At 37.5% G+C, this 288,358-nt stretch overlaps 1 protein-coding gene across 10 annotated transcripts; it reads left to right on the top strand.

Moving 5' to 3' along the window:
* The first annotated feature begins 114,425 nt into the window (after nucleotides 1–114,425).
* PRKD1 (protein kinase D1) lies at nucleotides 114,426–260,669 on the top strand. Of its 10 annotated transcripts, none has more exons than XM_075103266.1 (19): nucleotides 114,646–114,959; nucleotides 189,998–190,136; nucleotides 215,266–215,397; nucleotides 216,128–216,288; nucleotides 219,064–219,087; nucleotides 230,611–230,821; nucleotides 232,492–232,569; nucleotides 236,031–236,235; nucleotides 238,679–238,802; nucleotides 239,605–239,682; nucleotides 240,627–240,906; nucleotides 243,243–243,295; nucleotides 244,684–244,756; nucleotides 245,717–245,823; nucleotides 246,253–246,414; nucleotides 247,770–247,868; nucleotides 249,005–249,272; nucleotides 257,877–257,962; nucleotides 260,172–260,669. In XM_075103266.1, the coding sequence occupies exons 1-19, from the start codon at nucleotides 114,771–114,773 to the stop codon at nucleotides 260,388–260,390; spliced, it is 2,688 nt and encodes an 895-aa protein (XP_074959367.1). In that variant the 5' UTR covers nucleotides 114,646–114,770; the 3' UTR covers nucleotides 260,391–260,669. The 10 variants fall into 10 exon arrangements, with proteins under 10 accessions (XP_074959360.1, XP_074959362.1, XP_074959361.1 ...); XM_075103264.1 differs by having other exon boundaries at nucleotides 236,004–236,235; XM_075103268.1 differs by lacking the exon at nucleotides 114,646–114,959 and adding an exon at nucleotides 156,640–156,701 and having other exon boundaries at nucleotides 236,004–236,235.
* The last annotated feature ends 27,689 nt before the right edge of the window (nucleotides 260,670–288,358 follow it).

The following is a 288,358-nucleotide window of genomic DNA, read 5'->3' as shown; positions in this document are numbered from 1 at the left end:
ACTACTTCCACTTAAAACAAATTGCCTGAATTTAAAATCTGAAATAGTAAAACTGATTAAGACTTAATCTTCCCAGACTCAATGTTTGTATTGAATTAAAAAAGAATTAAACAAGACAATCAATGTACTTTTTATGGATACTTTAATTAGTTGTGAGAGTCTTGCTCCAAAGCAGTTTAACTGTGACCATTTGATGATCATTGGATCCTATGTAAATTAATAGCAGACAGTGAGATCTTTGAGGTGGATTGAGAACTGCCTGAATGGGAGAGCTCAGAGGGTCATGATTAACAGTGCAGGCTCTGGTTGGAGGCCTGTAACTAGCAGTGTTCCCCAGGGGTCTGTGCTGGGTCCAGTCCTGTTCAACATACTCACCAATGACCTGGGTGAAGGGACAGAGCCTCAGCAAGTTTGCTGATGCACCACTGTTCATACTGGTGTACAAAAGTTATACCATCTGCAATCAGGCTGAATATCACATTTATTTCCAAGAAAAAGGACAAATTTATATTTAAAAAATTTAAAAAAAGGGGACACTGACTGATGTGTCACTGATACTTAATATCAATCTCATCAATATTGAGAAGGACCTGGGAGCGCTGGTGGACAGCAAGCTGACCCTGAGCCAGCACCGTGCCCTTGTGGCCAAGAAGGCCAACAGTATCCTGGGCTGCATTAAAAGGAGTGTGGCCAGCAGATGGAGAGAGGTTATCCTCCCCCTCTACTTCATGCTAGTGAGACCACATCTGGAGTGCTGTGTCCAGTTTTGGGCTCCCCAGTATAAGAAGGACGTGGAACTCCTTGAGCAAGTCCAGCGGAGAGCTACCAAGGTGATCAGGGACCTGGAGCATCTCCCATATGAGGAAAGGCTGAGAGACCTGGGTTTCTTCAGCCTGGACAAGAAAAGACTGAGGGGGGATTCCTCAATATTTATAAATATCTGAAGGGAGGGTGTCAAGAGGATGGGGCCAGACTCTTTTTCATTGGTGCCCAACGACAGGACAAGGGGCAATGGGCACAAGCTGGAACACAGAAAGTTCCACCTGAGTATGAGAAAAAACTTCTCCCCTGTGCAGGTGCCAGAGCAGTGGCACAGGCTGCCCAGGGAGGCTGTGGGGTCCCTTCCCTGGAGACGTTCAAAACCCACCTGGACACGTTCCTGTGCCCCCTGCTCTAGGTGTGCCTGCTCAAGCAGGGGGGTTGGACAAGATGATCTCCAGAGGTCCCTTCCAACCCCTACCAGTCTGTGATTCTGTGATTCTGAATATTCTACTGGTGAGACCAAAGTTCAACTGAGTTTAGACTACAGCAGCATCAGGAATATCAAACATTTGTATGAACTTCTGTAAAGCAAAAAACAGTATTTGTCAAAAAATATAGTATAATTGCAAAGCCATTTGAGACCAGAATATTACGTGTCACTGGGCATCTGTGGATATTAAACTGTTCCCAACATGTCATCTTTTGTGACTATGGCTTATGAAGACAGAAAATAATTAGCTTTTTATCAGAGTTCCTAAGTATTTAATCTTGCAAATATCTGGATTTCCTGGTCTTGTGCCTTGTGTTCAGTGACAGTGCTGCAGATGGTCTTGGTAACCTCACAGACAAACTTCTAACTGAGATTTTACCCTGATTCTTCAGATTCCTTCCAAAGATGCATGCTAATTGTTTTTTATGAGTGCCTTTCAGTATCGCCCAGATGAAAGACAACATCATGCATCAGATTGATGGCAATAAAAGTAAAATTGGTGACTCATTGTGCTTATTGCTTTAGATAAAGTTTTAAGACGACATTTTGCAAGCTTAGATATTAGTAGAAATGGACATTATAGACGAGGAAAAATGCTGAATCCACATACAATTAAAATACATTTAATTAAAAAAATCTTATGAAATTACTTAGAACCAACAAGGCAAATAGGCAAAGGAAAATACCAACACCTGCTGAGGAGGACTCATAACTGTAAACTAAACTGAGAGGAAAAGACTGAGGGACTATTAAGGTAAACTCTAAGATCAGTGTTTAATCATTATTAGGATTTTGCTTCTTTGTGCAATGCTGAAATAAATGAGGTTCATCATGAAGATGGAAGATTTCATTTGTCAGTGCACAGAAATGGATATTCTAAGCTTGGCAGTACCTGACCTTCAAATTTGGTCTGCGTGATCATGCATTAGCTTAGAGGGTTGCATAGGATTTTTGTTTCCTGATATGAAAGACCAAGTAGAAAGGTCCCTGGTAAAGTCACTTTTTCTTTAAGATACAGTACAGGAAGGTTGAAGCAGAGCCACAAATGTAAAAAAGAAAAATTGACCAGAAGTGTGATTAATCAATCAGGAATATATTCTAAACTGGCGGCAATTCATTTCTAGTTATATATTTAAGTAACATGACTTTGAGCTATCCTGGCCAAAGCTGATTCAGCATATTCATGTTGGAGGAAGTGGCTCACTAGTTCCAAGAAGAATCTCAAAAGCTTGTCCTGCTTTTGGACGCTCCCTGGATATACTTACGTGCTCCCCAAAGACTGCTCCCTCAAGGAGTGCTCTAGTATCCAGCCACAGAACTCTTACTGACAAAGGGCTCACTGTGGGACTCACAGTGTGAAAGACCTCACGCTGAAGACTGTCAAAACCATGCTCAAACTTATTGTCATCCAAAAAGTGATCTTCCTCCAAGACAAAAAATACTTTATCTGAGAATACCACTATGTAAATCACCTCATTAGTGACATACCAGTTACAATGAACGTCCCCAAACTATACACAAGTAGTCTATACTACAATGTAAACAGTTTTTCTGGGATACATCTGTCATCACACAGCAACTTTATCTCCAACAAGAACATCTTTGAGGTTTTGTCTGCCAACCTACCTCCACAATGTAACTTTTCCATTGTCTCTTTCTGAGCAACAGATCTTAAATAATTTTATCAGTGAGCCTATGCAGTACAGATAACTGGAAACATAGATTCTCTCAGAAATTTCCATCAAAACTCAAAGAATCACTGCTTTTCTCACAAATTCCTGCAGCAATATTGCTTCCTTTGGCACCATTGTAATTATTATTGTAGTAATTAAAGAGCAATAATTTATATGAAGACCACAGATCAATGCACCTACTGCCATAAAATTATCAACAATCCAAATGAAACACTCCAGATGAACTAGTTTCTCAGCTAAAAGCACATTTGTTTTGAAGATTCTCAAGACACCGCAGCAATCTAAAGTAGATTCCCCAAGGGAGGGAGACAGCACTTTTTAAAGAGCATTTGAATACAGTGTAAGAACTTATATGAATAAAACCCCAAACTCCGCTCTCATATATCCTGGAAAATCTTTAAAGTTATTAAATCTACCCTTGAAGATCGATAGAAGGCCACATTTTGTACGTGAAGTTATCTAAATCAGGCAGCCAGTCTCCACCAATTTCCTTGCATAGTCAATGGAGAGAGCTTGGCCCGTTTGAGAATTCCTGAATTATCCTCTGAATGAATCTCTCCTACATTTGCTATGCACAGAACATACGGAAACTGTCCTCCTAAAGCAGGAACTATAAGTAGCGATTGTGTCATCCGATAGTATAGCCCACTTGTCCCCTTCCAGGTAAGCAAATCCCTTAGCAGTATGTTGTGGAGAAATGTCATGCAGTGATGATTTCTAATAACTGGCTTATTTCACTCTTATCTGCAACCACGTCTGGGGAGAGGGTGTTTGTCTCACAATTATTTTTCACTGGCAGGGTGTAGACAGGACACGACTACTACTATAACTGTTCTTCAGAGGCTCATTACCTCTGGGTGCAAGGAAAAGAAATCTCAGGCTTAATTTGTGACCAATGCCAGACTAGTATTATGTAGAACTAGGGCTGTGAGTCTGTTTCAGAAAAAAAGTTAATTTCAATGTGATCCCTCTAACACTCCAGAACCTGTGTTCACTGGAGTGGAGAATTAGGACTTTTATAGCAAAGTGGATCTGTATTTGAAGAGGGAAAACCTTCTCAAGATATAGGAAACCAAGGTAGGAACTCTTCATTCTTTGTTAATGTTTAAAAAAATAATTCAATATCACCTAAATTACTGTCTGGGTCAAGTTATTTTGCACAGAAGCTCTTTGGCTAATGCTTTTCAAATACAGCTTCTTTTGAAGCTATTGAATCTCAATTGACTATGACTCTGGATATGTTCCTTTTCCAGGTTACACATTTCATTTTTATTTAGAAGACGAAACCGGAGACAATTCTAGTACTAAAAGGCATTAATGGAAATTTTGACTAAAATATCGATAACCTGGAAGATATGGAGCCATTTTGAAATTAAAGCAAGCACAAGACCTGACAAAATAATGGGGATAGATGATTCTCACCACTTGCACAACAGGAGACATGGATGGTGAGGTTGATCAAAGTAATACTGAAGTATGTTTTGTTGCATGTTTGGTTTCCTTTCTAAGTTTGTAAAACTATCACAGAAATATCAGAGGACTTAATTAATGAGTGTGAAAGCAAGACAGAAGGATAATAATGCTACAAAACAATAACCAGGTTCAGACTGGCCTTTGTGAGTCAGAAGTAGAGCTAGGCAACTGACTGGTTACGAGTTTGTTTCTTTAGCCTGTATTTACCCAGTGCAGTAGGTGATTATTATATAACTTCCCAAATTATTTTGAAGGGTTGTAAAGGAGAAGCAAAAGGTAAAAAAATATTAGGAGTTCCTTGGAAGATGCTTGCTGGGGGGATGCTGTGCAGAGACTCGACCTTAGACATTCAGGAAAAAAGTTACCCTTCAGAAGTAGTGGTTTAATTATCTTGCAGTTTAACCTGAGAACTTTCTACCTAACTCATAAAATGCATATACTCTTGCCTGCCTATCTACAAACCCTTCTTCCTGTATCTAGTGCACTGATACTTCTGTTAAGGATTGGGAACTGTTTTTTTTTTTCCAATTAGCTAGCATGAGGGATCCCAAGTATGTTATCCAGGTTTTTCAGGTAGAAAAGCCTCCCTGTGTTCCTCTGCCAGCATTGCCAATGAACCAGCTCATTTACACTAACCCAGGCCTGAGTGGGTCGCTGGGAGAAGTCTGTATTATCTTTCCTCAATTATTCAAGAACCAGCAGCACATCTTAGTTTCACTTCTGGCAGCTTCTTGGAGGGTAACTCCTTCACAATCCCAGCCTGCAGCATTAGCAACTGCAAAGGAAGAAGGAAGCTTAAAGGAGCTTTTTTTATTCTGGTGGAAGAGCACCAAACCCTGACAGTTCTGAGATGTTGTTAGCTTTTCACTGTAGTTGCAGATCTGTAGTGTCTGGGACTGTACCCAGTGTTCTGGACTGAACATCCCCACCCCTTCTAATCTCAGGGTGATCCGTGTGCATCAGAAGAGGTAATGAAGGATTTATCGGCAGCATATCTGTATTAAAATAGGTTAAAATAAGGTATTCCGAAATAGGTAGTGTCAATGGCTAGCAGTAAAGCCTCAGAAATACTATTCCATATATACGAAATAACAAATATTATTGCAGAAAATCCTCCAAACATGGAAAACTGTGGGAATCATCGCTTAAGTTTAGATAAGATTTGATGGCAAGGATTATACACACAGCAGTAAAGCCTCTATTGACTACATGTTTCTGTCTGGAAAATGAACCTTAGTTTTCTTTTTGCAATAACACACGTTCATTTTCTTTCCCTCTTTGCTCTTTCATATCTAGACTTTGTTCTTGGAATTTTTTCAAATGAAACTAATGTTTTACAAAATAAATCCCCAGTTTCCTAAGGATTCTTATTTCTAGATGAAGTCAGTTACATTGGACATGTTATATGATAAATGGCAGTGCTTTAACAAGAAGATGAAACCAGGGTCAAAGAGTTACGACTACATTCACACATGCACATATATATATATATTAATAATCTTTACTTACATATATAAATATATTTATTTGTGTATACATTGAATCTGAACCTACAAGTAGAACGCAAGCAATAGATCAAAACTCCCCATGAAAATATACAATGGAGGGTAAAAAAATAAGCACAGCCTACAAAAAATCCTGCTACTTTAATTGTTATATAAGACATAAATTGGGATTTAGATTATGCTCTGCACATTGATGCAAGATAGCCTGAACCTAAAGTTTGTAAGACTTAATTTTCTGTTGCTATTAATGAATATTACAACAGCAGCTGCCCCCTGTGGCTTGGTATAAAAAGCAGTGTATATACCTAGCACAACATTTGCAGACCTCCTCAGTTTTGTGTTTTTAATGTGATGAAAAATTGTACGAGTAACAAAGGAAAAATGTCATGGTAACTAAAACATTTCCTATACATGTATTTTAGAGTGAAGCTAAATCAAAGGTCTTCAAAGAATTACTAGGGTTCTTTCTAGGAGGTTATTGACAAATATGTAGTTTGTCTTCTGAGTTTGAGCCTCTTTCACAGATTGGTGTATTTGTGATCCCACAGGCAGGAATAAGTGTCTGTAATTCATTTCTCCTTGTTAACTAGTGTGCTTTTGTGTGTAGAATGATTGACAGCAAACTCGGCTTAGTCCCAACGGATGAGCTTGTTAGCAAAACCCTAGCATCCTATCTCTAATAAAGCATATCAGCAGTACATTTTGTCCTATCTATTAGCCTCTCTGTTTCTTTTTTGTGAAAAGCTGAGTGTCCCTTTGAAGCAATGACAAATAAACCCCTGAACTGAAGTGCTAGGCTGCCTTATGGACAGCTGGATAGTAAATGTCACACCGTGTATAGAATGCCTATTATCAGAGTGAGCCATTTGTTCCATTCCTTTCAGTATCTTAATGTAATACAAAATTGCTAAATCAAGCCCCATGTCTGTGACAGAACATAATTAATGAGAAAGCAGGAGCCAATTCAACACTCTTTATTGGGACCTAATTGGCTCAGGCAACAGAGTTGTCACTCAACAAGAGACTTCCTTTAAAGCAATTTTGTTCTTGGTTGTATTACAGAGCCTATTAAATTGTCCCCTCCTTGATCACACAAAGAAGTATCTGCATGCAATAATTAGCTTTTCCAAGGGGATTTTTTTTTAACTCTTTCAATAATAGCACATTTTCAAGCACTGCTGGAGGAAACAGACAGCACAGGGAGATGTGCAGCCTCTGGACTGAACAATGGTAATACATGCATTTTGGAAAAGCCTATGAGGAGCATATCAAAGCTACAGCTAGTACGAAATGTGGTGGCCTGAGTTAAGAGAAGGTTGCAGGTCAAGCTGGGCATCTAATATTGGCACTCTGTGCAAACTGTTCAGCTAAAGGAGCCAATGAAAGTGTGGCGGTATGGATTGTTTAACCGAGTGCTTCCTTTCTGACATAGTATTAAGCCACCACAAGGAATGAGAGGTCCTATTTCCCAGTGCCAGTAGCAGGAACTTCCGATACCAGGATGAGCAGCTGTTCATTTTGAGTAGGAATCAAAACCTAGGAAACTTTTCCCTGTAAATATCCATAAGAGTTTCATGAACTGTGTGTTTTTCTTAATCAGTAGATGTTATGGCAGAGTAAAATGGTGAGGGAACTCTGTAAGCATTAATAAAGAAATTTTTTTGGCACCCAAAGAACAAACTTCACACTTCGGAGTTAAGTAGTACTTAAATTGTACATAAGTAAGAAGGAAGCCTAGAACCCTCTCTGTAGCCTCCAAAAGCATAAATCTCTACAACTAGGTAAAAGACAACTTATTAAAATACAAAATATATCAGTTCTTGAAGTCCAGTGATTTAACCACCATCAAAAATGTTCACATGTGTACATGTTTGTAGCTTACAATATTTGACTTATTTTCCAGCAAATTTCAGCTGCAGCTACTAAGCCTCATAGGAACTTATTTGAAAGGCAGAAAATGAAAATGAGAAGGTCCTGAACCAGTTGAATATCTCTGTGTTTAGAAAGGCTTATCATAAGTTGAACTTTACATTTTCTCTTCAGTCTAGAATTAAAGCTAGTATTGCAGCGGAGGACTTGGCCCATGTTTCTGTCAAAATTTTGACATATCATCCTCTCTGTTACCATTTTCTGATATTTGTATAGGACTTACAACTCAGTGCACCTGTTGAAAATAGTTTGGGAAATACAACAATAGACAATGACATTTCAGTTATTTATTTATCTAGTAATAGATGTTTAATATTGCTGCATTAGTTATTACTTTTTGAGAATAGTAAGTGAAATGAATCAATATATTTGCTGTTTAACAACCAGTAGATTTTAGTACTTCTGTCTTATGTCTCCCAAAGACTATGATGTGACTAATCATATGGATAACAGTGTTATATTATTATTTTCTTCAGGGTAAAATTCCAGGGATTTCAAAGCAAATGATGAAAACAGAATGAAAAGTATGCAGAATGTCATGTTTTTTTCAAAGAAATACATGTTTAATGAGTCTTGGCATATGCTATATCAGCAGTTATATTAAGTGATTGTGATGAACACATTTTGATTTGCACATTTTATGTAGCTTTTTTAGTGGTACAACTTCATTGACATCTGCTCTAGTATGCATGCAAACTACAGCATTTCTAATATCCACCCCTTTGAAGACTGAGTTAGAACAGATTACATAAATATATTACAAACCCACTTTTTTCAGATTTAATAAAGTGCAAGACAATATCCTAAATGCAAATGTTGACCAACAATGTCATTTCCCAGGTGACTCATGAAGACTATGAAAGCATATATTCTGAGAACAGTTTTATTAGTTTATTCTAGTAACAAGTGAAAATGATTACAAAAACTGACAATCTAATTTTCTTTAATTAATCATTTGAAATCAATATTATAAAACTAAAATTTTAAATTATTATTGACTCTACGTGCTCTAGAATACTAACGGACACTGAAGAATATTAACGAATACATCACAGGCATCTACTGAGAAGATTTCTGACAAGTCAAGTTAGAATGTTAAAAAAATAAACATTTAAACTGAAATAATGCACAGACTTAATATTCCACAAATATTGTGTGGAAAGGTAGCCATGGAAAGATATTTTGGGAATATATTCAAAACAGCACCGATTTAAATGTTTTATCAAATAAAATAGTTGTCTGATGATGAATTTTCATCCAAAAAGTACTTGAGTTCCTAAGTAAATTGCCAAGCTTCTGTAGTGTTGGCCATCATGACTGTATAACATGAGTTAGATGCCATGCTGTTCGAATCTAACAGAAGACTAAAAGGCTGTTTCTCCTTTTCCAGAAAACCTTGAGCTCCAGATATTAGTAACAGCCTCCTGAAAACACATAGCCACAAGTCACATATCCCCACATATCTATGTTTGAAAGATCACTGTCACTGATGACATAAAAGTGAGGTCTAATCAAGAGAGAAATATGACATCATTTGGTTGTCATTTCAAACAGAAATAGAATGTGCAACTCCAGGACTGGTGGTTATTAATAATCCAGTAACTGTAAGAAAGACAATCCATACTAGTTATGGATTGTGTCTCTATTTAATGCATAAGGACAACATCTTGCATCTACATTAGCTGACTGTGGCTAGCAATAAGACCAGAAATAGACACCTGTGTATTATACAAACAAAGTGATTATGATGTATAAAGAACATTGCTTAGGTCTGTAAGTTTTTCCTTCTTACATACACAAGGATGTCTCAACAAGTGTCTCAGTAAGGACTGGTTTAGGTAATGGCTTTGAACTGTTTCCTTGTTTTGATAAAAAAATAATTGTTATTATTAGTGAATCTGGCAAAAAAGTCTGAGTCAGGACAGAAAACCTTCAGTCATTTTTTCTGTCTGGTATTATCCTGTAATACCCCACAACTTTACCTTATGAAAATGATGACAAATTCTTCAGCATACAATTTTTCAGAATGTTATGAAATTGTCATCTTTTGCATGTAAATACTGTCTGCTTTCTTCATCTCATACACAAATGTAATAATATGTGCCCTAGTAGCGTGGTCCCCAGTGGCATAATTTTACACAGGTCATTATATTTCAGAAACAAAAATATTGAACACCCTAAGCAGTCTTGGATTTCTAGGGACTAACTCTGAGGGAGTCTGCAACCTCTGAATCTGTCATGTAACCAGACTTTTCTTCAGCACAAAGTATGATTAAAAGTAATAACACATGTCATACCACTGTGGCAATGCCAACACAGAGGATGCGTTTTCTACAGAACAGATGGTACGTGCAATGCTAAGAAGTCTATTCTCTTCATTTTACCTCATTGTTGCTTGGCTTCTGTGCCTTCTCACACACGTCACACATTTGAAAGTGTGCACAATGTCCTCTTTCTAAAGGGCATGAGCATATGAACTCATATAAACAAGATCAGAATGCAGATTCATTTATCTAGAGCATAATTCAAAATAGACTTAAAAACAAATAATAATAATATCTTAGAAGAAGTATCTCACAGCTATTATTTTAGAAACTAAGGAATTTATAATTTTGATAATCTGGGAAAGGTAGTAGGCATATAAAACATAACAGGGATCAGTTCACCTGCTACATTACAGATACTACTGTGAAATATAGCATTTTCAAGAAGTGCTGAGTAAACTACATGATAATTTAAGACTGAACATTATGAAGAATAATTTAAAATACAAAAGAAGTGTGAGACATGCAAAATTCCAACTGACCTTCATCCAAAATTGATTTTTTTTGTAAAAAAAACCATAGGGCATTTAATGACTATGGGAGTTTTCTAAATATCATTCACAAGTTAGCATGTCTAGTATTTCAGTAACTGACAGTAAGATACCAAGGCAAGAAGTAACACCTGTAAGGAATCAGAGGAAAGAGTACTATGTATTATATAATCAATACCATATATTGAAAGTCTTGAATTTTCTTTACAGATCTGTAAAACCTCTAAATTAATATTTATGTATATTTTACAGATCACAAACTGAGGGACAAAGGTTTCAATGTGTACCGAAGGAAGAAAGTTCTGACTGATATTGTTTGGACTATGACTCAGTAGGTCTAGGTCCTGCTCCAACAGATACTGTTCTGCATGTTTATTTCTCAGCTGCACAAGAAATGAGGTTCAGTTCATGACTGTAACACTCTCACATACAGTGCCAAGAAACAGGGACAGGTAAAACTACTTCAGTGAGGAAGCAGGAATGATCTGCTATGAACACATCAAAACTACCCTATTAAGGGATGAGTTCATATACAGTGTAATAATAAAATGTGGTTTCTGTCTTGATCAGCAAGAGAGGGAATAATGGCACCGCAAGCCAGTTTACACATGCCTTTGGCAGCCTGAAAATGACACATGCAGAATTGGGCAAAATTAACTGCCATGGTCTATCCATGTGTTATCTGAAAAATTCTGACAGCCTGCTTAATCCTTTTCTATCGCTGCGTATGGGGTCCCCTATACTGAGAAATATGTAATATTCAGCATGAATAAAGACTTGGAAAAATGCTAGCATATGTAGCGTCTATATTTTAATGTCAACTGCAACATTCTTTATTTTTTTTCTGCAATCAGTCTAGTCTAAAAAGACCTGTTATAATAAATTGGTCAGCCTGTTACATGTCTGCCTATCTTGGTGGCTATACAGAGAAGATTGTTAATTGCATGGTATGCGATATGGTTTTCACAGTGGCTGGTGCAGCTATGTGACTTACAAATTATACAAATAATTTCCTTCATCTTTATTTCTGCTAATTAACTTTGTTTTCTTTCTCTGTGATTCATATTCTTGGGAAGAAAGCTTCTTGTAAATCACTGGTCTTCATTGAATTATGTCTGAAATTTAGTTAGGACACAAAGACTGAATGAAAAATAAATTATTCTGCCCTTTGTCATCTACTCAGTTAAGGGATCTTCTTAACAGTTGTGAAATTCACTGCTCTAGATGAGAGATGCTGACAAAATACAGAGCTATTTGTATGAATATTTCTGGGAAAAAGATCTACTTTTCCTGGTTAATCAATGATTAATTGTTCAAATCTAGTGATCTTAAGCCCTTGGAATCATTTAAAGCTTTTGCTCAAGCATCAGAAATCCTTCAGGCTTACTGCAGTTTATCTCAATGTTGAAACTGTATATTACAGGTTATGATCCCTGTAAATAGAACGCACTTTGTTATGTCCACTCTCCATTTTCTTTCTTATTTTGACATTTTAAACAGATTCTGCTGGGACCTGTTGGCAAACACAATACATTATTGGTGATCCTTTTCTGTTTGACCCTTCTTGTCAGCCCAGGGAACAAAAAATGATTAGGAGGGACATGAATAAAACTCCTTCAAAAGCTGACATAGACCTTCACTATGGGTTAAAATTCTTCACACAGCTCAACAGTGGAGGAGCAAAAAAACTTAAGCACTGTACTTTAATATTTTTGGGTACGCATTTCATTTTGGCTAGGAATTCTATGTGAAATGTATTTCATCGTCTCAACAGTTTTTAAAATAACTGTGTAAATAGTTCATCCCCAGACAACACATAAGGCTTTATTCGGGGGAGAGAATTAGTATGATAAAGCTGACAGTAACTCTTTATTCAGGATACATGTAGCAAGCTGTTACTACTTCTTTTGTGAAGAAGAAACATAAAAAAAATGATACCTCACCAAAATACAAGGCTGCTTAGACACTGAAGAGTAATGAATTTCTTTGGTGCTAGTAAGTGGATGTGGGTGTATCTGTGTACAAATCACCTAGGAAAAGACAAATAAAGTCAGAGAAATAATCAAAATGCCATAGAGACATAAAAGTAAAATGCCTCAGAGGCAAAGGGAAGAGTGGAAATGTCTCTGAGGAGAAGAATCCTGGGAAAGTGCTGAGAAATGTGAGAAGACAAATTGTCTCCAGTTACTTGATTCCTGCTGTGTTCATAGAAAGAAGATTTTGTAAATTCTCTGTAAATGAATAAGCTCTATCAAATAATTTCTCTTCTCTAATAGAGATAGTTCAAAGCATTTTGACTGCTTATGGCTTAAAATCAAAATGAGGCAATTACTATTCGCTTCCATATTGCTATTCCAGAAAAGCTATACATGAACCTGTTTAGTGAAAACAGCTTGGGGACAGAGCCTCAGCTAATCTCACTTATTTAAATATTTTTAAAGGAATTTACATGATAAGACTCTGAAAATTTCAAGCCCCACTATATATTTGTGCACGTAGATTTAATAAGGTGTTGGTAACATCCCGGGCCAAACCCCCAAATAGTTACTAGGCTTTGTGGATTTAGGAGCTATTGTGAGAATGATTCATATGCTGCAAAGCAAAGTGTTAGAAAAAAGTATTTCCTATAGTTTCTGACTAATTATTGGAATAAATCTCTGATGATATATTTTTAAAAGGTTTCAGCTGCCTTAAAATTTCCGCTGTGTTCTCATTTCTTGAGTAAAGAGGAATTCTTAGAAATAAATTCATTTGTAGAAACCAAATTAAAAAAATATTCGGTCACACCAATAATTTGATTTTTATGGAAATGTGGTGCCTGCACAGCCACCATGCTGTACACAGATATGCATTTCAGTATTCTGAATACATGACCACTGAGGTTTATTGAGGTGACATATTCTTACCTTATATTTAAATTTATTAAATAAATGATACTTTTTGATTAAAGTTAACTAGATCTACTGTGCTATTAAATATGAAACCTAGATAATACCACATAGCTGGACTATTTTAGATTTGTCTGATGCAGTTAGCAAGTAATATAGCCCATGGCACTTGAAAAATAGCAAAGTTGAACTGTATGTAACGGGATCCTGCACACCAGCCTTTAGTCCCACTCTTTATGCTGACTGTCCCTGAAGGAAAAATATGTTCAACATTTTGCAAAATTCAGACTTTTTATTAAAACCGATTTCACTTATGTTTGGATTCACTTGCTTTTGAATACTGTAAATTCTTAAAGTCAAGGGACTTCAGCTGCAGGAGAAAACTGTAGAACCTTAATCTAGGACTCAACACTACTATAATAACATCAAGAATCTCAAAAGGTGTTCTGGTCATTAGAGAGGGATTGAGAGATGGTTATAATTTAGGTAGAATAGGACAATATAATTAGTAGACTGGTGAATCTAATGGAGATGTGACACCCATATTATCAAGGTTAAATACATATAGTCTTACAAATAATTAAGTCATTTTAGTAGTACATTTTGCTGATGCAAGGTTAAAACATTTCCAAGTTTATTCAAGTAGCAGCCAAAACAATTAAATACTTTCGTTAAATAATTTGTCCTCCCCATTTTTTCTTTCCTAGTATTTACGATAACTGGAATGGAAACCTGCAGATTTCTTCGTATTTCAGAGTATCGGTACCAAAGAGAACACGGCTGTATGATGATTAAGAAAAATTACTGTTTGCTCAGGCAAAAGATCTTATACAAAGGAGAGAGTTGTACTTCAAATTTTTGTAATGGTACTAGACGGGCTATTCTCAAATTTCTTAATATAAATCAGGCTGTTACAAATATTTCTATAGTTTTGATATTCAGGTATACAAACAACTATTATTTAAACAGGAATTAGAAAAAAAGAATCTGGAAAATAAACTAGGAGTGCCAACTATGTCCATATATAATTGGTGCCTCAGAATTCCACAAAGCAACAGACTTAAGTTTCTCTTTCAATTCTCACTTTGTTGCCCTCAAATACTGTCTCTCTCATTTTATATTGGCCACTCCTTTTATATACCACAGCTTGCCTTTATCTTCAATCTAACTTAAGTTTAGGAGTTTACAAATCTCAATGACCTGTGAAATTATTACGAAGATGTACTTCCAAATCCCATTTAGGGACCCTGACAGGGAACAACTTGGCCCAAATAACTAATATTATGGAATTACAGTATTGGCCATTCCAAACTGAATAAAGGCATATAAGGAGTTTCTTATTTTAGTATGCCACTAGAAAGACTTCAAGTTTGCTATAGTGTCTTCGTATATATTTCTAGACATTAAATCAGAATTTTAAAAGTATTCATTTTGTGTACTTCATCAATTGACTGCGTTGCTTTCACAGGCATTTGAAAAAGGCCAGCAGCCCTTTTCAGCAGAACTGATGCCAAAGCCAGTATATGGTCACATAACTTTCAAATGATCCTTAGGAAGACTAATTTGTCAATGGCAACTCCTGAGACATTAGTGTAGCCTTCCTCATACTGTTAATTTACAGAGCCAATGCGACCTGAGACATGCAAATTAGCAGCCAAGAAAGAATGCAGATTACACTGAGAGCACAAATAATGTCCGCTTAAAATGAATTAATATTTTGTCCTTTTTTAGGTTCAAAAAAGCCAAGATACAAATTTTAAATGTCTTTTTTCAAATGGAGATTAATACTTCTTATAATAGGTCATATTTTCAGAAAATTTTTATTTCCTCTGGAAATCAGGTCCATTTATTGACTGCACCTTTATTAGGTGCAGATTTAATGAGATGGATGGATAGAACTATCAGAACTGTAATCCATACACTGCTTAGTCACAGTGCACTGTGATTGGTGCACTTCTTTCACAAGCCACGAGTTCTCTTACCTCCTCCTTTTTCCATTCATGTTAGGGCTGCTTCTTCCCCTGTTGGGAACCAGTATCTGTTTCCTATTGTTCCTACCAGTATTTATTGTCTTACTTATTACATTTCTATGTATTTCCAAGTACAGAACATTGTGGTATTTCAAAATTTTTCTAAAATAAAAATGAAATAGTAAGTAACATCTTTCTGTTTTTACATTATTGACTAAACAAGCAAAATATAATGCAAAAAGGCTTCAAACTTAAATACCTGAAAAATCCAAATTTAGGTCCTCATTTCTAAAAATCTTTCAAATATATCAATTAAAAATGTACAGTTTATGACCGTTAGTACACAAACACCGAACAAGTTTCTCAAACAAAAATACAGAGAACATTTTGATGTGAAATTGTCTTCAGACTTCATTAAGGGTCATCAGTTATCTGTTATAATGACGCAATAAGGAAAGTACTTTCATTACTATTTTCACAGTGCAAGACAGAGGACCCTCAAAACACTATCCTTTCTTCCAGGTAGCTCTTTATCGGAAAACAGACTCAAAAGTGCAATATCCATGCTACCTGAACTTTGAGAAAAGTATTTAATGCATTTCTGCCAGTCCATAATAGCAATATCACTTTCTAGAAAGCCTGCTGGGCTGAGTTGCAGTGCTGAAAATGTGCTGTTTCTTATTTGGTTCTAGTCACCAGTATCGTCTTACATACATAATAATTTTTATCTGAAGATCTTTACTTCCAAAAATCTTTTCTATAGTTAAACTAATTTCTGAAGTCCCAAGCATTTCCTGAACCGATTTCACCTTTGAATCAGTCAAGTTTCTTATCCACATCTATTTCAGATTTTGCAAAACTGTGCATTGAGGGCTACAATATTTGTTTACTTTTTAAAGATATTTATTATACTGGATTTTAAATAAATGGCTTGTTTTATTTTTTGGTGGAAAAATGAAAACAGAAGATATAATAGACAGTTTTATCTCAATGATTTTTTTAACTTAATGCAAAAAGAAAAATTGTAGATATTGAACTGGAATAATTATGTCAGGATCTGTCTCCTACAGTATCATCATGGTCTGTGACCAGATCTTACCCCTGGATCTGCAGGAGTTACTGCAGTTCAAGTTAGAAACAGTAACGTAACTGCCTAAGCAGCTGTAAAATTTATATCCTTATATAGTTTTCATTTCTCTGAGAACAATGTTGTGTAAACATGGGTAAAATTACATTAATAGTGTCTTCTGTGAAGTACTTTTTGTTTAAAGAATGACGGAAAAATAGCTAATGATAGTGGAAGAAGAAATCAGTGAAGAACCATAAAGTATTCAGAGTAAAACGAGCAGTGTTAGTCTGTCAACTATTTCATTTAGAGATTTATGTATTATGAAATATCTTTATTTGAAAGACCGTGAGGTATAACAGATTAGGTTAACCTTTGAATAAGACATCGTTATAGTAAAGAGTAAGTGGAGGTAATAGAGTTTACCTTGTTTCTTCTTACTGACTGGCCTGGATTTGGTGGCTTTAATCACCTTTTATTTATTGCAACGATATTGCTGAAAAATCGTGACATTGATTGTGTGGCATCACAGACAATCACAGAATCACAGGTTGGAAGGGACCTCAGAGATCATTAAAAAGCATACGTAAAAATATTTTAATCAACTATCAATACTTTAATAACATATTCTTCTGTGTGTTATCTGGAAATGACTGAAAAAAAAATCCCATGAAGTAAACTGATCACCACTTGGCAAAAGCATTTTCACCTTCTGATGGTGGAGGTTAATCAAAATTGCAAGAATAAATTGATGTGCACAAACATATGATAAACAATTAATTGTGCATATGGTAAACAATTATTTTGTAATATGAAATATGGCAACTCATACTGGTTTTCTAAGCACAACTCTCTGCCGTATTAAACAGAATTACTGAACACTCTTAGAACTGGGTGCCAACTTTCATGGAAGAAGTTTCAAATTGGTTGATTTTTACTCCTTTTTTCTGTAATATGGTGCCTTTACAGACCATGAAATTATTTATTGAAGGGTTTCTTTAAATACATGATTAAATGCTCTTTTCTCTCTTCAGAGAAGGAAACATTACCAGCATTATCAATGAATTCTGGAACAGTCCTGTAACAACAAATTTACTGAATCTACATGATGAAGAATAATAATATACTACAGAAAATGTCAGACTTTTTACAGACCTCCACTAAGTGGACAAAAACATTACAATTACAGCAGCTTTCATATACTCAGCTATTGCAGCAAATAAGATTTAAAAAAAGGAGTCTAGCTGGTTCATAAAGACATTCCTACCACAACCCCACCTGAGAGATGCTGCACTAAAATACACAGGTAAAAATTAAGTGAAAAAAATCGATTAATTACTACAATACATAGAACAATTCTTGCCACAGTTCCCATCCCTGGGACTATCAGGCTCTGAGACCTGTAATGCTTTGTAGTTGGACACTTTGGCTTAAAAGAAAATAAATACAAAACAAATAATGTCCTTTCTGAAAGCTGATTGGTAGAAAACACTGACACACTATTCAAGTTGAAAAACTCCTTCAATAACATAGACTGGAGATTGCTCAATTAAGCGAGCTATAATTTCAACAGTATTGAAAAAAATCCTGCTATGAAGATAGAGAAGAAGGTTAAAACCAAAATATTGCAAATTACAAAGAGGCTGTTATGGAGTAGAAGACATATCTTTCTCTGCCAAGAAAAATGTAGCAATCTATGCATCAGCTTTCACAGACCTTCCTTCCCCATAAGAAAAGTTTTACAGATACCAGTTCAAACTCTGACCTAAATTTTGAGGGAACTGTACTGAAGTCCAGCATGGAGTAATTCTAGATTTCTAACTGTTTTGAAGAACAATACATGGCCACTGTGTACAATATACAGATAGGCTCCAGTTTCTCAGAAAATATGGATTTGTAATCTGAGGCTGATGGAAAATGAGTCATATTCCTCAAAAAAAAATAGAACCCATGCTTGCATTTTAAGAGGATGACAGTAACAGCTTTTCTTGAATTTGAATGTTGTTAGGACAAAACCATGAGCAATTTTAAAGAAAACAAAAAAAAATCCTTTGTACACTCTATAAAATTTTCTTTAAAATTCAAACTGTCACTCAGTTACCTTAATATAGAATTCAGCAATGTAAGTGTCTTATAGGGAAGTGTTAGATGAAAAGAAATAAATGGTCCAGTATAATAGAGCTGGTTTTGCTCCTATGCTCTGATAAAATGCTCTCCTTATAACCAGTCATCTACATTACATCTACTATGAAGAGCTAGAATTAACATCTTGCTGGGAATGTTAAGGCAACTCTTCATCATAAAGTCACTATACAATCAATTACACAAGACAGAAATCAGCAAAAACTTTGATCTTCCCCTTATAGGGTTACAAGATTATAAAACCTTTAACTTGGTCAGAAGATAGGAAAAATGTTTCTGAAAATTAAGTGCACTGTAACACTGATCTGACACATTAATCATAAACTAAGAAGATTATATTTACTACTGAGTTCTATGCATTATACAGTTATTAAGTATCACCCAAATTCTGAGCACAGAACTAGAATTTTTAGAATTAGAAAATTTGAACAAGAAATTTGAGACTATTTTGAGATTATTTTTTGAGAAGATATCTCCTTTTATAGTAATCATGTATATTCAGAATCACAAAATAATCCAGGTTGGAAAGGATCTCTGGAGGTCATCTGTTCCAATCCTCTGCTCCAAGCAGGACCAACTCTGAAGTCAGATCCAACTTCTAAGTTACTTATCCAGTTGAGTTTTTTAACATATGCAAGCATGGACATGTCACAACGTCTCTGGCAACCTTGCATCCAAATTCCTATAATTCTGATGTGGCTTCTAGCAGCTGCTTGCATGAAAAATAATATTTAATGATCTTAAGTATGTTTACCTCCTCAGCTCAGTGAACAGAAAGAAAAAAGAGAAAGATATACTGCTCTGATAATGGTCAGCTCTCTGTGGACTTCAAACTATTTTTCTCACAAGTTATTGTTTTAGAAATCTATCCTGATACATAAAATATACTAAAAAGTAGTTTCTGAAAACCCAAAACAGAAATGATGATTAAAAATGAGCTATGGCTGCTACAGCTTTTAGGCTATGCAATATCAGGAATAGCTGTACTTTGGTAAAATGTCTGTGTAGGGCATTTGAAATGAAATTATAAACTCTTCGGAATGCACAGAATTTAATAGTTTGAATTCTGTCTTTTATTTTAATTCTCTGTTCTCTATTCTACAGATGACTTACTATATGAAAATCAACATCATATCAACTTCGAACAGGCCTTTTGTAAAATGAACTATATGGGCTTAGCCCCCCGGATAAAACCAATCTAAAATATGTGCTACCATAATAAACATTTCTTCTCACGACCTGTCAAAATATTGAAAATTATTCAATACAAACACTTTGGAAAAGGCTACAGAAAAGAAAGGCAGTATTTCTTGTTTTCTTCATATTTACTGCAACTGTCCCTGTAGAAGACCTCCTCACTCAAAATTACAACTGTAAATTCATTCATGTACTAAATGCATACAGTGATATTCCTCTTCAGCCCCAAAACTATGCATCTTCATTGTTCCAGTGCTGCAGGAGAAATACCAAACTTGCCTTTCAGATCACGACTGTGTTCCAGTAATGATATATATCATATATGTAATTTAAATTGGAAACTGTGACAAAATACATTTAAAATATGTGCCTTATCACTTGATTTTCTACAGCATCTCTCCACAAGCACTTTATAGAAAACATAGAATAATTTAATATCACATTGTGCTGGTATTGGCAATGATGTAAATTATCTTTGGTTTCAATTTAAAAGAAGTTGGTGATGGACTCTGAGTAATTTCTGAATAATCAGAAACTTAGAATCAGGTGGAAATAATTCAAAGACTGAATGTGTGGTTACCATTACAGTCCAAAGGAGTAACAGAGTCCAATATATTCCAGATTATAATTTTTTAATTAATAAAGTCATAAAAAGGCAATTTGAAATTAATGTATTAGAGGAAAAGTAGAAAAAAGAAGGTTTTTACTAACAAAAATTTCCGTAATAGAAAGCTGTGGACAAAATTTTCCTCTAAACGTAGTTTTTGGAAACATGCAAAAAAGATTAATCCAAAGCAGGTCTAACGCATGAAGAAAACTATAAACCTCCAACACACCTATGTAAACTTGCTCTAGATTGGTCATTGTCTTTAAAGACGAAGAAAATTTAGGATGATCGTCAAAGAGCAGCTGGAAACCCAACAGTGTTATTAGTTTTATTTTCAGTATATACTTGTAAAGTGCCAGTAAGTTTTAGAGAAAAAAGATAAAATGTGACTCTTAGTTCTTTATAGCATATAAAAGATAAATTAATCCATTTATGTAAATACCCTATTCACATGATGGCATGATGACACTTGTTGCTCTAAGGACAGGATTTAACAATAACAAAAATATATTCTCAGCACTACACAAGAATAAAGGTGAAAACTGCTACCCTAGGTTTCTGGTGGTAATGTCAGTAATCCTGTCCTTATTTTTCCCTCTAAACAACAGGCTAAAAAATCAAGCACTTTGCATTCACTTAAAGGTTCGGTAGCATTTGAAAATTAACAGACTACAACTCATCCAGAATTGTGGTGATTCAGAATCAAGGCAATATATTGTTGTATTAATTAAGCCAATATATGAAGGGACAGAATAACAGAAATTTAGCTTCTTTAGATTCTGTTAACTATTGTTAGACAGTAGCTGCATACAATAACTGTGTGGGACTACACTAAAGACTGAGAGTGGCTATATTTTACATAAGCCAAGAAATTGAAAGAAAGTATTAAAGGGAATCTGGATACCAAAAAGATTCAATCTGGAATGAGGAAGGCACAACCCAAAAAACAACTCAAAAAAGGCTGTGCTGGGAGAGAAGCCATCTTCAGAGAGAAAAGACTAAGCAAGATTAAGAACACAAAATGGTGGAGAAACTGAAACTGAAATCTAATTCAGTAATAGAAGAGTTTCAGTACTCATGTTTGTCATGATTGGTTGAAGGATATTACTACATTAGAAGGAGTAGGATGTTAAGCGGGTTGGACTGAGAGGCCAAGTTCCAAATGCCTGGCTTTCTGGAGCAATGCCAAGAAAATGCATTTTCTAGAACAATTACCAGGCTTGTCCTAGAACAGTGAGTGTACTAGAGGGTCACGCCTGAGTGTGTGATTATAATTGAGATTTTGTGAGGATGCGTGGGCAGTAATTCCAAAATGAGTAACATTACCAAAGAAATAATAGTAGCTGTTCTTTCTCCTGAAGACTATCAGGTTAAGGAATGCAATTGGGCTTCAGTAATGTCCTTGCTTCTAATTTCAGACCATAGGATATCTACTAAGGTATTTTCATCTTCTCTCATCTGTACTGCTACAAAAACATTTCTGGCAAAATCAAGAATTTAATTTAGCTTTCATGACTCTGAGATTAGCATACTTATAATGATCTTATCCTTATACTAAGAAAAAGAGAGTGGCACATGATACTAGGAATAATGAAGGTTATGGTAGAAGACTCCAACATTATTTCAGAAAAGGGGAACAAGAAACAGTGATGTAAGTACTAGCTTTTCACTTCTGAAACTAGATTCAAACTCGTTCTAAGGTGAAAATGATCTCATACTAATTTCCAACTGTTCTTATCAAAAAACCACTACTCAGCTGGCATGATTTCTAGTTGACAAACCCAGGCCTGACTAAAAGGGATAGCACAAGTAGGAATAAGAGGTATTGGCAGGATTGAGGGAGCCTGCCTGCAACTGGCTCGAGACAGTGCTTTTCTTCAGCTTAATATCACAAAATCTAGTGTGATTATCTAACCTAAAGGAAATCCCACATAACTTTGTATTAGCGCAACCCAAATGAACACAACTGAAAATATGCCAATCTACTATTAATAACTGCCAGACCTGGATAATAACCATTGTTAACAGTTTTCTCAGTCTGTTTTGGGAAGGAGACAGCATGTCACCAAACTTCTAGGTAAGGCTAGTTTACAAGCTAAACTAAATGGGAGGCTTGTTCTGTGGAAGCAATACACAATACTGTCATTACAAAAGCTTCATGTTTGGCAGAACAATCATTTTCCCCCTTGATCCTTCATTCTGGGATCTATAAGACCCTGCAATTTTCCGATAGCAATGGCACAAGATCAAGGTTATTACTATTTTTTTAAGATAGCACTTTTTAACAAAAGGAGACAAGCACAGAAACAGCCAGGCAGCAGTTGCACATGTGGTATTCATGTTTTGTAATAATTTCAGTCTGAATCCTGCCAATATCACTTCATCTCAAGCCACTTGCTGGGACGCTGAGCACATCCATCCTCTCCTGTAGGCTTTATTTCTACCCAACAAAGAGACTATGCTTGGCTCCAGAGACTGTTAGTCTTCAGTTTCATGGGCACAAAACCAGCTCAAAATCTAGTATGAATAGTGAATAGGAAAAAAACCCCTTAGCAGTCAGTAGCAGGCACAGCATCATGGAGGGCCTTTCCATTAGTGAGAGCTGCCTTGTAAAAATAATCCTTGGCAGAAGCAGGACTTGCAGCACATTTGAGAACGGCAACTTTCTAGAAAGATTTAATGATTTTCCATAGTTTATTCCAAGTTTTTTTGACTAATCTCCAATCTTTTTAAAGCACTGACTATACTTTCAGGTATCACTTGCATCTTACAAAATTCCAGAGGCTGTCTGCCAGCAGCTTTGGTAGTACAACAGTTATTGTCGTTAAACATATATAAAATGCAATATAGTATCGCTGAATAGGAAAGGGTACTGCTTCAGATAAAAAGAGCTACTTAAAAAACCCAGTACATATAAAGAAATACAGATTTGTAAAAATTATTCTGTGACGAAAGCGCAGTTACTGTGAATAAGGGTACGAAAATAAAATAGTTTGGAAGACATTTTAAATATACTTCTTACTTTACATTTTGTATAGCTTAGAGTTTCTGCCTAATACTGCTGTGACTGGTATTGCCGTAATACTGTTGCTGGGGTTGCAAGACATTTTGTGACATGGAAGGTGTGAGGTTTCATCTATGTAGACCATTCAAATGGTCAGTCTTACACTGAGTGCATCACGTTTCCTTTTTTCTACTGAGGTCATGCGTAATTTGAGGGTTGTTGTTAGCCTATTCTAAAAACAGCTGTCTGAAATCTTATTGTACATAGGGACCAGCATGTGACACGATACCCTTCTGAAGGCTCACCCAGTGCAGACAAGAAGAGGAGAAGCCTCTGTCAGGGCTCTGACTGCCCTGTGACAGGCCTTAATGGCCCTGGCTAGACTGACCTGGGGCCTCCACCCACACCCTCTACCTGTGGGCCCGGGGGCTCCATTTAAACTCATCCCTGCGCCTTCACTCCTTGCCTGAGCGGTGTTGTAGGACTGTCGGGCCTACCCTGGTGACACTCGGCTGCGTCTGGACGAAGTTGCCCTCACTAGCCCTGATCCTGACCCATGATTTGGCTTCCTGGCTGGACCTTGGACCTGCCTTGTCAGCACACTTTTACCTGATGGTCCGGACTCTAGCTGCCCTCCTTGGTTCTGCCCTGCTTGCTCTGCTCCAGTACTGGGGCTGGGCCCAGGCTGGTGGGGCACCAGGCCCGGACCCCCATGTGACTGTGCTTGGCTGCCTGCCCCACAGCAAGCAGCAGCACTTGCCGCTCCCTGGTGGCCTCTGCTGTGGTGGTACCTTAGGTACACCTCTGAAGACATAGAAAACGGATAACAAAGAAGCCCTGGTTTTCAATCAGAGTGCTTAAAAAATACAGCTTCAGCAATATGGGGATTCTCTGATCTTTAGGAACCACCACATACTGCCTGCTCCTCTAATAAGTATAACGAGCTGGAACAGCTGGTTCATCTTCCCAGAGACAAAAACTTCATTTGTCTGATGTGAAGCTTTAATATAAATTCTCAAGAAAATTTCTCTCTCTCTCTCCAAAAAGCAGCTTGGGGGAGGAGGATGTTCTTCAATTTTAACAGAAGTTTGTCTTCCATTTAATTACACTTAAACTTTCACTGTGTTCCCAGGAAAAACACCTGGAAGAAAAACACCTTAAAAGAAGGGTCATATTGTGGCATGTGGTAGGCTACGCCTGCAGAAGAGACGATGTGCATCATCTTAGGATCAGGCTGTGCTTTCAGACATCAAAAAAAAATCACTTCGAGACTTAACATTTCACCTTTGCCTGTACTCAACACTATGTAAGTTGAGAGTGGTAACCTGAACATCCTGTGAACTACTGCACCAACAGATAGCCTAAGTATGGCACTTGCAGTACAATATGGATGCAAAGGACTAAGATAATTTCCAGCACTGTAGAGAATAAAAGGTTACACGCTTATTTAAATTTATTCCCAGGTCCACAAATAAGATATTGTCAGCATACACTTCATCAATATGCATATCCTTCTACAGAGGAAATCCTTGCAAGGACATTTTGACAACATGGCTCTTGCTGAAGGATTACTCAGTCAAAAAAATTATATTACTTTTGAACTCAGTGATACACTGCAGTATGCTCAATACAATAATGGTCCATTATCTCTTGTTTTCTAAGATGCTTTGAACTGCAGATAGAAACTTATATCTCATTACAGCTCTTGCTATATATGAAAAACCCCCAATGCTGCCTCTGCTGGAAGGTGGATTTTTCATTTAGGTTTGTACACTTCTTAAAGCCCTCTTAAAAGCCAACCCTTTTTCTTTTAAAGTAACTTTAGTGACATGGTTGACAGGTTATAGTTAAGCTTCTACCAATGAAAGTGCACATACATTATATGCAGGTGCAATTTTACACATTTATTACATTTATTCCTAGACTTTGTTTCCTCCCATGCCTCTCATTATCCAAGTTATTGAGTAGTTAAAAGTGAACTGAACTGTTTTAACAGTAATGAAGTATTATACTTCCAGTCCAAGGTAAAATTTGTGAAGAGAGCTTATTATAAAATAAGAGGATCTTCGAATGAAGAGGTTAATGAGGAATGTATATAAAATCCAAAACAAGCCAATAATCCTGTGAAGTCAGTTTGTTTTGGGTATTTATTCTATGGTGTTTAGTCAGTTCCTTTGGTATGCAAAACAGGAAATCAAAATGACATGCATACATGAAGTATTAGGGTGTAACTCATGAAGATCTGTCTTTTTACAGGATGTGGGAAGTGAGCTTTCTTCTCCTGCAAGTATAATCATTAAGAGGCATTCTTACTTCATTTTTGTTAGAAATGAGAAGGTGTAGTTATCAGATATCAGATGAGTATTACATTAAAACCCCCAATATATTAGCCCTCCTTTTAAAGTGGCATAAGCCACTGCTGTGGCTTAAACTGGCATATGGATGCATACATTTTAAGGAAGACTTACATATAGCCAATTCTATCTGCAAGTACTGAATTTGATTCCTCTGTTCAAAATTTCTGAGTCACTCAAGTAAACATATTTGATAGTAACGTGATCTAATTGTTTTACTGCTAAACCTGAAACAGTTGCTATTAGGAGCAAATTAGCAAGAGACCTTTGGATAATTCTACCACTCAAATCAAAGTCTCAGTCAATTAGCCATCTTAATAAAAAGAGACAGGAAAAAGAGACTAAACAAATATGCAAAAATGCACTGTAAGATGAAAAATTTAACAATTTCCCAAAGGTCAGGAAGGAAGCCAGGATCTAAATTAGATTAAAGGCTTGATTTTTCTACCCTTTTGTCTTTATTCAGACATATTAAAACCAAAATAAAATCATGTTAGCATAATGATTTATTTCATTGTGGTCACAGACCATATCTGTGTAAAAAATTCAGCTCAACTGCAGGTAATGAGAGTCTGGAGGGTAGCTTAGAGCAAACACTTTAGTCAGAAGCAATCATGACGTAACCAGAGGCTTTTGTCTTTTTGTGGCCCTTTAGCTGTCCTGATTATGTCGTGGAAATGAGAATGGGTGCTGTATACGGGGATGGTTGACTTCATGGCATTAGTGCTTCCCTGTGCAGAGAACGCACATTACACTGTCACCTACATGCATATACAGTTGATCTGTCTGTCCCCTGCTTTTATTTTGCATAAGTTGTTCCAGCCATTTACAGCATGTATTTTGCTGTAGGTCTTGAATTCAGCCCAACTGACAGGTTGGTAATGGAGCAAACTGACTACACATTCCATTGCTCTAGAGCACGTCTGTGTTCTAAGCATGTCTTTCAGGAGATATGATGCTATATGTATATTTACTTGTACTATTTTTGTAAGGAAGGGTATGTAGAATGAATAACTTGAAACAACACACCAACCTTTAAAAAAAAATAAATTAGAGGTAAAGAAAAATATGCCTTGTAATCATGCAACAGTGATGGAGTTGATGGTATAGGTTCTCATGATTTGGAATTGAATCCATAGGAAGCTCCCTCATATGCAGAGGAGAAACAACCCTTAGCCCAGTGTTCCGTTACTGTGTTGCTGCTGAGTAATGTGTTTTATACTTGCATTTTAAAAATCTACATTTAAAATACTGACTTTGCTGATGAAAAATACCCAGCATAGAGTGGTTACCTTTCAGCAAAAGAGAGCTTTGTAAGTACAGGCTAAAGGGGGAAATCATGTCATAAATCACTGCACAGATGGTAACTGGCACTGGCAATATATAGGGAATTAACTCACCTGATAACCTAATTCTGCTTCTGTTAAAGACAACAGCAAAACTACTGTATAACATTGAAACAGAACTGAACATAATATGCTGATGAATTAATAGCACTATGTTTTACAAATTATAATGCTGCAACCATTTCTTCTTTGCTGATCATAATTCACACTTTAACACTGTGATTAAGTAAATTCAAATAAATCAAAATATTTTTAACAAAATAGTCTCTAACTTAGAGTGGTCTTTGCATCTGAATATATAATTGTTTACCCTCATTTATCAAAGTGCCCAGTCTTTGGTCATAACAGATTTTCTGCACATGTAGGATATTATTCATAGTGTATGTTTTGTTCACACTACAATATAAACAAAATATAAAAAATATTTTAAATTAATTTAAAGTTTCTGTTTTACATACCTTTAATACAGCTGGTTTAAATCTATAAAGAGATACTTATTAAAGTCTTGAATAGATTCTATGAAAAGAAGTTAAATCTATGATGTTTAGTATTACATATTATACAGTTTCTCTATTTTTTTGCTCACTTGATCACGCTGTGAAAAATTCATGAATATTTAGCTATTAAATGAAATGCAAAATTTTCATTACCATTTTATTGAAAACTTGACATCTTAAAATACCATACATACCATTAGTATTCTAGTGCATTGTCACCTTATTGAAAAATGCTGCTAAAAAACAATACCACCATTCAGAGAAAAAAAACTTGTCCGCCCAAGGCTATTAACTATAGTTCTACACATACATTAGTGACAAATAAGTGAAACAGCCAATGCTCACAAAAGATGTCACTAAAATGCTAGGAAACAACTGTAACCATAGAAACCATCTCACACTGCAATCTGAACATCTTTTGTCAGTGTTTGACTAGAAATGAGATGCTTAAAATCATTAGGCTATCAAAAAATCTGAAGTCTCTTCATTGAAATTTACATATTTAAATATTTTGAAACCTGCAAAAACTTCAACATGATACTTTCATAAAATATTGTTTCAGCTCCTAGCCCTCAACTATCACTTTAGATATAATAACAAGGATTATACAGACGATTACTCTCTCCCCCAAAGTCTCCCCCACCCCACCCTATCTTTGGTGTACATACACTAGCAGAAGAACCTAGGCATTTAAAAAAAAAAAAACCACCACAAAAAACTGGGCTGAGAAGTGAGGACAATTTACCCAACTCTCCTTAACCCAAAATATTCAGAGACACGGCATTCATTATCTCTACTTACTGCTTTGAGTTTTTAAAAATATCTCCATAAACACCATCCACCCTACTGACAGGATTAGTGACATTGTATAACTTTTGTGACATTAGGTGCCAAATCATCTACAGACAACAAAATACCTGAACAAGAAATTTTCTCAACTGACTTAAAAAGTTGAGAACTTTTGAAGATTAAGTATCTTTCCATTAGGCTAATGGCCTATTATTAACAGTACCTAATAAAACCAGCCTATACAGCTTCTGGCCTATAGAACAACAGTACATCCCAGTGTTTCTGTACAGTGACAGATCCTGTTCTGTAGCACTGGAGGAATATGCAGGAAGACAGCCTTAGTTCTTTTTGCAGTAGGACCCTGTGTTACAGTAAATCTGTGTTAATCTGAAAGTCTACTGTAGAAAGGCAAACCAAGGGCGTAAATGGTGATTAATCATTTAATACAAAAAATTTCGACGGTACAAAAGACAGCTAGTAACAGACATGCTGTTGTTCGCAGGAAAGACTTGCCGATATTTAATAGAAAAAACATTTCCAATTCTGTATGTGCTTTAATTTACCATTAATGAACTACGAAATTTTGGAGATACAGATCAAAGACATTTTAAATGGAAAAGCTGAGGACTGAAATAACAGGTCCTAAACTTTCAGGCACATATGGGCCGTACTACTTAACCAAGACACTGTTATGCAATACATTGCTCAATTTCATTTTTCATGGATTTAAGTAAAATTCAATGGTCTTGTAAACAACAGATTGCCAGGAATCAAAGGCTGTGAGCTTGTCCTTTAAAGCATTGTTTGCCAATGCAGTGTGATTTAACACTTATAAGAGAATGTGAAGAATTTCAAATTCCCCCTCTTCCCACCACCCCCCACCTTTGCTGGTGGAAAAGGTCAGATTTCAAGGTCATCAGTTTGATGCTTTCACAAATAGTACAAAATACATTAGAAGTGGTAAGAATGTCTTATGATTGGCAAACAAGCTATTACAATTTGCAAACTTGGAATCTGTTATTTTTATCAGCAAACTAGAATGCAAATAAAAAAGGCAAAAGAGGAAGAAATATGTCATACAATTAATAACAGTGATTTTCTTATGTGTGTTTTACCAATCAGCTTCACAGAATTAAACAGAAGAGAACTGATATATTTTAAATACCATAAAACTAATTCTGTAATTAATAATTGACTGATTTAGTATAGACTTCAGGGAGGTTTTGTCTACTTAGGTATTGTGCTGCAAAAGTTAAAAGAAATCACAGGAACAAAAATGCAAGACTCAGTCTGCGGTTTCTAGAAAAAGTATAATAAACGTAAGCACAATTGTTAAATTTTTTTTTCTTAATAGTTCTCTGAAGATTAATGGCTCACAATATATGGAAGATGATGAAGCAGTCCTTTTCAAGCAATGGGATGAAATATTCTATGAAAATACCAAACCATTTTTGTCTAAAGACATGATGAGTTTTAGTTTCTGAATCCAGCCTTGTCCAACATCATATCCACAAGTACACTTAAAGTGTATGTTAATACTAATTTGTTGCCTGTATGTCATTACCTTCTTATCGAACAAAGCTCTTGTAAGATTAATGTCTTACAGAAGGCAAAGAAATTGAAAAAGAATTATGAACTAGGATCACAACTTTTCTTATAATTGACTGTTCTAATAGTCTTTACTGTATTTGGTATTCTGATGGTGAAATAGCAAGTGCCTTTGTTTCACCAAACTGCTTACACAAAATTGGTCCTGTGAACGCCTGACTCTTTCAATGGACATGTTTTTTTACTTTATGTGTTTCACAGAAAGATTATAGAAGTAGGAACCATTTTCCTTATCCTCACCAGCAAGTCTTGTTTTAGTATTATCAATATATAAATACATAGTGCACACTGTAATAAAATACCATATAATTATACAAATATATAGATAATATAAATATATATTATTAACAAAGACATCAACTTATGCAACATTGACAAAAACGTGACAACCTCCCACCTTCAAAACCCTTAGTGTTACAGGCATAACAACATATTCAGAATTGGAATTATCTAGTTCTACATCAACTGCTGATGCCAGAATCTACATTAATTCTGCTATTTTGAGCTAATTCAACAGTTTTCCTTTCCTGAAAACAGTTGACACAAAATTATGGAAAAGCAGGTCTGTTCCAACAGCAGAAAAGGATCTTAGTCTCATTCACACACATATGTTCTTGCTGAAAGTCATATCTCACAGGTATCCTAGGGAAAATAAAAACATTTAAACAACCTCTACATTCATAAGCACTTTCCTACAGCTAACTGGAAGGTATTTATTGATTTTACCAGTTTATTTTACTAAGCAGCACAATTTTTGAAACTGAAATTGTGACATGTGAGATAAATTGAGCTTCTTGCATTTTTGACCTACCTTGAATCATACTTTGTCACCTATACTAATATTTTTCATCAAACTGAATTCCGCATTCAGTAAATTCACTCAAGAAGGAGATAATAGTTGTTTCATGGTTTGGTTTGTTGTTGTTTTTTTTTTTTTTTTTAATTTCTGTGCATCAGCACTCAAGAATTTTTCCATGAGTATTTAGTATAAGGTTGTATATCATCCTCAGTGTCTGTACACTCCTACGTCTTTTGTTGACTGCAAGGTGTAACAGTTCTGGATCATGACACATCTTCTGCCTAGTAATGTAGTAACATAGACCTTTGCTGATGTGTTAAGAGCACTGGTTTTCTATTTGTTTTCAGGTACAATCTAATAATTTATTTGCTAAATTACTCAATAATTTGTCTTGACTTGGCTATGTTAGGCAACTGCTTTTCTCTTTGTTCTTTCTACTGGTAGAAATTAAGATCAGCTGCGCAACTTAGTGTAAATGTGAAGTCGCACAACGAGGATAACTTGGATCTTTCCTAAGTACACAAGTCTAATCCGAAAAAGAATTATGTAAATTCACAGACAAAAGTCCATAAACAAATACTAATGGAAACAGACGGGGGTGCACCTTCTAGCACCCCCTGAAACAACTGTGGCTGCTGGGGAGCAGGAAGAGGATGGACTGCAGGAAGTGGCCAGGCTTACTTGCTTTCAGTAAATATCATCTCCTATTGCTGTCGCTGGAGACAGGATACTGCTCCAGAGGGCCAAGCTTGCTAGTCCGACCCCAGCAGAGCATGTCTTAGGTGTATACCTTAATGAGTTGGAGGCCTCCTGGCTTGGCTTATAAGGCCCACTTCAAAGTCCATTTATGTATTCATTTATTTATTCAAGATTAAAAATCAGCAAGAATTTTATTGGATTCAGTTATGCATTTGTAATCCATTATTTATTTTGTTTATACACTTGAATATTCAGTATTCTAAATAATTCAGTTCTTTCAGCAAACTGTTCAATGGCATAGTCTTATAGTGGTAAATTCTATATTCATGTGACAGTGAAACCACATGTGGAATTCTATTCATATAAATATTTAATGATTAAAAATTCTCCAGCAAATGTAACAATATTTTTTTCAGTAAAATTTTTGTTAGTGTACCTAATGTTTTAATATAAAGGAATATTATTCAGAGGTCAGCTTGTTTGTTTTGTAGCTTTGATTTGAAAAAAAATTAGATCATAAACTTGTACTGTATCAATGCTTTTGTGTTTATATTTGCAATAATTTGATATTTCACATATTTCTTTCCATTTGAATTATATAATGAAACATTTTACATAAGAATTAATGCCATCAAGAGAGTTAGATTTTGTATACAGTAGCATTTCAGATCTTTTGTGTATACTCATAAGTGTTTGATGTTTCTTACTTCAAAGTACATATGCTCTTGTATCTTTAAATGACAATATTATCATACCTGACAACTACAGTGAATTGAAAAAATGTTTTGCAACCTTTGTGGGTGGGCATGTCTTCACATTCACTGTCATGAGCCACACTTGTAGACACAGTTGTTAGGAAACCAGAAGAACACATATAGCCCTTCTACACATACATTCATTTCATACTACCCACATATATTCATTTAGAATTTTATCATCAGCCTAATTTATTACGCCATATGTTTTGTTCAGCAAGTTAAGACAAAAAAGAAAACAAAACAAAAAACAAACAAAACCAAAAAACCAACCCAACAAAAACCAGAGAAAAAAAACCATTTTGTTTCCACAGTCAGTAAGTGATACTCCTTTTTATGCAGAACAACAACATTGTTACCACCAAGACAGACCTGAAGATGTGTAGGGCTCTGATTTTGCACCCATAAATGTGAATTACTACACCTAAATGAGGTATTATCATTAAAGACAGTTCAGCATAATGTCTCTGTCAAGACAAAACTGGTCTGTAGAAAATGAAAACCAACAGAAGTGAAAACACATTTTTCTCCTTCTGAACTTTAATAACACATGAACTAATGCAGTTAAAAATGCATATCATATCATTCACATAGCTAGACATTACTCTGTCTAGAAATAACATATGTTCCAAAGTAAACAAACTCCAAGCAGTGCATGGAATAAACAAACTAACATTTTCACCAAGCAGTTCTTGAAACATACACATCAGCCACAAACTGTAGAAAGGGGGCTGATCGTAGATATGAACTAGGGAGCTTGGCTACACTTAGTACGCAGCTTTTATGCCTTCTCATGTTTAATATTTTTTATTATTGACACCCAACTTCCCACAGCTGAGTAAAGCAAACACCAAAATCATATTCTCACCCTTCATTCATAAAATTGATCTAATAATTATGGGGATGGAAAATGTAATATTTACACTGTTTTCAAGCTTTCATATGCCACCATTAGTGCAGTAACTCCACTAATGTGGATTTGAAAAAAAAAAAAGGCCATGCTTAATGATGTCATGTAACCAAAGGTGTATCCCAACTATGTTAATAGCAGCAATTTCTGATTTGAAACCCAAAGTGTTTTAAATATCCATTATTTATGCCTTCACAGTCTATCAAATAACTTTACACCCAGCATTTGTACTTGAGTACAAGTACTGGTGCTAATGTTTAATAGGTTAAAATGTTTATATAATAAGTCATTATTAAAAATCCTTTGTGGGCCAATTATATCAGCAGAATTCTGATACTCATGCTTGTAAAGAGACTGAACTTTCACAGTGGATCACCAGACTGCCTGCCAGGTCATCTGACCTGCTAATATCAGTAGAATCAAACTAGAGCACATGAAGATTGCATTCCACAGCTCAGCAATGGAATGTATTTATTACATAAGGAAAATATTAATCATTTTACTCTTAATGACATAGGATTGCCTTCTAATATTGAAATGACATTCAGTATACTATTGGGTAGACAAAGATATCTGATAGCATTTATAAATATTAATCTTGTTATTTCAGTCTCAGCTGTTGTTTATTGTCAAGCTTAGTAATGGATTCAAAGCTTGACTACAAATATAAGCAAAAATACTGAAAAACAGGAGTATTATCTCAGTTTTTCACTGAAAATTATTTGCACTGAATTTTTTTGATCACATACAATGAGATCAAAAGATTCAATCTGGAACGAGTTTGGCTTTGCAGCAGCTGATTGCAGGCTCTTCCAAACATTATAAAGAGCAACCTGTTCCACATTAGGTATCAATATGCTTTCGCTTCTATAGTAAATCAGGAGCAGTCCTATCTATAACCTCTTATGTAAGCAATAGTTATATCTGAACTAATTAATTAAACCATTCAGGGCTTGAGTTCTTGCATTGTCATGTGATCATCCACATTGTTTAACTGTTTGGCGTTTTTTTGGCCTGGCATTCTCCTTGCCAAGAGCAGGCATGGTGCACGGGATTGGGATGGGCTGGGGACTGTTCTCAGAAGACTTCTGTAGGGGCAGTAGAAAGGATCAGCCCTATTGTGCAGTGGGAGAAGGAGAGTTTCACTAGCTCTGCGGGCATTAGCCACACTTGCATCTTGCCCCTAAAGATGATGGATAATCATTACCAGCAGATATGATCAAACTGAACCACACCTTCAAGAAGAGAGGTGTTTCTAATGAACCTTTTTAATGTTTCATACAGTTACCTTGTCTAGAACATATGACATAAAATGCTGCTAGGCTTCTTTAAACTTGATCTGTGATTTTCCAGTACTGAATGCTACATGCCTACAGAAAAGGTAGTATGATGCAACATTTTTCTCTGTCATTATTTTATATGTAAACAGACAGACCAGCTCAGTCACCCTTCTTTATAATTTCTAATTTCTTCCAGGGACCTGAGAATAGTTCTTCTATTGGGGTGTGCCAGCCTCTGAGACTGCCATCAGTCTTATGAAAGTGGCAATTCCTTGTCACAGGTCTAATACAGTCCCAAAACACTAGAGAGAGAAAGAAAATGGTATTATTCTCTGGACTGTAATGTGTTCTAGATCTGCCATTTCCACCATTTCCATTGTCCAAGAGTGCTTAGTGGACAAAATCCTACTAAAATTGAAATGCCCCTTCTCACTGGCAAGAGTGTAGTCCTTCATTTTTACTTCAGCCTTACAGTCTTCTAAATACATACACCAGAGGGGTTTATAAAATAAAGATCAGAATCTTTTAAATTTGAGTCTTTCACTGACTTTTGTGATTTATGGCCTACTGCTTAAACCAGTACGTCGACTGATCTACTTCAAAGCTTCTAATTTAATGCCATACAGCCACTTTCTTTTATGAGTCATTCTCTGTTTTTTATTATATTAAGCATAGTTCCATAGAAGGTAGATCTGTGTTGAATTTGCCTCTTAAACTGGGAGAGGTGAAATTCGATCCTCAGTTTCTCGTACATTTGTTGAAGGCCGTAACCAGCAGCCTGCTAGAAAAAAAGAATGCTGTCTCTTTTCCACTGCCTTTTGTGTGGTGTGCTCTGAGTAGCTAAAAAAAGACCCCAAGCCCCAAAACAAACCAAAAATGCCTGATTCATTAATCTATTTGCAAAGGCTTAGGTGTTACACTGATTGGTGTCCTCAAGATTTAAGTGACCTTGTGTATGATCAGCAGAATTTATTAAATCTGGATTATTCAAGGATGATGAAGCAATGAGTGGGTTTCTGAAGCTTTTGGTGGTGCTTAAGTATTGGACCTGCTGTTCAAATATATTTGGGGAGTCTCATCCTAAATGTTTTCACTCTAAGTATAATTCAAAGGACCTCATGGCTGGTTGCCAGGAAGTTCTCATAATGGCATTTCTGAGACAAACCTTCAAATTGCACCAAAAAGTGTTTTAAGAATAAGCTTAAATTTGTTATTTTGCTGTCAGTGCTCTGAATCCAACCCTCCTGCTGCTGATTTAAAAAGCACTTTCTCAAAGTGAAATCTAATTCCATCATTAGGGGACAGATTGTTCTAAGAAGCTGGATTAGAGCAGCATCAGCATGAATTTCAAAAACTTGCATGTAGCTATAAATACAATGTGCAATATTTTGCAATATCTAATGTGTTTTGGTGTAATGTTGAACATGCCCCATTGTTAAAACCAGCTGTGTTCTTTCACTTTTCATTTCTATAAAGCTATGATAAAGGCTGTCAAAGCACGCCCTGCAGCACCAGCCTTTCTTGATAAAAGTTCTGTGTACACAGTACATAGTAATCTCAAGATGGAACTTTGTTTCAAACCAGAACAAAATCTTCAGCTAATTATAAGTGAACTATATTAAGCACAAAAGGCAATTTCAATTTATACTGAACAAAGTTGCATTTTACTCTTTCCTTTCAAAATGCGTTTGTCGTGGTTTCTGAAACTAATTGAAAATTCATTTTGCTTAATTTTCTAAGGTTATTTCTTTTATTGCTTTTAAGTAGTCTGTGTAACACTGTAACATCTAAATCCCCCCAAAGGAGATTAGTGAGGCTTTTTTTGTGTGTGTTAATTTGTATTTAAAGCTTTAGAATAAGAAATGAATCATTCTTTTCATTCCTTACATCACATTAGTGCAGCAATCACTAAACTAACGCTCTTATTATGAACACATTCAAAGCACATAAGGAAAATTGCCAACAGAAGTACTACATAAAAATAGGTCTGCTGTTCAAACAGAAGAGGATTACAAATAAAATTGTAGTTTATAGGTGACCAGTTAAAGGGAAAAAAATTGCTCAATTTTATTTGTTTTGGCTTTTCTGTATATGATATAAAGAAAACCTGAGGAACATTTATTTTTCTTTTTTATTCTCCTAGCTATTTTTCATCTATATTTTATGGAAGAACTATGTATTACCTCAGCTATACCTTCTTGAGAATCTTTGGCCATTTTCTTCTCAAAGAAGTCACCAGTAGTTTATAAGCCAGAATTCAGTCCGGATTTAGATTTGGTAGGAGTGATCATGCCGACAAGAAATCAGTTATTAAGGTATGTAACTAAATGGGAGGTCACCACATTGGAAGGATACTCAGCTGACTCAACAAAGCAGCTGGCGTAGGAGCAGGACCCCACTAGGGAGCCTGGGAACGGATTAGATGACATGCTGAAAGAGCTAGTTAACTCCTTATAGAAACTGCAGACCTGACATGGCGGTTTCTCCTGGGATGCAGGAACTCACTTGCTGGTCACCTAGCATTGCATGATGTGGCACCAATCCAGGATGTTAGTAGAGTTTTCTACTGGTCCCTTGAGACTAGGACTGAGTTCTTTATACTCCCTGCTTTCTTTACTGTGGGTAGGAGCAGCTGTATTCCAACAGCAACCTTTCTGCAGCCCAAGTACTGGAGGCAGTGCTGACCAGCAACCCAAAGGTCCAGGCTTCTCTGATCAAAGGAAAACTTGGGAAGAAACATTCTGAACCCAAGTTAGGAAAGAAGCAAAAAGGCTGGCATAGCAAAGGAAGTTTATGTTCACATCATCATTGCAGTTTCATCTTCCTACTCTGGGGTCTGTAATGCTTCTAAAAAAATAGGCTTACTGTCAGTGGGGACTTGCTGAACAGAATTCAGAGAGGTTGGCAGAAGTGATTCACAGCCAGCTCAAGACTATTCAGCAGTGTTAACTGATTTTAGTTCCCTAATGCTAAAGATAAATCCATACATCTGAGGCTATAAGATAGGATGAAAGACACAGAAAGCAGTGATTTCTCTTTCTGCTGTTAAAGGAGTAGGAGAGATGTTTGGTTTTGATGATTACTTCAGCTTCAGGGGCTGAGAAACAGCCATGTTGACACTATCTGAATGTGCAGGTAGGAGGCAGAGATTAATAGGTCATTTTGCTACTTTTGCCAAAGAAGCAGAGCCTGAAACCTGTTAGTTGAGCCAACCTGGTGTTTCAGGCAAATCTTAAATACCTAAACCTAACTGATTTGACATCTCCAGTACATTGGTAAAAGGAAAGGTATCAACTATGTGAGAGGAAAAAGGAAAGGAGAAAGAATCGGGCAGAATGCAGTCCATGTAGGGACCACCTCCCTCCAAAAAACAGTTATCACTCTTCTTTATCAGTTCTTTAATGGTTATTGGCCTTTTTTCAATCCATATGACATACTTGGTTAGAAAACAGACAAAATTATGTAATCTTTATCAAAGTATATTGAGAGAAAACTCTAGGTCTGAGATACATGGAATTCAGACCCAGAATGCAGATTAAACACATGAACCTGTGGTTAACCTTATGACAGTCTACTGTGTACTTGCTAATAGGTGGCTGTTTGTCTGCCCAGCAGGTTGTATAGAAAGCGATGTCCTACCAGACAAGATCTTCAATCCATCTTGTAAAGCCATAAGGTGTTAGGGCCCCTAACACACTCTCCTCTGTTCTAGAAGATTAGGACCACAGGAAGGTTCTTCGTGTGGTCAGAATTTACCAACCCGAGCTTCATGAGTCTTCTTTATTGGTTTGGTGGTTATGAAGGGCCAGATGAACGTAGGCTGATTTATCATTTTTGTTCCCCCAGTATTTTACTATTTGTTAAATGATACAAGTGGTGCACAGCTGTGATACATTATTCATTTGATTCAGTCATGACCAAGATCTGGGTTGTCTTACAAAATGCCATATTTAGTCCTGTTCCTGCCAGCTCATTCCTTCAATTTCAATGTGTTAAGTTACAAGTTTATGGGGCAAAGCTTTTCTGATCAGGTTATTCTTTTCCATTTTCATCTCAATGTTTCAGAGGCATAGCACAATGCTATATCTATGAAAGAGGCTGAGACTGGTGAGCTGGATGTTACAGGTAATACAGGTTGTTGACAGCTACCTGTTTGCAGGCAAGCTTGAGACTAGTGAATATAATAGTTTTCAGCTGTATTTCTGGCTACCAGAGGTGCATTAGGAAAAGGAGCATTTTTCGTCTTCCAGAAGAAGGAAAAAAGTAAAAACCTGGTACCCATGTTTGTGTATTTGAAATCTGAGACTATCTTGGGTGAATCTTGTCTCTGATAGCATAAGATATAATCTTAGAGCCATGACCTTAAGAGCAGAATTGGAGAGAAAAATATTAACTGGGTGTTTAAATGTTCTTCTGTAACCTCGTACCTGGCAATGGCACCTGCTAGGGCATTTTGTGAGAGATTATTGGTGACCATTGCTTTTGAAAGATGTCTTCGCTATGTCAGAATGATGAAGGTGTTGAGGATGAGTCTGAACAGTAGCCCTCCTTCCTGTGTTAATTTAATGGGTTTTTACTTTAGCATTTAGGTTTAAGCAAGCAGGAAACACAGAAAGTGCTCTCAGATACATCAGAAAGGCAATTTTCATTTCTATAAGCACTTCCAAGTACAGCAGTGTGTCCAGAGATGCCCAAGACAATAACAAGCATGGACATTAGTGAGGAGAGTTTACTAAGAGCCAGATTAAATTTTCTATGTGACAACTGTCAGACAACCTTGCTGGTCCTTCAGTCAACTACAGCTTTTGTCATTCACTGTCTAATCTTATACTTTATTTTCTTGGGTGGCACAACAGCGTAGCAGGAACTCTGTGCCACTTAGAGGATGACAGATTCAGTAAATTCTTGCACAGGCTTTTAAGACCCAACCTAGGGAGGTAAGAGTTAATGAAGGGGAATCAGCATTTATGCCAAAGATACTGAAGATATGTAAGTCTGGCCTTTGGGTGTTTCAGAATGTGGGACAGGTAGATCTCTCCGCTCTTAGGGACGGCATGCCATGTCACACACCTTGGGAACAGCTGCATTCATCTTCTTGAGCTGGTTAGCCCCCCTAAGCTTTGGTTGGAATGAACAGGAATTTAGGACAAGTACCAGGACTTTTTAATTGAAGCTGTCAAACTGAGTAAGGGAATGTACTGGTAGACTTATTTAAGACCCTTACTATTTAATTCAACTTTGTTATCATTTGTCATAAATGTCTAACACACAATTGAAAGAAAAACCTTTATTTATTGCATTCTTCACATTGCCTGATCCTGAAAGCAGGGGTGATACTTTGGTTCTATTGAGAGAATGTTATAATTTCTTCCTTATTTTGTGCAATAAATTATTTAAAACCAAAAGTAGCCATGCTCACATCAATGTTACTACTTACATATGCAATTTCATGCAGGTGTAAGTGCAGCTTGGGTTACAGTTTCAGGCAGCAAGAGTTGGTCTTTAAAACCCAACTCTGTCAACCCCATGGCCCCACAAATAATATAACCTATAAAAAGAAACAGTAGACTTCATATTCATTAACTGAAAAAGCAAGGATGATTTTAAAAAACAAAACATGCAGGATAAACATTTCAGGCCTTCTTAACATGAAGAAGTCTTTAGGCCTTAAATTCTTTGCTTTTCATTCTTGGCAAATTACTGGCATAGTACACGGATAGGAGACATGGCTTTGTGCGTTTCTATTTTGAAGACACTTTCTGGAGCTTGCCCTCATAAAAAGATGTTGAAGGCAGTTAAGAACTGCATTGTAACTTTACTTCTGGTGTATTTCTTACAGAGTAGGACATCTAAATATGTCTAATGCAAAGTTGGTGTGTGTTCCTGCATTCACTGTGTGCAACACTTGAGACAGACAAGAACAATCTTGTGCACCAATCTGGTAACATGTATCTGTAAAGTCATCATATATTTGTTAACTGTATGCTACTTTGTGATTGACTTATTTTATGACTTTTAAGTAATTTATTTTGATTGTTTACTTTTTAAAATAAGTTCATCTACACAGGATGTTTCTGCCTTATTATTTTGAAAGGAAAAACACATAAATAAATTAACAAAAGATATCAGGTAAGACTTATGAAATCTGTGGATGCCATTTCTCTTTCCTTAGGTACTGAGAAGAAAAGCTGTCTCCCTGTAACTGTTCAGAAAAGGACAAACCAAACAATTGTGACATCATAGCAGAAACCTAACAGAAATGAGAGAGAAGAGACCCACACACATACACACAAACACTGTTCTGATGCTCTTAACAGTGAAATTGTTATTGTTACAAATTTATCATTGTTTTAAAGTACAGATCAAGATCAACAATATTGCTTCTTAATATAGTACTGGTGTGTTTTCCTGTCTCCTAAATCAAAAAGAATACTGAATTGCCCATGGCTGTAGATGTTACTGAAAATGAACTGAAGAAGAGCATCAGAATGGATGCTCTTCTATGGATGCTGCATTTTTTCAAAATGTTTGGGGATACATTTGATTATAGGTCAAGATCCATGACTCATTGGTACATGCTTGATTTTAAGTACATGAATAGTTTAACTGATTATAATGGCGCTATTCAGATGTTTATTATAATTGTTTTGCTGGAGTGGCAAAATTATTAGATGGAACTACACATGTAAAATAAAAGCACCTTTGCAAATTTCCTTTTTCTGCCTTGATTTGTTCTGTCTTTAGTTTCAAAATGTTCCAAACCCAAAATATTATTGTGTTTTTAATGGTTCTTGCCTACCGATAATGGGGTATTACACTGCAAGTTCTTTACATACTTTTTGAGAATTTGATTATGATGAACATTTTCATATCTTTCTAGGGAAATTCTGTCTATGAAGTTGAAATATATTCCTTTCTCCCAGGAAAGAAGTTTCATCTTTACCTCTGGAGGCACTGATATTGCTAGATGATAGACAGATAGATAGATGGAAACCTCTTATATATTCCTTCACTTGAGAGAAACTACACATTTGATTTTCCTCTGCAGCTGTTTCATTTCTGTTCATGTCTTCTTTGGATATATAAGGAAAATATCATAACTGTAGCTTCCCATTATATGTAATCTAATTTGAGCCTGGTGACACATTTTATTAAGGCTTCTAAATGATTGTTTAGATCTTAAAAGACATTTATATTTTTTTTAAATCTGTGGAAGTCTTAAATGCTAATCATCAATTCATATACCTAACCTTTAGCCTTGCTGTGTAAAAAGATACATCAGAAAGGTGAAAAGCTTGCTTCATGAAATATTCCATTGTATCTTTCCAGAGAGTTATAAAAGGAATGGTATGCTAAGCAGTGAAGCCAGTAAGTTTTATCTAAACTATATTTAAAACACCTGGGTCATTTTTACCACTTTTAAATATAGAAGGTATTGCTTTGCTATGGCAAATAACTACTAGTAAAATTATGGTTCATGATTCAGTAAGATACAGCTTAAAGCTGGAGACGCAATCGTCCACCCAGGTGAGAAAGCTCATGTTAAGAGTCAATTCACAGAACTAATATGCACAGCTGAGTCTTTGACGAGAGAAGAAACATGCAAAACCAATCAGGTCCGTGAAGAGTAAATACAAAAGAAGGAAAAAAGTCTGCCAGTCATACCAGTTTTGGCAATAAACTTCTGCTTTTAACCTTTCACTTTACCTATTTAGATGGTAAATCTACTAATCTAACCTTCTGGATTTCCAGGTATAAAATGAATGGTCACTGCATATACGCCTAGAGGCCATACTGTTTCACAGTGAGTCAAATATATCCTGAACAGATTAGATCTACAGCATATTGACACTAAGTTCACCTATGTTTGTGCCTATTTTTTCCCAGGATGCCTCAAGCATGCTGTGCATTTACACAGCAAGTTTGCATATGTGCATATATATACACCTCCAGAGCTAATAATCTTGGATCCACTAATTTTGGACAACAGACTGATAGTTTGAGCAGTCTGGTACCACAGCCCTCAGTAGGAACACAGCATTGTCACCTAGTAGCAATTCAGGTATGCTCTGTCTCTTCAGTAAGTTCTCTGGGGCACCACTGAATTCCTGCACAGAACAACTGAGGTTCCCGCTGTCCTTTCTTGACTTCAATCTCTTTCAACTTTAACACTTGACATACCAAGAGACATGCCTTCTGCCTTTGGCCTCCATGAGTGATGCCATGACACAAACACAAGCAGAGCCACAGCTTCGTTGTAACTTGAGGCCCTATATGCACGATGTAGCTCCTCCCAAACATTATATTCACCATATGGAAACTTGGAGAGAGGTTGTGGCACCACACAGCAGCAAAACTGAGTACGTGGAAAACAGTATTCTCTTCAGTTTCATCCTAGACCCTTCAGACACTTTTCTGTTAAGCAGGTGGGGCAGGTGCTCCTTCACCAAATACAGAGTATGGCACCTTACTACTGAGAAACACAAAAATTGAGGATTTTGCACCTCTCAAAAGTTCTAACTGCTGGAAGTAGAAGATACAGAGGGTTTTCCTGTCTCTGATCCTTCTCATGATCTGACACTTGCATGGTCTTTAGTCAACAAAATTATATTAACTTGAACAACCATAGTATGTAGGCCACAATACTGCTAGCTGAGTAATAAAATCCATGGGAAGGTAGCTAAAGCTAATAATCGAAAGGAAGAGAGAAAATATTTAGTTTGATCATAAGAAAAGTTCCCTGACAAAGAGTGATTTCCTGAGAGATATTATGGAAATGCCATCAAAAGAGAATTTTTAAACTGACCTTGACAAAAAGAAATGTCCTTCAGGAAAAATCCTATATGTATCCTATGCCAAAGAAATGTGCTGAGTACATTTCTATTTCTTAGATTTCTTTGATTCTGCATCAGTTTATGGCATGTATTAGAAAAACAATTGCTTTAAATAAATAAGCTGGCTATGCAAACACAAGCAAAATTGCTTTCATCATTCTTAGACAATCTTTCTAGATCATCCCTGATGGCAAGAAAGATTCAGGGAATCTATTTGAATTACTGACAAGTATTTTCTAGAGGTTTTATCTTAATGATATAGATTTTAAATACATGCTTGACCCTTAAATTAATCTGGTTTTTCTATTCTCTTCCAAATTAGAGTTCAGTATTCCTGGCTTTCTTGCTTTAACTTGCTTTTTCCAAATTGCAAAAAAACTTCATTCCATGTGCATCATTATTACATGATTCCAATACTCTGAAATCTATTATAATGAATAACAACAACTTGCTGTAAAATTCCTTTTCTCAGACAATATTCAGAGCCAAATAACGGGTAGATCAAAGATATCACAGCACATGTGACCCATCACTACAGAGAGTGAATTTTCTGTGGTTTCAGATTGTGTTGAAAGATCTCACCACAGAAAAGCAGAACCAAATTATTCTTGAGTGAGTGCCTTGCTCCTCTCCCTCTCTTTACTGTTTTGCATATATTTTATTGTTCATTTGTAATTTAGAAATTTTCTGTGCACTAATGGAATTAAAATCTCCATGTCATTAGATTGTCAATTTAGGGGAAGATTTCTGAGACTCTGCTTAAGTCTCCACAATTCGTGGCTATTCTGTGAATTGGAATCACATTTCAGGAGTTTTGGTGATTAAGGTAATTTGGGTTTTAAGAAAATTCCTATAGTTTCCAAACAGTGGCCACTGAAAAAGATTAATATAATCCTAGACTATTTTTCAGGTATGCTATTCATCTCTGCTCAACCAGTTCTGCTGCAGTCTCAACAGAATGTCTGTCACAGAAAAATATCTGTTACAGAACTGTTAATAGAAATTAGAACCTTTTCATTTTGCAATGCAATATTACAGAAGCAAAATGGCAGTTTCTTCGTCTTTAACAGACAGTGTTTTACAAGTATGCTGAATAACAAACAAACCTCTGGAGAGTCAAGTACAAAACTCAGGAATATATTTGAGAGGAGGCCGAGATATGTATTTTTAGAAAATTGCTACGTAGGTAACCAGCTACAATACTTTTTACAGACATGATGATGCCTGACACTAACAGGCTTTCTTTTGTTAAGCAAAGGAAAGGCTTATGTGTTCATGTTCCTATGAGCCTGTTCTGCATTACAGTAGCTTGTTGGTTTTAAAGAGATTTTCTCCAAGGAATTGGCTTACTGTGTTAAGAGTGGAGAGAGGGTAGAAGGAAAATGGAGCAACATAAAGGCTCTTCCCTACGTAAATAATCTTCTTAGTGTGAGGTGGAATTGTATTTACCTGGTTGGATTTTAAAAGCCATTTTATATCTTCTGCTGGGTGTAACAAAGTATGGGACCCAAATACAGTTTGTGCTTTATGAACAGAGTATCAAACATGACCAAACTTGTTTGGGCTGCTGGTTAACAATAAAGATGACTTAAACCTGATTTAAGTAATTTAGATTGCAATTTGACTTAAAACTTACTGATAGAATTAGACCTAAATATTGTCCATATAAAGTAAAAGTGATTTATATTAACTAATTATAGAAACAATTATTTATTGCTAAAATATAACTGTAACAATGTTTTATTTCTAAGGACTACTTTTAGAGATGCCATTAAGGAGAGAAGACAGAGGACATGACACAAAAAAGAGACATTTCAAAGAAGAGGCGGGTGACCATCTGTCTGTTAAACCTGGCCTAAATAACCTTTTTGTGATTTTTCCTATGGTGACACTTTAAGACCTCAAGGATAACAAGTATAAACTTCATCCACTAACACACCTACTTACGACAGAAATTTTGGAGAATGCATGTAACCCCCTTTTTTGGGAGGGGAAGACAAATATTCCAAATGTCAATTTTTGGTGTTCACAGCTTCATCATTTTGGAAGCCAAGGCCACAGTTACTTAAACCAATGAGTAATGTGATTTCCAGCTCCCACTAGATGTCACTACAGGACATCAATTCAACTCAGTGCTGCTGCAGGCCCCTGGAATTTTGACAGCTAGAAATGATACCTGTGGTTTTGTGTATAAAACTACTGTAACAGTTTGCACATTTAAAACCACGTAACAATAAGTTGAACTTAAAGAATAAGATTCTTAAGAAATACTGTGTCAGACTGCTTTCTGAATACCAAATGAGGAGAATCTGCACTACCTAGAAGTATCTTGTTTATCTTTCAGAACATCAGGCCGAGCACCACAATATTTATTGTAGCACGGGTATCTAGATACCTTTTTATTTAGAACTAGTAAATTAATACTTTGGAAATTATAAACATGATAAAAGTTCACCAAAATTCTTAGTTGAAATATCGCAGGTGTGTGGGTAACCAGTGCTACAGGAAATAGGAGGTTTTTGGTCTATGAAGCAGTCTCACTTTTTAAGATTAATTTAATCAGGAATTAATAAATGAAGAACTATGAATACTCAAAAGTACTTTATTTTGCATGTGGTATTCAAACTTCCAAACTGGACATTCAAATGGCATAATTTGTCTCAGTGGTCTGTAAATATGATCAAAAGAGTTTTGCATTCATATGTTGTTCATGAATATATACATTCATCATTTAACCAGCTGTAATGTTCTTTCAGAAGTTATTGAAATCATTATTTGGTTAGCACTCTGCACTTTCATTGCAAATACAACATTTATTAAATATTGTTTCCATAAAAACAGTCAAATTTAGAATTTTTCATGTTCACACAATTATTTCTGATGCATTCTTTCCCCAAGCTATGGTACATTTGTGGAATGTGTGTATGTGCAAGAAAGGGCTGCACAAGGGGTAAACAACCACAAGCACTCCATGTATGTACTGAAAGGATCCAAACAGAAGCCAGCAATGTTGCATGGAATGGAGAGAAATACTGAAGATTTTTTTTCCATCTGAACATTGTGGGAGCACTTAAGCCCTACCTACACTTTTATGTGCCCCAAAAGATGGATGGAGTAAAAGTAACCAGTAATTCTACAGGGCATGGGTACCCATTAGGGCAGAGTGGGATATGTAAAATGTACTAGCAGTGTGACAGCGAATGTACATATATGAACAAAGGATACAGTGGAGTAAGGGAACGAGCAAGCTATTTAGTATTATTGCATTTGTATCTGAAAAAGAGTAACTGAGAAAAGTAGATCTTGGAAGAATCATTTAGATTGGAAAAGACACTTAAGGTCATCAAGTCCAACCGTTAACCTCATACTACTGAGTCCACCACTACACTACGTCCCTAAATGCCACTTCTATACATCTTTTAAGTACCTCCAGGGATGGTGACGCCACCACGTCTATGGGCAGCCTGTTCCAATGCCTGACCACCCTTTTAGTGAAGAAATTTTTCCTAATATCCAGTCTAAACCTCCCCTGATGCAGCTTGAAGCCATTTCCTCTTGTTCTATTGCTGCTAACTTGGGAGAAGAGACCGACACCCACCTCACTACAACCTCCTTTCAGGTAGTTGTAGAGAGCGATAAGGTCTTCCTTCAGCCTCCTCTTCTCCAGGCCAAACAACCCCAGTTCCCTCAGCCGCTCCTGAGAAGACCTGCTCTCCAGACCCTTCACCAGCTTTGTTGCTCTTCTCTGGACACGCTCCAGCAACTCAATGTCTTTCTTGCAGTGAGGGGCCCAAAACTGAGCACAGTATTTCAGGTGTGATCTCACCAGTCCCGAGTATGGGGAGACAATCACTTCCTTACTCTTGCTGGCCACATTATTCCTGATACAAGCCAGGATGCTATTGGCCTTCTTGGCCACCTGGGCACTGCTGGCTCATGTTCAGTCAGCTGTTGACCAGCACCCCCAGGGCCTTCTCCACTGGGCAGCTCTCCAATTTAGAGACAAGGATGTCATGTGGGACAGTGTCAAATGCTTTGCAGAAGTCCAGGTAGATAACATCAGTTGCTCTTCCCTTATCCACCAGCGCTGTAACCCCATCATAGAAGGCCACCAGGTTTGTCAGGCATGATTTACCCTTAGTGAAGCCATGTTGGGTGTCACCAATCACCTCCTTATTTTCCACGTGGCTTGACATACGGATCTGCTCCATGATCTTGCCAGGCACAGAGGTGAGACTGACTGGCCTGTAGTTCTCTCAGTCTTCCTTTTAATGTTTTTTTAAAAATGGGGGTTATGTTTCTCCTTTTCCAGTCAGTAGGAACTTCACTGGACTGCCATGACTTCTCAAATAAGATGGATAGTGGCTTAGCAGCTTCATCTGCCATTTCCCTCAGGGGCCATTAATGGATCTCATCAGGTCCCATAGACCTGTGCATCTTCAGGTTCCTTATATGGGCTCAAACCTGATCTTCCCCACAGTGGACAGTTCTTCATTCTCCCAGTTCCTGCCTTTGCCTTCTGTGACTTGGGTGGTGTGGCTTGAGCACCTGCCAGTGAAGACTGAGACAAAAAAAGTTGAGTACCTCAGCCTTCCCCATATCCCTTTCCATATCACTTGACAGAAGGCAATTTCTTTAATATGACTTTTTCTAGATATTTAATTTCATGAAAATGCATAGGTTTTAATCAAATTTAAGTATCATCAAGCTGGACTAGTTTTGGAGATAACTAGCAGGTATTTGGTGATATGCCATATCACATGTCATTCACTGGTAATTGCTATCATTTTGTCCCCTCCCCCATTATATTGATTTTTACCAGAAATCACTTTAGAGACAATGCCAGACTAAATAACATTAATTTGCCTGTAAGAATCCAAGATTATATGCCCATGCGGGCAAATGTAAGCGAATGCAAATGAGGGGGTGTTGTTAATCAGTATTAGTTGTCTAATATTCTACCCATGATAACTGCACATAGCACCCATTATAATGCTGCATATGCATACTGAAGAGAAACAACAAGTATTTAAAGCATTTAACTTGGCTTCTTACAGGAATCCTCTAAATAGAGAGAAGAATGTAGGTATACACTGTGGGTCTAGCAGATTATATTGTCAGCTCTAGTGGAAAGTCATAAGACTACATTTTAGATTTAAGTTACTGTTTAAAAACCCAAAACTAAAGGATTCATTTCAGTTGTCTTTACTAAAGTTTTCTAGTACATCAGTACATCACGGACAAATGTGGAGTCATGCTAAAACTAATGTATTGAAAAAAAATTGTAAGAGTGAGCCCTAGAGGAGACATGGGCATGTTTCCAGTACCTCTAAAAAGTACATACTATTTACTTTTAGCAGCAGCAAAACATGCTATGTGATGCAGTTTCAGTGTAATGGGACCTCCCACAATGGGAGCTGTTCTCCACCTAAAGGATCGTGAACGATGATTTGGAAGGCAAGATGACATCATTGGTATATGGACAAGCTAATTGGCTACTTGGCCGATCTTTTTTTTTAAACAGTCTTTAGGCAAAACAGTTGTGAAAGATACTGATAAAGTGTGCCTCAGTATAAATCACAGAACAATGCCCTTCTGAATTAACAGAGAGGTGAAGCAATAGCTGTGAGATGTGAACTACCCATTTTCATTTAGTAAAGAAAATAAGCCCCAGAATTATGATAAATGATATTGACTCTCAGAGATGCGCTGCTATTGTTCACATTCCTGCAGCTGTACCAGCTGATAGTTTCCAATTAGAATGAAATTATTTGTAACCAAAATGTGGTCCACAGTAAACTGAAATCCCTAAGTTCCACTGTAATGTGAAAAGAGAGTAGAGGAAACACATTTTAAAAACCCTGCTAACCATAAAACCCCAAATCTCTTCATCTCACAAAGCAAGGTGATCCACCTTTCCTGAAAAGAAGGCTCAGTTCCAGTATGGCATTCTCTCATTGACTAAGTGGTTTCAGTATAACTATTTGTGCCTCTAAGTGCTTGGTCATACATAGTCAATGCAGGAAGTATTAGGCTGTTAGTCTTTACTCACTATTTTAGCTGTTTCTTAGTATTTCAGAATCAAAGGTGGCAGTCAGGTAGAATGATCCTTTAGGCTACATTCAATGAATTGTTCCTCACTTCTGTTGCAAGAAAGAAAATTAAGACTATGAACACATCTGACTGGAGAAAATCTATGGTAATTTATGTAATTCCTCTCTGTTTTATTACTAGCATTTATGATCACAAATTTCCAGGTGCAGATGGAAGCAAAGCCTTCTTTAATCTGTGAACGTAGAAGGCTGGTAAAGAACTGTGGTTGCTTCAGGCAGTACTGCTGAACAGATTGCCCTGCACGATCAACACTGCATGCTGGAATACTGAAATTCCCAACAAAACCAGAGAAAAATCTGAGGTATCAGAACCTGTGACACTTCCTTGCTTGTTCCTTTTTTTTTTTTGCAGTTGGAAGTGAGACTCAATATCCTAGGTTGCTATGTGTTACTTCATTATAGAAGCAGAAAGCAAAAGTTGGAGTGTATCAGTAGAGTTAGAGTTGAGAGGCCTTGAAACAAAGAACATAGGTTGAGTCTCTCAGGGAGGCTTTATGAAGCTGGAGGGAGAAACTGAACCAAGTTGTTGTCTTGCTTATATCCCTAATTATTTTGTACTTCCTAACAGCTGAGCATATGTGCAAGGCTTACATTTTTCCTTTTATGTGTCATTTACCTTTAAAATGACACCTTGAAATATTACAGAATCACAGAACGGTAGGGGTTGGAAGGGATCTCTGGAGATCATCTCATCCAACCCCCCTGCGTGAGCAGGCACACCTAGAGCAGGGGGCACAGGACCGTGTCCAGGCGGGTTTTGAATGTCTCCAGGGAAGGAGACTCCACAACCTCTCTGGGCAGCCTGTTCCACTGCTCTGTTACCCAAGAAATCACAAGAAATAATATTAAACATAACACCTGCTTTCTAACACTATGTTAGAGAGGATAGAATTAGAGCTATCTCTGAAGTCGTTTGAATTCCACCCAGCTTGACAAGTACAAGTATTCCCAAGGTTAGGTCCAGTTAAAAAGACTGTGAACAACGTTCCCTGGGAGACTTTCCAATATGTAATTACCGTAACTGAGGGCTTAAATCAATGAGAAAGTGACTATATTACTATTCTGTATGGGTATGCCAGAATTTTTTCCCTTCTTTAGACAGGGCCTAATTAACAATGCTAAAATTTGTAAGTAATTCAAGTTGCTGTGACTTAAAATTTTATTTCTCCCCTCAGATATCAAAACAACCTAATAACAGGGGAGAATTTTAAAGTTACTTTAAGAATTTAAGAGCATACTTACCTCTTCTTAATAGGAAGGATGATCTTTAAAACTGGCAAAATGGTACAGAGCTCACTTAGAAAAAAAACCTCTTTAATCAAACACAGGAAAAACTTCCTGTAGCATTGTACTTGTTCTCTAAAAGATACCCTCAAGCAACTACTCAGTTTAATAATGCTTGATATCAGAGACCTGACAGGTGGTATTATTTGTGGAAAGGGATACATGATGGCTGTATGCTTTACTTTTTGCAATGCAGGTACAGCACCTTTGCCAACAAAGCCTAAAAAAAAGAGAAAACGTGGGTATTCCACAACTGCTAAGTAAAGAGGAAAAATTCCAAAAAGTAAAAAAATATGCTTTGGCAAAAGACATAGGCTGTCCTTTTTATTATTGTGCTTCACCTTCTGTCTGCCTAAGAAAAAGAGGGAGGCAGGAGCCTATTAAATTCTTTGAGTTAGAGTCAATAGATCTGAGCAGTCGAATTTTTGAAAAACAGAACCTATATATGCTATATTGATTTAGCAGTAATATATCATCTCTTCTTCTGGCTTTACTATAGCAAGATGTTATTTACATTGGTGATGTTCTAACAAAAGCCTCCCAGAAGGCGAGTGTAACGTGAAACATAATAAGGAACAAGCAAAACATTATCAAACTTATCAGTAAGCAAATAAAGCAGATTTATTTTTCCAGTTAAGAAAAAGAATCTCATCTAGTAAGCTGACAGACAGATTTTCTCCATCACCACTTCTTTCATGGTTTGGCTGATGTATGCAATGCCCAAGTTTCAACCAAACCTATATATTAAATAGTCTATAAGTTTATGCATGACATTATACTTTGTTATATACAAAAGCTATAACTCTTTTTTGGCAGCAGCATAAGCTCAGAGTAAGTTTCGTTCATCACTGACAGGACACTGTGTTCATGCTACAGTATTATCTACCTTTTATCAAGCTCTGGTGACCTGAAGTATGTTAACATCCAGGAGAGGTGTGTTTGACTGCTCACACTGTGGAAAGATACTTTATATTATAGTTTAGTATGAGCTACACTTAATCTAATTTGAAAAACATATTGTTCTATTGGCTCAATCATGTAATTGTTTAAGTATGAATCCACTTTCTCATAAAACCTTGGTTAATGTAAGAATGTTTAAAGAAACTTCAGTAAATGCCAGGAGAAACACCATGGCAGTGTGTTAACATCCATTTTGCATGGTGTATATTTCCTGTCTAATACCAGTTACCTTTTGCTGAGTTTTAGAGAAATCAGCAAATAACCATGTCAGCCATCTGCAGTCAGCAGTTACTGAATGTCCTTCTCCTTCCGATAATTTTGGTTCCTTGGAAAACTAACTTCCATGCTCAAATAATACTCACATAATGCTGAAATAGCACAGTCTACACTCTTGGCTGACTGAGTCTGTGTCATGTAAGTGAAAGACTTAGAAAATGTGGAGTGGTACGAAACATGACATCAGAAAGAAATCTTAAAGCAGAGGCATTCATGTTCTCTGTCTTTTTTTATTATTGCTTCTCTCTTCAAAGATGCACAACATACCAAAACATTATTTCACGTATATAGGGTAGTGACATGGAATTAGGCTTCCAGAAAGGACTACAAAAAGGAAGTAAAAGTTGCAGCTAGGATCAACCTAAAATCAAGAAAGCAATAAGTCAAGAATCTACCTGTCAGGAGTACCCTTGGTCAGAAACTGACAATGAAATGATAGAAGGCCAGAGGCACAGCTGCAAGAGACATTCAAATCACAGCTATTCCAGACCCTGCATGTTAAGCAACTGCAGGGGTTTACTTATACTCCTAATGGATCATCCATTACCAGCTGACTTACAGTCAGTTGCAGTTAAACTGTTCTTAAATTTAACTGATGAAGATATCAAGTGTAATCAGTTTCCTAGTCAGCCTTCTGTAGGTCACCTTTTTATTCCTTACTTGGTCCTACACAAATTTTCCTGTGGATCTGAGGATATTTCACGTGGACTGTAGTCTTTGCAGGTAACTAAATAGTAGGAGTTTGCTAGGATTTTCTCACAGCCTATGCAATGCAATCTTTCTACTGACAGGTGGTTGTGGTGGTAGTATGTAAGTGAGGCAGCCTTAAAGTAAATTGTCTATCTGAAGCTTAAACTGAGACATGAGAAATATTGGTTGCAATGTAGAGTAATTCACGTGCAGTCTGATGTGATCTTTCCTAAGAACAATTGATGCATCCAAAGTATCAGTACAACAGCCAGTAAGACAACTGGGAAGTTTAGTTCACCAGCTACTCACTGGGTTCACTAGGTACTTTCAGCCCCCATGTCTATTATTTTTTTAAACTGTACCAAAACTCTCTCAACAATGAAGGACTTAGAGATCACCAAGGGGAGATCATGCTTGACCAACCTGATAGCCTTCTATGATGGTGTGACTGGCTGGGTCAACAAAAGGAGAGCGGTAGATGTTGTCTATCTCAACCTTAGTAAGGCATTTGACACTGTCTCCCTTAGCCTCCTCACAGGCAAGCTAAGGAAGTGTGGGTTGGATGAGTGGACAGTGAGGTGGACAGAGAACTGGCTCAACTACAGAACTCAGAGGGTCGTGATCAACGGAGCAGAGTCTGGATGGAGGCCTGTCACTAGCAGTGTTCCCCAGGGGTCTGTGCTGGGTCCAGTCCTGTTCAACATATTCATCAATGACCTGCATGATGGGACAGAGTGTAACCTCAGCAAGTTCGCTGGTGATACCCAGCTGGGAGGAGTGGCTGATACGCCAGAAGGCTGTGCTGCCATCCAGCGAGACCTGGACAGGCTGGAGAGCTGGGCCGAGGGGAACCTCGGGGAATTCAACAAAAGCGAGCGCAAGGCCCTGCACCTGGGGAGGAACAACCCCAGGCACCAGGACAGGCTGGGGGCTGAACTACTGGAAAGCAGCTCTGTTGAGAAGGACCTGGGAGTGCTGGTGGACAACAAGCTGACCCTGAGCCAGCACCGTGCCCTTGTGGCCAAGAAGGCCAAGGGTATCCTGGGCTGCATTAAGAGGAGTGTGGCCAGCAGGTCGGGAGAAGGTATCCTCCCCCCATACTCTGCCCTGGTGAGGCTACATCTGGAGTACTGTGTCCAGTTTTGGGCTCCCCAGTTCAAGAAAGACAGGGAACTATTGGAGAGTCCAGTGGAGAGCTACCAAGATGATCAGGGGACTGGAGCATCACTCTTATGAGGAAAGGCTGAGAGACTTGGGTTTGTTCAGCCTGGAGAAGAGAAGGCTACGGGGGGATTTCATAAATACCTATAAATATCTAAAGGGTGGGTGTCAGGACGATGCGACTAGACTTTTCTATAGTGCCCAATGACAGGACAAGGGGCAATGGGCACAAGTTGGAACACAGGAAGTTCCACCTCAATATGAGAAAAAATTTATTTCCTATGAGGGTGCCAGAGCAGGGGCACAGGCTGCCCAGGGAGGTTGTGGAGTCTTCTTCCCTGGAGACATTCAAAACCTGCCCGGATGCAGTCCTGTGCCCCCTGCTCTGGGGGTGCCTGCTCAAGCAGGGGGGTTGGATGAGATGATCTCCAGAGGTCCCTTCCAACCCCTACCAGTCTGTGATTCTGTGATTCTGTGATCACAGAATAGGGACATTTCCTACTGAATGCAAAAGATTCTGTCATCTTCATCATTCACCTGCAACAGTACTTGACAATTATTATGAAAGGGTGGACACAGCCATGTGACTAAAGCAGAACATTCTATATTTTATTTGACAAAAAATTATGAAGTGCATATTATGGCAGGGCCCCGAGTTCTGTTTGAAAAATGGTATACCTTTCTGACTAGCTACACTCTCAATTTCTTTTCATTCTGCCATCTACTCTTCAAAGGGAAATTTTTTAGGTAGAAGCAGGTCCACCCGGAAAAATTAAGATCCTTCCCTTTCTTGGGTGTTTGTGCAAAATCATATGAGCAAACTACCTCTGAGGGAAAGCTTCTAAGCAGTGGTAATTAATAACCATCAGTGGGTAGAGAAAAAAATAATTCCAGCATGTTCACGTTCTGTTGTGTCTTCCTATGTGTTGTCTGATAATCCACTACCTTTATGTCATTTATTATATCCTGTTTTTATGCCTAATAACAGTCTTAAAACCACAACAGAATAGAATAGAATAGAATAGAATAGAATAGAATAGAATAGAATAGAATAGAATAGAATAGAATAGAATAGAATAGAATAATTCAGTGGGAAGGGACCTACAAAGATCATCCGGTCCAACTGCAGCACAGCATAATGTTGTTGATCTAGATAACTGTGTGAATCATATCAAATGAGTTGTGAGCTTATTGAGCTATTCACCTATGAAAAGCATGCTAATAACACAAAAATCATACTAATAATATAATGTTCATGTCAGATTACTATTTGTGGTACCTTGATTTACATACCAGAAGGATGAGTAACATATGCCATAAAATAATGTAGTATGTATATAGAATTTTCCTATGTCACCCTAAATGGTAACATACCATTTTCACTCTTGTCCAAAGAAGACTTAATGCTACATCTACCTTTCCTTTCCAGCACATCAGATGAACAATATTTTTCATTGTAGATTGACATCTATGCTAGCTTAGTGGTTTCCAGTGTGAGCATGATCAGCAAAAAACTAATCTCAATTTGCTTAAGACTCTCTACACTACTGACACACCTAAGCTGCTTAAACAGCATTGTGTAAAGATGTTAAGAAAATATTTGTAGCACTTCATACACATTGATAGACAAAAACGGTTTTTGTTGCTTCTACAGCAACAACACAGTACAGCCTTAATTAAAGCTTCACCTGACTTTTTTTTATACAAGAGTTGCAAAATCCTGCTGAAGAAAAAGGATCATTATAGGTGGGTTTGGTGTCTTGACAATTAACTCTTACTGCTTCTCCTATTTGTCACATTTGGAACTTTTTTCTGCTCTCAAGGAATAAGAATTTTTATCACATTTCATGCTTGCAGTTCCTGATGGAATTGTTACCCATAAATTTGCACAGCATACACAAAATATTGAGCCACCAGCATTTTATATCACACATATGAGAGGAGTATAACATAACAGTGGAGAAGAACTGTTTTGCATAGATCAGTGAGGCAGATGATAAAATATTAACTTCCCTAAAGGTTAAAACACAGTACTGCTGACATAGCATACTGAATTCTTGTGTTATTACATAAATAACAATAGAATCAAGGGAAGGGCAATGTCTGAACAATGCCACTTTTTCCATCATTATCAGATTAGCAGCAGGGATTTTTTTCCAAGGTAAATTGGATTAAACAAGACAGAAATCAGATCAGGCAGTACATGTTAATATATGCACGCAACGTAAGAATATCAACACAAATCGTTCCCCAGAACTGAAGAACAAAGCTGTCTAATATCTCTAATATATTACTTGTTCTTTTTTGCTTTCCTTTACAAGGGCTTCTCTGAAAAGCTATAGAAAACAAAATTCCTACGCTTTCACACAGATGACTACACATTTTACCCTTCCACTTCAGATTACCTCAGAAACAATACTTGAGGCTAAATTAACCACATAGCAATACCCATATGATACATATTTCTACTGTATCTTACTAAAATACTAATTCTAAACTTGAAGTTCTTTTTTCCTACTACTTTAGCATCTTGCTGCCACAGAAACAGTGATGATTTAATCAATAACTAAATAGCACCCCAGGCACATCCACTGCATACCTGCATAGGACTAAATAAGACTCGTGGTCCAAGCTCGATCATGTGGCAGACCTGCCCATTCTTCTGACAAGTCATGAGACTTAATAGAGGAGTTCTCCTCTCAGTTAGGGTCCATTCCTCCTGCTCTCCAGCTGAGGCTCTGAGATACAGTAAACAGCAATGCTATTCCTTGGGAAAAGTGGCGGGGACAAACACCTGAATTTTGGTAGAGGTAACACATCCCCTTGAAAATTTGAACTCAGTGAAATTGATCTTGCTTGTTTATCTCTCACATTTCACTTTGCACAAATTTCTATATATATTTCTTACAGATAATTAAAAAGTTGCTTGTACTTTTTGCTTATGTCTTAAAGTGCTCCCGTTGTTGCTCCCTAAGTTAGTTGGCTCCTGCCACTTAGATGTTGGTGCATTTCAATGTTTCTGCTCCTGTACAGCTTGCAAACATTTTGAGGAAAGCAATCCTGATGAGAGAAGATACTAGTAAATGTCAAGTATTCATAAAGAACACCTCAATTTCTTGGCTCTCCGACTTTAATTATGTTTCAGAATTCGATGCTGGTTTATAAGCACTCTGAAAAAAGCAGAATATGCCAATCTCAGTATCTGACAGAATGCTACTATTCCCAATAAGAGTGGCAAAATCCGTTATCCTTTGGGCTGTATATTTTGAAGTACCTCTGGTTTTTGTTCATTATGCTGTATAGAAAGATCTTTAATCTTCCTGATTTAATATTAAAGGCATACATTAGTCTCTTAATTAATGTCACCTTAATAAACAGTCCTCTAGCCTCATATCTGAAGTCTAGTTAGCAAAGACAGTTGTCAGTCATATGTGGACAACTGACCTTTGGTCAACAGCTTCAATATTGTCAGGTTCAATAGTGATCACTCTTCACCACATAAATTAATTATGCATCAGGGAACACATTTTTTTAAATTCCTTGAAAATCTGCAGTCCACCTTGTCATTTTACAATTAAACACTTACTTAACAACTTATGCTGACCTAACGTGAGGTTAACAGCTTACAGAGAGTTCTTCACACAGACTGAAAAAAAAAATCCTTGCCAGAAATTAATATTGAAGTGACATCTCTGAGAGACAGGAGTCCCTAAACATATCCAATAGTGCTTCTTTTTTTTACTGGCATCCTTTGGGATGTTTTTGTGCTTTGAGCAGTAGCCAACCCCCATAGTCTTGCTACTTAAATTTCATTTTCAGTTTTGGTCAGTCAGAGGATGAACATTCAAAGTCAGAGAATCACAGAATCATAGAATCATTAAGGTTGGAAAAGACCTCTAGGATCATCAGGTCCAACCATCAACCCAGCACAACCATGTCCCCTAAACCATGTCCTGAAGTGTTGTGTCTACACGTCTTTTAAATACCTCCAGGGATGGTGACTCCACCACTTCTCTGGGCAGCCTGTTACAGTGCCTGACCACCCTTTCAGTGAAGAAATTTTTCCTAATATCCAGTCTAAACCTCCCCGATGCAGCTTGAAGCCGTTTCCTCTTGTTCTATTGCTACTAACTTGGGAGAAGAGACCAACACCCACCTCACTACAACCTCCTTTCAGGTAGCTGTAGAGAGCGATAAGGTCTTCCTTCAGCCTCCTCTTCTCCTCTTCTCCTCTTCTCCTCAACCCCAGTTCCCTCAGCCTCTCCTGAGAAGACCTGCTCTCCAGACCCTTCACCAGCTTTATTGCCCTTCTCTGGACACGCTCCAGCAACTCAATGTCTTTCTTGCACCGAGGTGCCCAAAACTGAACACAGCATTCAAGGTGCGGCCTCACCACTGCCGAGTACAGGGGCACCATCACTGCCCTGCTCCTGCTGGCCACGCTATTCCTGATACAAGCCAGGATATTGCTGGCCTTCTTGGCCACCTGGGCACACTGCTGGCTCGTGTTCAGCCGGCTGTTGACCAACACCCCCAGGTCCTTCTCCACTGGGCAGTTTTCCATGCCACTCTAGCCCATGCCTGCAGCGTTGCACGGGGTTGTTGTGACCAAAGTGCAGGACCCGGCACTTGGCCTTGTTCAACCTCAAACAATTGGCCTCAGCCCATCAATCCAGGCTGTCTGGGTTCCGTCTGCAGAGCCTTCCTTCCCTCAAGCAGATCGACACTCCCACCCAGTTTGGTGTTGTCTGCAAACTTACTGAGGGTGCACTTGATCCCCTCATCCAGATCATTGAGAAAGATATTAAACAAGACTGGCCCCAACACTGAGCCCTGGGGAACCCCGCTCGTGACTGGCTGCCAGCTGGATTTAACTCTGTTCACCACAACTCTCTGGGCTCGGCCATCCAGCCAGTTTTTTACCCAGCAAAAAGTACACGTGTCCAAGCCATGAGCCACCAGCTTCTCTAGGAGGGGGCTGTGGGAGACAGTATCAAAGGCTTTGCTAAAGTCCACGCAGACAACATCCACAGCGTTTCCTCATCCACTAGGCAGATCACCTGGTCACAGAAGTAGATCAGGTTGGTCAGGCAGGACCTGATTTTCATGAAGCCGTGCTGGCTGGGCCTGATCCCCTGGTTGCCCTGCCCTTGCCTGGTGAGCTCACTCAAGATGAACCGCTCCATAACCTTCCCTGGTACTGAGGTCAAGCTGATGGGCCTGTAGTTCCCGGGATCCTCCTTCTGGCCCTTCTTGTAGATGGGCATCACATCGGCAAGCTTCCAGTCATGTGGGACCTCCCCTGTTAACCAGGACTGCTGGTAAATGATGGAGAGTGGCTTGGCAATGGCCTCTGCCAGCTCCCTCAGTACTCTTGGGTGGATCAATGTGCTGGTTTTGGCTGAGAAGGGGTTAATTCTCCTCACTGTGGGGGTCGGCTACCTTTCCAGCTTCCCGCGCTCTGCTGGTGGCGGTGGGGGGGGGCTGGGAGGGGCGGGGCCATGGCGGGGGCGGCTGACCCCGACTGGCCAATGGCAGGTTCATTCCATACCACGTGACACCAGGACCAGTATATTAAGGGGGGGGGGGGCGCCAGTTTGCGGCTCGGGAGCGGTGCGGCGTCGAGCGGTGAGCGGCTGCGGCGCGTGCGGTTCGTTTCGGCGGTTCGTTCCCCCTCTCCCCTCCCTTCCCCCCCCGGGGCTTTGCGCCTCTCGTTGTTCTCCTTTACGTGGCATTTCTGTTGTTGTTTCTTTTAATTTTAGTTATTACACTGCTCTTACCCCAACCCACGAGCGTTACCCTTCTGATTCTCTCCCCCATCTACCGGTGGGGGAGGGAGCGAGCGGCTGTGTGGGGCTGAGCTGCCGGCTAAAGCACGGCAATCAATCAGACATTTCCTTGCTTATGGCATGCCAGAGTCTTTCAGCCCCCCAAAACAGAAGACAGTTTTAATTGCATTTGAACCATCTATCTATACTGACCTACCTTTATTTCATGTGAGCAGAAATAAATACTTAATTTTCCCAACTAGGCAACATTTTTCCCATTCCCCAGCAATATTGCTACCACTAGGAAGTGGTTTTGTTATCATATACTGTTTTGATTTCTTTCGGATTATCAAGAGTAGAAATTTTGTGTATATGTGTCTACATTATACATATTCTAGTGCGCTATCATTGTAGCACACAAATTATCTGTTGGAAGTTAATGTAAATGCAAATACTTATTTCTCATCCCTCTCAGACCTCACAGTGCATCATGCTGTTTAGTTTCGGAGAGGCTTCCTTTCTGTACTAACTGCATTTATTGTTTCTGTCTGAAAATTAAAATTGTATCAGAATGAAAGATTTTAAAGATGATGATTAAACTTTTAAAAATTAAAAAGCCTTTGCAGCATTTCCCAGATATTACTCTGAAAATGCCTTATAGTCTCATTTTCTTCTAGAGGAGTTGTTCCACAGCTGAATGACATCAAAAGGTTATGTTCTACACTGTTTTAAAAATAGGTGCCTCACTTTCAAGCTTTTTATGGAGATGTTTTCCTCCATGAATTTCAAAATGAAACCACAGGTAGTGTTTTGGTGTGGAAGGTAGTCCCAATTTGTATAATTCCTTATCCCATTAGTTGTTTCTTTTAAAGTACAAATATCCTACCAAGATGAAAAACTAATGAGTCCTATTTAGACTTCAGTCCTGTCAGGGGTAAAATATCCTATCAAGACTAAAAATATTGATAATGAATTTGCTGCTTCTATGAAATCTCTGTAGCAGCAGCTGCTAAAGTATGGTACATAACGCATAAGCCATTTTTCCCAACACAGAAGTAAGAGCTGGTCATGGCCAGGGATATTAGTGAGTACAACTATGCGGTGGCTCCTGTACACAAAAAGTTATAAAGCTCTGCTTTGAAGTCTCTTCTTAATTTTAAGGAAATATTTATAGTTATAGAGAGAATTGTAGAAAATATTTATCATAAAATGTTTAGAAATATCACAGGCTTCTTTTAATAAATCTATTTGAAAATAATTCATGCCTAGTGCAGTCCTCATTTAGTAATTGGAAAGATTCATTACTACATAACTAGAAAAGGTTGCACTTTAAATACAACCTGATGATTTACTTATGTATCTAAAATGCCATATTACTAGTAAAGCATTATATTAATTGGGAAACTATGTGATAATCTGGTATGCATCAGTGATTTCTTTACAAATTTGGTAAATGCAAAGGAAGTTTTCCAAAGTTTCCTGAGGAGATTTCATAGAAGACCTTCTTAATTAAAAGATTTTCTTTCTTGACCTTGGGGAGGTCATGGAAGCAACTCTGTACTGTAGCTGGTAGAACTGGAAGAGAAAATGTCACTGAATGATACACACAGAGGCAAGAACAATGGGCTGAATTTTTTCTAGAACACTTATGAGGTTTCATATTAGCTAAGTAGTTCAGAAAACTTACAAATAGTTTGTGTTAGCCCCACATCCTTAATGTCCCTGAAGATCTCTGTGAATTGACAAGTGCATTCAAAGACACTAGCAGTATTCCATGCCTGAAATGCATTTGAGGAAAAAATACCACATAAATTTGATCCAAATGACTAAATTTAGCTACTGCATGAGCAAACCAAGATGAAAAGGTAATGTCATTTCATTAAAAAAGTCATTGTTTTGACATGTTTAATTCAATCTACAGTAATCCAATTGGCCTTCAGAGTGTAGAAAACCTGAAGCTGACTTGGCTTTATCCGTTTTGGCACTTAAACTGTCTATTAATTAATGATGTGAACTTTGAACATATAAGGCAGTTTTCATCATATGCTAACAAGCAGTCTCATAGTGTTTCCTGATGAAGACTAGCTTCCATTCTACTTCCACAGCCTTTACAAGCATTTTGAAATGACACCCTACGTTCTTAATCCTTCTCCAGCTGAACTTTTTTCTCCCACGGGGACCTGTAATGAAAACAAGAAAAAATAATTATTCATTTTTGTCATTGTTGATGAATTCTTAGAGCTTATAATTGTAGAGGCTTCCAGCAGTAGTGTAAATCCATTCAGTTTCAGAAGCAATACTCTCTGTAGGAACAGAAAAGTCACACAAATACATTGTCTCAAAGTCCTTGTGTCCTAAGTTTATAATTTATAATGGACTTGCATTGTGGCTCACATTTTTTCTCATTTGCACATTGCATCATAACTGCAAATTTCCTGCCTGTCCTTTAACTCTGCACAGAAGTACAACTGTGAGGATGTAACTGCCTTCTAACAGCACTCTCGTTACTGTGGCATACTGATGTGTTTAGATGGTTGGGTCCATGTAGACAGGCTATCCTGCCTTTCATAATCTCACAGTTGTGTAAGCAGCCACATGTAAAGCTTTCAGAGTGCTCATCTTCAGAACTGAATGTGTAAAAATATTCATATGTTTTCATAGAGAAACGAAAGTTTTATCAAGTGACTGATAGAGAATACAGAATGGTATTGGAAATGAAGGTCTGTTGAAGCAACGTTTGTCCATGTTATACCCAAGAAATCTTCTTACAGTGTTTAATCTTATGACAGTTGTGCCCTCCATAGAACTACCAGTCACCATGTTGACAGTTGTGCCTTGACAGCGAGAAGTTTTTGGTAATAAATTTGCAACTATTCTTAAAAAACATATTGGAATAGCCATGTCCTTTTAAATCTTTAAGACAAATGCAAAATGCATTCCTCTGACATCGCTTTTCTGTGTTTGAAAAACATCAATGTGTACGGTTACAGTCTTCCTGAACGCTGTTGCATGGGCAGTCACCAACTTGCTGTTGATCACCAGTCTGTTGATCCCTTATGCTTCTAAGATTAGTGAGCCTGGGTAACACTCAAGACACTGAGTTTGTATCTGTCCTATTAAATATTGTCACCGCTACAAAACCAATACTGACGCAGGAAACAGTGTAAACCCCAGGACTGCCTAAGAGCTTAAATGTGCTCCCTCACAGAATCTCTACATTGCAGAACTCTAGGTTATATTATTTTATGATTGGTGAAGTAGTTAGCATCATGCAGATAACAAACGTGTAATATAAAGCTTTAGAAAGACACAAAATCCTAATTTTTTTTCAGTCCTTGTGCAAGTAGAGAAGAGTAGACCTCAGGCCTATTGGACCAGGTCACCTATGCCACAAGATATTTTAGAACTGTTCTCTCTTTTATTCATTGTATTCCTTCCAGTTCAATTTTTCATTTGTCAGTAAATACTTTTCTCTAAAGTTTTTTCTCTGATACTGTGTATTAACAAGATTTGCCTCACAGTTTCTAATAGTAGTGGGGCAATGCTGTTGTGTTATATATAGTTCCTAGTGCCTATTCAGTGCAGGGAACCCAACAGATGCATCCTCTCACCTTAATACAAGAAGGATGATCCAAGGACACAATGAAATATACTTGAAGATATACTCATTCAGATGTCTTTTCAAAAGAAAATGGAAGTTAATTTCTAAACTAAGCCTAAGATTCTCTCGCTGAAAAGAATATGCATGAATTAATCTGTTTAGCAAAACAAACCAATGACTGTTTGAACTATAGCTACCTTGAAATCTTATTTAAGGAATGGCATTATATTTCCTGGAGTTACAAAATTCAGTGAGGTTAATTTGTATAAATAATTTTTAGAATCAATTGGGCACTTGTTGATTTTTGGACAAAAACTGAAAGCAAAAAGGATTTAATTTCTACGTTGCTTTTAGGTGCTTGGAATCTCTTCTAAGACATTCCATACCCTGAAATGAAGCAATCTCTCCCTCAGTAGTTCCAACTCAGATTCACCTGGTTAATCTGTATCATAAAGAAAAATGGAGGCATGAGACAATGTCTTGGAGCTTCCACTGAATACAGAAGAAGCATACAGAATCAAAATACTTTTTTTCCCATATTTCCGATGTTTTGGGTACCAGGCGTTTTCATTAAAATTTTTGTGAAAGAAGTACTTTCCAGCTGTAGAATTTCATTTAGGTCAAACTGTGCTTTCTTTCTAACAGTTTGGGAGGAAAATTTTCAACCAAACATTTCTGACAACTTTACTAATTAACCCCTTCATCCTGCTTTTTGATCAATAAGTCCCAGAAAACACCTTGCTCTGAAGTTGCTATATTTTTGTCAGTTACATTTGTAAAGTAGGCTGACTGACTGTATCGTATTTATTATGTTATCTTTTAAAACTAACTCAAACCCTTTTCGAAGAGAATTAGAACCTTTCAGAAATGCCAAGGCTTAAACAACAGGGTGCTGTCTGTATTCCCTTGACCTGAGCCACATTATTGAAATAAGCATCACTGATTATTTTACTGAAGAAAAGGAACTAGAAAGATCAGACAGGGCAGTCCTTCAAATAAAAATAATAATACACACACCCCTGAACGCCAGCATCTTTTGTTCTGATTTCTTATCTGGTCCTTACACTAAGGACTTAGTTTAGAAAAAAAATCACTTCTTTACTTTTGAATGCTAAAAAGTTTCTGAAGTTCTACTTTCTGTTCCATTTTTCAGATGAGTTGAGAATAAAAACCAAGGTTCCACCAGAATAATTTTTTTCCAGCCAAGATATAACCACCCCTTTTAAGAACTGACTGAAGTGTTTCCATCTGCATTGAGTGCCGCACCTGAAGCCTGTGCTGGAGGTTTTATCCTGCCAACAGCTATATGCTGATTACTCCTATAAAACTTGAGAGTCATTTCCCCAGCAGCACCTGGAATAATTGCAGAGTGACTGGCAAATGAATCATGAAGATACTGTTAAGTGTGCCAGTCACTGTGCGGCTAATAATTCTCCAGAATCAACATGAAACATCAGCATATGACCTTTTGCTTCACTGCAGCCCTATTTTTGCATCCTTCTTCCCTTGATTTGTTTGTTGCTGCATGTAACAATGACAACAAAATGAAGCACCATCCACACTAGATTATTTTCCATTAAAATGAACTATGTTCATTAAAATGAAGAATGAGTGTAAAGGCTGCTAAATCCAAAGGGCCTTTTATCAGAATAGGTGACTACTTATTGGCTGAAGATGTCATTTACATTGACAGGCACCAGTTGTGCTTTAGTTTTATTGCTGAAGAGCAGCTGGTTAAAAGTGTAATGTACTTTTAAAAAACAGGTCAAAACTCCTCATTGTATAAAACAGGGACCTTAAGTTCTCAAAGAACACCATCTACATAACACATTCACCACGGCTGCTTTTTAGAATAATTTTTTAAAAAGATGGCAATGTGAGCACTATGTTGCATCTGGCTTTTTTCATCTGAGAAGGATAAATTCTTTCAAAGCTATCTTTACATCCCTTCATGCCAACAACTCCCTCTTAAAAGAAAAAACAGCCACTTAGTTTAAGCTGCTAGTAGCTTGTGATAGTTGACTTCTTGAGGGTAATAATCCCTAACAAGTCCAGGACAATCACCTGATATGAAGAAGTCCTAATTGGAGCTGTTTTGGAATATTTTGACAACACTTTTATAATCAGAAAACTGTGTTTCACTGAAAACAAAGTTTTAAATCTAAAAGTACAATCTTCAATATAATGTACATTATTTCATAAATAGATATTTTCTTTGGGAGAGTTAAGTAAGAGATTTTTCCATAAGGACTCCCATATCCAGACAGGTGTCCTAAACCCTGGACTTCTGTTTCCTTTGCATTACACCTCTTCCTCTCATGTTACATTTTTCATGCTATTTCTGGAAGGGTTTGCTTTCATTCTAATGCAGGATTAAAACAGTTTTACAAGCCTCAAATATATCTGAAAGATAAAAGTTTGGTTTTCTGGCAGGTCTCAATTTAAAACAGTGTTACGGAAACTGCCAAGAAAATCATGTGGAGAATCACTTATGATCACCACAGAAATAAATTATGGCAACTGTTCATCCCTAGTCTGTAAGTCTTGCTGTATTTTAATGGGAATAAGAGCAGAGGGTTTGTGGATTAGGGTAATGTAACCAATATTAGATGTAGGATACACTTGAATGCTATCCAAGAGAATGGTTTCCACCAATTCTCCAATTTGTAATGGGACTCTGTGGTTTCAGACTATGCATAGCGTATAATTCTATTGAAAGTGCAGGGTAATTATATTAGCAAAATATAAAATATGTAGAATGTTAGGTTTTTTCACTCTGTGAATCCTCAATTAAAATGGTGTCTAAGAGTAGTGCAGTTACTACAACAATAATTAAATGATCTTCCTTTGGTTTACTTGGCTGATAGTTGCCAACATGTAAAAAGAGAATAAATATTCTAGTAAACTGGGAATCCTGGAAACCTCAGTATTCTGCGTATTTCCACCATTTTATTTTGAAATACTTCCTCCCTCCTTCCTTTTCCAAATGACCACTTCCTGGTGCTCCTCTCCCGCTTCCTTTTCACTCACCCTAAGGCCCTTTGGAAGAATCCTGTCTGATGCCAGACCTTAAGTGTTCCTGATGCTTAACAGCCCCTCCCGAGAAGCAGCCACGGAAGGGTAGCACTGCTAGGCAGTCCCTACTTTCCAAGCAGGGAAAGGTGTCACTGATCATGCACTGTAACGGCACCTCAGGGAAGCATACCACAATCCTGGAGCCAGTTTTGAAAATGTAATTATCTGCTTAAGTCATGGTACTCTCTGCTTTACTGTGTTAGTGCTCCTAGTTTCCTAAGCCTTGGCCCAGCAGGATTAAGCCCAGTTTTAAGAAGCAAGAGATATTTGTGTGAGCCAGCTGAGTTGCCTTAATGGTCCTTGTGTTGTATGAAGTTGTATAGAGCAATTCTCACATATTAAAGAACAGATACTTTCACAACTTCATACGTTCTTATAGAAACATCTTGGAAATGTTAACTCTGTTTTTCTATCCTGTTACTATGACATTATTTAAATCATCAAGTTTCCAAAGTTCATTAAATATGCTGCAGTTTAAGAATTGCATCTCTAGTGCATGCCTTTCTGACCTTCTGAGAGACAAGACGTATCTTTAAGATCAATATTTCCTCATTGAATGCTTTCTCTCTCAGCAACATCAGAAAGTGCCCCATGTGAAATATGGTTTTAATTATGTTGTGGCAAAACTCCCTGAACAACGCAGGCAGTAAAAAGAACAAAGTCTGAACTCTATTGATAAAAAATGGGTAGAACAAATGGGTAGTTTTTTGACCAACATAAGCAGTCGTGGTATAAATTCTACGGCAAGGAACTTTAGAATTTTTTTAATGAGAGCAAGTCAGACAACAGAGGAAGATGTACACAAACCACAGCAGACAAGTATTTACAGCTTAGCATATGTGTGAGGATGGAGGTAAGGAAAGCTCATAGCTCATATGCTCTACCTAGCCTTCTGAGTCTAAAGCACGCTTCGCTGTCTGAAAACTCATCTGCAGGACATTTGGATAGGGCGTACAGGCTGTATTTGGCACACAGGTTACTGCCTGAAAAAAGTGCCAGTGGGAATACAACAGCAAGGTCATATTTCCTCTTTTAATAATATAGTATATATACTGCTAACAACTCTTATATGACTAATTTATCACCCTGCCTATGAATGCTACCCAATACATAAAACGTCCCCTTCATAATTAAATGTTTAAATCTAGTACCTAACTGAAGTTTACTATTAGAAGAAGAACTGAGGATGAGTAGCAAGGTATGCATTTTCTTTCTCAGTTCTTTAAATACAATATTTATGTATTAATGCAGTTGTGTGGTTTAAGGGATTGTCATAAATGGGCTGAAGATAATTATGACAGCCAGTCATTCATAGAAGTTTTAGAAGCTCCTCCATCTTCCAAGAACAATCTCCCAGTTAACTGTTTCAACATGAAATTGTGAAATTCCTAACGTGATAATACCAAGAAGTACAACATTTGGTGAAGATACTTTGATATGAGCAGAGTTGGTAGCTGTAATACAGCAATAATTGCTGGCTCATTTACGGACTATTTAGCTCGTGCAGTGAACCAGATGAGAACAGCTAATGAGCACAGCTTCGTACTGTAATTAGTAGAACAGTAGTGGCTCACAATGATTTACAGTTTGCAAAAGTCAGTATATTTACTAAAAAGCTTGTGTTCTCTGTGAAGTTGTGCCCATACAATGACATGTGGATACTATGTTTTACTTTCTAAAAAGCCTTAAGACTGATCTGTAACAATCTCAGAATTCATGTAAATCTAACAGAAATACAAGAGTGAAGATTTGTGTGTGCTCTTTCTTAGCCCGCACTCTAGACTACCAGAACCTATTTTGCCATTTGACATACTTTCTTTCTTTTCTGTTGCTGCAGAAATAAATTTAAAAACAAATGGTATAATTCTTGCCCTACTGGCAGAGTAAAGTCTGTTCTCTGTTGTGGTACATCATAGAAATACGAGCTCTGCAAAGCTAGAGTTCAAACTGTCATATGGGCTAGAGAAGGGACAGCAAAATAGGGAAGTAAAATGTTTGAAAAAGAGCATTTGATCAAAATCCACATCATTACAATATGATATTTATAGACCCCTAAATGAACAAATGGATATTTTTAAGAGAGGTTTAATTACCTTCCTTTCCTCAACTTACATTTCTATATAGACTGCTTATAGCCAAGACTGCAAACAGAAATGTCAGCCAACTATACCGAAGCAATATTTACTAAATCTATACAGAAATATTAAATGCTCTTATGAAATGTCCAGCTCAGTGTTGCAGATTCACAGAACTTCACAGAAATTCACCAGAAGTGAGGCTGATCTCAAGTTTCTAGAATTTTGTCTGCACTATTATTTTTACCACTGTGAGTGGTGGTGTTGTTCTTGAACATATTACCTAACATGTGAAAGTACTCAGGCCTGGTAGATCCACAGCAGAGTCTTTCCTTTAGTTTAGCTCTGTACACTTGAAATCATACCTCTAAGATTAACCAAAAAATAATACAGTTGGGAAATAACAATAAATTATGAAGGTAACGTAATTATGAAGCACATGATTTAACAAATATATGAATAAACTTTTTCATTAGAGAAGAACATAGTTTCCAAATAAAATATACTTCTGCTTCAAAACACAGTCAAGGCAATGAAGTTATTCAGCAAATTCAATTTAAATTTACTGGTCAAGTTCAGAGGAAACAGAAGTGACACAGCACTTAAAATTGAAACATGAGCAAAAGAACTTTCTAAACATTTCATTTTCAGTGTGTAATAAATACTATACAATAGTTTTATTCTACTGATGGTAGTTTGCCATTTATTTCACCATCCAATGATTAGATGTCTTACATGCAACATGGAAAACTGCAGGTCATTCATGGGAGTTTCCAAGTCTTCATCAATATTTTCTATCTATCTACTCTATTGTGTTGTAAGGACACTTATGTCTCATTCGCTCATGCTGACCTACGTGCTCTGTCTTACAGGTAGTAATTAATTATTTAATGAGTTGGAGAAAGAAGACATTTGACACACTAAGAATGTACCAGGTTTGTTGCCTTAATGAATTATACTCAATATTTCAAAAAATTTTAAGAGTGATGAAAGGACCACTCAGTCCATTAGACAGACTGGTAGTGCTCATATGTCAAATCTAGCTACTTACAGTACTGTTCTGCTAAGTCAGTAAAATGGGTTTGAACACTTTTATGAGGGGAGAGCAGAACACACTTCTTCCAGAATTCCACTTGAATGGGGAGGTTGGACAAGGTGACCTCCCGAGGCCCCTTCCAACCTCAACTATTCTGTGATTCTGTGGTTATATATGTTGTGGGTTTTTGGTTTGGGTTTTGTTTTTTTTTTTTTTTAACTTTTGTCACACACCAGGAACAAGTATTTATTTATAAAGCTCTGACACATCATGTTTTATTTGTCAACTTGCTGGCTGGACAATTATAAGTCAACTAGCTATATAACACAATGTACAAAATAGACTAAGCCAAATTAACTAGTGTAGAATCCTAAACAGTAAAATAAATTCAATATATTCTGGTTTTGTTCTTCACACTTCCTACCCACTCTTTTTCACTACTTCTTTCATGTTTTCATTGTATTATATGCTGGAGGGAAATTCTGAAGCATGATAAAATATCATTAAAATGCTTCAGCAGCAACTCTTCAGCAAAATGATACATAGGAAGGAATGATAACCACAAAGTTCGCTCAGAGTAGGTAGGCATTATCAGTGCCCAAGTATGCTACTACAAATCTGCTCCAGATCATTGCACTTGCCCGTTTCTAGTTGGGAAGAGTTTTCAGAAAATTTAGCAACTATTCAATGCAGAGAAGTTGAGTAGTTTGGCTAGTGAAACAGCTATCCATAGGACCACAGAGAGTCTTCCTGCTTTTAAATATTTTATGATCTTGCGCTGGTTTCATATTTTTGCCTATAGCCCCTCATCCATCACCACAGTTTTTCTCATTTTTGTGTCTCTTAAAACAAGGACCAGCATATCTGTCTCTCTCTGCGCAATTATTTCCCATTCTTATTTGGAAACTTGGGTCTCTTTGTGACTGTTTGTATAATGAAAAAGGCTGTCACAGTCGAAACTCAGAAATCTCACTTTTAGCTGCTGGAAACAACCATCCCAGTCCCAAACACTGCTGAAAATTATGGCTACAGAGCGTGACAAGTCTCTCATGTCTGACCTAGTGTACTCAGATGCATTGATTATGTGCTTAAAGGTAAACAAGGGAGAACAGTAATTTTGTATGGAAGCTGCACAACGGCAGCTTCCTGTTTACCAGCAAAACCCCTAGATCTTTTCTGGGATTGTTTTGTCAATTTTTCTTTTCCTGTCATGGCTTTAAATTTATCTTCAGGAGTGCTGTGAAACCGGCTGTTTAGAAAGTGAAATCAAAAGTTCTCCTTGTACAGACAAACTTTAAGAACTTTTCTCTGCTGAATTTCTATGACTGGGATTTTTCACAGATTTAGCCACTGGCTGGGTTTGAGTACATTTATATATGGATGGTGAAAGTCACATGTCTTTTACCACACTGATTCTCATCAAAAATCTACAAGTAGATATAGCAAAACTGTGAGGAGCTAGAATTTCTCAGAAAACGATGTTTAAGAGATGAACAAAACCATCTTCTCTAAATGTTGTTTTTTTCAAACCTTACCCAGGGTCACTGTTTGGCAAATTTAGAAAAAATTTAAAATATGGCATTTCATCGGAAAGGTAAACACTATCCCCTGTACCTCCTATACTACTGTTGTATGCTTACTTTTTTCAAGAACAGGAACTTCAAGGCAAGAAGATATTTTCTTCAGACTTTGGAGCCTGAATACTATTTGAATGTGATAAGAATTGTATTTTTCAGATGTTCTTCAAGCAAGGATCGTTAGTGCTGGAATAGGACAACTAAAAAGATTCTATATACAGAGGTATCACTACCCACTCTTCAAAATCAGATGTTTATTCACCTAATAAAAGTAGGCAAGAAGAGTCCCCGCTTTTTAAAAAATGTACTTTTTGACAGGAGTGAGGGTCTTGCACTTGCATTCCCATAAACTTGGTCTTTCTATCATGTGTCATTGAAAGCATATCTTAGAGTTGGGTATGTGTGCTTTTTTCTACAGGCGTATACAGGTTCTATTCAGCCCATTTTTTGGAAAGAAAAAAGGTTGTAGGATTCAGAGTCAAGTACAACTTTGAAGAAAACGATACAAGCTGAGACAGCATGATGTGCTGCTAGTGAAGGACCATAGTTCTCTGGCTGTAAGATAGCAAAACAGATAAGTCTGCTACCAGAGTCTCTTACTTGTTTGCTATATATTTAGTATATATTGAAATGTTTGCAATGCATTATATTGTGAAAGATAATTTTTATAACCTTAGAAAAATGGTTAAATATATTATAGTCATAATTATAATATATATAATATATAATGACTCTATATAATATAGCCATTAACAGTCATGTTAAATTTCGCATCTGTATGCTCTCTTTCTTGGTTCATTCCGCAAAGTTGTCATAATCAAGGAAGTTTCTACTATCAACAGTAGAACTTTCCTCGATCACTGTTTTACCGTTTGGACAACACTGCTGTTAAGATCTTGCAGTTGGGTCCTTTTCAGAAGAGAAATATAGGGATGAATGAGTTTGGGCTTAAAAAAGAAATCTATTTTCTAAGATGTGAGAAAAGGTGCACTTGTTCAGATGGAGGTATTTTCCTCCTAGAGATGTGCTTGCTAACACCTGGATTTCAAATCTAAATAGAGATATCCAAACTCTAAAATGAGTGGCTTCAGTATTTCTTACTTGGGTTGGAAACAAAACCTAAGAAAGAAGCTGGCAGAACTTTAAGCAGCAGCTTTCATGCCTGGAGTTGCAAAATAATGTACATAATGATTTCACAAGTGTCGCACATTATGCATCTTGGAGTATACATGAGTAGATTCAACTTAAAGTCACATATGCACAACAAAACAAATAATGAATAATGAGATGCTGAAACTGAACTGTCACTGAGGTAGCGATTCTGTGTGTCTCATTTTTGCTTGAGTGACTCTTTCCTTTTAGCCTCAGACACAAACAGAACAAACAATTAGTGCAATAATTGATGATCTGTGCCTTCAAAGCTTGTGGTGACCATGGCCGTGCTTTATAAGTCTAATAATGCAAACACCTCTTCTTGTGATTAGCGTGTTGCCTGTTGTTCACTGATAGTGCTTGGGAGGTACATATGTATCAGACAGAAGATTTTTATCTGCATTTTTCAGTTAGTGAACCTCTAATAAACTGATCCTTCATCCCTTGATGATTTTAGATTCTAATTACACTTGTTTATGGAATTGGTGAAATGATTACATAGGTACTTCATATTCTAGAACCTAACCTTGCCTTCTGATGGGGATGAGGATGTAGTTGATTTTGATATGTAAAATAATTCTGCAGGTATTAAAAAAACATTCTGATTTTGTATGTCTGTGTTTATTTTCCTTGACTTATTCAAACATTGATGATTTTTGAGTCAGATTTTACCCACAACTTGACTACTGAAATTTTATTTATTATTTTAAAAGTCCTGGCTTTTTAAAAAGCCAGCAAAAATCAAAACCTGTAATCTTAGGTTGCAGCTTTCATCAGTAAGTTCTAGGGTAAGATAAAATGAGATTTTATTGTATTAAAGAAGAACTAAACTGATAAACAGCATGCCATTTTAGAAGATTTGCAAGAGGGTATCTTTCATAGTATATTAAATTCCTTGATTTATAGATTTGAATCCGGTAGGATTTATGTCTCGGAAAAGTTTTATGATGATCTGAAAGCATTTTACAATTATTAGAAATTACAATTAATAGAAACGTAACAGATTGCATGCAGAGCACTATTGACCAGTGATTTCAAGCCTCTCTAGCATGTATGCCCTTCTCTAAGCTTGCTTGCCAATGCTTCCTATACTTGTTTTTATGTTTCAGCTAGTAGGTAAAAAAACCCTTAAATATAGTCTACACTGCCAAATAAGAAAATGAGGCTGTCCTTATGATCTTATTCCAATCTTCTGGAATCTATAAAAAAAACATAATAGTGATATTCACATGAACCTGTTTCACATGGATCGATTTTAACCTTTTCTGTATGAGTAAAATAAAAACAGAACACACCCACCCCCCCCAAAAAAATCTGCACTTTTGCAATAATAGGAGAATTCCCCCTACTGAACCTAAGTAATTGCTTAAAAAATGCCTTATTTATTTGCAGGCATCTAATTTTTCATACTTCTGTAGATTTAGGGTAACAGCAGGAAGCCTAAAAGACAAAAGACTGAGATCTGTAGTATCTTATTTTCAGTTCTGCAAGATTTCATTCTGATAGAAAGTGCCACAGCTTTAAAATATCCTATGTTAAAAGTGCTAACCCAGGCAATTCAGATATTTAGAGTTCTCTTAGCATTTGTGTCAAACACATCACACAGTGTTAATAAAGCACTCTGCAGTTACTGGATAGCAAACACTGAGTGAAGTTACCCACTGTAGGTATGATGACTTCAGTCACACCGCTGGATAGCAAGGCATCCATACTGGTAGTTCATTTTCTTCCCTCTGTCTTCTACAGCTGAGAACTTCATCATCCTTTATCTACACGCACAACATAAATTCCAGTTCTTACTATATTTGGCGTCCTCATTCAGCACCACTTTAAAAGATTGTTCTAAAGGTGTGCCTTTATGCATTTGGAGGAGCCAAAAGCTCCTCCTAAAAATTATCAGATTACTGATCCATGAAATGCAAGCTAAACTGAGATAGATTTATAGCCATGTAAAGTCAGCTCTGCCAAGAGATGCACCCACACAAATGCAGGTGTGTCATGAGTGGGAAACACAGCATTAAAAAAATTTATTGTTTAGAGTTACATATACGATGATTTTGATGGCCTTTTTCCGATGTTTTTTCTAGCGGTAGGTAAAATCTTCTGTAGTATCATTTCAAAATAAAGGGAGCAGTTGAGGTGAAGTTTGGGAAAGAGCGAATTAGATTTCTGTCCATAAGAGTAAGTCTGAAATTACCTTTCAAATGCTGTTTCTAGCATTTTTCTTTTTTCACCATTTATACATGAAACAAGAACAGTATACAAGAAAAGGTTTTCACTGCAATCTCTGTCATGCTACTCAACCTTTTCCTGAGTGCTTAGAGTTGCTTCAGAGCTCAGTTCCTATTATTCTTTTCAATGCTGTTTCTTCACAGTTAATTAATCTACTGCCAACTTTGCAACACTTTGTGTTTTGTTTTGTTGTTTTCACATAGCTAAATATCTTCCTACATAAATTGATGCAGAAAAATTCACATTGCTCAGTTTACACAGAAAAGCAGATTATTTATGCTCTGACACATTTCCACTTCAACCCTGGCCGCTCTCATTTTTATCTGCTTTAGAGCCCTATTAAAAAGAAGTCTTTGTTATTCAGAACTGTAAATTAAGTTTAAATAGACTGAATTGAGCTAAAAAATCCCTTAAGATGTTCAGCTATAGATGGTCACTCAAATAAACAATTCTCATACTCATACTCTGAAAACACAAAGACAAACAATATTTAATCCATTAAAGATTCAGAAAAGTCTGTTCAGGATTCAAATGCAAATATGGCATATTACTGCACACAGCTATGCACGATCATGCTAGGTTCATATTAGCTGTGATATGGAGGACAACTGGTAAAACAATAGCTTAACAAATGTGTCAGCTTAATGCAATGGCCAGAGGTCATGTTGTTACATATCACTCATAACAGTAGCAAACATGAAACACCTAGTCTGTACAGCTTCAGAGAACTCACAGTGGCTATTCATAACAGCACGTACTCATTATCGAGCTTGCAATGTGCTTAGCTTGGTCTCAAAGCTGTTGTTTTGATGGATGCACTTTGGTCTCGTAATTTTGAAATCCTAGCTCAAATTTTCTGACGTTCCAACCATTCTTCCCATTGTGTATGCTTTGCAGAGGAGAAAAAGTAGGTGATACAAAAGGAAAATGAACATGTCAGGATGTGACATTTTGAATGCAAAGAACTTTATTACGTACAAAAGTTTGAACAAAAACTTCCTAATGCTACTTCAAGGCCAAAGTGAGACTCACACTTTTCCATTGACAAGCTGAAAGTATCCTTGAAATCCATCAAAGCTATAGCCTCTTACACTGATTGAATTTGAACCTACTCTGTTAACCTTTGACAAGAGCAAATATTCAATTGAATAGAGGTAATTTTATTGTGCTTGGTGCATGGTTACAGAAGAGCACTCAAAAAAACCCCAACCCACCAGTAAACTCTAATTGCAGCATAAGAACTTTTTGCTACAAAAATTCTAACATCCTAAGATGTTCTTATTTTTTCTTAAATTTAAGAATACAGTGTATCAGAATTATATTTTGTACTGTTTTGTGGAGATTTTTATTTATAAAATGTTTTAGATAAAACAAGCACAAAATAAAAACCTGTAGAGTTTGGTTGCAAGAGTGAACATGATTTACTAGACCTTGAGTCTTATTCACAGACACATCAGATACTGTCAACATGAATCAGAACATTCAAATTATGTAGCAAGGCTTTGTACCACCCTTTGTACCCTCTTCTGAAAATTTACTATAATTACCCTTCTGTAATGCATATGAAATACCAGAAGACAACATAAGAGGCAGATGGTGAGTTGTCATCTGTTTTTCCTAAGGGCCAAAAGCTACAATGGCTTGTTTTACTGCTTGCTTGCACCCCTTTAAAGTACTTCCTGAGCCAGGACCCAATATTTGGCGTTCCCTTCCAGGGTCAAGCTGGGCAACTGCAGCTGTTTTCATGGAGGACTGTTTCTCAGCTGGCTTAAGGGAGAATCATGGTTTGGCTGGAAAGAAATACCTCGGACAACCTCAAAAGCTTCTATATCTTGGCATATCTGGTAGATTAAGATTTTATGGAAAAACTGTAAATAAATGAAAGGACAGCAAGGGGAAACTGGAATAAGAAAAGAAGTCAAACTGGACAGGAATGATAACGGAACTTGAACTGTATTAGTCTTAATTCTGCAGGGGAAAAAAATATTAATGGGAACATTACTTGTAACTGTCATTCTGCAAGCTAGCAGGTGTCCTTACAAATGCCAGCCTGAGAAAGGATTTTGTTCTTGCTGTCCTCGTATCATATTTTCGCTTCTGTGACAGTTAAGTCTCTATGAGTTCTTTGCTAAAGCTGCAGTTGGTCTGCTGTCCAGGTGAGCCTCCTTCCTGAAGACAAGAATCAATGAACCACACAGACCTAGCCTTCGTTAGGTGGAAAAAACCTCATGCTCCTACTTGATAAACTGTGGGATTCAGCCGCTACACACACAGAGAATGAGCGGGGCTATTGCATAAAAATACACAAGGAATTAATATAAAATATGGTGGGGTTTTAAATTAGAACAAATTTTGAGGGAAAAAAAGCAGTTCTATTCACAGGGGAAGAAAAATGTTATTTCGCCTATTATTTACTGAAATCTGAAAAAAGGTCAAAATTATTTACACTTAAAAACTCCTCTCATGAAAAAACTGGGTAATCCAAAACTTGCCAAGACCAAGGAAAAGCTATTCCTGATTTTAATGGATTCTGAATTAGTAAATACATGCAGATGTGAGGGCTTCTGGTTGTTGAAAATTAACTTGCTAACTTCTATTTCTCACAGCATAAATTACAACAACAAAGGGAAAGAAACGTATCTTTTCCTGAAGGACATTGAATGTGCTGAAGACCTAATCCCACCAGTGAACATCCCTTTAAATCTTGCAGAACAGGAATGATTCATCCGCTGAGCTAGTACCTGGTGTTACTTATCAGCTCTGCCCTCGTGCTGCAAAAGATGGAGGGGTCCGCATGGCTGGGGCAGCGGGGACACAGGGAAGGCGAGGTGGCCTCGCAGGGATGGACTTCACGTATTGGCATGTATCTGCAGTTTTGTGACTTGAATGTCTTTTCCAAGCAACGAAAAAAAAAAAATTTTATATATATTTTAAATTGTTTAACAGGTTCCAGGACATGTTTATTGGCTGAGGGGGAGGGAAGGATGAAGAGGAGACAAGTGAGGAAGGGGTTCATGATGTTGCCTGATTTTTTTCCTTTCTGCAGTAATCATCAGTATGACAGTGTCTTATTAGAGGCTTACCAGTTAGCTGTTAAAATGTACAGGCACTAGCACCAATGCATAAAGTACATCTCAATACAAATTATTTTAAAAAGGTTTCAGTTATAGTAAATTAAAACAATTTAGTGAGAAGGTGCTAGAAAAAGATTTGTAATTTATCTGATTCTGTACTCTTGTTCCTGCAGTACTTTGGGAGGTGGCACCTTCAAGATGGCCACAAATTCGTTAGAGTTTGGAAACAAAAAGTGTTCAAACTGAAATTTGAAGTAAAGACTCAGATTTCTTGGTCACACCTTTATTATCATTCCACTTCTCCAAATTTTATTTTCTTGTGTGACATGTATTGTAAAGAGAAGCTGTAATGCTACTCAATGAAATTAAAAGCCTTCCCCGTCTTTGTAAGACTTTGCCTAATAAAAAAGTACATTGACATTTGATCATTTAACCACTGTGTGTGCATGGTCACACTTGAAGATAATACACTTGAAAATGGATGGATATCCATATTTATGTTCTTATCTGGGTAAACTGACATAGTTGTATTCATTTCAGTGCTACACCCAGAGTTGGATTTCAGAATACTAACAGTCATTTAGAGAGAAAATAGGGAAATATAAGACTTTGCAGTGCTATTGTTTCAGATAGAGCAGGACAAGAATGTTAAACTTTTCCTAAGGGGATAACTGAGTTTTCTGCCAGCTGGGGGTGAATTCAGCCTTGCTGTCAATTCTTTGTGAAACACTTTCTGATATCAGCGGCAAGCCTAGTGACTAAGGAAGATATCGGTCTTCGAGTTTTTGTTGTTACCTTCCCTCAGCACCTTTATGTCACAGGTAAGATCCTGTGCGAAAAGGGTTCCTTTTAATAGTTACAGTTTTCTCTATTTTTCCTTTGCTGTCATTATCTTTTCTCAATTCTTGCATATTTGTTTCTGTTCTAATTCAGTCCTTCCCTCTACATTTCATTCAGCGAAAAGGTCTTAATATCTCCCAACAGTTTCACCTCCTTTCCTTCTGCGGTATGTACACTAAAATAATCACTGCTAAGACAGTGAATATGGTTGCTAACAGAACGTCACCAGGCTTCAGAGCTAAATATCACAATGAGTTTAATGACAGATGGGAAATGCTCATACATTGCAGTCATGGTTTCAGTCTGTCTGCAAACACAGTTTGCATTACTTTATGTTTTGTTTTGAAAGAACCTCAACAGCTTGGGTTTCTTTTTAAGGTTAAGGTTAAAACCTAGGAATATACCATTACATCAATACTGAAGCAAAGCAAAGATGCACTAGTTTCCTGTAGGATGGGTTTCTGATTTTTCTCAGCTGAAAGCTCGAGCCATAGATGTAGATAGGTTGGGGTTTTTTTCACAGTCAGTCCAAAATCCTTGGTTTACCACATTCATGTCAGATATATAACACTCTTATTTTTCTGAAATGTTGGCATTTTCCATCAGAGGCATGCCTGCACTCCCTTAAGATACTCAATCTGGGACTTCTAGGGAGAGAAGTCAGGCATGAGCCTAGCTCCTGGCAGAAGGAAGGCAGGTCCTCAGGGGTGGTTTTGGCACTGTTGTACTCAAAGCCAGCCGTATGGCTTGGCCTGCTGTGCTCACCACGGATTGCATCAGGCCTCAAGAAAGCTTTTATACCATGTGTAGATGCAGAATCACACTGTCTTCCCGGCCACCTTCACATAGATAACTTCTTTTTTCAGCACTCTGTGTAGACATCTCTCCACACCTGCCTCTGTCGCCCCAGTCGTTGCTAGCCTGGGTGAGAAAGATTTCTCTTGGTCTTTTCTTGTTCTGTCATCAGGTCTTACAGTGTGCAGCCTACTAATGCAAAATCCTGCACTTTACTATGAAAGTTAGGCCTTAAACAGTCAGATCTCAAGTATCTGCACTACCAGTAAGTGGAGTTAAAACAAACACCAATTCTTGGTAGTGTTTGGTGACCCGTGATATGCCTGTTAGCACTGCTGTTCAGAAAGCAATGTGTGTGACATGCAACGCATGCCCCACGCCCAACCCTGACCAAACCTTGCAAATATCTAAGTGGCTGCCAAGGCCCAGATAGACCTCTTCCTTTGCAGCCTTTGAGAAGAATGACTAAAGAGGTCCAAGATGACATAGCAGCTACTGGCAAATGTGCATGGTCTTAAATTAGAAGGCAGGGCCTTGAGATCAGTGGTCTTTTTTCTGCAGAGCTCTGCTGGACTGCCGGAGAAGAGTTCTACCAAGTACTGATGAGATGAAGAGGGAAAGAAACAGCCCACCTGTCTCCTTTAGTAAGCTCCTGAAAGTTCTTCCTTGCTGGGGCTGCTGGAGTTTTATTCTTATAACATTATACAAGGAATGGGCACCTGGGTTTAATATTCTTTGAAAGACCCTAAGATCTCTCTAAAGTCATAAGAGGTCCTTTAAGGGTAGCTAGCATGTCTTACATCCTTAGCACATATTGCAGGGTAAAGAAATCAGCATACCCTATCCTTTATGGCTACAGAGATCACGTGGGTAGGATTTCCCCTCAAGAGAAATATTTAGTTTGTCTCAGAATGGAGCCTGTGTGCATATTAACATCTATGCAGCATGAACAATAGTGGATTAGGACCCTGGCATTAAACAGGGAGTGTGCCAATGTGACAGTATAAACATATCTTTTGAGTCTGCAACGCTCAGTAACATTCCACAATTCTTCTCTTCCATCTTGTCCAAATGAGCTTCTCTTGGCTTGAAGCCATTTCTCCATGATAATGTCAATGGCTTTAGCAATGCTAAACAGGCTGTGCCTGTTATCTTCACATCTTTTTTTTTTTTTCTTTTAGGTTTTTCATTATTACAGCTGCTCAGCCAAACCATCAACAATTTATTTCCCACAAACTAAATTGAGCCAATAACATTGTAATCCAGTATAAATAGAGAAGCAATTGATTCCAATTAGGCAAAAGTTTCAGTGTTTCCAGGATTGCAGCCAGTTTGTGGTTTATGAAATTTAACTAGGTTACAGCTTAATCACTTTTCCACTAAAAAATAAGTTCTAGCCAAGATATCCTGATGATAAAGGAGGAGCATGAGGAATGGATAGGAAGATCTGAGTGCTGATTTTTTATAACAGTCATACACAGCCATTGAGAGAAGGGAATCATAAAAATAAGAACTCTACCATTCTCTAGGTGAACACAGAGTTACATAATGTCAACCAGCAGGTACAGAAAGTCACAAAGAAATCTGTCTTGTGGTTGATTGAGTTATCTCAATGTGGAAGAGAAAGCAGCAAGGCAGACAATGTAACTATCCATTGTTAAAGGAATCAATAAATTTAGAAATAATTTTAGAAAGCTATGGCAAATCATTCAAAACCTGAAAGACAAGAAGTTATTATATTGGTGCTGGAAACCTGAGAAAAAGTGTATTAGAGTCTACAGGGATACAAATATGTAAATGAAAGTTTAATGTTCATGAAGTTCGGGAAAACTGAATGGCTCTTGGTGATAGTCTTGAAGAAACATACTGTGTCCTCTAATGTTTACGCTACTGCAGAATACCAATGGTGCTTTTCAGATTATAATATGGGCAACACCATTGGCATAATGGCTGGATAACAATTAGAAAGTTTAGGGATTATACTCACAGAAGCTTAATCATGATAACTTTGCTTATAGAGAAAAATCCAAATGGAAGTTCTCTTCTTTCATAGCTATTTCCCTGCACACTAGTCTTGAAAATTGTAATAGGAGTTACAGGATAGGCTATGTGAATTTTAAAAGGATTGCCTTTAAAAGGATTATAAAGAATTTAAAAAGTACTTTAGTCCAGTCACCCCATCTCCTGTTTTTTCTTTTTTTGTAGTTGTGCATTTGTCCGGTGCCTAATATTTCTGTCTCCCTGCTCCTGTTAATCTGAGAAAGACACACAAATGTTGGACCCAAAGTGGAACTAGACAGTTAAAGTGGTGGTAAGGGACATGTGTAAAATGCAGACACAAAAGGGAACCTTCAAGCCCAAAGACAATACCTGTGTACGTAATGAGGTTGTCCGACTTTGTTCAGTGTGTAGGACTTTCACTTAGCAGACAGAGACCTGTCAGATCAGCCCTGCACCTAAGCAGCCCGCTCTTATTTCTGTTATTCTGTCCCCATAGAGAACATGCACAGAGATTGAAAGGTGTTCTGGGGGAAACCTTCACTTGGATCTATTTTTGTGGTTGTTGGACCAGGAAAAGAAAAATCAGACATTTAAGTCTCTCATCTACATCTAGTGATCAGAAGTGTTCGCAGTGCCATGAAAGTAAGGTCTGAACATATATTCATATTAAAGCAAAAAAGAGGAAAAACAAATGACTGAGAGACCTTAATCCAAGAGCGCCCAGGAGCCTCACAATTGGACCTGTATTCGAAATGTTCCTCCAAAGCAGGCAGAATGGAGATTTAAAAATAAGTTGTCTACCCCTGAGTGCATTGTTGGTAATAAAGTAACATTGCAGTTTGTCTTTCTTCATTTAAAAAAGGATTGATCACATCTAATCATCTCACACAAGACTGGAACTCATATAGAGAGAAATATCTAGATCCATTGTGGCTTACGAATGTCCTCAAAGTAGCCAAGATAGATAAAGCCCCAGCTGGCTCCCTGGCTCCTGTGAATCTGGTTCAACTACGTACTGCAGAGATTGCTTGTACGCGGAACTGAGTTGCAAACTAAAGGCTGCAATTGCCTATGTATGTCCTTCACTAGTGTAACTGTAAATCTCATTTTCACAGCCTACATCTCCAAACAAGTTCTAGTGGGTTCTGAAGGTGTTCAGCACTGGTGAAAATTATGATTAAACTCAGCAGGAGAAATGAGACTAAGTAAATGTGATATAATGCCAAAGACATGAGAGATTAAAAAATCGCAAGAAAATTATTTCTGTCCACGAAATGAAATCATAGCAGCCTCAGGCAGAATTTGTAATACAGTTGGGTGAGCATTTCTAGGAAAGGGCTTAGCTGAAAAATATAATTAATCATAAATTAATTAATTCATTCATATAATTAATCATAAAACTATTTATAAATTTATCAAACAGGTTAGCCAAAATAAAATGTCACCTTAGATTCACAAGACTGATGAGGAGTGATGATATATTTCTTTTACCTAACAGCCTGATATGTGGTGAACAAAGAGACGAATTTCCTTTGAGCAAAGAATTCATGTTCGTCCTGGGGTCCTGGAGGTAAGAATCAGCCCTCTGTCCTCAGTATCAAATTCCTCGTTACGCCTTCATCTAGGGTGTGTGGTCCAGGCTGGAAAGCACCACCACGCTCAGGTAAGAGGACCGCATGTTTGGACAGGAGTAGCACAATCGGGAGCTCCTAGATTCAGCAGCCAAGTTAGCTCTGAAGGCATGACAAACCTTTCTTAGGTCTCAAAAGGTACAGAAAGTAAACGCGCTTACTTGTTTAATAAGCCTACAATGAGAACCAGAACAGAGGAACAATGTAGTTTTTAAGCAACCTTAATTCTTCTTTTATCGTTAGGACACAAAGCTGTTGGTGTACATTACAACAGCTTAGGAGCAGCTCCGATTTGCTCTCAGCAGGCATTGCTGCAGCAAACCCTTTGACACCAAGAAATAACAATAAACTAGGTTTTAGTCATTCTGCCATGACATTTACCTCCTTTTTGTTTAGTACACAGTAAAATACATTGTGGAGAATCCACGAGTTCTCTCCAACATGTTCTTGTTTTACCTGTAACTGGGGTCTCATTATATTGAAGTAGCAAGAGAAGGCTGTCGTGCAACAGAGACTCAGACTTCTGAGGTAAACTTCCTCTACCTAAATCTACAGATTCAATGGCAAAGAACAGGGAAGAAAAGAGACTAAATTTATAGGCAATGCTGGTAAGAATTATTATTGCTTCCATCCCATCCAGACACCCTCTTGAGAAAGGTGCCGTAAAATTGCCGCGTTCAGCTAGATGCTGTACAGAAGTCTCTTTGTCAACTACTGTAATGGAATATCTTATTTAGCTAATTCAAGCGCTGTGCCTGAGATAAAGCTTGATTAATTAAGGGCTTTCTGATTCTTCCATAAAAGACATCACAAAAGTAGAATTGTACCAGAAGAAAGCTTGTATCTGTACTTTAAATTAAAGTTTGTGTCTGCGTAATGGCTTCAACTGCGCGTCAGCGATTTTGTAAATGCAGTTTAAGTAAATGTTATAAACCTAAAAAGAGCATCTGTTGAATCTCTCGACAACATCTGTAACACTTCTTTTAAACACTGGGAAACCTGCTCTCCCTCATTATTAACTTCAGTTTTTGTTGGGTAATATTATATAGAATGGATACACCAACTGTTGGGGACTTTTTTGCTTTCAGTACTTATTTCCTTTCCACTTTAATTGAAAAGTTTTTTTTTCTTCTGTGTGGCCACAGCCTTAGCAGAGATAGCAGTAGTACACACACTTTTCTTTCCCAGAGAAGTTAAGACCATGCTATAAATATGTTATTAGCCTTATTTAACATTATATATAATCATCATTATTCTAAATCTTCAAAAAAGATCTGGGGAACCAGTGAATATATGGAAATAGTAAACGGGATGATACCAATATTATTTTTAGTAATGCTTTAGATAAAATTACTGTTTATTTCCAAACAAAAAATTGTGTACCTTGAAAAACAGAAAATCAGAGTCCTTTTTGGCACAGTAAGTCAACACCAGAGTCAATAGCTTTGTTCTTCATTTATCAAGATCTACCCCTCAACAGTGAATTATGAGACAATATAATAACTCTACATCAAACTGTCTTTACTTTTATACAAACTGAGTTTTACTCTGTCAGTCTTGTCAACACTGCTGAATATTAATGTGAATAAAGTTAATTGCTGGGTGGATAAAGGTCTGATGCAGTCAAAGTGAAAGAAAGCACCTAAAAGAAATCTGTCATTTATGACAAGCTGCAATTTCTTTCCACTTCATGATATGTACTGACAGGTTTCAAACCTTACTCTAGTCTTTACCATAAATTGCAATTATTATAATTCACAGCGACATTTGACCCAGAGGTTGCAACCTAGTTCACCACATATCAAAAACTTCACATTTCAGAGAATTCATTTGCAGACTCCAGCGTGTATTTCTCATTGTGAATCCAATTGTTTGCACTCAACACTGAACACGCACAGTAAATTTTGTGACTTGCACTGCTTAGAAAAGAAATAGCACATTGCTTTAGCTGAAACATTAAGTATTGATGACAAAATATTTACAGCTATTTAAAGACTAAGATTAAATTTCAGTATGACTGTACAATTATTAGTAAGTTTTACCATATTAGGCACTGGTGACATATTAGTCTGATGAATTTTGCTGAGTATTTTTGTAATAAATCATCCATTGTTTTATTAAATGTTGTTACTGGTATCATCAACAGCACAGCTGAAGTGAACTCAGTTCAGTCCCTGAAGTTTTACTCATCTGTTAGTTAGTATAGTTTATAAGAAAACTGTTGATGGGTACTCAGTTCTTGGACCCAGGCAAAATTCCCAGCCTGACTGACTTTATGGTGAATGCTTCTAGATCTATAAACCTAGTTTTGAGGTCTGGGTTTATTATGAGCCTTATAATTTCTTAAGCTTCATAAATGTAGCCTGCAAGTACAATGATCACTCTTTAAAATTGTATCAATTTAGAAAAGATTACAAAGATTTTAAAGGTAATCAGATCATGCAGGTAATAAGAGGAATATCAGGATTTTCAAGAGATTTAAAATTCTTCAGAAGACTCTGTAGTGAATCATAGTAATTTTATTACTGTAAGTAAGTTTATTTCATATTAAATTAGGGCCCTACCAAATTAAAATATTTTCTATTTTATTTTTTAAAGCTATCGATCTTCCACATAATTTTGAAAAATGCATCGCAAAAATAAGTATGCACTACAGCTATCTGTCAGGAACATGAGGCTTCACTGAGGGTTTTTTTGTGGACAGCATGCTTCCCCTTAGGAGAAAGAACTGGAACCCTCCTCTGTGTTATGTGCCCTTCACATTTAACATACAGGAAGAGCAGTTAGCAGCTTTTTTGATGGCTGTCTCTCTGGACCATGCTTTTCCTTATATTTCATTTCTTATACCTGTTTTCTGATACAAGTAGTAGCACCTGTGAAAGTAGGACTGTGATTTATGATTACTGAGTACACTTTTAACTAACTACACAGCTTTATTTATCTTGACTGTACCTTTGCCTTCTCAGGCCCATAGTTTGTCACTAAGCAACTATCAATGTTCTTCCCTCCATAAAAGTACCTTTTTTGCTAAACATAATAATCAGCATTTCCACAACACTGCCAAATTCCCACTGACTTCACTGAGATCAGAATTAGTGTTGTCTTCCTACTTCTCTACACAATTGTGTTAGCAATTGCGTTAGCAGCCTAGAGACAGCATTAGAGATCCATAAACAGAGAAAATAATTTTTTTAAAAAAAAGCCCTGATAACATTGCTTAGAATAGCAGAGAGATATCTATTTCTCTCAACAGAGCACATTTTCAGCTGCTTCTAAACGAACAGCCTGCTTTGCTGAGAAACCATAGAGACATCCACAGCATCACACCAGGGAAATCATACATGGAGCACTAGATTGAGCTGAGATATTGCATGTTTTTTGTTAGCAAGACTGGGCTTTCTGCAGATTCCTATCACAGTGGAGCACAGACTCGTAAGCTGAAACCATTACCAACAGAGTGCATAAATTGGTGATGAATGACAAGGAATGGTGTCTGAGGAGAGACGAGTAGGAGTGCCGTTCCACCAGCCACGTGGACTAAATATAGAGAAGTTTAGGGTTAGCAGAGAGGGGGAGAAATACAGAACATTTTACACTGTTTTAGATATAACTTACCGATATCATAAGATTTGTTCAACAAAAACTCTAAAAGGAAGGCTTACAAAGCTAGCATTGTCCCAGTCTTAAAAATGATTGTTAGCCAGCATCCTTTCTGTCATCCATTCCTTATGTAGCTATTTGTTCTTTATTCATAAAAGGAAACTGAAAAATAAATGATTTAAATGTTTAAATGCTTTACAAACATTTAAATATATGCAGGAAGAGGGTCTTCATTTGTTTTCTCTAGTTGCATGATAAAAAATACTGGCTTTTGACAAAAAAAGAGGAATAACATTGTGGTGAAATTATTTTGCCTTAGTGGCCACCTCTATTGTGCATTTCTCCATGAATTTTATTTGAAATACTGAAACTGTCTTACAACAAAAGGCATTTGAATGCTTTTTTCCACTTATTCTTTTCCTAAGTGGTGCTAGAACTATTAAGAATGAAAAATTGCATTTTGAAGTTGTTCAAGGTTTATGCCATTATTTGTAGGCATACAAAGAACAATAACAGGAAAGTAATACTGTAACAAAGACAGCAGGAGAAAATTCATATCTGAAAACTCAGATTCATATATGACCTTTTTAAAATAATTAGGTATTCCAGGGAGGATTTTACATTTCATTTTAAACATCCCCATTATTTATTTGCAGTACTATAATCCGTCTGCAAGTTCACCAAATGAACAAAAAGTAGTGACTTGGTAGCAATGTGAGAACAGTAATATCTAAAATGACTTTTTCTTTGGTCTTCACAGAATAAAAAGTAATCTACAAAACACACACTGATTTCCTGAAAAGTATTATCCCTGCAATTTAGAGGTGTAGCAAACCTTCAGTGCAAGATATGTTATATCCTTTTTAAGGCGTCATTTTGAGTATCTTTGTCACAAGCGAACATTTAACCATGTGATTAAGCCTGCTTACACAACCTTTACCAAAGATACTAGTAAAACAGCTCCCCAGAGCAAACAAGCAAAAGCAGTACATCACAGGATTATACATTTCACACGCTCTCCTTTTCTGAATTCCTTCACTTAAACATGCACATGCTTTCTGATATCCAGATTATGTATGCATAGAATATAAGTCCCTGAAGTATTGTTGTTCTTAGCTAAAAGTATCTGGAAGGAACCTTTATAGTTGATTCTGGTTTAATTATTATGACCTAAAAACATTTTGGCAGAGACTTGTTACAAATCCCTGCCTATAACAAAGCTGGTTATGAGAGTTACATGTCTGGAACTCATGATCTTATCCCACTGCTTACCGAGCATATCATAGAATCATAGAATCGTTATGTCTGAATAAAAAATTATGATAAAGCAGATGTTCACTAGAGCAATAGTGTGTCAAAGTTTGGACAGATGGAGCATATAACCCATCCTTTTCTTAATGGTTGGCCCTTCCAGTGTGGCTGTGAAACATGCTTATTGTAATAAGGTAAAAGCACCATCTTTGGTCCTGAAAAGTGTCATTGCTAAGAATTAAGTCTTATTACCAAGAACTTATTTTAATCAGAATTTCTAAACACTTATGAAATTAAGCAAAGCCTTCAGCACTTGTCCATAGGATCAAATCTACTATACATAAACACCTTACAAATCTGCCAAAAGATATAAATCTGAACAGCAAGACCTATTTTTCCTAGACATATGCTAAGCTTTTAATAAGGACCTGGCTCGTTTTCAGGCTTATCTTTTTGTTAAGGCAGAACTGAGAGCAAAAGCCTTGAAAGTAGTCAGAGAAAGAGTGTAATCACTAAGATACCATTATCCTGTCTCTTGTAGCTTTTATATTTGAGCTTCTCAAAGCTATGGACAGCAAATTACTCATTTGATACCTGAGCTGCATAAAGAAGATTGAAATCTGGGCTGTTAATGATCTTTTCACTCTGTTTGGGAGATTCTCTGTGAGAGCTCATGTGTAGCACAGATGCTGGCTGTCTACGTTATTCCTAGGCACCCAACAAAATACAGAGGTGGAAAGTGTCATTTATCCTAGATACACTAATGCTGAAAGAAATCTTATTTCTGTATGAAAGCTGTTCTGAAGAAGGAAATGGTTTTCTAGGAGACCAGATACAGCTTGGAGAAAAACATTAGGTTCCTTTTTAATAATTTTTTTTTGTAGTAAGTGACCCACATTACTAGATACTGTAAAGGAATAATCAACTTAAATGAAACAGAAATTTTGACCAGCAGTTGAGGTGGTGATTAAGAGTACAGACAAATAAATAATTTATTCAAAACAAGATTATCCAGGTGGTATTCTTATGCCCAATCTTTTAAAAATGCTGTAGGCCAAAATGAAATGTATATGATAGAAGTGCACTGCTTCTTATTTGGCTAAAGCCACAAATCAATTTTTTAATTTTGGCTTGTCATTGCTAGATGGAACTTCTCACCACAAAGTGCCCCCAGGAACTCTGGGGAGGTAGGAAAAATATCGTCATCACTGATGGTACAAGGCTGGAGCATATAAAAGATTAACTGGCATGCTCAAAGTCACACAAGTGCGGGAGATCTGGAAATTCAGTTTGAGCGTATAGGCTTCATGTTGTCATCAAAATATAACCATCTGCCTTCTTCCCACTTCTCTTTTGAAGCTCTTTTATTAATCAGGTAAATGCAGCTGTTCCAGCATGCCATTGCTGGTTCCAAAAATCATTTAGCATGTCATTCGTTTTCTTAGGTCCTTTATCACCCACTCAAGTTGGTGAAATGTGTACATGGAATTAATATGATTTTACCCTTTTAATCATCTTATAGGTGGCACGTACCAGAAAGCAGTGCAGTCCCCAGCATCTGGTTCTGAATGGCCTCAACAGGGGAAATAATACAGTCTCTATCAAAGAGAAGGCTGATCATGTTCTACAGGGCACCTCAGGAAAAAGTCTTTTCTGTAGAGTCAGTCCAGAATGCTTATTCTACAGGCATAACTAAAAGGCCAAAGTCTGATTTAAGATTCCTTTAACTTATTTCTCACTTCTGTTAGATACAAGTTTCTCACCAATTTATGATTTTTTTGAATGCTTACCCAACTCTTTAGGGAATACTTCAAAAATAGCATTTCCAGTCGTTTTTTTGTTGTTTTTGGTTTTTTTTTTTATTTGAACAATCTTAGTTTGAAGTATATTTTTGTATTTTCTTTTTAATTTTTAGAAAAGTCTTCAGGTCTTCAGTCAAGGATGAGGAAAGGAGTCATGTATGTGCAGTGTTTAATTTAAGCTGTTAATAGTTAACCACCTCTGGCCTAGAGCTATGCAGATCTGGGGGAAAAAATATCCATAAACAAAAAGCCGTCTACCTCCCTTCCATTCTTTCTTCTGTAAAGTCAAAGAGAGAGAGCAAAAATAATTGTGGAAAACATGAAGATTGCTTATGTGAAATACCTTTTTCCCAGAATGTGCGGAGAAGCAAGGTAAAACGTTTATAGCACGCACTGAAAAGCCTAGCAGCCTTAGGGTTACCTGTATTAAAATGTCTGGAAACCAGGAGTACCTTACAACAGAATTTGAAGCTGAGCTACAGGTCGTCAGGGGAGCATACACAAAGCATTTATGAAAAAGGTATCTTAGAAGCCTAGAGGTTTTCAGCTGTTTAGGTGTATATGGTTAGCTTTGCACAGATCAATCCCAGCCTCAGCATGGAGCCTAACTCCATCTTTCACATTAAGTGAATTTGCCATTATTCAAAAGCAGGTTTACATAGTTTATTAACAAATGACACTAATAAAATATATGTATCGTTCATAATGCATGATTTTATTTAAATAAGCAAATAACTATTCCTGTATTTAAAGTTTTCAATAAAATACCATTTTGGAGAGAAAAGGAATTATGTCTTTTTTTATCCTGCTTTCAAAAGATTCCAGAAATTTTATGGTTTTAGACTTGACATTTAATTGGGTAGAAAGATTAAAAGATGCCAACATGAAATACCTACCATAGTAAATGAATTCTGAATTCAATATTATAGAATCCAGACACTGTGTTCTCTTCTGTAATTAAACTAACATATATATGGTTCAAACAGAAGGCAAAAGTTCAAGATCATCTTTGCCTAAAGCATTTATATCTTCCACTGGAAACAAGTATTGTCCAAGGTTGTCTGGGTTTGGCATACAGGTTTCAAATGATTCCTAGCCTGGTCTGAGAAACAAGAAATTCAATTTTAAAGACAGTGAAAATGAATTTAACTGCCTAATCATTCTTCCTCTAGTGAAGTGGTAAAATATTTACTAATAGAAGTTAATAAACTAAAAGAAGCAAACAGAGAAGAATAAATATATAAATTCTTGCTTAGCAACAGTTCTAGAAAACGGTAACAATTTTAGACATAAGTTACTCAGAATGTAATACTCTGAGAGTATCTAATAATGGAAAATACAAATTATGCTGAGTAGTGCCCAAAAGTAAATGGTATCCAGCATTACTGTCTTGTAAAAGACCTTCCCAGGACTGAAGAGGTTTATTTCCACCATAATCTCTTAGGAATTCAACAATACTTCCTTGATGACAACTGGTGACTTTGTTTTCCTTTCAGGCCTATGCTGGTATACTTAACAATAGATTTTAAAAAGGTAAACATACACTTAATTATTTATCTTCCTTTTCACAGTTTGATCTGATGGAAACCTAGCTTATCAAAGAATCTACATTAGCAACAAAATACTGTTTGTCATATCAAAATAGATTCTATTGGATCGTATGCAACCTTGGGAATTCATATCACATGGCAGCCATAACTAATCATTAATGTTTTTCTTTCTGTTGCCAGGTACTTTTGGATTACTAAACCAAATCAAGTGATATTTAAGTCAGACTGTCCCAAATCCAGTGGCAACACAAGACTAATGGACTTCTTCACCTTTATATGACTTTGTCTGATTTTTAATCAGCCCAAGTGACCATGGTGGAATGAAATTACTGTGGTTTATGGGACCAGAATTAAGAGCCAAGAAGAGATGAAAATGGACCTAATGTAATTTACCAGTCCCTTAAAAATGTGCCCCACATTAAAAAGGAAAAAAACTTTAACAACAAAACCAGTTGTTTATGTAAGCTGTTATTTTATAGTACTGCAATTATTCTTTTCCAAAGAAATACATAAATATCTATCTGAAAACTCATTTGTCTGTATATAGTTCACTCCTAACTCCAACTGCAAATTGTACAGACCGTACAAATGAACAGTCGTGTAAAATGGGGCAGAAGAAGGCAAATGTATTTCTTACACTTGATTCTTAATACTTGTTTAGATTTTACTGCGGGTTAATTAAAAAACCTGTGAAAGTTGAGGAGTTGAAAACTTGAGTTAAATTTTAAGACTGCCATTTTCAACTAAAGTAATACATGAAATAATGCAGACTAAAGTTCACTCCATTTTTCTTTTTGACTGGAAAAAGTCAAATAATAAAGCAGTAGAATGATAAATGTTATTGGCTGAACAGTTAACGTAATACAACTTAAATGCATCGTCCTTGTACTTCCAGCAGATGGCAGGTATAGTACTTCAAACTTTTCAAAACTCATCAAAACTATTTTCTTAGTTTCTTTAAACAATAAGATGCTATTACCTGGGATATTTTGTTTATAATACAACAGCCTTTCCCTATACATGTATTTTACGTTTAATATCGTTACGGAAGTTATATCAAGAAGAAAAGGAATGTTTAATACAAACATATTAAACACTAAAAGCCAATTATAAAGTAATAAAAATAGAAAGAACGCCGTGAACAACACTCACAAAGAACTGGAATGCTCAGAATAATATTCACAATAAAATAAAAACCACAACTGGCAATCTTAAAATAGGAATTTGAAATAAGAAAATTTGTGTTTATTTATCTTTTTCATAAATCCGCCTCTTATTAAGACAAAGGATATTTTTGTTTCCATAAAGGAACTTTCAACTTTCTGTTATGTGTCACTGAAAAATTAAGAACCATAAAATGACAGTCAAGCATTTACAAATTCAGAGATTCCATCAGTAAGGCTGTCAGCTAAACCAAGATCAACACGCACAAGAAATGATGGCTTTTGTTTTATACTGCAAGACTGAGTAATAAAATCCTACTTGCAGCAGGGGAGCCTCCCCTCTCTCGGAACACAGAAGAGCTAACGTACAGTTACAGACTGGGGACAAAACCTTTAATTTTCTTTCCACTGTTCAGTATGTGATCCCATGCTTGTTCACTGAATGCTGCTACAACTTTAAACTACTCTGAAGCCTATCTTATCAATTTCTGTAAGCTTCTATAATGAGCTTTTTTGTGTGCTCATCAGTTTCCTAATGTCATGAATGCCACTTGATCTTGACCAAGGTTTTGAGAGTTGACTTTCTGATATCATCTCTGTTTAAGAAAGGGGAAAACTGAGAGGCTTTAAGATTAAGAACAAACATATTTGCAATCGTTCATTGAATTGTCTGATGTCTTTGGGGGGTGGCTGTGCATGTTAAGTGTTATAGCATTACCACTATGTTAAAACCAATTTTCATTAATTTTCATTTCAACCGTGAGTGCAAGTTGAATGCAAAAAATGACACTTGCACATATTGACAATTTCTGAGATGGATGGTTTAAAAGAAAATAACACAAACTGTCATTAAAATCACCATCTAAATACAATTTTCCAGGCATGTTTCCCCACCTTCATCATGAAACCATATCTTGTGTTCCTTCTATTCCGTGCCTTATTCTAGCTTCTGCACAAAACGTTATAGCACCTGCTTTCTAGCTGGTTTCCATAGACATCCACTGTTTGGTCACACTGTACTGAAAGAAGGAGATGAAGTCATCCCACAAGCATGTTTACATGTTTACTGTTCTTGCTTTCTCTGCTCAAACTCGCTATATGAAAATTAATTATTAAGCTTATTTCCTGTCTTGCATCTCATAACCCCCAACCACCTTTCATTAAATTCCAAATGGTTTATCTTTGTCTTTAATTAACCCTTCTGTCCTCTAACCAGTATTGGCATTCATTGGTTTTCCTTTTTGTTTCTTTCATTCCAATGGAAGTCCCGTTCTCCCTAACTTCTCATGTCTATATATCTGCCAGACTATTTCACTTCTTCCTCCACTTTCTAAGTCAGGCCAAATCGTCCTCTGTAGTTTCTATCCCTCCTCCAACTTTCCGTGAAAACAATATACTGGTATCTTGTTTCAATCTTCCAACACAATCGGTTTTGGTTTTTGGTTTTGTTTTAATAGCAATTCATTGCCCACCTTCAATATTTCACAGTTTAGACACCTGACTCCCTTCTGCCTTCATTTTTCCTCCTAGACCTAGGTGCTGTGAGTCCCTTCAGCCCAGTTCTAAGACGCCAGCCTTGAATGAGATGCTTTCCTTTTATTCTGTTGCCATAAAATAAGGTATTATGTCATATCATGAAAAAAAAGCCAGTAACAGATGATCATGAACACATCACTATCTATTATGCTCTCTAGTATAGTGCCTAATATTGACTCTCCGTAAATGGAGAAGCTCATGCAAGGAAGTCTGGCTTTTGCCACACACTAAAGTTTTCCTGCTCAGTCCCCCTGTGAAGATGCCAAAAGTCCAATCTTGTCAGTAATAAGAGGTGTGAGAGATGCAAGCGATGATGGAATCAACACTCAACATTATGAAGCATCTACTGAGCATCTACAAACTGATGTCTTCTAAAGTCCTGTTACCTGAACAAATTTCGGAGTTTTAAGGAAATGGGAAGACTTCTATGTGAATAAAGAAGCTGCAGAATCTCCTTTTCTGCTTACAGTGTGAACTCTACAGTGTGAACTGTAGAGTTTTGCAAGGAAAAGGGCAAGAAAGTTTTTTGCATGCTAATTTATTTCCCTCAGCTTCATTCTTGGACACCATGCAATTAGTTTTGGCTGAATTAAAAAATGAAACAGCATAGATTCTCATGCAGGTGCCAAAATTGAAAGACTTCAGTGAAATGAATAAATTGAGTTGTATGCAACAGATAATAGAAATGTAACCTTAAAGCAAGAAACTTTAACAACAGGTGATGATACCAGCTCTGCATTTAATATGTGTTCATACAAAGCACATGTGGTAGCAATAGCCATACAGAAAAAAGCACTTTTCATAATTTTCCCAGTGTTTCATCTGCAGTCTGCCTATTTCCTGCTTTGGTCACTGCGCTGAGGCCATGGTTTGCATCATGAGACTTGGTTTGGTTTGAGTGGAACAGGAATTTCTAGTGCAGCCACCTATGTCTTTAACGCAATCTTATTTATCAAAAAAGTACAAAAATCTCCTTTTTGCACACAGGGGAAATAAAATAGGAGATATTATCTTTGTGTATATTCCCATGCCTCAGTTAGCAATCAGAACAAAAAGCTCCTCCTTAGGTTTGGGTTTGGGTTTTTTTTTGAAGATGAGGCTCCCAGAATTTTTTTTCTAATTCAGTAGCATTTCATTCTTTGTGGGTCCTGTCTCACACACAGAGACATAACATGCAGTACAATGTCTTCACTCATCCACCTTCAGACACATTTTTAAAAAAACATCGAGAGGTTTCTTCTAATTATAAACATAACAAAAACTATAGACACTAATTATAGATCAGCCTGAACTGTTCAAGCCTTCAGCCAGTAGCCACTTTTACAAGCAACGTGTCACTAATACTTAGGGTTTTTACGAGTGGAACTTCTTTAAATTAAAAAATTGAGTTGCACAAACCATTAAAAATTCTAGCTAATCAGTTTTCATTTAAATGGCTTACTGCATATATATGTTACATATATACGTGCTATGCTAGATAACAAAATTACACTTAGCATACAAATGTGAAAAGGAAAAGTATCTTTTTAGATAATAAAGAAAGATGCTTAATGCTGATGAAAAAACAGGATTTTTCATTAGAACTGAGTAGCTTTATTAACCTCAGCCATCTTCAATATTTTTGGCCACTAATTTTCATATGGGAAGAAATAATCTTTCCCTCAGAATATAGAAAAAAGGTAAGCAATAGAAGAATAAAAGAATTCAGGAAGTAGGCCAAAACAAACAACATTCACCACTTAATAATATTGCAAGACTTTGTCAGCCTGATTCAGTCCAGAGTCTTGAATCTATTCCCTGTGAACATATTACTGTTAAAAAAAGACACAGAAGAGAAAACGGAGTTTTAACATGGCACTCTGTAGACAGTTTATTTCACAAGTGTTGAAGGCTAGTCAAGAAAGTGGAAAATTTTTGAAGATCTTGTCACATGCTCCAAATATGTCAAACAGATCTAGAACTAAAGCTCTGAATGTGTATTTATGGATAACACTATACAACAATAACTGTTTTTACACTTCTCTTGCAGCATGGTAGCAGTGAATATATCCTGAATGCTCTTCCTTTGTTTGCCACAATCAGCTGTGGTGTATTCCTTAGGAATTATTTTCTATCGCATGTTTTTATTCTTTTTTACACTATCACTCAGGAGGCCACAACATAGAAAACTGCAGGAGGATTTTTCTACAGTGCAAATCTTCAATATGCCACAAGTATACAAAGAAGCAACCCCACCAAGATACATAGTAATACATGGCAAAGATTAATGCAGAAGAGATAAACAGGAATATCTGAATTAAAACTAATTTACGGAATATCCTATGTACTTCATATTCAATGTAAGTATCTCGCTATGCGGAATTATCAGTAAATATCATCAGATGAAATTATTTAAATATTGTGCTAATAATACAAGGTTCCTGAAAACACCAAAAACCACAAAACCCCAGAAACTACCTTGTTTGTGTAGTTTCAATAAACTGCACTGGGAAACTGTCCTGTATTACTAGCAGTCTAGGGAAAAAACAAACAAACAAAGAAACTAACGAATAAAAACAACAAACCACTAAACAACAACAAAACCCCGAAAAGCAGTTCCAAAAGCCAAACCCAAAATCCCCACAGATCATGGTTGTCAGTACTTTGAGGTATTTTAATGAAAAGCTGCACAAACAGCTGCACTACCTTCTCTCCTCTGGCATGTACAGTTCATTCTTTTGTCACCTGTTCTGTCAGCAGAGGATAATACCTTTTTTTTTCCCCTCCAAACAAGATCTGCTTTAACTGAAATGCTCCAAGGTGCTACACACATGTAGTGGAAACACGGCCCGGCTTAGTTTTCCTCCTTGCTCCGTGACAAATGCAGCAGAGAGTATCACCGCCACCTCTGCAAGCTCTGCCCAGCCAGAGCTCTAAAGCAGCCCAGGGCTTCTTGTTTACTAGATGTCAAAAGCAAGTTTCCTGTTCTCTAGAGGCTTAGGCCAAAAACCTAATCATGAACACATGCATGGAAGTGGGAGCCATTAGTCTTAGGAAATTAAGTCATTGAACTATGAAGGAAAAAAAGTTTGAAGTAGACGTTTACTGGAATTTTCAAAACCATTATTTGAAATACAGCAGCTAGCTCCCTCTGAAGCCCAGAGTGTGACCGGAGTAATGCGACCATTTTGAAAACACTATCAAAACTTTTTAAAAGCATGAATGCTGGCACATTCCCCAAATAATTATAGCTGAATATAGGACTGGAGAATACGTTTACTTCAGCGTCCTTGTATAGACAATGGAGGGAGACAAGTAGTTCCAGTGGGTGAATCATCCATAAAACACACAGAGGTGCATCTCTCTCACCATTGACTACATAAGGAACTTCAAATAACTCATTTACAGGAGCCTCTGCTAAGTGCTTTAAGAAACATGGGATTCAGGCGGATGAAAGGACAAGAGGATCTCTATTTCAGAAGTTCAAAAATTCCAGGAGGCAGGATATAAAGTCGTTCAGCATTAGTGTGGACCAGATATAGGATGTTGGATGACTTTTCAATAGCATTGGAAGAGTGAAGGAACACTGAAGCAAAAAATTAAAGACAAACTAGCTTAATGTGCACTGACTTAGATATCTGAGATCTTATTAACCCAATTGTTCCTGAAGTAACTGTCAATCTTTTTCAGAATAGAGACAATTTTAAAAGGCAGAAAAGAAAAATAATAGTTTTCTTGATATTACAAAGACTGGAATTTTAAATGTGAGTATCCAATGAGAACAAATATTCTCAGTCCTGTTGAAAGGTTTCAATGTTTTTTTCATATGAAAGAAAGATAACAGAACGAAGAAAGGAGTGTGCATTTGAAGCGGTGATGTTACAATCACCAGAGATGATCTTGGCCATGCATTTATTCTTTTGTGAAATAGAAAGCCTACTTGCCCTAATCATCACATCACCATGGATCCATTATTGTTGTGGAACATACATCGGCCTAACTGTCTCTTCAGTAGTGAGTTAAACTACTCTTAACTAAGGATGTGATCTTGGTAAGAAGGCCAGGAGGAGAAGAAAGATAAAATAGTAGTTTTAATTTTGAACTAATTGCTTGTAAAATAAAGTAAATTAAACTATTTGTCTTCCTACATTAGAGCCCAATAAATTGTATGTAGGTCACAGTACTCTGACATAAACCTGGAATCTGCACATTTTGCACATAAACTAACTATTAAATTTGTCTTCACCTCATTGTGGTTAATTCAGTTCCCCATTTTTCCAGGATAGCTATATCCAGCTGCCATGCCTTGTCTTACATTAAGGAAATTCTTGGAGCGAAGCATGCTAACAAATTCTCCCGTGTCTGTTATAGAGTCTCAAGTGTCAGAGACTGCGATGTGACATAGCTGAATATTTCTAATACAATGATTTGTCAGTCCACGTTTCAATGCTGATATTTGTAATTCGATTTCATAACTGGGCCAGATCACAATCCATATCTTCTGTTTTGGCCAGGCTGTAGTCAGAAAGAATGAGTCCCTGGTCTGTTAATTAAGAACTGCATGTAATACACAGCTGAGCGTGGCAATGATGGGATCTTAAACAGATGACTGATCAGTCTTCATTATCATGTCTTCTTATTCCTAACCACCATTTTCCCCAAGGCAGAACTATACCAGTATTATGAAGGTTTTTGATGCAAAACAACCCATGTATCAAACTTTGATCGGGAAACACGGTGGATCTTCCTTTTATTCTGTATCTCTGATGTTTAATTCACTGCAAATTAAGCAGTGAATTTAAAAGAAGACAAATTGCCAGACAAATGCTACCCTGAGTAGGCTGATCTTTGCATTATGTATTAGAATTAGAATTAGAAGAAAGGTCAATTGCATCCAGAAAGAGTGTTTTAGTTTTTAAAGTGAAAACCCACGATGTTCACAAATACCAGAAATTAGAGAATAATCATGTTGGTAAAAAAGCTGCTGTTTTCAAATGTAGAATATTTACAAGATCTCAAAGCCCTTAGGTAAGGTGCATTCAGAAGCATATGCTAAAAATTATGAACTTACTTTATTTTTTCTTTTGCGGAAAGCTTTCTGTCTGTGGAAATGTCTTTAAGCAGATTACAGTTAAGTCCAATCCATTCTTTAGCCAAGATCACCTAATGATTCCTTTCAAACACTGTTTCAGGCAACGTTTATCATGAACAGATATTAAAATCTGCTATCCAAATTTCTTCCATAAGTGTGATATCCAATATAAACCCTAATTGGATTAATTTATTGTAATTTATACTGCATGCACATTTGACTCTGATTGTTGAAGTTTATTGATTTTCTGGGAACATTTTTTTGTCATTAAATATATGTAGCACTGTGGAAAAATAATAGAATATGCATGCATATGAATGAAAATTTGTTTATTTAAAGTTTAAAATATGTTTAAGAAATATTTTTGAATTCCCAGTCAAATGTTTATGTACAGCTTTCAAAGTTTTAATAAAACTCAGCAAGGCCTAAAAACAGTCATTGAATGCAAAAAGAAAAAATAATTTTAGAGGTCCTGATAATACTTTGAAAATACCTTTTCAAAATGTTCATAAAACCCTGTCTCTCTTCTGCGAATAACAATCTGTGGGATAATGTTCATGAACGTCATGGGATTCCTATCCCTCCTGTGTTATTGTATTCTCCAAAGGAATAAGGGAAGCAGGCTCAGACCTTTACCATGAAACACTTCACTTACAGCAGCTGAACTTTATCCCAGGCAGAATAAACTTTTGATGGAGAGTTCTCGCGGAAATGTTGAACATCCATCTTCATGAACGGTATACAGGATAAATGATCCAAGCGATCTTACTTCAAGAAGCACTTTGTGAGTGTTAACTAGAGAATTCAGGGCTTAATCCAGCTTCCTACCATATATTCAACATAAAGATTTAATTTAATCTGGTGTTACAGATGAAAAGTTAAATATGTCAGACGCAGGAAATTCAAAATGCAGGTTCTCACAGCCGCTGGCATTAAGGCCCTTTGCAGAGATGTAAAATTTTATTAGAACAATGCTGTGAGTGTATGTCGCTGTGGCTACAATGCAGCTAAGTGACAGCTGCTGTGAAAAACATAAATTTCAATTTCCCGATTTCTGCACGGTGTTCACATCCTCTTGAATTAACGTAAATATTTGAAATGAATATAATATTTGGCATTCCACACTGTATTGTTTTGGCTTTTGTAAAAACAGATGATTTTTCACTGGAAAGCACATATGTAATCTACCAACTACTGACTCAGTTTAATGAAGTGCTGTATTTAAAATGTACTTCAGATCTTTAAATATATTAATAGCTGGTATTTTCAGCTCATAGTTTGTATGTTTTGTCTATTGCAAAATATCTAAAAAGGTAACCTATTCAAAACTTTAACTGAAACCCCTGGGGGAAGGGGGATTGGTTGAAATGGGAAAAAAAATTTTTCTGATAGTTTGCTCCCTTTTTCCCCCCACAGTCCCTGAAGAGTTTCCAGTACAGCTTTGTGCCAGTATGATTTGTATTTGCTTACTTTGAGATGCTGCGTGCTGGTTGAAGACTCACATAATTTATGAAACTTAACTGAATGTATTTGACTATTCTGGCGAATACAGAGAAGGAAGCTTATGATAAGGAACAGCTGCAAGGGTCTACAAAGCATAAAGATCAATCACCTTAATATTAAAGATGTGAGTCACCAGAGTGCTGGTAAATATAATTAACTATTTCCTAGACCACATCACCTGAGATTAGGTCAAAGTAATACAGACCGGCTGTTCCATGACCCCCTGACCCCAGCTGTCATTGCTGCAATTAATATGGACCAGCCAAAGAGGACCACCTAGGATTTTAACGAGTCAAGCTCTAGACAAATGCAAGCCCTTTGCTACATCTGTGAGGACTTTCACATCTCAGTGTCTTAAGGAAAGAAGATATAAAGTTACCTAAAACTATTATTTCATCAAATTTACTCAAATAAATAGTATTTATTAAAAACTTGTAACACATTCATCTGAATATTTATAAAGTGGTCTCCGCCATGCTGTGTGCTCAAGTCTGAACTGAAAGAAGCAGCTGGAGGTTTGCACCAACATACATGCAAGCACAGCCTCCTCTTCAGAGGAGAACACATTTGTTCTTTCGTGGCAGGAGGGGGGCAAGTGGTTACTAAGCTAGTTTGATATTGGTGACACCTGAATTAAATTCCCTGCTCTGTCACAGACCAATGTGGTCCATAATATATGAGAAACTGTCTCAGCCGTAAAGCACAGTGCACTGGTATGAAATTAAGCTTTAAATAAATTAACTTTTGTCCCTGTAGCTGGCTAACTGCAAAGTATAAAGCTTATATGTATACTAGTTTAAAGCAAGACTGTATATCTTTGTTTTCACAAAGTATCATGAATAACAAATGTGATTCATTCCATGACTCTCAATATGGGAATAATAGTTCTGTCCTGTTCTGCAAAGCTGCTGTAAAAATATACTTCAAAAACAGTGTGGTGTTCAGATAGCATGGGAGAACACTTAAAAAAATTCTACAATACATTCCTACTCTAGTACCTGCAGGGTAGACAGTGTAAGTCCACTGATTTGTGTCCTTAGCAAAGATTTGTCTTCAAAGTAGGTCTGACAAACACGAAGGATCTTTTTTTCTTCTAGAAATATTAAAAATGTGTCTTTACCCTGACCCATAACTACAATATGAAAATAAAATAATGTGGTTGCAAAGATACGAACAGTTTTTAAAAAAACGTATAGCACATAGGCTGGATTAAATCACAAAGATATGTTATCTGCCCACATCACAGAAAAGCTTGAATTTGTATATTCAAATTGTCCCACTTACAGTCCTTCTGAAAGCAAATATCCTTTTCCAGGTGTACAATTCAAATAATTCAACAGTTGCTGAATTAAACCAAAATAGGAAGTGGCTTTTCTTTAGAAGTTTTGGAGCAGCTTCCTGAAGCTGTATTGTGTTTTGCTTTCATAATGCATGAAACCTAACCCTAATATCACAAAGGTCATGGAAGACTCTCGTTAGTCATGATCAGTAATACAGGAAAAATCTAAATCCTTCTTTGTGCTGTATGCCGCAAAGATGGCAACAGTTTGCTCATTTAAACAAATAATCTTTAACAAATAAGTGATGCTTGTGCCAGTGCAATTGATCCCTACGCACCATAACATCATTTCTCTGCAACTTTCTCTGCAGCATTCCATCATTATGTTGTTGCTATAAGGGATATACATTTACAGATACATGCTTGTTGATTCAGGTGCATTATCAGATTTTAACTTTTTTTTTTCATTTTTAAGTGACTGAGAAGAAGTTTTTTAAACAAAAGTTATTCAGAATCAGGTTAAAAATTGAACAGAAAGAAATTTGAGATCCTAAGGTGAAAAAATTTAGCAACCTTTTCTTCACCTCTAATGTCTTACAACACAGCTGTGCTGGAATGATCAAGGTATAGTGACACTGGTCGGCACCCTGAAGACCAGATTTTCTGATTGTCCATAGACATTCACACACCAAGTTCCAGCTCCTACAACCTACAGAAAGGAAACCGCCTGACTCAGGGTTATACCTACTAAGAGAAGGAATAGAGCAGCCTGTATCAGGAGCTAATGTTTTGTCATTGTTCTTTCTGTACACATGTGCCCCGGTAGCCTGTTGAATCTCACCAAAGAAGGCCTACTCTTAGCCTTATTGGCTGAGCCTCCAGGTGAAGATTGGAACTGCTCCAGTAATTGTCGTACAGAGAACAATATGGAGCAAATTCCCCCTTAAGAATAACCACTATACTCAAATGACATTTTTTACTTGATTCATGCTAGGCAGAAGGAACAGATTCTGTGTAAGTTTATCCTTAAGGCCAAGCACCTATCTCAAAACCAAATGGACACCTGGGAGTCAGTGCAGGCAATGGCATCTTTGTAGCTCAGAACATATTTTATATCCTAGGAATGGCCAGTCTTATTCTGCTTTTCTGTCTGTCTCTGTGGTGCACAGAACGGGTCCTATCAGCCATTCACAAACGGTACAGCTATTAGGAAAAAAGGAAGGAAAGGAATGTAGAGGTGTGAATGCGCTGCACAGCCAGAATCGGTCAGTGATAAACACCAGAGGTTTGAGGGACATGATGACATCAGGTACAACGCTACGTATGACGCTTGTCATCAATACATGCTGTAGCTGGTCAATGTCATCTCAGAATCTGATTATACCGGTTGTTATTCCAGCACTATCTCCATCTGGAAAAGGTGCAGGCATCTGAAAATACTTCTTGAAATGTAGGTTGCTCTTGCTTTAGGTGACAACTAAACTCTCAGAATCATAAATTCAGATTAAGCCCTTTAATCTGCCTCAATTTCAGACTGCATGGAAAATTAACCCTCTAGGCTCTTATAGGCCCCTTTTTATTATACCTTCTCTAGGAGATGTGACCCTTAAAGTATTTTCAAGTCTACAACTGGATCTTTGTGCTCACAAAAAACTCCAGTGGAGCTCTTTCCTAGTCTTGCTACCTATGCAAAATCACTTAGAGGACTGGGTGCTATAGCTGGAATATAAAAATATTTTTTTTAATTTAAAAGACAAAATGAGTTATAGGTAGTTAGAAAGATGTACACATCCAAGAGCTTAATACTCACAAAGAAGACCATCTTAAGTTGCCTATTTTTCTCTCCTAGTTCTGGAGTTAGCAGAAAATTGTTGATAACCAGTTCTTGAGAAATGAGAAATAAATCTGCCCTAGACCTCTAGAAGAGATTTGAGAGGCAAATATATTATCATGTCTTTAAAACATAGACCCAGAAAGTTCAGAATCACAGTCTGGTAGGGGTTGGAAGGGACCTCTGGAGATCATCTTGTCCAACCCCACTGCTTGAGCAGGCACACCCAGAGCAGGGGGCACAGGAACGCATCCAGGCGGGGTTTGAATGTCTCCAGGGAAGGAGACCCCACAGCCCCCCTGGGCAGCCTGTGCCACTGCTCTGGCACCTGCACAGGGAAGAAGTTTTTTCTCATACTCAGGTGGAACTTTCTGTGTTCCAGCTTGTGCCCATTGCCCCTTGTCCTGTCGCTGGGCACCACTGAAAAAGAGTCTGGCCCCATCCTCTTGACACCTGCCCTTCAGATAAGTATAGGCACTGGTAGGATCCCCCCTCAGTCTTCTGTTCTCCAGGCTGAAGAAACCCAGGTCTCTCAGCCTTTCCTCATAAGAGTGATGCTCCAGTCCCCTGATCATCTTGGTAGCTCTCCACTGGACTCTCCAATACCTGTCTTTCTTGAACTGGGGAGCCCAAAACTGGACACAGTACTCCAGATGTAGCCTCACCAGGGCAGAGTATGGGGGGAGGATACCTTCTCCCGACCTGCTGGCCACACTCCTCTTAATGCAGCCCAGGATACCCTTGGCCTTCTTGGCCACAAGGGCACGGTGCTGGCTCAGGATCAGCTTGTTGTCCACCAGCACTCCCAGGTCCTTCTCAACGGAGCTGCTTTCCAGCAGGTCAACCCCCAGCCTGTCCTGGTGCCTGGGGATGTTCCTCCCCAGGGGCAGGGCCTTGCGCTTGCTTTTGTTGAATTTCATGAGGTCCCCCTCGGCAGAGCTCTCCAGCCTGTCCAGGTCTTGCTGAATGGCAGCACAGCCTTCTGGTGTAACACCACTAGTTAGGGGCCTCCGAGAAGACTCTGCACCATTGATCACAACCCTCTGAGCTCTCCCGTTCAGCCAGTTCTCCATCCACCTCACTGTCCTCACATCTAACCCACACTTCCTAAGCTTACCTATGAGGATGTTTTGGGAGACAGTGTCAAAAACCTGGCTGAAGTAATGGTAAACAGCATCCACTGCTCTCCCTTCATCTACCCAGCCAGTCATGCCATCATAAAAGGCTATCAGGTTGGTCAAGCATGATTTCCCACGGTGAATCCATGTTGACTACCTCTGATAATCTTCTTTAACTCTACATGCCTGGAGATGACGTCCAGGATTAAATGCTCCATCACCTTTCTGGGGATGGAGGTGAGGCTGACTGGCCTATAGTTTCCCAGGTTCTCCTTCTTGCCATTTCTGAAGATTGGAGTCACATTTGCGTTCCTTCAGTCCTTGGACACCTCTCCTGTTCTCCACGACCTTTCAAAGATGATGGAGAGTGGCTTAGCGACAGGATCCACCAGTTCCCTCAGCACTCATGGGTGCATCCCATCAGGGCCCATGAATTCGCAAGGATCCAGTCTGCCTGGGTGATCTCTGATCCAATCCTCCTCAGCCAAGGGGAAGTCTTCCTTTCTCCAGATTGTCTCTCTCACCTCTGGGGGCTGAGATGCCTGAGGGCCAGCCTTAGCAGTGAAGGCTGAAGCAAAGAAGGAATTTGGTAACTCTGCCTTCTCTGCATCCTGTGTCACCAGGGCACCCACCTCATTTAGCAGTGGGCCCACAGTTTTCCCAGTCTTTCTTTTACTACTGATGTATTTGAAGAAGCCCTTCTTGTCATCCCTGACATCCCTTGACAGATTTAGTTCCAGGTGGGCCTTGGCCTTCCTCATCACATCTCTGCACACCCTGACAACATTCCTGTATTCCTCCGAAGCGGCCAGTCCCTTTTTCCATAAACTCTGAACCTCCCTCTTCCATCTGAGTTTCTCTAGAAGCTCTTTGCTCATCCGTGTGGGTCTCCTGGCTCCTTTGCTCTACTTCTTCCTCTTAGGGATGCAACGATCTTGAGCTTGGAGGAAGTGGTACTTCCTCTTAGCCTGATACTTTCTTGTTCAACCTAATAATGTGTGAATAATGTGATAAAAAAATGTGCTTTATTTCTATAAGTTTGATTTCAACTTTCAGGGTTTTTTCAATGTCATCTTTTTTCTACAAAAATCTTTTATTCTTGATAATATTTACCATGATCAAGATCAGATTACTTATGTTTATTTTTATATTCTCCTGTTTATCTATTTCTAATATTTCACATTCTTATATTCTCTTACATCCCTGAAAGACATTATTCTGAGTTATTTGTGAGACTCTCTTCACATGCTTCATTGTGTCAAGATCCATTAAATTTAAGCATAATCAAACACAGTTAATACATTAGAAATGTCTTCCTACTCTATCTTACCATTTCCTTATTTATATAACCCAGGATGACAATGCTGCAGCATTGTATAGGGCTTCATGTTGAGATGTTTGTCTATTATGACAAGGAAAAGACACATTTTTTCCTGTGATTAAACCTAAATTGTGGTTTAAATGAATGGGCATTTTCTTTTATTACTTAAGGAAGCATTCAGCAATTCAGTCTTTTCTATGTGCAGTTGTTTTTCCTATCTTGGAGTAAGGCACATGAACAGAGGTTTTGTTTCCTGTGTGTATTTGATTCTCCAAGGTTATCCTAAATAAATATATGATGCAGTTAGTGTAAGAGTGAATTTTCATTAAGTTATTTACAAGGCTTGTATGGAACTTTTAGTGTTCACATAGTACGTAGCATGTGGTTACATGGTTTACCAATATTATATTTCTTGCATATGAAAATGAAATTATGTTTCCTATTTTGAATTCCAAACTGAAAAGCTATGAAGAGATGAAGTTAAGATTGCAAGACAGTGACTGTAAATGAAAGGAAAATATTGTTCTAATCATCTTAAAAGCCAGCCTGCTGAATTTTTAAATTTTTAAATCCAAACATTTTCAAGTAAGAAACTGATGCGCAATTGTAGTACTCCTTGCAATAAATTCCTTACCTGTGAATCTTCCCTCTTTGCATTTTTACCTTTCTCTGCCCGCAGGTTCCTTGGGATCCCCTGCACCATTCCATTCCTTCGTCCTCTCCCCTCCTGTGTAAAATACTAGGTTCCCCCATAATGTTATTCTTAGCTCTGGCTTTTCAGTTTCATACAGTGAAATCAAAGCAGCAGCAGTACCCTACTCCAATAAACATTAAACGATCAATGACAATTTAGGTAAAAAAAATCTATTGATTCCCTGTTCCTATAGGCAGTCTCTCTTAACTCATTAAATCATTACAAGTAAAGAAACTCACACAAAAGAATAGTGGAGTGGTGTTTATTGATTTTCTTGTATCTGTTGTCTCAATAATTCCACCTCAGTATTACCTGGGCCTGTATGTGGTCTTAGTATTCATGCAGCAATCATTAAATAATTTAGGTTAACCATCATTTAATTTATTCAAATTATATTGTACACCAAATTTTGTGGATAAAAATATCAAACCACATAAAAGTGTGGTAACACTACTCACAGTGGGACTAACCAGTCTGACAAGCTCAGTTAGCACCTTTTTAAATATCAGAGCAGAAATTCAGTAGTCATTTCAGAAATATCTAGCTCCTAGATAAATTTCTAGCTCAATTTTAAAACTGCCTGTAAACCTGTATCCTTTCCATACTATCAGACATTGCTTAGATCACAAATAAGACTCTGCCATCCTTACATACCCTTGGGCACTCTGAATGTTCTCTACTTTGACGTGTCCCATAAGCTTTGGAGACAACTGTTGATGGATAGTTAACAACTTATACCTCTTTCTTTAGGCTGTATCCGCTCATAGAAATAGTATGACACCCATTCCTACAGGTCAGAATCACGCATAAATTACAACATATGTATCTGATTCTGCATGGGCAGTACTCTCATTCCCAGGACCTGGATTATTTTTTGAACTGCCAAAGAATTTCAGTGGAAATGACATGGAGGCCTGGACAGCAGCCACAAAAATATTAGTGTTAAGTAACGATATAACAGGTTCCTGATGCGTAAAAGAACAAAGTTTGTAAATCGGTTATGCCTGTATGTATTATTAAGTGAACAGTGCGTCAAGAACTTCGCTATAATAAAAAATAAATTTAACTTAAATACAGTATAACAGCATACATATTTTACTAACTGAATTATCAATCTAGTCTCAAGAAAAATACCAAAGCATAGCAAACATCCTAGCTGCTTGTTGAAAATTATCGCCAGCTAAATTGTGAAAATCATGTAATCATTTCTGAAGAGGAAACAGCTGTTATATACTATTACAAAGTCTGACTCTCAGACCTGGAAATTTCAGGTCACTGCAGCCCAGAATTCTGTAGACTTGTATGTCAGTGACATTCAGAAGACTGTTTATTGAATGGTGCTATGTAAGCGATAAAAAAAGTGTCCTTCACACAGAACACAATATTCAGAAATCATCTAAGAAGTAGCATTAGGAAATTTCTAAATAAAACCTGTGCTGTACCTTCCTTTAAGGTACAATGACCACTTCATTTCCCGTATCCTCGGAATGGGAAGGAAGTCTCTCAGATAGCAGTTTTAAGCAGCAACGGCTGCCTTGTTCCAGAAGTACCATGCTCCCAAGAACCAGAGAGCTTGCGAGGACAATTTGCACAAATATGCACAAGCAATGCCAAGATACTCATGCTTACCTGAATGTATCAGTTTTACTATCATCAAGCTGTAACAAACATCCTCAAAGCACAGTTTGGGATAAATGGAGCCTGTCCTACCCCAGAAGTATATGAGGTCAGTTTGGAGAACAAAAAAAAAAAAAACCCAAAAAACCTCTTCCCTCCCAAACCAGTACACTTTTTGCCCAAAGAAAAGAAAGAGAGTATGCAGATGTTTGACATAAGAAAGCTTTATCCTGCAATCCTTCAGATATTGTTTTAATGTTAACCTGCCTTGTATGTCCATGGTCAGTTTGCCCAGAGATAGGTTTACATAGGCAGAAAACAGTTTTGCCAGCCTACATCAGATTTAACTTCCATTCCCAAGATAATAAAAATTTTTTTAAATCTTTTTTTTTTGAGATCCATTTATAAAAAATTCTACATTGAGTTGTCTCAGATTTTTAAATTGAGTATTGAATTTTTAAGTTTAATGTTTTTAAATGTTTTGTCCTAATTATTGAAAACATTTAGCAGAAAATCACATAATACCCCAAAGCTTTCCTTTTAGAAATGCTGAAGCAACCAACAATTGGAAACATTAAAAAAAATAAACCACCACCAAAAACAAAACAACAAACAAAACAATTTGGGAGATTTACTAAGAGTATTCATATCCACCATTCAGATCTTAAAATGTTACAATTTTCTCATGGAAATAAGCAGTTCATCAAAAAAAACCCTAACCAGTTCTACAGCTAACATCTGCTTCTTCTCTCCAAACAAATACCCAGGAGCTGATCTGTAAAACTATTTTGCCAGTATTTCAGTATTTCAGATATCAGCTCCATTTAACAGTTCAGCACCTAACACAATACTGATCCCAGATCCAGTGATATCTGCATTTCCAACTCTAGTGTCCTTTTATGTTCCATCACATATTTCTTCCCAAATTTAATTCCATTGTATTTACCAGTCTGTTTTTCTCTCTTCCTTTGTTAATCTTTTTTCAATGCTCTGCTTCTCAAAGAAAGACCTTCCTCCCCAGTGGTGTCTGCTTCAGGAGAGAAGCTATGGGAGCATGCAGCCCACTTTAAACATCATTTCAGCACTTGAAGGCAGCAGAAACGAAAAATGGTCTTTAATAAAGTATGTTTTGCTGCTGAGTAAGAATGCACATGCCCCAGCCTGTATTCAACTGTAGCAACAGGAAAAGTTCACATATTCTTAACATTAACAGATTTGGCTGAAAGTTCAGTGTTAAAATCCAAGTCTATATAAAGGATAAACCACATCCAGACACGAGAGCTACTTCTTGTAAAATTTGAGGTTTCTGCTCAAGTTTGTTAGTTGGAATAGACAATATATTATCTGCATTTCACAGATCATAACATAATGAAAAGCAACTCCTGGAAATATTCATCCACTGCCAACAGAAAAGATATGTCAGATAATGCCGTCACCCATAATGCCTTTTTTTCAAGAAGGTGGATAGCACAGTAACATTGTTAGCAACAATGAAAAAAATAAGCCTAGTAAGGGGGAAAAGGAAGTATTTAGATAATTTTTCAGATAGTGTCTAATAAACCTAGAGTATCAGGTTATCTGAATATCTCACTGAAGCAATCACAAAATGATAAATACTTACCTTTGAAGATTAGTGGGTGGGTGTGATACTGGAAGATTCAAAGTAGAAAACAAGGTATTTAGGGCATTACTGATGTGTGAAAGTAGTCTAGAACAATAAAAAAAGTAAAAACACCGGAACACAACAGTGAAATCAGTATCAGGCCAGCGCTGATCTTTTGTAAAAGACAAACTAGGCAAAACATGCCAAACTAGTCCAATTCCTTGTATTACAGAGCATAAGCAATAGGTGTGATGTATTGACTGATGAGTTTTTTGAGACGGTCTCATAAAACATTCTTCTGAGCAAACACAGCAAATCAGGCATATCTGCATATTGCAAAGTCAACACAAAACTAGATGGGTAATAACACCCAAAGAGTATGGGTGTGATGGAATTCCATGGGATTCTGTACTTCATCCTGTTTTATTAAATTCTTTACTGATGACCTGAATAATGACTATACCTTTAACTTGTGGTTTATACAAAACAGAGATGGACTGCAAATGCCATGGAAGTACTTGTGATTCAAATCCAAATGATCTCGACAAATTGGTTTAATGGCCTGGAAAAACAGGAAGGGTTTCTATACAGATATGTGTAATGAAGGATGCTTGTGCAGGAATAATCAACTTCAGGTATAGAGAAATAGGAACAAAACTATTATTTACCAGGAAGAGACCTGGAGCTTATAACGGACTGTGCTCTGGATGCAGATCAATATGCCAAGAAGCTGAAATGTTTGAAAAAATGGCATTGGGATGCCTGATCAAAGCAGTAAGCCTGAAGGTGTGTGCGGTTCCGGAATGTGTGAAACCAAAACAGAAAAATTTTAATGGTAGAATGCAAAAATGGGTACCAGCTTGATTCAGCAACAGTGTCTTTGCCTACTTTTACATGTGATCTATTGTTGCAGGTTGAGGAGGTAAATTTTCAAGGACGAAAAGCTGCTGCTGCCTTCAGCAGTGGCTTGGAGAAGACCCTCTTCCGCTGGCTCCTGCTCTGCATGGAACTAGTGGAAGTGACTTAAGGAACAAAGGGTTTATGTCAACTCACCTTCTGCCTGGACAGATGATGCCTTCCTTCTGAGGTAGAAAAGGTATATTTCTTTCAAGGGAGGAATAAAGACTAGTATCTTTACATCCTTAAATTTATGTGTGCTTTCATATACAATAAAATCTGCATGCCTTTTTTTTGGATCCCATTAAGAATATAACTAACGGACAAAGTCCATTATCTTCCACTCTGACCTTGGGAAAAAAAGAAGTTACCACTAAGTCCAAAAGCTTGTGTGTGAGTAAACTCTCAGTCTGAATTTGAAACCATTAGAGAAGGTTATCTGTCACTTTTTTGCTTATTCATTCTAATGACTAATCATTCTCATGGTTAAAATTTGTGCTTTATTTCCAGCCTCCCTTTCTACCCAGCTCCCAGAGAATGCTGCTTGTTACTTCTTTCTCTGCTTTAGTCCTATCACTTTCTCCCCACCAAGGCACACTATGCTATTGAGTACACTGCCAAGCAACCTATTTTTCAAAATATTGATCCCAGGATGAATAATCGAGATATGACATTCCACTATCTGTCTCACAAAACCAGTAGTAATCATCTCATCATAATCACCTGTGTTCTACTCTCTATGTAAAAGTATCAGAAATAAATTTTAGGTCAACAGCTTTCACCTAAAAACTGACACCATCTATGTCAAAGAAACTGCCTTATAGAATATTCTCCGTTGTTTAGGCGTACCCTGTGTTATTCTTTCCTGGGCATTTGATCTCACAGTTTTTAAATTAAAACATATGCACCATATAGTTGCTTGTGTTAAAGAGCAGAAAGATAAATGGAGAGCTGGCAGTTAATAAAGGACCAGTTACATCACTAATGGAGAAAAGCAGAAAGCAGTAAAAACTTAATGAAGGGGATGATTCTTATTCCCACAAATAGAACTGAATTCTGTCTATACAATGTAGTAAGCTGAAAGAAAAGAAGAAAGGTAACAGCTTCAGTGGAGGGTCAAGTATACAATATATGAGGACATAAAAATTCACCCTTCGTACCGTAGTGATACAGAGTAACATTACACCAACTATACTTTGCGGGCAGCTGGTAAAGGTTTGCATATGATGTTACAGTGAGATCCTCTGCTGAATGCCCTCTTCCTGAACATAAACTGTGTAGCCATGTGCAGCAAACTCATTTTTTTCCTCACAAGTTCACGTGGCAGTTCAGGTACTGCTTAATTGATCTGTACAGGTGCAGTGAAACCTAAACTTCCAGAGGTTTTTCCAACTGTGCATGTACAGATTGGCTCAAGCAGGCATGCATGCTGTATCAGGTCACAGACTGCTGTGGACAGCTTTTCCCTTCCCTGGCATCAGCGCAATAATTCTCTCATCTGGAAGGATCATGAAATAGATGACATTTCAGTCGGTACAACAGGCCAGGTTTTTACTCAGGATCACATCGTGTGATTTCACCGAATCCTTTTATAAATAGCATTTGTGTATGACTGGCTGGCATAGTGTTGAAGAGGTCCCGTCCTCATCTATTCCGATTACAAAGGTGTATTCAACATGGCCAATACACTAATCAAATGACTCGGCAACCTACAACTTTTTGAAAATACTGTAATCTTTCTTTTTGAAGAAAACCTTTTGCCTATGTCGGCAGAGAGGATGTGGAACTGTGGGTGAGTCACAACCTATAAGCTATATCGCTAGCTCTCACATAGATGAGAATACCAAGGATATATAATCCTCAGCATTGCTACTGCTACTTCTCCTCTTCAGTAATTTTAAGAGCTGCAGAAGAGATTTAACACAGTGTATAGCAGCTAAGGTCATCTACAGCTGTCATTTTTCCACTCTTTCCCTTGAAAACAAATACCATCACGTGACTCATGCTATGAAATAATTATGCGACCCTATAATTAAATATGGCAAGGGCAGGAGAGAGGGGGACAGCACACCACCCTATTGTCATCAGAGAAACATCTGCTTTTCCCACAGTAAGCTGTAAGTAGGAGGCACTCTGAGAGTAGTTGATGACAATTATGACACTTTACTGCCTTCAAGGATCACCTGAACAACGAAGCAAGGCTTCAGAATCTTCCAGCATGCTTCTTTCAACAGGGGAGAAGTAGGAACTGCAGTGCTCGGAAAAAAAAAAAACAAAAAAACCTACCACCGGCTGGCTACCTGATGGGCTCTGGCCTTGCATTTGCACTTACGACAGCCATTGGGGGATGGCACCTGGACCTCACATGCCCTTCCTGTGCCAGATTCCCACATGGACCTCACAGTCCTCCTGTGCTGACTCCTGGACAGAATAGCTGCCTGGGCCACGGGATCACGGGAAGCTCGCAGTAGTTATAATATCTCAGTAGGCTTTGACTTGGAGGTATATACGTGCATGCTTCAAAATATCCAAGCACCAAAATGTCTAGTACACAGGGAGGAAGCAGCCTGTCACAATGCTAACCAGCATAGCCAGGGTATGCTACCGTGCTGAAACTGAAATTCCTAAGGAAATACTAGAGACAACAGCAAAATTAAGTACAATTTTCAACAGCAAAGCCAAAGAATATGGTTGAAGATGATTATTACTCCTCATGTACCACAAAGAAGTCTAAGTGGGACTAGTAGTCATCTCATTCTAGACTGCTGACATTTTCACCAGATTTGGTAGCCTGTAGAAGACGCAGATTAAAATGCAACCATTTCAAAAGAAAATTCAGCAAAGAATAAACAGATTCAAAAATTATATAGACAGTAAGGTGCTGTGTGTCTGCAAATTCCCGGGTGGGAAACAAGCTGGCAACATTAAAATGGGTCCTAATACGGCAGCTGATCAAAATGAATTAACGCTGCAGCTGTGTACATTTGGTCCAAAAGGAAGTTTGTAAAGAAACAGGTTTTAAATTTGATCAACCGCTGTACTTAGAAACACACGTGTAGTACTGCCATCCTTACAGGTGCCATACATATCTCAAGAGCTTCTCTGTTGGTGCCTAAAATATTACAGTTCATGTTTCCATTGCCTTCACAGATTTCCAAGTGGAGTTCAAGGATGGACTTTTTGGTGTAAACGTTGCCTGTCATCGGCGCTGCCTGTGCAGACAGAAGTGGCTCGCACCGACGCTGAGAGCTGGGAAGAGTAACTCATCCTGGTGGCAGGGAGCTCCTCACTGGCGCAGACTGGACCCGAAACTGGAAGCTATTTTGGAGGAGAGATGGGTGCGAGCTGTCCCTTGTTTCTTCCCCAAAACCTACGGGGGCAGCCGGAGGCGGCGGCACGCTGCTGACGGGAGCGGGCAGAAGAGCCGGGCCCAGGCCAGCGCTCCCGCTCCCGGGGCGCTTCCTTCGGTCCTCGGGGGCGGCTGGCGCTACCGGGAAAGGCCACCGCGCCCGGGAGAGGCCACCGCGCCGCCTGCCAGCGGGGGAAACCCCGAGACTCCTCAGGCTCTGCTTCCACCTGCGGCCCGGGACGGCGCAGAGCACCGGGCGAGGCGGGATGAAGGCAGCTTTGCGGCACAGCCCGACGGGGGTGACCGGGGAAGGGGAGGCTCTCCCCTCTCAGCACCGCAGCCCGCTGCCTGGGCCGGTGGGGAGACCAGAGGCGGCTGAGGCGAAGCCCCGCCGCGAGGGGACCAGCCGGCCTCGCCTGGGCTGGGCGGCCCGGGGGCCACAGCGCCGAGGCCGGCCCCTACCGCCCGGCGGCGGCGCGGCGCGGCCCGGCCCCGCTGGGCGGCGGGCCCGTCCCGGCGGAGGGCGCGGCCCGCCCCGCCCCCGCACAGCGCCAACAGCCGGAGCGGCGGCACCACCTCGGCGGCGCTGGGCCGGGCTCCCCCCTCGCCGCCTTTTCCTGTCTGCATCCTCTCCGGTCCTCCGCCCCCCCCCCTCGCCATTTTCACCCGGCAGGAGCTCGGCGGGACTTTCCTCAAACTTTGCGGGGGAGCTCGCCTGGCGCCTCCGCGGCGGCCGCAAACTTTTCGCCGCGGTGCCCGCCTCTCCGAGCCCGTGCCCGTCCCCGTCCCCGACCCCTCGGCTCCAGCGGCGGCTCCGGCGGGAAGTTTCCGATGAGCGCCCCTCCGCTGATCCGGCCGCCCAGCCCGCTGCCGCCGCCGGGGGCTGCTGCCGGCGGCGGCGTCGCCTTCCACCTCCAGATCGGGCTGAGCCGGGAGCCGGTGCTGCTGCTGCAGGACTCCTCGGGGGAGTTCAGCCTTGCCCACGTCCGGGAAATGGCTTGCTCCATCGTCGACCAGAAGGTAAGAATAAACCCCTCGCCCGAGCCCCCTCCCGCCGCCCCCTGGACCCACCGCCCGCCGGCGCTGCTGGTGGCGGCTGTGAACTTTCCTCTCCGCGGCCTCCCGGCGGCTCGGCTCCGGGGCTAACGAGACCGGTTGCAACTTTCCTGCGCCTCTCCGCCTCTGCCGCCGGCCCGGCTTCCCTCACCCCGGCCCCCCGCTCTTCCTCTGCCGCCCCCCCCCGGCCCCGGTGCCGAGGAGGCTCCGGGCGGGATGCTCGCGTGCGAGCTTGACTTTTATTTTGTTGGCAATGGATGCAATTAGCTGTACTAATAGCTGTTATTAAAAACAACCCCCAGCCGGATCTATCTGCCTGCTTTTTAATGCTGCGGAAGGGGTGGGGGGGGGTGGGGGGGGGGGGGGAGAGGCAGAAACCTGTCAGCTGTGATGGCAGCGCGGCGCCCTGGGGCAGTTCGCGCGTTGTCCCGGCCTCTGCTGGGAGAGGAAACTTTCCACTTTAAAAAAAAAAAAAAAAAAAAAAAAAAAGGCAAACAGCAACAAGGGAAAACCAAGCCCGAGAGCCCAGGATTCAGAGCGGCGCGCAGCGCTTCGCACGCCTGCCCCGTTGCCCCGTGCCGGGCAGCCCGGCGGAGCCGTGGGCCGCCGCAGCGGCCGCGGTGCTGCCCGCCCGCGGGACGGGGCCGGCGGCGGGGGGCGCGGGCCCTGCGGTGTGGGCTGCCGCGGGGTGCCGGCCGCGGGGGCTGGCAGGCGGCGGCGGCGCGGGGGGCACCGAGGCAGTCCCCGCGGTGGGTGGGGGGAGCGCCGGGCCGCGGCTGCGGGGCCCCGGGGAAGAGAGGTGGCGGCGCCGCGGGGGTGGCACTCGCCGCCGCTCCTCTGAAGCGGTAGCATCGCTAGGCACAGCTCGCCAGGAGCCTGGTGAAATTTGCGCAGCGCTCTAAAATCCACCTCGCTTGCGCCTGAGCCTCCGCCGTCCTTTGCCTTTTCTGATACCTGTGATTTTTTTTTAACGATCTGTTGTATATTAAAGTTTTACTTTATCAGTGTTTATTGTGTGAAAGACCCATGTGAAAGTATCAGAGTGACTGTAAAGAATAAAAAAAAGACTAAATATTCAGGATCGTTATGATGGAAAAAGTTGGTCTTTTTTTTACCACCTTGTTTTAATGAGGTAAAATTATTTCAGGCAGGGATTTTTTTTTTTTTAAGTTGATAGCTTTGCCTTACGTCTCTTTGTAGATCCCATCAATCTGACCTTTGCTAAATAGCGGAATTTCATTTCTTTTGAAGAGCAGCTAATGAAGTGTTTCTAAAAAAGTGTGAAATACGCATTTTCATTTCTAAATTTTGTATTTTCTTTAGTTTAAGACACCTGCTTTATTAAATTCAGTTCTGAGGAAAGGCATACCCGTTTGTTTAACATTACCATATTTGCTTTCAAAGCTGGGCCAAAACGTGTTACTTGGTCATATATACGTCAGAAACAACTTAAATGCTTTTAGTACTTCACCATTCTTAAGTTATTGTGCATGTAATAATGGAAACGTTAAGACTGTTGTATGCATTGCTTATATTTTTGTGCTTGAGTAGTTTAATAATTTAATGCATCTACTATAAACTTGAGTCTAATCCTAATTTTCTAACAATGTACTATTGTCTAAAGAAAACTAAATGTGTTGGCTTGTGCTCAGAGTCAGTCTTATTTGAGTAAGTACTGACATAAAAATTTTGAACACTACACTTTGTGGCAGTTTCCTGACGGCAGAAAAGAGAGGATCAGTTGGCCGCTTCTCTACAGAGCGCGCTTGAATGAGGAACTTTCTTCTAGTCATGGTTTCTTGGAGCCCAGATGTCTGCTTTTCCAAGGTTTTTAAGAAGGAAGTGGCTAAAAGAAAGGGAAAACTAGAAAAAAAGATAGGTGTTGTGTTTCTTTTGTTTGGTTGGTTTTTTGTTTTTGTTTTGGTTTTTTTCCCCCCTTTTTGTTTTCAGGTGGTGGCCTCTACTTCTTCCACTCTGCAGATTAATTTGTATGTTATTTAGTCCTTATAACCTCAGTTTTAAGCTTAAACCCGCAAGTATGCTTGTATACATGACTTCACTAATATGCATCGTTTCACTGAACAGGATGGGATGGTTTGCATATACAAAGTTACTCAGCATACTGGCAGTGACCCTCTTTTCAAAAAAAATTACATGGTTTCTATAACTGTTATGAGGTAACTTTGTGTGTGTTGTAGACTCATGGTTTTCTCTTTTCCTGAAATGATTGGAAGCATTGCTTACTCTTGATTTTATGAGAAAGATATATTTGCTTATCACAGTCAAGCAGGAGACTATACTGTAAAGAATATTTTGTTGACATCTCACACTATTTTCAAGTTTCTTTGGGCCTGTGAAGTAGTGGCCTACCAGGAAACAATTTTTTTCCTAAAGCCTCTAGTCTGGATTGTTTCAGCAGTATATAACGATGAGAAATTGTGATTTTGTTGTTCTCTTTGGCTGTTATGTTAGACTGCTAAAATCAACTCTGTCTCTGTGGTGTGCTGTTAAATGTTTAAGCAGTCCTCTTGTACACAACTTTATTTTTAGGATTGTGCTGAATTCTCTTCAGTATCGGTGTCAGATGATTTGTTTATAGAGAGCCTCTTCCATGGTAATGAGGGTATACCTGAGTCAAGATACTTATGATCCTTATTCTGCATAGATTTATATACCAACTTAATTTAGTGCCGCTCAAAATTTCTGTTAAATTGAACTAAGCTTCTCAAAAGTGTGCAGAGTGGAGCGTATGTAGGCCTGAGTAGGATGTTAATGTAGAGTGGATGTGTGTATATATACATATATCTATGTATGCGCGTGTGTGTGTATATACGTATAAACCCACAATATCTCTGTATCTTTATATGGTGGTTTTACATATAAATATACATGTGCATGCACAAGTATAAAACTTACCGCTATGTATAATTTAGAAGTTCAGATATAAACATGTATTTGCATATATTTACACCAGTGGGCTTTCAACAGCTCCTGAAGTGCAAAGGTTAGGCTTTCTAATTTTGGTAGAAAATATAATTACATTAATAATCTAATGTATATGATGTAAAAAATGGAATGAGCAAAGTATGTGTTTTTCTGCATTGTCCATGAGAGGCATTCTTTCAGGAATTTCATTCTGAGGTGGTTATGTGGAAATATTCTTACCAGATCTGAAGATGAAATGGTATGTACCAGTTTCAGGCATAAGTTCAGACACATTTAAATCTGTTAAGAACTACTCTGAAGACGACAAAATTTGATTCCTTTGAGTTTGTGTGTTTTGTTTATCTTTCTTAGAATCAGTGAGATGAAAACCTTGAGACTTGTTCATCTGGGGTTATTTTTTCTTCAGTTGAAATGGAATTTTAGCATTTAAATGATGACGTGGTTGACAAGAAATGAGGATCAACTGCAAAACGTGTGTCAGCATTTGACTTCTAGGCTGACTCCCCCACAAGAACAGTGGGAGGATATTGTAAAATACAGTCTCTGTTTTCTGAAGATAAATAGTTTGAATTACTGCCCTTTTTTGGGTTAGCTGCACACAATAGAACCACTTCTCTAGGGCAGAAGTGTAATGGGAAGCACACTAAGGAGGAATGTGGCATATTTTTAATTGTCTGGAATGATCATGTTACCAAAGACTTTTTCTTTCTACTAGTAAAGATTCCTTCCTTTGTCTTTTATGAATTTGTAAAAAAAAATTTGTATACAATTTTAATTCAAAGGGGAAACTAGTTATTATTTATATTTTCTGTTTGTTGAAATTCTTTCTCATCATTATACCTTGAGTACAATGTGTTGGGCTACTGTGGCGGCATTGCCAAGTCTTGAAGATTTTGAGTTCTCAAGTAAATATATGATGCGACATTATTTGACTTGAGAATGTGGGTTGTACAAAACAGCCCTTAGGTCAGCCATTAAGATCAGATGTTGGCTAGGCTTTCAATATTTGAAGGCAGAGAAGTTGCAAGGGATAGAAAACACAGACAACAAATACAAGAAACAAAATTTGATCTGCATAGGCCATGCATAGTCCAGACTGATTTATAAAAGTAGTGTGATAGATGGTTCACTGGTTTGGATAATTCTGAAATTTCACAGTAGGAAAAATAAAAAGTAATAAAGTAGGCCATTTCAGGAAGGGTAAAGTACAAAAAGAAAAGTAATCAAAAGGAGGTTCAAGTGGCATTGTGCAGCTGGAATACTGTGCCCAGATTCATCTTTATGTATGGTAGTTAGTGTTAAATTAGGAAAGTTGTTACAAATCAAACCGAGAGCCTTTTAAAAATATTCTTGCACCTAATCTGTCCCTGAGAATTGAACCAAGCACATTCAGTAATAGGTATGCGTCCACTTGTGCTTCTGATTGTCCTTGGTACGGGAAATCTAACTTACTCTTAAATAAATAAAATAGGAAAACAAAAATAAGCTTAGTCTTGTTTTCACAGGCTGGAATCTCTAAACTTGTGGTCTGAGCAAAGAAAGGAGCTTTTCTAAGGGTTGACATGAAAATACGCTTAACCTTTTCTGCTAGGGTTTCAAGCAGCCATGGAAAACATATGGGGTTTGTTTATATGGATGATGTATTCCTCTCTCCCAAATCTACAAAGTCTCCTAAAATAAACAGGAGCCTGGTGGTAATGAAATCATTTCCTTTGGAGTGGGATAGGGGCTCAGGGTAAATAGTATACTAGAAAGAAAGATTTTTAGCCTCGGGATAGACAGAGAAACTGTGACAGGTTTTACCATGCTGACCAAAACTCTTATAGTCATACAGATAGTCAACAATGCCTTCAATCAAACACATGGATGTAGGCGTTTCATATATTCACTACATTTTTGGCTGTAGTCACAGTCTATATGTTCTGGAAAAGTTAGTACAGATGTGCTGTTCATCTGTTAAAGTTACATTCTCATGGAGTCTTTAACTGGGGTACACCGGTAACAAAATGTTAAATTTTCTTCCCCAAAGTGAGTCTTTCGCTGCATGGGATGCTTCCTTCTGCCAGTGTCATGAAAACACCAAGTTGTTAGAATTCATTTGAGGAATGCAAGGTGTCTTGTCGTTATGCATATAAACATAATCCAAAGTGAAAGTACTTTTCTAACAATCTCAACCTTATAAACTCAAGTGAGACTTTTGATGTTTACCATTTAATCCTTTATTGACTTTACATTTGTTGTTCCCCACCCTGGAAACTGTAAGTCAATGCAGTGTATGTAATAGTAGTCTATAGATTAGTTAAAATTAGTTTTGGAGCATGTGTGAGGAAACATTAGGAAAAACATAACTTTGATGGAAGGGAGTCAGTCTGAATTTGTTTAAAAAACTGTGGGTTTCTTTAAGAAATGCTAGCTTTTTTTTATCTGTCCTGTCAGTGATCTAGATGAGGAAAATCGGTTTTATGCCACAAACTTATCTAGAGTATTGGAGAAATTCCTTGCCAAAGGTTAAAGGCTATCAAATGGATTCTCACAGAATAAGAAATAAAATGGAACTTTGGACAGAGGACAGGCTGTAACCAAAGCAGTTGACGTTTTTAATGGAATTATAAAAGGAGTCTTGTGCTGATCTTGTGTTAGTCCTACTGATGGTTCCCCCAGGAAATATGATTTCCATAATGATTGACAAAAAAGTAGAAGATGAACAAGCATATGAGATGCTTGTCTCGTTGCCGATGAGGTGAAGGTCTATTGCCAGAGAAAGGATGGAATTTATTAATGAAGTTGCAACGCTTCCAGGCACAGGTGTGTATGTGGACATGGTATGACATGTGCTCAGTGAATTTCAAATACCTGAGGTCTGGCTATCTGTCCAAAAAAAAGAATTACTGGGTGTAAACCACATGGATGACCAGAGAGCAAGCAGTAAGGCCAGCGTGTCCTGAAGGTGCGGTGGGTTTGCTGCTTGTATGCTGGTGATCTGTGCTGTGGATTACGTGTGAAATCCCTGTATAGATTTGTGCAGACTTTCTCTGCAGGTATTTTGCAATGATTTCTGGGAAGCCCTCACAAACATCCAAAACTGTTTGCTGCTCTTCTCTAGATTTTTATTTTTTAAATACGGGTTTGGAGATATCTGGCTGTATGGTTACCATGTGTGTTATGCTGTGGTAACCTGTAAGGAAACAAACACACTTCTTGAAGTCTGCATATTGTTACTAGAGTTTCCTATTCTTACGGTATTTTTTATATGAAACTTTTGATTAAAAACTTTTGCCAAATGTTGGTTTTGTTTTGGTTTTTAGTGACTCCATGCTAGCAGTTATTTTAAGGACATCTGTGGAATTTTTAAGATCTGGCTATGTGAAGTTAAAAATTACAAATGATAAAGACAAACAAGGACAGTGAGACCGAGTGTTAGAGTCTATCTCAAGTAACCTGTGATAAGCACATGCATTGTTTATAGATTTTTATAACTACTTATGTACAGTGCTATAGGCCATCACTACCTTCTTGACTTTGCCCTCTGGTTGACATCAGGAGGGTTTATGTTGACATTATGTAATACTGCTGCAGTTATACAAATGCAATTAAGTATATAAATTAAATCTGCCTCCCAAACGTTTATCCAAAGTGTAGGTGAATTCATTTTAGCTGCCCAGTGCAGATCTCTAAGTGCTCTGCACCTGTTGGGTAATGTTTTCGTTCTGCCTCTGTATTCAGAAGCACATGCCACAGGTGGGACTATTCTTTAGAACTATTTGATTAATGCTCCCCACACAACAGTGTTGCTGTATGCATCTTTAGTCAGCGCTAGCAATTGACTTGTATTTGGCTCTTGCTGCTTAGAGGAGGACTTGTCTTTCAAATTGTCTTCTGGCTCTGTTATGTGCTTCTTCCATAATGTCGACTTGTTAGCTTTGGAATAGATTTGAAATCTGCTTTAGGGTGTGTTCCAGTAAAATACTTGTTTCCTTTTTCAGTGTCAGACTTCAGTGTCTCTTACGCAGGGTTGATTATAGGGGTTCTGCTAGAAAGGCTACCTGAATTTTGTTACCTTATCTCATTAACTCCAAAAGAGTCTGGGTTTTAAATCCCCATTTTGTTGAGATATCTTTTATCCCATCTTTGACAGTGATTTTCTTGCCATATATGTTACGTTCATTGTGCTTTACCACTTTGTGAGAGGAGACTTTTGATGCAATGCCTTTCTGTGGTTGGCTGGTTTGCCCTCGCTGGCGTAAGCTTGGATGCCCAGCATGAACTTCTCAGAGCTCTGCCTGGACATCGCCTTTGTTTGCATTCTCCTCGCTTGTGGCGTCCCTGTGAACGTCCAGGATTTTGCAGATCAAACCAGATTTCTTTCACAGGCTTTCAACTTTCTTCTTCCTCGTATAAGCCTTTTAGTACTGCTAAATGATCTTTTGCTTTTTGGGACTTTCCTTTTAAATATACCTATGTAAGATAATGACAGACTTGATGTCATTCAAACTGTAATGTCTTTTAATTCTTTAAGTATAAAAACTTGAAGTATGCATTTCAGGCCAGCTACATCATGAAGCAGATTTTTGCTTTCCAAATCCTGTTCTAGTTTTATCTGCTGGAACAATATATGAAGGTAAAAAAGGTAGTGTAGTGTAGTGTATCATGCAATGATGTAAAGTAATAGTGTGAACGTATTACAATGACATATGCATAGACATAAATTTCAGTGTATATCGCTTTTTTTTTACTTTCTCTTCCTCCATGTATTTGTGGGTTCCTTTTGCTTGTTCCTTGTAATTCTGTTTTCTTCTTCAGCTGAGGAAAACTTGTTGAAGAGGTAAGGTTTCACTTCTCCCACCATGAAAAATGTATGATGGTATTGTGATTGTCTCTCTTAAATAGCTATAGTCTGCTGTGTGTGCCTCTTACGCAGTCAGAATCAGCTCAGAAACAGTGTTATGACATTAAAGCCAGAACATAGTTATTTTGATCCAGATTTATCAAATATCAAATTCTGTTCTTTTTTTAAAGTGAGAAACATGAACGTTCTTCATCTAGTCTGGATCTTGGCTGTTTCCTACGAGAAGAGGCATTTAGAGGCTTTTATTAGTGGTCAGCATAAAAAGGTGTTTCCAATGTAATTTTAAGCACAAGGTATATGAAGGTGTATGAAGAGAAGCTGCCAACCATGACCACAGTTGCCAGCTCTAAGTGTTGTACACTTAAAAAGAACCTTATCTGAACAAGTCCTGTGCAGTCTGAAAGCATGTTCTGTTTCTTCTCTCTTCAAGTTACAAAAGAAAAAAAGTCAACCTTGAGAAATATGTAGGGTTTTTTTTTTCAAGTGTTAGAAATAGTTTTTGTTAGCATCTTGTCAGTCGCAAAAAGACAGACAAGACGCAGCTGGGACTGGGAGCAACATTCTGTCTAGGAGGCAATTTGCCTAAAAGTTGCTTGTCTATAAACCAGCAACTTTCAAATTGCCTTATCTTTTTCCTACCACCTGAGAAACCGTTTTACATAAAAATAGAAATTACTAATGTACGTGGACCATAATGGTAAAGTGTACCGTGGGCTTCCTCTCTGCAGCACCATAAATTATGTAACTTGTGTCCTTATGTATTGTATGGGTGGTAGGTTAGGGTCTGTATTCAGACTGAAACAGTCCTGAAAGCCCGATAGGTCCTTCAGCCACAGAGAGTTGTTTTTTTGTGATTTAAACTTTTTAAATTGTGGTTTTGATCAATCAGATGGGGTAGAGGAAACCCCACTGTTAAGGAGGACAATATGAGTTATCAACAGTGTTTTCAGTCTAGCTGTAGTAACTTCCACACTTTGCTCTGGAGTTTAGTCCCCCTCTGCATCAGCTCTAAAGGGTTGCGTTACAGGTTTGCTGTCTGCTTGCATGATGTGACTTTAGGTGTGCTAATGTTGTGAGTGCTGATCTTAATCTGCCTGAGGATTTCATATTGCCACCCAAAATCAACTACATCCAGGAAAGTGGGAAGATTGTACACTGAAATAATAAAATGCAGCCTTTTGCGTAAATACTTGCAACGTTTGTGAACTTATGCATTTGTTCTGGTACACTTATTATACCTAAACCTAAAAAGAAGGGATGCAGCAAAGTATGTAAAATAGAGTAGGAGTATGTCCAGTTCCAAACCCACGTAGTTTTCACTGTGTTTTTTCCCAAAGAGTTGGCTGTCCTATACAAAAAACTTAGGGGGGGGGGGAAACCAAAGTGGAGCTAAAATTGAAACAATCTGATAAGAGTCTGCATGTGTGTTTGTGTGGGGGTGGAGTGATTAGATTAAGGGAGAGGATCTCTTGATTCTAGACTCTGTTTTTTTCCTCATTTCCCAAGGAAAATTAAATTTTGCTGTCTAATTTATGTTATCTTTTTAAAATAACATAAAACTATTCAATTTTAAATTGAATCATTAAATTTGAATTATGTTATCCTTGTCATATAACAGTATGTCTGCTGGCCTGTTTGTCACAAGAAGCTTGGTAAGTCATTGTAGCAGAGAGAGTTTGGGTAACCAGCTAGCAGATCATTACGCAGAAAATACGGTAAAATCAAACAATTTGGAAAATAAATATTTGTGCTCTACATCTAGAAACATATGTCTGTTCTATCCTCAGTCTCTAGTCTGTCTTCAGTCTGTGTTTGTGGTCATGCTTTTTGTTTTCATGCCATCTGAACTTGACCTGGGGAATATCATGTTTTCAAATTTACAAACAAATGCCAGTGTTTTGACTTTCAGTTCTTAATCTAGGGTAAATGATCGTCCAATGTAAACCTCCTCTTTCTTCCTTCCATTTGATTTGTTTTATTTGGCAACTGTCACAGAACCAAGGATGTTCTGAGCTGTATTCCGGTGCTGAATTTGTTCTTGATGTGAACTGCGTTCTTTAAGGCGAGTCACAAAGGTGATGGAGCTAAACTTTTCTAGCTGGTGAAGCAAGCTGCGTGAAACAATGAGCAATAACTGCAAATTATGGTTTGAAAGAGGTTCAGTCTGGACATTAGGAAGAACTCCTTTGCTAGGAGAGCAGTACAGTACTGGAACAGGCACCCAGAAAGGTGGTGGAAACTTCATGCTTTGTTTTTGGACTTGGGTAAGCAGAACCTTGTGTTGGAAACAGGTGGGCAGTAAGTGAAAAGTCAGACTGGATATTCAGAAATTCCGATGTCTCTGTGATTCTCAGAGTATGCAGTTTGGCATGATCAATAATTGAACTAATAGTCAAGTTTCACTTGTTGCATTGATGCCCAACAGATATTAAGCAGCCCGTGTTATGATAGAGCCGTATTGTATGCTATGTTGTGTACAGGAAAGAAGTCCCTGCCTTCAATACTTTGCAGTCAAGGTGTGCTGGGCAGCTGGTTATTACAGCATATTGTAAGCCACATGGAATGATACCTTAGCATTAAAACCAAGAGTTTATCAGCAGTATCTTTGAAGAAAACCCTATGAGAAATCCATCTTAGGTTGTGGGCAAAAGCACAGAAGTTCCTCATGGAAACCTGTGGTTAGCAACAATGATTAGTAAAAACCACCAGCACTTTCAATATGAAATAAAGACCTGAAATTTTATGGATTAGAAATAAAACATTGCTATGCAGGGGAGAGGCCTGCTGAGTTATCTATCCTTGTGGAATGTGAAGGATTGGTCTGTGCAGGGATGAAAGGAAGGAATGATAAAATAATACACCCATCTGCTGCAAAGATTGTTTTAAGTGGAACAATGCGCAATTTTTCAAGGAAGACCATATACTGCTTGAGAAGTTAAACAGTAAGGACATGCTTGATTGATTTGTTTTCGCAGTGAGGACATGTGCACGTTAGAGGTGTTCTGCAGGAAAAATAATGCATTATTTATACCCCGGCTTGTTAAGGCAAAGCTAAATTTAGTGTTTGTTGTATTACTTCTTGTTTTCCCTCCCTCTTTGCTTCTTAGCAGGCTCCTATCAAATGGTCACATTATGTAATTTAGGCATCTAAAGTTAATATCCTGGACTGGTAGATAGCCACTGAGTAAACTAAGGGCATACAGTCTAAGCTAAAATTTGGTTGCGGATTGTTCAGCGTATCTTAATATGCTGCGTGTGCGCAGATTGTGCGTAACTGTGTGTGCAACTACATGCTTAAATTCAAGAATGGTAACATTTTGGTAGCATTCAAAGTACTGTATAGCTTGCATATTGTTTCGGACTGTGATCACATAATTTTGTTAAATACCTTGGTTTACCCAGAAGTATGTGCTTTATGTCACAAAAGGAAAAAGAAATTGTGGCAGCTTTACTGACAGTTTGGCAGGCTTCACTTTTTTGGGGTATGACCTAGATAAAAGAATAAGGATGGAATCTGTTTTGAGGGCTGAAGTGCAATACAAGACTTCCTAAACTTTCAAGCTACTGAAAATCAGACCTGTTTGTTCAAAGCTGGCGTAAGAAGAAAAAACTTCTGATGGTCAGTTTAAAAGGTTGGCAAATGTGTGCTTCCTTATTTGAGAGGTAAATAATCAATATGTATAAACTTACTAGAACGTTTTTGGAGATGCCTCAGGAAAAGACGGGAAGGAAAAAACTCCTTCATGGGTCTTGCTAAAATACTGGGTGTATCTCATCCATAGGTAAGTGAAGCCACATTGTTTACCTTTAATTTAGGAAGCATATTTTTTCAGTTAAGAAATAAATTTTTGAGTAATAATGTCACATTTTTTTCCTCTATTTAGCAGTATGAGAGGGAGGTTCTGAAAGCAACCAAAATCATTATATAACAAGAGAAGCTTCACAAAGGGCAAGTCAAAGCTTAATTTCAATCTTTTGAATAGGAGTGCATAAAAATCTCTCACTAGTGTGGCTTGATTGTTACCCCCTTCTTTTCCCAATGGGTTTCAATCAGAAATGAATGTTGAATGTCACTTGCCATGTTGATGTTGCGCTTATATGAATACGGATAAACAATAGGACAAGAGTTTAAAAAAAAATTGAGACTGAACCTCATGATAATTACAAGTACATTTATAAAGATTAATAACTATTCCATTTCTTTCAATCCAAGCCAGACGCTATTATTTGATTGCAAAGTTTGCATTCAGATCCTCATGAATTAGATGATCAACGAGCTCTGCAACAATTTGAAAGTACATGAAGCTTTAAATGAGAATAATCTGTATTTCATTCTTTCTCTAGACGTATAAAGAATTGCTTATGTATGTGAATGTAGCATTATGAGAGAACTTTTACTTTCTATACACACGTTATTTTGTCTGTATTGAGGAAATAATCCTTTGTATTGGAATTAGAAATGCAAGCACTAAAATTAATGTTTTCAAGTTTGCATCTTCAGGTATATTGAAGTGCGTTGCTGTGCTGGCTTTACAAATTTTGCATTTAAGGGATACAGAAAATACTGAATCTGGGAAACTCGTATTTGATAACTTCTCTGACTCCTGGCCATGGATGCCACTGAACAAGTCACTTCCTTCCCTAACATATTAGTTTCCTATTCTGAATGGCATATTGATACTGAGGAGAACCAGGAATAAAGCAGGATTTTGATTGTAGTAATGTTAACAGAATTGTTTACTCTGTGTAAAATATCTAAGAATTTCCTATGTAGAAGTTTATACAGAAGTGATTTTTGATAAATCTTAGAATGTGTATATACAACCAGAAATATTGGTGAACATTTATGTAATGTACCCTTAGAATGTTTCTAAAATGTTAGGATATGGTGATTGTTAGTATATAGATACTTGATAGTTGAAAATAACATTTGAAAAGGATTACAATGAATTATAGTAGTATGAACTACAATGAATATTGAAGATTGGTTTTAAACTGTATGAGAAATTTTTATGAAATGTGAAATATGCTTCTAGGTATCTTTTTGACCATGAAAGTCTTGTTAGAATTCTGTGAATGAATTCTTGTTTTGGATACTCATATTCTGTGTGCTAATCCTGTAGTTGTTGTTTTCTGGTACAAAGAAGTAGCTCTTTATTCCAGTATATTGTTAATTTCTTTTTATTTGTAATTTCTCAGTATTCTTCTTCAGAAATTTCCACAGGCAGAGGTGTACTATGGAAGGGACTGCTTTTCTTATACACTTTCCTGTGAGATGGAAAAATGTAACTAAAGTGTCAATGGAAATCAAATGTCAACAAAGTGAATCATACCTCTTTCAAGAAAAAAAAGATGAATAATTTCTTGTATTGAGAAAAATTTTTATGTCTAGATCCTTTGAAATGACACTGTTACTGGATGTTTTTGAACTTTTTTTTTTCTTGTGGTTATATCAGAATATGGATATACAATTTTGTTTCAGAGGTTTTTTAGCATGAAAGTATAAAAATATACCAGTTTGCAGAAAAAATCAAGGTGCTTTCATGTAACTTCTTTTGTTTGGATTTTTTTTGAAACACATGATCCAATTTGACTTTTTGTGTTTATGTAGAAAAATAAGATTTTCCCCGCCTTTATTTCCTTACTTTTTATTTGTTTTTAAAAACAAAACCAAAAAACAAACCTTCAAATAAATCCCTGATATTAAGGTGAGGTTTTTTTTTCAGAGTCTTTTTCAGCTGTTGATACCCCGGAAATTTCTATAGTTTTCAGATTTTAAAGGAGCCAAAAATAGCTCTTGTATTATCAGAGTAAAATGTTACTGAATTTTGTATTGAAAAACACAGATATGTCAGCATAATAAGGGTAGGTGACCGCTCTTCTTTTTGATCTTTGTTCCCTGAAACCTTATGGTTTGAAGCGTGTGACAGGGAATATTTTATTGAAGACATTTTATCAAGGAGAGTATTTTGTTCACTGAAACAAGGACTTTACTATGTCTTCCAGTAAGTAAGCAGAATGGGAAAAGAGGAGTAGAAATGATGATTTGTGATGCTGTTGCATTGCCAATGAAACAAGAAAAAGTGGCCAAATCCTTCTTGTTGCAGGTTCACCTTTCTTGTAACTTCAGCTGATGTGTGAGGTAGTACATATTGCAGCTCAAACCTCACTGCAAATTATTTTTAGCAGCCCATTGTTATCAGAAGGGGAGCATACAGTTGTCACAGTCATCAGAAAGATGCTGCCATAAAGTCTTAATGTTGCAGTTGACTCAGCTCTTCGGAGCTGTGCACTGTTAGTTTTCTAATTTAGAGCTTTCTAATTCATCTGAATCCAGCATCGACCCTGCTTTAAGCAGCCAGTTGCATTAGATGACCTCCCAAGGTCTCTTCCAACCTGAATGATTTTGCAGTTCCAAGGGATAAAAATTGAAAAAAAGCTCCTTTCATTATTAAGTAAAATTCACGTTTTCTGCATAGCAGGCTGTAGTTTTGTGCAGTGAAATACTCTAGATTTACTTCTCCTGTGCAGTTTCTTGGGTGCTAATATTAGGGACCCACATCTTGCAGATCCATGTTGTAATCCGTTTTATCTATTTTATATTGAATTTCCATCAAGTTCCAAATAGTCGCAGGTTCTCTTGTTATGCTTTATTGTGACATTTAATATTTTTTTCTTTTGGAAATAAAATACGATTTTTCCATAGTATTTTATGGATTTATATTTTTAAATAATTTATAGCTTTTTTTTTTTTTTTTTTAAATTATCTTTTAAATCTCCAGGGAAAGGCTGGAAATAAAATTGCTTTGAAGTTATTCATGTCTTCATGCTTGGGTTTCCTATAAAGATAGATAAGGAGGGGAAAAAAGTTAAAGAGAAATTATAATCTTCTATTACTTGTGAACGTTCTCTGAAGCTGTTTTAGCATTCTCTACTGCTTACAATTTTTATTTTTGTTGTATTCAAAAACTTGACAGCAAAGGCTTTTCAGTTCAGTAAGTTAGAGCTTCTGTTTAACCACATATACTGTATATGGAGATATTTAATCTGGACAATCTTTTAATCTGATTCAAACATAATTCACTTCTTCCATTATTTCGTATAATAGTGATTAGAATAATTGCTCAGTATGTAAATGTTTGGGTTTTCAGAACACTTAGTTTTTCTTTTGAACCGAGTATTACATATGTAGTACCTAAGCATGCATTTAGCTTTTCCTCTGTCAGTTATCTGATCCAGTTTACTGCACAGCTGCTCTGAAAGGTCAGCAGGGGAATGGGACAAATGACAGGCGGGTATAGTGGACCCTGCTGAAAGAAAATCGATCTTGGTTTTCTAAATCTAAGGCTACGTGTTTAGTGTTCTCTCATCTTCCCCTTTCTGTCATCTCTGCCTCCCCACTCCCTTCCCGCTTTTCTTTTCCTGTTGGCTGGGTTCAGTTAACATTTGATGGAAGACTAGAAATATCAAAGACAATTTAGTTCTTCTGTTTTTTCGGAGACACCAACGTCTGGGTATAACAAGGAGCCAAGTAACCTGACTGAAGGTAGGCTGCCCTGGAGCTCAGGCTTGTTAGGTTGCAGAGAATTCATATGGGAGACAGACATTTCAATTGGCTTAAGTATAGTAAATTTTACATCAAAACTTACAAAAAACTGTGAGACAAATTCATTGGAAATCAGCCTTTATTATTACTAGGTTGAATGGATGCAAATCGTTGTGCATCCTTAGGGTCGTCTTTGCCTTCTAATTTGCCTCAGCAGACAAAATTAAAGGAGCTGTTTCTGGGTTCCCTAGTTACGTGTAAATTCTCAAATATTTACAGAATATTAATGAGCTTTCTGAAATCAGTTATTTATTCTAAATGTCTTTCATCACGCTGTCTCTCCTAGCATTTCAGGATCTGGACTATGACTCTTACAGGTAGATCCTGACTAGACTAACTAGCATCTTTATTACATGAGCAGGATCACCTTTTTTGTCCTTTCTCGTGGCAGATTGATGTGCTGGCATCTTTTGGCATTGTTCCAATACACAGTTTTAGACAGAACAGAATTTGTGGTTTCTTCTTGTTTTAAAGGAGCCCCCCAAGAAAACAACAACAACCACCCCTCAAAAGAACAGAACCCATTTAAATTCTGCTACAAAGTATCATTGTCTTTGGGATTAGTAATGGCAAATTTGAATGAAGATATCATTCAAAGGGTGAATGTGCATCTAAACAAGAGTTTCCAGCAGAAAAAAAATCTGTGCCACTTTAAAGACACTTTATAATAAATATTTCTTTCTACATGTATATACACAACCTCACTTGCTCCAGAAAACTATGGTTAGATTGGATTGTGACTAATTTGAAAATATGTCTGTACACTTTTCTAATAGGAGTTTTTTAATATGATCATTTTGGTAAATTATGGCGATACTAATTAACACCTTGTTAATTTTAGACTATATTGTTTGTATAGCTCAGTTATGCAAGAATAGAGTACTCCTACTTTTCATTTTTAATTCTCTTATTTTCTGTTGTAAAGGGATAGTTTTATATTTTGTGTAGTGTTGCTCATATACAAGGACAACTCTGTAAAACTATTTATGTGTTGCATTATACATTTGGACTACTGTGGATATTGTGCAAAAAGCCCCCGAAAGCATGCTGAAATTCATAGGAAAACGATCAGATTTGTAAATGTTAACTAGGTGGGTTCTTCAGTACTTTTTCCAAGAAATTAAATTTAAATTAATTTTAAACTAGGATTTTTTTCCCCCCAAGTTCCATTCTGGAATTAATTTTCTCATACTGCTTGGAAAATGGGGGTTTCAGTAATGGGAATGTAGGCAGATACAGGGCTGTAACACAGAAAATGGAACCGTACAGTATTTTAGAGAACACTTCTTGAAACAAAAGAGTACTTGCAATGAAAGGTCCGATTGCTGTTCTTGCAGTTTCATGTCAAGACATGGTGACAGCTTGTGCTTTTTTTTAAAATCACACGATGAATAAGTGAAGGAAAAGTTCTACAAGTAAATGTTCCTCTAGAAAGGAAGTAGTGAAGGCTGTCATGCAGTGACTTGGGTTGGGAAAGCTGGACAATAAATGAAGGGCACCTAATGAAAAACAGCTATAAAAGTTATCTGTGTACATATAAGGATTCCAAACAAAAATATAATAAGAAAAACATGGCCTGAAGTATATGCTGGATATGTTCTTTTACTTGAATCATCATTATTATAAAATAATATAAAGCACTTGTATAGTTAATGAAACATGAAAATTTGTGTTCTTACAGATGACTTACGTATTTTTTAAAGTTATTGTGACTTTTTCAGAGAAATCCGTCAAAATGACTAATAACAATACTCTAAAACATCTTGAATGAAGTAAGAAATACAGCATAAATAAAGATGAGCAAATACATTATATTGATACATTATTGCTAAATGAAATTGACAGTGACTTCCCGCTATTCTCAGTTTTCATTGCATAGTATTGCTTTATGTGGACTGGCTAAAAGGTTGTCAGAAAGAGAACGAGGGACAGAATATAGTTAAAACGCATGTGGAAAACGTTTTGGAGTATTTTGAAAGTGCATAACTTGCCACTGATGTTATATGTGCATTTTAAAAGCTAGGTTAACGTGGGTTTTCTTCTGTGCTATGCTGTGAATCGTTCTCAGCCTCAGATGCCGGTGGGTGCTGTGGCTGCGTTCTTGGAGGCCTCTGGATTACGGCAGTGCTCTAAGAGGTTCCTTGTGCGCCCTGGAGCACACCTGCCCAACAATATATATTCAGCATGATATCTATTACATAGACTAATGCAGGTCAGTGAAAAAGGGGCTGATACCTCTGAGATGATGAACTTTGGCTATCTCGCTCAGAGACCATGAAAAATGAAGTTGCTTTGCTGTCTTTTGCAGTGTCCATTTCACTTCTGAAATTTTCACTCTGACATCCATAGTAATGTAGAAGATCCAGCAGAATTAATTTTTTAAATTATTTATTTGACCATAAAAATCCTTTCTAGAAACTATTTGATAAAGAAAAATAAGCATGACTACATTTCTGTCTTTGTGGTGGTTTTTGTTGCTCATGGCTGTTTGTAAAAACAGAATTTCAAGGATATACGTTTTTATTTTTACACTTTTACAAGTTTGTTTACACCACAAATACAAGCTAGTTTTAGCCTAATGCGAGAGCTGCAACTAGACCTAGTTGCGGGTAGCAGTTCCACCTAGGTGCTTAGCTTATGTGTTCTTAATAGTTTCATTTGTGTTGATGCCAAAGATACTATTTTTTTCAAGTTTTAAGAAAAATCCTTTCTTGTATACTTTATTTTAAGCAGAATCTCACAGAATCACACAGAATCATTGAGGTCGGACATGAAATTTTTTACCTGACATACCATTATTTGGTGTAAGATTTTTGCAGTTGCTAGTTGAAGACACTTGCCAAATGGACTTTATCTGCTCTTTCAAGATGTAACATGATAAGTTAGACACCAAGAAATATGTCTTGTAAAACATGGGCTTAAACAATTGATAGAACAATGAAAAGAAGGTTTTCATGGGGACCTCTGTGTTAACATGCAACAAGCAACCTAACACTTGACCTCTAGGAATAACTTATTCCTAATACCTTGACATTCACAAGGAAATATATATATGATAAGAAGAGGGTTTGGTTAGTAATGTGCTATACTTGAGCTCCCAAAAATACCATTTTAAAAACCATGAATACACTTTTGACTACCTAGTATATACTGCTTTGCACTGTAGCAACTGTCAGGTGGAACTGTTCTAAGGTGAGAGAGAGAGAGGAAGAGATTTACAGTACTGTATGAAATTGAACTACTTTTGTATGATGGGATAGTTTTGATCATACAAAATCTAACTAGGTGTAATTGGCTGGTATATTGAATGAAACAAATGTTTTCACAGAGTTGGTGATAGATATCTTCCCTGCCCACCCCCCAAGTCTCACTCCGTAAACTCACCAAGTAACTCTGCGTACTTGGCAGGTAAACAAAACAAGGGCCAATGGAGATGAAATCAACTGACTTTCGAAATGCTCTCCACTGCTAAGAGGAAGTTAATAGATTCTAAAGGTTCCTGTTGCCATGTAAAATTTTCATCTGTGTAATTCGTGTTTTGCAGTCGGCTGTTGAGTATGGGATGAAGATCTTTGTTAAACAAGCCTGTGTGAATAAGCTAACGTAACAGTTGCCCTCCAGACGTGAGCCTGCATCTATTTCTTCAATGATTCTTTTAGAGGTGGAGTGAGACATCAAGAAATGGATTTTAGAGTATCAGTTTTCCTACCATTATTCTTGATCTTTTCAGAATTTGTGTTCATGCATATTCAGCACGTAACACCTGAATCCTTTTCTGAAGAAGTGCTAGTTAACCAGTTGTTCTCCATGCTTACTTTTCTCAAACTGTTTCTCCAGTAACATATAGTTGTAAAACTTCATCCTCTTTTCTTCAAGTCACTTCTCCATTTTTTTGAGATGTATTTGAATTCTAGTCCTGTCTCTTAATGCATTTGCTGTCCATCTCAGTTTCATATAGTATGGAAATTTGGTGAGAATTTTCTCTGACCTATCGCCCAGATAGTCAATGAAATAATTGTAAAGAACTGGACCAAGACCAGGTTCCACTTTGGAACCTGCCCTTTCCAGCCTTCTTCAGCATGTCCTTGCCTTCTGATAGTGCCAAGTACTCCATTTGGGCCTAGTTACCCAATCCATTTTGTCTCCGTTTTAAGACCATTTCAGAGAAGTAATGTCAAATTTGCTTCTAAGAATGTCATGTCAAATAATATTTGAAGATGTGTCAGCGTTAAAATACATGGCTTCTGCTGCTTCTCCTTTAACTCTACAGATCACGCTATCCTATCAGAGAGGTTAGATTTTGTTTGCAGTAGTTCATTGTTCCTGTATTTAGATTGTTTTTCATCTAACTATGCTAACATCTAACATCTATCTTCCAGGTTCATAAAAATAATCAACAGTCAGTACTTCTAGGATGAAATTTTAGCTGACCTGTTTGTAATTCCCTGACTCCTCTCTTTCCCCCCTGACTTTTATATCTAATGTTTTTTCATTAATTCCTGCCTTATTGCGTTCATCCATGAGTTTTCAAATGCAATTGCCAAGGATACTAAAATTCCTTTGAATTTTTTTTATAAAAATGCTAGATGAAGTTCTTCAGAGTCTTTTTTTTTTTTTAGAAAACATCTACTTTACATGAGTACTCTGATTTCTTTTTCTCTGGCCTGTGTTATTCATCTTTGTTCTGGCAATGCTTTTAATGGAGCTTGATGAAGAAAAATATTTGAAAATTTAGCCTTTTTGATATCACTGATCTCTCCACAGAGTAGCAAGCAAACTTGTGTTATGTCTAAGACTATACAACTGTATTCAAATTATTACTTCCTATTGCTGATACTTTTTACTAATGCAGTCTCTTGTGTGTTTTTTTTTTTTGGTCTGGCCTTAATTGTTTATAGTGTTGTTTTGTACTCAACCTTGTTAATTAGACGAAGTTTCCACTTTCTGAATATCTTTTTTTTTTTTTTAATGTTTGAGGTCAGTCAACACCCCATGATTTGCCTAGTTCAGTTTTTTAGTACATTTACTGTTTTTTCTTCAGCCTGTTTAATTTTTGAATGGAACTCCAGATTTGGGTTCCTCCTTAGACTTTTCTGAACTCTGAGAATATTGAGGACTGCAAGGCCATTGCTTTCATTTTATTCTTCTCATTCCTGCTTTCTCTGAGGAATGTGAACTCTCTCATGCTGTAGTTGCACTTTGCCAAAGTTCTTTTCACTGGCTTATTCTCAGTAATTTCCTTTGTATTGGTCGTATTCAGAATTTGAAAAGCCTTTTACTACTTTATTCACCTTCTAATAATGTTTACCAATGCATTCCAAGAACTTGAGGGACAATCTGGTGCCTTAGTGACTGGTAAAATGCAAATAGAAAGGAACCAGGATTTTATTGGTGTAGTCTGTTACAAGTCTAGGAGCATATGTTCACATTGTGTATGTATCACGTGGGAAATTTGCACGAGCTGTTGGTCCTAGGTGTGTACCACATATCTTTGAGTGATGCAAAGCAGACTTCTCTAGAGATTTCTGTGCATGCGCAGGGAGCGTACTGCTTGGGGAGATTTGAGAAGATACACTTTCTCTCTGGTATAGTAGGTAACTTCTGTCTGCCTTGCGTGTGCAGTTCTCCTCTGCACAACTTCAACTTTGGGTCCACTGGAAGAGAAACTGCTGAATGCACCAGTGATGTGTTTCACCATGTGCTTTGTAACTCTGAGAATGGATGCAAGGTGCATTTGCACCTGAAGGAATCTCTTCAGGAGACCAAACCACTAACCTAGGTGTGTCTCTGTCCTGCTGCACTTTTCTCAAATCCCTACGAAATTAAGTTTGGTGCTTTGAATTAGTGTGCTGGCTATTTAGAAGACTGGTACAGCTCACTTTTGAGTCATATGAGCCATTTCACCACTTAATTAAGTCTTAATTTTGCATTGGAACATCCAGGTCCTCTGGTTTATTCCCCATACTTTGTGTATTAAGCGGTTCTGTTTGAGGTCTCCAAGTTGTTTTCCTCCTGTAATGTTTCTGAGTAGCCTTCTCTGTCCTTTTTCATGCAAAGCATGTTTTGACCATATTTCTGTGTTTAATCTTTAGTTACTACTTCCTCTTAAAAAAAAAAAAACACAACAAAAAAAAACCCCAACCCAAAACAAAAAAACCCCAAACCAGAAATGAGCCACAAAGAAGGTGAATTGTCCTGAGCTGCATTAAGCAAAGCATCGCCAGCAGGTCAAGGGAGGTGATCCTTCCTCTCTGCTCAGTGCTGGTGAGGCCACACCTGGTGTACTGGCTCCAGTTCTGGGCTCCCCAGCATGAGAGAGACATGGAGCTACTGGAGAGAGTCCAGTGAAGGGCCATAATATGATAAAGGACTGGAGCATCTCTCCTATGAGGAAAGGCTGAGAGAGCTGGGACTGTTAAGCTCTGAGAAGAGAAGGCTCAGGGGGATCTTACCAAAGTATATAAATACCTGAAGGTAGGGTCTAAAGGGGTCAGAGCCAGGCTCCTTTCAGTGGTGTGCAGTGACAGAACCAGAGGCAGTGGGCACAGACTGAAACACAGGAGATGCCGTCTGAACGTCAGGAAACACTTTCTTGTGATACATGCAATGTTTGAAAGTATAATTCTGAAATTAATTTATACCAGTTGGAGTTATAGAAAGAATAGTTTATCAAAAAAATAAACCATCTAAAAATAAACTAATACAGTAAATATTCATCATGTAGTCTTGACTCTCAGTAGCTTTTATCAGTTCACCAAAATAAACGTAGCTGAAGGCTGTGCCTTTTCTTCTACCTGTGGTTGCACTTCAGTAAACATTAGTGTTTTTAATGGTTATATCAGGAAAGTTCTTTCTATCAGAAAATTTGTTTTACTTATTTATGTTTGCAGAAACAATTTTGAATTTTATTAATAGTGTTTCCAGATATGTACCTGGGGAAATCATTGACTAAAGACCTAATTTAGTGAGTCACTGAGGATCTAATATGCAAGGAAGGATAACAGAGTCACAAAGCCCATTAACTTACAAAAAATATAAACGATCTGCTTGGACATGTTGAGTTGTATCAATATTAAGGAAAGCATTCTGTTCTACAGTTAAAGTTGTGTCATTTCTTTGAATTTACTCCAAGTTAAGGTTGCAGAAATGTAGGTGTCCATTTCCTGAAAAATGAAAAAGGACGTTAAGTTCTGTTCCTCACTTGACATTCCTTCTCTGGTCTCTTGTCTTTGTGTAAATATTCTAGGCATCATCTTCAGTTGTTACAGTATTACTTATCGACTTTATTTCCCTACTAGTGTATCTGAGATATACATATGTATGTATATATAGCCTGATGTTCACTAAGTTTTGATTATTTGGGGTTATGTGCAATGTCAGGGATTCCTGAGTGGTGTTCAAGTACCAGCTGGGTCCAGGGCTTCCAAGTGCAAATGAGGTCTGCTGCATTCGGCCCAGGAAGGCTCTGGGCAGCAGTTGCATGGGGGAAGATAGATGGTCTTTGAAGACTTCCCTCACTATCTGTGTTACTGAAAGTGAACTGCATTTTGGCAACAGTTGTCCATGTTTTTAGATAACTATCAGCTAATAATGTTTGTTAAATACAAGAAGGAAACAAAAAGCCATTAATACATTTATGAAAGTAAATCTTCAGGGGGGAAAAAAAGGTTTTCTTGGTTGAATTTTTGTTTAAACAAAAAAAAAACACCCCAGACTAACAAACTCAGTGTGACACATTTGTTATTCATGGAGTATTTGCTCGATGTCTTCCATTAGGTGCCCAGTTTGTAGTATAGCCAGGTAAGTGAGCCACTATTGCTACAAAGACTAATTTCAGCTAGAAGCTGTTGAAACAAGAACATGATTTGGAAGGGGTTATTTGTCTCCATGGGTATTTGTTCTCTTCTGCCAGGGAAGAAAGTAAAATAGTAAATATCTCTTTCTAGCACTTTACCTGTATTTATGGTTACACTTTTGTTTCCTTGTGTGCAGACTTGCTTATGTCCCCAAGTTTCAGACTCTGTTTATCTTCCACCCACTGCTTTCTGAAACTACATTAATGTGCCTCAGCTGTCTTTGCTTCTGTCAAATCCATAACTAATGACAAAATGGTTCTTTAAAAATTAATCAGACTCTTTCTGTGGGAATGAAAGTGTGATCTGTGTGTAATCACTTTATCCAGAGAGAAAAAAAATATTCAAACATGTAAATTCATAGTACGTAAAAAAGCATAAGGCTTAGAAATGTGTATGCTGCTGTATTTTGTTAAAAGTTCCTATAGCTCCTCAATTCATTCCCCAACCCATTTTTAAAATGGATTCCTACAAGTGACTGAAATGTGTCTCTCAAATCTGTAGGTGTCTTGGGTGTAGTTATGTTACAGTATTCAAAATATCTGTAAATTCAAATAATGAATTTCAGAGTGTTTATAAAGTTATGTAGCATTATGACCTTGAAAATGAAATTTTCTCATTTTCCAGTTTTCTTGGTCTCCCTTAAAAATTTGAAAATTACATATATGTTTTCCTTTCTTACCAGCAAGCACCAGCTTGCTACTGGTAGGAGATAAATGAGTAGTTTATCTTGCATTGTTTTTACTACTGAATATATGTTACATTTTTTTAAAACTGTCAAGATGGTCTTGCTGACCCCTTTTCTTAAGAAGAATTATAAAAAGCCATATTTCAACCCTAGCTGACAAAGAAAAAAGTCTAAAAAATTTTAAGAAAATAAGAAAATGGTGAATTTTAGATTTATCCATGAGTTGCCACTACTTGGATTTACATTATGGGTTTGAGTGAAGTTATGGATCATCTCAAACGGTAGATTATCCTGTCTGGATTATGTGGAAACCCCTTGTAGTTTCCCTGAAGGTTGTCTGTACCTTAGAGTTTTTTCACTGAGCTTTGGCAGCATTTTTTGTGTATTAACCAAACATGAAAATATGCTATTTTTGAATATTTTTGCAATGGTATTTGTACAAACTCTCTAAAGGGGTCTTTTATTTTTTTTTTTTAAAATAGATGAATGTAATGAGGACTTAACAGAAATCCATACGTATATATCAAAATTAAAGGGTGATCCTTCCTCCCCAAAATCAAAAAGCGTAAATCAGTTTTATGAACCTGTCAGTTTCAGGACTACATGAAGACATTTGAGTGACAACTTTTAATCCATCAGTAATATTCTCTGTAGGAACTGTGAAGTAAACAGGATGGTTGTGGAACAATGCCTACTCAGGCAGCCTGACATCTGCATCCTAAATTTGTCAAATGTGTCTCTTGGTGATTCTGAGTGGTCTCCTTTTCCTATCGGACAAGATTCAGAAAAGTACAGCCATGGTTTTTGCTTAACTATTTATGAAGTCTTCAAGATGAATTGTTGGATTAGGTTTAGAAGCAAAGCAGCAGGCGCAGAGATTATGCACATTAGAAGAGAGACACTGTATTTCAGTTGAAAACTAAGAATTAAGTTTTCAGTATTTGAGGTTGTAAAATCCTTCTGGTTAAAGCAACAAGCTGGAATGGTTTTCCAGTGTCTTCTGATCTAAATTGATTGCCATGTCTAAAAATGTACAGAAAATTGCCATGCTTTAATAGGACAAATTGGCCCTTGTTCCGGTATATTGGACACCTTACGATATAGCAGTAGAATGTAAATTTAAGACTCTTGTTCATGTTATTTGTGCTAATAATGGTAAATCTTTTGAACAAAAACCAAATACTCTGAAGTTGTCTTCAACTCTAGCATTTTGTTTTTATGATATTAGTATGCATGAATGCCTGTGAAAAAGAGCTGCAGCTGAAGGGGTGTGCTTTTCCTCATCATACACTAAACCTAATTTGGTCTTTCTTTGTCTCATGAAATGTGGAGGGAATCTGAACTAGGGTTCTAATCATTTCTGATTGCACCCATTTATTTTCTCTCTTCAATTAAAAATAGAATTACAATTTGCGTGACCCTCTTGGGGTAATAGTGAAGCAGAAGCTGAGTTGTCATGAAAGGAGAAATCAGTCAGTTGAGTAAGCAGTGACCGATACAATTGGAATAGGTAACTTAAAGAGAAAAATTGGGAGCTGCATGAGGGAAAAAATAGCTGGGCATGTATTTATGTTTTGGGAATACTTATTTTTACAACTGAGAACACGGGCAAATTTTTTTTTTTTTGTAACTGCAGAAATACAGATCCAGTTTAGATGTAGAGTTTTGGAGCATATTTGTTTGCATTGTAGCCTTTATAAAGAAGGGACTGTAGAAGAAAATTTGTGCAACAAAATTAAAGATTTGACTTACTAAATCAGTTTAGGTCAAGAAACCTTTAAAACTTGAGGAGCATAAAGAAAGAATATCAATTACATTTTTGTTTACCGCCTTTTTGCTAAGAGGATGTAATTTACTCCCATAGACAATTGTAAATATTGTTTTGTGGAATGTGCAGGATATAACTAAGTTCAGAGATAGCATGCTAAAAAAAGTGCAAGAAAATGCTGCACAGTTTTAGTTCAGAATGTATGTTGTATTTTAATCTTGACTGCATTTTTCCACAGAGGACAAATTTGGTTTAAACTGTGCTTCTACCTTGGTTAGAGTTTGAATCTAAAAAGATTTGCTGTGGTTTGCCTGTAAGTCTGAAGAATATAATTATTTTTAGAACAATTCTTTTACTGATTATAAACAAGCTCGCTAACTTCCTTAGTGCTCGTTGTAACTGGCACAGGTTTTCTATGATTCTGTCAGGATGAGGAGAGTCTCCTGCATTCCTTAAAATAAGTTAAGCAACAATAAAATAAATACTTGAGACAGGATAGAAGCGGTCATTTAGACCTGATCTCCACGCTTGGAGAAATAGTTGTCCGTGAACTTCTTAATTTGCCACACACTTCCAGTGTTAGACTGTTCTCTGTTTGTTTTTCCACCAACTGTATGCTGCGTTTGCACATGCATGCTTCTTGCATAGCTCCCTGAATGTCAGCCAGCACTTGAGGGCACTTCAGATTGTGTATCCACAAAAGGAATCTGTTTCCTGGGGAACCTGGTCGTTTGGCTTCTTTTACCTTTAGGATTCTTTTCAAGGAAGCCCAGCAGTTCTTTCAGAGCTGTAGAAATACTTAGACGATGAGTTTTAGAAGACACAGGTAACATGAGAGTACATCTTTGCTAGTCAGTGCATGTGCTAGTGTAGCTGCAAGAGACAACCATTGGAAGAAACAAATTCTCAGCGACCTTGGCTCCATTGCTAATGAAACCTCACCTTTCCCCAGCATTTGATGAGTGACTAGAATTTTTTGAGGAAAACCTAGGGAACGAGAACATAGTGGAATTTACTGTCTGAAGTCAAGCATGAAGTAGTGTAGGCCCCCCCTTTTTTTTCTTCTTTTTTTTTAAATAAAAATACTTTTTTTTTAACCTGAGGATGAGATGTTCTACAAAATGTACAAACTGAGATTGACCTTTACAAAAGTAGAAAATGTAATTAGGGCGGAGCTGAAAACCTGTTGACGTCTCTATGCAACCTCTGTATCTGGAATCACTTATATGCTATGTCCTAATTTATTTGCAATAGTAGAGCAGGAAATCACATTTGTACAGCTCACTGCACAAATACTTTGAAGTAGTGAATATCTAGTAGATCTAAAGTCCAGCGGTTTCACTGGTAGAGAAAGCATTTCCCGTTTCTTTTTTTTCTAAAGAACAGAAGATGAGCAGAAATGTATCCGGAAGAGGAATATCACATACCTCCGTACTGAACTAAACCAAAACTCGGAATACACCCAGAAGAATGCACGTGTTTTAACTTCTAGGCTATAGCTCAGGTTGAACTGGGACTGAATAGTGAAGGAGGCTGTTGTCAACATGGAATCATCTTTATTTGGAGCAAATTTTGAGGTATATATGGTGAATGAGGCAGGAAAAAAAGTGTATAAAGAGAAGGGATAATGGCACAGTTTATAAAGTTGGATGCTGTTTTGGGGGATTGTATTCATCCCCATATCTGCTGCTAAATTCCTTAGTGAAAAGTTACTTGACTTGCTCCACAAATCTGTACCACCACTTTTTGTGTATCTACTCTCAAACTGTGAGACCTGGCTTGTGGAAGTGTAGGAGCTTGCAGCTGCAACTGCACGAAGTGCTGAATGAGCTGAACGCCATGTTAGCAAACACAGATTTATTTTGTCTCTAGAGGAGGAGCAAAAGCGAGGAAACTATTGTGGCTTTATCTTCTTGATTACCCTTCATCACTAATAATTTGCAGTGCTGTGGAAAGCTGTTTCTCCCACTGTTCCTGCTGTGGCTCCAACCACAGTCCTTTTTTATATTTTGCAACACAAAGGATGTGCCATCTTCATTTCAGGGTTTGCATTATACATGTCAGCCACGTGTAATGGGAAATGCTGGGGAAAAAAACCCCACCGAGATACATGTAAGATCAAAGTGGGCACAGACAACAAGTTTCTGCTTACTCTTCTTTTGACCAAGTTCCTGATACTTCAAACAGACCTAATAATATTTCTTATTTTGCATGACCGTTGTCACAGTAATATTTTTGGAAAGATTAACAAACTATAGTAATAAGTATCATACATAAGTAATTGAGAAAATTTATTCAAACATTATTTTAAAAATATCAGCATCTTAAAATAAGTTGCCTCATATTGTATCTGAACAAATGGCTTAGTCACAGTGATGGAGGGAAAAAGATAGTATGATTACAAGTGTAATGACTACCAGTATTATAGTCCTGCAAAGCAGATGAAGCTTTCATAGGCAGCCTTAGTTTTGGCACTTCTGAAATTTAAAATGTCTGGCTTTGCAAACCTAAAAATCTTTTCGTTTATGTTCAGTTGTATAATGTACTAGTTCAAAAACATACAAAGGGAATGGAATTATTTGTACTGATGTCTGCATGCTTTATCATTTGGCTTGGAAACCTTAAACCCTTCTTACAGCTTTGCCAATTGTCCTAACAAACTAGACAAATATGTTTAATGTTTCTGTTTTCATCCTGCAGCTTATCATGTCATCACATTCAGGGATGAAATATTGTATGTTTACAAAATATATGTAAACACATCTAGAATAGTTCTTAGATCGTGCTATAATTAAATATTTTTGCCAAACCGATTTTGGGTAAGTAGTTCAGGTGATCAGAGTTTGTGTTTCTCTTTTCCTGGGTCATTTGTTGAACAGTGTAGCAGAAGATGATCACTGCCAGGATAAAGACTTTGTTATCAAGTCACATGGTTCTTAGGAATTATGCTCTTTTTACACTAACCAGATTCATATTCATAAATAGTTCTAATCTGTACTCAGATCCTCTAATGTAAATGTCTATTATAAGCTTTACATTTAAGAGCACTAATATCTTAAATAAATGTGTTTTATATATGGGAGCAGATTTTATATGGAAACTAATGCTAGTGAGCAGCCTAGTAAATTGAATTCAACCCCAGAACCTCACACCAAGTCTATGCATCACTCTTCCAATCCAGTGATCTGGAACTCATGGTGCAATTAACTTTACTTCTAGGCAACTGAATGTGTTGTCCGTTCTGCAAATATGTGCAGGACTTGGAAGTTTCTTTTGGTCGGATTTCCTGAGGCAAGTACTTTCTATATAAGGCAGAAAGTTTGAAAAATCCCCTGCCTCCTGAAGGACATAAAACGTGTGTGCCATTACTTACAATTATTCTAGTTAAAGCAAAACACCTGCAGTAGAAATTATGTTTCCTTTCTCCTCAGTTGCCATCTTGTTTTTGCTTAAGGGAGTGTTGTGGTTTAGCACCAGCCAGCAACCAACCCCACACAGCCACACACTTGCTCGCTCTCCCCCAGTGGGCTGGGGGACATAATCAGAAGAGTAAAAGCGATAAAACTCGCGGGTTGAGATAAAGGCAGTTTAATAGGTAAAGCAAAAGCCATGCACACAAGCAAAGCAAAACAAGGAATTCATTCACTCCTTCCCACGGGCAGGCAGGTGCTCGGCCATACCCAGGAAAGCAGGGCTCCATCACGCGTCACGGTTACTTGGGAAGGCAAACGCCATCACTCCAAATGTTCCCCTTCTTCGTCCAGCTTCATATACTGAGCATGACGTCATATGGTGTGGGATATCCCGTGGGTCAGTTGGGGTCACTGTCCCGGCTGTGTCCCCTCCCAGCTCCTTGTGCCCTGGCAGAGCAGGGGAAGCTGAAAAAGTACTTGACTAATGTAAGCACTACTTAGCAACAACTAAAACATCAGTATATTATCAACACTGTTTTTAGCACAAATCCAAAACACAGCCCATATGAGCTATTATGAAGAAAATTAACTATCCCAGCTGAAACCAGGATGGGGGAACATAGGAAATGGATTGAAATGGTCATACCATTTGTAGTCTTGGTGGTGAATAATAAAAGACTTATTATGTTTTTTAAATATTACAAAGTGATACTTGATTTTATTTCTGGTCTCCATACTGCACCAATCTGTGTCTTGGACATCAAGACATCAGCACATCAAAAGTCTCATGAGCCAGACCAGTTGTTTGTCTAGCCAAGTACTCCGGTCCCCAGCAGTAGCAGTTAGGGGAAACTCTTTAAGGAGGCACCTCAAGCCTGGCCCCTCTTATGAAGTTTATTTCCCACACCACCCCCAACTCCAAATCACTGATTAAGGATTTTAGAGGTTACATCCATTCTTATTTTAGGATCTCTTTTGGACATGTGGTCCATTTATATGACCTTTTTGATCTTGTTGATGCTTCTGATTCCACAAGATCCCTATATGCTATGTAAAAAAGAGCTTAAATTTTCTGTAAGTCTGTGTGCTCTGCGCCAAAGGCTTTTCTTTAGCTAGAGAGCAACTTCCAGTTACAGGGAAAGGTGTTGTCTATACCAGTCAGTTGGAGCACGCTAAGAGCTGTGTGTGTAAATCCCATTCTGTAATCGGGAATCGTCTTCTCATATGTTGTGGTCATCTTGAGTCTTTTATACTATATTCTTGAGAATACACCGAAAGGTTTTGGAACTATGGGCCTGAATAAAATGGTTGGTGAATGCAGTCAAATCAATTATTCTGGTACACTGTAATTCTGCCTTGCACCCTGTTACATGAGATCCTTGCAGCTGTTCAGCAGTCGCATGTATGGTTTTCATGTGGGGGAAAAATGCAGTCGTCCTCTGCCTCATGATGGACACTACTTGGTAAAGTAGGATGATGGTCATATGTATCTGAGTATTAGATAACTTCTTACTTTAAGTCTGCTTAGGTTGATTTAGTAGGAGCTCTCTGGAGTGTGGACAGATAATGAAGCACGGTTAAATTATCTCAGTCACTTTTGATGCTGTAACTGACCCTTTGCTGTATTTTTAGTCCATCCTAATCGCAAAGTAAAACATGTTGTTTAAGCTATAATGTAAACATCGACCATTTGATTATCCATCAATCAAAATTATTCATGACTTGGGTTCTTTGGGCCGAACTGAATATTGCAAGAATAATAGATTTTTTTCAGAGTTTTTCTTCAGGAAGCTTGAAAAGCTCAATACTTGGAATGCCTCACTGTGATAACAGCTACCAAAGCCTCCTGTATATTTACTGTAATTGTTGCTTGTGAATAGAATATGAAAAGCCTCCTTACTCCTAGCTAGCCAAAAATGTATCTGTCATACAGCAAAACAACAGCTTCCAATTCAGTGTGTGTAATGACTTTTTTTCCTGAGATTATTTTAGTATGTGAAACTCAGTAACACATGCTTACTTTTACTTTGCATTTCCTCTGGCTGATTAATATAAAATGAAATGTTTGTCTAAATGTTGAAGTTTTATTATGTGTCTCTTAAGCCATAGTAGTTCAGAAGAAGAGGAAGAAATAGGTACGCCTGAACAGAAACACTAGCAAACATTCTTGTTTTAAAATTATATTTATTAGTATATGTAAAGAATAGAGACTAAATTGTTCAGGAAGAAAAGTTTGGGATGCAACAACGATTTGCAGCACTTCTTATGTCCTGCTATATCTCAAGTTTGCATCATTTTTCCAACTCAGTTGATCAGCTACCAAAAAAAGAGAGTTATTTGTACCTGTTTCAGATGAGGAAATAAAGGGAATATCTACTCTACAATAAGGTAGGGATTTGCCTTCTGAAGGCCAGTGAGGTTATTTTCTGCTCACAAGGTATAGGATGACTGTCCCTGGGGAGGACTTCACTCGAAATGGTACTGGGCAAGCTGTTAGGAGGAGGATTTTTACGCATTTCTTTGTCCCCACCCCCCAAAAAGACCACTGATGATAATTGCATCTGTCCGATCAGACTGAATACTCAGTGACATGTGCTTTACAAATATGGAGCCACAGCTGAAAAAGACAATCTGGCAGGTTTTTTTTTTTTATTTTCAGCTGTTTAACTAATCACTATGTATGTGAAAACCAGTAAGTCGAAATAGAAATAGACCATATGAATTTTCATTATGAAATACAAACCCCTACTCAAACCCTCCTTTAGAGAAAAATATTAATGGTTTTATCAAGAGGTAGTGAGTGGTATGTGTTTTTTCATTTTTTTAATTTATATTCTTAATTAACATATTTGATGTAGACTTAGTGTCATATGATGACCTTTCAAGTTCTAAACAACTGCTCGAAAAGTAATTCTTCTTAGAAGAAGTTTGGCTATGTAGCAGTAAGGCATTGTATGAAGTTATTGCATCTTTTGATAGATCTTTTGGCTGTTGCAAATGGTTGGGATAAAAATGTGTACTATTTTATATTGAATATTTAAAAACTGCTTTGGTTCCTGATGTGTTTTTTTTTCTTCTGCTTTGGAAAAAAATATTTATTTTATATACTGTGTTTTAGGAAAATGCTTAGGAAACGTCCTCAACTGTTTTCTAAAGTTTTCATTTTAATGAGGAAGGGAATATACAGAGCCTTGTTCTATGTGTGTACAGATAATGTGTTTAAAAGTGTCTAAAACATGTAAAAATTTAAAAACATAAGCCATTCTTGCCTAAGTCTTTTGATCTCTGTTTTGACAGAACTGACCGTATATATGGACTGTGGTGTGAAATGTGGTATGAAAGTACTGACATTAATTTACCATTACTTTCAATATTTTGTCTCCGTTGTGAAAGTTGTATTCTTCGACACTTCCATGTAAGTGATTGAGTCATTACATCACTCTATGCCTTTATTTTTTCACCTTTAGAAAGGAGAAGTATATTTCACTCTTTCTACATTTGTGTGCTTTGAGATCAGTGGGCAATGCTTACAGGGTGTTACGGGTAATAGTAGTAGTATATAACTGTTTTAAAAATTTATTTCTGTTTAGAATAAAAACAGGTGATTAATAAAGTATGTAGAAAAAGCTAGTGCTGTGAGGGCAAAGCTTGTTTGTGGGAAATGCATGTTTTAAAGATGTATTTAATCATTGTTATGGGAATACAATTCACTTCTTTTATTATGGTGCTTATCAGGAAAATTAGTTTGAATTTTAGTTCATACCAGTTCCCAAATCATAAAAGGGAAAGACTGCTGCTTTAAACGTTTCTATACTATAAAGCAGTAGTGACATTTCTGTTCAGCTTTTAGAATGCTAACACGTATCTGTGTGCTACTGCGTCTCTATTGTCGTTCCAGGTTATATACCTGACACTTTGCATTCACAGCTCTTTCAGTGACGCAGGTTTAGTGTTTATAAAAATTCAGCTGGGGGCCAATGTTTCTGCTAGTTTCATATGTTGTATTGCTAAGCAACCCGTATGAATGACAGTGTTTGCTTTTGTTTTATCTCGTTCCTGTCCCTCTCCAGCCCTAAATAGTGACACAAGTTTGAAAGGTGAGTATTAGCTTGTCAGGCGAAACAGTATTTTTAGTTCATGTCCTATGAATGATAGAAGATGCAGTAGGTAGTGAGGGATTTGGGTATTCTTCAGTTTCGTTACCTAAATATTGATGGCATTCCCAGCAATTCTTTTTTTCTTGCAAACGCTATTTTTTCTCTTTTGGAAGCAATGACTCATTAGGTTGGTGGGGTTTTTTTGTTGTTTTGGGTTTGTTTGTTTTTTTCTCGTTTCTGAGTTGTTTGTGTGGTTTTTTTCACCTCCTGGGCCATATTCACCTTAGAAAATAGTTTTGGAATACTGTTTTTCTCATGCACACGCTTATATTGTACCTATACAAGGAGTGGGTAAATCTGAGTATCCATTTCAGGTATCATTGCTGAAGACCTGTCATCACACTGTTTAGATTCCTGAAGCATAAAAGTACAATGATAGAACATTATACAAATGTATATATGTATATATATAGAGAGAAAGATAGGATTTCCTGTAACTGGAGTGTGTGGCTCTTTTACACTCAGATACAGCAAGCCAAATCGTGGTGTAAATTCTGGGGAGAAGCAGGAAAAGGATAAGGAACCAGGTTCCTCAGAGTCCTGGAGTCCTAGTCTCTTAACGAATATAAGCAAAGGAATTTTCCTGTGTCAGTACAAGAACTTGTCTGTTGTCTTCCCTAAGCTTAAATGCATGAAATAAATATGCAAGGTTGTTTTTATGTCTGGTCTGCATGGATCTTCTTAATTCAGTGAAGGTATAGGAATAGCATGTCTGTTTTTGGGAGGTTTGTTAATGGGCACACCGAACCTTGAAGAGAACCTCAATAGTCAACCTGGTTTGTGTGGAAAAACGGAAGTAAAAGGCACATCTTGCTTGAACTACCACTAATGCCAAAACTCAGGAAAGAGGTATATATCTATATTCAAAGAGATTTTATCAATTTCAGTTTTATTCTTCAGGCAATAGAATTTGTTTTTCAATATTAATTTTATTTGTACAGTGCAAACTTTCTTCCCAGTGAAAAGATTTTTCTAAGATGTTCCGCTAGTTTTTTTTATGCTGTGGGGACTGCCCAAATCCTGCTTAGGTTTTCATGAGGTGGTGTGTTGTGCATACCTTGTCTTGTCTTTTCTCCTTTTCTAAGGAATAGTTTGAAAAATGCAGGATATGAGCCATCATTGCTTGTCCTGCTAGATTTGAACTAGGAGCAATTGAATATACTGTTTATTGATAGGTTGCCTTGTAAATATAGTGCATTTTAAATCTGTTGTTCAAAATCTGAACTGCTTTCTCAGATTTTACCATGAAAATTAAAGGTATTTTACAGATCTCAAACTTTGTGTTTGATATAATTTGCAAATGACATATAGCTAAAGGTAATCAGTAGTAAATCTATTTCATTTGTTTTTTTTTAACTTAAATTGGCAAACTGATGGTAGCTGTAATCCTGTGTTACCCTTCCTCTTCTCTATTTTTGAGGAGAAAAAGAATGTCTTTCCCAGAATGTTTGATTACACAAAGGTGAACTCCATTATTTTTCTCATTTGATATTCATCAATTTGCATATTAATGTTTTCAATGGAAACTAAATATGCTAATTTCACAGCTTCTTAGCAGATACCTTAATCATGAGGGTAGTTGTATGTTTAATAAGAAATGAGGTAAACTGCAGCATTGGTTCATAAAAGTGTACTACAGATCAACCTGAAAATCATGTCTCTTTCAGGGGCCTCACATCCATAGGGAATATAACCAGCTGCCACTGAAGTTTAAGTTAACCCCTAAATTAAGAGATTTGTGTTTTGGGTTGGTTGATCCTTCTGCCTTTTAACCCTGGCTTATGTAAACAGTCAAGCATACGTTCAATCAGCAAGTTAGTCGGCAGGTCTTCCAATTTTTTGTATATGTTCTTTAAAAATGTGTTTGTACACGTTTAATAGAGATAGCCCCTTTACCTTCAGTTATGATTAGACAGATAAGGACTTCAATACTTTTGTCTGTTGTAACATGGAGTTAGTGTGGTGAAAGCCAAGAACCTCTATTTTAGAACCAAAATACGTAGGAAAAACTAAAAAAGTACTCCTAAGACTTTCAAAACTATAGCTGTTCTTCTGAGGCTGATTTAACTTTTATTTTCTTATTGTGAAGTTAATTCCTTCCACGTCTGCAGAGATCATATTGTAATGTCAAGTTGCAGTAAGCTAAAATATATATAAATAGTAGTATGATGAACAGGTTTTCTGTCCTGGTGGAGTAGAAATGTAGCGCTGTAAGCGGGTCAGCTGTAGGGTTGGGGGGGTACCCAAGAGAGGTACTTAAAATAATCTGGCCTCTTCTGCATAGTCATGAGGGGAAGTAAGTTTAAGAACAATGCAATTTAGAGTACCTAGGTTAGGATTTGCCCTAATGGCCTGTATGACCTCTAAAGTAGTGGTGGTGGGGCTGAATCACATCAAATGACTAGGAACTCTCTTAAATATGTTGAGAAATTTTTCAGTAGTAGTTAGATCATAGAGCAGTTTAGTTTGTACTGCTTGTAGGATATTATTTATAGCATTTGCTGGATGTCATTTGTACTACGCTTTCGTTGTATTTAAACTTGATTAATATGTCTTCTCACTTCATTTTCTTATACTGTATGGTACATGCTGAATAATTATGTCTGTAGGTTCATGCAGTTTAGACCTTAGTCATTACATTTCATAGTCAAATTTTACAATTGTCATCCAAATGCCCTCATTTGAATGAGATGCCTCTCATGAGGCTGTCCCAGTGAGCAAAATTTAAATAAAATGCATGTCATCTCTTCATTATGAACTCTGTGAAGAGATTTTTCTCTTCAGCTGTATTTCAGTGTTAACCCAATTCTTCATAGTCATTTCAATAACACTGTTGCTTAAAATGAATAAAACATTACATGATACATTTTTTTCTTAAAAAAGCCCGACAACCTTAAAATAATCTGTCTGTAATGTGTTGTTACTGTTACAGTAGTAAGAGTGCTTAAGACTAGTTGAACCTTGACTATAGGCTAATGTCTGGAAATTAATTTTTTGTGCCCCTCAAACAGAATCTAATTCAAATGAGGCACAAAGACATTACTACAATGGACTGATATCATACAATCTCTTGGAGCTAAATTAATATTTAAAAATCCCGTTTCCTAAATAGTTTCGTAACAGGAATAATTTAAATTTTCAGTAAGTGAATTTAATGAGGTGAATGTCCTTTTCCAGACCAGATTTCAATTAAGACTAAGTAAAATCAATACCTTTTAAAAAACATGCAGGAGAAATAAGTACAGTTTGTGATATATACTGTTTCAAGCCACTTCTATGAACAGATGTAAGATAGATTTTTATTCTCTAATCATATGTTTAGGGGATTGGCTATTTAGTAGATTTTTAGCTTTCCAGATGCTCAAACAATGCACTTTAAGTACAGTATCCATAGATTATCCCCAGAATGCTGTAGATTAGCTATTTTAAGATTTGAATTGTGAATAAAAGCTGGAGAAGAAGCAACAGCAGTTGCAAATGTGTTGTCTCAATTAGCTCATTTAAAATGTATTTACAAGTGAAAGAGACAAAGTAGGCAATGTCTGCATGTACCACTGTTACTCCATTAATATTTTATATACATATGTGTGTGTCTATAAATAAAAGCTTTATGTGAATTCTGTCAACAGCAGAGAGTATCTAAATCAGAGGCCTCTTTTGTTTGTTTATTTCACTAGGAGGGCAGTACAAGTTGTTGTCACCCAGGACTGATTAGCAAATTTTGGACAATAATGAACGTAGTTAAATTTTAAGTAGAACTTCTTTCTGTTTGTTTAGATACTCAAAATTTCACAGTTTTGGCAGATAGGTTGCTTCACTGCCAGTTGGAACAGTATTTTTAATTTGCTTTAATTTAGTAATTGTAACTCTTACGAAAATATTTTTATTGACTAATTTGTAACATGTAATTGTTAGCCTTTAAAAAATAAGGATAAAATATGTTTATTTTAATTTCAAATAATTGCCTTAAAATGTTTTTGTTGCTAACAAACAGTACTGGTTGGATCTATGGCTTGTTGCATTACCTGATTTAGCTAACTTAAACCAAGTTCGAAGCTGTGAGCTTTTATTCTTCAAATATTTAGGTTGAAGAGACACTTAAGTTTATTAAATGACTTTTCTGATGAAAATCATTTGCCTCCAACCAAGTAAGTTGCACAGATACTTCAATGAGAAGTCAGTAAAGGGTTCTGGTAAGTCCTGTACACAGGTTAAAGTGAACCCAGACCAGCTTTTTAATGGTTTATATCTGAGTTGCTAACAGTCCAAAGTGACACAAACAGACCTTACTTTTACTGTAGCAGCAATCGGTACTGCAGTTGAGGATGTTACAAAATATTTTGTTTAAAATCCAGACTGACAGGCCCTTCAGTAATGGTTTCATTTTCTGATTTAGTTGGTTTAATAAAAATTGTATCGCGGCGAATCTCTCCTCCATTGTACGTGGTCAAAAGAGTCTGCCTATGTTATTACATTGTTAGAGCCTTGCGCTAATACAAGTAGACTTTGAGTTCCTGCAGAACATGATGGTTCCAATACATTTCAAATTGATGGAGAACAGCTACAGAGCAGACTTGCAGGCAGGAAAGAACCAGTGTACCTAAACCCAGACGAGTCAAGTAACACTGTTATATTAAAATTTTATCCTTCCCTAGTGACAAAGAAAACATGAAAAATTGCTTTATCTGTTCATTTTAACTGACCGTGTAATTTCAAAATCATTACCGGTTGTTTGCTAGCAGTACTGACAATATTTTGTGTATGTTCTTTTATTTTCTTTTTCTGATGGCCAGATTTTTATGTCATGGAATCACAGAACAGCGCAGGTTGGAATGGACCTCGAAAGATCATCAGGGCCAACCTTTTGTGGGAAGGGGAGCCCACAGGAGATTATCTAGCACCCCGTCCAGTCACATCTCGAAAACCTCCAGTGATGGGGACTCTACCACGTCCCTGTGGAGGTTGTTCCAGTGATTGATTGTTCTCACTGTAGAGAGCACTTACACTGAGGTGGAACCTCTCCCCATGCCTCTTGTAGCTATTGCCTCTTGTCTTCTCCACGTGGCTCCTTCTGAAGAGGGAGCCTCTGTCCTCTTTGTAGCCACCCTTTAAGTACTGAAGGGTATTTACATATCAGTATGAAATGGCTAGTGCTGTTAGCAGTGCTGTTAGCATTTTTGCCTGTATTGGTTCGGAGAATTTTCACCGAAGTATCTGTAACACTGCAACATATTAAAAAAAATAATTACAATCTCCAAACAAAAATAAAAAGGTGACTTAAGATGTTTTTCGCACTGTATCCAATCTAAGATTATGTAATATTAGCATTTTGAGAACTGAGCTTCACTGTCTGTTCAGCAGTGCAGCATTTTCATGGCTGTAGTTATTGGAACCGATGATGCAGATACATCGGATTTATATTGTCAACCTATAAACCAAGTGTATTAATAACTTGTGCTTACAGGCTTCTGATGTCTAAAACTTCACATCCAGGACACACCATCAGTTAGATGCACAGAGGAATTGGAGGCAATGAAGGGTCAGTGGACCACTGATATCCACCTGAAGGATGCTTACCCCACCCCCCCCCAAAAAAGTTATTTTTTCCATACCTCTCATTTCCCTACTATGAAAACATTTTTTGCTCTCTATTGTTTGCTTAGAATAACATTGTAACCACTCCTGGGAATATACCACTGTTCTTGTTGCAGATAACTCACTTAAAATGCACATGGATTGATTAAACTATTGAAGTGCCTTGAGCGCTGACTTCCAACTGTGTGCGTTCTGATTGCTGCTTGCAGCGTACGCTGGGAAGTTCGCGCGTGGAGAACAGGCAGACGCTTGGTATTGCACCGCTCGATATTAATTGTGTAACAAAAATGATAATGGAGAAAAATGTGCTTAATGTTCTCAGGTGCGAATAGGCTTTTGAAGAAAAAAGAAAAACCTGGAATTACTGCATAGTTAATAGTGCAGATGTTCGATTTTCGTATACTTTCTGACTAATAACACAAACTAGACAGTTTATTGAATCCTGTTGCTGTGGCTAAATTCTTCCTTGTTTTTGGCTACTGAGGGTAATTTTTTGTAGGCTCTTGTGGGTTTTTTGTTTTTTGTTTTTAAACTGGAATGATCTTATATTTGCACTCTTACCTGTTTACTCAAGGGTTATCAGCATGACAGCAGTTTCTAAAGGAGTTGCATTAGTTATTTTTTAAATTAATTATTACAATGAAATTGGAAATTACAGAAGGCATCCTGTTACAGATTATCAAGATTTCCTATTAAGGTGCAAACTATGTGGCTGGTATTTAAGTTGGACAGATGACTGTCAATAAATAATAGCAGTCACATTCTTAAACTTATGGGGGTAAAAGGACGGTGTTAATAAAGCCACTGTGTTAGTTGTTGAACTTACTAAATTTGATCCGCTGCTGACTGAGCTCTTCATCTCTAGTGTAATGAATACTTTGTGTTAAACAACTCTGCATTATTTATTCAAATCTTTCATCCAGAAAACTAGATCACTTTCTGTGCTGATGGGAGAGAAGTGACTGTGAGGATAATCCGTGAGCTAGATGCTGGTAGATGTAGAGTCAAGGAATTATCAGTCTTTAAATGTACAAAGAATTGGATTAACTTAGTCGGTTTTCAGCACTGGTTCATAGTTACCGGTTACAAGTATGGACATTTTGTATAAATATAGATTATGACACTAAATTTGTGAGAGTTGTGGGTAGAGAAAACTAAGAGTATTTCTTTATTATACAGTATGTTTCTTTATGTTTATGGATGCGGTTTGCTTCCAGTTCAGAATTTTCTGGCTTCTTATTTTTTATAGTACATACATATTTCAGATTTTACACTGCAAAAAGAGAAATTCTATGCAAACTGAATAGGCTTTTTTCTTTAAGAAAATCTAACTACTGGCTAAAGTCACATTTTTGAAATGTGAAAAATTTCTCGCCAGTATTGGGTTTGATTTTTCATTTAAATAACGTTCTCAACATTATTACTGAATGAACAGTAAACTTACAGTCTAAAACCTGGTAACTATTCCATGACTATTTTTACTTATGCATGTGTTTAACACTGAAGCCAAAATAATTAAAATTAATGTTTCTGTTCAGTTCAAGAACTGTTTTGCCAGCCCTCTTGCTAGTAAATGGCTGGCAGTATAGTTCAGCTTTCATTATTAGCTCTTAAGGAAATTGGATTGCAAATGAAGTTACTAATGAGAACAAAACCCCAGAAGTCTGCTATCATCTTCACAATGGCTTAAAATTCTTGTACCTAAAAATGAGTTTGAGACTAGCAGGACTTCAGTAAAATAGCATGCAGCTTCCTGATTAGTAGATGAACTTACTGGAGGAGATCAGCACTTAGGATTGTTTCTAGTAGGCCTAAAACTGCAAAATGAAAGATGGCTCTGATTTCACTAAGGCTTTGCTGTAATACCTTTCAACTTTCGAGCCTGCCAGTGTGTGTGATAGAAGCCATCAAAATGTGTGAAAAATGACCCAAAAGCAGAACTGTTATTTGCAGTTATCAATACAAACTGTTATTGTGCCATAATTGACAGATGGTTTTTCACTCTAGTATCTGTTTTTAAGGATATTTTTACACCGATTTAGACAGAGTTATGTTGTGGGTTGTGGGGTTTTTTTGGTGGTGTTTTTTTGTAGTTTTTGGGTTTCTTTTTTTAAGTGAAAACAGAAAGCCGGGAATTAATAGTGCTCAACAAGGAGGAGTTGCACTGTAGAAAAACTGTGGGAATATAGTAAGAAATGCAAATTTGGTGTTTGAGTTGGGGATCGTTAGGGTCAAAACATGGGCTCTCAAACCCCTGAAAGTATGCTGATGAGTAGCTGTTGGCTGTTTTGGTGTGAAATGTATTTTTCTTTTGCTAAAGCTCTGTAAGGTCTGAGGTTTATTCTGCTAGAGAGAGAGAGGATATCTGAGAATTCATAAAGCTGGATAGAGTGAAAACTGATTTCTTGTTAGCTTAGTTGAACTACTCATGTGGCTGGAGCAGTGGCAAAGTCTGCAGTTAAAGTGACTTCACCCAGTTCTTTCCTCCTGTCCAGCCATTCACTTGGAATGAATTAATGTTGATGGCTATTGTAGCTCTGCCTGAACACTGGCATTAAAATTAATGGGTTCTTAGAAAGTTCTTTTCATACAGGTCACATCTCGTTTTCCGTAGGTGTACAACTTCAAGACTAGCGTCTGCACCAGACATAGATTTCTCTCTAATTAGGTATAATTTCACCTGATTTTTCTCAGAACATTAAACTATATAATTTTAAACTAAATTAGATTTTTCTCGATTGAAAATCAACAGGTTACAGTTCCTTGCTTGAGAACAGCAGTAGCCAGATGTGGTACAGGAAAGATCTGCAGTTAATACGGCAGTGTATGTTAAGGTAGGCTGGCCCTGTTATGAAAACTGTTGTGTTTCAGTGGAGTATTTGTTATTTGGGGAACTGCGTAAAAACTGCACCATTTGCAATCATATTATGTTACAAAAATATTTTTGTGACTTTCACTGTGCTCCTTGGATAGACTAACAGATGATCTTTCTTCTGACTTGTGCCTTAACTTGTTGCTGGATAAGAGGAAAACATAAACAGTAGAACAATGTTTCTGCAATACCGTAATATTTCCATACATGCTTTCCTTGTGTTAATTGCAGCAGGATTCTCCTATAAGAAGAATTTGTATGGCTGACTTGAAGCATCTTTGATCTAATTATCAGCAAGGCTTACGTCTAATGATTAGTTCTGCAAGGTGGAAACATAGGAAGCTATGTTGGCTGTGGCAGGTGTGGTGATGCTGCTGCTCTCTTTGGTGAAATGGTGATGGGATTAAAGAGCCTACTGATAGTAGGAGGACCTACCTACATCTGGAGCTTGGCAGTTCCATCTGCCATAGTCTTTTTGTGGAGAATAGAAGAAATTTATCTCAAGAGACACTAAGTGTGGTAAAACGATAGGAACCGGGTCAGGGGTGGCAACTGTTTGAAAGAAATCTGAGAAGTAGGAGAAAGGAAGTGGGTTGTGTAAAATGAGAATAAGATTATAAGAAATGTTAAGCTAGTGTACAAATACATGAAGTACAAGCAAATGAAGAGCTCTGAAAATGAATGTTTTATTTTTGTCTGGGAAACAAGCTTTATTAGATGTTGGGGAAGGAGAGAGAACAGAAGTAGAGGGGGATAAGAGGCATGAAGGCAAATAATTTGGAAATACTGACTTGTCCCCCTTCAGTACTACACATACTCACAACTCTCTTTTTCCTAATGTGGCCTTCTTGGATAACTGCTGGTCCAAAACTGTTTATATGTAGATCTCTGCTCAGGCACTGCTGTATGCCAGTACAACCACTTCTGGAATTAGAAAGTGTAGGAAACTCATTTCTGAATACATCCATCCATCTGTCTGTATTTGAAGTCTGGACATTTGCTTACCCCCAGTGGGTTTTAGGGGATTTCCTCAGCATTTGATGAAGGCTAGAGTGTACTAGTGGTGAGTGCATGGAACATGTTCATAGCACCCACCTTTAAGCACCAGCTTGAAGTTGTTACATACAACTTTGCCTGAAATTAAATAGAAAACTGTCACCAAATATTTAGTGTTTTTTATATATACACACATATAGATATTTCTTCTCTTTGTATTTTTACTTCCTTTAACCCATTGAAGAATTAATACTTGGGGCTGTCACAGGAGGTTGCATTGTCTCCTGGCTGTTGCTATAAATATTTGTCATAATCTTAATGACAATCTGAAGTGATACAAAATTTACCAGTTTGCAAGAGTATTCTCAGAGCCTCAGCTATGGGCTAACAATGAGTTTGGTATTAAAAGAAAGAAGAACCACCCCCAGAATAGCTTGCTTATGATCCTAGTACCACTTCCTGCCCTTGTGTGCATGGATGTTTTTATACTGTGGGTTGGGTTTTTTTTTTCCTCCTCTCTGTTTTATATACCTGATGGGGGACTACTGCAGCCTTTGTACAGGTATTAAAGGAAGTGATAAAAGCAAAAGTCAAATATGTCACTGCGTTCTGTAAACCAGAGCTTTTAATATGATGAGCAGCAACACCTAGGCGTTTAGGCATGAATGTTCACAGCTGCTGAGAGCTTCAGCATCAAGTACTAATGTGGGCATTCATCCCTGCTGCCCTTTCCTGTAGTGATTCCCTGTAACTTATTTACTTTATTGAAGACACCAACTCTAATCTGACAGCATTTGCAATCTGTCAAAGTGTAAAACTGTCAGAAGATATATTTACATTTATAGCAGAATCTGCATAGCTGTACAGGAGGTGAAGATAAGTCGATATAAACCTATGTCAGTGAAGATGGGATTTTGTGTACAAAATCTGGCAAAACAGTTTATCAAGTTTTGGGCTGTCCCTGGTGCTGGATGAGAAATGGAAAATTTTATGAGGAGACTAATGACAAAATTTTGTGTCAGTTTATTATAGGACAAAGTACAGGCAGTAAGCTAGCCAGTCGCGTTGAAAGTTTACAGTAAATTGTTATTAAACACTGCCTAGAACACGTTGCTTAATTGTCATTCTCTTTTGGAGGCTTGCTGTATTTTTTTTCATGGTGGACCCTGCTTTTCTTCAAAGCTTTGACTTTAAAATAAAGTCTTGCTGTCTTGATATAATTGTTCAGACACTTGAAGAAGGAAAAAACCAAAGTAAGTGAAAATTCCCAAACAATTTTATTAAATATAAAGACCAGATTTGTTGTTTAGGTTGGTGGTTTGCAGGTTTTGGTTTGTTTTTGGGTTTTGGTTTTTTTTTTTTTTAAACTTTTCGGTACAGTTAATTTTGTGGTTTTTTCTTTTTTTCTGATACCTTCACTAAAGATGACACCTGGATTTTTGTCACATGCCGTAATAAATGAGTTAAATAATTCATAATACATGTACTTCAAAATAACGACTAATGCAATAAGCTCTTCAAGAGGATTTTGTAAAATAATGTCTTGGGACAAAAAAGTTTAGGGCATCTGGAACAAGCGCAGTGTTGTGCCCTTTTTTGCCACGCAGGAGTTAAAACAAAGGCAACTTCTGTGACATAACAAATCTCAGGCAGTTTATTGTATTTCCAAGTGTTTGTTATTTGCTCCATCTGGACTTTTGCTGCCTGTGGACCAGCAAAGACGGAAGACTCATGCTCTGGATTTTACTGCTTCTCTAGGCTTGCGTTTGGAAAGATGCTACCCTTCAATACTAGTTTATATCCTGCCGAAATATTCCAGTGATATGGGTTAGTATCATGAAGATAACTGGAATTCAAACCTATGGAAGCTAACAAATAAAGCATAATGGCATATGTTGCAGGGACATATATATGTTGTCTTTGGAATATAGTGTAGAAACTGCTCGGTAAAACATTTAGTTGGTCAAGGCACATGGTAGCAACAGTTCTGGGGGATCCCAGCAGGGGGAAAGATGTGGGCATGACTCAATGATATAAGCTATTAGGTGAGGGCTGTTCTGGTAAACTGTGTTGCAGTGCAGCATATGATGCTAAATCAGCACAGAGCAGCTCTGCCTAATTGGTAACGGACTAATAAGGAAAACACTGGGGAAGGTAGAAGTAGTGGCCAGATCTTGTAGGCCAGAAAGTGGAAGATGAAACACAGGTTTCCTCTCACATACTTAAAATTATTGTTAACATTGTGCAATAAAGTGCTTCAGATATTAGAATACAGAGCGTTTCTGTGAATCCTCCATCTGGTAACATTAGCAAGTATAAACTGAATGTTGCACTGTGGGGCCATAAATCCAAGTCCATTGTAGTAAATGATCCTGGATGAGGGAGTAACACGTGGGAATTACATAGCATCACAGCAGCTTTTTAAATGCAAGCTGTGAAAATTGCAACTAACGAAATCATAATTAGTTGCTAAAATTACTGTTTTTGTTAAAAGATGTTTAATTCACTGGCAATTTTTTGTCAGTGTGTAGCTGGTTTTGCTAGATAGGATTGTGAGTCTTTGCAGAAGGTACAGTGTCAGGAAACTGAAACTCTGGAAGACAGGAGATAAAGCCTTAACTACCATGCTGACACATAATGGTCAAACCCTTAATTTACCCGCAGTTAGCTGTACTTAGAAGGGTGAAATAAATGTGCTTTATATTGTAATAAGAATTTATGTAAATTTGTTCCAGACTCACTAATTAAGTACCACTTGAAATTAATGATTGTTTTATGCCGAAAGCATATTTATGTTTTTTTCTTTTCTGTTGTGGCAGGGGATAGTTCAACATGAATATTTATTAAAACTTTTCAAGTTGCTTAACGTTTTAAATAGTGCTTCTTTATGAATATTTTTTACCGCTTTGTTTTCCTCTTGTCAGTTTTAGACCAGGAATGCAAGGTAAGATTTTTTTGTTATGATTAAGATTGAGAAAAACTTCAAACCGTGGGCCCCTCATAAAAAAACACTGTGGGTTTTGGTGTTTGCTTTTTGGTTATTGTTTTTGTTTGGTTTTTTTTTGCTTGGTTTGGATTTTTTAAAAAGATTTATAGATTAGATATTTAATTTTTGGGGGTAGATTTTTTGGTGGTTGGGAGCGCTTTTTTTTTTCTCCCCCTCGGAAGCTTCTGATGTCAGGCCATGGGCCTTGAAAACATCTGTATTGTTTGATATATGGGTAGATAACATGTCATTTATTTACACTTTTGAGTTAGCAGTATTTAACCTCTCAGTTTGCAATCCTTTTCATTACAAGAGGCATCTAATGACATCTGCATTGCTCATGGGGATTATGGGTGTACATTCTTCAGGTGTACTCTCTTTCCATGAAAAAAAGTCATAAATTGCTGCTGAATTTTCCTTAACAGATACCTAAGGAGTGGGGTGACTGATGATAAACCATTCCTGTTTAGTATATGGCCACCTTAAATTTAATAAACCTCCTGAAAATTTAGGCAAATTCTAGATTTGGTAGTATAATATACTTATCAAGATATCACAGGTTTTTTCAAGACTGCTACAGAGAAAAGATGTATTTTAATCTGTCTGTCACTTGAGTAAAGATATTTCTGATATTTTCAGTAACTCGATTTTTTTTTTTTTAGAATACTAACTTAAAACCTGTAAGAAAAGAACACAGTGGGAAAGATTACAGGGGACTTAGTCAATGTAATGCATAATTTGTGTTAGACTGTGGTTTTAAAAACAAAAAGATAACACAATGATAAATGCATTTGTCAGACCATTGAGAGGGGACTTCGGTAAGTGAAGGAAACCAGAAAATGCATGTTTAATAAGGTGCTAGACTTTTCTTTAAAAATTCCATGAATGTAGTTTAGTATATGGTTTTACTGCATTGGTTTTGGACCAGATAGTCCAACAGGTAGTTCTGAGGGTACGTCAATACCGTCGTGCGTGCTTGGAGCAGGAGGTTGGATTAGGTGAGCTCCAAAGGTCTCTTCCAACCTGAATGGTTCTGTGTTGGTGTGTTCCGCACTTCATGCAATCATCCTCTCTCACTGATGGTTAACACTATGTTGTAATTAGTACTTTTAGGAAGGCCGATGCAGAATGGAATTCAATAGGTAGAGTTTCACCTCTAGATGCAGCATGGTCATGATCCTGCCTACATCAGATGCACTTTGAATAGTCCGGCCTTCCAAAGGGGTCCCAGCAAGCCTCACAGCTTAATGTTCTCTTGTCATATCTCAGTCATGCTGTTAAATGGCTGATAAATGCCAAGCAGCATAAATCCCTGTGGAAACTTATGTATATTGTAGAAGGATATGATATGGGGCTATGGACACTGTAGGCTTGGACCATGCAGTCTTGTATGGCTTTAGAGTTAAAAGAATTTCTTGGATGTAATAGTATGAAATACTGGTGATCTAACTCTGCAGAGATTTAGTAGTGTGTGGAAGCATAGCTTCAGTGAATCTTTATATGGGCTCTTGCTTTGGTGGGTGGGACAGGAGAAAGGACTAGACTTCCAAGATGTATGTTGACTGATATTGTGGAGTCTCAGGCAGCTGGTAGATGGGTCATCAGCAAAATATTGTGCACAGATAACAAAAGTGCTTTCTCACAAACTTTACCTTTCTCCTTTCCCTGATCATTGATACGGTGTGAGAGCTGTGGGCTGTACAATGGAGGGGATTCTGTCTCTGGCTTGGTTACAAAGATGTGGCAAGCAAGAGACAACAGCAAATACCATTAGTGCAGTGTTTTTACATAGCAGAGGCAGACCAACAGGAGTTGGTCCTTTCCTCCAGTACCCTTGGCTGCAGGACCTTTACCTTTGCCATCCTCTCAAGCATAAGCTGCAGGTTGCAGTGGAGCTGTACAGGTCTCCTAGGCAGAACCCTGCTACTGCTCCCTCCTCCTGTTTTTATGGAACTTGTTTGAATTTTATGATCAAACTTCTTGATGTGTGTATTTCTCTTCAATGTAAATTTTTGTTGTGTGAAGTAATAGACCTAAGCATTGGCATACCAGAAGGATGCAGGTATCTCAGGGAGGTTGGTCTGGGCCAGCGCAGTTGACATGGTACATCATGTTCTAGGTTTTATGGCACTAATTCAAGGTGGCAATAATCAAGTTCTGGTTGGGAGACTCAGTGCTGCCTGCTCGAAGGCTGATCTCTGCATCCCAGGACTCCAAAATGGAAACTGGTTGCTGCTGTGGGGACTTTGGGAAGGCTTCTGACACAATCTAGCCCAGGTAATGCTGTCTCAAAACTCAGGATATTAGTCTTAATTGGAGCACATTATTCATGCATTTGTGATCAGGTTAAGCTGATGGACAGTTGTTTTGAGTTGCATGACAAGAAGGTGACAATACTTGTTTTTCATATTTGAATGTTTCAAATCAACAGAAGAAAAAACTTCCATGAATTACAAGCTAAGAATCTGAATGCTATTTCAGTATTGAAGTTTGAAATAAACCTCGGTGAAGATTTTGTTTGCCAGAATACTGCATGACTGAACTCTGTTTCTGCTCATTCTTGTCGTCTTGTACTTTTACATAAAATCTTCACAAACTTCCTTGTGAATAAAGTTGGAAATGTTCACTGATGTGATTAGGGAGAGAAATTAGGGAAATATACATATTTGATAGAAAATATAGTGAATACGGAGCTCGGAAAGTAAGTGGATGAAGCTGGGGATATATATTTACACTTTCCATTGTTAAGCTTTTTCATTTAAAGAGGAAAATCTTATAATCTATTTGGTCACAGACTAACATAAGTACCCAGCAAACTGATGCATGCAGTCATTCTTTAGCCTCCTGTATTGCTGCAGCTGTCTATGAAACTAAATGAAGAAAAATATTTTCAGGCAGTATTTTAGTACTACTGGTCAATCAGGTCAATATTGAAACCATTTTCATAGACTCATTAATGTTGGAAAAGACCTCTAGAATCATCAAGTCCAGCCGTCAACCCAGCACTACCATGTCTCCTAAACCATGCCCTGAAGTGCCGCGTCTACACGTGTTTTAAATACCTCCAGGAATAGTGACCCCACCACCTCCCTGGGCAGCCTGTTCCAATGTTTGACAGCCCTTTCGGTGAAGAAGTTTTTCCTAATGTCCAACCTAAACTTCCCCTGGCGCAGCTTGAGGTCTTTTCGTCTCGTCCTATTGCTTGTTATGAGGGAGAAGAGACCAACACCCACATCACTACAACCTCCTTTCAGGTAGCTGTAGAGAGCGAAAAGGTCCCCCCCTCAACCTTCTCTTCTCCAGGCCAAACACCCCCAGCTCCCTCAGCCGCTCCTCATAAGACTTGTGCTCTCTAGACCCTTCTCCAACTTCATTGCCCTTCTCTGGACACGCTCCAGCACCTCGATGTCTTTCTTGTACTGAGGGGCCCAAAACTGCACACGGTATTCAAGGTGCGGCCTCACCAGTGCTGAGTACAGGGGTATGATCACTGCCCTGCTCCTGCTGGCCACGCTAACCAGTTTATTGGGGTCTTCAAAGCTCCTAAATACACTGTTTTCCTGTCAACATAGTGATTCCAGCCACGGTTGGAATGGACTATTAATGAAGACAGTTTTTAAGTACATTTTTTAGGTGAAAAAATATCTTTATTGCTTGCAGTTGTCATCATTGGGATAGCAGATGTAATTTCTTCTTCATGTTACTGCATGTTTTGGGAGCAGTAATGAATTAACATTTTGTAGAAGTGATGGTTTACAGTATCACAGGACTAATATTTTCCGAATCTTTTTAATTCATCCCCCCATGCTTACGAACATTAAGCATTGGTTTATCTTTTTCATGTGTATACAAACATACATACAGATGTAAACACATACATATATGTGTTTTTAAATGTATATATAACCACGTTTGCCTTTTTGTCAGCCACAAGCAGAGGGCTGAAGAGAGTGATGGTAAAATTTACCACAAATATTCTGCTGGGTATGTTTGCTGTTGAATAAAGTCAAGACTGACTGTGTGCAGTATATCCACTGGGTATTTAGCTCTGCGAGGCAAAACCATGTAGTCACTCATCTAAAGTTCTGATTAAAACATTTTTACTTTCCCTAGAACTCTTTGTGTTTGCTGATACTTAAATTACTAGGTACAGTGTCGGCCGACTCCATTCTACAATGGCATACATACATCGATTGTGTTAACTGCGGTGTAGACATTCACTTGTTGCTGTGGTAACTCGGTTCTGAGGAGCAGGATGCAAGAACACAGAGGACTTCGCATGACAGTGTTTTCCAGTTCCCTGGTGATGCCAACTGTGTACTAATAGCAACGCAAAATGAATATTCCTTAAACTGTACCACTGATGTACTAGAGACAGTATTCTTTTAAAAGAAAAATGGAAAATTTGACTTTCTAGAAAATCAAACTCTGGATTTGAGTTTTCAGTTTCTTAGAATTAAATGCAACACTGCTTTGCCTTTTGCTTGCTTAAAGACTGAAGTTCCCGCGGGGAGGAATTCTGGTAACAAGTGATTAGGTATTGTGTTGGGTAGATTTTGCAGGCAAATACACCATTCAATCAGAAGGCAATCAAAAGGTATGTGATGTTACTGCAACCTCTTTAGCTTGAGGTGCTTAAAAAACAAAGTATTAACTGAATTTCCAAAAAGAAACTTAAAACCCCCAAAGATTGATACCCCTTGTTGTTGCTCCTCAAGTTATGACAAAATGCTGCTTGCTTCTATGCATCAGTATTGCTAAACACTTAAATTTGCATTCACTGTGGTGTAACTGCAGGATGTGTTAGTGCCATTGTAACCTCTCTCTATAAGTTTGCTTTGACTGCTTTTTGAAGACAGTGACTAAGATAATGTTAATACAGAAAGCTGCCTTTTCAAAAATTAACACTACCAGATCATTCTTTAACAGTGTGTGCATTTTTCAAGTATGACCTGCCAGTCCTAATGAAATTGCTTTGTATTAGTTTACTCTTGAGTCTTTTTAGATTAAACTTGATAAGCATGTGGGGGGGGAGCTGTCAGAAGATTTGCTGGAGATGCAAGATGTGCTGTTATTAAAATAATTTTATAGGAATAAGTTATTTAAAAAAAAGAATAAATGTAAACTATAATGTTACAAATTATTGAAATTCTAAATAAAAACTATTACAGTAATTTAAATTATATAAGCAGATGAAATCACTCTTATGAAGAACGCAGAAGAATGAAGAGAACGTTAATCAGAGTCTTGTCGGACTTGCCTATAGGTGTGGGAAGTTGCAATATGAAGCCCATTGAAAAGGCCGTAAGACTAAAGTACTGTCAAACTAGAAGACTATAAAACTTAAAGCAGGAGGTAGTGGCAATTTGAATGATACTTGAAACATCATAGAAGATACGGATGCCAGTGGTAGTAATGAAGCTTTATTGGAAAGAATTTCTTAGGCCTGGTGAAGGTAGCCTCTGTTGTAGGGGTGGCTGAGGCAGAATGTAAGAGAAAATGTAATGTTAAATGAAAAGAATTCCAAAGGAATGTTTAGCATTAGCAGCAGCAGCTTGTTACAAAAAATATCTAAATTCTCATAATGTATATAGATACTAGAACAAAGAGCCATTATAGTAATACGGATAGGTATATTATATCAGAAAGGGTTACAAAAAATTCTCAGGTCAATAGGGAAAAAATTCCTGGGCTGATGAAAATAAAAAAATTATGAGAATGAGTTTGGTTTCATATTTCTATTAATCTTTAAGAACTTTCTGGAGGAAAGCTTGCATTATTAGAATTACCTTATTTATATATATTAAAATATTTACACATTAGTAAAAGTTAATGCTTTCTACACTCTCTTTACAACAAGATAGTATAAAAAACTGAAAATTTGTCTCTGGGAGATTTCAGTAGATTTCAGCTTTAATATTATTGTGGTTCAAAAGATTTTTGCATTGCTTCTGCAGCTTATTCATTATGCCTATTTCTAAGAGGATAAAACTGATTAACAGATTAGTAATAACAGTATTTTGGTAAGATTAGTAGCAACATGGACATGTTTTTTCCTTTACATTCAAATAGGATTCTAGGACTGAAAATGATCTCCTGTGTTATTGTCTGCTGATGTAGACAATAGTGTCATTTACCTTGTGTCATGAAATTGTCAATCTTGACTTTTAAGATTTGGCTTTCTGCCCCTGGGGCTTTAGTTGGAAAAGCTATCCAAAAGATAAGTTTCTTTGAAGCTAAGGAATCCTTTTTAAATATGCATCCTGACTCTCTTCCTAGTCACCTGATAGTCGCTTCTGTTAGGCTGTATCTTGGTTTTGCTTGTTCTTTTTCCTTCTGTTCCAGATCTTTATATATAAGCTACTATTATTTTATCTTTCAGGTCCATTGAGGCAGATTAACCAAACAAAGCTTAGTCTCATCCCATAAGATACACTACCTGTTTCCTTCATCATATTAGTTTTATCTTCTTTCCACTTAATCAATTTGATAATTGATTGATTGACAGTGGAGCGTGGGGGCTATGCATCACACCCACGCTGAAGTCTTACCAGTGCTTTGTACTATGGCACAAACATTATTCTCTGTTGAATATGCCTAGAACCTGAGGTATAGATTATTATTTTTTTTTTTAGGGGCACACCTCCATTTTCGTAGTTACGTTTTATACTTGGTTAAGTTTAATGCGACATTGTACTTCTTGGTAAAAGTCTCTAACGTTTTAATATCAAAGTTAACATCGGACCTCATATTACAGGTCTTTAAAAGAAGGTATTTTCTACCTGGGCTCTGCTTTGCTACAAATTAGCACAAATCTCTTGATTTCAGTGGAAATCATCTTTGTTAATTCACTTCTAAATCCAGTTCAGAGCGTTCTTTTATGATCCAATTTCTGTTGAATGTGAGGTCAGTTGGTCATTGTTTAATGATGTAAGTTTCCGCCAGACATGGTGAGGCAGAGTGTTGATGTCTAATTTATTAAGTAACTGAGAACAGAAGAGTTGTTTCTGAAAGGGCTTATGGTGAGCTCAAAAAAGAGGGGAAGAGGTTTTTTGACATGATGTGCTCCGCTTTTCTGAGTTGCTAGTCTAAATGTATTTGCCATCAGTATATTATAACTTCTGTTTGACCTGATAGAGGGGACAGGAGCATCTCTGGATCGTACTTGTAACACATGTGAAGTATATGAGACGACAGCAAGAATCTAGTGAAACCTAGTTTTCCACTGCATTTTATAACAATTTTTATAAAATCTTAGTGGTAGAAGGAAAACTTCTAGATGGCTTGTATCAGACATCAGGATACAGGTGCTGATTCTTTTGGATTTAGTCTGTATCTGTACCTGTCCTGTTTTCTAGGCTATAATTTTCTTTTCTTTTGAGCAATTCCATAACACAGCTAGATGGTCTTCCACTTTTCTATCTCATCCATCCCTAGGATACTTTTTGGCACCCTGTAGTTGCTAAAAGCCACGTAAAAGATATTTGTCTAGTGTTCTAGGATTTTATCCCTATATTAAACAAAAAAAAAAAAAGAAAAAAGATTTTTTTGTCTTTTAATGCTGAAGGGGTATATTATCTGTTTTACTAGGTAGCGATGTGTAAAGGAGGTAACTTATTTTAAAAAATTAAGTATGACATAGACAAAACAGGTAAATACAAGTAACAACCTAAGAAGTATTCAAATTCAAACTGCCATCAGTGGCCCTTGATATGCTATAATTGTGGATATAAATGTGAAGTACATGCCCTTTTTCACTCTCGGGTCTCGCAAAGGACCCTGGTTGGAAAACAGTCTAAAATACTGCTTTCTGCTTTTCTTTAAGGGTAGGAGAGATAGACGTAGTTGGGTATGAGACCCAGATCCTCCAGCATTGTAGTTCTGGAATCAGTGTTTAAGGAATTTTGTGCCCTGTTCTCCTCTCATCACTCGTTCATTGGCATTGGCCAAACTTACTGTTCTTGTTATTTAAATTAATCTTCCATATTCCTTCCTTATGCTTCTCCCTCTAATAATAGTTGTGAAGGGTAAACAATTAGAATCAATTAGTAAATGTGTAAAAACGTAGTCAGTTTGCTATTTTTGTCATTAGGGTAAAAAGCCCTTCAACCTGATGATCTACTCAAGCCACTGTAGAGATGCATTGTTTGTTAGTACAAGGATGTAAACTCACCTTTCTCAGAGAAAAAATAATTGTTAAAAGATACAATTTTAAAATGTTCTCATTCAGTTTCAGTGATCACACTGTAATATATATTTTTACTTATTATCAAATCTCAAGGGGAGGCTTTCATGTAAAATGATGCTGATACATGGTGAGTTACTTAGCCATTGCGGTTGGCAGGCATGGGACTCTGTGGTTTAGTGGCTTCTTATATCTTTATGCAGGCACGGTCTTTGGAGGAAGGAGAAGGGGGTTAGGGAGAGGTGCATTTGTTTCCTGAGGATTATGTTTTTGTTCAAAATACAGTTGATAAGGTGGGGGTTTTTTCCACTAATTTCCTGCTTGTTATTTTGAAATTTTCTTAAAGACCCTGTTTCAGAGATGACTGCTGCATTTGAAATACAGGATTGGATGTCTCTTTGAAATGCCATTCTGTTTAGAAAGAACACCTACCATTTAAGTAAAATTATAGTGCTCTGAAAGCAAAAAAAATAGTCTTTTGTCACTCCTGTATATTTATGCATATTTCATTTTAGCCAGAAGGATTTTTTTCTAGTTTGGCTGTAATCATCGGCAGAATTATTTTTAAAAAAAAAAAACTTTTTTAAATACCAGTGTGAAGACTTCTCTTTCTGTTTAAAATTCCTCTTAACAGCATCGTTTTGTTTTTTGTTGTTGTTGGGTGTTTTTCTTTCAGCTTTTTCATAAATACAACTAGTTTCATTCAGGATCAGATGATTCCATTGTTTTGGTTGTGTGGGCTTTGGGTGAAATAAAGTGCTTTTCTCTCAAAGCCAGCTGTAGTTCAGGGGGAAGGGAGGAGGAGGCTGCTGTGGTGTGGGAAAGTTGGCGTGGGCTCTTTGGTTCATATAGCCAGTAGGCAGACCAAGGTACTGGTGATTTGTCCTCACCCAGACTTTTTTTCTCCTGAGTCAGCCACTGCAGACTGGTCATTTTCCTCCACTTTTGTGGTTGTAAAAACTTTAGAGCAAAAAAAGGAACTGCCCTGTACTTAAGATGAGATTTGACAAAATATAGGCAAGTTTGCAGGTTGGAATGATTTTGAGTGATGTTGAGGAACGACAGATGTATTACCATTGCACTAAAGAGCATTATGCTTTTTGTCTTCTCACCTTTACAAGAAAACAAAAATAAATGGTGGCAAAGATGATTTCTGACCACACCATATTAAATTATCTTTTAAGTGGTTGAAATTAGAAGCCCCATGTTGCATATCTGTATTTTTTGCTGTATCGTGAGAAGTGAGCAGATGTTATGGCTTTTCTGAAGAGTAACTTTCTCTGAGTAGTGAATTTTTTGGCTTTCTGAAGGAGGTTATCTGCACAGACTTCTGTAGGCTGTAAACAGAGGTTCTTGCCCCAACCAGGTTTGTGGTTGTGGGTGAAGATGATCTGCAGTCTATAATCAGATAGGTCCAAAAAGGACCAGTGGGTGGGAAGGAGGGAATGGTCAGAAACCAATAAGCACAATGTAAACTTGCACGTAATTTGAATGTGCACCTGTCTGTGGATAAGAAATCCACATCTGTCCAGGCAAGATTTTTTCTGGCCCCAGTAATTTGGTCTATATTTGGATTTGACTTTCTATAATAATAGAGACATTTTGTTGCTGCTTCATTAAGCTCTCGTTTTGCTACCTGTTTTTTTGTTTTTGTTCTCATTTTGCTGGATTTCAAGTTTATTTGTGAGTAATTAAAGAAGCCTTTCTCCTCTGTGCATAGGTGACACAATAGTGGAAATGGTGTTGCTGGTGAATCATCGGTGAGGAAAATATAATTGATTGTACAGAACAGAATTTCTGCTTGCATGCGTCCCCTTAATGGACAGTTCTGTATTTCATTATTTCCGTTTGGCTTTTTTTTTTAGCTTTCTTATGACATTCTAGGTTTTACTGTAGTACAGGTTACAAATGATCAGCACAAAAATAAGCAATGAATGTGAACCAAGATAATCTAGTTCTTAAAAGTCAATTTTAACTTATCATATATAGGAGCAATTACCAGATGCTTTTAAATCATGGCCTCGGTCATTTTACCCTGTTGAGAACTCCAGAAATTCAGGTTGATCTGTCAGTGCATCGTATCCAGTTTCAAGTGCCTATTTACCTTGTTAGAGCATAGCAATTAATGATCAATGTATGGTTCTAATGGTACATTGCATAAAGTGAATCAAAGGTGATATAACCCATGAAGCCTTCTTTGGTGATTGCTTTAGGCTTCTGAAATGTCATTTGTTGTTGTTGAACCCATGGGTGTTGGCAGTTCAAGATAGCGTGCTGGATCACTGAACTCGGGTGGGTGTTTATTTGAAATGTTTATAGCTTTGTTCTCACACAGTTGTGCACTCATGGTTTTAGAGGCAAGAAATAATTGAGGTGAAATTACCTTCTGATAATACATAATTAGCTGAGTAAAAGTATTTGTTGCTGTGAAGAAAAAACAGAAGCCATTCGAGAGGCACAAATATTATCTCTAAAGTAGTTTCATAAACACTGCAAGGAAAAAAACCCCAAATTTTCTCTTTGCAGTACAGAGGATCTGATACAATGAAAGGGAAGCGTTTGTCATAGTCTTAACACATCTGTTATTCCATGGCTTAGTGACGCGTAATAGGAACACTGCCGCTTGTAGAGGGTCAAAACAGATGGAAATGTAATGGGAAAATACTTAGTTTTATGTTTTTAAATGATCATTAAATGTTCTTATGATTGCAGTGACCCCTTCAGTGCTTGTGGAGTGGGTAAAAATGTCGGGAGCTGGGTGGAGCAAAGGGTGCCTAACAGGTGGCATGTGGGTGGTGAGCACGCGGCAGTAGATGTTTGCGTATGGAGTACCTTGAACATTCAATATTGGGCATGGGAAATGCTGAGTAGGTATCATGCATAAAGGATGTAGAGCAGAAGCACCCAGCTGTAGCTGGTCTGGCTTGGTTTGGACCCTGGCATATTCTCTGAATCCTGACCTAGCCAGGGCTCTGTTCCTTGTGGTGCACATTGAGAGTTTGTGGCTCACTGCAGCACTCAAGGAAAGTGAATGTGGTCACAGCTAAATGGATTAACCAACAGTGGTTTTGAATGAAAAAAATTGATTACTCTTTTTAGTTACATGTCTCTCTACTTACCTCTTTCTTTTGCTGTGTAAGAAAAGATGGGTGGGGGGGAAGAGCATTTGAAAGTTCAGCCAACAAAACTCACAAAGTTTTTTTTTTTTGTCTTGATAGAAAAGATGATTATCTTAGCTTTGAGCAGGAAATTCAAACAGCTTAACTGAGTTACTGGGTTTAAAAATGGTGATGAGTGAGGCTGTCCATATTGTTCCCTCTTATTTTCCTTTCATCAGAAGTTAGCCTCCCAGCACTGTTACTCTACATTTGTAGGGTCATGCAGTTTATGTGACACATAGGTTTCTGCACCCTTTGGTTATGAACTTTACTACCCATCTTCCTGCAAAAGGCTAAGAAGGCCCACAAAAACTGAATTCTGTGTATTCCTCTGTAATATCTTGAGGTCTTATTCACTCAGCTGCTGGTAATATAGTCTCCTGCTCCCTGCAGACTTCTAGTTGCTTGGAATTTCATGTATTAAGTGCCTGGCTCTTCACCCCGCTCTGGCTGGGTGCCAAATGGCTGAGACTTCAAGCAAATGAGATTATTTTACAATGACTCGTTTGTTATTAGAACTTAGAAGGGTTTCTTTACATGTTAGATGAAGGTCTGAAAAGTTTTCTTAGTTTAATGTGACAGCTGCCTTTCCCCTGGCAGGAACAGAATTTTGCCTTTGCTTGTAGTGCTCTTCAAAACATTGTGGTTCTTGCCAAAGACTTCAGTTTCTCTATAAAAGGCAGGAAGCCATAATTTCTTTGCTGTAAGAAATATATATTTTTAATATGGTATTCTGTATGAAATTACTCTGTGAACCAGTAACTTCCAGGAGCTGGTTTACCTTTTTGTTCTTGGTGTAAATTTCTTTTCTGCAGCATTTATAATCTAACAGTTCTGACTTTAAATAATAAAAAAACCCTCATATCATGACTTTATTTTATGGCCTTGTTTAAGCCATTGTTAAGAAGAGGACTTTAAAAAACATGTTTTTCTTAAAATTCCTGCATCAACTGTGGAACACAGTTGTGCAACTGAAAATTGTACAACTGTGCAATGAATAAAAAGTACATTAAAACAGATTTTAAAAAATATATTGAGTGATGCTGTGTTTGCAAGACGGCAGGAGCCAGCATTTGAAATTATGTATTCAGACATGATTCAGTCAATATGTATTCACAAGAGAATTTAGAATTTTTTAGCACTAGGAGAGCTTCGATCCCATCAAAAACAATAGGGGACCTATGTAAAGCCCAACATCAGAGGGACAGAACCATGAGAATAGTTTTGGTCACTTGTTGACCCTGAGAACAATACTGTTGAATATTGATCCTGTTGTTTGAGAAGAGATGAGATTTAGTGAGTGTGAAATTCTGTACTGGAAAAATGAAACAGATAACTATTGGAAGATTAGAGTGGCTAGTTAAAGGCGGGCAAACTCACGCAGGAATTTAGGGTCGACAGTGTGTTCATTTCATCTGTTAGAGATAGGATTTCTAAGATGCACATCCCAGACATATTAAACACTAAGGTCTTGATGTTTAAAAATATTCTTGAGGCAGACAGGTCTGACTGAAATTCAACTGTCAAATAATCTATCAGTACTAGTTGGATGGGGGTGGACATGTATTCACCCACACTAAGGTGCAAAAATTTCCCTTGAGAAATGTGGCAGCTATGTAATGTTGCAGAGGAACTCTTCACACAGTTCAGGATAAAAAATGGGGAAGTATTTCTCCAGTTGAATTTACAATGGGAATTTCAGATTATCAGAAAGGAAGGTCACAGGACTGTTACTTAACAGAAAGGAACATTAAACTGTAGGAATGCGCCTTATGTAGTTTATTTTTCTTACCCTAAACCACAAGTAGTTTTTCTTGTGTCTTTCAGAAGACACAGGTGATAGATACAGGGATAGAAAGGCCCAAAAGGCCTTCCTCCTCTCCAAGTCTGCATCAGCTCTATCTGTACCCTTCTCTGTATAACCTGTTCTCAGAACCTCCAGTGACAGAGATGCCAAAACCTCCCCAAAAAGTCATTGCCAGTTTTTAAACTATTCTTAATTAACTTAAATCCCCTTCTTGTAAACTCCTTACTGCCTAGAAGAACTAAAGACTGTCAAAGACTTCGATCTATCTGCTTTCCCCTAATCATTGCTTAGCTCTTTAAATCCTTCCTTTTATATCACATTTTATGGAAAACACACTCTCTCTCCTCCCCCTCCCCACCATCCTTGGACTGGCTCTGGGCAACTAGAACCAGAAGAGAGTATTACCTTAGAGGTCTTGTTAATACCAGAATTGAATGGCAGGATAATGTCTGATACCTGATGTATTAGATACCTGTTTTGTCATCCTGAGGATAATAAAGAAAAAGATGCTCTGAGAAGAGTCCCAAGAAAGCTGTTAGCTTTCTCCGGTTAGCCTTACTATGAGTGGTGTTGCTGATTAATAGAGTATGACATTACAGTGATTTGTTCCAATATTTTTTTTTTATAAGAAGGGCCGTAGAAGTTGTCTGAATTACTCCTTTTCAAACAGAGTGACTCTTTTGGAGACAAAAATCCAATGATGTGCAAATAGCACTAACATATTTGTTTTTCAGTGAGCACTTGTTTCTTGTTTTATCTACTTAAAATACACAAATAAAAAAGAAATTGGACCATCAAAATAATTGTTGTGTAGTCTAATTCTACATAGCCTCAGCTGTCAGAAATTGAAACTTGCTGTTTCTTTGTCTGCAAGGCAGATGAATCAATAGATAATCAGATTTCACTTTCTCATACTGATGCTTATCAAAAATGATCAAATCACATCCTGACCTTCCTTCAGAAATTAAATGGTTTAATCCCCTGCTGCAGTATAAAAGAGAACATGTCTTTCAGTTCCTTAATTATTCTGTCATTCTTCTGAGTCCTTTCTCCGGTGTCCTAGTTTTTTGAATTTTAAATGCTAGGTGTGAATACAGACTTCCAGTTGCAGTTGCATCAGTGCCAAAAGCAGAGGTAATAAATCCATATGCTTCTTTGATATTCCCCAGTTTATGGCAAAAGCAATTCACCAAGAGTACATGTTAGTCTAATTGCCTACTTCATTAGCTACATTGCGTCATTGCTTTTCAGGACAGAGTCCCCGTTACATCAGAGCAGCTTGCATTCCATGTTCCCAGGGGCCTGACATACTTCGCAAAGTCTGTGTTGCTGTTAAGTATGGCTGTGCACTCTCCTCATTACATTATTAAGTTATCTGGTTTTTCCATAAGCCAAGGTGGTAGTTAAATAGCACTGCTGTCCTTCATGTTTTCATTTGTTGAACTGTGTATCTTTTGTTTCATTATTTTGAGAAGTCTAGAGTTATGCAGGTTGCTCTGTTTCCCTTTTCAAAAAAGCAGCACGTTAGTTTTCCTCCTCTCCATTGCTCCAGAACACAACCATTGACTTTACAGCTCTTTCAATTTTGCTTTTAAGTTTTTTCGACTTGCCAGTATGTGTGCAGCTTCAGTGGGTCCTCTTCAACTTTCATATCAACTGGTGTTATATTATAAGCTGTTTCATCATTAATTCCTAATAGTGCCTTTTCCCAGAATGGGGTTGGGGGGGGATTAATAAATATTTATGGAGGGTAGAATTGTTACAGGTTTATTAGTTCCTAAAGTATTAGCTAAACTTTTAATGTGCCTTAAGTATGTCAACAGTAATATTTCCACATATCTTCTGGCTTTCCTTTGTGGTTTTCTACAACTCTTAAGTTTCTATTTGTATCTGTGGCTATCACCTAACTGTTTTGAACATGATATTTCTGTATGTATGAGACATGCACTTTTAAGCACCTTTTGCAGCCTGGCTATTTCTGTGTTTAGTCCATTTATTTTTTGAAATAAATTTTAAAAATTAACCTTAAGGTTTATTCATATGCTTTCTTTACATGATTTCCTAGTTCTGTGAAAGTGTTCCTAGATTCACAGAAGACTTAAATGTATGTTTAATCTTTATGCCTGCGTGTGCTGCAAGATTTTCTTTCAGCGCACATGTGTTATTAAAGGACATACTGGATGCAAATGGAAACACAGCAGTGTGTACATATAAGTACTTTTGTTAAGAAACAATATTGCTGACAAGATGTTTGGGGATGGGAATCTTAGTTTAGGCCTTTGCTCTCAGGAGGATTTTTTTATTTTTAATCTCAACTGTCCAGTTCCTGTTGAGTGCCTGTTACAGACACAGAAATTTTGTTGTGATCTGTTTGTGATCCCATACATCTTTCAGTGGTTTCTGTTTAGTGATCTTGTCCTAGCCTAATGATTACTACTGTGTTTGAAAAGTTGTACAGTCCAGCTTGAAACTTTCAGGTAGGAAGGCCTAGAAACCCAAATGTCCTCTTCCTTAGTGACTCACTATCTAGAAGACTATATGTATCGCTAGCATTATTGTATAAAAGCTGCCTTTTTTTTTTTTTTTGGTGTCATGTTAAAAAAATTAAATCATGCTGTTTTTGTGTCCCCAAACAGGTGTTTGGCAAGGAAGATCCTTTCGGGTGTCGTGGACAATGAATCCCAAATTTCCCATAACATGCCTTTACTCAGAGCTCCAGAGAGATGCTAAATTTGCATGAAACAATTGCTTACAGACATTTCTGTCCTAATGTTCTTTACTGGCTGTTCTGGCCAGTTTCCTCTTGGTGTTTTGGCTTTTCTAAGCCACAATTTTGAGTGGGGAATTAATGTGTATAACATGATTTTACGAGTTCTTAGTTATGTTAGTAGTCTGACTCCCTGTGCAGACCTGGTTCTAGGTATGTGTACTCATGCTGAACCATTGTTCAACTTAAGCACGCTCAGCCTTTTCTCCTGCTATAATCTCCCGTTTATATTCATTACAGGATTAGGGAGCCTAGTAATCCTGTTATTTGGTGTTGTCTCTTTATCCTTTATTAATAAGGATCCTAGTTATTAATAAATGAAAGTAAAACAGACAACTGACCAAGCAGCAAACCACTTATTAGTACTAAAAGTTGAACCAACATGCTGCTTACATTTAAAAAAAAAAAAAATTCCACATTTCTATCAAATTGAGTAGAAGAAAGCCCTTTACAAGTATTTTTCAAACGGCTCTTACTGTATTTCCTGGAATATAAAATTAATGTTGTGAGCAGTTGAAAGAATAAGTAATTTTCAAAATTGCTCTTAACATTTTACTCAAAATGTAAGGGAGTTCTGCTTTTTCAGGAGGAACCCACATATTTGGCAATGCTTTAATTAAACCAGTAGTCTTCATCAGAGCTGTTTTGTTTTCTGTTTCTTTGCAAAGAAGAGTTTTAGAGTTATCTTTAAGCAGTTACCTAAACTGACATCTATCTTGAAGGAAATGAAGTGTACTTTGGAAGCAGAGTAGAGGTATAAAGAAGTGAGAATGATCTCTAGATATCTTACCTTTATTAGATCTGTCTAGATCTCTTACCTCATACACAGAAACTTTGACTGCATGTAAGCAGTTTGTGTTGTGCAATCTGTAAAAAGATCAAAGACACTTGGTCTATGTGTAGTTTATTGAGTTGTGTACACGACTGAGTCTCCTGAATTGATGTAATGCTTGCTCAGAGATAGCTAAAACACATCTCATGGTGGAGCCTCACAGAAATGTTGGGGTTTTCATTGGGTTTTCTTGGGGGGGGGGGTGGGGTAGGGGGGTGGTTGGTTGGTTTTTTTTTTTTTCAAAATGTATAGAATTGGCTTTTGAATTGTTTTCTTTTCATCTCTCTTAATTTAGGCATTTGTTTTCCCAAATGTAATACATGGCACAGAATTAGTAAGACTTCACCTTCAGAAACAGTGAATGCTTATGAGCAAGGGACTCTTCAGTCACTGTCTTAATTCTTTTTTTTTAATTAAAGGAGCTAGAAAAAATACTTGATTCTGTTAGTGATTCATCACCCTTTTTCTGCCTATTCCCTGAAGGGCATGAAAGTTTCTGTTCCAGTTCTCAACCTCCTTGGTGAGAACTGCAATCTGTTAGTGAACCATCTACATAAATGAATGCCTGTCAACAGTCAGACACTGTTGTTGCCACGTTCTTCTCCTAAACATTTTGCAGGAAGCTCCATAATTCTGTACTGGGGTGGACAGTGTTGGGCTGCACAGAGAACGTATACGGAAGTGTAGGAACCTTTCTGCCGAGGTCCCCATCTTGCCTTAGAGAAATGTGGCATTAATGGATGGATCAGTGTTAGTAGAACCGTGCTCCCAAACTATCAGTATGAAATAACCAAGATGACACAAAATGTTAGTGCTCTCCCTCAGTGCTTCTGCCAGTGAAAATTTTCAGGGATATTATGCAGCATATGCAGATGTAGTATATGTGATAATACTTTTGGCTCCAACAGGATGTGAAGACCAGTTTCTCTTTTGAGTCTCATTCTTGCGTGTTTGTTATTACTATTACTTTTCTATATATAATTCTGTTGAATTAACCTCTTAATCTACATGACAGAGAAATTGGCTACACAAGTGTGTTTTGATTTGCATGGCACATTAACTTTTAGAATTTTTATGTGACAAAATTATTTGAGCATTTTCTCAATGTCTGAGTTATTGGACTTACTATTTCTTTACATCTGTTGACTCTGTGTCATCTTCATTGCATTGGAAGCTGTAATATGAGATTCACAAAATGCTGAGGAATTAACAGCAAAATACCTAACTCCTGGAGAAGAAAAATAATACTTGAGAGTCAGAGTTTATTTTAAATTAAGGTAGTCTTTACGTGGTATTCATGAAAATCAATTTCCAAGACATGTATTTTTGGTAACGCATTACATGCAGTAATGTAAAATTATGTACTTCCACAGAAGTCTCAATGAAAAAGAAATCTTTTTAATGGAAATGGAGAAAGTTGTATTAGTATCTTGTGGTAGCACAAATAAAGTTATGATAATTATGCTAAAGGTCTCTTTGTTTGAGAGAGAAGTGTTGTTATTTAAGATTGTTCATGTTTCTTTGCATTGAGCTGTGGTGGGTTGACCCCAGCCAGCAGCCACTTGTCAAACTCAGTTCAGGAGCAATGAGAGAAAACTTCCCCTCCCAGTCTTCAGGTTTTTTTTACAATCACTAAAGCAACATTACTGGGAATCCAGTTCTACCAAGTCACCATGATTTTACTGAAGTTTTCAGTTTGCAACCATATGAGTAAAATTTAACAACGTTTTTCAGCCATGTTTCTGATGTGTCAACTTTGCTTCCTGTTTGCTGTTGGGTAAAAAACTCTAGATTTGAAAAAAATGCTGCGTAGTATGGGTAAGATGCTTTTATTTTGATTCTCTGACTATATGTCTTTCTGCTTGCCCTGGGGCAGCAAAAACCTGGGGTTTTTTAAAATCTGCATACAAGTAGCTTGAATAATGTGGTGTATACTCAATATTTTTGGTAGTGAGCAATTTGAGTGACAGAATGCAAGCTGACATGCAATGGCAGGAGGCGTAGGTAGCAAGAGAACATGTTTGTTTAAAGATGTTATGCAAAGGAAGCAACTCCTGCCCTGAATGGCCACAGGGAACAACCTGTACTGAACGAGGCTGACGAAGAGGTTGCTCAGAGGTCAGGCTGTCTCCAAAATAGCCATGTTCCTGTGTTTCACCATGGCCATGTTTCATCTTTTTCACAGATATTTCTGTGACGGAGCTCAGCTGTATTTTTCCTCTGTGATCATCTTTGTTCTATAGATGGGAGCTGTAGAAAAAGTTATAGTTTGGTGCGAGTCCAAGTCAGGGTGTGTGGGCAAAGTACTCTGTTTCTGATCTGAAGGATGAAGGCACCTGACTTGTGCAGCAAATCACTACAGCAAACAGAATTAGCAAAATATTAATGTAGTGCATATTTTTATCTAAAATATTGTTTACGTGATGAACAATAAGAAGTTTGCTCCTTCCTGATACCCCACTTGGAAAAGGCTTCTTAAGTTCTGTGCTGCTGGTACCGCATTGTGCTTTATAGTACATGCAATTAATTAAGGACTGTACTAAAAAAGTAAAAGGAGAATAAATACTGTAAATATAGAATGATGCCACCCATATTAAAGTGTTCATGAAGTAGTTTAGCTGATGTTAGGGATGTTCCAACTGCTGAAGGTTCTCTGGATCTATATGTACAACTCTGTCTTTAAATAAATCAAAATGAGAATATAGACTCGAGCACTGCCCCAAAATCATGTAAGCTTTTTAGTTGTTTAATGGCATGCTTCCTGATGCAGTTTGAATTCTGCCAGCTCACACTATTTCAGATGATGTCCAGACATGTTTTGGATCATAATGTATGTAAGAGACTGTTTATTTTAAACAGTGGGAATTTTGTCTCCCTGCTTCTGGGGAGAGAGGTCAGCTATATGGCAGTGAGCCATTTTCCTGCCACTTAGCCTTGGATCCAGAGAATGGTTACTGACTGGTTTAGTGGATATAATCTTAGAAAGTTCTCTGTTTCACTTAGCGATTTGATCAGAAGCAAACCTAATACTTTTTGGGGAATGCAAAGGCAAAAAGGAAGCAAGGAGCTATACTGCTGTTCCCATTCACTGCTTTAACCGTTGTAAACCTGGCTCATTGCTGCTATCCTGAAGGCTCACAAGGCCTCAAAGTCTGTCCTGTGCTTCCGTTCTGCATGTTTTCTTTGCTCGGGCCATTTCTCTTCCTAACCTTTCAAGGTTTCTTCTGTTGCAAGATCTTTGTTCATCGATCATTTGTTGTCTTTTCTGTACGTCTGACAGATGGGCTTGACCTAAGCCTGTCTTGGGTGGTACTGCAATGCAGGCAGTATCAAGATGGTTAGTACTACTCCTTTTATTTTCTGATACTTTTCTTTCCTGTACAACTGAAAGCTGGTTGACAGGGGAAATGAAAGAAGAAAGAAGGGCAGGAAGGAAAGGAAATGGGCAGTTTTGCCTATCCTTGCTGTTTGGCTGCCTGGCAAGTACAAAGGCCCTCACTGGAAGGTCTAGAGAGTGTCACCATTTCTGAGATGTCTTAAGCACAGTGTGAAACATCCTGGAATGAGGTGGAGCAGGCACCAGCTCATGTTCTTACTTAGATGTTACTACATTTATCCTGTATAGCCGTAGTGTGAACTTCTACTTAAACTCCAGAGTTTGTGTTAGTTTTTAGTAACTGTAGTGGTGTATGTGAAGAAAGTCTTTGAATACAAACTGATATTTTTTACAAAAAACCCATGAAGTCTAATGGTATTTTCTTTATGCATAAAGGAAAGGCTAATATTTTCATGATAGCTTTGTACTTGGTAAATAGAGCCTTCTAAAAATCTCCTTGAGTCTTGCAAGTGAGTTAATAGTGACTGCCACCATTAAATGAGAATTTAGGCACTTCTCCTGGCCAAAAATCCTCTGCTTTCCCATGTCGTGAATTTGCTGTGTTGTAACCTCTGTAGAGAAAGGAAATCCTGACTTCTAAAAATGAAATGCATTGTTATTTTAAGAATGTAAAAGAATAATGTTTCAATTTGGTTAATATGATTGTTTCAAAAATGTTGTATGTTTGTATCTTTATTTTAAAACAGTTGTATCAATGTAAGACTATTTATTTCTAAACAAGTTAGGGTTAGGTCAACAACCTTGTTTAGGTTAGGTCAACCTAATTTGTGTTTTAGCAGGTTAGATTAGGTCAACAAACATTCAGCATGACTCAACTTCTCCACCCACTGTGAAGACATTGTTCAGCCCGCAGTCCTTGTGTGCTGGATCATATCTTCACGCTGTGAAAGACTTCCAGGTTTTATCAAGATTCTTGTTGCTGTTATGGTTATCACTAAGGACTCCTCAAAGAGGAAGGCTTGCAAAAATCTAACTAATTTAGAAAGAAAAAATAGCTACTTTTTAGAAGGAAAAAGTAATTCTCACTGAAACAGACATAGTTCAATTTAATGTTAAGAAAAGTCGATTATGACTGAAAAAATTAGAAAGACAATTCTCATTACTTCCTAGAATAAAGCAACACAAACTGTCCCTTATAGGAAACATACAAAGTTGTAGTAACGTACAAAAAGACAGAAGAAAGAGGAGGACTTTTTTCCTTTTGCACCTTTAGCACTGAGAATCTCCCTACCTGTTCTGTTACAAAAACATGGTAATTTTAGTATGTTGAAAGAAGTATTTTTTGCAAAATGACCAAAGCAGCACACTTACTTGACTACTGGATTACATCAGTAATTACACTGAAACCAGCATCAATGTTTAGAGTATGTGTTTCCCAGCTCTTCCAGATAAAGTTCTTTATGTGGAAGGAATGTATTTCTCATCAGTTTTTCACCTGAGATATCTACTTTGCTAATCTTCCAAATACACAATAATTACATAAAACTGGTGAGAGCATTGTCTCACCTTAAGACAGTCTCACCTTTCCTTTTCGTTATTTTCTATTAGAAATTGTGCTTTACTACAGAAAGAGGAAGGCTGAATTTGTTCTCCATTCAAATAACTAGGTATATAGTTAATTATTATTAATTATTGAAAGCTTCCCAATTCATATTGGAAACACATTAACATGTCTATATGTTAGGTCTTTTAAAGGTCTGTTTCTTAATAATAAAACCATTTGATTGTCACAATAATTGGATAGAGTTTTAAATATCACCAATTTTTTTTCAGCAGTTTGTCTTTGATCCTTGTATTGAGAACAGTCATTAATAAGACAGCACAGTTGTGGATGTACGTAGTTCAGTTGGTGTCTGCATGTGGCTGGACGCATGCCATTGAAATTATTGACTGATACAATGGATAGTGGATTAAATGAATTACTGAATACTTCTAATTAGAGGTTCTAGTTATTGAAATTTAATATGAGTCTGCAATTTTTTTGTAGTATCACTTGAAGTCTTTCTAAATGAAAACGCAGAATTTGCATAACCATTTGGCTTCTCTACAGTTATTGGTGAAATATTTTGGTGGATTTTCTTGAGATGTTTACAGTTGCTGAGGGTAAAAACACTTCAATGATTGCTTCCTCTTTGATATCTGCTGAGGAAAGGTTAGTGCTAAGTCTCCTTTTGCCCTGTGTTTTATGGGTAATCTGCTGCCATTGTACCCACAACCTGGGCAATACCAAATTATTACTTGAGATCCTGACCAGCAGGTTTTTTTTTAAATCTGAAAAAGTGGTTTGGGTTTTTTGTTGTTGTTGTTGTTGGGGTTTTTTTTTGGTTGTGTTTTTTTTTTTCTTTTTTAATGTCTTACGGGTAGATAACGGTTATGTGATATTTTCAGGAAATGAAAGAAGCACATAACTTCAGTCTGCTTACGGGTGACTTCAAATGCTAGTAGTGTTTCCTGTTTTTTACCATAAAAGCTGCTACAATGTCATATAAAACATATTTTATATGAAGTTTTTTAAGGCTCAATGTTTGGAATAAAAGTCTGTTACACTTTTCCCAAATAATACTGTCTTATTCTGGTAACACTACGGTACACATAAGGAGAAATGGCATAATATGAGACAAGCATCACTGAAAAGGCAAGAGTGGGAATGCTGAAAACTGACATTTAGGTCTTTGTTGTTGGAAATTTTTAGAAGTAAACCTTCGGGTAATCACACCTCTTGAGAGGTATGTAAATGCATTTTATTTCTTGTGGAGACATAGTTGATTAAAGTAGTACTAAAGTAGTATTCACAGTCTGTGAATGATTGCTGCATCTATGTTCAGTAAATGTTAATAGTTTAAAAGCTAGTTAACTAACAAATTCAAATCACTATCTCCAACAATAAATGCATTGTATTCAGAATTGCAATACATTTTTAATCACTATAAGCAACAGTAATGAACGCTATCTTGTTAACAGAATATTTCATTCACCCTTTTAAATTCGACAAGTAAGAAATAACTTGCAGCTGGATCCAGAAGTATCATCTTGCTAAAACTTCATACAGCTCCCCCTCTGCCCTCTGTGAAAGCTGATCTTTAAATGGAGATGATCTCTAAATTACAAGTTTTCCTCATCAACCTGTCTGAAATCATTTGACTTCACTGTGACATAATTGTCTACATGAATGCTATTTTACACGAATGACTGAAGCCTTTTATCCTGCAAACTTATGTGTGCTTTATAAATAGTTACAATGATCAGTAGAGGTCAATTTGTAAGTCAATTCAGTGCAGCCCTATAAAGGGCACAGAATCCAGATCTTCCTTGAAGTTTTAAGCATGGTGAACAGTTTATTTACTGCCAGAATTTTGTTTCTTCATGGGAGTGACTTTTTTTTTTTTTTTAATGTCACATTATAGATTATAGTTTGAGTAGTAGTTGTTTATATGTGATATAACCTTCACAACAGTTTTCCCATAGGGTACTCTGATATGCCTTGGGTACATCAAGGCTGCTTACCAGTAATACAGAATGAGGGAACTATACAGTGCTTCCACTGTAAGCCCATTGAGCTGATATAAGCGTAATAATGAGTGGCATCTACACAGCAAGGCTGGACAACATTAACTGCTATAGCAAAGCTAATACTTTTACATCATCTTGGGATAGTTTAGATTTTAATTAAAAAAAAAATCTTCTTGTATTAAATTACCTTTGATTTAGTAAATTAATGAACAAAACCTGTGGATGTGTAATACAGAGTTTCCTCTGTATGATAAAGACAGTTTTACTGAGAATTGTCATCCTAAGGTTAGCATTTTTTGACCCAAAATCCCTGTGGATAGGCATAAACAAGATTTAATATAGCTTGTGGACAGGGAGAGTTATACTCAATAAATAAGTAAATAAATAATATAAAACTTAATAATATTGATTTAGGCATTTATTTTGTCCCAATTTATTCTAGATTGTAGATTTTTCAGCATCATGATCATTAGGTCGTGTGAGGTTACCTACTTATCCCAACATGGCAAGATCAGCGGTCAGATTCCTGACATTTGTTTGATTTGTTCTGTTAAAAAACTTCCCAGTAATAGAGATTCCCTTTCTTAGGCAAACAATAAGATTTTTAAAAAATTCTTATTCTTGCAAAGCTTTCCTTGTGTCCGGTCTGATACCCTGCATTATATCTCTTCCTGTGTTTTAGATTTGCTAATCCTTAACATTCCACGCAGAGGAGAAATGGATTATTCCCTCCCTATCGGCACCAGTCTTTTATGTGTTTGAAGACTGTAATGATTTATGCCCAGATCCCAGACCGGGACTACATGTGTCTAGGCTGAAGAACCTTCCCTGTTTATGATGTGTCTTCCTAATGGTCTTGCGCGTCTCATAAATTGACCTTAAGTAGCAAAGTTGAAAGTGCAAGTTTGGAAAACAGAAATAAGGGTCTTAAAAGGATTCACATTGCACATTGGATATTATCTTCAATAGTTATTGCATTCCTTTTTATTTTTTTTTCTTTTGATTTTTTAAGGGGTTTTGTTAAAAATTACTCTCAATATTTCCAGAACTTCAATGTCTATGGCAAACCAAATTTTCAACTTACCTTCAGGTGCGCTGAACCTTTCATTCTTAGACCAAATAAATTTTGTAGTTTTAAGTGTCTTAGAAGCATGTGGCCCACTATTTCTTCTCTTTACACTGGAAAATATGTAATAAACAACAATATCAAGACTGGGGATAGACTTATATTAATACAGAAATTTTGCTAAATTGCAAATCTGGAACCCACATTGTTTGTAAGTGTTAGAGAGCTAATCTTTATTAAAAAAAGGAGGGGAGCACACTTGAAATATAAAATTAAACTGTGGCAGTTTAACAAGTTATTATGCTGTAAAGGTCATTTATCCTGTTTCAGTTGTAAACTAGTGCACCTTAGATTAAATCACACTGAAAGCAGTTTAAGAAGATACGTTTTATTTCACACTTGGAGTAGGCAACCAATGTGTACATGGACAGTCGTGATGCCTTAATGACTACTGATGGCTTGTTAAGCATCCAGAAATAGATTCTCTTTCTGAACCCCATGTAAAAAATTTTCCACTCCTCTGATTCTTACAGAAGTACTGTATTTCCTCATTATAGAAATTATAATGACCGTTTTACTCCTGGTAATGCCACTTTACACAGCTATTATACCAAAACAAGGGCTTTTATTAGTGTTGAGAATTTAAATACCATTGGTTTTAGTTAGTTTTTAGGTAGCTTAACATACATGCACTTCCTATTTTGCCCTTTTGTATTTGGCAAAAATAAGTGTTCTTTATAGTGTTGTAGTACCAAGCAGTGTGGCTGCTTTTTGTTTACTTTTGTTTGTGCATATCAACATTATTGTTGGCAGGAATAAGCTTAGCTGAGGGAATATTTTTGTCACTGTTGCAACAGTTGGTCCTTACACAATGTTTATTTGGAGAATCGTACCATCAAAATGGCTTTCTTGGCATCAGAGTACTGTATCTGAGGAAAACTATCTTGAACCCAGAAGATAGTTCTTGTGTATAATTTACAAAAAAATGTTGTGATGGAATTTATTTTTCTCTACAGAGTCTAATAAATCATACTTCAAAATACACATATTTATACATATACGTGTATAATACATGTAATACAGTAAATACTTTTATAGGTAGAAAAAACAGAGCTAATCTGAAAAGACCAAATAGAATGGGAATATAAAGAGAGGACAAACAATTTAAGTCGTAACAAGTTCACAGGGAAATGCCTGAACTGTCTCTGAAATCCAGTGAAATGAGAAAATTCTTTCAGTGTTCGAAAAAGATCAGCCATGCCCATTTTGAAAGATATTTTTAATTTTTCACTGATTCTGTAAGAGAAAATTATCTGTCTTATGACATGCCATCAGGCTTGTATACTGTAGCGAGATAGGAATCTGTTTAATTAAAATTATAATCCCACCAGGATTAGTTTCTCATGCATGTTCTAAATTTAAAATGTTTAGGAGGAGAGTGAATCTGCCTGCTGCCAGCTCAAGTGCTGGACTGACGGAAGAATGGCTTCTTCAGCCATGGAACACCATGACACGGGCATCGGAGTGACTCCAGCAGGCTTTTAGGTTCAGCTCAGTGCTGCTAAATCAGGTGTTGAACGACCCTGTAAGACACTTGGGTGTTTCTTAGTGCCTGTGCCATCTACTGTTCTATTACCTAGGCTATGCTAGCACCTGGATGGAGGAAGAGAGTTACTGCAGTTCAGATTACATCTCCTTCTGAAAGCTTTGATTCACTCCTCATTACGCCTGATATAAAGCAAATTTCTTTAAAAGCTAGAGTAACTATTTCACATATAAGCCATGAATTAAGTTTGTTCTCGAACTAGGAAAATGCTTTTGGAACTAGGTTGAATTAGTTATTATTTTAATGAGATTGGGAAACGATATGGCTTATTCTTACAGTTTTAATCCTTAATATTTACTGCATCCTAAGTATGTGACACGTGAAATATTTTATCTTCACATTTGGGACCGTGGGAGAAAATTTAGGTTATGTTGTCTTTGTGCAAGATTAAGAATATTCCATGTAAGTGAACTTTTTTTTTTAGGATTTTTGCACTGTTTCTCAGAAATTCCTCCCATAGGTGAAAATTGCTGTTGTTACTATCTTTAGGAGTTTATTTCAATTATACTGAAACTTTAAGTCTCTCTTGCCCCTTCTCCTTTGGTTAAGATGATAAAGGATATTACTTTAGCATTAAAATATGGCTAAAGAGTAACAGGAAGACACAAAGAGACACAGATTTACATTCTTACTTGATGAAAATCGGTTTTGTCTGCATTCTCTTTCCAAAATTCTGCTGGTTTACCTTCTTGGTAAACTTGCTTCCTTAATATTACATCTTTTTTGGTAATTGAATAAAAATTTAATATCTTGATATGTAGACACCAATAATAATGCCCGCATACAGTCAAGAATGGTTCCTGGCTTCCCAGGAAAAGGCACTTTTCTAAGAGCGTATGAAGCAAGTAGAAGATGCCTGCACAGTGGAATCATCCAAATATGGCAGCATTTCATTACTTCACTGGTTATTTCATGACAGGATGTGACTTCTGGCTGGCTAGCAACTCCATTAGAAGTGTGGCCTATATGACAATTTTATTTTAAATAAACAAGAATTCACTATCCATCATCACTAATTTTATTGCAGTGGATGTTGCTTCTGTAACTTTTGAATGTGGTAATGCATATCTTTTACAGAACTAAGTTAATCAGGGTTCATTATTTTACAGAGGAATATGAAAATAGAAAATATTGTTTTTGCTCCTCTTAACAAGACTAAAACCATGCATAATGTTTTCAGAAGGCAACAGACCAAACTTTTAGAGAGCAAGTTTTTGGTCCACATAGAGATGGTAGAGTGAGAAATATTTTGGCAATGTGAATTGAACATGGCATAGTAAGCCTTTTCCAGCTTTACGAACATGGTAAAGTACACCATGCTGTCACTGTGACCGTTCATTCAGCTGAAACTGTGGATATGAATGGTTAACTGATTGCTAGGAAAGTTTTACAAGTATGTATCTCTCTTACATATGTAATTGTAATGCCTGTTTAGAAGTGCATATGTTGATGTTGGTGCCAACCGTCTCAAAGTCTGGGAAGAGATTGCCAACTCTTTCAGTTCATAATTAGTAGATGATAGAGGTGCTCAAGGAGATGGTCTTGAAATAGTATATTATACAGATAAGTGATCTACCTAGGATTTTTAATGTGGTGCACATGAGCAAAAATTCTGCATCTTTAAACATATGCACTATAGCAGAATTTTTCAGATATTCTGTGAGAATGGTTTATGTTTCAGAGTCGGGAAATGGATTCTGTTCAGTATAAAACCTGCACAAATAACTATATACAGCAGCTCATTTTTCAGGCAGGTAATCTACCCAACCAAGAATTAATGGTGGGTTGGTACATACGGTATAATCTGGAATAAGATAGACAAAACCTCAGAGATTTAGATGCATTTCATTTAAACCAGAGATCTGACCATTTTGTGTCTCTTCAGTACATGCTTTAAAGCTTAAAAATAAAGTATAACTTTCTTGGGATACTTGGATAGGTTCCAAAGCTTCCAGTAACCAGTAATGAATATATTGTTTTAAAGTACTTTTTGTTGGGTTCCTTCTATTCTGCATTTTTTTCAAAGTAATCATAACCTCAAAACCTGCCAGTTTATTTCTTCTCTTGAGCTGTGCTTATCGTTGTGCTCCTTTCACTGCATGTTGATAGAACTCCAGAATAATAGATGGAGTAGTTCAGTGATGTAAAATTGAATTGAATCTTTTGTATCAGAAAAAGGGTTTCTTAACTGTGTTTTCAAAACAAAAACTTAGTTCTTTTAAGCTGGGAGTGTGGAAAAAAATTAACTGTGCTGCAGCAAAAAAAAAAAAAGTTGCTTAGATAACAATCTCAAGTTTAGTTTATAATCTCTGAGGTTCTTTAAATCTTCTTTAGTTTAAACAGGATTTAATCTGATTTCAAAGCTCCAACTTCTTTGCATCGAAATAGAGGGCTAAGTTTTATGTATCTACTAACTTAAGGTAGTATTTGTCTAATAACTTTAGTCTCAATAAATATGTGTTTCCTAATAAGCTATCATTTAAGCATTACTTCTTAGGCAGAGCTGAAAAATATTTCTTCTGGCCTCAAGGCATCTTTTTGGCACTAATTTGGGGAAACATCATAGAATAGTGGAATAATATAAACTGTAAGGGTGCTCCATAGGTCGTCTAGTCCAAACACCTGCTCCAGGAGGGCCTGATTAGATCACCTTGCTCAGGATCTTGTCTTTGAAAAAGTTATCAGCAGTGGCTAAGGGGTGCAGTTATTTCTCTTTATTTCCTAGTGGATACCACATTGCTCACAGAGGAAGAGAAGGGCAAATGAGCTTGCTTACTTGGGGGAAAAGTAATTTTCAGAATATAGTGATAAATATTGTCATATATGAAAAAATAGGTATCCTGTTGGTACTATTCTGAGGAATGGTCTAGTCTGCCCTCAAAACTTAATTGTATTTTACAGCTGTATGTTTTACAGTATAGTAAATTCTCATGGGTTTGTATTTGCAGTTTCCTGAATGTGGTTTCTACGGAATGTATGACAAAATTCTGCTTTTTCGCCATGATCCTGCCTCTGAAAACATTCTCCAGTTGGTGAAATCAGCTGCAGATATCCAAGAAGGAGACCTGGTTGAAGTTGTCTTGTCAGGTAACTAAAAACCAATGGAAATTACTCTCATGCTTTTGCAACCAAGAACATCCACAGTATTTTTGTCCCAGTTAGGATTCAAGAAAAAGGAAATTTTGGTTGTATGGACTTCGATCTATGTTGGATCAAAATCTTTCTCAGATGTATATAGACATATTATGTCTATTAATTATTTTCTTCATCTGTTGCACTGTATACTTTTTAACAGCCTTATTTTGTCCATATGACTAGTTAAGCAACAGGTTAATTTTAATAAGCAATTTGAAATATTTGTATTCTACATACAAAAATACAAAATGAGCAAAATATCATCCCGTGTGGCAGCACATTCCTTTTCAAAGAAGCACAGTAGAAACAAAATGAAACAAGTAACAATAAAATTCAATAGATATTTTAACATTTACTTTATTAATAGAGTAGCTTGAAAATTAGAATTGGTCTTCACATATCTTGCATGAAATACCAACAGTTTAATTTTTAACTAGATAGGGTATACGTTTTTCTATTAGTCAATGCAGTCAGTTCATAATTACCTGTGGAGGAATTCCTAAGGCCATTCTTGCTAACAGTGACCTGGCTCCTTTTAAAGTAGGATTTTTAGCTTTTACCTTGTATGAAGTGCCATGAAAATGTCCACTGGAAATAGAGTAACTGCTTTTTCAAAGTGTTACCTAACAATGCCTGTCAGGGCTTCTCTGACTCTTTACATCATTTATTTTTAAAATCAGGAAAGGAAGGGAAGAGGAAAATTTAAATTCTAGGGAGGGAAGCAAATAAAATTACGGAAATATATGTTATTTATGGATGGGTGTCCAAGAGAAGTGCTAGATGCTTCTTGTATAGGACTGCTGGTTGTGTGACAAGTATAAATGATAGTATGGAAGGTAAAAAGGCGGAACAAAAGAAAATAGCTATTTCGGGCCTAGGAAATGCAAAAGCCAGGGGAGGCAAGTTGATAATAAAAGTCCTTGCAAAGCCAGACAATGAAAGTTACAATCTGAAGGTGACTAGCTGGTGAAGGGATGTAAGAAGTGTAGTATGAGTATATCATGAGGTGAAAGGCCAAATTTTGGCAGCAAGGAAATGACAGATGGATTTAAGGAGCATGTTTGGCCAGAAGAGTGGCCATAAAAAGTAGATTACTCTGAAGCAGGAAATAAACACAAATTATGTGGCTGGAATGTAGAGGAAATCTGCCGTTAGGTGTCAACAGGACTTGTCAAAAGCTTAGACGTAAGAAGGGGTGAGGTATGTGACTAGGAATGGTGCAAAGTTTACAAGCAGTAGTAGTTTACATGCAGTAGAGTGAATGCTGGAATTGTAAAGGTTGCATTTGATAAGTAAAACATAGAGAAGGTAGCTGAAGGGCTTTATTTTTGCAGTTGGAACATGCAGTTAGAACATCTGGAAAGACGCTTAAAAATAGGGAGATGTGTATGTCTCATAAAAGTAGAAACTGAATCTGTAGAAGAGTGTAGGATTAGTGAGGAGAAAGCTGAGGTCCTAATGGATGCTGAAAGGAGTGAAGGTAAGAATTAGATCACATAGTCTAAGACAGCTGAGCTTTTAAATATAGTTTTCTTGTGTAGGACCCTATTCCATACTCTTTGATTAGAATAGGAAGAAGTACAATAAGGAATAATGCAAGTCATTCCTGTAAGTCATCATTCATCCTTATCCATATCAGGAAACAAGTTTTTCCCTTTTGAAAAGATACCAGTAATCTCTATTTCATATTCCCACAGAAAACAATGACTCCCGATCAGTAAATTAGATGCAGTGGAAAAAAGTCAGCAAGGAATGTAGTGCTTTATTTGAGGTATTGTTTATATGCTTTTTGAAATGGTGACCACATATTTTCTAGTTTGCCAAAATTAGGCAAATAGCTGTTTAAATCTTCAAGAGCAGCACAATGCAGTACTTGCAAGTGATAAAGGATAACTACACTGTTTAAGAGCACTAGGGGATTTATGGGTTTATTTTTTAGGTGAAGCATCTCTCCACAAAAGTGTTCAAGCATAAGCAATCTGTAATATTTAGGGGAAGGCTATTAAACCAGTACTGTGTGAAAGTGTGGGTGGTACCTACCATTGCGCAGGTTCCATCTGTTTTTGCCTCTCATGCTCCAGCTTAGAGTATACACTGCTGGCTGAAGGCCTGGAATTTTTAATATCACAAACTACTGTTGTACTGTGCTCTAGAACCACGTTTTAGCTAAAGGTAAATTCTCGAAGTGCACTATTATACGCTTCCTAATAATTCTGTTATACAGTTGTTGACAGTATTTATCAGCTGTATCATTTTATCTGGTTCTATTTACGATGAACTCATGAGAGAAATTTATCTTTGTTTATTTCCTTCTTCTTATTGATTTATGTAACTTCTGTGATGGACTATATCCCTTTTGCAATTCACTGACTGTAGCAGCTGCATCAAAAGTTGTACAACCGTAGCAACGTGTCAAGATGGGTTAAAAAAAAAGGAAAATAAAGAATTCAAGGGATCCAAATCTTTTAGAAGGTCACTGTAATGGAGGGAATATGTAGATTAAGAAAATTGTTGTATCTTAAATAAATTTAGAGTGCAAAACACACATGTGACATTATGATGTATTGAGAACTAAGTATATTATAATATTTTGCATACTGCTTCATAGTTTTACAGGAAATAGAGTGTGATCATACATGCATAGTTGTAGCGTTTCTGAGTTTAATTCTTGGTTTTGTTAAGTTGTTTTCACTGAAAGCGACTAGTAGTTTTAATCCCTGAGAATAGTTCTTGGTTCAGTTTTATCATCCTGTTAGCAGTAGTTAGTAGTTAGAATTAGTTTCTTTCTGTATCTTGTTTTTGTTTGGTTTTTGTGTCCTCTTCCCTCCCGCCCCACCTCCCCCCCCCAGTATATCTAAAGCTACTTCTGGGAAATACAAGAGGTATTACTATCTCTTTGACCAACCACCAGTCCAGTGCTAAAAGTTGTTTCACATGTTATTTTGAGAGTGTCTAATTTATGTAATCTTAACTACAGTCATCACTCATGTCGTCACTAAAATGAAGTGGCTTTTTTTACTTACAAGTCAGGGTTGAGGAATCTTAAGACTCTTCTGGCAAGGTATATTGTTTTCCTAATTACATATGGCCCAAAGACTATAATTTTGTTTCCATGTTTGTATTGAACTGAAGTAATCATTTTTCTCCTCTCTGCCAAAAGATTTGAAAGCCTTCCTTTGGCCTTTCCTTCCGTAGCAGTGAAAAATTGTTATCTAGTTCTTATGCAAATAAATGTGTATTTATAGTATTTTATATTAGCAAAGCTGACAAAGTATTCTTTTTAAAAGCATTTATTTTTAAACTAGCTTCAGAGGCAAGATTTAGAACAGTACAGGGTACTTCAAAAAATTATGCCCTAAGCAATGATATTGCTATCAATCAAGTTCACACAATGCTAATCCAATACGTTCGAGGGTGCATACCAGATATGTCCTCTGACCCTGTGTAAAAGATGGAAAATTATTTATTTTTAGATGATGATTTAGATTAGATTATTATTTAGGTTAAGTCCATGGCTCTTGTGGACTAGGGAGGCCAGAGCTGGACACAGTACAGAGCTGGACACAGTGCAGAGTACTCAAGAGTGGCCGTGCAAATGACATTGGTCAGCACTTTTAGGTGCAACCTGCGAGGCCCCATGATTTGTGTATATCCAGTTTGCTTAAATGTTCCTTAAACTGATTCTCCTCTGCTGAGGGTAAGTATTCCTTGCTCCAGACTTTCTCTCTGGTCTCAGGGATCTGGGGTTCCTGAAGGCTGGTCTTGCTGGTAAAGACTAAGGCAAAGGAGGCGTTGAGTACCTTGGCCTTTTCCCTAGATATTGTCACCAGGTTCCCTGTCCCATTCAGCAATGGGACACATTTTCCCGGATCTTCCTCTTGTTGCTTTAGTTAAGAAGGTGAAGCTTACTGTTCCTTCATATTTAATCAAATGGTATTCTCTTTTAATCTTGTGGAAATCATCATAGCACAACATAGTGAAATGGGACTGAAAAGAGATTGCAGGCACGCACCTCAGGTGCTGTAAGTAGGTCTGTGTTGTAACAGGTCTAAATATTAGTTCTCCCTTTTCATTGTTCTTCACATTTCTCTCCTGTTGCCCAAGTTCTGTGAGTCAGTGCTCTGCTCTTGAACTATTCTGCTTTGGTTGGCATGCCCCCATGAGTAAGAAAGCTGATTTATGTAGGGTATTAGTTATGTCTTTCACTCTTGTTATGTTTTAAGAGACAAAGCTGAAGCAGAGAATTAATACCCTTTAACAACAGTTCTTCAGCATTATCATTCCAAAAATTGTTTTTGTAAGGATGATTTCAGTTAATCTTTATCAAGCCATCGTATCACCACGCATTATCAAAATACATTTCTAGGTCCTCTGGCTACTAGTGACTTAACATTCCAGTCTTTTTGTTAAAAATAAAGATACTGCTTGACAAGAAGGGCTGTGGGATTTTTTTTTTTTTTTTTTTGGTTGATTTTTTAAAGTTATTTGTACCACTTCTTAGATTCTTTAACTTTATGCCTAACACTTATGCCAGTGATCCTTCAAGAATTTCAGAACATCATTATATAAAAATCTTCTATATGTTATTAGAAATTTGTGTGAAAATTATGTTCTTGCACATGACCTAAACAGATGCCAAGGATTTTACAGCAGGTAGCAGTTTATAAATACCAGAAAGACAGATCAGATAGAATGGACTAAAGCAGTCAGGAAACACTTTATTTAATTTTCTTGCCTCAAACCTATTTTATTATTTTAGTGTCAGATTAAATAGTTTTTTTAATAGCAGATCTATCAATCTAAGAGGAAATGTTTTCATTTAAAGTATATGCACCTTAAATACTCATAATGGATGTAAGAAATTATTGCAAAAGTACATGCAATCAGAAAAAAATTGTTTTCTCTTACTTTCTGACCTTTAGATCATCAAGAATAGCATAATGTGTTTCTGAACACTGTTCTGTAAATCTAAATAGGTATTTTCAGATACGCTGTCTTTTCTGGCATATAAGATTGTAAAGTTCTTATATAATACAAATAAAACCCCAAAGAAAATTGTAGGAGTTTAATATATTTGTTACTTGAAATAACAAAATCATAAAAAGATCATCCAAATTTGGGCTTTGAAGGCAAACAATTCTGTTGCTTATTACTTTGCTAAGGTGCTGGGAAAGAATATGTGAGATGTCAAAAGTCCTCTTATAAACTAATAAACGTCATTTACAAATCTTCCCTCTCTTTGATTTCCAAAAATGACAAGTATTTTCTTCTGGTACTGCTCTGATAACCTAAAAATTATATGAGACTTCATGGAGAACTACTGCTTAAGTATCTAGTTCATGTAGTTCTGGAGTGGAGGACTTTTTTTCCCCTCCCCAATTACAGTGGTATGAGTTCAGCAAGAAATATAATTTCATTCCTCACACCTCTTCATGCAACTTGCCAGAGGTTTGCCAGAGGAGGAGGAGTGGAAACTGCTCAGTCACCAGTTGGTGACTTCCCAAGGAGTTTAACAACTGAGACCCAAGAAAAGGGGTGGGTCAGTTGTTTGGCACCTTTTGAGTTGCATTGTCTTACCAGATTCCTCAGTGTGATTTCCTGCAGCTGGAATTCCAGCTTTCATCAACTTGCGTTTGCTTTCGGTCTTCCTCCTGTCCTACTGCAGGAGTTTCCTGTGAAGAGTAATTGCTGAGACATGTTTTCTATATTGACATGCTGTAATACCAGCTCCTAAACACTACAGCAAGAGTGAGTAAAAGATCAGCCACACAATACCTGTTCTAATATTATAGAATTGGGAATGGTTTCCTCCCCCAGTCGCACATGAACTTTAACATTGCAGAAATTGCTGGGTTTAATTAGACTCGTCTGCGAACAGTTCAGTGTTTTTTCACTAGACAACACTGTGCTCAGAAGACTTTATTTCTCTCTAAATGCAAAGGACAGCAAATGAAACTTGTAATACGTCATGGCCTTACTGATGATTACTATTAAAAATGAAACCCTTCAGTCAGATGACCCAAGTTATACAAGAAATTAAATACATTTCCTCCATAAACACTCAAGTGTCATGTCGGTTAAAACACTCAGTATCCTCTCACAGAGGAGCCTTAACTAAATGCAGCAATTAGTTTCCACAATGTTATAATTCCTGCATCATGGAGAGGAGGAAGGTATTCCCAGCTCTGCAACGCTGGAAAAGAGAAAGAACTCATAAGCAGTCTGTAATGTTCAGGGAAGTATTCAAGCTAATGCAGACAGATTTTTATTGAAATATATTCAGAGATAGTTTCAAACTATTACAGATTTTGGCAATAGTGCTTTACAAATTTTGAAGGTGGGTTGTCTTTTTTAATTTCAGTAAAAAAGTCTACCTAAATATAAGGCCATAAGATTTTTTTATCACACTTAATAATTTGGATATGCCTTGAAATTATATTTTGAAGGGAGCAAAAACCCATCTGAAAACAGGAGAGAGTGGCCTTGAATGCTAGAGTGGATGATATTGAGCACCTGAGTTGTGGGAAGGAAGGAAGAAATGCAGTAATGTTCAGATGCTTATGTTGAACTCGTCGAAGAGTTATATTTCTAGCGTACATTACAAATATGTAAATAGAATACACATTCTAAAGTTCTGCAAATTCAAGGTATATTATGGCGATTATTTTTGAATGTCATGTCTGAAAGAGGCAGTAGAACGTAGTGTTACTGCTGCAGCTTTGCTGCTGAAAACCCTGTGTGCTGTGGGTTAACATCCCCTGAGGCACTGATATCTGATGTCAAAAGCTATACTGAACCACTGCATTCATTTTTTATTGCACATCAATACTGGTCAGGGTAGAGAAAGCTGAACGGTCAGTCCTAGTATTGTGGGGTTATACAATCAGTTCATATCCTAATATTATGCATTTTCTAATTTTCATTGTAGTTTACTTAATTACAAGGTCTTTTATAAAGGCCAGACAACCTGTGATTAATTTTTTTTTTCTTATTGTAATTATGTTCTTGGCAGTTCAAGGCATAATAAATACTATCATCATCTGGTTTAGAACTTACATTACAAGCTCTTGAAAGATACAGAAATTTATCTAGAAAAATTTATACTTCAGAGGAGTTGCTCACTGTAGCTGAAGCACTTCCGTCCATTTTAGAGAAGAGAATTGTACCTCTGGATGTCATACAGTATAACTGAAACAGTTTGTGGTAGAGCTAGAGGTTTCTGGTGAAAACACAAAAAATTCAATCAGCTCAGAATGCAGCACCTGCTGTGCTTTTATATTCATAACTAACATTATGACTTGCATGGTGCATTGATGCAGTATGCAGTAGGATTTTAATGGAGTGTAAGAACTGTGTAACTCACTGAACAAATGTTGCGTGTCCATCTGCTGATTGGTCTGGAGGAGGAAAGCACAGGCTATCGCAGTCAGCCAGACGAATCCTTGTTCAGTGCCAGTATGGATTCTGGCATTTTGGAAGTGAAAGGCTGGGCGTTATTATGAGAGTGGCAGCAAAAGGGTGCGTTGAGTTACAGATTCAGTCAGCTGCACGTTAAAAGAGGAAAAGGGAACTTCCGTTATGAACATTGGTAGTCTTCATATCATCTTATTTTTACGTTTTATCTAGTTTTCCTTACTTTACGGTTTGTTTTTGGTTTGTGGTTGGTTTTTTAAAAATATTATCTGTTTTAGCACTTTGTTGACTACATGGGATTCTGATAGTGTTTGTATAGGTGATATGGGGACACTTCTGAAAGGTATTAAAACCACAGATTTGTATGTCGAACCTGGTTGGTTTATTAGGCTGCACCCCTGGGCACTCATTAAACAGTATCACTAATACCATTCTTTCAGTAACATACTGCTTGCCATGTTGCTGTTTTCTTAGCTGTATGTTTCCAGTTTAATTTCTTCTTTGGAATATTAGAAAAGTTCATCTGGTCTCCTGATGCACAAAAGAGGAAAGTTCTTCATTACTGTTGTGGAAGTCGCCACTAGTGTGTTTACTGAAACTGACATTTACTTAGTTAAACTGCATTTCAGACAGAAGAATCCAAATCCTTGCAGGAAGGATTTTATCAATTTATATTTATAGAAAGGGTTCCTTTTGACTAGAATACTCTCAAAAATTAGTAGGCAGTCCAAACTGGGAAGGTACAGAAGTTGCAGTCAAAGTTATAATCAAAGGTGGCTGTAAATGAATAGTCAGTCATTCATAAACACTGAAAGGAAGAGAAGCCAGAAGTTGCATCTTTGTAGGTTTCTCTCTAAAACGCTGTCTTACTGTTTGCTCAAGAAAAGGAAGTAAATTTATGTAAGGTAGGTTTGAGAAGTGTACTTCAGTCTTGATGTGACCTAAGCAGTATTTGCTACAAGCTTCAACTGGACCTGTGAAACGGTAACTTTCATGTTCTACTAATGAAATAAAGCATGCGAATGCGAATCATCAGAGTAACGTAATGTAAAATTCACAATAGATTTGAACAGAATGGAGTATGCTTGCTCTGAAACTCTCTTCTTTAAACTTAGTTTAACTAGCTCCTAGTTTTTGAAGCTGTTTGGTATTCTTTTGATTTGAATTATTTCAAATGCCATTTGTTAACACCAATAAAGACACGTTAGTGGTTGAGAGGTACAGCCCTTCATACCCTTTCTTTCTGGAGAAGTTAACTAGTTAATTTTTTACATTACATTATTACGTGAGATCTGGATTGTAGATGAGTTAACCTCCTCCTAAAATGGAGGATGCATTGAAGTTATTATTTCAAGCTGTCTGTAGGTGCAGCCGCCACCACTTCATCTGTGTATTTGTGACCTTTTTTAGAAGAACTATATTTGCCGTTTTCACCTGAAATGGAAGCACAGGCTTGGTAGAGCAAGCTGACAAATGAGTTGCTGTGACTCTGTACTTCTATACTCTGACGCTTTTTGGGTTCTTTTTTCCGAGGTCGTAAGCAAACAATTACTTTAGAGGCCTTCAGACTTATGTTCTTGCCAGCATAGTTTATGTCCTATGCTATACCTTGTTCATGAAAGTTTATTGAAAACTGCTGTGTAAATTTGCCAAGTCTTTTCATGCTATATAGAGCAAAAAACAATTTTATATTTACAATTTTAATATTAGTTTGCTTATAAAAATTATATCTATTTTTACCAGGGCAAAATGGTATGGGGATATAAGAGATTTTTGCCTGCTGCTGGAGAGCAGATGAAACGTTAGCATCTTGTACGAATTAGTGGAATGTACTTCATCTGCTTGCTGTGAGCAGTTGTGCTCAGCTTGGCAGGTTTCCTGAAGCAGTAAAGTCAAATAACAGCTATTTTACGTTCCCTTGCTGAGCTGATGACGGCAGGAATTGATCCACTGCTTTTCTTAAGAAGCTGTTCCTGCTTTAATACCGCATAGATGGTACACCACCTGATCATTAGATGTGGACAATTTATTGGAATTCAGTACAGTTTATACTGTCTTGTATCTGATAAAACATATTGAACTGAATAAAAGCTGTGGACAATTATAGTACCTGCCATATGTCAACATATAACTGGATTGTAATGCTAGTTTGACTGCCAGGTCCTTGAGATAAACGTTACGATGTTATACCTTTGAACACCATTTTATAGTACTTATATAGTTGGTCACAGTTTGCAATTTCGCTTTGTTGTGATTGAAAAGCATCCTTCTCTTGGTGTCCTCGTGGCTATGTTAACACGCTTTTTCTGGGGTCTTTGAGAACTACAACTGTCTTTTCTCTACCCTGTGTAAGATGATATCTTTTATAATTACTCTTCCTCTAGGTCCTTTTAATTGTCTCTAGCTGTCATCTCTTTTCTTATTTCTGTAGGCATAAGGCTTATTACTGGTTAGATTTAAGTGGATTGATTTTGTATCCCTCACTGTTCACTACCCTATGTCATTCAGGGATCACGAATTTCAGATAGATGACTCTGTGTTTGAAGTTCTTGGGACTAAAGATTCTTTCCTTATTTGTTTATGTTTTGCCTCATTGTCTTTTCTTCAGCTCATAAGTGTTAAAATTGTTACCTTCTGAATACAGACTTCAAGGTGTTTTTTTTTCTGCATCAGCAGAATATTTCTGAACTCCCCCTTCCTGTCTTGCCTTACCATTCTTTTCTTTGTGCTGCAGGACAGATTAGGAAAAAATAGGATTAAAACAATAGGTATTGTATCAACATCACTTCCTTATGTTCTCTGGCTGCATAATCGACGGTACACACTGGGTAAATGATATGCAACAGGCAAATGTTAGTAGGGAAGCAGTTAATATGTGAACTTTGCTTCTAGTGCTCTTACGGAAATACAGGCCATGCTGGTTATTCTTCCTTGGGTCTTTCTGTATGTTTTAGTACCTAATGGTGATTCAGCTGTAGAAAATCTGAAATAAATGCAAGATTTTGTGAACGTGTGTTGCAAGAAACCAAGCAGTATATTTCTTTGTAGGAACAAAATCACCTTTACACTTTTAAGTAAGCTTTTTGAACACTAATAATTACTCACTCATGTCAAGATTTTAGATGTCATTTTTAAAGCTTGATTAGTTGTTAATCATAAACAATGTCACTTTGTATTTACCAAAAATTAAATGTTGGAAAAAACCCTATTGATAGGGAAGATGAATTTTCCTTGAGAGAAGCTACGCGAATCCTTCTGTCGGGGGGGGCCTTTTTATGAGAGGTCACTGTTCCACTGCAGGCTAATAGACGAGACATCCTCCATTGTACACCTTTAATTGTCTAATTTTTGGAGAGAATAAATCTTCAATTTATTTGTGTGCTGTTTAATGAAAATATCAAGTTTTCTGTTCAGTTGAGATAGCTTACTTGGTTTTCCAGAAGTCATGCAAACTCTTTTCCAAAGGATCATAAAGAAACTATGCTTTCGTGAAAGGATGGATGCTCAAATGGATAAAAAACTAATTATGACTTGGGAAACAAAGGATAGAAATACACGCTGTTTTCACAGTGGAAGCAGGTCACTAGCAGAGGTTCTTAGGTCTGTGCTGTTAAATACATTCTTACATGATCTGGAAAGCATGACTAGTAAAGTGTCAGAGTCACCCCAGATGAAATGCAGTATAGATCAATATAAAGTGTAAGGGGAATTTCTTGATTTTTATCTACGTAACAGGGGGCTCGGAGTTAGCCGGTACTACCAAAATTTGAAAAGTTCAAGTTATAGTATGAAAATACAAATACAGGTTTTGGAATTCTTAGGAAAGGAATAGAGACAAAACAGAAAACACTTGTAATGTCACTACCCTTGAGTCATCTGTCTTTGTGACCTCCTCTCTGCATCAGTAAATGCTTTTGCTGTAAAGCATGGGCATCTGAGGTGGTGGTCTGGGGAAATACCCCCAATGCTGATGCTGCTTTGGGAACTGCTTTTTGAAAGGCAGGATTCTAGGCTTAGTAGATTTTGGTCTGATCCAGTCATTCTTATGCTTTTGTATTTTTATCACAAGATTTCACTTAAACATTTTTCACGTTACATCAGTTTAACAGGGGTAACCCCATTGCCTGTGAATTTTCTGTGTTGTTATGATTAAGGTAGAATAAGTAATTACATGATTTTTAATTATTGCACATCAATAAGTTGTAGAGCCAGCTTTCCAAGAAAGGTGGGATTGAAGTTGATTACAGTTATTACAGTTACATTCATTGCAGTTAAGACATTAACAGAATGCCTATCAGCTTCTAAATTAGATCTAATTAATTCTTGCTGTTCATTTTATGTTATATAGTAGGTATATATGTTAAAACCTCTGCACTTAAAAACTGCCTTATTTTCCTGAAATATCTTATTCTCACTTAGGTGAGGCAATTTTTTTTCCCTTTCTTATTCATTTTTACTTAGTTTTCCTAATACAATACTGCACCACATTCACCCTTCTTGAAAAGGACTTGGGTATTATCATTTTGACTGCGTCTAGCACAACCCACTTAGTAAGAGTAGCTCAATAGATTATTCAAGTATTATACTTCAGCAGCCCCCACTTCAGCTGATCCTTTCTCGAAAGCCTTGAGATAATGAATGAAACTTGGAGTCTGTGTTACATTGTCCTGTATTTTAATAGATATTTCTATGCTTATTTGGACTTTCAATATGAGGGTGTCATCTGATTAGCACTCTGAATCAATATGAAATGCTTATAATTAAAAAGGCGTTGATGGAGAAAACAAAAGTGCGTGTTCGTACAAAACATGAATCAACTCTGTCATTTAATCTGTTTAGTCTTTCCTTACTCTCTGGTGTGTGAAACTTGGGCTCGGCTATAAATTATTTCGTGGGATATGTCTTTAATACCACTTGAGCTTTTCTTAAAGGTAGAGTGGCAAAGTCCTATAGATCAGCACTCTCCAATTTTTTTATTGTGAACCCCATCACTAAAAATTTTTGAGCATACGCCCCCAATATATGTTTGTTTATTTATTTATAACTTATATGTGTTTCTGGAGTTCTAATATTTTCTTCCTGCACCCTAACGGATTGTCTTGTGCACACCAAGGGGTGTGTGCACCCCACTTTGGAGACCGCTGCTATAGGTTCATTGGAATTGTATACTAGAAAAAAATATTCACCTATAAAAATTTTAAGTAATCTTTTTTAAGTAAGAAGTTTCCAATTAAATTTTCTTCCTGCTTTTCTCAGCTTTTCATATTGTTGCAGTTGTTGCTGCTACTAACACAGATTCTAATCATAAAACTGCCAAAACTTTTGGGTTTTTATTATACTTATATTTATGATCTTGAATAAAATAGTTATAAAATACAGTTTATGTAAAATGTAACATTAGATATAACTAAATATATTTATATATTATATTTATAAATATATTTATGATAACTAAAATATTAATAAGTAAAAGCAAAAATTATAATTTTCTTCATTAAATATTTCTCTTTTCTTCACCAGACTCCATTCCCTTCCATCAAATAACTACCTCTCCCACTTCATTTTCACTAGCTACAACATGTAATGGGGAACCAGCCTTACCTAGGCTAAGCAGAAAACTTAGATTTGTCATATAGGTTTTTATCTGATCCATTTGTTTGACAGTTTCTTTGACCAATACGTGCTTGACCAAACATTTCTGTCAGCACGTTTGTTAATTGATAATAGTGAGTCCTGCATGGAGCGTAGCTGTAAATGATTCGGAGAGGAGCATAATGAAAAATAAAAGGTAACCCACTCGGAATAACTAGCCCAATAGATGAGTTGTGTTATTAACCTGTCAACAGTGTATTCTACACTGCTTGGATATATGTGAGGAAAAACCCTACAGTTTGGAGAATCTCTACTTTTTCAGTCTCTCTGAGTTCATGGTCTCAATAACTCATTGCTTTAGTAGGTTTCAAATTAAATATAGCTTATGTGAAGAATATATCTTACAGTATCACTGCTAAACTCATTGAGTCCACTTTCATTGGCTGACAGCTGGCTTTGGTATTTTGAAAGACCAAATAGCAATACACAGTCTCATGGTTATTTCCAATCAATTATGTTTGCAACCCTTTGTAGTCAGATACACATCTTATTTTAGGAAGTGCTCAAGGTTTGGAGCTAAAGCGGGTCTGAGCACAAACAAGCAAACCTCCTTCCCTTGGGAAATATATCAGTTTGAAGTGGAAGTGGAAACTAAGGAGGAAGAGACTCAGGAACTGCCACAGGTTGCAGTCGGCTAGTTTTTATGTCTGCGTGGTAGTGTGACTCAAGCCTGGAGACATTGTCATTCCAACTGAAATCTATCTCCCTACAGCTCTTAAAGAGGCCCCAAGGATGTTTCTGTTAACCTAGGTAAGGTGTAACTTGTTGCCAAAAAGAAGTTTGGAGAGCTTTCCTGCTCCTTAGGACATGAAGACTCCTGTCGCTCTACTTAGTCGCTGCAGAAGGTTATACTACAGGGGTTGTGTTTGTTTCCTGGTTTGTTTTTTTGGCTTCTTCCTTGAATCCCGTAAACTCTTAGTCATTTCCTCTCCAAACGAAACAATTACTTTTAATCTTGCCTTATATGGAAGTCTCTTCCATGCCTCCAGTGGTTTTTCTCATCTGTCAGTTCTTGTCTCTCACCAAACTTTTTGGGTCCGCCTCACAGAAACTGAATACAGAATGTCAAGTGAGGAATATTAGTATCACCATTTCCCAATGTTAATTTCAATCCCGTTTATATATGTATGTGGGTGAAATCCTGAGTAAACAATAGCTATTAAGTCAGTAGAGCACTTTTTATCTTCAATGGAGCAACAATATATTCCCTAAACGTTTTGCTTATCTTTTTGACCTTCAGATCTACCTGGCCAGGCAGTGCAGATGTTTGTGTTGGTCATTCTTGAATTGTTGTGATCCATTTAAAAATTTTAACCACAATTCAGAGCAGTAATTTGTTTATTTCTTCCAGGCTATGTCATCTTGGGCACTTTATGTACAAATGGTCCATTTACTTAGCATTGTTAGGTTCCCTTCTCCCTTTTCTATTCTTCTCCTAGAAAGATTAAAGTGGGGATGAGAACGGTTATATATAGTCATACTTCTGTTCCTTGTCTCTGATGGTCCCATATCAAAAATCCGAGACCTGAAGAAAGCGTTATAAGTCAGGGAGACACTAAAGCATATGCCAAAAGTAGCTGCCTATTTCCAGGATTAGTTGCTTCATCACCTTTCCAGGGCTGGAGGTGAGGCTGACTGGCTTCTAGTTTCCTAGGTGGTCCTCCTTGCCCTTCTCGAAGGAAGCAGTGACATTTGCTTTCCTCCAGTGTTTGGGCACTTCTTCCAGTTGCCATGATCGTTCAAAGATCGTTGAGAGTGGCCTTGCAATGACATCAGCCAGATCCCTCAGAACTTCGGGGTGCATCCCGTCAGGGCCTATGGACATCTGATGATAGGATGCAACCCTCCCTGCCCCCGCACATCCCCAACTATGTATGTTCTATATATAATGATATGTATTTGTGAATTCTTAGGGTAATTTTAAGAGATATCTGAACTTTTGCAGATAGTTCATATTAAAGAGTGTTAAAAATAGTTTCATGTACACAGAGGTTCCTTAGTGAGTTCAGCATAAGTTTGTATTTTTAATCCCCTTGTACTTTTAGCCATCAGCATTTATTCACCATAGAACAAACCATTTTCTTAACCTTTTATGAAAGAAATTTGAAGGAATTAGGTAAGTTTTACAAGTGCTGCTAATTCTTTTTGAGATGTATAATTCTAACAGTGACCATGTAATCCATCACTTGATTTTTTTCAGAAGCCTTGGAAAAGAGTTGTGAAGAACTTAAAAAACAGTCAAAGGAAATAAAGATGTAAAAGACTCTTAGTGTCTACTTTATATTAATTTAGATCAAAGTGAGCACAGAAAAGGAGCAAGAGGCTTTATTTTTAATTTGGAGCTGCTCCTTATTGCCAGTAGTCAGAGTTAATTTTGAACACTGCATCAATATCTCCAGTAAACTTGTGGAGTCTGTAATTTTATTTCCTTAGGCTAAATTAATATCTCTGCAGCATAATTTTGTAATTAACAGGACCTGAATCCGTGAACTAAGGTATTGCTGTTTTTTCCACTTGGGTGAAAAACAGGTAAATTCGTGAAGAAAGAATTCTGTGCTGGGATTTCAAATTAATATAAAACCTACTGTGCTGTATACTTTGTAGTCTTGAAACTGTGGAATCGTTCTCAAATTAATGGAAGTACATTAAAATTGAACTTTAAAAATGCAGCATGTACAGATGAGTCCTGCATGATGACTCATAAATGTTAATCTTCTATTAAAACTCTCCATAAAAGTCTGAGCTAGCACTGGACAATTGATTGCAAATCGTTTATTATCTCCTGTACTTTATTGCTTAAATCTCATATTATGGGTGAGACAATGTAAACAACAGCCCATAGTGAATCTGGATACTGGGGTTTGTTTAAGAACCAAGGAGGTCAGAGCTTTTACCTTATGTGAATACCTCCCACACTGGCTCATTTGCTCCCTTCCCAGCCTGACACTCACTAGCTCCCCACTGCCCCTCCCAGTAAGGAGGCAGTTGCTGGGCACAAAGTTGTGTTCATTTCTGCTGTGCCACTGCTTGCAGCTACAATGTTGGGCATCATTGACCAAAATACATGGATGTCCCCTGGCTTCCATCTCCCTGATATCTGGGATCTTCCCCTGCTTCCAGAATATTACCTCTAAGCAGGATCTTCACCTTCATCTTTCCATGACTGCTTCTTTTTGAGGATCGTTATTTTCCACCTCGTCTTTCTTAGACCCTCAAGCTCACAATGTTTCTAATCTAAATAGTCCATGTGCGGATTTACAATATGTGATCAGCCTTTAGTTGGTGGTTCAGTTTCCTGTCTCTCTGTCACTGGAGGATTGAGGGCATGCCACTTTTGCTTAGTGTGGGTGTTACAAAAAATTGCAACTAGCCTGTACCAGTTGCAGTTAGCAAGTAGCAGGTTTCTGAATTCTGAAAATTCAACTCCCCCTCCATCCCTGCCTCCTACAGCCAATTACCTGCCAACTTGTTAGCATTCATAATTTAAGCTATTTTTCACTTAAAACATTGGAATAAAGCAATGATAGGTAAGGAAAACAAAACGAAATTTACTGCATTAGAAAGTTTTTCCTGCATGTAAAATTTGGAGTGCTGAAATACTCACATAGGTATCCAGAAAGCTCATTAGATCTGAATTTTCCATATCCAGTTTTCTTTACTTCAGAGCAAAACAAATAAAGAAACAGAGTGATTATAAATCTCTACATGTCTAGATTTTAGGAAGCTGTAATTTCTGTTATGTATTAGGGCCCAGATAATCTCAGTTTAATCTTCAAATCAGATTTTAAGATGGAGATCAGAGATCAAATCTTTGGCTTGTGTTAACTGCCCTAGCTCTGCTGGCTTTGATGGGACTCTGAAAACTCAGACTGTCTTTGATTGCTAGGACAGAATAGCGAAAAGAATAAAATGCTGTCCTTTCTCTTAGCCCAGTGAAATTGTGGATACACTCATTAGCTGCTAAGGTCTAATCAGTTCTTCAAGTGGGATAGTGTATAAGTGGTGAATGCCAGCAGTTCTTGTAGGAAAGGACTCTGTTACGAATACCTGCGGGAAGTCAATGGGATACATTACTCTTAAAGGCATTCCAAATGGGAGAGGATAGCAGGAGAATGGCTGCTTTTCATAGCTGCAAGATACTGCTTATCATGTGGTTGTTGGTTTCTTATGCTATGAGAGGCATGGATGCTAGGTGACAGCTCCCATTATGTGAAGCTCTGTTGCTCATAATAGCAGGATCTCACCTCTGCTAATAGTTCAAAGCTCTTTTGGACTTGGAACTCAAAACTATCAGGAAATCATTTGCCTCTTTATGAAAGCAGGACTTTGCCTCTGTGGGTTGCAGTGGCTTCTTGTTCTCATTTCCAGCTGTGCTGAATGATAGATCTGCGCCTAAGCCCAGAACAAGGAGTACTAGCCATTAACAGCCAAGTCATTAACAGACTTGATGAAATAGTCTTGTCAAAACTGTTGTAGTTTCAGTGTCTGTGTTTTGGTGATACTAGGAATGCTTAAATAGATGATGACAAGTTAGCCTGAGAGTTAACAGTGTAACAGTATCATATTAAGAACATAATATTGCAAACTTCTCTGCAGAGTAGCAATTTTTTCAAGATACAGTTGTAGACATATTTGGAACCCCTTTTTTACTGCACAGTTTTACGTACAGCCAGAAAGTTGCCTTCCCAGCATCAGTGCTCTGTCAAAGCAAAAGGATAGCCTGTCATTACGGAAGCCTTTTTGTTAATAAGAAAGGTGTCTGTTTAATTTGAAAAAAATATGCATAATTTTCTCTTCATCAGCAGGGCTTTTATTTTTTCGGTTGATAACACAGGAGTATTCTGAAAGTTAAAACTTTGGTTGTTAGTGGCTATATGACAACCTTTCTAGATGCGTAATTTTAAAAAGTAACAAATTATAAGATGACAAAGAAGTTCAAAAGAAGAACCTAATTCAGATATGACTGCTTCTGGAATTGCATGCTCTGAAAATCTAAGCTATGCTAGGTTTAGCTATAGAAAGTCAACTATGCCAAGCAGGTGGAAGAACAAGAAATACAAATTATCCATATTTATACAAATTAAAGATTTGTGTAACTTGCTGGCTAACATAGTTCTTCCAGATCAAGTTCTAATGACACACTAGTTTCAGTGAATAGTGCTCTGAAATAACGTAATTTCATGAGACAAGAAAACAGAATGCTGCCTGCAGAGCCTGATGAGAACATGTAAATGTAAAGCCTAAAAACCTCACTATTTTTACCTTAAAAATTAAAATGCAAAACACTTCCATGCCTTTCAACAGAGCAGAACATCGCCAGAACAGCTTCAAAAGAAGCTTTCTTAAAACAAAACACATTTTTCCTCCCTGCCTTTTATTTCTGAATAGTTATCATGTCAGTATAAAATGATATGGCTTTTTAAATATATCATTACGTAAAATAATAAAAGTTTCAGTTTTTCAGCCAGCAGGGTTGAAATGTAGAATATGAATGGTATTTATCACTGCTTATCTTTACCATTGGTATCTTTCTTTTTTGATAATGCTGGAAGCATCCAAGAACTTGCCTCAGTTACCTTTTCAACCTTTTCAGCCAACATCTAGTTCCTCATCTAGTAGTTTGTTGTTAAGTTTTTTGCTGACCTTCTCTGTGGGTGGTGCCTAAGAATATCTTTAAGCTGTGGAGTAAGTCCTCTAGTGTTATCTGTTGAGATGCTGATCTACACTCCCTTGTATTCCAGCCCCAAAACTCGGTACAAAGGTGTAGGATCTAACAATCCTTTGCTGTTTCCTGAAACGGTTTCCTGCCTTTCTGGGCTTTATCTTTGGTTTCTGGAACTTCCAAGCATAACTTGCAGGACCCTTCAGTTCAGCTGGACCCTTCATTACTAGCTCCTGCTCCATTATCATCACAGAAATACAGTTCAGGTGTTCTCACAGTTCATGGTAGGTGAACAGTTTTGCCAGTCAACTCATCCCTGCTGAGCTTTCACTCCAATACTAAATGTTGTAGCAGGTCGAGCAGATAGAGGAGGGTGAGTTCACCATGAAAATGACAGCCCATTCTGCTGCAGAGCTGTTTGAATTCAGTCAAAATTCAGCACAGACAATTTACTTTTCTGTTAAGGAAAAAAATACCAATGTTAATTCCGTAATCTGTTAAACACTTGGGCAAAATTTCAGCTTCCATTGAAAGGCAGGTCTTCAAAACTCGATCATCTCTATTTTGTAATGTGTACTGTACAAAAAAAATACTAAGGATATTTAAATTGAAGAACATTTAAATGAAAAAACCTAAATATATAATACTGCATGTGTGCTTATAATAACTGGTACAACAGCTTCAAGGTCAGTACTTTGGGAGGTTTCTTTACATTTGATTTCTGCCTGCCTAAAACTGCATTTACATTATTTCTGTAAAGTGTGGTATTTATTTAATATCACATATATTTGTAATATGAACTAAACAAAAGATATGATAAAATAGTTTCTAAATTACATTTTTTGCCTTGGGAGTAGAAACATTTTTTTTTTTTTATTTTAAAAGCATGAGCCATGATAACCCATTAATTAATTTGCAGGGAGACTGGAAGGTTCAGTTATATCTTTAATGGAAAAGGTACCAATTCTTTCTTCACCATTTGTGAGGGGGGAGACAGAGGTGGGGGGCTAGGAAGAGACGAGTACAACAAAAATGGAACGGAGAGAATGGCACTCAACAACAAAATACTTTCCATCCACTTAACAGGTTCAGGTGGAACTGAATTCAGGACACTGGAAGAGAGCCGAATGATCAAATCCGTTAAGGCAAAACTGCTTGTGGGAGGTTTCAATTTCAGATTCACTTCTACAGAGATAGATATTTATTTTTCATAAAAACTAGCATTTTAGTGTAAAGATACATTAGAGAACTTTAATCCATTATCTAAATTATAAAGCTAAATTGAAGTTACTGCTTCTTCTAAGCTTAGTTGTGTTTTTACTGCACCGTTTATACTATTTGGAAAACCACCCAGTAAATCCATGTAAACCTCCTCTCCAATCTTCCAATTTAGCAAATGTCATTACCTGAAATAGAATTTAAATACATGCATAACTTTAGGTAGGTATTCAAGGAAATAGGCATAAACTTACACGCATAAATCCTTTGCTAGATTGAGACATACACTTTCTGTTTTACACATCAGTCTTGTTTTCATAGTGCTTTGATTATTACTTGTATGCTTTTAGAAACAACCTCGGGAAAGTCTATTTTTCTAAGCAAAAAGCTTGCATTGCTAGAATTCACATAGATATTACCAAAAGTCATGGCTGTCATGCCTGAGGGTCTTATAGTAGGGTCTTCTTTGTCTTCTCCTTTGGGGGAGAAATGCATGCTCACTGAGTATATAGTTTTAGTAAGATGTTTGGTTTTATATTTCTAATGTGCAAATTTAAGCTAGACACACAATATCAAAGAAGCGTGCATTGCAGTTCTGTTGAAAGCCAATGGGGCATGGTGTTCCAGTTTTGGTGCTTATCCTTGAGAAAGCTCCCAGATACATAGCTTTTCCATGATCATTTTTTTATGCAAAGAAGTGGAGATGTTAATCACAGTATTTTCATAAAGCTGTAGGTGGATATCCTGTAACAAAACCAGAATCAGAAGTTGTGAACCGAAGGGCTGGGGCTCTGAATTTAGATTGGAACTCTGGAGGCAACAGAGAGATTTGAAGGCTTAGTGATGTGTTTGTAGTGGTCTGCATTGCTGAGGATGTATGTTGTAACATGCCGTATGGCTGGAGTTTCCAAAATGGTGAAGACCTTGTCTTCATGTGTATATCAGAGTTTCATAAACCAGGTAAGGGGGGAGGAGAGGAAGGTGTGAGTTACCAAGGCCCAAAATGATTCCTTTGTAGTCTTTAGGAGAACAGATGACAGAAAATATCCCTGTCAGCTGCTTCTGTATGAAAGAACAGTGGAGAATCCAACCTCCTAAACTGTAGGCTTACTAGCACAGATAATAGTGTGTATTTTCTATGCAGAGATGTTACAGTATGGCTGTGAACTCCTGAAAGTGTTTTCCTTGCTCCTCCTCCATACCAGCTTTTCTTCAGGTTCAGTATGATTTTCATCTGTAACTTCACAGAATCACAGGCTGGAAGGGACCTCAGGGATCATCTAGTCCAACCTTTCTAGGAAGAGCACAGTCTAGACAAGATGGCCCAGCACCCTGTCCAGACTTCAAGGTGTCCAACGTGGCCGAGTCAACCCCTGCCCTGGGGAGATTATTCCAATGGTTGACTGTCTTCACTGTGAAAAATTTCCCTCTGGCGTCCAATCGGAATCTCCCCAAGAGCAACTTGTGTCCATCCCCCCTTGTCCTCTCCATGGGACTCCCTGTAAAAAGGGAGTCTCCATCTTCTTTGTAGCTACCCCTTAAGTACTGGTACATGGTGATGAGATCCCCTCGAAGCCTCCTTTTCTCAAGGCTGAACAAACCCAGTTCTCCCAGCCTGTCCTCATATGGCAGCTTCCCAGTCCTTTGATCATCTTGGTGGCCCTTCTCTGGACCCCTTCCAGCCTGTCCACATCCTTTTTGTAGAGCGGGGACCAGAACTGTACACAGTGCTCCAGGTGTGGCCTGACAAGCGCTGAGTAGAGAGGGATAATGACTTCTTTCTCTCTGCTGGCGATGCCCTTTTTGATGCAGCCCAGCATCCTGTTGGCCTTCTTGGCCGCAGGAGCCACTGTTTGCTCATGTTGAGCTTCCTGCCCACCAGGCCCCCAGATCCCTTTCCACAGAGCTGCTCTCCAGCCAGGTGGATCCCAGTCTGGACTGCACTCCTGGATTATGTTCTCCCGGGGGCAAGACCTTAACACTTCTCCTTCTTGAACTTCATGAGGTTCTTGGTGGCCCACTCCTCCAGCCTATCCAGATGTCCCTGCAGAGCAGCTCTCCCTTCTGGAGTGTGTGCTTCCCCACTCAACTTGGTGTCATCCGCAAACTTCATCAGGCTCCACTTGACCCCGTTATCCAGATCACTTATGAAGATGTTGAATAACATTGGGCCCAATATCGATCCCTGGGGGACCCCACTAGTGACAGGTTGCCAGTTTGAGAAAGAGCTATTTACTACCACCCTTTGGGTGTGGCCTGTCAGCCAGTTCCCCACCCACTGCACAGACCACTTCTCTAGGCCATAACACGTCAATTTCTCCAGGAGGAGGCTGTGGGGGACTGGTATCAAAGGCCTTGGAGAAGTCCAGGTAGACAATGTCCACTGCCTGCCCCATGTCAACCAGGCAAGTCACTTTGTCATAGAAGGCCACCAGGTTAGTCAAGCACGATCTGCCTTTAGTGAAGACATGTTGGCTTTTCCTAATCGCGTGCTTCATTTGACTTGTGACGGCCCCCAGGAGGATTCGTTCCATAACTTTCCCAGGGATTGAAGTAAGGCTGATGGGCCTATAGTTACCTGGATCCTCCCTCAAGCCTTTCTTGTAGATAGGGGTAACATTTGCCTTCCTCCAGTCCTCTGGGACATCCCCTGTTCTCCATGACTTCTCAAAGATTATGGAGAGTGGCCTTGCAAATTATTTCAGCCAGCTCTCTCACAACCCTTGGGGTGATGGTGTCAGGTCCCATTGATTTGTAGGGGTCAAGCTCCTGTAATAATTCACATACTGACTCTTCCTTCACTGACGATGCATCTAGGTTTGGATCAACTGGCAATTTCGTTCCCAAAGCCTGGGACCTGATAGTGTTGATCTCATCGAGCTGCTGGGCTGTTGTAGCTCAATTAGTATCCATATGTGGTAGGACCGTAGAGATGTTTGTTGTCTGACCGTGGCACCTTTTCCTCCTGGTGGCTGCATGCTGGTGGTACAGAGGCCTGGAAAAAATGAATCCTCCTCAAACTCCAGAAACTAATGTCCTACTGGCGGGGTGTTGTCCTAGTTCATCTGATACATCTTCAGTATGAAATTAAATAGGGAAGTTAATATGCCTGGATTTTGTTCCATTTGTACAAGTGAAGAATAAATATATATTTTTATATTTAAAATAACATCAAAATGTATTTTAAAGTTTGAGTGCCTGATCCTTCCATCGTATTCTTTGATTTAGTTGGAACTGCAGAAAAACATCTGGCTATATGCACAGAAAAGATAGTTGACTTTAAGTCCTAGACAAAGTAAAATCATGAGAATTCTATTCAATGTCCAAAATGTGTTCTGATGATTTGTGTTTCCTAGTGTACGGAGGACGGCATTTCCATTACAGAGTAAGCATTGCCTTAACAGTAGTGAACTTGACTACTGTAGTCTGGGAAAAAATAGAAAAATAACATATGTGAACAAGTATCTTTATGCATTTGGATGCCCTTGAGACTGAAAAAAATGGCTGGCCTAAAATTGTTACATAAATATAAAACTATTTTATTTCAGATTCAGTATGTTCCAACATGTCCGACTGTTCTACAAAGTCCTAATTTTATGAATTAAGTAAGCTTTTTAATGCGGCTTATTGTGAAAACTGAGGACAGGATAATTCTGGGAAAAGAAAATGAAATTCTGACTTAAACGAACTGTTAGGTGAATTGGATTGTTTTAATAAAAATTTTAAAAAGAAGGTTGGATAATATTGGATCCTACTTTTGAGATGGTATTCCAAATACCTCTCTTTAAAGATCCTTAGAGTGGAAATTGGTTGAGAGTAGAAACATGTTTTTTCTATGGACGTTTTTGGAAAAGTTTTTCCTAAGAGTAGAATTTTTGTGCACAGAAGGAACTGTGTCTGCGACGTAGGTCTTTATTGGTACTCCGCTCTACTTAGTTAAAAACCTTTTCATGATTTTTATGCAAATTTTTGGTCCTTTTTTTCATTAATACAAGGTAGCGAGTCAGGAACTAAGGGTATTTGGATCTTTTAGGAATTCATTTGAACTGAACCATTTTAAAAAATATATTTTTCTCAGTTGCAAATTAGGAATGTATTTCTGTTGAGAGACACAGAGCATTTCTATTATGTGGCTACATACCTGGTTCATTCATACTGATACCTGTGAGGAGTAAGCACACACTTAAATCACTTGTTTAAACGACAATCTGAATGTGATTGAATGTTTGTGTAGGTGCCTAATGTTTTGACAGATTTTTTTTTTTTTATTAGACTATCTGATGTATGTTTAACACTTAATAAGAAAGAAAAAATATTTCATAAAAGTATTGTGGTACTGGCTACTTCTGTAGCTAAATAGTTCTTAAAACACCGTCATTGTTTATTTTTATGGTTTACACTATAGTTTACACTAGTGCCTTTAACTAGCCCCTGTAACTTTTGCAACTGTTATACTAGTTGCAAGGTCGCATCCCTTTGAAAGGACGGGTATGTCAGGAAATGTACAGCAGCCTACCAGACTGCTCTGCAAGGTTTTTGTCTTTGGCGTTTGGGTGTATAATTACATATTTTCTTTTTAAACTAATGTGTATTTTCAACTTGAGAGATTACTTCACTGATACCAATACAGGCTGCTGAATAAGATAGACCAAATGGTCAGCTGAAATGGCCGATTTTTGATACATTTTCCTTTACGTGTCTAAAAAAAAGTGTTTCTTAACTGGATATATTCAGTTTATCTTATGTATGTAGATCTTTACAGTCTGTAGAAGAGTATGTTGAAAAATTTGCAACGGTTGATTGAACTCTGCCAATTTCTGATAAATATTTTATATGCTATTATCCTCCTGTGTTTTACTGGGAAAATATTATCAGAGAAGTTATTGCTGCAAGTTTGTAAATGCAACTTTACTCTTTTTCCAGTGGTCATTGTACCCGATACACCATTGGTTGATGGTACATCATCACTCTTTTTATCTTCAAAATATAGTATAACAACCAATACAAAATTCAAAGTTCTTCATTGTAGTGACCAAAGTGTGTTTTGCTTTGTTTTGTGATGAAGTACGATGTAAATGAAGCATATTAGTTATGTTACTAGTTTTATTAATTTTTGGAATGATCTTGTTGTTACAGCTTCCGCTACATTTGAAGACTTTCAAATCCGGCCCCATGCTCTTTTTGTTCATTCATATCGAGCGCCAGCCTTCTGTGACCATTGTGGAGAAATGCTGTGGGGACTGGTGCGTCAGGGACTCAAATGTGAAGGTAAGCTGCAGTGAGATGTAATTTTCAGTCTCGGGAACTGAGACCCATCCATTCCACTTATGCACGTTGTCTCTGATGCTGCTTTTAAATCAGTTAAGTATTAGAAAAGAAGTTACGGTAGGTAGATACAATAAGAACTATGAAAATACTTAACTATTTAAGGAACTAATCCTTTTGGCTGCTCTGAGGCCTCCTGGATATGGCTCTGTAACCTGAAGTGCAAAAAAGTTGGTCTATATGACCTTTTAAGAAAAGGTTTTCTGTGTCTTACACTTCCCTTATGAGCCAGAGCCTGTATCTCATTCTATATCACACTAATTCAGGTGATTTAACTGAAATGGCTGTCAGTCCATATGAGGTTGTAATAGCTATCTCTTCTCATTTTGCCACAACTCTTTGACTCCTGGCAGACTGTATCCAATGGAATATACCATTTCCAGTGAAAGACATCCTTACCTCCCAAATGTGGATCACAGAAATTTCTTGCACTTTGAGACCATAGATATTTGAAAAAACACAGGTTGTAGATATAACTTTTCAGAGTTCATCACATGATCTCTCTAAAAATTTCTAGATTATAGGAACTAAACCAGCAGAGTAGAGGAAGAAAGTTTAATCAAAAATCAGGGTTAACAAGGTTAACCCTTGTTGTTATACAAAAAACACCAAAACTTCTTTCCTTTTCCCAGTAATAAACTGTAATCAGCTGGTTTTAAATTTCTCTTTTCAGGATGTGGTCTAAATTACCATAAGAGATGTGCATTTAAAATCCCTAACAACTGCAGTGGTGTAAGGAAAAGGCGGCTGTCAAACGTTTCCCTAACAGGACTCAGCACCATTCGGACAGTTTCTGCAGAACCCTCGCCCAGCGTGCCGGATGAAACCCTTCTGGTATGGGATTCCCTAGCTATAGAGGCCATGGGTGTTGCTGCTAAGGAACAATGACATTTAGAGCAATACAATCTGGTTTTGCCAGTTACAGGCTACAGAGGAGGGTGGGACGTAAATTATAAAGCATTGTTGTGACAAAAGGCATCTTGACGTAACAGGGAGGTCACCAGCTGAAGTTATGTGGGTTTAAGGTATGAGGCACCTCCCAGTAGCCTCCACCTTTTGGCAAGAATTGAGTTATTTTGAAGCTCTAAAACTGCCATGCATGCTAATGTGAGTAGTTACATTTTGGAGGATGTCGTCTCTGGAGCGACATGTTGTATTTCTTCTGTATCAGACCATTATATCCATTGGTTTATGATATAGGAAAGAATTCCCTCAGGAGAACACTGTGACCCAAACACCACTGTATTACACTGAGTATTTGTAACAGTCAAGGCTATAGTTAATTAATTGGAGCCTGTGTATTTGACACATTTCTAAGTGTTCAGAAGAAAGTAGGAGAGATCTCCATTATTTCCTTAAACAGATCTTTGTGGTGAATCTATGTATATATCTGTATATATGTGTGTAGATGTATATGTCGAGGTACTGTATACACACAGGCACATGTAAACATATGTTATACTTGTATATGCATTAATATAGTACTTCTCAATCATGAAAATAACTCTTCTGAGAACAAAATGTAATGACTGGAGTAATTTAGAATTACATCTATTTTTTTATCTTTGGCATATTTGTTCCTTTTAACACTCATGGTCATAATATACTTGAATAGTTAAGAATTTACACGGTGTAAATGAATCCACTCCTAAGTGAAAGTTTTGAAAACCTTAAGGTTTAAAAGAGAGGAAAGAATTTATAAGTACACACAACAATTATCGTGTTTTCCTCTCAATTAGAATATTTGACTTATTAAACTTGACATACTAAAAGGACACTATTGCAAATGATGTAGACCTGGTGTTACATGCAGTACCATCTACGAACCATAATTATGTACTTATGCTACTGATTATCATTAGCCTAAAGCTACTTGGAAATTAAGGTTAACATTATGAATCTGTATTTTTAATTGAAAAGCTGCATAAATGAGTAAGGTGCTTAACTTCTAGAAAAATTGCAGCAAGAAACCTTTATAGATTATTCATGATTCTCAGTGGATTGTGTCAGAAATGCTGACTTACTGAGACCAAGGCAGAAAATTTTGAGGAAGGCTGGCCCTAATTCTGAATTATTCTGGAATTTTGGTTAAAAGAAAATTTATGAGCAAGCATCCTGGTATAATCCCTGTAAATATGCGCTGCACTACAAGACTGCAAAAAATTTCAGTTTGAAAACATTTCTAATCTTATGACTCTGTTGTTTGCTGACACATTCTGATATGAAATACCTGTTTTGCAAAGCTATATATTTTAAAACTATTGAAAATATTAAAATTGCCAGTGAAGAAATACAGTAAGTTTCATATAGACTACAGGCTATACTTCTCTAAGAACTTGCACTCATCAGTGTACCCATGCTAATGATTCACAGCAACATACATGCGCGCACACACGTGCATGCACAAAGAAAATATGTTTGCAGTAGGTACAGGGACGGGCATTATCCTGGAGGAATGAAATAGCTTTCTGATTTCACCTTTATTTCAGGAAATCATGGCATAATTTATGAGATTTTCAGAAGTGCTCTCACATATGGCTTCTATATGTTTTTTGTTTTGTTTTGGGTTTTTTGCATTGAATGTGTTTCAGGTTTTTTCCCCTGTTTTTTTCAAGTGTGCATAAGCTTTGTCAGTTCTGTATCACATCTGTCCTTTGGACTCCATTCTTCTGCAGAACTTGTGAGATAAGTTTTATGACAGTTCATACTGTGGTACCAATTGAAGCATGCACTTTGGAATTTGTTTCATTTTTCTGCAGTTTCTGTGAATATAGTAAGAAACATCATCCTCCTTCATAAAACCTTACCATTAGTATTGGTGTGGCACTTCGATCACTGGTAACAAAATATAACTTCCATTTGTGATCACTGAATTCAATTAGATATCTGTCAATTCTTTAAACAGGACTAAAATAAATGTTATTTTTACTTCTATTTACGATGTAGAATCAGAGCAGTTGAGAGAGAAGGAGTTCCTGGAGACCTTTCATAGCTGGAATTCGTAACTAAGTTATGATTTCAGGATCTTTTTGTCAAAGAAGCCAGCTTTAGCTCACAGTGTTCAGTTTAGCTTGTAAGTCTGGCTTCTGGAAAATGTGAAGAAGTTATGCCCTAGTTTATGAAATTGTGGCATTCAAAATGGATGTGGAATCCTGGAAAGTGTACTTTAATTATCCTTTCATAGGGAACCACCACACACAGACACAGTTTCAGTTTGGATATAAATGTTTTCATTTGCCAATAAAGCATTTAATTTGAGCTGAAGATTGACTGGGGGCTACATTTAAGGACAGCTTTTAAAAAAATCTACTTCCAAAGAACAAAATCTGGGCAATGTCCTTCTTTTGATTCTGAACTTAGTAGTGTAAAACTTGTCAAACAGAGATAATAAAAACATGTAGTACTAGGAGGATGCTATGTAATCCAGATTTTCACCTGCCATAGCTCAAATGCAATTCTTTTACATTCTGTTCTATAACGTATAATGAAAGTATAAAATAATCTCACAATCATGCTTGCTTCTAAAGTAACATTCTTTTCTGTCTTTCCCCCCCACACCCACCCCATTTCTTCTTTCTGTTGTTTCTTCTTTCCAACCTCCTGTCTCAGTCTCCTGTCAGCCCTGGCTATGAGGTATGTACTGAATTTGGTCTACTTCCTATCACACTATCAGGAACATCTTCTTTTATGATTATCAATGTCAATTAGAAGAAATGCAGGAATTCAGTCAGATTAGTATTTTATGACCTTTAGAACTCAATAATATTTCTTTTTCTTTCAGAAAGATTATATCCAGTGCAAAACTGTGAAATCTGGATTCCAAAGTGACGGTCATAATTCTTCTTTTAAACAGTAAAATTAGCAAACATTAAAATATTTTGATACAAAAGTGGCATTTTCATTTCTTAGGTGTAATAGAAGTCATTGGTTGTGCTGTAGCCCTTTGTAACTGGTAGCAACACATGGGAGGAACATTTTAACTTCACTTTCAGAACATTGGAAATTTGCTGGAGTAGCACAGAAAATAAACATTTTATTTTAAGCTAAGCAAACCCAACCTTTAAGTGCTCACCAGCAATAAACTTCTAATACCATAATGCAGTGTAGTAGCTTTTTTCAGAATATCACTGCACTAAAAAAAAGTCTGGACTCTGTATTTCTGTGTAAATAAACATGAACCCTGTACAACTTAAATTACAGCTATATATAAAAAGAGTATCAAGTCTATGTTAATGAGAAAACAATTATTTTTTTTAAATGGGTACTTCATGTCAAAGGTTGTCCTCTTTGGCTTTCAATATAGATTTCCCAAAGAAGTTTGTTTCATGTTTAAAGTTTCAGAAGGTTTTGAAACTATGAAATCTTGGCATCTTCCCCTTGCAACATGTATTTGAGATGCAGCCAGAGAACAGGAGGCTTTGCAAATGTTTTCCTTTTTAGAAATACTACATAGTTAATCTAAGGAATATTTCTTATGCTGAAGTGAAGATTATCGTGGCCAGACATCTATCTCTCTGAAAGAAAGAACTTAATTTCTTCTTAGTACGCATATATTCTGATTGTAGTGTGACAAAATTTCATAGTGTGCCCCAGAAGTACAACTCCACAGAATTACCCATAAAAAAACACAAACAGCCAAATATAGAATAAGATTTTTGTAGTGTCCAAGATAATTTTATTCTAAGTATGTGCTACCTGAAAAATGATAAATCCAGCAGTCCAGATTTCCCAGGTGATGGATGACCCTAAATTAATAGTAATTAAAAGTAGTAATGAAAAAAGATAAAGGTATTTGGAGGAAAAACAAAATTGTGTTTCTTTTGTAAAAAGAAAAAGTATGTTAACCGTCTGTGTTTTTAATTTAAAATACGTTTATGCAGCACAACAGCATTTTATTTCTGTTTAATTTTATATATGTTTCCATTATTTTGGTAAATTTTATTCATTCTCCTAGAAGCGATGAACACTGATGTGTTAAGGTAATTTTTTAGACACATTGGCAATGATTTCTCAGAAAATGCCTAGATGAGCTTTGCATTTAAAATAGGAATGCTGTGTCTTACAGGGCACAGGTAAGTGGAATACAATGGACTATTACAGTTAGAAGGGACCTACAGTGATCTCTAGTCCAACTGCCTGACCAATTCAGGGCTGACCAAGTTCAAGTATGTTAAGGGCATTGTCCAAATGCCTCTTGAACGCTGACAGGCGTGAGACATTTACCACCTCTCTAGGAAGCCTGTTCCAGTGTTTGACCACTGTCTCAGTAAAGAAATGCTTCTTCAAGTCCAGTCTAAACTTCCCCTGGCAGAGCTTTGAACCATTCCCGTGCATCTTATCACTGGATCCCAGGGAGAAGAGACCAGCACCTCCTCCTCCCCTTCCCCTCCTCAGGAAGCTGTAGAGAGCAATGAGGTCACCGAACTAGACCAGCCCAAAGTCCTTAGCCACTCCGCATAGGCCACGCCTTCCAGCCCTTTCACCAGCTCTGTTGCCCTCCTCTGGACACATTCAGCGACCTTCACCTACCTCTAAATCGTGGGGCCCAGGACTGCAGACAGCACTCAAGGTGAGGCTGCGCCGACGCTGACTACAGCAGGTTAATCGCCTCTTTTGACGGGCTGGCTGTGCTGTGTGGGATGCACCCCAGGACGCGGTTTGCCCTCTGGGCGCCAGGGCACACTGCTCACTGCTGCTGAGCCTGCTGCCAGCCGGCTCCCCCAGATCCCTTTCTGCAGGGCGGCCCTCCAGCCACCCCCTCCCAATTTGTACTTGTGCCCAGTGTTACTCCCTCCCAGGTGCAGAATCCAGCACTTCAACTTGTTAAATTTCATTCTATTAATCATAGCCCAATGATCCACTCTATCTAGTTCCCTCTGCAAGACATCTTTTCTCTCAATACAGTCAACAGCACCTGCCAGTTAGGTGTCATCAGCAAACTTGCTAATGGTGTATTCAACTCCTACATCTGGATCATTGATAAAGACTGGCCCTAGAATTGAACCCTGAGGAACATCGCTGGTAACCAGTCACCAGCCAGGCGTAGCTTTATTCACTCCAACACTTTGAGCCCTGCTGTTCAGCCAGTTCTTCACCCAGCGCACCGTAAACCGCTCATCCCCCAGTTGGACAGCTTGTCCAGAAGGATGCTGTAAGGGACAGTATCAAAAGCCTTACTGAAATCCAGAAAAACTACACCCTTGGCCTTCCCTTCATCCACTAGGCAGGCAACCTTATCATAGAAAGATATCAAAGTAGTTAAACAGGACTTTCTGAACCAATGTTTCCTCTGCCTGATTCTTTATTTGCCTTTCAGTAGTATGCAGTATCATCTTTTCCATAATATTTCCAGAAACAGGTTAGCCTAACAGGTCTGTAGTTTGCTGGGTCTTCCCTCACACCTTTTTTGTAGATTAGAATAACATTGGCTAGCTTCCAGTCAGCAGGAACCTCTCAAGACCTTTGATAGAATATTACAGAGCTACTTACATATTATCCTTGCTTTTTGAGGGAGAGTCAGGAGTTATTTTTTACTAAATAATTTACTTCATTTTATTTTAAAAAGACTATTTACCTATCACTGACAGAACACAAAGTAGCAGGTGTCGCCTGCCTCTGTAGATTTGTAATAAGCAGAGCTGGCTTGAAGCTTCTTAGCTATATGTAGAATTATTTTGCAGAACTAGGACAGTAGAGTCACTGGGAGGGAATTGTCTTGAATTGTAGGTGGCCATTTTATCTTCTTTCCCTTGTACCCAGCTCTTAATACAGCTGTTCGTTTCTCCACTGAAATAAGGAGTCCTCATTTCCCATGACTCAAAAATTCCCACTTCCTTTTCCACACTCAGACAGAAGACACATCTCCTTTTCCCAGTTCCAGTTTCCCAGTCCATAGAGCCTCATATGCCTCCCCAGCAAACTGGACTGGAAAAAAGCCCTGGAGGGAAGGGTTAAAGAAGAACCAGGGTCTTACAGCTGAGAGCAGCTTCATGCCTTAAGCCAGTTGTAATTAGTAGGAGTCCTTTTCTAATGGCTAGAGTAGAGTTCATTAGACCGAACATCCTCAGAGGCAAAATTAATATTTCCTCTCGAAGAAAGACACTCAAGAATCAATACCACTCATAGTTACATTCTATTCTTGTCACCCCCAAGTTATCCTGCCATGCTCCAATGATGTACACTGCACATTCCCCCTTGTCTTACAGGAACTTATTTTCATTGTGCTGTTCTGTTTAATAAAAATCCCTAAGCTATTTTGGGGAGCGCTGCTGTAAATTTTTTGAGTTCCAAAGTCTAGATGTTATTTAAAAACAATAAAACTGTAAAATACAGGCTGTGAACTAATCCTAAGTAGTGTTTGCATTGATTTAGTGCCAGATTCACCAGGTCAGTCTAGGGTCATGCACTGAACAGAACTGAGAATCAAGAACTCAATGAAAGCTAAATATTTAAATAGGAATTTTAAGTTAATTCCACAATCTTTTAGGTATAATTTTTTTATTTTCTTGCTTTTGTACAATTATTTAAAATATTAAAACATATTAAAGGTAAAAAACAAGTAAACAAAAACTTTTAAAAATGTAGTTCCCTTTTTTCTGAGAGAAGTGCATGTCTATGACATTCAACGTCCAACTGAGCCCTGAATTAAGTATTGTAGGACACAGAAAGTAAATTTGGAATGGCTTACCTCATACACTGCTGTGCCATAAAATAATAGCAGTTACTGTAGTAGTTGCTGTGCACTAAATACTATAGGACAGAATTTCTTGTGACTAATTCAAACTACATTTGAACTTTTCTGGCATAATTTGCCCAAATACGATTGCTTCAGAAGTTCATCACAGCTAGGTGAGATCTAGAAGATGGTCAAGCCAGTTATTTTAAGTTAAAATACGTGTATTTAGGAAAGTGTTAAGTATTGCATCAATTTTTCACCTAATATTTTCCAAATGTCTAGAAAGATAGGTAGAAGATAAAATGGTGAACAGCTTAAGATGCACGTGTTCTGAAATGTCATATGTGCCATGTCTGCTGATGTTTTTGAATGCAACTTGTTTGTGATCTCTTGTAGAGGGTTTATGGGTATTTGATTCTTCAGGTTCTTCTTGTCCTTAAGTAATTGCCAGTTGTTGTTAAATCACGTATTTTGTTCTTAGGAAAGACATACAATGGTAATAGTTGTCAAGTTATGATTTTTCATGTAAGTCACCGTGGCTTATACTGAGGACTTGTATAAGAGCTCTGTGACAGTAGTTCTTTAGGAGTGTATGGTGCATCTAAGCAAACATACACTCAGAGATAAGTTCTTGTAGTTTCTAAGTACTAACACAAGGATTTGCACATATTGAAACTAGAAAAAGTGCCAAAACTTGCAGCACGCATTTTGCTTTCCTATAGCATCTCTGAAATATCTTCGTGTTATTGCTGGGTCTTCTGAAGCGGTACAAGATTCCGAAGTGCGATTTGTATTTTGAGGACTAGAGGCCGTCAGTGCAACCTTTTATCTCCACTTAACCTGGCCCAAACATACTCAGTGGTGCTTTCCCTTCTATTATATGAGCTTGTTTTTCTGCATTGATAACACCCTACTGCCTGCAAACTTCCTCTCCTTAGACAAGCCTCACCAAGCTGGTTTCTCTAGGCTGCCTCTGTCTACTGCCAAAACTTTTTTCAAACCAGGGGCCATGGTTAAGCCCAAAGGCCTGCTGGTTATCCCTGATTTGGCAGGGATGGTACGGAGACGGTGTCAGATGGGACACATTTTTACAGAGACAATGAAAAAAAGAAGGCAATATTCATATATGATAGTGTGAACTAGAATTGTACAAAGATTCCCTGAAGGGTTTTATCTGGAATTATAACTTGACTATGCTACCTTTGTATCATGGTATATGCTTTTTTTTTTTTTTTTTTTCTTTCTTTCTTATTAGTTCTATGCAGTAAGCACAACTGAGCTGCTGAGTCTGGCTTATGATGTGGGCATGCCAGTAGTGCAAGAGACTTAAGTGAAAATAATGTATTGCTTTAAATTATTATACTTAAAATTATGAAGCATACAATAGAAGATCAAACTAAACCTAATATTTTTGAAGGAACTTGCATCTGTAAGATGCAGGGAGAAACGCTTTGTTCCATATAAGCCCTGTTATGCCTGCTGTCACTAGTAAATCCTTTGTCAGCGAAGGATTTTAGGAAATCCCTGACTCTGAGAAGTGAGCATAGTCACACGACAACTGCTGAAACCCAGTAATCTTCTCTTGGTACTTTACAAAATCAGGCAGGTTACAGACGCAGCATTCAAACCACTGTGTGCTGGTATTGATGTGTGAGTGGGGGAACAGGGTACATCTGTGGATAGTTTAATATTAACAGCTTGTACTGAAGTCAGTTCTTCAGTGTGTTTACACATGTAACACTCAAGTGTTTTTCAGACCATAGCTATCTGACTGTGGTGCTTGTAGGATTAAATCATACACTTGACTTAAAGAGATGAGCGCAAGAAGCCTTGAAAGACAACACAGTTGATTGCATTCTAAGTGTGGTATTTCAGTATATTTAACTGAAGATTTATTTCCTTGAATTCACTTAATTGCAGTCACATAGTTTAATTTGTAAAAGAAAGTCAACATTTGCATTGCATTAAAAACATAGCAGTTCCTGTGGTTACATATATATCTAGCACCTCGTTTGACAGTAGCTTCCTGTGAAGAAATTATACATTAACATATTAAAGCTTTATCCTCTGACTTCGATATAGGAAGGAAACACATGTTTCAACAAGTATGCTTCAACACTGAAATCAAACTTCATGCGTACAGTAATTGCTGTTTGGTTTTTTTAAAATATACATCACTTTTCTCAGTTGTCCAAGTAAATAAAAAAATACTAGCTCATGATAATTTGTTTCTTTTCTTAAGGCAAACGGTTGAAAAATGTAGGAATACCTGTGTTGGTTTTGATTTAGTATCTCAGTGTAAGGTACAGGATTAACGTCACAATACTTTTTAGATGTTGAGCCTGCAAAAGGTTAGCACTTCTTTGTGAACAGTGTTGAAAAATTATATATTTAGGAGAGTATAGGATGTGTAGCCTGTTCTCTTCTGACTGAAGTTTACTGACTTGAATGTGTTTCCGCAAAAATGCTTTAATAACGTGATCAAATGTCAAAATTGAAGTATTTCTTTTCTGACTCCTCTAGAACATGAAGGGCCTCAGTAATTTTTTGTCAGAATCCCTGGGACATTTTTAGTGGGTCTGTTGAAACCTTTTAAAGGAAGTCAGGCAAACAGCAGTCTGTTTTATTTTTGAGGCCAGTCTGTGCGGCTGGGTTGCAGGGCTGTTCCTTGCCTGGGTTCCCAAGAGGCCAACCCTGCATCCAGGCAGTCAGCTTTTATTGCTTCCCATTAATGCCTTCAGCATCTCCCAAAAGTTTCTTTGATTTCTGTGCCTGGGAGGGGTAGAAGCGGTGCTAGAAGACAGTAAAACTCACCCATGTAATGAGAACAGCTGAACCCACTGGCAGGGAACCAGTATTTATTTCACTTTCTTAACTGTATTTTGCAGTGGTTTTGGACAAGGTAAAAACACAGACAGAGGGATATCCTGCTGAGGGATTTTACCTTTGGAGTAGCAGTTGTATGGAGGACTGTCTCCTTCCTGCAGCGACAGCGTTCTGCACAATGAGTTTGTGTTCTGGCTACTGCAGACAAACTTGTTGTGTCCTTGAATATCTTTAACAAAGGTCAACAGATAAAACAATGAGTAGCTTCAGTATATTCCAAAAATTTGAAGAAATTGAACAAGAAGGAGGGACAAGGCATCAGCTACTGAGAGTCATGCAGAATGCCCCGTGTTGGGCAAAAGCTTGGCACCTCTTCCTTCTTGGAATGAAAAAAAACCCTCCTGTTTTCAAACTAAAAGAGTAAGCAAGCACTGGATTTAGATATTCTTATAGCTTAAAGCATAACTGAATTGAAGTCTTTTGATGTGGTCGGTGTCACTGGCTTGTTTGGACATCTATATAGTTAAATATCTACACATGTTTCTTCGTGTTTGTTGTCACTTGGAAAATCATATTCTGAGCTGTCAAAGTATAGATTACCTTGCTGGGATGATTGTTCTAAAGGGCTGTTTAGTGTTTGGAGCCACGCGGGCTGTTAGTTTCCATGGTGTAATCCAGTTAAGCAATCATTTCCTGGGAAGTTTCCAGATTTGCTGAGTCAGTAGTCTGGCTGACTACCAGGAAAAACTAATTTATCTTTCTAACAAACCAGGCACGCCAGCCAAAGAAGAAGGTGCTTTATGGAAGAGATTCTTGCTTGTGCAGTGAAAATAGGATAGTTCCTGGTTTCCTTTTGTTTCAGTGGCTTTAACCTGTGACATCTGTCTGGTGCTGGGAGTGCTGGAAGTTAAAGTTGAGGGATATTGACTGGAGTTGGTACTTCTGAGCAGGAGTCAAGGGTCACATTACCTCTGGCTGGAAGAGGGAAGAAGTGCAAGTCCATCATATCAGGCCTGGGCATGCAGGAGAGAGACCAGATCCATGACTGCTGATGTCTTTTCTAGTATGGGAAAAGGTGAAAAACTCAGCTTTACCTCTTACTTGACCTGAAGACACTGTAAATAAAGAATTGCTGTTGTGTAACATGGCGTGCTACGCTGATATTGCGTAGCAGCCCAGTGCTTGCAGAATGGCAAAGAAAGGCTGAAATACTTTTTCCATAAATTGGACCGTAAATAGAAAAAGCTGACAGATGTTGTCTACAAAGAATTTGTTAGAGTGAGTTCAGGCCTACCTATTAGTTTCACTTGTTTTGAGGTGAAGGCACTGAAATTGTTGTGTTCCTTTGTTATTGAGCTTGTTATGCATTCTCAGTATATTATTTTTAACATAAATACAAGCAGCAGTTTGAATACTAAAATCATGTTAAAAATTACAAAGTAGGGGCCAGTCTTGAAGACTGACATCCTCAGTGGGTCTTCCAATGTTTTAGCTTTTGTTTAGTATCCATTACTGCTTGAACTGTAGAGAACACTTCTAAATTACTAGGAAGAATATAGCTAATCGCCTGTCCTCTAACATTACTTGGCAGCCATGTGAAGTGAGACTTGAAGTAAATCCTTCAAAAATTGTGGCAGTGTGTTGACTGGTATAAATTTTGAGAAGTTTAATGAACAACAAGACAAAAGCTTTATTGGTGGTAACTTGGTATTTGATCAAGGCTGATGGTATGATAAGTGACTGTTCCAGAGTTATCTTTCAGAAAGGATTGACTCAAGGCAGAGCAGCTAGAATTCACTTTTTGTCCAACCTGATGTTTTCTCAGAACCATCCAGAAGCATATACTAGAAGATTAAAACTGAAAAACTTGCCGTCAAAGTAAAAAAGCAAAAAACACAGCAAATAGTTTGTCCCAAATTCATACTGTACCACACCTGAGATTTGATCAGACATCATCTAAGCAGCACATCTCAGTGGTCAGAGCCAAAGCTGTAGGGAAGCCTGTCTCTCTCTGTTAATCATGTAAGTGCCCTAAGATTAGTCTTAGTACATTTCAGCAACACTGCTGAAGTTTCTGAACCCTGCAAGGCATTTGGTGAGAAAAACTGGGCCAAACCAACTTTCTAAAACCCTTTAAGCATGAGATTAGCTAGGTATGAGTAATTTGGACTTTTAAAAAGCTTTTAGCAGTATTCAGTTGCCAAAACAATTTTTGGTTTGGCAGTTATTTGGAAAATGAAAGCAAAGAATGATAATAAAAAGTAGGGTTAGTTTAGATTATATTAGCCAGGGTTCTAAGAGAAATCATAACATTAAAAGATATTTGGCTCACTTGTACTTCAGACAAGTAAGATTATCAAGAAATAGCTCTAGTGATAAGAACAGTTAACTGAAATATTAGTTTGTTGCAGTGACGTAATAAAAGCAAACAGTAGAGCTCTTTCCTCTTAGAAATTCTTACTCCTTTTCAGTTGAAGTACATTTTAAGAGAATAGTGTCACTACATGTGAAAAGTCCACCAAATGTCCGTATTCAAGACAAAGACAGCAGAGTGTTGTGACTAATGCCTTGCAGGTAGTGATTAGAATTAAGGCCAACCATTGAAGAATTACTTTATTAAAAAAGAAAATACTTACAGTAAAATGTAGCGTGTCACATGTATAACTGTTCTTGTTGTGAGCACTGAAGAGGAAATACAGAGAGCTAGGTTCTGACCATAGCGTAGGGTTGAGGATGTAACTTTTAAGACACTGCACTAAGACTGAAGTAGCATCCGTCTGGGGCAAAACTGTCCCTATTCTACACACACGACTGAGAGGACTGCATTGCTATTTCTGGCTCCTCTTGTGAGTTTTGTCCTGTCCGCAAGTACTGAGGGCTGTCATTTGCAGGTAGTTTGCACAAGCTGTGCAATGCAGTTTGTGCTGTATATGTGGGCTCGTTCTTCCTTCCTGCTGGGCTTCTGCCCTCCCTTTCAAAGGCCAGTTCTTGTTGACTGCGTAAGACTTAATGCAATCTGCCTTGGAAATATTAAGCAAACAATATTGCTAACTTACAAATATAAAGTAAATTTAATTGTAAACTGAGACTAGTTTAGGGCATTTTTTCATATGCATAAGTGCTTTGTAAAGCATGAAGATCTGAAACTCAGGAAGTAAACCCATAATGTCAGAGTACGTACTCATGCTTTTCCCGCTACTGTTTGTGTCAAAGAAGAGACAGATGCTTTCATATACTTGTTTCAAGCTAGCTTGTTTATGGTGACCATATGTACCGGGCTCATACAGCGTAATTTGCGTATTTTCCCTTGATTTGACAGGACTGCATTTATACAATGGATAAGCATGTGAGGTTGGCATTCTTGTCAATTAGCAGGGTAGCTCTAATGCTCAGCAATTCTATTGCATATGCTTTGGGCAGGCAGAAGGTTCTACAGTATAACCAAAAGAATAGATCTTCACAGTAAGAAACCTGTCTGAACTTTGGAAGGAAAAAATGTTTTTTTCCCCCATGGCAAATATACTGTGAAGGCAAAGCCTGGATCTCCTTAGGTTCTTCTGCCGTCAAAATGACTTTCAAATTCCACTTTACTCCAAGATTGTCAGCCAGAAGCATACAGAAATGAATTTTTATATTTTGGTGACCAAGAAATAATAATCAGTCTGTCTTCTCAGATGAAGAATTTCCTATAACATTATCAGTTTGAAACAAAAGTTTTTCAAGTTAGGCCAATCTGAACTTTCAGCTGCCACAACATTTTTAACAGTACAGGCTCACTGGGCATGACTTATTTTCTAGCCTTCAGTTATCAGATTGTTTGTAGATGACAGTAAGAAGATGCTGAGTTTGAAATGATGAAGCTGCATCTTGTCACTTTTTCTTCCCTCCTTTCCGTGTTAACTGTAGGTGTAGTTTGTTTGTTTCTTAATGGCAATTCTTAGGGGAAGGGAGTTTTCTGGGTCAGTTGTTTTCTGGGGTAATTACCATATTTCCTTCTAAGTGAATTTAGTAGAGAAAATAAGGTAACTTGTTTCTTTCAGGAATTCTTTCGATTCCATACCTTGGACTGTGTGTCATACATACATATTTTTATATATATGCATTTAAATACCTGTTGCGATCTATTGTGCGTAATCTAAATGTGGTAAAGTTAGCAATAGTAAAAATTATAAATAAAGGGGATGGAAAATACTAATGTGTTTTCTATCAAAAACCTGCATGCACATAGAATAAGGTAATAATTTTCTTAATGTTTATACAAAAAGTAGTCTTTCACAGTTACTTTTGATACAAAACAGAAAATAAGAGAGGTAAAAATGGCTTATGTTTTTATCGGAACACAAAATGCTTTACTGATAAATTTTCAGTGACTATTTTAATTTTGATTAAATTTTTTAAAAATAAAAACCTGTTTCGGTCACAATGTGAAATGTATGATAGTAGTGTTGGCGAAGATATTGTTTGACACCATTCAGATTTTTCAAAAGCAGTCTGAGAGGTATATTGCATGTTCTATTAGTGTCTAAAAGCACTTACATTACTTTTTATGGCATATGACTTCCTGTTCTTGAGGTGAGTGAATATGTGAATATGATATTCTTTTAAAAATAAATCCATTTTGATTATTTCAAATGTTCTTTTTATGTATTTCACAGCAAAAGACACCATCAGAATCATTCAGTGGGCGAGAGAAGAGATCAAATTCACAGTCCTACATTGGACGACCTATTCAGCTAGACAAGATCTTACTGTCCAAGGTTAAAGTGCCTCACACTTTTGTCATCCACTCTTACACACGTCCAACAGTTTGCCAGTACTGCAAGAAGCTTCTCAAAGGGCTTTTTAGACAGGGTTTGCAGTGCAAAGGTAAGTAAACGCCCTTTAGGAACGTAAAAGCTAAGCATAATAAAATTAGTAAATTAGCATTTGAGCAGTTATTATGTGGCCTTACTCATTATTTCCTCTAGGTGTAGACACATGTACAATTACAATGGATTAAGCTGGAGTCAAAAATGCAGTAATTGCTTTTCTGCAGGAGCTGGCTGCATGGCTGTTCATTCTTACCCTGCGGTACATCTGCAGTAGCTCCTGTCTTTTTCATTCAGGTGTAAATTATCGTGTGTTTGGCAGTAGGTGAGCTTTGCTCACAGGCAGTTACAGCAGAATAGTTAACACAAAGGACTGTATTCTTACCTTCATTGTTTTCAATCTACAAAATCTTATGCTTGGATTGAAGCATGTGCCTGAGTCCCAGCAGTTCAGGGTTTTGGGGGAGTTGAAATGGAAATAAAATAGGCAAACTAATATGAGAATTTTAAAACACGTTTTTTCAATGTGACTAATGTGCTTTCCAGTCTCATGGTGTTGTACCTTAGTAGGTGCCGAGGTGAATCAAGCCCCTTGGACTGTAGCCTAGATTACTGGCTCACCTTAGCCAACTAGAGTGCCCATAATGCAAAGCACTATGCATGCTATGGTGTTAGATAATGTTGGCTAATTGATCCTTAAAATCACCTTCCTTCTATTAAAATAACTATCATAGAATTCATCTGTAAACTTTGTTTGCTTCATTGAACTCACACACTGCAAAAATTCAAAATTGCATTCATTTAAATTAAAATGTGATTCTGATGTGATTTAACTAAAGCAAAATGTCTATGAAGGCATCACCTGTTTTCAGTTAATTTTGAATCCCAGTGACATAAGCAAATATTAACCTGATTTTAAAAAAAATATTTACCTACAGTTTGGCTCTGCAGTACCTCAGTTGGTTTTTGGATTAATCTGAAGTTAAATAATTGCAAGGTTACTGACAACCTTAGTATATTTCTTCCTTCCTGACTCTTTGCTTTTCCAGGTGTGTTAATAAGTTACAGCTCTTAGTTTAAGTAAAATGTGTTCATAAGGTAAAAAAAATAGTTAAGATGACGTCCAATAAAGTGCTGTTTACACATATGAAAAAAGTAAAGGTAGAGTGAAATGAAAATATCTGGAAAATAAGGAAGGTACTGAAGGAACCCTCCACTGAAAGCTGCCTAGAAGTCGCTTTGAGATGTAAAGAACAAATAATTGTTAGAATTGTTGGCTAGGGTTCTGCTATTTCAGTTTTCAGTCATCAGTATTTGATGTGTAGCCAGCCTCTTAGGCTGCAGTGGATATACTGTGGCCTGATCCGCACCTTTCACTGGAAAGGTAGCTCTGGCTTTGCAGCCAAGCACTTGGGTCTCCCCCTCGCTCCTTTAGACAAGTTAAGCATGTGCTTTGGCTACAGCTAGTGCTTCCACCCAACTGCCCTTGACAACGTTTTCCTTTCCCCTCGGGGAAACATGCTTCTAGCATCTTCATCCTGTCCCTTCCCCTGGCAGGTGGTGTGCAGCCAGGCTAACAAATGCTCCCTGGACATGTTAACTTTGTATTAGTGAAATGGTAGGGCTTGGCATTTATAGGCTGGATAGCAGGAAAATACATAATTGTGTCACAGGAAAAGAGAAATAATTTTGCTTTTGTTAATACAGTATCCCTTTTTTTCTTAACAGACTGTAGGTTCAACTGTCACAAACGCTGTGCTCCTAAAGTGCCAAATAACTGCCTGGGGGAAGTTGCCATTAATGGAGGTAAGTTGCATTAACAATCGTTTCTGTCATTGTTTAAACCATCAGTTAAATAAAAGAGAAACGTAGAACTGTGATGTGTACAAAGACACGTTTTTCCATGGCTTGGGAGTGGCTTTTCCTCTGCAATATTTCTGTAGTATGTCGGAGGTAAAGTGTGGGAGGAACCCTATGAGTGGCTCATACACCATCGACTCGGAGCCTGTGTCTTCCAAATAGGCGGCACTGGCAGAAAGGCTCAGCTGTGCCACAGAGGTGGTGTCAGCAGCAAAACAGCTGGGTGATCATGGCCTGTTGAATGCAGACTCTCAAAGTAAAGCAAAAAGCCACACACATGAGAAGTTGGCATTCACCTGTCAGATACAAGCACAAAACTGCTTTTTAATCTGGATTAAAAAAACGTGTTTGCTTTAGGATGATTTTCCTGAGAAGGAAAAGTATACCTGGAAGAACTGGGAAGGCTCTCTGGGAAAAAAATTCCACCACTTATTGTTGGCATAAAACTAATCGTATCATTTGCCAGAAATAAAGGCTTGAATATCTGCTGATTTTCCCATACATGTGCTGTCAGTTTTGTGTCAAGTATAGGAATGTATGGGTAGGCTTGACAGACAGTACTGGAGGAAAAAAGGGTGTCTGTAGATGAGTTGTTGATTGCCTTGAAAATGTCATTTTTCTATGTAATAAAGGAATGTGAAGTGTGGTGAAGCATTCAGTTTCTAATGCTTATTACCATGTTAAGTTGTCAGCCTAAACTGCTTCTGAGGTTAATAAAGGATTGCCTTATTAGGCATCCTTTTTCAAACTTTAAATCAGTGATCTACTTTATTGAAGAGATCTAAAGAATTTCCAAAATTAGGAACGTTAACTAGTATTTTTCATAGCATTTCTCATAGTAGTATGACTGACTGTATTACTACAAAGTTTTTCTGTTTAATGGCAGTTTGTGTAGGCAAAAATATTTCAGATGCTGAGTATCCACGTTGAAATGTAATAAGGTACATGATCTTGTGGAAGGTTAATGTTGGACTCCTACTGGATGTCCTCTCTGATGCACCTCAAACTGGACTTTTGGAGTCGCTTTTTTTTTTCTTTTTTAATCTTTACACCATTTATATCTCACTTAACCATTAACCATCCCATAACATAACTATTTCTTCGGGAGTGCAAGTAACAATGCTTATGGAAGTTTATGCCTTGATTTTGCAATCCAACATCTAAACATACACCATGATATGTTAATTCCATTGATAACAGTATGGAGTTTTCCGTGAGATTTGCAGCCAGAGAAAGTAACTAAATCAGCTTATAAATGATAAAATTCTTCCTGCATGGGTGCAGTTTTAGAGAGGAGTGTGAAAGAGGGTTGATCAAAAGTGCAAAGTGAAGACAGGAAGGCAAGCCTTGTTTCTGGACAGCTGGACTAAATGAACAAAATATATATTTGTTTCCAAATTACTCCTTGAAGTTCCCTCTTTCCATCTGAGGCAGCTGTAGTTGATCCCCCAACACGCCTTCTGTGACCCCTCCCCACCTTTTCCTCACAAGCAACACACTACTTCTGTGCTGGGCTGTTGGGAAGTCATGGTTTGTCTAAGGAAGAGCTGAGTAAGGAGAACTTGTACAAAGCCACTTGGGGTGAGAACATGTACTCTAAGCTTACGCCAAGTGTACTCCTTGGAGTACGCTCCTTGTACTCCATCTTAAAATCTATAGAATTTGGCTTTTCCCCACCAAATATTATCTGTAGTATGGTAACCATAGCACAAAGTAGAACTCTTAATTTTGTGTCCTACATGACTGATGTAGGGTCCTTAGGATTATCAAAGGCAGTTTCATCCTGGTATCTCATTTCTATTTTTACAGTAATTTGGTTCACATTATTTTAAAACTTAATAAGTAAAATACAGTATCTGTCACTCTGTCCATCTGCTGTGTGATAGATCTTCCCCAAAATAGTAAGTGAAGGAAGAGCTGAAGCAATAAAATTCCAAGTATGGTCTTGTTAATAAACACATTATATACTAAATGTGGGAGGTTATTTTTAACTGATTGTGCGTTTATTAAAAATAGAGATTAAAAAAGTGTTGTAGGAATAGCAAAGAGAGAGCCTTGCGCTGTGAAATGTCATTCATCACTGGATGACTGTTTCTGCTAGAGGTGAAGTATAATGAGTCTGTTAATCACACATCAGCAACTTGTATCCAAATATTTTAATAATACTGTACATGGAAACAAACCTTTCAGCTGTGCACTTCCAATTTGAGTGAAATGCCATCAATTCAAAACGTTTTGCTGTCAGCCGGTTCGGTGTGCGTTTTCTTTTGGGGCATCATCAACATTGACTGTCAAGAACCTTCCTCCACACAATTAGGCAAAAGTTTATTGGTGAGAATATTTGATGTCTTCCATATGATTTTAACCTTACTTCAAATTTCTGAAACATTGCAAACATCCCAGAAAAGCTGAAGCTGTCTTTACTATCTGACAGGACTGATGATTTTGGCATGTTACATAACAACCTGTATAGCAGCAGGTTGAGTTTCAATAAAATGCCTTTTTTTGGTGTTTTTTTTTTTTCTTTGGTTTGGGGTTTTCTTTGGTTGTCTGTTTTTGTAGTGTAAGTCATTAGGCAAATAAGGTCAAGTTGTCTGTTCCTTCTTGTCTTCCAGATAAATCCATTCACAAGCAGCAATACAGTAAAGAGTTATTTCTTACTTTGATCTTGCTTAGGTATATCTAATCTTGAAACTGGAAAGTTTAACATAATTTAAATATGAGCTGGAAAATACGATTAATCCTATGCCATAGTCAAATAAGTTAAATCCTGAGTCTTTGTTCTTTTTCTATGCTATCTTACATCAGCAGGGAGCGTTATTCAATAGTATGGACTACTGTGCCATATTTTGCAGCCTACACAGAGAACAGAAAGTATCTTTTTTTCCCCAAAAATGTAGTTCATGTTATAAGTAATTGTCTCGGGAGTTATTTCAGTAGGTCATCATCATGTCATCATCATATTACAAAATTCCTACTGTTGAAATGACTGCTTTTCTAGCATCAGTTTGCAGCTGCAGCCTGCCAACAGCCGTGAAGCCAGTACATAACAATCAAGCTGTACAGAAAATCTGCCAGATCATCTCAGAAATAAAGCGCATGATTATAGAATGTTTGATAGAAGTCCATGGATAAAAATTCTGCTTTTACTTTGGCATTTTTTTAATAGAAAGTTGTATTTCTGAAAATATTTTAGTTTGATGCATTTCCAGTTTTGTGTAGTGATTTTCTAAATGACTGGTTAAAAACCACGCTTCACCACTACCCATAAAGTACTAAGCAGAGATAGACCCAGGCAATAAAGTTCCAAAGAGAACCTGGGTTTTTCTGAAGCTCAAAATGTGTCAGGATGTTGTGATTGGAATATTGTATGTTTTCAGATAATCACTTCAGAAACGATATTGCAGATCTTCTTAGTCCTGGGGCTGAGTCCGATGTGGTCATGGAAGAAGGGAGTGATGACAATGACAGTGAAAGAAACAGTGGTTTTATAGATGACATGGAAGAATCTATGGCTCATGATTCCGAGATGTCAATGACAGGATGCCATAGTGACAACGGGGAAATGCAGGATGCTGATCCGGATCACGATGAGTCTAACAGGATGATCAGGTGAGCTGGGGAGTGAGCCTACCTTCCATCTTCTTTTGTATTTATTTGTAAGTATCATGTCTAGGGCTCAAGAGGGAATGTACAGGGACCCTATTCTCACTCACTGAGATGGAGGGAGCTAGTGATGTGTGGTTGTTTTGAAATTGAAGTGGGATTGCTTCACTGAATATATGCATTAGGAATTTAAGATAAGCATAAAAATTATTGTCAAATGGAAGTAGCAACTGAAAAGTGATGCAGAAGTAATCGTTAAAGGTCCATTCTCATATGAAAATTATATTGTGAAACTACTTGCACTTTTCCCCTGACTAGTAGTGCAATGCCTGGTCATTTAAATGAACAAAAATAAAAATAAAAAAAATCGTGGAAGTGGCTGTTGTATAATCGGCTCTAGGTGAATTGTTTGTGGTTTTAGATACCTTTAGAAACAAGGAAAGTTTGACAAACTTGAAACAGTAGTTTAAAGCAAGTTACAAAATAGATCAGTGGTTTGAAATGACTAATCAGGAAGGAAAATAAGAATTGACTTGTGCAACTTACCTCAGAAATGTCTGAAGAGAAGAAAACATTATTCACTTACTGGAACTGTACAGAACAGTAGGGGAAAAAGTAGGGATTATTCATTGTCAGGGAACCTAAAATGAAATAAAATCCTTTCAGCTGCAATTTCCTTGATGCAAGGGATCTGTTCCTTGAAGAATTATAAAATCTTTTTCTTTTACAGGTCCCAGTTTGGCCTGCAGTTTCCTCTTTTATTTTGCTTACTGGGGGTCTCAGTAACACGTTCCCCTTAGCTCTCTGTTACTAGCATGTACCTGTTGCACTAATAGAAAGCAATCCATTTCAACAATATGCAGTTTTGCCTCCCACAGCAGTGATTTGTTTTTCCTACTGTCATATTCATCTACATATAGACACCTTGTATCATTGGAATATAAGCCTTAGATCACAAAATCAGTGTCGTGTAACATTTTGAATGTCCAAATTGTATTAAATGGACAGCATTGCAGGTTTTCAAAATCTAAATACCCAATTCTAACTAATTAAAACATTGATAACCAAGGTACATGTTTTACTTAGTTGAGGGGCATCGCTGTATTTCCAGTAATACCTTCCCCCAGTTAATTCTAAGGGTAGTCTCCATATCTGTGGATTACTTTTAAGTGATCTATAAAAGGCAAACAAAAAAGTAAGCCTCTTGTCAGAACAGACAAGAATAGTTGAATAGGAACTGCAGCTCATTTGATCATTTTTAGGCAAAAAAAAAAATGTCAACTGTGTGTTACAGTCTTAATGAAACTTTAAGACGGCACACTTCTTGCATTTTGATTGGACACTGCCAGTTCATAAAATGCTTCTTATTTCCAGGATGCATTACAGTGAAGCAGGGCCATCTGCAGACATCCACAGTCACAACAAATGTGGAAACCTGATGGTATTTTCCTGGGTGGTTTCCGCCCTTTTTTGTTGGAGTTGTTGTGCCAACAGCTTTGCCAGTAGGGCAGAACACGTGAGCTCTCTGTGCCGTGTTTTCACGTAGAATGCAGCACCTCTGTTTAAAGTTCTGACAGAAATAATTAAGCATTTAGTTTTAAGGTTGAAGCTGATTATGAGTCCATATTCCATTATGCAGGGCCTGCTTTAGGAATGGTTAACTCTAACAGCAAGGAAAGTGGGAAGATGGGCTTGGTTACTTCTTACACCTTTCCAACTAGATATTCCAGATTTTATCTGAGGGTGCTATCAGGCGTACTGTCAAGTTCCCATACCTTCCCAACTTACTGTGTGTCAGCTGAGTCGTGGAAAGTTTCACCCCAGAATGCAAGGCAATGGGACTTCGCTTTAGGTCTTTGAGGATAAAATGTATTAGCTTAAACCTCTTTCTCTGAGAGGCTGCAGCAGATTCTCTGCTGTGCCCTGCCAGGGTGCGCGCAGCTGACACGTTTTCTACTCTGTAAACTGTCATCGCTTCATTGTGTGTTTGAACCCAAGAATGATCACAGGACAGTAATCTGATGGACAATGTTTACTTTGGTTATGAGCAATTCGAGATCAAGTACTGGTCTGAATCATGCATAGCACAGGCTTGAGCTATGGCTCCCACACCCTAGCTGAGGCCCTAGTCATTTGCCCATCTTCTTAACTCATCTTTAGGAATATTTTTGTGCGGGAGAGGGAGAAAGTGTGTGTGTGTCTGAGTGTATGTAAGTCTTCAGAAGGTCTCTGACATTCTCCTAGTGTAGCATTACAAGTTTTTAAATTGATAACCTCAAGATACTTGGAATGACAAAACAAAATAGTGTCCAGTCCAGGTCTGATACTGATGATAAATATAAATGTGGATATTGGAGAGAGATATGTTTATATTCTGATTTAAAAGAATTTTTTTCTTTTTGTCCGAAGTTATCTTCTTTTTAAAAGCCTTTATTGATTTATTCTTAAGCCCTTCAACCAGCAACAATATTCCGTTAATGAGAGTGGTACAATCTGTGAAGCACACAAAAAGGAGAAGCAGCACAGTAATGAAGGAGGGTTGGATGGTTCACTATACAAGCAAGGACTCATTGGTAAGAAATGTTAAGGAATACCTGTGTTACTGTACATACTATATGATAGTACAGAATCAAATCCTCACGGTACTTTGATAATTCACAGTCACTCATGTAAGGCATTTTTTGCAGTATTTGTGATTTCTAAAGTCCTGACGCTCTTCTTAACTGAGAAGTGGCACTGCTTGTAAGGAACAGAAGACAGTTAAAACACAAACACACAAAAAATACCTGAATATGTCAGTTGCATTATCGTGAGCAGCAAATGTGAAGACATTGTGAAGAAAGTAAAAAATAACGCTAACACCTTAGGAGTTCTGGAAAGTAGCTTTACCTTCCAGCTGCACTCTCCTAGATATCTTACTGCTAGGTGAATTGAGACTTTTGTAAAATAGGTTTAGCGCAGAAAAAAGTTATTTTCACTCCGACCTGCTAAAATAAGAATAAAGACTTCAGTATGTGGCCTTCTAAAGTGGGCTGGGATGTTATAACTGATACAAAAAGAAAGTTTAATTATTTTAGCAGCATACCAGTAGCAATTCGTGGTGAATGTAATGCAGACATCGAAGTGACATTTTAAATTTTTAAAACTTGGACAATTTGAGCTAGGTTATTACTGAAACAACAGAGGGTGGCCTTGTAAATCCTAAACTCAAAGGCCTCATAAAAATTATGGAATAGCAAATGAATCTTCATCATTCACAATTCGTCTCTTCAAAATTAAGCAAAACATTCTGGATGTGATGGTTTTGAGAAATGAGCATCTCATTAATTTACTTGGAAAATGCTAGAAAGATTTTTCTCTTTTTTTTCATGGCAGAGGAAACGACACTACTGGAGACTGGACAGCAAATGCATTACGCTTTTTCAAAATGATACTGGAAGCAAATATTACAAAGTAAGGAATATTTTTCAATCTCTTTTTGTACCAGCAGAATATAATGACTAAATTGCTGAGTTAGTAGATACTTACTAAAAGTACACTAGCAGTATAACTTTGATCTATGTTTGGTTTCATTATTTAAGCTGCATATGTGTGTTTTGCCTTTCACAAACAAGCTCAGATCAGAAAGATGTCAGCTAACAAGGAACTGTAAAATACGTGTGGAAATAGAAGGTTTTTATACAGGGGCAATTCAATTCCAGCAACAAATTCTGCCAAGAAACTCATCTGACAATCTGTCATTCATAATACAAATTCTTTCCAAACAATTAGGTATAGTATGTATTATTATAATTCTGTCCTTTGGACATTATGTTGTGATTTTGATTGTAAAAGATTGTTTTAATGCTCATATCCTTTTACCTGAGGCAGTTAAACTCCTCAGGCATTACTGCAATACGTTTTAATAATGGAAAGTATTTTTTTCATATGGCTTCCTTTCAGGGAAATATGTCAGTGAAACATGCCCTAAGTGTTATTCAAAATGAAACAATCAAGTTTATGCCTATGTGAAAGGTGGATTTGGAATCTTAATGTTGAACAGATTTATTCTGCAAATAATTTATTGCAAATAAATTTTATGAGATAAGGAGTTAACAGGGTTTAGTGTTGATATATGGATGGTCCTGTTGTTTTCTGATGGCACCTCACTGCTCTCTTTGATAAGTTTAATTAAATAATTAAAGTTCTACTTGGTCTTGTAAAGAAACATTTAGTATTTTATCATCAACAGTCCTCTGTGTCAGGGAGTCTCAGGTTACAAGAGCCTTTTTGTTTGTACAAGAAACATACGGTTAAAAGCAACAGCTAATATAATAAATTAGTTAAATAAAGTTCATGCTTTAGTTTTTACATGTTGATAATATTTACACAGAAAGTAAAGCATTTTTTCATTTTAGGAAATCCCATTGTCTGAAATTTTGTGTCTGGAACCTGCAAAAACTTTCACTTTGCTGCCTCAAGGAGCCAATCCTCATTGTTTTGAAATAAGCACAGCAAATATAGTCTATTATGTTGGAGAAAACATAGAAAACCTCTCAAGTGTTCCACTGAATAACAGTGTTATCAGCAGCGGTATTGGCATTGATGTGGCACGAATGTGGGAGATGGCAATACAGCACGCCCTGATGCCCGTCATCCCTAAAGGGGCATCAACTGGGTCAGGACCCAGCCTGCACAGTAAGTTTATTCATTTCCTCCGTTTCAGATAAGTAGAGTCATATCACAAATGACAGTGCTCAGTGTTCCGCACGTGTTAAAAGGAAGTATTGCACAGCTAGTAAAAGCTATTCTGTCATGGCTTACCACCTGTCTGCGTATTATTTTAAACACCACAGTTTCTCATCCATGTGTTTCCAGTTTCTACTAGCACATCTGTATTAATACACAAGATGCAGATTTGTTAGTGAACAAATAGTTGTTACATTAGTAAGGCATCTCATCCACACTTGTGTTGGTGACATGAATAGCCTCTTTGTGCAGAGGCACGAAGTTTTCTGACCTCCAGTTGGGAATAGATAGATTTTTCCCATCACGACTGTAATTTATGTTTCTAGCTACCTGCAGAAGCAGCTCTTCACTCTGTAGGTCAGTGCAGCATACATGATCTGCTCCTTTTCATCACGTTTGGCTGTGCAGCTGCAACAAACATTGTCCCATGCTGAGATGGAATGAACTCAAGTGTGAAGAACAGCTGTTCTAAGCACAACAAGGCAAGGATATTACCCAGGACCAAAAGGACTGAATAGATCTTTGCCTCCAATTTACATACCTTTGGGTAATCCTCTAGCAAAGATGACAGCTTGTGTAAACCAAACATGAAACTCTAAATCCAGCTCGGGTACTGATAACAAAGTAGCAGAGAGCAAACAATTCCCCACCACTAGGGAAGTGCTGCTGTGGTTGCTCTGCTACTTGTATTCAGCCTAGCTGTCAGTGTAAGGCAAATTGGGATATGTCTACACAATTTGGGTTAGACCTTTTGTTGCAACATACACCTGCTTTAGCACTTGACATCTGGATGCTATTAATGCAGCACAAAATGCTAATGAGACCGCAAGCCCTTCAGAAACCAAGTAATAGAACAGGCTGTGGCATTACATCTCGAGGCACAACAGCTCACATATCAGGTTAGATCAGCTCTGTCCTTTGCTTTCTTGACTGGATTTCTGCATAAAATACTGTCAAGTTCTGGATGTCATTTCAATCATGCTAGTTGCCTAGTGCCCCTGGTTTGAGCATGGCATAGCTGAATAAATCATCTAAAATGCTGGACTGGGAATGACAGCTGTCTCCTCTCTCTGTCTTGGGAAGCTTGAAAATTTTCTGTACAAGTTAGCAGTTATCTTTGGGGGTTTTGTGCAAAAATTAAGGTCATCTGAGACCTTTAGAACAAATTCATGTGGGGAGTGAGAATGATAGCAACCTTCTGTCTTCTGCTCTAAGTGTAAGATGCATGTCTTTGTCCATGTTTTTTTCTTTTTCAGGTAAACACAAAGCAGCATGATTTGTTTTGAAAACAAATTGGCAATGATAAAGAAGTCTCCATGTAACTGAAACATTCAATTCCAAAAATAGTCTATTCCTAAAGAAAGGGCAAGGCATTAAGTCACATGGGGCAGAAGTTACTCGTGCTACTTAGGGCAACTACGAGAAGTGCTGATGGGTAGTAGCGTCTTTAGTGTGTAATACTGGCTTTATAGTAGAGGGCACTGGTTTCCATGGGGCTGAAATCTGTACTAAGGAAATGAAAAATCAGCATGAACAGGATCCTAGGCAGAGGTAGAAGGCAGAGGCGGCAGTGCTCCAAAGAACCATTCTTTCCTGCCCAAAATTACATCTTTGTGTCATACAGTTAGCAACAGGCATTTTCTCAATCTTTACTAAAGCCCTCAGCAGGTTTGCAGTTCAGAATGCTTATGGCAACATCCTAAACTCTGAACTTGTAGAGGTTGGATCTGATATTTGTTGTATTAAAGTACAGGTGCAAGTTCTTGTTTCCACTATGTGTTTTAATAATGTCTCTTAAGCCAGTTGAAATGTGTATTGCTTTTAACAGTATGCAGACCGATTCGAATACATATTTGCCTTCATCTGAATGGCACCAAATACATTGTAGGTGACACAATAAACAAAAATTATTACTAAATCCACTAAATAAAAACAGTTTACCCTAGCTGCAGTTACATTACTTGCATGAGGTATAAAACCCCAAAATAGAATGCAAAAAAGCAATAATAACCTTATAAATGGGAATTACGAAATTCCACTATTAAAAAATTAATAATGAAATGTATAATTCTGTACTTTTTCATACAATGCAAAGCTGTTGTTCAAGTCACATATTTGTGGGCTGGTGTAATTTTTTATTGGCTGGTAGGTGAGCAAGCTGACCTAATTGGTCCAACTTCTAGAGCTGTCAGTAGATATTGATGTAATGTAATTGTCATTTCCTATTACTACATGTTTGAACTGAAAGCACGGCAATCTGAAGTATATTTTACTTTCTTCCCCAGGGGATATCTCCATCAGTATTTCTGTGTCAAACTGCCAAGTTCAAGAAAACGTGGTGAGTGTTGTCTAGATGCTGGTGCTAGACACGCTATGATAAAGCTTGCAAAGTCATTGATCTGTTTTGCTAAGAGGAATGTTAAGAAGAGTTCCCATCAGCCGTATTTCACTTGCTTTGTAGGATTTAACGGACAATTAGCTTTGCTAACTTCTGAGAAAAATCATCTTCATGGTACCTTTTCTTGAGACGCGAGAATTACGTGTGGGTAATTTCACTTCACACAGAATTTAACTAAGGATACGTGCAGGATGTTAATTACCAAAAGGAAAAGTGAGCTGTAGAAGTTATTAGTTCATGGAATTTGTCAGCTGAAGTTTGTAAAGCTGTTCACAAGCCTTGATAAATATGCCATCTCCTGTTATCACTGAGATCGGATATTCTCTATTGTACAAAGATGAAGGTCTCTCCGAAGGCAGAGTTACATATGTTGTTACACACATGTAAAGAATTCCGGGTTTCTTTTACGCTAGGACTGTTAGACACAGGACATGCGGTCAAGGTAAACAGTCATGCTGCTGGTTTTCTGTTTCATGGGCAGAGGAAATAAACAGGACTACCTGCAGCCAAGTACAGCTCTGGGGCAGCTCTGGTATTTGCCAGAAAAAGATTGCCTGCTAGGGAAGATTGTGTCCATTCGTTTCCTAAGAAAAAGCAAGACAACCTTTATTAGCAACTCCTTGGTGTTCTTTTCTTCCTGCGTGCTGCTGGATAAATATCAGGAAAATGAAACTGACCTCTAAGATTTGAGGTTTGTTTGAGACTCCCAAATGAATCTGCTAACAGCGTGTCCTTTAGCCTGTGTTTAGGCCCTAAGAAATAGTGAGACATGAGACTCCCTCTTTGGCACGGATGGAATATTTTACCCATCTCAAAGGACACACACAAACAGCCAAAGCCCAGACCTGCTGATACTCACAAAGCTTTCTATAAACTAAGAAACCACTTGCATTTCCCTGGCTGACATGAGCTGACATAGGAACTTTTTCAAGAAAATTTTAAATTCGTAATTTCTCCCTTTCCATAAAAACAGCAGTAATTGCTAGACGTGGGATCCTGGGACTTTGGGGTAGAACATTGCTAACAAGACCCTCTTTATTTCCATATGTATGCTTGTCTTCAGATTTCACAAGAATAAAGTGTAATGTTGTGCGCTGGGGGCTACTTGCCTGGAGGATGGCAGTGGCTGAAACGTATTGAAGATGTGGCAGCTTTTACAGCAATTGCATTTAAGGTGGCTCTTAAGAAAATCCGTTCTAATGTCTCTGGCAGATAATATATTTTGAAATGTACTATAGCAAATGTATGCTACTTTCTTTTAAAAAAAGCAAATGAAATACAAATTTTTTTTCCATATCTCAGGGCTTAACATATGTTTATGTACACAGGATATTAGCACTGTGTACCAAATCTTCCCAGACGAGGTGTTGGGATCAGGACAATTTGGAATTGTTTATGGAGGTAAGGCTTTGGTGCACTGGACAGTTATGCGTAAGAGAGAAAATCTATTGAATGGTGAAAGTGTTTGGACTCTGAAACGTTTTGTTACAGAAATTGGCTGCCCCTTGTTTTATATAAGCAGTATTCATTAAACAATGAAACTGGTTTTTATTGACAAAGTCTCTTTGTACTTTGAAGTTTTCTACCCAGTAATGAGTCACTGTATATTAATACCTTTATGTTCTCTATCAGCTCTAGTAAAGAAAACCCTGAAGTGCAGGAAAGTGTTCTTTTTGAGGACTATAAAGGAAGAAGAAAAAAATATTTCTTCTTCCTACTGTTTTTCTTGGCATGCTTTTGTGAGTTTTTTTCCTTATGTTTTTCAGTAGTTTGTTTGAATTGCTTCTTTTTCATTTTCTTATCCATTTTCCTCTCTTTTTCCTCCTTTTTTTTCAGCAGTTTTTGGGGGTGTGTTTAGGTACAGCTCTTGCTTGAGACAGTGTGAAGTGAGAACTAACAACAAATTTCTTGCTGAAGAATCTCTGTTGGGCCTCTGATAGAGCTGGGACATGGACTCACATGCCTAAAGGCGATCACCGTTTTCATTATTTGCTAGCCTGGAACTACTATTGAAGGACTAAACCTACAACCTGCCAGTTGCAGAGAAAGCAGCTTAAGTATATGAACGAGCATATATGGATACATCAGAAAGTTAACTTTCCATCTGTATTCTTGAAGAGCTGACTTTCACATATGTGTGTGTTTCTTACCTGTTTAAACAGCTTTGTCAGATGATAATGAGAAAAGTTCTCTCCTTAGAGGGCAGAAAGAAGGGAATTGACAGAAAACTTCTAATGACTTACGTGACTTAATTTGCTGCAAACCCGCTCTGTGTGGAAATTTGTACAATCCAGTGAAAGCGGAACATTTTTCAGAATTAATTGTGTTAATTGATAGAGGCTTTTTGTTTTATTAATGCAGGAAAACATCGCAAAACAGGAAGAGATGTTGCCATTAAAATAATTGACAAACTAAGGTTTCCAACTAAACAGGAAAGCCAACTTCGTAATGAAGTTGCAATTTTACAGGTATTTTTGTATTCTTTTTTACCATATTAAGTCCATTTATAAATTTCTATAAATATCAGAGAAGATGATAATTATTTTAATTGATAATCACTAGTATTTTTGCAAAAATACTAGGAATCTTGCTGCTTAATCTGCATAAACAGCCAAGACCAAATGTATTGGCAATGTCACGTCAGGAATTACAATTTCTGCAGCGTTAGGCACCAGGCGCAATAAGGAAAATGTGTTTGTTTAAACTAATTTGAAGTTAATCCATTCTCCTGTACTGTTCCTAGAAATTTCATGCCTGTTGCCTATGGGTTAGGCACAGTTTAAATTATGAAATACTGAAACATTGTCTGGTTTACGGGGGGGTCTTAAGACTGGCTATGTCATGATAAAACCTACTGATCATGTTGGGAAATCTAGTGCTGTGTTTATCTATTATAGAATCTTCATCATCCTGGGGTTGTAAATCTGGAGTGTATGTTTGAGACACCGGAAAGAGTGTTTGTTGTTATGGAAAAACTCCATGGAGACATGCTGGAGATGATCTTATCAAGTGAAAAGGGCAGATTGCCAGAGAGAATAACAAAGTTTTTAATTACTCAGGTAAGAAATTAATTATAGACCTAGAGAGAGATTTTATGTCAATTATTATCACTGTTTCTTATGTTTTGCTTTTGGCATAATTTACTTCTTTGATTTATGAAAGCCTGAATTGTAATATCAGGGATGGTAAGACAGCTTTGTGTACATTATCTGATAGGTAGTAAACCATTAAGAGGACCTAGAACTAGGTGCATGTGCAACTCCGGCTGCTGGATGGAAGGGCCATCAAGCTACAGTTTCTCATATGCTTGGAGAATTAAGCATAAGAAAGGGATGCAAAGCGCTAACAGGAAACCATTGAAGACATACATAAAGAAATTGGAGCCTCTTGAACTTCCTCACGCCTAACCATTGCCGTTCATGCTGTGCACTTCTGTGCATCTTTTCTGTGCAGAGACTGGATCTCAGCACTACCTCTGATTGAATGAATCTGGTTTCCTGTAGGCCTTCTTTTAACAACGTGATCTGAGTTTGGTGTTCTTGTTTGACTGTTTGCTTGTTCTTCCTGTTGTCATATTATCATATTGCTTCTTTAGCTGCCCCTAATACTGGTTTAAATTTAGACACACAATTGAGTAGTGAGCCACCTCAGAGTCAGAGCACCTGTGTTTCAGCAGTCAGGAAAAAGAAAGGAGCAGGAACAACAGTGGTATGGTGGAATTTTATTATTTAGGGTAGAACATAGCAGCTTCCCTAGTTTTCTGGTTTTCATGAGCAAAACTGCCAACAGCTTCAGAATTTGGTTTCTTACCTTCCCAGGTTTGTTCAGGCTCCTCACCGCTGCTTGCTCTAATATAGTGGGATTCTACCAGCCCTGACCAGACACAAGGAGTGGAGTTAAAGCCACAGGAATAGGATGGATATTTGTTACTCTCTGTTGCCACGTCCTTACGTGTGTAACAGAATAAAAATACATGCAAGGCTCCTGTGCTTTCTCTCCTCAAGAAACACTTAAATTGGATCACAATATTTCTGTGAAATTATTTGAGGGAATTTAGATCTGGAAGGTCATCTTGCAAATGTTTCTGTATCCAAAGACTTCACACACAAAAAAGTAAAGAAGTACTTAGAACCCATTTTTTAAAAAATGTTTAGAATATAAAGTCTTTGGAGAGGGAAAAATCATATTCCATACAATGAAACATCAAGAAAACTTGGGGCACAGCAAATAAAAGCTGACATTTTCTCTCTTCCTTTTTTTTCCATTGTAGACATTCTTGTAAAAGGTACGCTTTTGTTGGATTGTTTCTCTCTAAACCAGTCCTTGCTTCTCTGATCGCTGATATTGTCTGAACAATATATAAAAAAAAAAGGTATGACATTTAAAACTGAATCTCTGATTTGTTTCTTCACAGATCCTTGTTGCTTTAAGACATCTTCATTTCAAAAATATTGTTCACTGTGACCTCAAACCAGAAAATGTGTTATTGGCATCAGCTGATCCTTTCCCACAGGCAAGTAGAAAATGCCCTTTCATGAGATAAATTGTTCACATTAAGAAGTGTTAGCAATGATAATTTTATGAGCAAACAAAAAAGTGATGAGTGACTTGTCTGTATCTCTTCCAGGAACTACACAGAATTTTTAGATATGAAAAAACTGATCACTTATTCAAAAAACTTTCCAAAGAAGACATGTTTGAAAATCCTTGCCTTTTGTCATTTGCCTAAAATATTAATCTAGATCAAGTGTGACATAACTATTTGTGCGATTGTTTTAATTCGCTCACCTTCACAGCACTTACCTGGTTGATTTGGTCCAGATGAGTGACAATATGCAAGCAGTGACAGGAGAGAGAGTTATTTTTCTGAAAGTTAGGGTAGAGCTCATGAAGAACTAGAGCATCTGCTTTAATTTTATGAATTTAAATGCCAGGTAGATTGCAGAATATTTAAATATGCTTTCTGTCTTATTGTTGTATTTCTCATTAAAAGGTATCTGTGTCAGCTGCTGTTACCTTTGATCTGCAGAGTTCATCTATAATCTCCTCCAACTGCCCATATGCAAAAGAAGCGCTATTGATAATTTGTAAATAATAGCAATATCAATAGTTGGAAGGGAAGGATCTATGCTGAGGCATTAAGTGAGCTCTGAATAAATCAGACAAGGGAGCTTGCAGAGAGGCAGGGTTTAACTAGGTCCACAATAAAATGAAAGTGGAAGTTCAAGAGCTACATTTTGTCAACTTGCTTGATTTAAGGTAAAAGCCATAGGTAAAAATTTTTTTAGGTAAAAAAGCCATGTTTTTATGTTATGAATGAATAATATTACTTTGTATTACTACTTTCACTGAGAGCCTGAGCTGTTAGGCCCATCCAAAATTGTATTTCTTTCATCCTAAGCTGTCCTGTGTTACTGCTTTTACCGTGGTTTATTCACGAAATGAAGGAATACAGGAGAGGCAATGGACTGGTAATGTGGTCTAATGTCTCGGTGGAATAAGGGTATTCCTCTCAAAGAGGAATTTAAAAAAAGTATCCTTGAAGGAACAGTAGAGATGTATCCTGCTACTAAAGTATGATAAAAGTTCCTCAACTGTGTATTTGATAATAAAAATATCTGTCTTACTCTTATACTCTCCTTCAAACAGGTAAAACTTTGTGATTTTGGCTTTGCCCGAATCATTGGAGAGAAATCATTTAGGCGTTCGGTTGTAGGAACGCCAGCCTACCTTGCTCCAGAAGTGCTGAGGAACAAAGGCTATAACAGATCTCTGGATATGTGGTCTGTGGGTGTCATCATTTATGTCAGTCTCAGTGGTACCTTTCCATTCAATGAAGATGAAGACATACATGACCAAATCCAGAATGCTGCTTTCATGTATCCGCCTAATCCATGGAAAGAAATTTCTCACGAAGGTAATATCTGCTTGTGGCTCTTTTTATATAAATGCTAAAAAAGAATAGTTGTGTTTTGCGTTTATTATTTTTTCCCTGTACGTACTGGTGAAGAAAAAAGATTTGAAATTTCAAGGTATCATAATCTACCATAACGTGAAGTCTCGGTTTTGTGCTATCAGCTGCTTTTTTAGATGTTTTCTGCAGAGTATGTAAAGACTGCGTATGGCATAATCCTCCAGCGTGGGATCTGCAGGAGGTGTTGAAGGAGGCACGCAGCCACCTGCAGATTGGGTTGCTATAGAGTCTTGTGGGGAACCTCAGCTGCTGGAACTAGTGTTGCTTATATTTATTTCTATACCTCTTCTTTCAGCTCGAGTGCCTCTGCAGCCTTTTTCTTATTCTACTTGTGCCAGTAATTTAGGTTCCATTCAGTAGGATGCTGAACCCTGATAGTCCTTCTGTGGAGAAGATAAAAAAGATGCTGAACAATTCCTAGCAGATGAGGTTTCAAGAACAATGTGAGAAAGTATCATAGAAGAGACTTTCTGCGGTGGGGGGAGGGCTTGGAGGTAGCCAGTGAGAATTTCTGATACTAGAGTTCTGGTCAATGTCATTACAAACTTTTGATAGTAAAAGAACAGTGTGAATAATTCACTATGAACATCTTCAAGGAAGGTAAATTAATTCTATTAAAGACCTGTCTGAGCACAACAAAGTAGGGAATTTAACAAAAATACCAGTTCTAGCTTCACCAACATTTCTCATACATAACAAACATTTCCAGGCAACTTGATTTGCTCTGGGTTTTATCTTTTTTTAAATTATTTTTATTTTATCATTTTCTTTATGTCCTTAACTTTTGCAAGGTTGCTTCGTAAGCCTTAAAGTAAAGGAAATATTATAAACCTCAGAGTCCTACCTTTTTTCTGAATTGTAATATGTACCAAATTGAATTAAAACATTAGAATTTATGGTTTCCATTATTTACAGTACAGTTTTTCTGAGTTTCAGATGACGTGTTTAACTTACACATTAATGGTAGCTTAGAGAAGCATGCCTGCTGCTTACTATAATATGTACTATAGCCGTGTGAGATTCTCTGCTGAAAAATGCTTTGAGAGCATTGTTTGTTGTTTTATCTCAATGGCAGATGAAGTTTGATGAGATCTGTTGGGGGGGAGGGAAAAGAAGCTATAAATCTGCACAATTACACACCAAAGTCCTCCTGAACCTCCACACACTTCTGATATGTAAGCTGACAGAATCTGTTGGCAGCAATGCTTTTTCTGGCGCTAGAGATAAGCAAACAGCAATCAACACAGAAGAGACTGCAAGAAATTGTCTCCCACAGGTTTCTACTGTGGTAGACAGAAGATCAATTTCTACATTCAGGGGTGAAGTTTCAGTAGAGCACCTACAGAAAACTCACCTACTGGGGTGTTATCTCTCCTTTCATAGATTCACAGCCTTCATTAAGAGTTAATGGATATCAGGCTGCAAGTATGCAGAAGGGTGGGAAAGAACACCCTTTAACAAATTACTAAGTTAAAATCTGCTTGTACGTTGTGATTTTATTATATATTTTTAATTCCTAACTGATGAGCCACTCTATTGTGCTAAATGAAAACCTGATAAAAGTCTGAACAGATCCATTATGTTTGACACAGGGAGTTGGAGCCTAGATCTCTGTCCAGTTATTACTTGATAATGCTGACTTTTAGAGCTCAAAATTGAACTGAAACTCCCGATTTGCTAGGGGAAATAAAGGAGCATTTTTCTCACGTCAGCTACTCTGGTCCACACTCCTGCTCAGGTCACAAGAAGGAAGGTGCCTGGGCCCCTCCAGTTTCTGTTATCTGTGACCACATATCACATTTAACATGTAAATCTGTACCCAGTGTCCTAATACATCTCATCTGGATTACAGTTCTGAACAGTACCATCATAATTGATGCTATAAATCATAGAAGCATTTGGGGGGAAAACACAGATGATTTTAAAGATTTTATGAAGTTGCTTACTCAACACTGCAAATAAAAATTATTTGAAAGGGTATGTGTATTTAAATGTGAACTATGATAGCATGAAGCTCATTTCTAGCTAAAATATGCTGGGGCTCATTAATTTCTCTGCACTAAGTGCTGTAAATCTACAAAACTCAGAGAGAGGGTTAGTTTCGATCCCAACAGGTTACAGTGGTGCACTCAAAAATCTTCCTTTAGCTTGCCATGGGCTCTTCGAGCTTCCCAAACAGATTAAGCCTGCCATATCTTTTACATTATTCTTTTTGCCAGTTATTCTTAATCATTGAACATTTTTCAACCTAAGTTTTAACATACATGACACTGATTACTTTTTAATATTATTTTTTTTTTTAGTTTTCACATAAAAAGATCCATAATAGATTTAATGTAAAGGCACAGTCAGTTTCTTGTTTAACTATTTCCTGGAATGTGTATCATAGCAACAGTTCTCCCACGAGGACATTAATCATCATCAACTAGTTCTTCCACTCAAGCTTGCAAGGGAGTTATATCGCAGTGTGAAATGGGATGCTGCTGCAGAATCCAGCAAAGTCTTTGTAAATAAACATTGATCAACCTATCTCTCTCAAGCTGGTATGATTGAAATCACTGTTTGTCTTAAAGGATCTACACAGATACTTTCTTGCAAGAAGCATTATTCTTTGCTTTAAAATTAAAACAAAATTATTTAAGTTACATTTTTACTTGTAAGAAAGAAAAAATGTTGAAGATCCAGCAGTTAGTCCAATACATTTATTGACATTTAAAGACTTGTGCAAATATTTAAGAGAAGTTTAACACATAATAAACAACCAGTCTTCACAGAAGCCTTCAACCAAAATTTTGCTGCACTGCTATAGCATTAAAAAATTGAAACCAATATTGATGAGACAAGTATTGTAGCAGATAAAAGAAATGCAAAATAAATATTATCTTTAATGCAGATAAGAAAGACCTTTTTGAAGTATTACGCTGTGCGAATTTGAAAAATAGGAGCCATTTGTCCAAAGGTTACCATAAGTAAAACTAACGTAAATATTCTTCTTTTTCTCCATTACTTCCTGCATTCTTCTCATATGTCCAAAAGACTCTATGAATTGTACATTATAACTAGATTTTAAAAGTGATAACTTCATCCAGAGACTATATTCCATGCCTCAGTAACAGCAGGCAGAAAGTGAGAATTCAGTGAACTTGAAGCTGAAGAGCTTGGCTACCATCTAAAAGAATTAATATTAACTCTGATTTATGCATGCCAATAAAAATGCTCAGGCTGTCCTACCATATCAAATGCAATATGTATGACTGTTCTGTTTTTACTGCTGAAGTATGTCAGTACTGGTTGCTATGAATGTTCATAATACGATAATCCTAGAAACGCTGTTGTAGAAGAGTGAGAAGTAGTAGAAGGAATTACATGTCAATTTAAGCTTAAAAAAAAAAAAAAAAGGCAAAAGAAATAAATGTTTGTTCAACAATCCTGCTTGATGCCCAAAGCAAATGATGGCAGATAAGACAGGCATCCTAAAACAATAGATGGAGGCAGGAGGGTAACTTCACAACTGTGCCAGGTGAGGACCACAAACATAAACGCAGCTGACACACCTGAGCTAGCTGCTTCGTAAACTGCAGTAACTCATTTGCTTGAAACTCTGCGTTTGTACTTTTAGTGGAACCATAACTTTCAAAAGTTGTGGGTTTTTTACCTTGTTATGCAATTTTCAGTTTAGATTAAGGGAAGTGATCATCAACCAAGTGTATTGCCAGTGTCCATGAAACGATTTTATTAAAGGGCATATAGTTTGTCACAGAGTGGCTAATGAAAGCAGTGTTAGGAATTTTTGCATGCCTATCGCAAAAATCGACACCGAGGGAAGCAGAAGAGCACTCAAGCCTTTTGTTTGTTGGTTATGATTACTACTCTGGCTCAGAGCACCAAATTGGATGTAAAACTTCTTGCAACTGTAGTTATTTCAGCACTCTTCAGACCATTACTCATGTAAAAAGTTTAATAGCTAAATTTAGTTATCACCATGTTTACTTCTATTTTTATTACAATCAGAGAGGAATTAAAAGCTCAGATATTTTACTTTTTAGGAAAATCACATATTTCTTTGCATTTAATGGGTAGTGCACCAATTAGAGTGAATGATGCTGTGTTTATCACCGCTTTGGTTTTAGTGCTCAGTAGATGATTTTTCTGATATTGCCAAGCAACAGTGTTAATTTGGGAGCTGGAATGCAGAGGGTAGCAAAAGGTCATACCTAAAAATTGTGCCTGGAAAAGCGACAACAGTGGTAAAGTAGCCTCAGTGTTCCCATTCTGTGTGCCTTACTCAGTTATTGGTCTTACACATGACCCATAATAGCTTAAACTGCATGATTATATAAAAAATACAATTAAAATAAAGTCTGGCACGTTCAGAGCAAAAACATGGGAATAAGTTGTATTTTGGAGGAAAAGTATACCATGAATATAATAGCGTAGTCTGTGTTAGTTTATTTTCTTGAGTTACTTTTTCTGTAGCATTTTCTAGCAATTTAAAAATAAAAATTTACAGTTACAAGCCAAGAAAGAAGACAGAATCCATTTGAGGATAATATTTTTGAGTATCTAATGTCTTTCAGTCACTATCAACACTTCTGTTCTTCTCTGCCGCTCAGGAATGTGGTCTAGTCATTGACTAGGACTCTCTTCTCTCCATAGCATGTCAGTCTGATGTCCTAACATCTGGATTATCTCATCAACTCTTTCTGCTGAGAAATTGTAGCGCTTTTTTTGTGTAATGCTTTGTCTGTCCTCTTCCCCCATTAAAACTTAACCTATAAAAACTAAGGCCTCTCAATTTTTGTAGCTCTCAGAAGTGTACTTTTTTCCCAGCTGATGATCCATTCAGAACATTTCTGTGAACATCTTTTCCCAAGTCTTAGCCCTCATGCACAAAATCCCTTCTCTAACTTCAGCAAACCCAATTACTTTACATTTTAAGGTTTTTCAGAGATTGTCTGGATGTGTGTGTTTACACACACACAATCTCACAGATTCCTCCATAAGGAGTTCTGGTTTCCACCCCCACTAAGCAGCTGCATTTCCCCACCTTCTTCCAATAGCTTCTGTCTTTTGAAAGAATACTCTCCAAAAACTGAGTTTGTGTTTCTATGTCTAAATTGAATTTTAAAGCATTGCTGTAGAGGGTGGCTTCTGAGGTAAACTTTGGGTATCTTGTATAAAACCAGGTTTTGTCACACCCATTCAACATTTTATTGCCCAATCTGGTATTTCTGTTCTGTCAGCCCAGCTTACATTTCCAATTTCACTGAATTGCTGTATGACAAATTGAGCTTAATTCAGACTTCATTGTGGAATTTTGCTAGATATTAATACAGAGGAATCTGCTCACAGAATTCTCTCCTGTTTTGTAGCTTTAAATTTCACATCTGTCAAATATAGAGCTATTTTCAACACCATTACTGTTTGTTTCCAACTTTGACCATCAAGTCCACCAAATTTGCATCATCTCAGAAGATTACTAGCAATAGGACGAGAGGAAATGGCCTCAAGCTGCATCAGGGGAGGTTTAGATTAGATATTAGGAAAAATTTCTTCACTGCAAGAGCGGTCAGGCATTGGAACAGGCTGCCCAGAGAGGTGGTGGAGTCGCCATCCCTGGAGGTGTTCAAAAAATGTACAGACGTGGCACTTCAGGGCATGGTTTAGGGGACATGGTGGTGTTGGGGTGATGGTTGGACTTGATGATCCTAGAGGTCTTTTCCAACCTTAATGATTCTATGATTCTGTGATTTATTTTGACTTAGCTACAGGTTACTCCCTGAGGGATTTTGTCCCTCTGCCTGTTAGTGTATTTTACCTAGTATGTCTTCAGCCTGGTGGCTGTTCTTTTGAACTGCATGGTCCTAAAATATGCTGTGTCAAGCTTTGGATTATTCATGGTGTGTTTTGGTCCATTGTGGAGTTTTCATAATTCATTGTATTTATAATTTTTTTTTCATAAGCTACAAACACAGCTATTACTACTAGCCTGATGAGCTATCTGAGGTGTGCACTATTAGGTGCCTCACATTAGTTCATGCTACTAAATAATCTGGGAATAAACACTGCAATTTCTGCCATGCATTAGGTTTTATCACAGTGTGCCTGTTACACTGCTTTTGAGTAAGAAATAAATACCACAGATGCCTTCAAGCCAGTATTTATGTAGACTTGTTTCAGCATAATGTGGGTAGAAACTCTGTTTCACACATTAATGAGAAAGTCACATGAGTAAGCATTAAGTATGAGGAGGTTAAATGCATGTTATAGCTCAAAGATGTTCTCTACCTCAGTAAATTTTTAACTACCTGTTTAAACTAAGGTCTTGGCTCTACTTACAAGTTTGCTAGGGTAGATAGTATTAGAAAACCTCTCTTGTAAAGGTGCAGCTTATAATTGCCAAAGATTTCTTGAATCCATGTCCCTGAAAATAATAAGCTCTGCCAGCTGAAAATTAATTTTTTTTGCCAAAATAACTGCATGTATACTACAGTATTTGTCAACCAAGCTGTACTGACAGCAATAGGAAAGGAGTTTATGTATATGAAAAATTTATACCACTAATTAATAGAGCTATACTTGGAAGAATACAGGGCTTAGGAAGTGATGGCTGTAAAAGCAGCTAATATTATGGGTATACTTTAAAAATTCTGGACCAAGTATAAATTTATTGTTAATTTGTCACTGGTTTTCTTGATATTCTTAAGGTGATTTCTTTTTTATAACTTATGTGGAAAGCTAAAGTCTGTATGGTAGGACTAAATGAATGGTAGGTTCATAATAGGGTTTTCAGATATTTCGTAAACCTCTGTGTTAATGCGTGGGTTGTATTCTAATTGAGTTAAAGCAGTCATTCCTATGAAAACTGTCATTAGCATGGGTTAATTTGGTACTTAGGATGAAAACTGTTACTGTGTCGTTGCTACAGTTAATTATTTGCCACACTAATAAACTGCCATAAGCACTCTGGAGGGTCTTTCCAGTAAAACACAACTAAAGAACAAGCTTTCTTAAAATCAAGGGGACATACAGCTTTTTAAAGCTGCATTTGAATCTTCCTGTTGGGGATTCTGCTGAATGATTACCTATCTGAATGACCCGTAGTCATGCTACTGGAGCAGTTGGCTAGTTTATCTCCTTTAGCAAAGTCTCCAGCTCCTGGAACTTGATAAGCCATCAGCTGGCTACTTATGCAAACCTTAAGTCATGGGAAGTAAACAGGAGCCCAAAAAAGTGTTAGGAAAAGCAGTACCATCATCCCAGAGTTTGCATACAGGTTGCTTCCTTGTTGGATTTCTGTAGATGATGTGTAGACCGTAGGTGGTCTTTCTTAACTCTCTGCATTTATTGCAGTATTGATTTTACAGAGGAATATTGTCAAATTTTATCAAGCTCCTATAACATCTCATAAGGATTACTTAAAACCTGATTTAAAACAAAAATCAGTCTCTAGTGAAAATTCATAAAATTTAATTTAAAATACAGCTTAGTTGCTCCCCTTCCCTCAAAACTGCTTTATCTTCCTAGACAGAAAATTCAATTTCCTAACATTTGGTGCCCCAGTTTGGTCCCGTGAATCACACTTGAGTTGTATGTCTAAACTAAATACCTTCCAAATTTTTTTATCTCCAGTGTTTTTAAACAGTACAACTCAAAAAGTAATCATCAAACTATTAATTACCATAATTTTATTTTAAATTCTGAAATTGAGTCAACATTAATCTTACTGTTAATACATCTTGTATGAACTGTACCCAGACCAAGTTACGTTAGATAGTGGCTGTCAGGACACTACAGGGCAGGATCGCTTTTCTGTAAGCCGGAAGAGAGAGAATAACCAGGATCTTTCCTTATTTCCTTTGAATAGTCCCACAGAACCGTATCAGTGTCTGAACCTCTAAAATTTATTTAATACCAGTTAAATTCAGAATTTTCGCATTAACAGACTATTCCAGATTCCTAAGGAGATCCTTTGTTCCTTCAGTTCCAGCACTCAGCCCATCTGTACTGAACTCCCTAGCTTCTGCTTTAACCTACACAGCACTGTCCGTCTCTTGCCAGTACGGATCGCCTGCATCTTGACTTCTGATACTCAGAACTCTTACGCTTGCAAAGCAGCTTTTCTTGGATTGCATGATATCCTGGTAAAAAATAGCAAAGATGTACCACTTTAAAGAATTCTGTCCCATTTCCTGCTCTTAAAACAGGCAAGGTGATTATTCAGCTCCTTCAATATCTAGCTGGCAACGACATCCATCTGACATGAGTGAGAATTATCTTCAGACTTTGCTGCATGCCTGCAAATGAACACACAGAGGTGGACAATATACTAGGTGGCAGGCAACTGTCCAGTAAAGCAGTTGTAATCCCGGTAGGGAGGGTTGCATGGGTACCTCCAGAGGCATCACCATTGACTGTGGTTTGTAAAAAGCTGGAGTAAGGAGGGATGACTGTCCTCTTTTTACAACTGTCATGTCTATCTCTCTGTATGCCCCAGTTGAAACAAATATATTTAAACTGCTGTTTTTTAATATTATTTCTTTCCAGCTATTGATCTCATAAATAATTTGTTGCAAGTGAAAATGAGAAAGCGCTACAGTGTGGACAAAACGTTAAGCCACCCGTGGTTACAGGTATTGCTACAAATTCCGTGGTTTTTCCTATGTATTTAGGCTCTAAGTATATAAAAAGATTTCATCCTTAAGCACAACAGAACCTAAGCAAATCTACAAACCTGAAGATATTTTCAGATCCTGGGAACCTCATAATCTTTCACCATATATATTCTAATTAATTTTTTAAGTATTAGATTCTAATACTGAACTCTCTCATGTTTTCAAAATACGCTACAAAAATATTTTATCTTGTTTGTCCACTGAGAACATAATATATATAAAAAGAACTCTTTATAGTCATTTGACTTACCTTTTTTTTCATTGCTTGGAGTCTACCCTTATTCACTTCTTGTCAAAACTAATCAATGGGCTGCCACTTCACAGTCATCAGAAGAACTAGCGAAGCTGTGTGCTTTCCGGAAAAATTCATTCGCCACCTTCAATTGAAATCTTCAGCTGAAAACTGAAATGTTACGAGTTTCTGAGATGCTAGCAGCCACTGTCTTCTGCTCCTCATATGTTAATTTTTTTATCCTGGCAGCAGCCAAATCACCGTACATTGAAAGAGCTAAAACAGCATCAGTACAGTGAGCAGCCGTGGCCCGTCCCACCACCCCCAGCCAGGGAGCAGGGCAGGCTGGGGAGGACCCCAGGCCAGGGCATTGAGCACCTCCATGGGGACAGGAAGGGGCTGAGGCCAGGCTTGGGCATCAGCTCATGGGATCTCCAAGGGCTCCACATTTGCATGTAGGAAAGTAATCATGGCACAGGTCAGATGCATAGTTCACAATCCCAAAAGAATCTTTATCCAAACCGAGAACTGGCTCCTACTCCAGTACCTTACATTTGCAACTGTTTCTCAAAGTAGAGGGTGACCTGCTGGTGTAGGAGGAAAAGGGCTGCAACCTCCCACCTTGCACCCTGCCTTCCCCAGGGACAATTCCCCTGGGCTTGCTTTCTTCCTCCCACGTATCCTCTCCCTCTCTAGTCTTTCCCTCCAAGACTGCTCCTCTCCCTGGCAACCATTGCAGGATGCATTTGTCTGAGCCTCTGGGGACCAGAGAGGTGATCTGGGCTAAGGGCTCCAGCAAAGATGCTGGCTGTCTCACATGATGGGTTACAGTCCTTCACCTCTCAACATCCACTTTTATTAGTTTTGCAATAGTGAGTGGAGTTGAACAAAGGTGAGGCAGTACAGCAGCAGCTCTAGCACCAAGGATGAGAGGAGTCCTCTTTCCAGAAGAGCCCAACCTTGTGGGCTAAGGAAAGATCACAGTGGTGCGGGGCAGTGAGACTTAGACGTGATTTCTGAGAGGTTGTGTGTAAGAAGTGGGCCAAAGGATGTGAGATACTAAGGATGAAGGCTTTCATGCATTTACAGTGTGGGGGCTTTCTGGTGCGTTGGTGGGTGACCAGGGTTGTGTCTTAGATTGAAACAAGGTGAAGGAGAAAAAAAGAAAACTGGATACAGAATCATGAGCAGAGGTTAGACTGCATGGGGCTAGGATTGGCTTTATTACTGCAGCTTCATATATGCTTTGGGTGGGAATAAAAAAAAGAAATTATTAAACCTGAGATATGCTTTAGGCAGACCAGAGGCTGCAGAACATGATGGTCTAAACAGCGTGAGAACCAAACCAGTTTCAGCCACCTTAGTGTTGACTGTCAACATGGAGTTCCAAAGTACCTTGATATTTAGACGTATACATCTCTTTGAGCACACCAGTAATAGCCCAAGTTTGAAAAAGCAGATTTTTTCTAGCCCAAGCTGAATTCGTATTCTGCACCATTATGCTGAGATGGAACAACTGTCTTGACTAGCTGATATGGATCACTAGGAGATATATATGCATGATTTAAAGATGTTTCTTCTTCCTTTTTTATCTTGTGACTAGTGCAAGGAATTGTTTTACCACCCACGCCTCATTTAGATGTTATGGAAATCTGCAGACTATTGATACGTTCTGCAAAACAACCTATAACATGTCCATACTATACTGACTGCGAAGTTTAACTAAATTAATTTATCAAATAATCCTCCAGAAATGAAACCTGTCTCTGTAGGCAGGTTTCATATTTATTAATTACAAGATTTTTCCATTCTGGAGCAGTAGGGATGCGTGACCTTTAGATTGCTGAGTTAACAGCACTTCACGTATTGTAGGTAGTAGAAGGGAACGTAATTTATTTTAGGAATGTTAAAACTAATACTGTTATTTTGTTTCAGGACTATCAAACCTGGTTAGATTTAAGGGAACTTGAATGTAAAATGGGGGAACGTTACATCACCCATGAAAGTGATGACTCCCGATGGGAACAGTATTCAGGAGAACATGGATTGCAGTATCCAGCACACCTGATCAGTCCAAGTGCTAACCATAATGAAAACACCAAGCTAGAAGAAACAGAAATGAAAGCCCTCAGTGAGCGTGTCAGCATCCTTTAAGTTGCATCCCCTATAATCTGTCAAAACACTGTGGAATTAATAAATACATACGGTCAGGTTTAACATTTGCCTTGCAGAACTGCCATTATTTTCTGTCAGATGGGAACAAAGCTGTTATGCTGTTACACTGTTGATGTATCTGAGTTGCCAAGACAAATCAACAGAAACATTTTTGTGTGACCAACTGTGTTGTATTTACAAAAGTTCCCAGAAACACTAAACTTGTTATTGTGAATGATTCATGTTGTATTTAATGTATTAAAACCTGTCTCCACGGTGCCTTTGCAAACTAGTGTTTTTCTTACTTGAGCCTCATTTTGGTAAGAGAGAACTTTCCCATGAAGATCGGGGGTGGGGTGGGGTGGGGTTTGTGCATCGTTAGTATTGTAATTGTAAGCAAACTCTTGAAGAGTAGATTATAACTGCTGTTCTGTGAACAACTCTACCTTTTGCATAAAAGCTTAATTTAGCATCAAAAAAATAGAAAAAGCAAAAAATAATGACTTGCATAGCACTGTACAGTTTCAAATCAGATAACCTGTGTGTATGTGTTTGTGCGTTTGTGTATATAGATACACACACAGACACACACTGTAACCTGCTCTTAAGCCTAAATGCCTTAGTAATGTAAACTACAGCATATGTTGGTTGTACTTCCCATTTCTTAAAATACCCTTCTCTAATATGAATATTCCCTAATATGTACATTCAGAAGCTAAATAACTTGTTGACTTTGTGTATGTTTTCAATAAAAGTCTTGTTAAAATACGTTCATTTGATTAATCTTTCTGTTTAAAATACCCCTGGAATAGCATTAGAAGTAGGTGGAGTAAATTAGTTCGTCAATAAGAGGCCCAGGTAGGGGTAGGTAGGAAAATGCTGCCAGATCACCCGCATACCTATAAAACGCACTTTGTAAGAACCTACTTGGACTGCTTTTATATCATAAGTTCAGTTTTGAAACATACTGGGGGAGGGGGGAAGTTGAATACACTGATTTTGTACCAGTGAAAATAATGGGAATTTAGTTTTTAGAGAAACATGGTGCTTGTGCTTTTCCACTGAGTTCCATTGAACTGATAAGGTAATACAGATACCTCCCACCCTCCTTCCCCTGAAAACTTTAATGATACTAATTTTCACTTCTAACAATTACGTAGTATTCCAACAGTGACCCGTTTGGCTTTAACTGTGAGAGGGGTTCAGGCTGCACAGGAAATCCTGTGCCAGAGTAACTCGGCAACAAGCTGGAAATTATTCTGTGCCACAGGCTATCTCTGAAGAAAACAGTTGACATACAGGCACTGAAAAGAGAGGTTAAAAAATAAGAGACCCATGGGATGAGAGGCAGAAGTGTACAATGATAAGAGCCACATACAATAAACGCCTACTGATCACGTCTTGGCTTGATGTTACAATCATGAGCTTTTCATCAGATAAGTCCATTCTTTCCTCAAAGATGAGCTTTGTCCAGATGAAGTTTATGCCAGATATATAACATGACCAAAGCCATCAGAATTTTACTTATTTCTCACCTCTGCTGGACAGAATGTGCGTACTGCAGAAGACATGAAGAAAAGGCACCTTTATTCAAACAGAAAAGAATATAGAAAATCAAAAAGTATTGTGAAAAATTACTTATAAATCTCTTCTTCCTCCTCCACACCTCTTTTCCTCTACTCCCACTGCCTAAAAAGAAATCCTTTTCCACTTTAGCTGGACCCTGAAGGAAGCTCTCTGATAACGCTGGCCTTGTAACATGCTCTGAAACAGCTCTGGTTGGGCAGAGTTTGAATGTGCCAACTTTTCTGCCATGCTGTAATGTCTATATATTTCAGTCAGGACTTTCCTACAAAGCTAAATTTGGCCATTGTTTATTTTCATTCATCCTCAGTCTTAATCTTAAATTAACTGTAAAATAAACGTAAAAATAGACTCAGGCTAATTGTCAAAAACTGAAAGTGTATACGTGTGTGTGTATTTAAAAGCAAGTCCACTTAAAGGTGCAGTGGTGGACTCATGGATATATAGAGATTCTCCTCTTTAACGACTTGAGGAGTCAAGACAAATTAATTTTTCTAAAAGCAAATTGGGAATTATCGGAATCATACAGACTTTGTTCAGATGCTGATATCACGACTGTTCATAAGGAGCCATGACCTCACGGAAGTGCCTTAATTTTGTTGCTTCATTCCTCTATGTTAACCAGTAACAGAGATTTAGAGCTCTGCTTTCATATTGGTCAATTTAGGTGAGTCAGGATTTTATTAGTGGCTTGGTTTTATATACCATTGGTGTACCAGCATTTGAGCAAAGGTAATTTTCAGCAACACAGTTAAATTCTCAAAAATATCAAAGAGTGTACTGGCGCTCGGTTCTCAAGCATGGACACTAGTCAGGAGATTAAAAGACAGCTTTGCAGCTGCAATGCCACCTCTAAGAAGCTGGGTGACAAAACTAAAAACGGTGCAACTTTTAATGAAGGAAGGACATTGAGTACATAAGAGTAAACCGCATCATCTGCTGACTGCTGCCATAACAATGCTTAGCATACACAAGGGTATTACTACTCTGAGAAACTTTCTGACTAGCTACTAAACACGATTTCAAAGGAACTCTTGTTTTATTACTAGGGGCATATTATACTTTTTTTCCTCCCCATGCCTGGTTTTTTTTTTGAGCACTAAAGTTTGCTTCATCGCTTTGAGGAACTTGTGCAAATATTCATTGCTTTTCAAAAAAGGATCTGCCATTAGCCAATATAATAAATTAAAATTTTCCCTGCTGCCATTCAGAAATGTTGCACTGTGAAATTTGAACTGTTTGCAGTTCTGCCAGACAGATGAACTCACTGATTCCTAACTCAAAGCCTAAATGGAAACTTCCTCTTCCAGATACATCAGCATCAAAGTGTACTGAAGCTAATCTGGGGTTGTGTTGTCCTGCATGATTTTCCTTTGCTCGTTTTATTCCGGAAAAAGGACTTGTAGGCTGCTCTGTAGTAATGTTTCCATGGCCTCTACATTTTTCCATTAGGTCAACAGTTCCTGCATGTGCATCACGGAAGCAAAAACAACAATTGTTGTGCAGCACATAAATATCAACCTGAGGATCTATTGACAGTATTTTCTTTTCTGGTGCGCTCCTGCATATCATATGCATATCAAATACATGTGTAACCATAATCATACATCTGTAGACATGTTTATTTTGTCAAAGCTTAGCTGTGGAGTGCAGAGAAGTAGCCAATACATACCTGGATGCTAGAAATTCTGATTTATGTTAAGTTGCCATTTTCATTTCTACCATCTTCTTTATTCATTTAGATACACTTCCTTTATCCAGTGCCTCGTCTAGGCAGTTTAACTAACTCTGCAAACAAGGTGAGCAAAAATCATGTGCTTGATCAACCTGTAGAGCCTAACTGTCACACAGCTACTCAGCCACATGTGACCATCCACCCACACCTTCACATCGTGGGACGGAAGCAAATTCCTGTCACTGGGCCTTGTCTCCCACTGTCTCAGATACTACATCAGACCCCTCTGTTCTCAGCTTAGCAGGGTCTCTTCAAAACTAGTTGGGTATTCTGCCTTACCCTTTTCTTCCTCCTCCCTCCTCTTTCCCCTCTACACCTCACTACTGAGAAGCCTTCCTAGAATCCCACCTCTTCAGTGGTTAAAAAATTGTAAATCCTGACCTCATGGCAAGGCAATAACCATCTGGTTATTGTGTCAACAACAGTGGGGTTTTTTTTTTGTTTGAGAGTTTAAACAAACCAGGTTATTCATTTAATGTTATTAGATAAATCAACACCTCTTCTGCACACCTGAATTTATCTTAAACAATGAAGTCACAGAGGTGACATGGAAAATGCTAATAAGATTAAAAAAAAAAACCCCAAACCCTTACTGGACTAAAGGGAACAGATACTTGGCATCCCATGAAATTAGGGAGAAAGAAAAAAAAGAAATCTCCTAGGGAAGTTTTAAGAATTAATCAGTAGGCAGGTTAGCTGCCCTATACTACTTCAGTCCAGAAGACACAGTGAGGAAGATCAGAACTGAGTAATTACAGCTTATGGTGCAGTATTAGTCAGATAGGTCTGCCAAAATATTGACATCCTGGAAAAGCTCTGCTTCATGCAGATAAACCAGAGCTCTGTCCCTGTAGCTGTTTAGCACCCCAAACCTTTCCTAACTTATTGCGAAAGATAGGCTGTAATATATTCTAGCAACAAAGGAAGCCAGCCACATACTGCACTGGCCACCTTCTACCTCATGACCAGACCTATGGCATCTGCACCAAAAGTCTCATATTCCTGGGGTTTGCTGTGCGTGTGCCAAATGAGAAAGAGCTCAGCCAAATCAAATGTAAACCTGAAGAACTGTCGGTATGTCAGCTACTTTTCAGTGGTGACAAATTTGACACCTGAACAGGATGCAGAGGTTTGCCTTGCTTTTTGCTTAGCTCACTCCTAGAAACTGGAGCAAGTGAATGCTGTAAGCAGGGTCTACCGGGTGAGCTAATAGCTGTCTGTGCTTCTTACCAAATCTTTGCTTTGCTTCAGTGAAGAACAGGGAGCACGCATGTAAGAAGTGTATGCTATACACTTCTTATATATAAGTGTATATATAAGAAGTGTAAACTATTTTGCTGCCTTACTAAGCACATCGACGAACTTGAACATCAGCTGTTCATTAATAAGAACTTAAGAAAAGTCTACTTAACTTTCAGACTGAGAAGTTGGTATTTTGAAGGGTCCCATGATATGAAATATTTTGCTTGGGCATCCACACAGTAAAATTCTACACCCTAGTGCAGCTAGCTCTGCTGTGAGCCTGGAGGGCCTGAGGCTTCATGCTGCAGAATTCTGCCAGGCAGGGTGCCAACCAGGGGAGCTACAAGGAAAACAGGCACGATGAAAACGTGCCTTTAAGGCAAATTCCAAAATCTGTAAGCACGTGTGTGCTGCCAAAGTTTGACAAAAATTGGCAGATTCTGTTGAAGTATTTCTATGCAGGCAAACTATTTTCCAATATGAATTTATGATACATTTGCCAACTATAACTTAAATAGTTTCCAATATAACTTCCAAAATGAATAGTGACTTACTGGTGACGACCTCTAACACTTTAAATAGGGACTGATTTTTCAGAAAGTCCTAATAACTATCCTTTGAAAAGCAAGTGGTGCATTCTGGTTCCTCTGTTGACTTAGGCATACAAAAACATGAGTTAATTTTGAGCAGTTAGGTCACTAAATTTAATAAGTGGAAAGTGTACTGACATATTCTTGAGAAAAAATAAAATTTGACTTGAGGGACCTGGCTCACGTTTACCAAGTAAACAGCTGCAGCAGTTTAAGATGTTATTGTCTCAGCCCCCAGCTGTTTGTTACTGGCCTTAGAGCAAAACCAGAACATTTCAACTTTTCTAGTTGACACTCAAAAGCATCTAAGCACGATTTTTGTCTTATTGTTTATGTTAATTTGCCCAATTGTGAATTGGAGCTGCAATGTTCCGTTCTGCCAGCTCTGCCACGGGGAGCCATCTGCAAAAGGGGCAGAAGGGAGAGTGAGGGTATTGCATGACTGTAGCCAGGTTTGCCCGAAGTCATGTGTCAGAGTCCTTAACTGCATTTCTCAAACGTGAATTGCAAGCCTGAATCCCTGAGGATTTCTAGGTGTTTCAGGCTTCCTGATTACTTCTGAAATAGGGTTTAAGGTCCTCAGTGAGTAGTTAAGGACTGCTGAGGTTTCTAACCTGCCACTTTTGCTCATGGCATTGTATCTCTACATGTGCTCACCACAGATGATCACTACAGGTGTTATGAATAAGAATTTTAATAAACAAACTGATTAAGGTGATGTTAAAAACCCATGCTCATGTAAAATGTATATATCCATGGGCCTTAGTCTTTAATCTGTCAAAAGGAAGTACGTTCAAAAGCATGTACAGTCAAGAATAAGCATGGCACAAAGTGGTGAAAAGTTAGGGTAGGCATTTGGCTCACAGCCCCAGACTGGAAAACCTCTAACAGGCAAAATGAGACCTACTAGTAGGAACACAATGACTGTAGTCTTTCATAGGGAAATAAGGAGCTCTTAATAAGGCGAGCGTTTTGTGTTCCTCGGCTGAACTCAACTTTACCTTAATCTTAATAGGAAGTTTTGTATATCAAAGTTCCATCTGGAAAATGGGCCAGTTCAGGATTAACTGCTTTGAGTCTGGTAATGGTCTTTTCATATTCATTGTAGTCTGAAAACAGCCTCCCTTGGCTAAAAAATGCTTATGTAGGAATATGCATATACATTAATGGAAAGTTGGAAGAGTTCCTATTAAACAAGGAAAACATAATCAGAAAGGATTATATAGTTTAAATTGAAATATGCCTTCTCATTCCCAGAACTCAGTAAAACATGAAGGAAGAATTTCACAGACTGTTGGTTTTCAAGGTCACAACATTTCAGGAAATTCAGAGAAAGTTGTAGGATTAGGATAATGAATCCATACTTGGAAATAGCACAAAGCAACACTGCTTTATATCTAGAATTCTGTTCCCCTTTTTGCAACTATTGAGATGCGCAATACCTTTTCTAAAACTGTATTACTATTAGCCACTTCCCTCTGAGAAATTACGCAAATACCACAGTTCGTGCTTCACAGCTGGGTAACGTAGGTTTAAATACATGAACTGGCTTGCTCAAAACAAGTTCACATCAAAAAAATCAGCCTCAAAAGCAGTATCAAAGCAAGAGTACCTTCAGAGACAGACATTATCCCAACTTATATCTTAGTTTTCTTAGGGAATTAATGACATTTGGAAAATACAACATTCAAGAATATGCAGGAATGTACAATATTCGTAGTCAGCCCCTCATTATGTTTCTATATTTAACTCCATTTGCAGATGGCAAGCTGACAAAGAAAGTAAATGAATGACTTGAGAGCAGAGAGCAGTAATCTGGAACTCAAAGCCAAGAAAAGGCAGGCATACTAGGTGATGTTTTCTCATCTTTCCAGGTCCACTTGGATGCACCTAAAGAATATGCACCTTTAGGTGAGATGTTCTGTGCTATACTGTGTGTGTGAAGCGGGAATTACAAGCCATTTAGAAAGAAATCTTCTTGTCAGACATTTGAAGGACTTGTAAATATACAGAATTCCTGCAACGGCAACCACAGTTGCCTCAGAGGTCACAGTGTCCCCACGCTAGCTGCTGAGTAGAGGCACAACCCTTGAAGTCCTCATAACAAGCACTAGGTATCCATGGCAGATCCATGGTTTCCAACCTGGTTCAGCACGAATCTCTTAGCACGTTGCTAACAATGTACTATGACAAAGTAGGATATGGTTTCATAGTACATTAGATTAACCTGCACCTGTGCTTCTCCTCTCCCTATGCAAAATATGGAGTACCTCTCAATAAATATTGAGCAACCAATCTTGCAATTCAGTGTAATAAAGAATGCACACACACACTAACGTGTCACCAATGGTGATAGCCCTTAAATCCTTCACAGTGCTAAATGAAAAAAAAGAGTGGTTGCATGACATAATTTACTCTTTTGAATAAGAGGATGGAGGCGACTGTGACTGTACTAGGACTATCATTTCTTCTGCTTCTTATTTCCCACCCTTCCAGCCAAAGCTGACCTTGCCCGTCCCTGGAAGCATCTTATGGCTCAGGCTCCAGAGCCCGCGGCAGGGAACATTCCCTGGCCTTCCATAAGCCCTTGCATCCACCCAGTTCCTTTGGCACCTCACAGACCTCCACTCCTTCCAGGTTTACGGTAGATCTGCTAGATGCTTTTGCTTGAAAGGAGGCTCAGGCAGCTTTTGGACAGAAGGAAGAAGGCTGCCTACCGGCTCTTCCACTGTCAGAGCAGACAGCCTACGAAGATAATACCTCCTTGGCTCTGGAGAAGGAGACAACAGAGTGGGAAGGCTAGGTACTGCAGCGGACTAGTATCATCAATACTGTGGTATTTTTCATACTTTATAACACTGCTATCACAAGTATTTAAAATCATGGTCCACATACTCCGTGTCTAATTTGTTTGTGCAGACTTATTAATGTATTCATAGCCTTAAGGGTGACATAATTATTAATGCGTTATTCTAAACCTCTCTCAATATTTGTATTCTTTTGTTGGCTAAGCTGGGGATTTTTACCAGTAAAATTATATCAGCACAGCCTCTAGAGTAGACATATTGATATGAGTATAAAAGTTTCTTATAACTATAGAGGTTAAATCCCTACTCATACAAAAGCAGGTATACAAGTATGACTAGATGAGACAACAATATCACTTTAACTAAATCTACAAAAATAACACAACTTCACTGTTCAGACAAAGCCTTAGCTGCCCTTTGGAAATCACTTTGCCAAATAGTTGTCATCAATTTATGATGTAAACAAGTGTGGTTTTGCCTGAAACCACCAAAGCTATCTCTTTTGAGCTAAGTGGGTAACTGTTACCACCCCAGCTTGAACTCAAACCAGTAGTCAAAGACAAAAATGCCAGAGTATTGCCAATTTTCTGAGGCATTCAGTAACCAGACCTTGTGTTGTCTGTTTTGCATAACTGTGAAATAAAAACCCGTGAGATTTTACTCCGTTCCCAATATCTTTTCATATTTTTGTTTTTGTTGTACACACTTGTCAACAACTTATTTCCAACTCAGTGCAGACTGCATTATTATTCTGTAATATTCAGTAAGGAATCATCCTTAGAGAAAGGTGAAATACTGACATTCTATAGGACATCTCTCAGAGAGGTGGCTTTTGCTGTTGCAGTCCTTTCAGGCTTACTGCTAAGTAGTTATAATATTTGTAGTCCTTCAGTCATAGGAGCAGCTTTGTGTATTTGTGTACCTTGCCACCTACTGGCCGTCTTGGATAGCTGCATAAATGAGTTCGTTAACAGAGATGTATGACAAGGCCTGAGGCTTTTCTCAAAATTAATCAGTGAACGCTCTGTTTTTACCAACCCTTAGGCATATACGAAGTATGTGGTATGCCAGTCTACTGTGACTTTTTTAATGTGAAAATACAATAATTCATTATAAGATACGTGCTAAGTCTCCTCCTGCCTGATGTCAGAATGTTTCAGAGTTTCCACCGCTGCTGCTAATTACTCTGTGTTTTAGAACAATAAGGTTCCCCTCTGCCTTCAATTTCCATAATAAGGCAATAACTTCTTTTTAAATATAGAAGCAGATACACAACAGCTAGGAATGGATAGAGTACTTCTGGCAGCCTCTAGTCAGCAGAGTTCACAGCGCGGCTCTGCCCAGCTACTTACAGGCAGCCAGTTCCAGCTTAATTTTAAAATAATGCTGCATAGAAAGAATGCCCCATTTTCAGTTCAAAAGCATTAGTCAATAAGACAATAGTAAGATATATAACTCAAATACGTTAATTGAAATTATTAGCCCTTTAACTGATAATTAACACATTGTGCAAAGACCCTTGATGAAGTAAAAAGGTTAGCTTGCATAAAAAATCTTTAAGTGACTTGAATATAAATAAGATCTTGAAAGTTCTTTAGAACTTTTGGTCAAATAAAAAAGGTACTCGTAAGAGTAAAAATTAATCTGGTTTACTTATATCCACAGAAGCCAAATGCAATATTTTTATCTCTAGATCTAAGTGATTTTATTCTGAAATATAGCAGCACAGAGGAAAAACAAGTTAAAAACCACAGCTAAGCTGTAATGAGATACACCTGGGGATGCAAAAAGAAAGGTAAGATATAAAACCACCTAAAAATTTATGTGAGGTGATGATTGCTCTTAGACTTCTTTTTCCTGCTTACTTTATACTTCTTGATATTACTCCTGTTCGGTCCCACCATGCTTTTGATTTCAAACTGTTCAGTATCTGGCCTCTACCATATATTGAAAGCTTCGACCGTTTGCTTTGTTATTCACCATTTTGATTGTGACCTCTTCCTAATTCTGTGGTTTTAAAGCCTATCTTCAGCTAAGTTTTTTGCACAAACAACCAGATACCTAACTCCATTGAGCAATTTAGTGTGTAGCTCACATCTACCCACCATAAGAGTTCCCCAAGTAAATGTTCTGCCATATCCATAACTTGACGTTTCCCATTAGACGTGCAGTTCATTCCGCCATCCCTTGCAAATGGTAGTGCTGTAGTCCACACAATACCTGTGGTAACGTTTTACCCGTTTCCCTTGCTAACGGTTCAGCTTGTCTGCACATCAGGCATCACATGTGAATGGAATTGGTCTCTTCCCCTGGAATATCTTCCTGTGTAACTTTTGTGAGCTCTCCCAGAACTGGCCATGGTTGGGCTCCTTTATGTACTTGTTGAATAGGACCTATTCCAACAAAGCCTTTCTGCTAGAGGTCTTTCCATTTGTCAGGGCAAGCAAGCTGCAGCTCTGAAGTGGCCAGTTTGGTACTGGATTAGCTTTGCATCTCCTTCCTCTCTTTAGCTGGGAAGGCAGAAGATGCTACATGGCAACAGGGTAAGCGTAAAAAATATGGGCTAACAGGTGGCAAATGAAAATACAAGACCTCTTTCCTCCAGTCAAAGAGGCACACTTAGGAAAAGACAGAGGTGTTGGCTGATTAAACTTGGGGTTATGCTAACAAGAGCAGAGTAGAGTAGAGTAAGAGTGGACTAAGTTAGGTGCTAGTTTGCAAGCATAGCAATAGGAAGAAAAACAAATATTGCATCAAAATGGAATCTGCAGCAGCGAAGTCCTTACACAGAATGCACGTCCGTTCCCACTTGTAAGCAAAGCTTATCCATATATTCAGGAGACTATGTATGTTTCTGCAAAGGTAGCTGCCCTGTTATCTTACAGAAATTTGTGCATCAGCCTAAGTACAGTAAAAGCCATAGCCAGCATCACTGAGAAGTTTACCGATTTACAGACATTGTATTACAAGTTAGATTAGCTACTGTGGGGTTCTGAACTTTCCAGTATACAAGCACTTTGCAAACTTTTGTTCATCTTTACAGAAGACTTGTGAAGGACAAACTACCATCACTCCTGTTACAAATTCTTTCTGTTGATAAAAAGCATTGAGGTCTATCTCAGTTAAGCAGTTTTTTCACAGTAACAACAAAGTCTGTGGCAGAACCAGAAGAGAAAAAGAACTAGAGCTCCAGACAAATGAGTTTACAGTACCTTTGCCACAATACAAAGGTACTAATCCCTTTGTGTCAGTGAAAGAAATTATTGGATAAGTTCAGGGAATCATTTTTCATCAGTGTAATATCAGGTAATTAGATCCATTACTTAGACATTTTACTTGTTCCACTGTGATGTCTTAGTATTTCCAAATTCTACAGCACTTCGTTTCTTAGATCTCCTGAAAAGTGAGCCCTTGCAAGGCTCTGAACACGGCATTCAGATATTACTATTTCCATTCAAAATTTAAGACATATTTCTTACTGACTCTAGGCATACCGTCAGTCCCTTCCAGTGTACAGTTCCTTTGTTCGTTTGTCAAACATTCTTGACCCCACTCTGGACTGCACTATGGCTTCCCCAAAATGTGGTGATTTATGCGGACCCATCACCTTCTGTGAGGATCATCTACCTTTACTCGGTTTTATATTCTTTGAAACTTATGAGAGAAATAAGTGAAAGCAACTTGAGTGGGAAAAAATATAAAGTTTTCAAGAAGGTTTTCAAGAAGCACTGGGTCTATATGCTGCAAGCTATGTTCTAAAACACACTGTTTAATAAGGGCTTGTTTCCTATTTGAATACGCCTTATTAAATAATAAAAACAAAATTAGCAGACAAAGCAATCTAAATTATTTTGTTTACCTCTCTTCAGTGTTATGGCATTAAAAGAGAAAGTATAAGTATTTAACAAGTTTGTGGGGGCAAAGATTAGCTTAGCAAATTGCTACCAGGAGATGGCACCATTAACAAAATAATTTGAGTGCCACATACGAGTTCCTCTCAACCATCTGTATGTCTGAAGGCTTTGACAATTCCAGGTGTTGTCTGCGCTCGATCCTGCATTTCATTTCCCCGGGCAATCCTCACATGTGAGTGATCCAAGGCATGGCAAAAGCACGCTGCACACTGCATGACTGGTGACTTATTTGCTCAGGTTGGCAGCTCAGGACTTGTGCTGACTTACCAAATACAAGAAGAGACTAACAGTTACTGACCAGTATTTTCCTCCCTGATAAGTATATATTGATCTGGAAAAGAGATTGAGGGGATATAGGGATATATATATGTCCATATATATATATATAGTTTTATTAATTTTTTTTAATCTTACTCTGCCATGTATAGGCTGCAACTAAGTTGCATGAAGAACTGAATGCAGGTTCTCAGAGAAGTGCTGATGTGAAGTGGACTGGCTCCAATTACAGTTGCAAGCGCCGAATGCAAATTTTCAAATTCTCCTTCCCAGAGACCGAAGGTATGACATTCTTTGTCATTCTTCCAACACCTCCAAAGAATAGCATTAAACAATTTTATATTTACAAGCCCATAGGGAATCCAATTTAAAATTACTTGAGCTTGAAGACTCTGAGACTGTACCCTACCCTGCTCAGAAAATATCCCTATGGTCAAATCAGGCGAAGGAGAGATTTCAGTTGATGACAATAATGTCAGAATTTCACCTGTTGACTGCAGACAAACTGGCGCTTTGCACTCACGCAGCTCGCAGGATCAGATCCCTTGTGTGACAGGAAGCAAAATATTTGCCATGTGTTTCATTTCAGTTTCAAGCACTTCAGGTTTTGAATCCTCTCAGTTAAGTAATTGATGTTTGAATGCCTTGTCCCCTGCTTGGTATTTTAAAATAAACCTTGCTATAGCACAGATTATGAATCAAAACAGCTGCTGTAGCTGAAAGTGTACTTAAACAGCAAGATGGCTCTTTGTGAATCATAGTAACTAGTCTCATAGATATTGCTTCAGCACCCAGGGAGCTAAATTTCATGCATTTTGGTTTAAAAGATTCATTATATAGATCTGGTGTTTACAGCTTTTTTCTTTTTTTCTTTTTTATTTTTTTATGTCTCCCCATCACTTCCTGCCAAAAAATCAATTGAACAAAAAAATCCCTTGTTACCAATATCTGTTGTCAAACTTGCATTTCTCATATGCCACAGCATATGAGATTATGAATAAATCTTTTGTCTCCTGCAAATGCAACCAGAAACAGTCTAAAATAGATTTTTACAAGCATTGCAGTAAGCCATTTGCAAGACAGTCAAAGTCTGGCATAGAAGCTCCTCTAGGCATGGTTAAAACATCTAGATTAAGATTTTTTCACTTTTTTGTTGATTTCATGGTGAACTTTTAGAGGGCTGAATAAAGAAAAGAAAACCAGAGCTCAAATTTTGACTTTGTGCTGGGGTTAGGACAAGAGCTGTGTGTGTGCATTATTGTAAACAAGCCAGGCTGTGAAAACATGCAGGGGATAGTCAGTTAGTCTGCACTAAAAACTGTGATGAAAATGCTGTTGTAAGAAAGTTTGCATATAATTTTCTTAAAACATACTAGTGCCCACGTAGGATCTAGGTATGAAGCCTTCATTCCTCTACTAAAACAGAAAACAGAAATTATAGAAGCCCTTGCTCAAAACATGCAAAACCAGTCAGAAGGTAAAATATATGGGCACAGTGACTGATAATAAACACAAGGGACTGAAAGCAAACTAGTCTAGCGATCACTAGGAGACCAAGAGGGAAGATCGCAGTACAGTGCTATTTTATTCATCATAGAAGCAGCCTAAATGTACTAAAAGTAGTGCAATGCTGTCAAAAAGGAAATAACTGGGGAAAAAATCAAGAACTGGAAAAACACATGAATTGTGAACAAAGATGTTCTCACCTTTTTGTTATCTACAATTGAAAGGGAAAGAAAAAAAATGTGCATCGTCTTTATAACAAACCAGAATCTCAGAATGCATTTCTCAACCAAAAGCTGCACAGAGGACCATACGTATTGCCTAGCTGCTTGGGGTCAGTAGTAAATGTTATCATATTAATCAGTCTTTCTACTGTGGAATGGTTGCTGCAACAACTCCCCTCATCTTTCCTAACTTCCAGTCTTACTGCTGTAACTTTGTCAAGCTTGCGTTCTGACCTTCAGTAAGCCCTTAGGGGATGTAAGCTTCCTAGAGCTTCCTAGAGCTTACATCCCCTAAGAAGTAAACTCCAGTAAGCTATGTCCTCTAAAAAGCTATATTTAGTGCAAAATATACCTTACTGAACACATACATGGCAAAAGATACCATAGAGTCAGAGGGTTCTGTCCTCATACAGAGGTTTTCTCTACCTTTCTGCTTGCAGTTCAAAACACAGGCAATTAGGCTTAAGGACATGTGAGAAACTATGTTTTTCTCTTTAATTCTTCTTGCCTATGACTTTTAGTAAAATTATTCTTCAACTATTACCTCTATTTAAATGAATGAGGGTGAGTGACAAGTTACACTGAGGTGAAAACAGGATCAGTTTTAGTTCCACATCCCTACTGGCCATTCATCTGATTGTCATGAGGGAATCCAGCCACTGAATGCTTGAATGTTTGGAGTCTCTGGAGCTGATGGGAAGCCTGAGCACTGCCCTTTAACCTTCTGGCCTCTTGGCTTACTCTAAGATTCCCTCATAAGAGCTGAACCTTGCCGTCCAACTTCCTATCCCAGCAGTAAGTCCAAACTCCCATTGTCACTTAAACTCCTAGAATCTCCCTGAAAAGTGAGCTCTCTGGTTTACAGTTTAACCCTTCAAGAGCCAAATCAGTGATGTGATCAAACTTCCTGGTACCAAAAGTTTTGCCCTCTCTTTTTTTAAGCTAGGGTTGTTTTTGACTTAAGAAAATGGAAGGGACTACAAATCTTGGGAAAAGAACAAATATCCTAAATACAATGCCTTCTCTGTATCTTTCCCTGTTTGTGAAATATTTGCAAGTTCATCTGTCTTCAGAAAGATGGGGAAAGAAGATGCCTTCCTTCAGCAGAATGCCTCATCCGCTGCAGGCTTCACATTTCAGCTCCTACAATTTGCCAGCAAACTTTGCTACCAAAATGGCTCTCTACTGCTTAAAGAAATTATAGGTTATACTTATAGGTCTTCTGCCAGCAGTCCCTAGAAATAAAAGATGAACGGTAAAAGTAGGAAAACATAGGTTAGACTTGAAATGAAGGTGGATTTTGCAATCTGATGTGAATAGCTATAAAGTTCACACTCCAGAAAATATGCGATATATTTACACCTTGAGTGTGTTTTTCCAAGCAGAGTATGGGCTGAATCCAACACTCCCCCAAAGCAGCAAATACTTATAACTAGACAAAACAAATTAAATATTTTGTACCACACTAAAAAAGCTGGACGACTTATGAAACAACTAGGTCATACTTCAGGGAGTCTTCAAGGAAAGCACTGTGCTAGCTTGAGTTAAGATGGAACAGAAAGGAAGTAACGCGCAGGAAGCGCAAAAATGAGGTGGTAGACTCTCTTTGATGCAATTGCCACAAATCCGGAAAATAACAGGACCAAAGGACGAGGATGAGGCTTATAGAGACAATTGTTTTGTAATCCAGGAGAAATTATATGTATAGCCACTCTGATTTCTTCCGCAGGACGGACTGTAGGATCTCATCCTAGTTATCTTCCTTATGAAGACCTAGAAATTTTGACTGAATATTGTAGAAAGAACTCAAATCTTTAATTAAGTACTTAAAACAGTAAGGATCCACCTTGTCACTTAGCACATTGTCCTTAGTGGTTGAGAGCTCTCAGTCTTTGACATGTGCATCTTATTTCTAGTAAAACATGTGTAGCTTCAGTTTCCAGCCAGGAAATCTTGCTGAAGAACAACCTGCTCTCAGAAAACTTGTACCCTCAGAGACTGTGCAGAACACAGGGTCAAGTCACCAGTCACAGAAGTTTTTTCTAGTAAGCCAGTCAGGAGGTAGGAAGCTGTTTTGTATAAGAACAACTCCACAAACTTCAGATATTAATTTCCTTCTGTTACACTTTTTCTGTCCTTATGTTCCTGTTTCAGAGATTGATTAAAGGAGGAAATAAAAGAGGGAAACATTTACATGGTGGAAAAAAGCTCCAATTCTGCTGACCCTGATCCTCAGTTCCTACAAAGAAATGCAGCTATGCCCCCAAACAGCCCCCAGTCTGACAGCACTTACATTGAAGAGCTTAAGTGCTGTAAAAAACCAACCAACCAACCAAAGATTTATGGGTTAATAGTGGACTATTTTTCAATTAGTTCATGGTCTCTGTAGTCCCAGCTGAAATCTGATTTACTGAGTTTAGTGACCAATCTAACAGCCAGGAAAGGTTCACCAACAGTTGAACAAGGTGGAGTTGAAAGCATTGAGGTACTTCAGCAATCCCAAGCTGAATGGAGACACACTGTGAGGCGCATTCCACTGTACTCCAGACACTTATCAACAAACCTAGTAAGCTCAGTCTGTCTCTACTGACTTTTAGTGAGTTGTTGCATGCATTGGTGCTCCTCCTTGCATATGTTTTCATGCAAGGCTTCAGGCCCGTCTGCCTGTACAAGGTTACAAAAACCTATGGCTTTAAATAGAGCCATCTGAAAATAGCAGAACTAGGGAAGGCTTTCCTCTCTCCTTCCTGCCCAGTTCACCGAGAAGCTGATGAGTATACTAAAAAGCAGATCGGCAATATCTAGACTCTGGAATCACAGGTCAAAACTCAGCAGGATTTGCTCGTCTCTTCAGCCTTCCATAATGCCTAATGGAAGTAAGCATGGAACATCAGGATGAAACCTTGAAAGATGAGTGCCTGCCAGCACTAAGTTAAAATATCTCCTAAGAGTTCAGCCATAGGTAAGTACTGTTCTGGTGGTCCTGGGCAAATTTTTTCTTCCAAATTTCACAGTCTTAATAAAGGCTCTTTCTCCCTGTAGGAGTCTCCATTTGGAAGGTCTTGGAAGCTGTAAATAAAACTTGTCAAATATTTTCCATCCAAAGAGTTTTGTATGCAGAATTATGTTTTCAGGTATCAGGTGTCCCTTCCAGAAAAAAAAACCAACCCAGAGGTTAACACACTTAGCTTTCTCAGACAGATAAAAATATCAGTTTGCTTTTACAATAAAAAAAAAGTTGAGGCTTAAAAACCTAAAATTTCTGACAAGCGAGCAGTACTGCACTCTAGTTTTAGGTTGGCATAGGTTTTGTATGCTGCTTTAATCACAGTAGGCAAGCCACTTTATTCAAAGTGTCAAGATTAAGAAAGGCATGCTTTTTCATAACTATTTGAAATGGGGATGGCAGGATATACCTTTCTAGCCAGTGTGTTAGTGGGATAATGAAATGTCTACGTTTCCCAAAGTTTACTCATAGAACAAAATTAGAGGTGAGAAAAATAAAAAGCTTTGATAACATCAAGTCCAAGTTACTAGAGTTGTTGACTTGTCATAGACAGTTCAGATACACTGAGGTCTGAATAGCTTCCAGATCAGTGATACATTCTTGTGTTTACAAGGTTCCACACCTGTGATTTTTTTTTTCAAAGTACAAATACAAGCATAGAAAACAAAATTCAAACCACTGGGAAAAATATACTTCTAAAACTGGATCGAAATCACCAGAACAGTAAAATAAATTGTAACTGAATTATTGTTTACTAAATTTTGCTACATTGCACTGTGCAATTAATTTCCATCCACTAGATACAGAATATTGGTGAGTTCTCTTTCTTTCTCCCTACTTTTTGTCCATACCCAATATTCCTTGCTCCTTCAGGCTTTTGAACCACAGTTGGAGCCCTTAAAGGTCCTTCTAAACCACGAGAGAACATGTACATCACCTTCATATTATTTAATTGACAAAATAGATATTTAGAATTTAGTCATCAAATAGTACCTATGATGTACCTATGAGGCACATCAGTGATGGAGGGTCCTGCGATGGGAACGGAATGCTTGGCAAGGCTGGCGAGGCAAGGCACAAGGTCTTCACAGCTTGCTTCACAACTTCAAGACCTGAATGTCCATTTTTTTCTCATTTTAAAAGATGTGTTATTTATTAGTGATATTATAATGACCTTCTAGACTACCAGTTAAGGATCAAAACGTGTAAATAACATGTTAGGCTCAGGGCAGCTGGTCAATAAAAAAAGGATATCCCTTTTTGGAACTGCGGGGAAGCCATTAATTAAAGGATTATTTTAAGTTTCCTCCGTACATTTTCTTTATGTTTGCAACATCTTGCATGCAGTTATACTATGCAAGAGGTTATAATCTGGTTCTTACATACTAGTTTATGATATTCCCATTACTACAAAGGTTTTATAGAAACTGGAGAAATTCATGCAACCAACTTTCTCACTCTTCTATTGGCACAGTTTGTTTTTACTACTTTATCCTAAGAACTAAAACTGAAGTAAGCTAATAAAACTCTTTACAGACAAAATTTCGATAACCACAGTCATTAACATATCTGAAGTTTGTCCTGTGTATTAGCACCACCAATGCTAGGCTGATGCGTAGCAAAGAGCACCTGTCAAAACAAAAGAGCTTCACGCCTCACAAGTTTAAGCCCCAGGTAAGAAATTCAGCCTTGTGGATAGGCTGAAAAGTAGATGTTGCAACCTGAAACGAAATAGGTTTGTAAGGGAGAAAATGAGATCCCTCTGGGTGCCAATAGGCTTCTGTTTGCCACGATTAAATCCTCTTTGTTTCATTACATACATCAGTGCAAAAACAAACAGTCAGATCAAGATAAAGAGCTTGCAACACATCTCTCTTTTTCCCTCCCCACCACAATTGCCACCTTTTTCCTTGGACAAGCTTAAAAGAACTGGCTTTGCTCAGATAAAATTGATGAGACCTCTGAGCAGGTGCACAAGACAGCTTTTGGCTTTAAAATAGTGTGAAGCACTTATGTCAATGACCTGATCAAATGATAAGGGTGCTGGCTTCCTTTGCTCTAATTAATTTTCTCTCTTGAAGAGGATATCTAGGATTGCATGATGCCTAGGCTAAGTCTTAAAGCCTTAACACCAGTGGAAATTCAATGAAATAATGTCTTTTTCTTGGAAGAAAGAAACCGTTGTTGTAGTACATGAGCCTCACCAGAATTAGAAGAGCGTTGTAACTCCAGTTTGGGCCAGATGTTTATTTCAGCAATTGTTTTAAATGTTGTTGTTAATACAACATAGAGTTTCTTTGTCTAAATAAAACAAAGATACTGGCAGCATAGCAGCTACATAAAGCTGGCAGGAACTGGAGTCAGAGAGACATACATTTTAATTATCTGTTTCAATCAGGAGCTTCATTCAGACATTTGTTACCATCTACTGTGTTGTAATTACAAATGTCTGTACAACTTCTTCACTCTGACATCTCCCTGTAGAAGCGGTATAGCCCAACGAGGGAGTGACCAGATCAAATTATGACAGCCTGCATTGAAATAGTAAACAACCCTTTGCATTTTATTTTTATTGAAGTGGCAGGAGCTAGCAGTGCTGCTGTCCAATGACAATATGTTTCTTATAACGCTGAGGTGCAAAGGTGAATGGTAAAACCGAGAGCTTCTTTAGCGGAGGTTGATTGTGAAAGAATAGAGAGTTAATAAGCAATTTGTGCTATAGGGCAATTATCTTTGTGTTTCATAAAGTTAAAGGAGTTTGCAAAGCTTCCTCCTCCCTACCCTGTTTATGTTCTACAAATGATATGGATGTACTACTTCTAGTTAGTAAAAAATATGTACAGGACAAACGTCACTGCTGAATTTATATAGGACTAATTGCAGTAACAGTTTGTGTTATTGAAGTTAAACTGACACTCAGCTTAGGTATCCTTGATGAGGTGAGATAAGGCTTCACTCAGGTGCAGATACACGATACAGCTGGAAAAAAAAAGCAGCTAAGCCAGTCTGATAATTACACTTTTTTGTTGATGACTTCCTCTCAATGAAAGAATAGGATTCCGCAGATGAAGTATGCCTTACTGTGTTTATTTACACACACGCACAGACACACCCCCCCACACACCTGGGTGTAAACAGTTGCTTTTTTACACTGGAGCCTTTGCTGTAAGCGCTGCTACCCACTGCCCTGAGCCTGTGTTGGATATCGCTACTATTTGTGAAAAACCCTAAGGAGCAGAGATAGAGCTGGCTTAGTTCTTATACATAGTCCTTAACTGGTAGTTGTAGAAACCTCTCTAAATATGATGAAAACAGCAGAAAAACACGTTGTAGAATTAAGGGGGGGTGGGGAGAATAACAACGGAAGGTGGGGATAAAAAAATTGAGAATGAATACAAATAAAATCCTCAGCAAGCTAAGCTAAGCAAATTTTGTCTTGCATTATCTTAAAGGTTCAGTGACACGAATTTTTTTAATCAAGTTTTTGTCATGCCCTGAGTACTGTATAACAACCTTAAACTTCTAAAACCACCTGTAGGCATGTGTTTTAAAGTAAAATAACATAGAAGACAAGACTGTGGTGATCTGCTTTATGGTCTGTCTTGTTGCTTAATAGCATTTCACTAGATCACGTAGAGCTACTTTGGAAATGAGAATTTCACTGTCAGTAAAAGTACTGCAGCCATGCTGAATCCATTCAGATTTGGCACTTTCTCTTCCTTGGTATGCTTTGCAACATACCAAGGGACTCAAGATTCAACAGTTCACAGCATCAGATGTTTGGAATTTCAGTTCCAGATTTCAGTTCCCACAAAACCCTGGACTGGCCCAGTCTTAGACAGTTTGAGTTCTACCCGTGCAGTGCCTTGGAGAGCAGGCAACCAAGTACAGCCAGGCCATCCACCTGTATCACTGCTATGCTGAGGTGTAAAGTACTAGAGTACTGAAGTGAAGGAAATGCAGCATAACTGAATATTTTTTTTTTGTTGTTATTACAGTAATTTTTTTACTCTCAGAGGAAAGAATAGTTGCTATGAATTTTTAAAGTGGAAATACTAATCTCACACATACAGCTTCTATTCTGCTGTTGCAATGTTCACTCACACTCAGAATTCACACTCAATTTCCTTGTAAAAGCAGAAAATCAGAAACTTTTAGATAATCCCCCTTACAGTATGACATACTGCTGTCCTGCCACAGACTCTTCTAAACTGGGAGACATTAGGTGAAAAAGATAAAATACTTCAGTGGGTATAAACCAGTTGTAACTTCTGCAGTCAGGGAAACTGGCTTTAATATGGCAGACAGCACCAAACAGCTCCAATGAAGATCGGATACGTTATTTTGTCCCCACGGGATGACCCAGTGGTCTGGTGTGCCCGTTTCTTTTGCGTGATCCTGAATGGCCAAGGAAGCTATGTGCTTCATTTTACAATTCCTGTTTGTTTCACTGTACTTACTGAAGGGATAATCCATTTATGGAAGTGAGCACTTTTTATTTTCCCCGTAACATTTTTGGTATTAAAATGTTCTAGGGAAATGGAAGCTTATGTAAAAAACAGCATGAGAAAGAAAAATACTGAAACATGGTTTTAAAAATGATAAGAACATCAATCATTTTAAAGTAGTAAAAGAAATGAACCTTGATATTTGTATTTATAATCAGAAAAACTTTTTTGTCGTTTTTTGGGGGGTTTGTTTTTGGTTTGGTTTTTCTTTTTTTTTGAGAGGAAAGATGCAGAAAAGGGCACTGTATTAGCTAAATATTGTTCCTTGCAACATCAGTCATTTCCTACTCAATAATACCGAAAGGGTCTAATTTATAAGTTTTTCCATTTCCCTGTTATGCTGGTTTGTAAGTTCTGACATTGCTACTGGTATGTTAATGAGAAGCTAGTGTTCCATTAAGAGTAAACCATATGCTCTACCGCATACTGTGAAAGAGAAAGCATATAATGTGACTGTTGCCTTAGTAACACATTAATTCATTTTGTCAGTGTTGGCACAGATCATTTCATTTATAAGAAAACAAGTATAATAGTTTACCACATCTATAATATTTACAGTGTTTCTGTTACAAAACAGTGACAAAAAGAGTTTAAAAAATAGAGTTGGGACAGTATTATTAAAATATGGAATTTGTGGTAAAAATGTTCCCATTCAAATTAAAAATAAGATTGGTGTAAAATTTCTTTTCACATTATAACACCAAACTGTTTGCTTTTTTGCATATTTGTATTCCACTAATAATATGCATAAAAATATAGTCCATGAAAAACCACAAGTACATTAGCAGTTTTTAATGAATGCTAAACAAAATATTTCATACAACAGTTTTGTTAAGTTACAACCATTACAACCTAATCGTATGTTAATGTGTTATTCATAACAAAGCTAAACATTTATCTCTTTTTATCTGTTCTTCCAGATGTTTCTTAGTATTTTAACACCATTAAATACTGGAATTAAAGTATTCCATTCTCTTAAGTGATCATATCTTATATTTTATGCATTGAAGAAGTAGGTACATATATTAAAAAGTGCATTATACGCTTTAGTCAGAAATGATACTTAATATGAATTGAGATACTGCAAAGATTTGATAAGGAAAAGAAGTGGAGAAGGAGCAAAGGTAATTCCTCTCATTACAGTCTACTCTTGCAGAATGGTGTCAGCCTTTCTTGTTCTTAGGACATTGTATACCTGTAAATGCATGTTTTTAAAAACAAACATTTTACATCTATAATGCATACTGATCACTTTATACTAAAATAAACATTACATTTTAGATATCATCACAAAAAAAAAAAAAAAAAAATTCTAGTACGACTACTCTCTTTTGCAGACATCCCAAACAGGCACCTAATAAGTTGTCAGCAGTGTTTACAGCTCTTTAGTTATTTGGACTAATGCACATACCCTGTAAAGGTTCGGTACAATTGAATTTCTTATCACTGTATGGATAGCAGGACAATTTGCTCTCTCAAAAATAAAGAAGAAATCTTTATAAAACTGTGCTGAGACCATACTTATCAAATCTGTAATCTGTGCATTTTTTAAAAAAGGATTTATGGAACTTTCTAATGTAACTCAGGAATCATTTCCATTAAATCTTACTAAGTCTTGCACACTACTTCTGTAAAGAAAAATTAAAAGAAAAAACTATGGTAAGATAGTTTATAGTAAGCTGTCTCTGGAATACAGTGACAGAACAAAATGGGTCACAGAAAATAACACTGAAATATTTTATCTAATTTTTGTAGCTACTTAATTTTTAAATTTTATTTCATTTTACTTACTGAAGAATAAAAGCTAATTTGTAAAGTCTGAAGAAAGCCCTCTTTTAACTGTACGCACTTTAGCCATTAAAATATATTTGTCACCCATAAAACCAAATTCCATTTCTAGACTGAGATGTTAATATTTTTTAGCTTAATATTGTGCAATTCAAAGACTAATGAATACAATTACTCGTATTGGCTGGTTCTCAAGTAATACAGGTAGTACATTTAATAATCTCTCATAGCTAATAAAGCAGCTATAAATAGGAATAGCTAATAGAATACCTAAAATCTCTTCCTACATGCAATACTACAAGCATAATTCTGCATTATTGGTAGCTTTTTAAACCTATAGATTTCTGCTAACATCCAAAATTCGGTTAACTCAAATTCAAAGACATTTTTTCTGATGAAATTTAAGTTTATATTTTCTTAGCTTCTAAAATGAAATTCCGTGCTGGAAGCTGGGTGTCATACTGATATAAGATCACATGGGAACACTGAACACTTCATATTTTTAAAGACCATGTTTAATAATGAAAACAAGAATGAGAAAATCTGTGAACCCGAGGTTTACAGAACTTTTATGGGAGCTATACAGCTAAATTTGATCCAGAAACTGTGTAGAGTCTGCAAATTTTCTTTCAAATAATAATTAGTCCTATCACATCGCCATTACAAGTGACAGGAGAATCAGATCCATAATCTCGTCATGTATATACAGAAAGGATGAAATAAGAAAAAAGAGAGGAGTGGTGACTTGCAGAATAAACAGAGAGCTCCTTACCTACTGTACAATGCAATCTCAGTTACTTTCTGGTGTCATCAGGACTCTGAGCTTTTGGAAAACTTTGGGTCTGACAGTCCTGTATTGATTTCTGGTAGACTGCTGAAGTTAGTAAAAACTGGATAAAACTAATTCATTGTTGAATGTATCCTGTTTTTCTTTTGACCTAAGTATTCAAAATATTTTTCATTACCAAAAAATGCTGTGTCTTCTCTTTAGGTGTCTGTGCGTATTTCACAAATGTTATGGAGAGGTTAGATGATTAGGTATGATTTGAAACAAATTATATAGTACTAAACAACTAACACAAGCCTTTTGTACGAAAAGATGATAGCCTAAATCACATGAACGAAAATTTGCTAGCTACACCTCATCACCACTAATAAAGCTTTGAATATTGGCTACAGTTTCATACAAAATCATAGTTATGGTGTTTTGTCACTGTTATTACTGTGATTCACTTTGTACAAGCCACAGCTACTAACTTGAAAGATTTGCATAAGTGTTTCTGAAGATAAAGACTATTTTTCAGAAGTGGCTACTGAAGTTTAGAACATGAGCTTAGATACCTCTATTAACACGTTGCTGAGGAAACCTTTCTCCAGGAATGTGCTTTTTTGAGTATGCACTTTTAACAAGCAAAGAAATCTCACTTTGCTGTATCAAATCAAAGGTAGACTGTCATCTGAACCCGGACCTGGGGTAAACTTTGCCCTGCTCTCTTCAAGAGCATGGGCATAAAATGTCTCCTGCATTTCTGCTGGACATCCCACATTTCTTACCGGTCCTTTAAAGGGCAGTTAAGGACAATTTTAGCGTCCTACTGCTCTGAAGGCAGCATGCAACAACCAGCTGAGTGAGTAGAAGGAGCAATGCCTTCCGCTGACCTGCTGATGCTGAAATTATCCAGTGCATCTCCATTAAAACAGAATGGACTGGCACTGTCTGGACACTTCTGAAAATCTGTGTCAGAGAATTTTAATTTTATATTTCCCATTTAGTAGCAAGCAGAATTTTGACCAAGCTTGGAGTACACTGCAAAATCAGGTTGATGCCATAAGGTTCATATACAGGTGCATGTTTAACTGGACGGACCAACATGCTCTTATGCTCCACTTATCTCCACAATGACAGGCTGTCTCTTAAATGCATTCACTGCTGAGCAATACATTCAGTTACTTAAGTCTACATGCTCCCTGCTAATCTTTTTTTAAGCATTCTGGTCCTGACACCATATCATACACTTACTCTATGTGTGTATAAAAGACCTAGGCTAACGTTTCATCATTCCTGATGAGGGAGGATGAACGAAGAAGAACCAAGCTTTGTATCAGATCCTCTGGGAGAACATTCGGTACCTTGCTCTTCTCTAGTAATTAGCCTGAGTACTGGAGGACAACAATCGATAGCTGAAATTCAGACAAATTATTTAAATTCTTGAAAACTAAGGTGCAAGCTATTATACTACCCAGTAATTACTGTCTTCATTGTTGGATGCATATCAGGCCTCATTCACAGTAGCAAAACCTAGGTGGCTTGCTCCAGTGTTGGCCTCACTGTAATGTGCCACTTCACTTAGGAAGCATAGCACAAACACAGTGGCATTTGCTGTCTTGACACCAGCCCTGCAAGTTTGGGCCAGACAGGAGCACCAACTATAGAGGCTACTGTAAGAAGAGACTTTATCCTTTAAAGGCAACCCGTTTATTTTCAATCTGTCTCAACCACTGCTTTTGTCCAGAGCTCATTTACAAGACGAACACAGCTTACAAAAAACAATTAATAAAGAAACGGGAAATCGTTCAAAAAGGATAAAGAATTTTAAGTACAATTCATAATGTTAGAATGTTTAAAAGCTATTGTCCTCTGGTCAGTGGCCTGTGACAAGTCTTGCAATATGTCTACGATAGCATGTAAACACAGTACAGCTAGTCATATCTGGCACACAAGCATTCTAACTTGCTTCTGACAGCCAGCTAACCAGAAGCTTATTTAGATTTAGGGGGTGGTGGTGATGAGTCTTTGGCAGTTGTAGAAATAGTAGCCTAACAACTTGTAATACATATAATTACTCTCCATATCCCCTGGTCAGCATATCTTCTGATATGTAAATCAGATGGAGCAAGCAGATGTATAACCTAGGAAGCATTCCAGATTCATCTTGATAAAAGTATGGTATTCATACTGGGCAGGGTTCCTTTGTCTATAACAATGACACCAGCAAGACCAAAAAAACATTGAATGTAAAAATAAACCTATTGACCATTTCCAGGGGCTACAGTCTACATGGAACATTTTCATTCCACCTGCCATATCTAATAAGAAGTATTATTTATCAGCATCAGCATCACACTTAGGTAGATCTGTGATAAAAGCATAGGAAATTATAGAAACTGCAAACATCTTAGAAATTGATAAAACTTGCGATTTAGCTAGAAAGTGAGAAACTAGGGGAAGATTAAAAAGATGACAGTGGTAAAACTCATGGCTACAGAAGCTGCTTTTATGTACATTTGGAAGATTTAGAGCTCTCTCTCTGTCCACTTACCTACCTACTTGCCTAGTACGATTGTCTCCCCCCAAAACATTGAACTGATTCCAATGTCCCAAGCCGCTGACACTAGATAACATAGAAACTCCTAAAGCAAATAAATCTTATTTCTTAGTCCAAGGAACAGTCATGGGGCACTTAAATCACTGATTTTTCTTTTTTCCAATCAATACTAAGGCTTATTGTAAGTTAGTAAGTTAGCCAACTTGTAAACTAGTGAAAGTAAACATAAACTATCTATGTTACCACTGGTACTTACAGTAGTATAGGCACAGTTGGGGTTTTGGTTTTGTTTTTGTTTTGGTTTTTTGAGTGCTGTTGTTGGAACCAATGGCTCCTTTTTGTGCTCTCTCATGATAGTGCTTACATTTGGTGAAGTAAATTAGTTGCGTGGACATATTTGGTTTTAGGAACACTTTGAGTATAGTAAATCTGTTTGTAATTTAGGAAACCTCATGATTTGGCAGAATGTCACACACAGCACAAATCAAACTCTTTCTCCTTAAGATTAAGTTGTTGACACAGCTAGGATGTCTTTATTAAGATATGATTTTCGCTCTTTAGTGATGCATTTGAGATAATGTAGCAAATCAAATCAGTACTCAATGTGAATGTTGCATGCTGTTATTCTCTAGGTATATTATCAGAGCATTGTAAAAGATGGGCATTTCTTTGTTAACTCACAGAAAAATAATACTTTCTTGCTCTTGGCCAGATTCCCCAAATAGAATTGAAATGCAAGGTGTGAATTTTTCTTTGTTTATGTATTTCTTCTATCACAGTAGCCTGTGTTACTGAAGTGAGTTTAAGACTATCATAAATTTGACGTTATCTTTCAATACAAAAATCACTCCCTGTACTCATTGCTGGAATGTTTCTGGATGCACTCAGGCTATCTTATTTTAGTCTCAGTAAATTTAAAACGTTTTATATTTTCCAGGGAAAAATATTAAATGAGGACAGAGTACCTTGATTTTTTTTATTTTTGAATTAGGGCATGCACTATTTGGTTAGAATGTTTCTACTGTGAGCGTGAAACATGTACATATTTATTGGCCTCATACGTTCTACTGAACGTCCTGTTGACATGTGGGAGCTGAGACAGCAAATTGCATTTTTTGTTACTAGGCCATCAGGTTCATTTCAGCAGGTAATGACATATTTTGCTACCTTTACCTTTCCAAGTTCTGAAGTCCTTCATTTTCTTAACTACTGACAGTTCTGAGCCATTGCCTTCATTCTGTGCCTCTTCAGATTTTTTTAAACTGGGAAACCTTATCTTGACCTTATCTCAGAAATTTTTCTAGAAGAGACTTGAACAAGATATCAACTGGAAAAACCATTCTGAAGAAAATTTCCAATTGTGCTAGCAAATCCAATGGCACGCTGTGCCTATTTATAAGCTAGAGAGTTTTCCACTGATTCTGCAGGCTTTTCAAATGAAATTTTCAATTCTTTTTTAATATT

This window comes from Phalacrocorax aristotelis, chromosome 9 (assembly GCF_949628215.1).
Source record: "Phalacrocorax aristotelis chromosome 9, bGulAri2.1, whole genome shotgun sequence".
Lineage (NCBI taxonomy): Eukaryota > Metazoa > Chordata > Aves > Suliformes > Phalacrocoracidae > Phalacrocorax > Phalacrocorax aristotelis.
The sequence above is the reverse complement of the archived record's forward strand: the minus strand, read 5'-3'. Positions and strand labels throughout refer to the sequence as shown.

Excerpts from the sequence above, each read along its gene's own strand:
- PRKD1 (XM_075103264.1), top strand. The coding sequence starts at position 114,771 with ATGAGCGCCCCTCCGCTGATCCGGCCGCCCAGCCCGCTGCCGCCGCCG. Across the intron at positions 239,683-240,626 it reads CTGGAAGCAAATATTACAAA|GAAATCCCATTGTCTGAAAT; the intron begins GTAAGGAATATT and ends TTTTCATTTTAG. Across the intron at positions 244,757-245,716 it reads ATTTGGAATTGTTTATGGAG|GAAAACATCGCAAAACAGGA; the intron begins GTAAGGCTTTGG and ends TTATTAATGCAG.